This window comes from Schistocerca cancellata, chromosome 2 (genome assembly GCF_023864275.1).
Source record: "Schistocerca cancellata isolate TAMUIC-IGC-003103 chromosome 2, iqSchCanc2.1, whole genome shotgun sequence".
NCBI lineage: Eukaryota > Metazoa > Arthropoda > Insecta > Orthoptera > Acrididae > Schistocerca > Schistocerca cancellata.
The window spans coordinates 810029887-810318244 of record NC_064627.1 but is presented as its reverse complement, the minus strand read 5'-3'; the positions used below and the strand labels follow the sequence as shown (position 1 = coordinate 810318244).

The window sequence follows — 288358 nt, the reverse complement described above, 5'->3', positions numbered from 1 at the left end:
AAAACAAGAATATGATTTTCGCGGTAATAATCAACAAAATAGAGAACACTTTAGGGATCAAAATCACAGAAATTTTGATAGAGATCAGTACAATAGAAACTACCGACAATCAGGTAATGTTTGGCATAGGAATGGGAACAGAAATGTTGATCAGAGACATTGGCAGAACCACAATCAGCAGTTCAAGCAGAAACAAGTTTTAATTCAGGAAACAAAAAACGAGTAGACGCCCCCTTGAAGGTCCGCAAGGTTGAGGCAGAAGGTGAGCATGATGAAAGGACCAATGGATGTGAGTATCATAAACCCAAACATGACAGTTTCAAACCTAAGCTATCACATGAGGTTATTAGTTGTTACTTATTGAAAAAATTTCAAGAGGAAAATAATATTGATAAAAATAAAATTTTCAGTACACAAGAACATACAGTAGATAAAAGTAATTGTGATCCATTTAATTTAACAGAATTTTACACTTGGGCAGAAAAGAACAACATTTTGTCAGATGATGTGATTTGTAGTAGTTCAGAGATGTGTGTGAATGAAAGAGAGAATGCATGCTGTGAGAATGAAAATATTGGTGAAAGGGATCTGGTACCTTTAGAAAGGGGAAATAATATTTTGGGGGATAATTTGAATGTGTATGACTTGAATATGTATAATGATGATGATGTTGTTGATAAAGTTGATAATGATGGTAATGGTATTGATGATGATGTTGAGGAAAGGTATTTCATTAGTTTAAATAGGGAGTTGGGTATACACATGGTTGAAAATGGATTAAATAGTGAGAATATTATAGAAATTCCCAGGGATGTTACCAGGATGAATAAAGCTCACAAGATGGATGTATGTGAAAGTGTGAATTTTGATGTTGTTGGTAAAGAATCTGACTACACAAATAACGGTGCCACATGTATAACTTGTAGCCTAAGTGAAACTTTTACAGATACTAATGACACACACACATTTCTTATGAATATATGGCTGAACAGTGAAACTATTTCTTTTGACAAGAACTTTAGAAAGATGCTTATTAATGTATGTGAAACTGTATGTCCTGAGTGGTGGAAAAAGATGAGATATTTTATTTTTGAAAAGCTGAAGGATAAGTACTTCAATAGTATACAATGTGATTTGGATGAAAATTCTTGGCTATTTGAGATAATAGAGAGTACTAATGATAATTTAGTGTCTTGTGCAAATTTTATAACTGTGACAAATAATACATGTAATGATATACCATATGATTCTGATAAGTATAGGTTTGGGGAAATTGAAAGTGATTTGTTACATGAGGATACAGGTTCTGAGAAAAGTGATCAATTTTGCAGTCCTTATATAAAAGTTCAAATTGGGTCATGGATTGGTAAATGTTTAATTGATACAGGAAGTGAGATCTCGGGAATATCTGAAAGGTTAAGCAAGAAATTGAAGGTGGGGAAAGATTTTGTTGAAATGCCAGTTGTTGGGGTAAAGATAAAAGGTGCTACTGGGAAGAGCAGCAAATTGGTAAAAAGCCAGGCTTTAGTGACATTTTTAATTGAAGGCAAGTTGTTCACACATGGATGTTTTGTAATTCAGGAATTTAATGAGGATTTTCTTTTGGGTATGAATTGGATAGTAAAAGTAAATACAGCATTTGATTGGGTTGGAAGAAAACTTTTGATAGAAACTAGTGAAAGGGAATACATTCAGACAAATTTTGTGAACACACTTGGTGATCAGAGTAATGGAAATTTTGACAGTATCAATTTACTAAAAGAAAATAGATTGGAGAATATTGAAACTCATAGATTTGATACTGATGAAGTTGAATTTGGGAATTTAGTAAATTTGAAAATTTCAGAAACACAAAATTTATCAGGGGAGCAAAAACAACAGTTAGAAAATCTGCTGTGGGAATACAGTGATGTTTTCAGTGACATACCTGGTAGGGTAAAGGGTTATCAGTGTGAGCTTCAGGTAAAATCTCATGAACCATTTTTCATAAAACCATATAGTATTGCAATATCAAAAAGACCTGCTGTTGAGAAAGAGCATCTAAAACAAAAGTCCTCCACTGGAATACGCTTGTTAGAACAAAACTGCCTGTACAACCAAGTATGTATATTTGCATGTATAAAGTAATAATTTGAAGTCACATGTTAATTGAAACTGATGAAAAAACACTGTTGTAACAAAAAATGAGAGAAAGATTTATTTTTACTTTATTACAAAAAAAAAGTCTCCATAGTGAGCATTTCTGAATTTTTCTAATTTTTGGAAGCCAAGTCTTCCCTGTGGGTGAAGGCATGCATGTGAGGACATGCATGCAAAGGTATAAGTTTCAAAACCAATTTTAGATAAAGCCTCATGATATATGAGCAGTTTATTGTTGTTTATACTGATGTTGTGGGGAGCAAAAGTACTCTTCACAAGAATGTGATTTGTAGTAATATTGTAGTAGAGAGGCAAGTGTACATAAATAATTGCAAAAAATTTAGATAATACTGATGTATCTTTAACTGTACTAAAAGAAGAAAATTACAAAAAAAACATGAGTTAAAAAAAAATTAAAAAGAAAATCATAAGCAAAATAAAAAAAATATACAAAAAACAAAAAAAACATGACTAATAAAAAAAATATAAAAAATAAAAAAAATCAGAAGTTAAAAAATATATATATATATATATATAAAAGGCAAATATAGAGAAAAACACATTACACTATATATGTCCAGTATCGTTTTTACTGTACAATATGTAAGCATAATGAAATTAACATTGATATAAAAGAAAAAAAAAAAAATTTTTTTTTTGAAACTTATTGTAGGAAATGAGTTTTGCCTTTCTATTATTTTCAATCTGTATGCTGTATGTTAGAATATTTCTCATGTATGTTTTATACCATGTATATTTGTCATGTCAAATAATTTCTTTACTTGAATTTTTGTGTATGAGATTGATGGGGAAGTATCATTGCAACAACAGCCAGTAACAAGTCCACAGATTCAAAGAGTCCAAATTTGGAAGAGGTTATCAGACTGCATCATTAATGTACTAATTGTGTAATACAGATCCATTACTTAGTGTGGTCGGGATTTTGTTGTATATGTCCATAACAACAAAAGCCCTGGGGAGCAGTTGTAATGGATCTGGGAGATGTTATTTTCTTTACCGTATTTGTCGATACTGAATTGTAAATGTTTTCTTATATTTTTGTCAGGATTTATTATAATTTGTCTTATTATGCGTTAATTTACTTCTGTTTTTGAGAGTAAAAGCATATTGATTACTATTAGAAAATGTATCGAAGATTAGCAGAGAGACTGATTACAACTGGAAGATTGTGTGTGGTGTAAAACATCTTTGACGTTGGAGTCATCTTTGACTGTACTCAGTCGGCAGCTAACGGTTGGTGTGTGTTGACCATGGTGTTGACGGAAGAACAATTTGAAGTATGTTACTATTATTTTTGTATGAACTAAAAAAAAAAAAGAAGAAATTACATTTGAAGAAACTGTATTTGAAACACCAAAATGAGAGAAACACGTTGAACCACGTCAATTCTGCAACCAACAAAGATGCATTGTGGAATCATACTTAGACAACTGAAGCCAAGACTATATCGCCGTATAAACGTTTAATGGAAAAGGTACTGTCACGAAATATGGCAAATTTAAGTAAATAAGAAAAAATAGTGATCATATTTTCAACTTGTGTCATTGCCGTATTTCAATTTGTGTCTCGTCCGGGATAACATTTGCCGTATTTCACCGTCCAGCATAATTCTAGGGACCTAGGAACCTGCTACAATGTACGTGCCATTTGGCTTCCCCCATCCAACACCAGTCCCTCGGAACTATGGAGATGGGAACTTGCACTCCAACACATCCTTTCATCCTGCCATCCCCCTGGACTGAACCTACGTTAACCAACCTCACTCCCATTTACTCCTCTTTAGCCATTCACGCATCTTTTCATCCTACACAGTTGTGTTTATCTTTATACTATATACTTCTTTACTTCTGTATGCATCCTCTTTGGTTTGAAGCTGGCACAGTACCTAACAGTAGAATATTTTTGGCTTCCCTCTGACAACCATGCCTCCATCCTCACTACCTTCCCTGTTTACCTTCCCCTGTTGCTTCATAACCTGGGTTGTGAGTAACTGAAACCACTTTCCCTTCTTCCCTTTTTTCCCCTCTCTCCTCCCTGATGAACGAACAAAGTTCCGAAAGCTAGGAATGTAAATTTTCTGTTCTGTTTTGTGTTATCTATCGGCTGTACTGAGCTGAGGTAAGTACTGGCCAGCTCCTCTATCTCTTCGTTAGTATTAATTATAAACACAGTTCTGTATATCTTTAGGAAGAAAGTTCTACTTCACTTATTGCTAGTTAGTTTTTAATTGTTATCTATGAAACTTTTGTAAAAATACATTCATAAATCATCACACTGTCAAACATTTATCCCCCTCAAGTGACGAACCATAGTTTGAAGATCATGAAGATACTCCAGTAACAAAAACTGTTGAAGTGCTGTTGACATTGGAAGATTGCAGCAGCAGGATGGCCTTTTCATGTCCGTGGCCTATTTTGCTGATGCTGTTTACCCCACTCAGCAGCACATGCCAACATTAGCACTATGTGGCCTTGAGTGAGCAGTGCCAGTGATGAGAACATCCACTGAATTCTGATAGGTGTTCACTGCTACTGGGTTAGAAGCTCAGCCTTGTGAAGACAGTTGATGGCAGTACCAACCTGGCTGCGAACTGCTACTCTCCTAGTCTGCTCTCCAAGGCAGGAGTTCAGTTGCTACTGTGGACAGCTGATCCATCATGTCATTCTAAGTCCACAGGTGTGGACTTAGAACCATGAACTGGTCTGGTGGAGATGGCTGCCCAGACTGCCATTGGCTGCTGGCTGACCCATAGTGTGTTAGAGACTTCTGTGGATCTAATGTCGCAGAGAGTGCTACCAGACTGCATATAACTGTACTAGAGGGTATTTATAGTGATTAATTGCATGCTTGTTGTGCCAATACATTGCTTCCAGGCACATAAAGATCAACACCTTCATGTCTGAAGGATGTGGAAATCGTCCATAGGCCAGATTGTAGTTGCTTGGCCTATTGTTCAGTGTCACCGCACTGTTCAGCCCAGTGGCTGCCATATGGTGAACAAACAGGCTCGCTTGTGATATTACATATCAGCACCTCTGTGCCTGCCTGCTTCCCTCATATACAGCTACAATGGAGCTGCTTCTCCAAAATTAGTGAAGTGCATTACATACCTCCCCTCTTTGGGAAGACTTGGACCAACGGTATGAACTCTTGACCTGTCTGCAGCAGAAGACTTCACATACATAATTATGACATAGATTATTTACAGTTTTGCTCTTACATTAAGCAGCAAAGCTCAGAAGCCCCCACATTTCCTGTACAATTCTTAGCCCATTGGCTTGTCCATCCACCCATACAGTATGACATAAAACCTCCATTCTTATTTGAGCTGCCTCTTAAGTGTTAATCCCTCCAAAACACTAAAGAACTATTTACATGAATATCCACTCATTGCACCCTAGCAATATCTTGTACTGTAAGAAACAATACTTGTTTTAACACTACTCAAGCCTCCTTGTCTTCCAAATCACAATTAAGTATATACAATACAACTTTTATTACTATACCCAGTTATTTGCATGCCTTGTACCTCCTCATGTACAAACAGTTAACCAGTCCAATAGTATCTGATGTACTGGAGGATCGCATTTATGAGTGACCCTCTGCTTAAGCTAGATGAAGGCTGTGCAAATCAGAGTCCAACATCAACACAGTGCTTGTGAAGCTTATGGTCCTGATCATGTACTACTGCTGCTGCTTCTGATATTGCTGTGCACATGAAAGCATTTGCTCTACTGAAGCACATCCCTCTTACGTAGTCTTATTAGCCTGTTGAAAATTAGGATTAGGTTAGGATCCAACATTTCAATCACGTAATTTCGTATTTATCGCAGGAAGGATTGCTAGTGGCTTCTCTGCATGTTGTTCAACTTGATTTTCCCTGTAACAGGCTGACAGATGAAAGGTCTGTCATTTTACGTCAGAGTCCTTCCCATTAATAATCATTCCACTCTTGTGCAGTACCAAATGTTCAGCTCCTGGGAGCCTATCTTTCTCACCACAGTTCACTACTACAATGTTTACAGAATAAATTCAGTGCAGACCTGCTTCCTGGAAATAGGATCATGGCCCAAAAACATCACATGGACAATCCTCACCTTCTGATTTACCTAAGTACAGTTGCGTCACACACATGCAAGTAGCTTAATGCACCACCCATGTTGGGCAGAGGGAACCCTCTCCCTCCGCCAGTGTTCAAGGTTGGTGAGCAACATCATTGCATGACTACCACAATCTTCCCCATTTAGCGGTAGCTCTTGTGTCTTTACTTAGACAACTTCCCCGTTCTAATGGTTATGCATATTTGGTGAAACATTTGAACCTGGCTCACTTGTTGCTAGTCATAAATCATATTTATATGTACAATTGCACTTGATATATCCTAATCTCAACTACTACTATGTGGTAATAAAGTGGTAGATTTGATTTGTCTCAATGAACTACGAGTTCCTATTCTGACAGCAATCCTTTCTGCACTTTTCACAGGCCTTCCAAGAACTGATCTGGCATTTACAGAGCTTGACTCAGCTGTCCGTGTGTCGCATGTAAGACTGCTTCCTTCCACTACCAAAATGTCCCACAAACTATCAGCTAAAGACTGCACAATCCTCCATTGCTATTCCCATCTCCAAGCAACTACCTGAGCCTGTACAACGTGCATGTCCCAGTTCACATATTTACTGCCTCTATACCAGGTGCGTTCTTTCCATTCCAAACCGTTGTAATGCCTGTGTGTTGTTCAGTACCCATTTTTCTAAAATAGGGAACTTTATAGTGTGCCATTCCATGATGGACTTATTCCTGCTCACTACATCACTCAGGCTCTCTATCACACCATTCAGTACCCAGATGTCGCTGATATCCACAGTCCCAAAAACCATATTCAGTAGCCTACTACCTGTGCTTAACCAACCTCGCTCACATCGTTGTACTGTGTGTGGCACCACTTCCACTGTCTGCTGCATCTGCCCTGACAACTGATTGTGTGACTTGTGCAACTTACCTCACTCCCTCCTCATTTCCTTCAGCCCATCTTTTCCTTCTGTCTCTGCCATTCCATAAACATATCTTTTAAGTGACTCACCTCATTACACATTCCCCAAGCATTCAGCATCAGCTTCAGTGCCCAACAGTGGCTTGTGAGTACTACATCCTCTTGCCTCGAGAAAAGTACTCCAGTTTCTAATGGTAATACACACAGTGCCCGTGCTCCACTCCTGGTGCACCACTGCCAAATAAGAACTTCCCTCATCTTTACATCAACCCATGGAAAACTGGGAACAGGGAACTCCCATCACTCCCCTTAACCCTATTTACAGGTCTGCTTTCTCATAGACAGGTGAAAGAAAACCAAACCTTAAAACACCTACCTTGCACACAAATGAACACAGAAGTATAACACTACACATAAACTTCTCCCTCCTCACCTCACCATCAATTGATAAGGTAATCACTTATGGATCTAACTAACACATCACTCCATGTAAATGTGTGCTATGGTTGTGAAGTCATGCTGCATGGATACTGACTGTGCTGGCACCAACTGCCAAACAAGGTCAGCTGGCACCAAAATGCTTCAGATATCACTGTGTAGTGACCCAGGGTGAATGAGGCTGCTATGGTGTAGGAGCTGGCCAGGAGTTGCTAGAAAAACTCTGCTACAAGATATAACAATGTTGTAGTGCTGCGATGCCCCTGGATATGCCTACTGCAGGTGCATGGTCATCTGGCGGTGCCATTGTCATCAGAAGATCTTGGCGGTGGGATGGCCACTCCTTTTGTATGTATGTATGTATGTATGTATGTATGTGTAACTGTGGTACATTCAGAGGGTATTTATAGTGATAAATAGTGTGCTTGTTTAGCCAGCACATTGATTTCAGGTGCATATAGATCATCATCATCATGCTTCAGTTGGATGGAAACACTCTACATGCCAGTTTGTAGTTGCATGGCCTTTCTGCAGTGTCACCCTAACCACTTTGGGTGTATAAACAGGATCACTTGAATGGACAACAACATTTAATCAGATAATAATCTTAATTTAAATTTGTTATGGGACTGACATCATTAAATTTATAATGTACCCCTCCTAGTGGAAAATTCAAAGAATGTTCTGTTTCTTCATGCACATCAGTTTACTATTTTGTGGTTAATGTAACCGATTTCTGATGGAGTGTCCTATTTGAGCCCACTCCAGCCAGAAACAGGTAAATCTCTGTACACCCTGTATGTGCACAGCCCTTAAAGAGTGAAAGAAATTAGCTCCTAGAGCAACACATCAGTTAACACTATGATTCCTCATGAATCTTTACATTACTTAATATATCACACTACATCCTAATAAATGTCACCCCTAGCAAGGGCACAAAAGGTCTTTTGACTGTGGCAACTCCTTTCCTCACCTCCATCTGTAGCAGCAGACGATGAGCTGCATAGATCAGAAACCAGCCCTACAACACCCTCACAGGTCATTTCCGCCAGATGTCAGATGCCCAGTTCATCCCCCCAGCATCAGTAATTGGAGTATTGCGTGCAGTGTAGTACAAATAGTGCAGGGAAGTTCAGTGCACGCCACGCCATTTTGGCACTCCTTTGCTGCCAAGTGTGCCATTTTCCCATGCCACTGGATGACACAGAACAAGGGTTATGAGCCACTCGTTGTCCGCATGGCCCAGACCCTCCTCAATTAAGAGGTATTAGCTGTACAAACAGGCCTGTCTCTTGGTTAAAAGGCCTGTTTCGAATGATACTGTAGTCATTAGCTTTTGGATTAGTATGTTAGAACCAGCTCACATAGCTCTTCCAGTGTGCCCCATCATGTACTGCCTTTTTCCTTAACTGGCACGCTGTGTAGACATGTGTGTCCTTTAGGTGTTTAGAAGGCAACATAACTCATCCCTTCACTGGTGATCCCCTCTAAACCAAACCGCCAAGACTCATTACTGAAACCCTCTGGTCTTCCTTTTTTTAATATCCTGACTAGCACAACCCAAGTGGTCATGAAATCAGTTCCTATTAGGTCGGCCGGACACATCCTGCTTGCATCCCCACCTACCCCTTGCCCTCTCCACCCTCTGCACCCCTTCAGGCATGCCATCCCTCAGTACCCACCACTGTCCCCTCCTCTTAAACCTCCACACGTACAATCCCTTTGCGCTCACCAGTGTCCCCATGCTTCACCCCTCCCCATGCTTCTCCCTGTATGCTACCCCTCGAAGGGCACCACCACGCCCCTCCTACAGCTGACAGACATGCACCTGGACAAGCCACGGCATAACCATGCAGCATACTGAAGACCCCTTCCCACAATAACATACAATGGAGATTGTACTCGCAGTCCATGCCATGCATGCCCCGCTTGCCTTCTTCTCCACAACACTGCCTGCCAGCAGCCTCCTGCATACTACAGAATGCTGTCAGCATGGTTAAGTCGTGATGTCTCTGGCACATGTTCCCACCTCTATGGCAGTCATGCCCGATGGGCACTCTAACCAGCAGGCCCCGATTAGCCAGCCCCCCCCCCCCCCCTCCCTCCACTCTTGCACCTACAAGCACTTTGGAGGTGTCGGAACTCCACAAGCAGTTGTCAGCACTACAAAACTGCTTGACTCAGCTGATCGACAGTACAGCATGTCTAGCACAAGCTGGCTCTACAGACCACCTTCGATTAAGAGCAGATCACAGCCATGATTGAGAGCTTTGAAAAAACAAAACAGGACCTAGCCAATGTGGCCCTTCTGGCCCACTCCCACCCCCATGCCCTCCTCACAACAGTGGTGGATACAGAAAAACCTCAAGGTGGAGGCACTAAAGATATCTTGAGCTACCTTTACTTTTACCATAATAAAAAATAATCAAGTCACATCCATAGTTTAAGAAAGTTTTATTTAAACTGATTATACACATATACAAGACAATGCCATCTTATGATATAAAAAAAGTTACAATTGTCGTTCTCTTCCTTAAATGATGAATTCTATATACTTGTTCTTCCTGGTGGCCGTGCGGTTCTGGGCGCTACAGTCGCAGGTTAGAATTAGTTCTAAGTTCTAGGCGACTGATGACCTCAGAAGTTAAGTCGCATAGTGCTCAGAGCCAGCCATTCTTCCTGGAAAATTGGTTAATTACATCATCGATAGGACAATCAATGTCAGGGTGAGTATTCAACAGAGCTAAGCTGTTAAGTTGATCCTCCTCTATTGTTGACCTCAGCCACATCTTTTACACCACAATGTTGAAAAACTTCTTTTTACTGTAGCAATAGATGCAGATAGATTAGCAAATATTTTGTAGAGCATGTGCAAAGTAGGATAGTCAGATGTAGACAAACAGACAACCCTTGCCTAACAGAATCACCATCATTAAGGGCATTTATTCTCATTTGCTTGTATTGAAGAATCTCTCCCATTAGTATCAAATACAATGACCCAGATGTGTATGCTGCATAGGAAAGTACAGCTACTTAACTCAATTCAGTTGAGTCGACTGATGAAAAAAGCAAGTGAATAGTGTGCGGGATGACTGATGGTGGCAGCATAGGTGGCAATGTGGACAGCCCTGCAAGTGCGGGGGGAGGGGGGGGGGGCGAGCTCTCTGATACACAGTGCCGTGCCGATGGAGTGCATATGACTGCGAGCTGCTTGCAGTCCACAAAGCTGTCCACAATTTTCAATTTAAGTTGAGGGACATGTCTGTATGATCTTCACAGACCATCGCCCCTCGCCTCTGGTTTTTGCAGGAAAGACATAGGCCAGATCTCACCTCGACAGTTTAGGCTACAGGAGTATATCGCACGATTCACCACCGACATCCAGCATGTCGCCGGCCTCGACAACACGGTGGCAGATTGCCTTAGCCGCTCTTGCGCCATCACCCAACCCTTGGACTACAATGCCCTGGCTGCTGCTCAAGAGGGCGACCCGGACCTGGCCCATACCCTTTGGAATGTGGACACCACCTTCACCCTCCAGCTAAGATCCATATAAGACATCCTCACTGATCTTTCACAAGGTGATGACTCCAATGATCGCCCCCACCCCTTCCTCCCTCCCACCTTCTGAAAACTGGAATTTGACCGTGTCCACAGCCTCACGCACCCAGGCATCCACATTTCCATGTGGTGCCATTTCACCACAGCCCTCTTCTAGTCTCTGGCTGCTACCTGCGACTCCAATTTCCACCATACCACCAGTTTCCATCCCACAACTAACAGCATGGTGGGGGCCGTTCCATGACACACTTAAAGACAGCCTTACATGCTATTCTTCTGGATGGTCTGCTGCCCTGCCCCTGGTACTTCTAGGCCTTTGGATCGCACACAGAACTGACCTGGGAAATTTAGCTGCCGAGCTGGTATACTAACAGCCACTCACCATTCCCAGGGAGTTTTTGGAAGTGACCCTGCTCCCTCCTGACAGCACCATCCCAGGATTCGTGCAGCAGCTCCAGGGTGCTGTGTGGTCCAACTGTGACCAACTCCTCCAAAACAGCAAGGTGTGCAGCACACCTTCATCCACCGGGATGTCTCAGCAAGAGCGTACACATCATGCTTTGGATGGATGCATACCAACTGCCTCTCCACCCTCAGCATTCAGGCCCGCACCTGGTATTGCATTGCAGGAACAAGACATTCTCCACTCGTCTGAATGAGGTCACAACAACTGTCTCCACAAACAGGCTCAAGCCGGCCTACATCCTAGAGCCCCCTCCAGCCAATTAACACAGCACCATCGAGGTAGAGTTAATTACCCTCACCTAACACTGGATCCAGCCACAGCACAATCAACAATGCAGCCGTTATGATGGAGGCCAACATCGTCCCCTCTGGTGTTCCTGATGTGCCACCAACTGACGCCACCCACGACACTGTGTCCAACGCACCAGCAGCTGACGCTGCCTCTGGTCCACCACCAACTGACAACATGAGTGACATACCTCCCTGGGCCTGGGACCCTGATGTCACCACTGCACTACCCTTTTTGCAGCATCCAGCCGACATAGACCCCCCCCCCACCCCCACCGGCACCCGCCACACTCAAGAGAGAGTTTTCACCACTGCCGCTAACACCTGCACTGTTGGAGCAGCGACGCTACTTCACACACTCCCTATACAGCATGCAGGCACTGCCCATGCCCCTCCTTTCACTGGAAACCACAGCATGAGCAAAGTACGAGGGCAGTTCAATAAGTAATGCAACACATTTTTTTCCTCGGCCAATTTTGGTTGAAAAAACCGGAAATTTCTTGTGGAATATTTTCAAACGTTCCCGGTTCGTCTCGTATAGTTTCATTGACTTCCGACAGGTGGCAGCGCTGTACGGAGCTGTTAAAATGGTGTCTGTAACGGATGTGCGTTGCAAACAACGGGCAGTGATCGAGTTTCTTTTGGCGGAAAACCAGGGCATCTCAGATATTCATAGGCGCTTGCAGAATGTCTACGGTGATCTGGCAGTGGACAAAAGCACGGTGAGTCGTTGGGCAAAGCGTGTGTCATCATCGCCGCAAGGTCAAGCAAGACTGTCTGATCTCCCGCGTGCGGGCCGGCCGTGCACAGCTGTGACTCCTGCAATGGCAGAGCGTGCAAACACACTCGTTCGAGATGATCGACGGATCACCATCAAACAACTCAATGCTCAACTTGACATCTCTGTTGGTAGTGCTGTCACAATTGTTCACAAAAATCTGAACAAACTTCTCCTTCTTCATGACAACGCAAGACCTCACACAAGTCTTCGCACCCGAGAGTAGCTCACAAAACTTCAGTGGACTGTTCTTCCTCATGCACACTACAGCCCCTATCTCGCACCGTCGGATTTCCATATGTTTGGCCCAATGAAGGACACAATCCGTGGGAGGCACTACGCGGATGATGAAGAAGTTATTGATGCAGTACGACGTTGGCTCCGACATCGACCAGTGGAATGGTACCGTGCTGGCATACAGGCCCTCATTTCAAGGTGGCGTAAGGCCGTAGCATTGAATGGAGATTACGTTGAAAAATAGTGTTGTGTAGCTAAAAGATTGGGGAATAACCTGGTGTATTTCAATGCTGAATAAAACAACCCCTGTTTCAGAAAAAAAATGTGTTGCATTACTTATTGAACTGCCCTCGTAGCAACAACCCATGCATGCCCCACAGCAAGCATTGTCAGTCAGCTTCAAGCACTCCTCTGCAGTGTTGGCACCAGTGTTTTCCTCTCGAAAGGGTGGAACTGCATTGCAACTCCTTCTCTTACCTCTATGATGATGGGCTGCATAGACCAGAAACCAGCCCTACAACACCCTCACTGGTCATTTCCGCCAGAAATCAGATGCCCAGTTCATCCCCCCAGTATCAGCAATTGGAGTACTGTGTGCAGTGTAGTGGAAATAGTGCAGTGTGTGCCAGGACTAAAAGACCAATTTATTACTATCCTATCCCCGGCCATTTTTGTGCTCCTTTGTTACCAAGCACGTCATTGAAGCAGTTTTTCCCACACCACTAGGCAATGCTGAACCGAATTTTAATTTAGGTGTTACCTTTTGCATTAGTAAGTTAGAACCAACCTGAACGGCTCTTCCTGCACCCTCTTTCATGTACTGCCATTTTCTTAACTGGTACACCATGTAGGCCTGTGTGCCCCTTAGGTGTAGAGAAGGGAACATGTCCCTTCAAGATCACTACACTTTATACGTACAGTTCCATACATATATAAAACACTTCCACTTCATTTCTTGCTAGTTATAATTTACATTACTCCACTATGATTATTCAGTAAGTTCTCATCATTTAGCAGTCTACTACAGTTAAAGGAAATTATATTATTATTAATGAAAGTTCCCCAAAATTATTTTCCTGAATCATATTATTGCCAAATGTTTATTCACACAAATAACCTACTACAATTTTAATCCTGGAAACACTTCAGTGTCCTAAATTTTGAAATTTAATACATTGGTCACTTGGTAAGGCTTTCTTAATGACTGTCACAAATCTCAAATTATGTCTTATGTCTATGCCACTATCTGTAATATCGCTCATCACTAACTCTGTTTCAGCCACACAAATGCATGCCAGTGAGAATGCTTGCCATTCTCCCTGGCCACAGGGTGGTGAAACAAATTGTTTCAGAGCCAAAAAATTGCCAAAGTAGCTCTGGTTTCATTAAATACAAAATATTATATGCATCTCTAGTAAATACCTTAACTTCCTGATGTATACTAAATGTTCTCACTGTTTTCTTCACAACTTTGTTTTCTATAAAATATAATGTTTTGTTACTTAGAGCACATTCTTCTTGTGTCAAAATATAAATTACCTGACTGTACACTTAATACATGCATAAAACAGTCAAAGCTGAAGTATTAATGTTTTTATCCTGTATAGTAACAATATTGTTTCTGTTTTTATTTAATGAGGTAGTAAACTCAATTAGTGCAGCAGTATCAGTAATGTAATATATCATTTATAATACCGTATAATAAATTTGCATTACTATTTATCAATAATAACTTATGACAGTAAATTTTTAGTATGTAGTAGCAAATGCTAATAAATTCTTTTTATTTGGGGCTGGTAAATTCTCACTAGCAACAGAAGATAGCAACTTCTTAGTAGTGACAGAAGGTGACAATTTATCATTAGCAACTGGACCTACCAACTTATTGGTAATAAAAGGATATAGTAAATTATCATCTATTAAATTCACACAATGTCTACTCACTTCCCCAGAAAATGAGTTTCCCTCTTTTTCTTTAATGCTGTTGTGCATACCTTTTTTTTAATTTTATTTTTTATTGTGTGTTATGTTTCCGTTTGTATCCTGTCTTATTACAGCCTTGATCATGTTTTGCTCTTTCTGTATCATGATGTCGATCCTGGTTTGTGTCATCCTACCTGTAGCTACTTGAGCTATTACCGTTTTGCCATTTGTTGGATATTTTTATGGCAAGTCAGTCTGTTCAAGATACTCTAATAACATTGATACCTTTGCCAGTTGTTTAACAGGGTTTATCCTTTACCCTCCCTGGTAACCTTCCAATAAGTCCTTGTAATGAATGATTTTATTTTTTTAAGAGAATCATCAATAATTTGCTTTTTTAAGTGCTGTTCAACAAAATTTCTATATACTCAACTATTATAAGGTTTAGAACTGAATAATTCTAAATAATTTATTTGTGCACCTTCACTCCAATGTTGACGTGGATTTAAATGCTGTACTGTGTTTACCACCAAGTAGCTTACAACAAAACAGATTTTCTTTTGGCCATTCCAGGCCTTAGGCAGCATACTCTTAGATACTTTCAGGAATAATACTGGACGTACCTCTCCTGATAGAGTAAAAGTTGGGAATCTGTGTTTTGACCCTTTACCGAATATGTCAGGTAAGTCATCCAACCACTGTATTGTAACTTATGTTTGGCTATTATATCTAGTTCTTTTCTTACCTCACATCTTGCACATTCAAAATTTAGATAATTATTAATTGTTAATTCTCTGTGCAGTATACCTTTTGACCCCTTTAGTATTTAATATGGATCTCTTGTCTGGCTGCATGTTAGTGAGTGAAGATGGTTACTTATCATCAAAGTAAATCTATATTGCAATCATTTCTCTCACTAGCGAGGATCCTATATTAGGTTTTTATTTTCCTAACCATGTTCCAATTCATTTATAATTACTGAAAATCTTTCAGATTTTTTGTGTATGACACTTCCTAAATTATCAGTTGTGTGCAATAATTTCGTTTCCAATATTTCTACTCTATTCAACCAATTATCCTGTATAGATTAAATTCTATGTAAATGTTCGGTTTTACTTTTCAACCATTCATCCACTGATTCTAGATGATCTAATTGTTCTACATGCTTAAATTATTAATTCCTTCCTCTTTTCTGATATGTCCATCCTCCCATTCAGTTGAGAACTTAAATTTAATACTGTTTTATTCATTTGAGAAAGTTTTTCATTTATTTCTGCCTTAATTTCTGTTGATTGTTGTGCAATCATCTGCTTAATTGTTTTTGAAGTTATGGCTTCCTGTAAAAGAGTCATTATGTCAGTCTCTTAAATACTAATGTAAAAGTCACAGAAATCTGCAATATATGTTATTTAGTTTTCTCTTTTTTGTTCCAGACAATGAAATTCCCTCAATTAGTTTACTTTCTAAATTGCACAGTGTCCAGCATACTGACTTCGTCTGGAAATTTTCAATCTGTTAACTCTCAAATTTAATTTCAATTGAGCAATCACTTTACAGTATTGAATCCTAAAAGAACAGATCCCACCAGATTTTTAATAAAATGGATTCCACTGAGAAGTCTGTTTCTGAGTGCCAGGTGCATCTGCCACCAGTTGCTGAAGTGTCATGCGTTCACATTCCATTGTTGTGCATCATGCGCATCACATCGAGGCTTGTGAATGTTGTGTTGACTGGCATCGGTGCCGCCTGGTTGTGTCATAGTTGGTTGGTTGTTTGGGAAAGAGACCAGACAGCGTGGTCATCAGTCTCATCGAATTAGGGAAGGATGGGGAAGGAAGTCGGCCATGCCCTTTCAGAGGAACCATCTCGGCATTTGCCTGGAGTGATTTAGGGAAATCACGGAAAACCTAAATCAGGATGGCCAGATGCGGGAGTTGTGTCATGTTGAAGCAGCTTATTGTGAGTTGCAGGTTGTCAGTCTTCATTAAATTTGGTAGAGTCTCGTTACTGCACACGCTGTTGGTTCTTCTTTGAACTAATCATCTCAAAGTTTTTGCTTATTTTCGATGAAACTGGAATGCATGTGATCCTTCAGTATTTCCTTTTCACAAGCTGACATTTGATTAAATTATTCTTGACAATGAAGTACAATAAAAACATTATATTCAAAATCTTCTTTGTATTTATCATTTGTTGATATAAATCATTTAATTATGTTTTGTGGCATACTAGTTTTGTAGTTTATTTCTGTCACAGCAGCTTATCGATTTATGTTGTCAAAGAAATCTTTTATTTCTGCTTTTTAGGTAATAGTACTTGAAAGCCATTTTCAGTTCGAATATGCAAATCTTAAGAAGTTCTTAATGTCTGAATTATATATTTATATCACTTGTTATTACCCATGGTTCTACTGTTGTGTGAATATTACATGCACATAAATCCTGTCATGGAATAGAAGCTTTTTGGTATTAATATCAGGTTAACTCTTAATTCACCTAAGGTGAGCTGTAAAGACCAATATTTGGTTGGGCTCTTTCCTTGAAGTTGTTGCAATGTCTTTAGTTTAATGTACTGTGTACATCTCTGTATCCTTGCTCACTGTAATCAAGCATTTGCACATGCAATGACGTCAATTGCATTCAGTTAATTGTCTTGCACTAATAATGAAATATTATTCAGCCTCTATAAAACTTATAATAGGTTTGCAATCAAAATGCAAAAGAATGACATATTACATTCCTGTAGCAAAATTCTTCATACTTATTTTTGTCGTGTGGTTTGATCTAGATTTTTATCTAACTCCAGGGCCACCATGTGAGAGGATTTGTGCTGACTAAAATGTACTAAATCTTGTAGTAGAAATCTTGTTAGTTAACTTCTTCTCATTTTTTAAATTTTCAATGTGAAATTCTTCCATTCCAGATTCATATCTAACTCCAAGGTTGCCACACGAGAGAGTTCTTGGTGGCAAAATCAAGAAAAAATATTGTTTAAATATTTTTCATTGTAATTTTTCCTTATTGTTATACTCCTACTTGTTGTTGTTGTTGTTGTTGTTGTTGTTGTGGTCTTCAGTTCTGAGACTGGTTTGATGCAGCTCTCCATGCTACTCTATTCTGTGCAAGCTTCTTCATCTCCCAGTACCTACTGCAACCTACATCCTTCTGAATCTGCTTAGTGTATTCATCTCTTGGTCTCCCCCTACGATTACTGCCCTCCAATACTAAATTGGTGATCCCTTGATGCCTCAGAACATGTCCTACCAACCGATCCCTTCTTCGGGTCAAGTTCTGCCACAAACTTCTCTTCTCCCCAATCCTGTTCAATACTTCCTCATTAGTTATGTGATCTACCCATCTAATCTTCAGCATTCTTCTGTAGCACCACATTTCAAAAGCTTCTATTCTCTTCTTGTCCAAACTATTTACCATCCATGTTTCACTTCCATACATGGCTACACTCCATACAAATACTTTCAGAAATGACTTCCTGACACTTAAATCTATACTCGATGTTAACAAATTTCTCTTCTTCAGAAACGCTTTCCTTGCCATTGCCAGTCTACATTTACTATCCTCTCTACTTCGACCATCATCAGTTATTTTGCTCCCCAAATAGCAAAACTCCTTTACTACTTTAAGTGTCTCATTTCCTAATCTATTTCCCTCAGCATCACCCGACTTAATTCGACTACATTCCATTATCCTTGTTTTGCTTTTGTTGATGTTCATCTTATATCCTCCCTTCAAGACACCATCCATTCCGTTCAACTGCTCTTCCAAGTCCTTTGCTGTCTCTGACAGAATTACAATGTCATCGGCGAACCTCAAAGTTTTTATTTCTTCTCCATGGATTTTAATACCTACTCCAAATTTTTCTTTTGTTTCCTTTACTGCTTGCTCAATATACAGATTGAATAACATCGGGGAGAGGCTACAACCCTGTCTTACTCCCTTCCCAACCACTGCTTCCCTTTCATGTCCCTCGACTCTTATAACTGCCATCTGGTTTCTGTACAAATTGTATATAGCCTTTCGCTCCCTGTATTTTACCCTTGCCACCTTTAGAATTTGAAAGAGAGTTTTCCAGTCAACATTGTCAAAAGCTTTCTCCAAGTCTACAAATGCTAGAAATGTAGGTTTGCATTTCCTGAATCTTTCTTCTAAGATAAGTCGTAAGGTCAGTATTGCCTCACGTGTTCCAGTATTTCTACGGAATCCAAACTGATCTTCCCCGAGGTCGGCTTCTACTAGTTTTTCCATTCGTCTGTAAAGAATTCGTGTTAGTACTTTGCAGCTGTGGCTTATTAAGCTGATAGTTTGGTAATTTTCACATCTGTCAACACCTGCTTTCTTTGGGATTGGAATTATTATATTCTTCTTGAAGTCTCAGGGTATTTCGCCTGTCTCATAAATCTTGCTCACCAGATGGTAGAGTTTTGTCAGGACTGGCTCTCCCAAGGCCATCAGTAGTTCTAATGGAAGGCTGTCTACTCCGGGGGCCTTATTTCGACTCAGGTCTTTCAGTGCTCTGTCAAACTCTTCACACAGTATCGTAACTCCCATTTTATCTTCATCTACATCCTCTTCCATTTCCATAATATTGTCCTCAAGTGCATCACCCTTGTATAGACCCTCTATATACTCCTCCCACCTTTCTGCTTTCCCCTCTTTGCTTAGAACTGGGTTTCCATCTGAGCTCTTGATGTTCATACAAGTGGTTCTCTTACCTCCAAAGGTCTCTTTAATTTTCCTGTAGGCAGTATCTATCTTACCCCTAGTGAGATAAGCCTCTACATCCTTACATTTGTCCTCTAGCCATCCCTGCTTAGCCATTTTGCACTTCCTGTCGATCTCATTTTTGAGTAATTTGTATTCTTTTTTGCCTGCTTCATTTACTGCATTTTTATATTTTCTCCTTTCATCAATTAAATTCAATATTTCTTCTGTTACCCAAGGATTTCTACTAGCCCTCGTCTTTTTACCTACTTGATCCTCTGCTGCCTTCACTACTTCATCCCTCAAAGCTACCCATTCTTCTTCTACTGTATTTCTTTCCCCCATTCCTTTCAATTGTTCCCTAATGCTCTCCCTGAAACTCTGTACAACCTCTGGTTCTTTCAGTTTATCCAGGTCCCATCTCCTTAAAATTCCCACCTTTTTGCAGTTTCTTCAGTTTTAATCTACAGATCATAACCAGTAGATTGTGGTCAGAGACCACATCTGCCCCCGGAAATGTCTTACAATTTAAAACCTGGTTCCTAAATCTCTGTCTTACCATTATATAATCTATCTGATACCTTTTAGTATCTCCAGGGTTCTTCCATGTATACAACCTTCTATCATGATTCTTAAACCAAGTGTTAGCTATGATTAAGTTGTGCTCTGTGCAAAATTCTACCAGGCGGCTTCCTCTTTCACTTCTTAGCCCCAATCCATATTCACCTACTACGTTTCCTTCTCTCCCTTTTCCTACACTCGAATTCCAGTCACCCATGACTATTAAATTTTCGTCTCCCTTCACTATCTGAATAATTTCTTTTATTTCATCATACATTTCTTCAATTTCTTCGTCATCTGCAGAGCTAGTTGGCATATAAACTTGTACTACTGTAGTAGGTGTGGGCTTCGTATCTATCTTGGCCACAATAATGCGTTCACTATGCTGTTTGTAGTAGCTTACCCGCATCATGTGACCACTGGTATAGGAACTAGGCCTAAGCACAATGAGAAACTCAGACAGGAGAGTACTGCAAATGTTAGAATAAGGAAAGGGTCTCATAAAAGTATAATTAAAAATAATGTAAGTATATTTCATCAAAATATTGGGAGTTTAAAGAATAAAGTAGATGAGCTTCTGGTTTGTTTAGAAGATTTAGAAGCTGAGAATGAAATAGATATACTATGCCTGTCTGAGCATCACATTGTTACTGATATAGATAAGGTAAATGTAAGTGGTTATAAGCTCTCTGCACATGTAATGAGAGAAAATATGGAGAAAGGAGGAGTTGCCATATATGTCAAAAGTTATCATTGTGCGAAAAGTACAGAAACAAAAAAGTTTTGTGTAGAGAAACATATAGAAGCATGTGCCTGTGAGCTTAAATTAAATAAAGGCACATTTATAATTGTAACTGTATATAGGTCCCCATCAGGAAATTTTCATCTATTTCTGAAAAATTTGGACTCCTTGTTGTGCTATCTGTCAGACAGGGGACTTCAATGTAGATTCTCTGAAAGAGGGTAATAGGAAAAATGACCTTGAAGTATTACTCGGTTCTTTCAATTTGACACCCGTTATTGATTTTCCTACTCGGGTGGTAAAGGATAGCAGCTCACTGATAGATAACTTCTTTGTAGACCAAGATAAGTTTAACCAGATAAATGCTCAGCCTGTTGAGAATGGTCTTTCTGATCATGGTGCACAGCTAGTTACAATATATGACATAGCTCCATTCAGCAATACTAAACAGTCCTCCAAAGTAGTACGTTCAGTCAACGATTTAACAATTGCAAATTTCAGGGAAAGCCTACAGCAGTTAGACTGGGATGAGGTGTACCATGAACCTGATGCCAATTTAAAATATAATTTATTTCATGACATTTTTGTAAATGCATTTGAAAACTGCTTCCCCAAGAAAATAGTTAAATTTACCCGTAAGAAACCTTGTAACAAACCATGGCTTACTAAGGGTATAAAAATATCTTGTAACCGGAAAAGGGAAATGTATCTTACAGCAAGAAAGAGTAGTGACCCAGAAACTATCAAAAATTATAAAAACTACTGTGTTATATTAAGAAAAGTTATTAAAAAATCCAGGAGTATGTGTATCATGTCTGAAATCAGCAACTCTGATAATAAAATTAAAACAATTTGGAATATTATTAAAAGAGAAACAGGTCAACCAAGAGCAGAGGAAGACAGTATTACCATCAAATTGAATGAAAGCTTTACGAACAAAAAGTCAGAAGTTGAAAATATTTTTAATAATCATTTTCTAAATGTTGTGGATATAGTAGGATCCAGGTGTTCATTAGAAGATGCTAGGCTGTTAATGGAAGAGGCCATACCTATGCAATTTGATACAATTGAAATCTCACCCACTTCTCCCTCTGAAATTAAGAAAATAATAAACTTGCTTAAAAGCAAAAACTCACATGGAATTGATGGCATTTCCAGCAAAATACTAAAAGCTTGTTCTCAACAGATAAGTAAGATTCTCAGCCACCTGTGTAATAGCTCTCTGGAACAGGGCATTTTCCCTGATAGACTGAAATATGCTATTGTTATACCTTTGCATAAAAAGGGGGATAGATCTGATGTCAACAATTACCGTCCAATCTCCCTTCTAACAGCTTTATCCAAAATTTTTGAGAAAGTAATGTATTCAAGAGTAGCTTCACATATCTGTAAAAATGAAGTACTAACAAAATGTCAGTTTGGTTTCCAGAAAGGTTTTTCAACAGAAAATGCCATATATGCTTTCACCAGTCAAATTTTGAATGATCTGAATAACCGAAAACCACCCATTGGGATTTTTTGTGATCTCTCAAAGGCTTTTGATTGTGTAAATCATGAAATTCTGCTAGACAAGCTCAAGTATTGTGGCATGAGTGGGACAGTGCACAAATGGTTTAATTCGTACCTAACTGGAAGAGTGCAGAAAGTTGAAATAAGTAGTTCTCGTAACATGCAAAGATCAGCACATTCCTCAAACTGGGGAACTATCAAGAATGGGGTTCCACAAGGGTCAGTCTTGGGTCCTTTATTGTTCTTATTATATATATTAATGACTTGCCATTCTATATTCATGAAGAGGCAAAGTTAGTTCTCTTTGCTGATGATACAAGTATAGTAATCACACCTGAGAAACAAGAATTATCTGATGAAATTGTCAATACTGTCTTTCAGAAAATTACTAAGTGGTTCCTTGTAAACGGACTCTCACTGAATTTTGATAAGACACAGTACATACAGTTCCGTACAGTGAATGGTATGACGCCATTAATAAATATAGACCTTAATCAGAAGCATATAGCTAAGGTAGAATATTCCAAATTTTTAGGTATGTCCATTGATGAGAGATTAAACTGGAAGAAACACATTGATGATCTGCTGAAACGTTTGAGTTCAGCTACTTATGCAATAAGGGTCATTGCAAATTTTGGTGATAAACATCTTAGTAAATTAGCTTACTACGCCTATTTTCACTCATTGCTTTCATATGGCATCATATTTTGGGGTAATTCATCACTGAGGAATAAAGTATTTATTGCACAAAAGCGTGTAATCAGAATAATAGCTGGAGTCCACCCAAGATCATCCTGCAGACATTTATTTAAGGATCTAGGGATATTCACAGTAGCTTCTCAGTATATATACTCTCTTATGAAATTTGTGATTAACAACCAAACCCAATTCAAAAGTAATAGCAGTGTGCATAACTACAATACTAGGAGAAAGGACGATCTTCACTATTCAAGATTAAATCTAACTTTGGCACAGAAAGGGGTGAATTATACTGGCACAAAAGTCTTCGGTCACTTACCAAATAGTATCAAAAGTCTGACAGATAACCAACAAGTATTTAAGAAGAAATTAAAAGAATTTCTGAATGACAACTCCTTCTACTCCATAGAGGAATTTTTAGATATAAATTAAGGAAAAAAAATATTAAAAAATAAAAATAAAAAATAAAGAAAAATAAAAAAACACACAAAAGAATAAAGTTGTCATATTAACTTAAGTATGTTGTTAAATTAACCTAATTATGTCATGTATTGGAAAATTCGACTCGTTCCACATCATTACGAAATATCGTATTCATGATCCAAGGAACTAGGATTAATCTAATCTAATCTAATCTAATCCTATTTTCCTATTCATTATTAAACCTACTCCTGCATTACCCCTATTTGACTTTGTGTTTATCACCCTGTAGTCACCTGACCAGAAGTCTTGTTCCTCCTGCCACTGACCTTCACTAATTCCCACTATATCTAACTTTAACCTATCCATTTCCCTTTTTAAATTTTCTAACCTACCTGCCAGATTAAGGGATCTGACATTCCACGCTCCGATCTGTAGAACGCCAGTTTTCTTTCTCCTGATAATGACATCCTCTTGAGTAGTCCCCGCCCGGAGATCCGAATGGGGGACTATTTTACCTCTGGAATATTTTACCCAAGAGGACACCATCATCATTTAATCATACAGTAAAGCTGCATGCCCTCGGGAAAAATTACGGCCGTAGTTTCCCCTTGCTTTCAGCCGTTCGCAGTACCAGCACAGCAAGGCCGTTTTGGTTATTGTTACAAGGCCAGATCAGTCAATCATCCAGACTGTTGCCCTTGCAACTACTGAAAAGGCTGCTGCCCCTCTTCAGGAACCACACGTTTGTCTGGCCTCTCAACAGATACCCCTCCATTGTGGTTGCACCTACGGTACGGCTATCTGTATCGCTGAGGCACGCAAGCCTCCCCACCAACGGCAAGGTCCATGGTTCATGGGGAGGACTCCTACTTATACTGGAAATAATTAATATTTTATTATTCACAGGATTAAATAACAGTGTACATTTATTGTATGAACTTCTACAATGTGCTGTCAGAGAATATTTTAATTGCAGAATTATACCATTTCTGTTTAGGGCCAAAGACTAGTACACCATACTGGTACTATCTTTGAGTTAATGTGGCAGATGCCATATTGAATCTGGCATATTTAGCTGTTTTGTATTATAATTTGCAGTATGCTGTTTCAAGACAACAGTGCACTGAAGATTTATCATGAACACATTAGCCTTATAATTAAATGTCAGTTAACAATGCAACAACAACAGAAGCCTTCCAAGAGACATTATGATAGCTGACACAAACAGTGACACTATTTAAGTTCTCAGTGCAGCTTAGTGTGTAAGGATGTGTAAGGACTTGGATTACTGAGTCACAGGAAGTAGATTCACGTCCTGCTATATGCTAATTTTTATTTTTTTTCATCTTAGTGGTTTTAAGAGACATAAGTATGTTCTGCAACATTCAATGTTATTTACATTTCCATCTGATTAGAAAATGAAGGATGAAATAAATATTTTGCTGTTTATTTTCAAATATGCAGCAGTTTCTTAGTGTATGGTTAGAAAAGAACTTAAGAGAACAGATTAAATTGCACTTGAAAGTGCTGCTTTCATTAGAAGTTGATACACATTGGAAGCTTAGTCATGATTCAACCCAAACCATTGTCAAAAAGATAAGAAAGTTAATGAATGTCTCTGGTATGCCAGAAGTATTTGTGAAGAAATTCATGCCACAAGCTGTCAGATCTGCTGGGCTTTATGGAGTGCCAAAGATTTACAAGGAAAATGTTCCTCTGAGGTCTGTAGCTAGTGCAATCATTTCATCCACCTACAGATTAGCAAAACATCTGGCAGTTTTACTAGGGCCCTAGCTGAGACACTGAACATCATATTGTTACGCGCAGTCATTCATTGAGACCCTCAGGGAAATAAAGATGGGCCAAAATGACATAATGGTTATTCTGGACATTGTGTCACTTTTTCCGAGGATGCTGGTATAAGACACACTGGACCTAATGGCCCAATAGTTTCTACATGTGACTGCCAAGCTGCTCCACCATGCCTCAACAACAACACACTTCCTGTATTGCAATGAATATTATGAGATGATGGATGGAACAGCTATGGGGTCTCCACTGTCATCAGCTGTCGTGAACTACTTTATGTAGTTTGCTTTGGGGAGCAAACTCTAAACTCTGCCTGGTTGTGTCCATCTGGCTTCCTATGGTACACTGACGAAGCCTTGTTGATATGACCTCATGGTGAAACAGCACTGCACCACATGGACAATGTCCATCCCAATATTAAATTTACTGTCAAGATGGAGAGGGATGGCAAGCTTCAGTTCTTGGATTATTTTAGTTGAGCAGAAGGCAAGAGGCCAGCTCGGTCATTCAGTTAACAGGAAATCTACCCACACTGATCAGTACTTAAATACCAATTCACTGCCCTGTACACAAGATTGTGGTCCTGAGCAAATTAGTACATAGGGCAAAGATTATTTCTGATGGCAACCATCTAGAGCCTGAATTTCAGCATTTGGAGTGTACGTTCGGGGAAAATGGTTACGGCAAGGGAGAAATTGCAAAAGTTTTCAGATGCCACCGATGAAACGCCTTGTGAATCAGTGGAAGAGGCTAAACCGTTTGCATTCCTTTTATACTGTGGTGCAACAACTAACAAGATATGATGTGTGATGAAGAGATGTGGGCTGAGACCAGTGTTTCAGCCTGCCTCAAAGATAAGACATATGTTACACCCCATTAAAGACAATAAAGGTCTTCAAGATCCTGGCATGTATGGTGTCCTCTGTGAATGTGGCAGCATTTACATAGGACAAATTATTGGCACTGTTGCTCAGTATTATGCAGAGCATTCATAAAATGGTAAACAAAGGAAACCTGACAAATCGGTCATGACTGAAATTGCGTAGCAAACAGGCAAAAAGTACAATTAGAAAAGATAAAAGTTGTGGCTCAGTTATCATCATATTGGGATTCCCTTATAAAAGAAGCACCTGAAATTAGAATAAACAGAAACAATTTTAACAGAGACCAGGGATACACATTTAGCAGGGCATGGGAACGGGCTTTGGACACCAAATGCAAGCAACGGCAGAGCTTGACACTTGTACAGAGGTGGAAAACAGCAGTTTCACATGGGGTGCCAGCCCCTCATGCCACATGATGTCAATTGGTCTTGTGGTGAGACAGAGCTGCTCAACCTTCGTTCCATCTGTGCATCACTTCAGCCCTTTGAAAGATTCCAGACTTTGCCTTTGTATCTGTATAAGCAGAACACCTTGCCAGCCCTAGCTGTCAATGATTTTAATGCCTGATGACAATGGCAGAGACAGCTATTGAAAGGTTGAGTATTTTATTCGAAGTTATGCGACTTGTAAAGTGAGAAGATTTTATTGAAACTTGTTTCTTCTTTTTTGAAATGCAGCAGGGTTCTTCTTAATATGTTTTGTCTTCTGTTGTATTTCCAATTCATACCCCTTCCTTGAGGATTTGTATTTCACACACAGTCACCACAAGAGAGGGTCTTGTGTGGCAAAAAATCATAAAATACTGATATAGTTCTCATCTTGATGTATTACTTATTAATTCCCCTACAATCTCTACTCTTGAAATGAACTTCAATTGTTATAGGTAATAATTAACATTTGTTATACCTCCATGTACAGACATCAGGTTTGAGTAGAGTTTTAAACCATACTGAATTGAATTACAAAACCCTTTTATACATCCATGATTATATAGCTTTTCATTGACAGCTTTTGACTTTGCCCCCTCCAAAGTTTCCCTTAAGTAGCCCACATGGTGCTAGAAGATTCATGCAGCACTTTCAGTGACATAAAGGTCTCTCCTGGTAAACTGCAGACCACCCATGCCATCTAAAGAATACTTCAAACAAACAATACAATACAAAACAAATATATTTTAAAATATGCACCCATGCGATATTTATAAATGTAACCTTTAACATAATATTAATTACCAACATATTTATTCATTTACAAATGATGAGGATACAGAAAACTGATTCTCTGACTCTTAATTCTGCAAAAATTCACACTTTTTAGATGATCAATTTTACCAGGGAACTTATTGGGGGAACTTTGTTGATCACTGAATGATATAGACAAAGGAAACATATATTACTTACTTTTAGTACCTCCACAAATGAATTATCCAAATGGGACAGAAATTGGCAAATGTGATATACATGTTCAGACAAACAATTGATTCCAATTTCAGAAAAATCAGACAAATTATTCAAGAGAAATACAGACCACCAGGGGCTTACATTTCAGCTAGATAATGACCACCCCATATGGCAAGAGTATCTACTGCTTGTATTCATGTTTGGCTTGCCAGATATCTTCCCAATTGAGAATGTTTCAGCATTATGGGCAGGGCCCTGCAGCCAGCTTTGGATTTTGACAGTCTAATGTGCCAATTGGGCAGAATTTGGCATGATATCCCTTGAGAGGACATCCAACAACTACATCAATCCATATATGTGACTGTAGGCTTTCCCGGCATAAACTATTGATGAAGGTTTCTCAGGTCTCCAGCCGGGTGGTAGCGTTGATATCTTGCGACGTTTCGGGAAGTGTCATACTACCCATCTTCTGGCGGAGTGTCGAGATTCGCGGAGAGTGGGCTATTTATATGCACGGTCACCCCCTCCACTAGACCTTGGGTGGTTGCGGTGGACCAGCGGCATGCGCACGGTGGTGGGGATGGTGGGCACCCCCGGCGGCTGCGTTCGGTTCTCAGTGTAAGCATTCTGTCTGCGGCGGAGGACATTGACGGGCATGCTCCCGACGGATTGCCGCTATCACAGGGTTCCATGCTGTGCTGAGTTGGTATTCCTCATCTCTGTTGACCAGATTCTCATGAATCCTTATTTCTATGGATTCTTTGATAACGCTTTACCAAAAGCCAGATGCTTAGCACAGTACCTTCGTGTTTTTGAAGTTGAAGGTGTGTTATTCATTGATGCTGTGTACTGCTATGGCTGATTTTTCTGTGTGGCCTAGTCGCACACATCTGATATGTTCTTTGCAGCATTTAGATATGCAGCGCTGTGTTTGCCCAATGTATTGCTTTCCGCATTCGCATGGTATACTGTATGCTGTTGGTGTGTTAAGGTTCAGCGCATCTTTAGCAGAACATAAGAGCTCCCTCGTCTTCGGTGGTGGTCGGAGAATGTTTTTGATATTGTATTTTCCCAGAAGTCGTGCAATTTTGGCTGAGAGCGGACCCACGTACAGAAGGAAAGCGAGTCGTTTATCTTCATCTTCTCCTTCATTATTTTCTTCTGGGGTTGTCACTGCTTCCTTCTTCCTTTTAAGCGCCCTGTTAATCTGCGTTTTACTGTAGCCATTTTGTTGGAATGGCTTACCTCAGGTGTTGCAGCTCGGATGGTAGGCTGTCTTCCAACAAAAGAAAATAATGAAGGAGAAGAAGAAGATAAACAACTTGCTTTCCTTCCGTACGTGGGTCCACTCTCAGACAAAATTGCACGACTTCTGGGAAAATACAAGATCAAAACCATTCTCTGACCATCACCAAAGATGAGGGAGCTCCTAAGTTCTGCTAAAGATGCGCTGAACCTTAACACACCAACAGTATACAGTATACCATGTGAATGCGGAAAGCAATACATTGGGCAAACACAGCGCTGCATATCTAAACACTGCAAAGAACATATCAGATGTGTGCGACTAGGCCACACAGAAAAATCAACCATAACAGAACACAGCATCAATGAAGAACACACCTTCAACTTTGAAAACACGAAGGTACTGTGCTGAGCATCTGGCTTTTGGTAAAGCATTATCAAAGAATCCATATAAATAAGGATTCAAGAAAATCTGGTCAACAGAGACGAGGGATACCAACTCAGCGCAGCACGGAACCTTGCAATAGCGGCAATCCGTCAGAAGCGCGCCCATCAATGTCCTCAGACGCAGACAGAATGCTTACACCTAGAACTGAACGCAGCCGCTGGGGACACCCGCCATCCCCACCACCGTGCGCACGCTGCTGGTCCACCGCAACCCCCCAAGGTCTAGTGGAGGGGGGTGACCGCGCATATAAATAGCCCGCTCTCCGCGAATCTCGACACTTCGCCAGAAGATGGGTAGTATGACACTTCCCGAAACTTCGCAAGATATCAATGCTACCGTCCGGCTGGAGACCCGAGAAACCTTCATCACTACATCAATCCATGTCAAGCCAAATAACTGCCTGCAGAAGGGCATCAGATCTGAACAAGAGATAAGCACACAGTTAGATGATTCACATTTTGGTCACAAAAACTGTTCATATGAAAAAACATTATTGCTTTAGGGTTACGTTTAGAATCGTGAAGATAATACTGACAACTTATAGCCCAAGGCACAAAGCGAAAATAGTTACTTCAGGTGTATAAAATATTTTATACTGAATAACACCAGAATCCCTTTTGTGAGATTTTGTGGCTGTGGACCATATTGGTCTGGTGTCTTGTTGCTGGTGAGGAATGACATACATTCACACTGCCATAATAAATTTTGTAGTATACTCGCTTGTATCAACAATGAATATTATTAAATGTGACACAGAAATACCAAAACCTTATACTATAGGAAGTTACAATTATTTAGGAATGTTTACAAGTGACTTCTGTGCTCAGATTTCAAAATTTTGGGTAACTGAAGTATCTTCATGATCTTCAGACTGTGGCTGGCCACTTGGGTGCAGGGGATGAAAGTTGGGCTGTATGATGGCTGGAGAAAATATTTTTGAGAAAGTCACATAAATAACCACATTTATTTTTACCTGTTAAATGTAATGGATGCTAGAGGGAATGAAAAACTGAATGAGTAATCATAGCATGGGAAGCAGGAAGGTTAAGTAGCAAAATGTGAAGTGGAAGTTAGTTTGTTTGTTTTTTGCTAACAAATATTTGGAATTTTATGCATAATTACGAATATAAATGTGTTGTGGTTTAAGGACCTGTTGTGAATTTGCCAGGAGGCGGCATCTATTCTAGTACCTTTTCAGTGTAGGGAAACAATATGTTTTTCCTTGCTAACAGGATTTAACAATTTTTCTGGTTGGAATTTATCTCAGACAGGAGAGTCAACCACAAAATGTTAACACTACTACAGGCATAATGGAGGAAAGACAAAATTGTCTAGGGTCTAGGACTCTTCTGGCATGAAAGAGATGCACACAACCCCCCAGCATGTGTATAGCTTAAGATTAAAATAATGATTGTGTCAATCCAATGACAAGGTTTAGATCAAAATTACTGGAATATAACTTTGTGTATTTTATTAGATATTTTTGTAGGTTTAAATTATTAGAAGACAATTTTTTTTTTTTACAACAGGAATTTATGCTACTTTGAATTTCCTTACTGATAATGTGGTTTTAGCCACAGACACATAACACCTTCAGACTTCACCAACAAGCAGGAGAAAATGTGAGTAAATGCTGTTAAAATGAAAAACATAATCCATCAATGACAAACTACACTAAATAGTTTCTCCCACCTAAAGTCTCACAAATTTTTACCTATGCCCACAGGTTATTCTACGGACAGAATCAACAACAACAACAAAAACATATTTTGGAAAACAAATAAAAATCAGCCACAGCTCAGGACAATCCAAATACAGCAATGTTAAACCTAAAAAAACGGACATATGCTATGATTGTGCTGGAACATATATTTTTAAAGGCTGTATTCAAACAAAAATTTAATTCAGATGATGGCCTAACATCTCTGTGTTTGCAGATGACATGGTGTATTAATTTAGAACTGGGCTGATTTTGGTTGTCAGCCACAGGATATAGATAATGTAAACAAAAGGTAAAATACAGGGTGTTCCAAAATGAATATATGGGTTTTAAGCAGTATGGCTACTCAAACTAGGCAAAGTATTCCCTGAGAATTCAAGGTGTGAGGAGGGAGGGAGAGAGAGAGGGGAGGGGGAAGTGCAACATACTACAATAATGACTTTTCTTTCCTCTCAGTGGAGCTATATATCAGCCATAAGCAGTAGTTTAACTGCACTTCTTAAACATCTATAATTTATGTGCAGTAATATTTACATAATTAACATGCTTTGAAGTATTATTTTACAATTTGGATTTATAAAACTCAATAAAATTTACTTTTAATACTAGGTTAAAAATGCAGAACTCTCTGAGACTTACCTGATTTTTTCAGGTAAAATGTAATTCCCAGAGAGTTCCAGGTTTTCCAGAAGAGTCACCAACCTGTTAAGGCATTGCAGCATTCATTTTCATTCAGCTTACAGTTATAAATAATACATCAAATAAAATAGCAAATCGGACAGTTTTCTTTGTACAGTTGTGTCCTAAGGGAAGAGTATGGAACAGTCAGTAGCGACTGAAGAATCTGTTGAACGGTTGAGAGTCTTTCACACATAGCCGCAAGAATCAGTTCGGAAGACTAGTCCTAAATTAGCAATTCCAGTGACATCTGTGTGGACACTTAAGGAGATGCTTACAACTATGTCCTTATCATTTGAAACTGTTACAAGCTCTACAGCCTATAAAATATGATTTTGTGCCAACTTTGCAAATGAAATTTTGCTGCGTGATGATACAGATCTTGTGGTTTGTGTCATCTTTAGTGATGAATCGATATTTCACCAAAGTGGAAATGTGAACACTCATAATGTGCACACCTGGGGGTCAGCAAATCTCTACAAGACAGTAAATTGCAACAAGACTTGCCAAATTGAATGTTTTTTGTGGCATATCCCAGCAGAAAGTTTATGGGCCTTTCTTTTTTGGCGAAAAACTGCAACTAGTGTGTCTTATCTCCATGTGCTATAACTGTGGCTCTTTCCTCAGCTGGAAGAAGCTGAACCAAAGAACTTCATTTGGCAGAAAGGTGGTGCACTGCCTCACCGGCATAACTCAGTATGCAATCGGTTATGATGACCTGTGTTCATACGTGATCCAATGCCATGTGATCTTTACCTTTAGAGGTTCATAAAGGATAATGTGTACGTGCCTCCGGTACCAGTTGATCTATCTGACTTTAGAACTACTTTCTAGTGTGGCACACTGATCAATATGTGGGAAGAACTAGCCTATTGACTTCATGTGTTATGAATGGTGCTCACATTGAACACTTTTGAGAAAAACTGAGTTGTTTTTTCATTTGCTATCTGATTTATAATTGCAAGTTGAATGTTATAAATGCTACGAAGCGTTAAAACCAGTATACTAAATACGCTAAATCTGAACCACCATGTATATATGGAAATTAAACAGCAACAAAATCTGATTTAACATATTTTCTGGCCTAAATAAAATCTCTATGTTTGCATTTCAGGAAAAATAAATGAGAGAACTTACTTAGGGCCACAACTGTGGTGAAACATGTTTGGATATTACAGCAAAACAATAATTATGTACTTGCAAAATGGCGGACCCTCTCTAATTCATTATTATTTTTCTGCAAGCACAGAAACACAGTTTAAAATTCAGATATGATAGATTATATAAGAATATTATGACATTAACAAAACTGATTCTATTGAAATCAAGATGATATTTTGACTTCAAAATAAAAAAATATATGCTTACATGATAAGGTTCACAAACTAGTAGCTTTATAAAGCAAAACTACGAATGGTACAGATGTTTTGAGTGGAATAGTAAATAACTAGTGAGAAGCAAATGAAAATATGATTTATGTTCAAGTATTTGATGAGTATTGAAAAAAAAGAAAAATCATTTTTATTGTAATGAATAATACTGAAATTAGATTACCTAGAAAATAAACACATGCTTACTCATTGATATGGCATGGAATGTGTGAGGTTACAGGATTTACCTGAATAAATTCAAGCTTTTTCCCCATTAGTGTAAGAGCTGTTGTTTTCTGTACCATTGTGGGCTGTTGATGAGCAGGCATGTCTATAATTAATTTAGTATAGAGATTATGATGTTTAAATGCATAATTTTGATGTATATGATATTCTGTATTATTTTTGTATTTATTAAAAACAAAGATTCCATGACTTACCAAACGGGAAAGCACTGGTAGATAGATACAATAAAAAAAAAAAACACACAAAATTTCAAGCTTTCGCAACCAACGGTTGCTTAGTCAGGAAAGAGGGAAAAGCGAAATGATGTGGGTTTTAAGGGAGAGAGTAAGGAGTCATTCCAATCCCAGGAGCGGAAAGACTTACCTTAGGGGGAAAAAAGGACAGGTATACACTCGCGCTCGCGCGCACACACACACACACACACACACACACACACACACACACACATATCCATCCACACATATACAGACACAAGCAGACATATTTAAAGGCAAAGAGTTTGGGCAGAGATGTCAGTAGAGGCGGAAGTGCAGAGGCAAAGATGTTGTTGAATGACAGGTGGCAACTTGAAATTATCGGAGATTGAGGCCTGGTGGATAATGGGAAGAGAGGATATGTTGAAGAGCAAGTTCCCATCTCCGGAGTTCGGATAGGTTGGTGTTAGTGGGAAGTATCCAGATAACCGGGATGGTGTAACACTGTGCCAAGATGTGCTGGCCGTGCACCAAGGCATGTTTAGTCACAGGGTGATCCTCATTACCAACAAACACTGTCTGCCTGTGTCCATTCATGTGAATGGACAGTTTGTTGCTGGTCATTCCCACATAGAAACCTTCACAGTGTAGGCAGGTCAGTTGGTAAATCACGTGGGTGCTTTCACACGTGGCTCTGCCTTTGATCGTATACACCTTCCGGGTTACAGGACTGGAGTAGGTGGTGGTGGGAGGGTGCATGGGACAGGTTTTACACCAGGGGTGGTTACAAGGGTAGGAGCCAGAGGGTAGGGAAGGTGGTTTGGGGATTTCATAGGGATGAACCAAGAGGTTACAAAGGTTAGGTGGACGGTGGAAAGACACTCTTGGTGGAGTGGGGAGGATTTCATGAAGGATGGATCTCATTTCAGGGCAGGATTTGAGGAAGTCATATCCCTGCTGGAGAGCCACATTCAGAGTCTGATCCAGTCCCAGGAAGTATCCTGTCACAAGTGGGGCACTTTTGGGGTGGTTCTGTGAGAGGTTCTGGGTTTGAGGGGATGAGGAAGTGGCTCTGGTTATTTGCTTCTGTACCAGGTCGGGAGGGTAGTTGCGGCATGTGAAAGCTGTTTTTAGGTTGTTGGTGTAATGGTTCAGGGATTCAGGACCAGATTTGTTTGCCACGAAGGCCTAGGCTGTAGGGAAGGGACGGTTTGATATGGAATGGGTGGCAGCTGTCATAATGGAGGTACTGTTGCTTGTTGGTGGGTTTGATGTGGACGGACGTGTGAAGCTGGCCATTGGACAGATGGAGGTCAACGTCAAGGAAAGTGGTATGGGATTTGGAGTAGGACCAGGTGAATCTGATGGAACCAAAGGAGTTGAGGTTGGAGAGGAAATTCTGGAGTTCTTCTTCACTGTGAGTCCAGATCATGAAGATGTCATCAATAAATCTGTACCCAATTTTGGGTTGGCAGGCCTGGGTAACCAAGAAGGCTTCCTCTAAGTGACCCATAAATAGGTTGGCATGTGAGGGGGTCATCCTGGTACCCATGGCTGTTCCCTTTAATTGTTGGTATGTCTGGCCTTCAAAAGTGAAGAAGTTGTGAGTCAGGATGAAGCTGGCTAAGGTGATGAGGAAAGAGGTTTTAGGTAGGGTGGCAGGTGATCGGCGTGAAAGGAAGTGCTCCATTGCAGCGAGGCCCTGGACATGTGGGATATTTGTGTATAGGGAAGTGGCATCAATGGTTACAAGGATGGTTTCTGGGGGTAACAGACTGGGTAAGGATTCCAGGCGTTCGAGAAAGTGGTTGGTATCTTTGATGAAGGATGGGAGACTGCATGTAATGGGTTGAAGGTGTTGATATACGTAGGCAGAGATACGTTCTGTGGGGGCTTGGTAACCAGCTACAATGGGGCGGCCAGGATGTTTGGGTTTGTGAATTTTAGGTAGAAGGTAGGAGTGCGAGGTGTCGGTGGGGTCAGGAGGTTGATGGAGTCACGTGAAAGGTTTTGTAGGGGGCCTAAGGTTCCGAGGATTCCTTGAAGCTCCACCTGGACATCAGGAATGGGATTACCTTGGCAAACTTTGTAAGTAGTGTTGTCTGAAAGCTGACGCAGTCCCTCAGCCACATACTCCCGACGATCAAGTACCACGATCGTGGAGCCCTTGTCAGCTGGAAGAATGATGATGGATCGGTCAGCTTTCTTATCACAGATAGCCTGGGCTTCGGCTGTGGTGATGTTGGGAGTAGGATTAAGGTTTTTCAAGAAAGATTGAGAGGCAAGGCTGCAAGTGAGAAATTCCTGGAAGGTTTGGAGAGGGTGATTTTGAGGAAGAGGAGGTGGGTCCCGCTATGATGGAGGACGGAACTGTTCCAGGCAGGGTTCAATTTGGATATTGTCTTGGGAGTTGGATCATTAGGAGTGGGATCAGGATTATTTTTCTTTGTGGCAAAGTGATATTTCCAGCAGTGACTATGAGTGTAGGACAGTAAATCTTTGACAAGGGCAGTTTGGTTGAATCTGGGAGTGGGGCTGAAGGTGAGGACTTTGGATAGGACAGAGGTTTCGGATTGGGAGAGAGGTTTGGAGGAAAGGCTAACTACTGAATTGGGGTGTTGTGGTTCCACATTGTGTTGACTAGAATTTTGAGGTGTTGGGAGGAGTGGAGCTGGAAGTGGGAGATTGAGTATGTGGGAGAGACTGGGTTTGTGTGCAATGAGAGGAGGTTGAGGTTTGTTGGAAAGGTTGTGAAGGGTGAGTGAGTTGCCTTTCTGGAGGTGGGAAACCAGAAGATTGGATAGTTTTTTTGAGGTGGAGGGTGGCACGCTGTTCTAATTTGTGGTTGGCCTGTAGGAGGATGCTCTGAACAGCCAGTGTGGATGTGGGAGTGGAAAGACTGAGGACTTTTATTAAGGATACGAGTTGACGGGTGTGTTCATTGGCTGAGTCGATGTGTAGGTGAAGGATTAGGTGGGTGAGGGCTATGGATTGTGCAGTTTGGAACTGGTATAGGGACTGATTGATGGTTGCGAAAGCTTTCGCAGCAATGCAGGCTGCTATTCTCCCATGGAGACGATCGTAGAGATGCTGGATGTAGTCCTGTGGAATGGCTTGCCATGCCATTTCCACCTGGCGCCTCAGTTGGACCAGCGTTCGTGCTGGACGTGCAGACCGCGTGAGACGACGCTTCATCCAGTCCCAAACATGCTCAATGGGGGACAGATCCGGAGATCTTGCTGGCCAGGGTAGTTGACTTACACCTTCTAGAGCACGTTGGGTGGCACGGGATACATGCGGACGTGCATTGTCCTGTTGGAACAGCAAGTTCCCTTGCCGGTCTAGAAATGGTAGAACGATGGGTTCGATGACGGTTTGGATGTACCGTGCACTATTCAGTGTCCCCTCGACGATCACCAGTGGTGTACGGCCAATGTAGGAGATCGCTCCCCACACCATGATGCCGGGTGTTGGCCCTGTGTGCCTCGGTCGTATGCAGTCCTGATTGTGGTGCTCACCTGCACGGCGCCAAACATGCATACGACCATCATTGGCACCAAGGCAGAAGCAACTCTCATCGCTGAAGATGACACGTCTCCATTCGTCCCTCCATTCACGCCTGTCGCGACACCACTGGAGGCGGGCTGCACGATGTTGGGGCGTGAGGGGAAGACGGCCTAACGGTGTGCGGGACCGTAGCCCAGCTTCATGGAGACGGTTGCGAATGGTCCTCGCCGATACCCCAGGAGCAACAGTGTCCCTAATTTGCTGGGAAGTGGCGGTGCGGTCCCCTACGGCACTGCGTAGGATCCTACGGTCTTGGTGTGCATCCGTGCGTTGCTGCGGTCCGGTCCCAGGCCGACGGGCACGTGCACCTTCCGCCGGCCACTGGCGACAACATCGATGTACTGTGGAGACCCCACGTGTTGAGCAATTCGGCGGTACGTCCACCCGGCCTCCCGCATGCCCACTATACGCCCTCGCTCAAAGTCTGTCAACTGCACATACGGTTCACGTCCACGCTGTCGCAGTATGTTACCAGTGTTAAAGACTGCGATGGAGCTCCGTATGCCACGGCAAACTGGCTGACACTGACAGCGGCGGTGCACAAATGCTGCGCAGCTAGCGCCATTCGACGGCCAACACCGCGGCTCCTGGTGTGTCCACTGTGCCGTGCGTGTGATCATTGCTTCTACAGCCCTCTCGCAGTGTCCGGAGCAAGTATGGTGGGTCTGACACACCGGTGTCAATGTGTTCTTTTTTCCGTTTCCAGGAGTGTAAATGTAATTTCTGTGTGAATGTCAATATGTGCAAATGTTCTGTTTTATTTAATGTATTTGGTTACTGTTATGTAAACTGCTGACCTTCACTTAGGATTCTTAGTTATTCTGTGTGTAAAAGGTGTTGTAGTTCCCCTCAGGAACGGGACTGTAGCGCGCGCAAATTGTGGTTGGCCTAAGTAGAAAAGGTGGAACTGAGAGTCAATCGGGGACGAGCTACCAAACTGTGAACTGCTGTTTAAAAGTAGCATATTGTGCTGGTTCCGTGAGAGGCTTTTTCTGCCAATTGCCCATGCCTCGGACGTATGGATAAATAGCTGGAATGATTCTGGAATTGGTATCCATCATCGCCACCAAGAAAGGACAGAGTCCAGCAATTCTACCTGCAAATCCACCTACCAACATGCAGTTGCCACCACACTGCGCAATCACTGTAGTAGAATGCTATAATAATGTACAGTGAAGGATCAGCTCATTGTATGTTTCAGTGTGCACAAATATAAGGTAACTTATAACTGAATTTATGTTCCTACCTTGATTTTTTTTCCTTATGACACCTCTCAGGTTCCTCTCCGTTTGAACTAAAGTGATTACCAAGTGTCCCTACTGAAAGAACATTAAAGACCAGTGTTTTTGCTAATTAATGCCTCTTGAACATAGTAAAAAGAAAGTTAATGTGGCAAGAGAGTGAGTTAAAGTTAATGATGCTTGCTGAAAATAATTTTCCTAGTAAAACTGCTTATTAATGTGTTGTTGCCAACTTCAAATTAAAAGTTCTTAAGACTGAGACTTATAAAGTTTTGCTTGGTAAATGATCACATTACTGCCTGTTGTAAATCGCAGAAAGTGAGTCAGTATCTTACATGTGTGTAATTTTGTCTCTCAATGTAGTAAAAGTGGAAAACTGCAGTTGTGAAACGTTATATACTCATGTTTGCTAAGTGTTTGTCTCTCTTGTGTATTAGAAGTGCATATTAATAATATAAAAGGATCCACAGTTTGTCTATTGTGTTAATGCTCGGTAAAAAGTAACAGAAAGACCACTAATTATGAGAACCATAATTTCTTCATTCAAATGATAGTGAAAAGCAACCTGTTAATGGATTCCATTTATCTTCCATTTCAAATAGTAAAGTATTTAACTGAGAGAGACTTAACCTATGTCCAATTTATGATCCTGGAGGGAATGTTAATAGTAATGTTATAAAGACCATTCAGTTTGTGTAAGTCCTGAAAGTAATAGTGTGTTTCGGTATCTGTTACAATTTTGCAAATAGTTTGTGCTTCTCTAACTGTTAGTTTCAATCTTACCGTAAACATATGTATGTGTCAGAGTTCATTGTACTCGCGTGTGGCCGAGTATAGGTTGTGGTTTTCTGTTAAAGTTACTCATAAATACTTTCTTAAACGAGAACGTTAATCTTTCTCTTGCCTAATTAGGCTGGCGACCGTTTTCCTTATTCTTTAAACAGTATAGCTAGGCAAAAATATTGTTTGTTACTGTTCGAATATTTACGTAATTCTGACTTTCATTTCCGATAAGCCATTTCCGTTAGGTACAACACGGTCAACCTAGAAAAATTCCTCTCAGAGGGTAACACTGTTCTGTTGCTTTATACCATTATTACTCTAACAAAATAATTCTGTTTGCAAACTGCCTCCAGTTTCGAGGTTATGGTATAGCAGTAGGAGACAGGAGTGTTATAAGTCGTCCTCCTGGGCATTCAGGACCCAGGTGCAAGCCAGCTGTCTTGCTTCTTTGGTTCTGGTGATGAGGTGATTCATGTAGTCATCCTGAGTGTCAGCTGACTGAAATGGGAACAGGTATGCATTGTCATTTCGGCCTCGCAACATGGAGCAGAAATAACCATTTGAAACCCATAATGTTTTCCTTTACTGTGCTATAAGTGAATGGCACAAAGGGGACTACTGCATCCTAATTCCTGTTCGACATCAACGAGTATAGAAAGTACAGGGTGACACAAAATAACGGGAATGTTTGAAGTGAGTAGTGGCAGCCATCGACAGACGGCAGCACTGCGATTTCTTGACAGTTAGCAAGTAAACAGTCTGCCATTTCAGTAATCATGGATCAGTGGAATGGAAAACACCATGCGTTAGTTTGATAGTGGTGCAAGGGAAGTTTCGACGTTTTTATAATTTAGGACATGATGATGCCACTCCATCAAAACACATGATAAAATGTTGGATTAATAACTTTGAAGACACAGGATCTGCCCTCAAGTAGAAACCAACAGGACGACCAAGAAGTGTGTGTTCTCTCGCGAACATTGATGATGTACGTGAGTGTCTTACGGAGGCCACGGTGTTCAATTTGTAAGCAAGCAACAGTGGTTGGAATGTCCTGGGAGAGTGTGCGCAGAATTCAACTTGATTTAAAATTTCATCCCTACAAACTACAGATGGTGCAACAATTGAAGGACAACTATTACCGGGTACGATTAGGATTCTGTCAACAAATGATTACAAAAATAAACAGTTACGATGAATTTCTAAATAAGTTGTGGATGTCAAATGAGGCACATTTTCATCTCACAGGTTATGTGAATAAACAGAACTACCTTTACTGGGCAAATGCAAATTGTAAAGACTTTCATGAGTGCCCTTTACACATTAGTGAAAGGACAGTACGGTGTCGTGTTTCATCACATGGACCATATTTTTTGGCAAATGAACGGGGAAAAACAATAACTGTCAATGCCAATTGTTACATGGAGATGTTACAATTTTTATTACATCTGCATTAAACAACTTTCCAAATGTTCAAGAAGCCTGGTTTCAGGACAGAGCGACATCACACACTGCACGGCAACCAATGGCACATGTGTGAGAATTGTTTGGCAACCGTGTGACCTCACAATTCGGTAATATTCCCTGGCCCCCTAGATTGCCAGATTTATTAGTTTGTGATTTTTTCATGTGAGGCTACCTCATGGGCAAAGTCTACACGACTCGCCCAGAAACCCAGAATGAGCTAAAACAGAGAATTTGGGATGCAATTCAAAGTATCCCAGCTGAGATGTTGCAGCGGTCAATGAGGAATCTCAACAGCAAGAATTCATGAGTGTATTCGTACAGGATGACACCATCTAAAGGACGTAATTTTTAAAAAATGATAAATGCCATCAGTGTTTTGTAAATGGCAAAGTTATGAGGTTTCAATTACTATGAATGCTCCTTCATCACTTCTAGTTTTATTGGATTATGGAAATGTTCCTGTTTTTCTGTGTCACCCTGTATGTATCACAATGTTTGAAACTTTTCCATGATCAAGTATCACCATACATGGTGCTCCTTGCTTCAGAATTATGTCTTCTACAAGGAACTTTGCAATTTCCAATGCTTCAGAAGTCAGCACAGTTTCGGTGACAACATAGAAGGCATGGTAGTCAGTGGTCCACCTCGCCAGTGGCCCAATGGATCCTTTAGGCTAGTCATAAACAAATACAGTCGGAAGTTGTTGATGGTGCAAACAACTGCAAAGACTCTTTCTTGGTTGTAGAATAATTCATCTTAAACTTGGAGGGTACTCTGGGAAGCATAACTCATCACCACCTTTCCTGCGTCTTCTTGAATTTGTAGTACAACTGCACCTATCTCACAAACCCTAGTGCCGGCATCAGTTTCTGAGATCTTTGTTGCATCTCTTTCCAGGACAATTTGACATCTGTCAGCAGTAGTTCTTGCAAGGGATGTGCCTTGTTTCAAAAGTCCTTTATGAGTTACCACTAATAAGAGAACATTCTTGGGGGGGGGGGGGGGGGGGGGACTAATACCATCACAGATGTGCTAAGGAGTGAGAAAATCTATGACTGTCCTTATTTTCCTCTGGATTGAGATATACTCCATCACCACTCACTAGGAGCACAAAGGTTGATTTCTTGGTCGGCGAAGAGGCACTTTTCTGGAATTGTGCAGAGGTCTGCAGTCTGAACATGCTTCAACACTGTTATCAGTTGACTTAGATGTTCCTCAGATGCATTCAAAAAACAAAAAAACAACATTTTCATTGAGATAGCAAAGACATATCATCCTTTTAATGTGTCAAAGCGGCAGTAAAGAATATATATGTTGAGAAGTCAATGTCAAAATACCCAGACTACTGAACAGGGGTTGACAAGATGTTCACGAACATACACAGCTTATTGCCCAAAGTGGTTGTTGGGGTTGAAGGATCCGTCCACTAGACTCGTTAGATGGGCTGTGAGACTTAGGGAATTCAACTACGAGGTGGTGCACAAGCCTGGGAAGAAGCACGGTAATGCGGATGCACTGAGTACGAAAGGTGGCAACAGTAGAAGTCATAGGTTATGACCTAGCAGTATGGCAAGAATTACAGGACGCGGACAACGATTGTAAATTGTATCGGACACAGCCACAATTTAATATGTATGACGGTCTTCTGAGCAAGTTAGGGCCAAGGGTAGTAGTGCCAGTGAAGTTGAGGGATGAGGTTTTAAAGGAAGCACATGATCACATGTTATTTGGGCATGGAGGATGTAGAGCGGCGAATAGGAGAGTGGCGGAGAGGTAGGAAAGGAGATGTGGATCAGTATGTCAGGAATTGTACACAATGTGCACAGGGAGCAGATTTGAGTTGGAAACGATTACCAGAAGCAACATGTCCATTCTCTTCGCTGGGGATCGATGTCTTAGGATCTTTCAGGCGAACACCATTGGGGAACAGATTCGTTCTGACAATAATAGACCATTTTTCGAGGTATGTGGAGATGGTGGCTATGCCAAATCAACAGGCAGCAGTGGTCGCACGAGCATTAGTAAACAACTGGATTTTGAAGTTTGGTGTACCAGGGACAATAATTACTGGCCAAGGAACCATCTTCATATTGGATTTAATGAAGGAACTGTGTAAATTGTTGAACGTTAAAGAAGATGAGGGCGAGTGCATTGCATCCACAGGCCAGCAGAGGGACAGAACGGGTACACAGAACAATCAGGAAGATGCTGAGTTCTTATGTGGATTCTCATCACCATCAGTGGCACGAGTATTTGAGGCATATTGTATGCACATACAATGCAAAAGTCCATATAAATAATGGTTTGTCTCCATATGAGGTAGTGTACGGGCGAAAAATGCCGTCACCATTTGATTTAGTGAAGCTACAGAAAGGAAGGATCGGTGAATCTGTACGTCAATTTGCAAGAACAAGAGTGAAGAGGATTGCTAAGCACAGAGAAAACCAGGAAGATAGAGTACAGCATGAAGTACCATATGCTTTATGATCCAGAAAGTAGTAGAGTATTTGTAGATTTTTTGTTTTGTTTTCTGTTTTTGTGTCATGTATCATAGGATTTGCATAGGTTAATTAGGCATTGTATTTTCGTATGTGTGTTTTCAAGTATTGTAAACCTGCTAGGGGCAGCAGTCCTTTTGAAGAGGGAGGAAGGGTGATAGTGATCCCTGTCCTCAGGTCACTGGAAAGGGAAGTGTAGCATCTGACATATGTGGAGTGTTGTTAGAGGAGAAATCAAATGCAGTTTTGGAGAAATACATGCGTCGGAGTAAATTTTGCAGCAAAGCCATAATAAATGTGTGTTGAACGATGTCAGAGTCGTACGATTTCCTGTTTAAATTTTTTGTTATTGACAGTGCTGGGTCAGGAAAGTCTTGTTTATTGCACCAGTTCATATAATGGAAAGTTAAGGATGAAAGTAGTCACACAATCGGTGTTGAGTTTGGATCGAAAATAGCGAATGTTGGAGGAAAATCTGTGATGCTATAAATATGGGACACATGCACAGTGCAGTAATTTTTAGCCAGGGGAAAAGAAATAGACTGTCCAAGGGACATTGTGGAGCCAAAATTGAGCTCGCAACGGGTCAGGACACATTGGATCTTCTCCACCTATGAGAATTTGGTAGTAGTAGCGAGTTGTCTTGAGCAGGGAGTATTTGCAGAAGCGAAACACATAGAGCTTGAGGGAGCAGAATTTTAATCAATGGAACTAAGTGTAATGTAATAGGACCAACCTTCCATCTGCCAGCATCAGTTCAAGAGTCATGCGACTGAATGTTACGCAGCCACAGCTGCACTGGTCAGAAGCCACTTTAGAGTTTTTGCCAAGGCAGAATCTGACCTTGTTAAATCAAACTATGGAGCCAGGTCTGTTGAGATCCGTAAACCAGTTCATTTTAGAGCAAAAGGGCCACATATCTACCAAACAGTTTGTTCAGTATAGGGAAAGGCAGGCAAACAAGGATCATTTTGAGCACCTCTGTGCCAAGTGTCATCACAGCCTTAACTTTGTTGTGTGTTGTTTTCTTTCTGATCAGGCAGAGAGCTAATTCCAAAAGGGAACCAAGGGTTGGATACTGAGAGCCTGAGACGAGTAGGTAAGGGGTTGATAGAGCAGTGGTCGTCCAGTGAGGAATTTTTACATTTTGTTTCATGTCTTGGTTTTAAGAGGGCACTAGACCACATTTAATTTTTCTAGTAGTAAGGAAATATGCCATAGGTGCCGACCCAAACAAGTTAAGAGCTAGTTAAAGAGTCGACTCGAGAACCAATTCTTTCTGAAGAGGGGAATAATGTAGCAGCACCACCATTTAGGATAGGGAAAGTTAGTTTCGTGCAATATGCTGAGCACGAGTTATAGCCAGGTGCGGGCTGGACTGCTGTGAGTTACGCATACCAACAGTTACGAAGTAGAATGGAGGCCACAGGGCTGTCGAACCGCTGAAAAGCGTAAACACAGCGGCTTGCATGGCGCAAGCTACAGGCAGAAGGGACCCACTGGTGCAACTGAGGTGTTGTGCATACGTGACACAGAGCGGCGTGTTAGCAAAACAGAGGTGCACAGATGAATATAAATAGGTGCTGCTCTTCTATTCCCTCTATAAATTCTATCTAGTGCAGATACCAGACTAACAACCAATATTCAAGGATTGTTTGAATGACTGCATTGTATGATACTTACTCTGTTGACAGAATACATTTCCTGAGGATCTTACTATGAATTTCAGTCTGGCATCTGCCTCACCGGCTATTAATTTTATGATACTTACATATTTTATGGAAGAATTTGCTTCCAGGAACCATACAAGTTTTAAAAATGGACGTATGTATGTATGCACCAGGGAGGGGGGGGGGGGGGGGGGGGTTGGACAGAGAGCGAGGAAAGAGGAGATGACTAATAGAAGACAAATACATACCCAGGCAATGCCCACTTCTCAGCTGGTCATATAATAAATGGTCTTTCTGGGTATGTATTCAAAATGTTACATCTGCTTACTTTCAGGGCCAGTTGCCAGTCTTTCGGCACCAGGCACCAAGCGTTGATCCTCTGCAGGTCTTCCTGCATTTCCAGTCACCCATCAGTAAGTCAGTGCTTAGAGGGTCATCCCGAATGTACAACACAACTTCCAACAAGGATTTGACATCACACCAACTACTTGGTATGGTAGAAGAGGTCATGGAGACTGGCAATAACCAAGGGTGCCTGGGTATAATTCTACTTGATGTCTTGAGAGCTTCTGAGTCAATGTGGCACGAGGTGCTCTTGGATAAACTGCACAAACAACAAGCCCCATCATCACGTGTGAGATTGCTCAGAAACTGTCTTCAGCACTGAACCTTTCGCACCTGAGCTGGAAATGGTACTTCGAGCCATCACCACATCAAACCAGGGCTCAGCGGTGGGCCCCATTATATGATATTTTATGTACTGCGGGATTGCCTCAGAGACAGGGCGTGCGTGCAGTGCAGTTAGTGGCATACATTGAAGATACAGTGCAGTACATGAAGAACTGCAGAGTCAACCTCGTGCAGACCTGGCTGCAATGTGCTGCATATCAGCTAGTGAACTGGGTCACTATACAGCAGCTCTTGTTTAATGTGACCAAGATGCGAGCCATCATCATCACTAGTAGCACACTTAGGTATTTAAGCAGCGATTCTTCGTATGCTCCACACACAGTTGGAATAAGACGAATCCCCCAAGATGTGGTACTGTGCTAAGTACCCTCCACAATCCAATTCACACTAATTTGCAGAACATGTCTGATGGATATGTAGGCAATCAATGTCAGTTGCTTTGCAACGAGTCCGCATCAGAGACAAACCTGAACAGATGATATCCACTATCTTGGAATCGCACTGGATCCGCATTTAACACCGTGCTACGACGACGACAATAACATCATCCAGTGCAGGTCACTGTGTACAGTGAAAAGCTTATATCCTTTGTGTTGGAATACCCATCTACAAATGCTTTGTATGACCACTTACTGAGTATGCGGCAGTTGTGTGGGTCCAACACTGCCGAACACCTACATCAGTTGCCTCCACTGCATCCAGAAACAAGCATTGCAGCAGCTCTTCACCAACCTTGGCAGTCACCACATACTGAACCAAATGGCGAGTGTGCAGTTACTGAAGGAAAGATTCCAAGAGATCGAGTGGCAGTTCTATACACACTGTGCACGCTCCATATATGACAACATCTGTGCCCTTGGAAAAACTTCTTTGGCAACACAGAATCAGATGGCCAGATGACCTGCAGCATAGAAATCACCAGTGTCCATCAATGAAAACTGAATAACACTTTGCTTGTGGAAAAATTGTGCATGCATTCTCTTACATCGTGTCCTAACCACACAGACATTCCTTCTGTCATCTGTACTTTCTGTGGCACATTCTGCTGCTCAACTTATGCTGCATCCTTGAGATAACACAGCATATCTGATGGAAATAACAGAAGATCCTAACTGTAATGACAGTCAGGAAAGTCTTGCAACATTCTTAAAGTATCATTGGTAGTGCAAGTGCTAGTGCTGAGACTACACACAACTCTGATGTTCATGAACGTTCATTAAGAAGGGGAGTAAAGGAAAGGAACATATTTCAGGCATGTGCAGTAATGATTCAGTATGTACATGGCATTTCACTCTGACAATGTTTCATTAAGTCTGTACACACCAGCTGTTGGAAGTTAGCTCTTCATGATACGAAAGAAAATCACATGCCTCAGATGACTGTTTTGAGAATTACTGTATTATAGATGGGGCAATTTTAATGTTTGATGGAAATTTATAGAATTGAATGTTCAAGTTATGTTTAGAAGAGACTTAAAATAACTGTCACATGATGTCTCGGATTTTGGCATTTCACAAAAATTTGTGTGTGCTGCATTGAATGAAAACTGCATGCCAAATGGAGTACTTGAATTTCCCACTTTTGAGGCAAGCAATCATCTCATTAAACTGACTGATGATTGCCAAAATTCTCAAATATTAACACTGGAACCAAAGCAGACTATTTAAAGCTTGTCATGTACTGTGTGTCACTTCATAGTAGAGTGCTTGCTTTAGATGTGTAATCATGAGGACTCAATATACTATACTTTAGCAGAACTGGCTTTAAATTGTTTGAAGCACACCTAACTACTGCTGCTGCTGGTGATTATATTTGGTTTGTGGGGCACTCAACTGCGCAGTCATCAGTGCCCATACAAATTCCCAATCTTTTCACAGTCCAGTCATGCCACTTTTTTCCCTGAACACATCTGTCATGCATCTGTATGTCAAACAGCTCTGTCATCACTGCTGCTGCCCTTTTTTGTATGGCTTCAGTGTTGGCAGTATTTTTCAGCAGATGTGCTGAAATGTCAACAAGCAGACTGAAGATAACAAGTAATGCCTTGAGGCTATTTTCAAGTTACCTAGTGGAATCTGCAGGCCCTTGTTGCATGGACAGAAGAGAGAATTTACTAATGAAAACCTTGGGGAATGGATAGTGAACAATGGATTAAAAATGACTACATGACAAATATGGTTCTTTTACATTATGAATAATTTTGGAAATAAGCTTCTGCCTCAAGCAAATACAAGCCTTGAGGCTATTTTCAAGTTACCTAGTGGAATCTGCAGGCCCTTGTTGCATGGACAGAAGAGAGAATTTACTAATGAAAACCTTAGGGAATGGATAGTGAACAATGAATTAAAAATGACTACATGACAAATATGGTTCTTTTACATTATGAATAATTTTGGAAATAAGCTTCTGCCTCAAGCAAATACAAGTTATTCTTGTTTAAGACCCAAAACACATTTCAGTGAAATTTCATCATCATCAGGGGTTAATTTATTTTCATGATATCACATACTAATTTTTATGTGGCTTTCACATTTGCAGTACAGCTGATTTGCTTCAGTTTGTCATCCTTAGTTGATTCTGCTTTTTCATATCACACTGTCAATCAGTGTGTGTTAGAAAGCACAGTTTCATTTACCTTGTACAAGCATAAAAACTCAGAATCAACAAAAATTACAAACTGGAGCAAAATACCAAGTGTACTGCTAATGTCAGACAGACCCATAATTACCACCATGTGATACTAAAAAAATAAATGAACCCACTGACAAAGGAGAAACTTCAATGAAACATATTTGGGTGTTTAAACAAAAGGCAGAACGGTATTTCCATAATTATATATTAGGAAGCAAACAAAGACAAAAAAGGGGTTTCAATCACAAGGCGAATTTTTTGTATCATTTCTTTCATTGCCACCTCTTTTTTCTTCTCTCAGCAACATCGAAGTCAATGCCGCCCACAAAAGAACATTGTATAGACAGTAACAATACATTAATAAACCATGTTCAGACTCTGGACTACTATTAATGGTAAGTTTTATATGCTTGATAGGTTAAATGGAAGAGTAAGATCAGAAGGAAATTCCCAAGTTGAATATGACAGATCAACTTAAAAAGAGAGCAAATGGAATGAAACAAGTCTTTCAAATTATATTTAAAGGCAGAAATGTACATAAAGAGGATATGAGGGGAAAATTCCTGTGCAATTATTAGTGGTAACTTGATTTGGACAGATTTCTGTTGACAAGTTATCTTTTACCTATGGTAAAGCTGCAATGCATGGTACTGTCTAGGTCCACTGGATGATTACACCCAATATAGAGTTACCAGTTAACTAAAAATGATTAATAGTGTTTCAGAGCGTGATTGGTTTATTACAATTTCACGGATGGTGAGAGGTCACTGTGAGATGTTGGAAGGATTTTAGGCAGTGAGAGCCAAAGCTAAATCCCTGATTTAGAAGTTGCTTTCTATTTTCTGATTTCAAGAGTGAAATATGAGGTAATAATACTTCTTTCGCATCTTGACTAGGCATTATCCTCAGAGTCACCATAGGCCATGAAATTTTCTAGCACAGAAGCTCATTAGGATTGTTTCATGATATGCTATGTACAAGACCACTGATAACTCATTGTGAGGGTATGTTGGAACAGATCCAATGCCCACAACATCCACTAGCTTAAAGCAGAAAACACAAACTGCTGCTTGTTGATGGGCTTAGTAGAAGCGAACACTTGGATAGGCAACAATCATCTTTAGTATCTATCAATTTATAATACATTGAAGTGCCAAAGAAAGTGGTATAGGCATGTGTATTCAAATACAGAGATGTGCAAACAGACAGAATATGGCACTGTGGTTGGCAATGCCTATACAAGACAATCTGGCACTGTTGTCAGATCAGTTACTGCTGCTACAATGGCAGGTTAGCAAGATTTATGAGAGTTTGAATGTGGTGTTACAGTCAGTGCATGTACAATGGGACACAGTATCTTTGAGGCAGCGACGAAGTGGGGAATTTCCCATACGACCACTTCACGAGTTTTCCATGAATATCAGGAATCCGGCAAAACATCAAATTTCCAACATTGTTGCGCCCGGAGAAAGATCCTACAAGAACAGGACCAACAATGATTGAAATGAATTGTTCAATGTGACAGAAGTGCAGCCCTTCCACAAATTGTTGCAGATTGCAATGTTGGGCCATCGACATGTGTCAGTGTGCGAACCATTCAACAAAACATCATCAATATGGGCTTATGGAGCCGAAGGCCCATGTGTGTTTTCTTGATGATTGCATGACACACACACACACACACACACACACACACACACACACACACACACACACCTTTACGCTGACCCTGGACTGTTGATGACTGGAAACATGTTGTCTGGTCGGATGAGTCTTGTTTCAAGTTGTGTTGAGTGGATGGACGTGTACGGGTATGGAGACAACCTCATGAATCCAAGGACACTGCATGCCACCAGGGGACTGTTCAAGCTGGTGGAGGCTCCGTAATGGTGTGGGGCATGTCCAGTTGGAGTGATATGGGGCCCCTGATACGTCTAGATACGACTGTCAGATGACACATACATAAGCATCCTGTCTTATCACGTGCATCCATTCATGTCCATTGTGCATTCTGATGGATGTGGGCAATTCCAGCAGGACAATGCAAGACCCCATATGTCCAGAATGGCTACAGAGTGGCTTCAGGAAAACTCTTCCGCTGGACACCAAACTCCCCAGACATGAACATTATTGAGCATATCTGGGATGCCTTGCAATGTGCTGTTCAGAAGAGGTCTCCACCCCTCAAACTCTTACAGATTTATGGACAGCCCTACAAGGTTCATGGTGTCAATTCCCTCCAGCACACTACTACAGACATTAATCCAATCCATGCCATGTCGTGTTGTGGCAGTTCTTCATGCTTGTGGGGGCCCTATGCATTATTAGGCAGATGTACCAGTTTCTTTGGCTCTTTAGTGTATTTCAGCATATTTGCTTACTGCTAAAACAAATGATTCTGCATTCCTGGTACTCTCCTGTTGATGTTACCTATTTGGAAGAAATTCTGGAAGACCAAGCCAGATGTCCATCTACATAATGACAGACACTTCACAATGTTTTTCTTTGAAAAAATTGAACTAGTGAAGTTTCTTCTTTTGATAAACACATTTTTTATTCATAAATAGGTGTCCCTGTGATAACATTATATAATTTGCAGTGTTGACAACACTGTGGAAAGGGTGGAGCAAAGTGCTATAGATGTGTAGCAGCCACAAGCATTCTTTTCCCGACTTTATAGCAGGAGTGGGCAATTTGCTGTTCACTACTTCTTTAATTAGTGTTGACATTTTTTTGGAATAACAAGGATAAAAAGACTAACAGTAAACCAGTCCTTTATTCTTGAATTATGGGTTTCTGCCTAACTTTAAATGGATACAATGGTACTCTGCAAAGAAGACTGGAAAGTAAGTTTAAAATGTATGTATAACTCTGAGGGACATTTGCTCGAAAGAAGTTAGTACTGATACATGATAGTGAGTGTTTAAGGCAGAGAACAAGGACAAATGGAGTTTAGCATTTGCGGAAAAATCACATTTAAACAGGTAGCCAGGAATTCCCCATTTTCACAAATGTGAAGTGAATGCCCTAATTTACTATATTATCAGTACAAAATGTGAGGAGCTCACTAACATCTGCCACATAATTGAAATTGTTTACAGTGAAGCGATATAAAGCAGATGATCAAACTTTATGGAAAACTAGAGGAACAGGCGACCACCGAAAAAAAATTTTACTTTGTCAATTCAGGATTTTCTCAACTGTTATAAAGAGCTGGGTGAAAATTCCCAAACTCTTGTAATGTGAGTTGAACATTAGGGTGCCAATTAGATACAGGAATGAGGAAGACAATCAATACAGTGATGGCATTCTGGGTCCACTTTGGCACTGAATTCAGATGCAACAGATCACGACAGACTTCTGTAATAATTCTAGAATTTTCTTGACTAATTTTTCATGTCAGGTCAATCCATAAATACAATCAGATTCTGGAAGACTTTCAGAACAGTTTGTCAGACCACACTAAGCAAGAGGCAAGAGTAACTGTTAAAAGTGAGGTATTAGTTGCCTAACTCAAGCTCAACTCCTCACCATATGTAGAGCAGCCAAGTTTGTAACCAGTTTTCTTTGAAACATTTCTAAACCAACCTGATATAACATCAAGTAACTTCTCTCTCTTCATTATTTTGAAGAGCCTATGATCAAAAACTCAACAACTACGAAGGGAGTTTATAGTAGAGGTGTGTGATGCTGGTGCAGAAATGTTTATACCTGGCTCATCAAAGGCTTTGAATGCCATGGTGATTAAGCTGAGAAATAGTGGTACACTTGTGTAATATGCCGTGTAAGTTTTACAAATAAATATACTTTTTTTTTCTTTGTGTGAAATGTACCATAATCCCATAAAAGGGAAAATTCAGTCAAGATAACTATCAAATTATGAGACAGAACTGCTGGCCAGTACTTACCTTGAGGCAGAAAAATTTCAGTACTGCCAAAAGACACATCAAAGTACATACACTATCCTAACTTTCAGAATTTCTAGCTCCTTCCTTGGCAAGTACAGAGAAAAAGGTTGGGGGTAGGATAAAAAGCAAAAAGCAGGTCACTCAGACCCATGGGTGGTGCCAACACTACTGCTGTAAGGTGTTGCTGGTGCTGCTGCATCCAGATAACCATCAAGGCACTGTTCAGGCTGTAGAAACATTCTTGTGTGGTTGACATTTACAAGGAATGAGGCCCTGAAGGGTTTATCATCATATGGCACTAGAAAATGATACAGAAAACAACTGTTTGATCATGTGCATTGTCTGTTAACAAAGAGCACCCTGACCTATACCTTCAATGAGACTAAACACCATATCATCCCTTCCACATACTCACAATTGTTTCCAAAACATGCTGTGAACGTATGAGGCATTGAGAGCACAAGCGGACTAACCTATACTTTTTGTGCATTTAAGTATTGACACAATGTGATAACGGTATACGATTATTATATAATGCCTATTGATATTTGGCTTATCTGAATGTTTGTCGCATTTAGCAATGTACACATTGCTGTAGCACTCATCCAGCGATAGATACCATTGACAGCAGGAGTGAACATGTTCATATTCAAAGATGTCCAGAGGTATCTCAAACAGTGACTGTTCACAAAATGCAAGCTGTTTTCCACACAAAAACTCAATGAAATACAAACAATACTTTACTTATTGCTATATTGTGTAATCGAGCAAAGATCACTTTTAATGTTGTGTTTACAACAAAGTATGAGCAAAGTAAATTTGTGCTTTTGAGTTTATTTGTTATAAATTAAATAATTTTGAAATGAAAGTACTCATATATAACTTATGCTACAACTTTTAATAAATTTTCAGAAAATATATATATATGACTTCCTCAAATCCTGCCCTGAAATGAGATCCATCCTTCATGAAATCCTCCCCACTCCACCAAGAGTGTCTTTCCGCCGTCCACCTAACCTTCATAACCTCTTAGTTCACCCCCATGAAATCCCCAAACCACCTTCCCTACCCTTGTAACTGTCCCCGGTGTAAAACCTGTCCCATGCACCCTCCCACCACCACCTACTCCAGTCCTGTAACCCGGAAGGTGTACACAATCAAAGGCAGAGCCACGTGTGAAAGCATCCACGTGATTTACCAACTGACCTGCCTACACTGTGAAGGTTTCTATGTGGGAATGACCAGCAACAAACTGTCCATTCGCATGAATGGACACAGGCAGACAGTGTTTGTTGGTAATGAGGATCACCCTGTGGCTAAACATGCCTTGGTGCACGGCCAGCACACCTTGGCACAGTGTTACACCGTCTGTGTTATCTAGATACTTCCCACTAACACCAACCTGTCAGAACAATGGAGATGGGAACTTGCCCTTCAATATATCCTCTCTTCTCGTTATCCGCCAGGCCTCAACCTCCGCTAATTTCAAGTTGCCGCCACTAATACCTCACCTGTCTTTCAACAACATCTTTGCCTCTGTACTTCTGCCTTGACTGACATCTCTGCCCAAACTCTTTACCTTTACAAATGTCTGCTTGTGTCTGTGTGTGTGCGCGTGGGTGTGTGAGTGGATACCTGTCCTTTTCCCCCCCCTAACTTAAGTCTTTCATTTCAGCAAGATAATGCATGCCCTCACATGGCAAGAGATTCTACTGCTTGACTTCATGCTTGCAAAACTGTACCTTGCCCAGCAAAGCTGCCAGATCTCTCCCGTTGTGAACTTTTGGAGCATTATGGGGAGGGTCCAGCAAACAGCTCAGGATTTTGATGAACTAACACACCAAGTGGACAGAATATGGCACGATGTCCCTCAGGAGGACATCCAACACCTCAGTCAGTCAATGTCAAGCCAAATAACTGCTTGCATAAGGACCAGAGGTGGACCAACACATTATTGACTTCCTCAGTTTGGTGTACATGTACATCACATTTATCAATTTCCATTGTTGCGGCTGATTTGTTTGTTTGATGCGGCTGGATTGCTGTGCCACCTACCACACTCCCCAGACTAAAGCCCTTGTGACTTCACAATGTGATTCCTAAGACAAAAGAAGAACTTCATAGCATTCACTTCAGAACTATTACAGACATTTACCTGGCAGCAGACTGATCTACTCCCACTATCAACACTACTGGCAATGCTTAAGAGTATACTGAAGGACAGTAAAACTTTAAATATGTATCCAATTTGTATAAATTGTAAATAAATAGTTGCCACTATTAAAGTTCCAACCTTTGTAGAATTTGAGAGTGGGGGGGGGGGGCAGAGGGAGGCAGAGGGGGGGAGAGAGGAGCAGAGGGGGAGGGGAGGGAGGAGAAGGGGTGGGGAGGGTGGAGAGGGGGAAGGGGGGAGAGAAATAAGATGAGGAACAGGGGAAATACTAAACTCATCAGGTTAAAAAGGGACATTGTTCACAAAAAAATTCCTCAAATGTCGTAGCAACGAGGTGCTTTATTTAAGCTTTAAGACTAGCCACATTTCGTTGTTGTTGCCCGATAGTAGAAACGACTAACCAAAACACAAAACATTCCTCCATGAACTCGAAAAAAAAAAAAAAAAAACACACGCACACACACACACGCACACACACACACACACACACACACACACATTTCCCCATATTTTCTCTATTGCTAGCATTTGGAGAGTGCCTTTATTTTATATTTCTGTGTTGTTCGTTATCAGAGGTTCATTACAAAACCCCTGTGAAAGTAATTAGTGCTGATACTTAGATGCAATGCTAACTACGGTATTTCCACAATTTTTCATAAAATAATGAAGTTCTATAATTAAATAAAAATATCATAAAATGTTTTACTTGAAATCTGAGTGTTTGATATTTTATATTAAATGGAACAAGTTATAGTTAATGCTATATTTCAGTATGTTCATAGCAATTATGATCTGTGGACAATACTATATTTTGTAGTGTTTACAAATCTATTACAATGCAAGGAATTATTATCATAAATATAATTCTTAAATTTATTAATAAATATACACTATAATAATGTAATAAAACCACAGCACATTACTTTTCAGTCAGTCTGTATCACAAGAGAGACAATAATGATACCCCACAATACATTTTATGCACACAAACAGGAGACGGAGCAAACTACATTTAATGGTAATATATTTTTGTGTCAGACACCCCACAATTATTTTACAGGTAATCAGAGATAACCTTACTGTTCACTGTGTGATACTTATGGCTTGAAAAAGTTAGTTTCAGTACCACTTCGGTAAATACTGAATGTCAGTTTTACTGTTTAAATGTCTGGTAAGCATTAGCTGCCACTATAAACAATACTGGCACATAAATTAAGAGCCATTGACACTACACTGATCAAACTGACGTGTAGTAAAGGCACTAACCTACAAAACTGAGTTGTTGAACCCAACTTTTAAATTAGTATTTTAACATGTTAAAGTCCAAAATAAACATACTGAGCTTTCACTCACAAAGTAAATGTTTTAAAATATGTCAAAATATTTGGTATCAGTCATTGAATTAATTAAAAATTATCCAAAACCTAACACTGCAGGATGAGAGCGTTACTTTAACATAGGTAACTATAACTTCACTGCTTCAGTTCCACTGTCCATACTAAAAACATTAAAAACCATGCCAATAATTAAGCTGATGCAAAAATCCAGATAGTGTAATGCAATTAAAAGTTCAGATAGCACCATGAATAAATGCATAAAGAAACGTACGACAGTGCAGGTACATAATACACTCCCCCTCCCCCCCCCCCCCAAATATGCTTTCATCAATATCTTTGTCCAAAATTAGCGTTCACAATCTTCATAAAAAATTTATAAGAAAGATATAGGAAACAGAGATCATAGACATCAAAAAACCACTGCTTGCCAGTGTACTAATTCTTCAGCAATCTCTGAAGTATATGGAACTATTTATTCTTCTGTGACATATTAAAACTTGTATCTAGACTAGTAACAATATAAACTAGTATGGTCCGGAACCCATAGGCTACACTTCAGCACCATGCCCGCCCTCATAATCCTGATAAAGTAGTATGTGGTCAGGTGACGTTAGAGCTGCTGGCCCATCTGGTGAACCAGTGCCATACGTCCTCCTCAAAACTGATATTCCCTCAGCAGGTGTCTGCACACTCACAACATCTGGTTGCCTTAAAACAGAGGGCCGAAGAACAGCTGGAACAAAGCGGTGCTGGGATGTGTAAACTGTCCCATTTCCACTGTTGTGCTCAGGGCTTGTGTGTGTTGAAGAACTGGGAGACTGCCAATTGTTGTGTGTGCCATTCTGTAAAAATTGTAAAATTTGTGAGCTTCACTTTCTCATACTAAACACTGACAAACAGTAGCAACAAAAATGTATATGTCAAAACAATGCAATCACATTAGGACCACTATCATCTAGCTGCTAAACTACAAATGATTAACAGAACATATTGAGGAGAATACCTGACAGCATTACTTAACAATTTCATGAAAGTATTATATATAAAAGTTGTTAAAGTAATTCACTCTGCCATTTTCTGTCACATATGAAAGTAAACTAGTATTAACACCAATGAAAAAAATAAAGAGTTAGAATATACATCCAACATTTTCTATTTTCATCAACTGAAAATATAATAAGTTTTATATCAGTCAGTCTCTCACACACTCACACACACACACACACACACACACACACACACACACACACACACACACACTTCCCCCCACCCCCCCCACCCCCCACCCCACCTACCTACCTACCTACCTACCTACCTACCTACCTACCATAGCTGCACTTTAATGCCAGTAATTTTGTTATGATAAGTTATGATGAGTAAGCTATAGTATGCACAATGATGTCAGCTGTCCTCGTGTGGCTGCTTGTTCAAGTAAGCATAGCTCATTATGTGCATTCTCCCCACTCCCACCCTCCACTGCTCCAATGCAAGGTGCAGTGGTACATGCAACATCACTGCCGAGTGGTTTGTGTGTGGAGGGGCGTTGACAGGAATGCACATCTACGCAATGTGCTATCGAAGTAGCTATACATTATATGACTTGCACATTATGCAACAAATTTAATAGTTTTTTAACACTTTATGTTTGCTGATATAAAGAAATATGTTCCATTCCCAACCTCTTAGGAGCTTTTTAGAGTAGCCTACATTCTTCCTCGGGGTTCAAGCTATACTCCTACCAAATTTAACTGAAATCATTTCAATGCTGTAGTTGTGGAAACATAACAAGAGTTACTTCTGCATTTATATATAAGCAGGATGTTAAAAAAAGAATGCTGGGATTTTGAAAAAGTGCTACTGAAAATTGTTCAACTTAAGAGAACATAACTTTATTGTGTCGTAGGAGCCTTCACCTTGACATGTGCCAAAGAGTTTTCTACTGGCATGTGACACACCCCAGTACGATGTTGACAGTGCAACAGAATGCACACTGGTTCTTGGGTATGCTGAGTTTAGATCAACTATTAGTGTGCAGCACTGCTTTTGGGAAACTTACCCAGGACAAAATGTACCTAACAGGTCAACCAGTTTTGAGACACAGGAAGTGTGTTGTAAAGCCAGCTGACAGCAAGTGAAGACAAATAAAGAAATCATGCGCTCATATATCAGAAGACTGAAAAAAATCTCTTGCTTGACGAAGTCTTCAGTTGAACATACCAAACACTTTTCGATGTCATTTATAAAAGGCTATGACTGCTTGCCTACAACATTCAGGTTAGACAAAATAGAAAACTGACCGATTGCCCTAAGTGTACAAGCTTCACCAGTTTAATGTTAAATGAAATTTATAACAATCCAAATTTTCTTAAACAAGTGCTGTTTTCAAACAAAGCAACATTCCATACAAATGACTGTGTAAAAAAAAAAAAAAACACAATTGTAGGCATAATTTATCTTGATATGCCTGAATTGCTGGTGTGTGAAGAAAGAAACTTAATTTTCCTTCAATTCGACATTTAAATCATTTCATTTCATTATCTTTAACAGTTTTTCTGTAATGCTCATTGAAAATCCTTTTTGGAACACTGCAAACAACACGGTGTCCCAGGAGAAATGGTCAACATTCAGGGATATGACAGATGATCATTCAAAGCAAAAATACTAGTAGCAAACATGGGCTGTAAAATGCATACCTTAAGAGCTATGGGCACTTGTTCATCTCCACTTGAAATATTACTGTATCTCATTGCTACCTATCAGAACCCCTCCGAGAGCATTAAAGATAAACACCAGTCCTAATTCTTCAATTATAAAGTGACCTGTTTCCAAATTAAATAAAAAATAACCACTATTTCAGTATACATGTAATTCGAAAACGATGCTTTGCTGATTAACATTGTTCTTATGTGAGAAACATAATATAAATGTGAAATTAATACTGTAACTAATCGAAAGAAATGTAGCACATGGTCAGGATGTACCAGTAAACCTATCAGTATAAAATTACTACAGCAAATTAAATAGAACATATAAATAAAGCATGTTAATTGAATTTCCGATATATGTTAGCACTAAAATTCAGGCACTAGTTGATTTGTTATAAACAAATTTAGAAATGTAATTGTTACCTGTAACATAATTAGTCAGAAAATGTTATATTAACTCGTAACTAAGTTGAAAATAGTTTCACATTGTTCAGCACTGAGATTGTAAATTTTTAGCAATGTGTAGCTCATATTCAGTTTAACTTTTAATTGTGATTTTACTTAAAATTGTAATTTTCATTGTAGGTAATTGTTAACAAAAGTATAAATACAGGTCACGCAGGCACCTTGGGAGCACTCTTTTTTTGGCTAGGGTTGCGAGCGAATGTATTGTAGGCTCACTCGGTTGTTGATTGTTGTGAACACTGTGTCGTTTGACGTCAACTTTGGGTACATGTGATGTAACCGGTACAGTCCACCAGGCTCAGACACCAGACTCCTGGAAATATATTGGTATTAAAACTGCACTGTACTTTGGAATTTATTTGGACTCTTCCGCAATCCTTTTCATAGGCTGCACAGCGACGAGACATGAATCCAGGAATTTTACAAAACTCCGAGAACTAAACAACTCTCAATGCTGGTAGAATTGACGTGAAAACACATAGCCTGGGCATTTCACTCAAAACATTTGCAACGCGGAGGTGGGAAAATATAAACATCTCACACTCCTGTAAAACATCTCTTCTAATGAAGTAGTCCTCACAGTATGTATGCATTTTACAATCCATGTTTACTGTACTCGTTTTTTTTTTTTTTTTCTTTCTTTTTTTGCATCGAATGATCCTGCCTGTCATGCCCTAAATACTGAAATCTGCACAGATTTATTTATTTATATTTTTTTACTTCAGTTTAATACTTATGTTATTCACAAATTGCAACATCACCTAATCTTTTCATGCTAATTAAGGCCATAGAAGCATAGTCTTTTCTATAAGTACTTCTAATTTAAAAGCAATTGTCGTAGCTGGTGGAGGAGGTATTTTTTAATTCTGTCTTTTGAGTTCTTGTCATGATATTTCTGCAGAAACTTTCATTCCACAAAACACATTTATTTAGAAGTCAAACACCAATTTTCATTGATTAGCTTTAAAAATATTTTAATATAACAATGTTTTCATACTAATTTCAATCCCTTATTTCAGCCTACTTAAGGGTTGCCAAACAGCAATTTTCATAAACGTAGCTTTGAAAATGCTTAAGTAGTTCTTTAATAATTTATTTCCAAAGCATTTCACCTCCACAGGGGTTATATTTCCAAAAATTCTGAACCATGCATTTTTTTTATTTTGACTAAAAAACGAAATAATAATTTTCATAGTTATAACTTCAAAACTGCTTTAATAGTGACATATTTTAAGGAAGCCTTCCATCCCCTATTTCACCTGCTTAGGACGTAATTTCAAAAAATCCCTTCTTAAGTAGTGCCTACAGTATACGATCAACACCTTCAGATTTCAAGCTTCTGTCCTTAACAGTTTAAACTAGGCACTGATGAGTAAGTTGAGGACAGTTATAACTGTTTCATCCAAAACTTCCTCACTGCAATTGCCATAATTTGATTTTTTTTTTTTTGTGTTATGAAAAGAAAAGATTGCTACTCACCATAAAAATGACACACTGAGTAGCAACACACACACACACACACACGCGCGCGCGCGCGCACGAACACACGCGCGCGCGCGCGCACGCACACGCGCGCGCGCGCGCGCGCACACGCACACGCGCGCGCGCGCACGCACACGCGCGCGCGCGCGCACGCACACGCGCGCGCGCGCGCACGCACGCACACGCGCGCGCGCGCGCACGCACGCACACGCGCGCGCGCGCGCACGCACGCACACGCGCGCGCACGCACGCACGCACACGCGCGCGCGCGCACGCACGCACACGCGCGCGCGCGCACGCACGCACACGCGCGCGCGCGCACGCACGCACACGCGCGCGCGCGCACGCACACGCGCGCGCGCGCACGCACGCGCGCGCGCGCGCGCGCACGCGCGCACACGCGCGCGCGCGCACGCACGCGCGCGCGCGCGCACGCACACGCGCGCGCGCGCACGCACGCACACGCGCGCGCGCGCACGCACGCACACGCGCGCGCGCGCACGCACGCACACGCGCGCGCGCGCACGCACGCACGCACACGCGCGCGCGCGCACGCACGCACACGCGCGCGCGCGCACGCACGCACACGCGCGCGCGCGCACGCACGCACACGCGCGCGCGCGCACGCACGCACACGCGCGCGCGCGCACGCACGCACACGCGCGCGCGCGCACGCACGCCCGCGCGCGCGCGCACGCACGCCCGCGCGCGCGCGCACGCACGCCCGCGCGCGCGCGCACGCACACGCGCGCGCGCACGCACGCACACACACACGCGCGCGCGCACGCACGCACACACACGCGCGCGCGCGCACGCACGCACGCACGCACACACGCGCGCGCGCGCACGCACGCACGCACACACGCGCGCGCGCGCACGCACGCACGCACGCACACACGCGCGCGCGCGCACGCACGCACGCACGCACACACGCGCGCGCGCGCACGCACGCACGCACACACACGCGCGCGCGCACGCACGCACACACGCGCGCACGCACGCACGCACGCACACACACGCGCGCGCACGCACGCACACGCGCGCGCGCGCACGCGCGCGCACGCACGCACACGCGCGCGCACGCACGCACACACACGCGCGCGCACGCGCGCACACGCACGCGCACGCACGCACGCACACACACGCGCGCACGCACGCACGCACACACACGCGCGCGCGCACGCACGCACGCACACACGCGCGCGCGCACGCACGCACGCACACACACGCGCGCGCACGCACGCACGCACACACACGCGCGCGCACGCACGCACGCACACACACGCGCGCGCGCGCACGCGCGCGCACGCACGCACACACACGCGCACGCACGCACACACACGCGCGCGCGCGCACGCACGCACACGCGCGCGCGCGCACGCACGCACACACACGCGCGCGCACGCACGCACACACGCGCGCGCACGCACGCACACACGCGCGCGCGCGCACGCACGCACGCACACGCGCGCGCACGCACGCACGCACACGCGCGCGCACGCACGCACGCACACGCGCGCGCACGCACGCACGCACACGCGCGCGCGCACGCACGCGCGCGCGCGCACACGCACGCGCACGCACGCGCACGCGCACGCGCGCGCGCACGCACGCACACGCGCGCGCGCGCGCACGCACGCACACGCGCACGCGCGCGCGCGCACGCACGCACGCACACGCGCGCGCGCGCGCACGCACGCACACGCGCGCGCGCGCGCACGCACGCACACGCGCGCGCGCGCGCGCACGCACACACGCGCGCGCACGCACACACGCGCGCGCACGCACACACGCGCGCGCACGCACACACGCGCGCGCACGCACACACGCGCGCGCACGCACACACGCGCGCGCACGCACACACGCGCGCGCACGCACACACGCGCGCGCACGCACACACGCGCGCGCACGCACACACGCGCGCGCACGCACACACGCGCGCGCACGCACACACGCGCGCGCACGCACGCACACACGCGCGCACGCACGCACACACGCGCGCGCGCGCACGCACGCACGCACACACACACACACACACACACACACACACACACGCACACGCGCACGAGACCGCTATTTCTGTCACCTTTACATCAGAATGGCATTCTGGCCAGAGCAGCTGGAAACGGTGATCAGGTGTGCGCGAGGTGTGCTTTCTGGTGGCAATGTGTGTTTTCTTTTCTGAAGAAGGCTTTGGCAAAAAGCTCAATGTGTAACAGTTTTTCATTGTGCCTGTCTGCAACTCAATGTGTCATATTTACGGTGTGTACCAAGATTTCCTTTTCATAATGTTGAATTTCCAACCTGGACTTCCCACAGTTTGATTTTTTTTTTGTTTCACACACATTTATTTTGTTGCTCCTCTTACATATTTTTCCTTCAGTTTTTCTCTACTATTTGCTGCTCTTGTTCATCCTGTTGAGGTATTCATTTTAATTTGTCTCTCAACCTACCTGCTTGTGTTTCTGTTCATGCAGGGACCTCAGTGAATTCTTTAGTTTGTAATTAGTGTTGTTTCCTTTGGCCTTCTTTGTAACAGAAATAAGCTACAGTTTTCAATCTCTAGCACTTTTGTGGCTATCTCAATGTACCTGTCTCCTATTTCTGCTGCTTGGTAAATAGAAAGTTTCTTTTACAACTATATTTTGTTGTAGATGTTCATGTAGCACAAGTCATAAAATAAAGACCGTACCAGAGAAAAGAAGAGAGAAGAAATAGTAAGCACATTGAAATGAGTGTCATAAATCTAAAAAAAACTTAATACCACATTAATATATATTTTTATAACCTCACCTGATAAGATATAGGACTGAAACCCTTGCAGCAGTGGAACACTACCTGTGTCCACAAAAACACCATTGTAATGAAAAACCCAACTGCAGAATAAATGGTGATGTCCCTGAAGCCATTCCTTATGTATGACAGCATAACAAAACTCAGTTGCAGCAACGAAATTGAAAATATTACAATATTTATGGCTGATGCATGTATGCGTGAACTGATTTTTGATGGCCCATATGCCCAGTATATGTTGTAACGATCAACAAAATGCTTTAGCACCATGTATAAAAGACCTGAAATTGTACAAAAGTATGTGATTATAAATATGCATGTACGCAATTGCTTGACTGTTGCACATTTACAATGTAATTTACTGCAGTAAAACATTAAAAATTACAGACATAAGATGACCTGAAATTCATACATAACAGTAAATTTAGTTTAACCTAGTAAGTACACAATTAATTACCACATGGTGTGATTAGTGGACAAGGTAAACTGTATATAACTGTTGTGGCAAAGATCAGTAGCGTCCAAGCATACTGAACCCCAAAAGGAAATTCGTAGAAGATAGCTTTCCGAACACTTGCACTTTCTGCTTTCGACCTGAAATAATAAAATTATGTTGAGAATTATTCTTTTTACACCTTGTCTGTATTCTATGGCAAAGCACAAAACTGACATTAATATAACTATAAACAAAAAATCTCTCACACACACACACACACACACACACACACACACACACACACACACACACACACACACACACACCTCACTCTTAAGAGTTTTCATGCATGAAGGGATATTGCAGTCTAACTTGAAAATCATTTCTGTATTTAATTTGTGTAATATCGTCTACTGAAAGGAAAGCACAAGCTGCATCCATAGTAAGTACATTAAATATCTAAAAATTAAACATTACTATATTCTATCTTTCGACAATGGTTTAAACTTCCAGACACACATGCTTTTTTTTAATTCTGCATGTGTAAGATAAATTACACTTAATTAATTATTACAACAATGGCAAGAAAAAGTGATTGCATCTCAACAAAAAAATTAAGAACAAATGTGAAGTCTACAAAACTGTAATTAAATTGAATTAAATTAAATTAAGTGCTGTCTAGAAATCACAATAGCTCTCAATATGACACTGACTTTCCTTGACAAAACAGTTTGCAGCAGAATTAAATTTATACTTCACTGCCTTCTCACTGTAATAAGTACAAAAGAAATAACAATTTTAAGTTAACATAATTAAAGAAATAGTCAAAACATATGAGGTTCACTCAAAAAATTCTGGCGTTCACCCTCAAAATTTTTCTACACTTGCCTTCTACTTATTGTGCATGGTCTCCTTCGACATAACCTTGTCACAATTGTGCACCATTCCCAATGCCATTTCCACTTCCAGAAGATGTCTTGGTATGCCTGTGGCTGGATTGTGTGAAGTGCTTTCTGTGAAATGTCTTTTATCTCACCTACTGTTACAATTTTTTGTCCTTTCAATGAGGCTTTCAACTCAGGAAATTAAAGAAAAAGACCAAAGGGGCCAGACCAAGACAGTGCGGAGGATGTGGCAGCACAGTCGGTTTGTGTTTTGTACAATAGTCACACACCACAGGGGCAAATATGCAAGTGTGTTACTGTGATGCAAGAGCCATGAATTGTCTCACCATGTTTCAGGCCATTTCCTTCTCACAGGATTTCATGACATGATCCAACTGAAAGGTCACTGTCTTCTGCAATCTCTTGGACCATCAGTCTTCAATTGGCATGCATAATTTTGTTGACATTCCTGACATGAGCGTCATCAGTAAACGTCGAAGGGTGTCCTGAAATAGGATCACCTTTAACTTCTGTCTGGTTGTTTTTAAACCATATGAACCATTTATAACATCGAATATGGCTTCAGTACTCCTCACTGCAGGCTTCCTGCATCATTTGGTGTGTTACTGTATGGGTTTTCTTGAGTTTCAGGCAAAATTTAATGCAGACGCATTACTCCTCTAACTCTGCCATCTTGAAATTCACAAACTGTGTGACACAACTTCTACTCACTACAGCACTGAACATTAACAGACATACAACAATGAAACTTCTGGTAGTTACAAATTTAACACAGGTACATCCAGGTATGCCAACTGCATGTCATTTAACACAGGTACGTCCAGGTATGCCAACTGCATGTCATTTAACACAGGTACGTCCAGGTATGCCAACTGCATGTCATTTAACACAGGTACGTCCAGGTATGCCAACTGCATGTCATTCCACCACACCAGTGACATGAAATTACGAATGTTCCAGAATTTTTAGAAGAGACCTCGTAATTTGAATGTGCTTGTTTAAGTATTTAATTTTACTCTTATTACTGGATCTCTGACCACAAGTCTTTAAAAAACCTCAATACGTAACTTCAAATCTAGTTTCATTAAATAAATATTAAGTATTTCACTGCACAATCATAATCTGATAGAACTGAACAATGATAAAACTGAATCTTTTGTACTAATAGTCCATTTATTAAGAAAGATAAGCTAATACAATAGAAAGAAGAGTCATTATTTCAATATTACACAATGTCAGGAACAGCATAAATGAGGTCGAACTGAGCAGTTCCTATGACAGTACTATCAACTCAAAGCTGTGATTTGTTGTATAGCTGAAAGCAGCTCATTTAATGCAAGGAAGAAGCCACTGACTCGGGCTGTGTGAGAATATCAAGCAGCCACTGCATCAGTGTTGTAAAGTATTACATATATAGTACGTACATACACCAAGCAGATTGTCCCAGTGGGGAATGAGAATAGCATCAAGCATTTTCTGCATTTATGGCTCCCAAGAGAGCACATGGGCTTCTTGAAAATCAAAAGCAACTAGAGCGCAAGTGATTTTCAGCTATTGCCAATCTACAGTGTTGTCCAAGTCTCACACACACCACTTTCATGCTCCTGGAAGTGTGTGGTAATTTGTCTCACCAATTAAAATGTTACTGCATTCACACCAAAGTCCATAAATGCCCCCACCATGAAGAACATATACTGAATCTTTCATAAGCCTAAAATGATGTTTGATCTTGTGACCAGTCTGATATACAAGCTTAGTTTCAAACTGAGAGGTACATCAAAGACACAGGAGAAAAATAAAGAACAGTTCCTTGTTGCTCCCTTATCTCAAGTGATATGTGTCAGTGCCCACATAGTCAAGATGCTCCACCACAAACTAATTAAGCCAATATTTCAGAGAAGCTCCACATCCTGAGCTCTAATGAGGCCCACAAGAACTGTATGCTCCCCATGCAACAGACATTTCCAAACTTTGGTAAGAAAGGAGTGATGGAGACACCTAGCATTCGCATATTAGACTACAAACATTACAGGTAACTTGGGGTACATGACAAATTAGCAACAGCCAAAGTCCACCTGGACTGTAGCTAACTTACTAGTTTTCAAGAAACACATGTTTATTGGGAGCATGACTGCAGTGTCAGAAAATCTGAGAGGGAATTTAAGTAATTAAATGACCAAGCATCATGAACAGGGAGAATGTTACACAATGCTGACATCACAGCTGCAAACAGTACCTCCAACGGATCATATGTGTGTCAGTCTACAGCTCCTCAAAACCTGGCTTCAAAAGTATAATCAAGCAGAGCCATGCAGACATATCCTGCAGCTTGAAAACACTCCCTGGTTACAAACTGCTGATTCAAAGTTGTCTTATTATCACCTGATAGAGTATCACAGACAATAGGCCTTCTGTACAACCATCTTTACAAAGGCACAATGACTTTGTGTCATTCAATTACATTCCAGAATGGTGACATCAGACACAATGTGGCAACCACAGTAGGGTGATGTATAGGGAAGACTATCATCAAACCTATAGATGTTTGGTTGCCCTGATGAACAATGCAAAAGCAGCTGAAATATTGGTTTTGGTATATTGTTTTAGTGTTACAGAACATCCACAACTAATTTAGTCAAACTTATCCTAAAATTGTTTTACTATTTTATCATTTCCTTCCCTCAGGTTTAACATAGCTCTGCCTTTAACCAGGATAATTTTTTCATATTGTTATCATTCTGTCTCAAAACTATAGGCTGAAACTTTCTGCTGGAAAATAAAATGAGGCTGACAGGTCAACTAAATACATAGGGATTACAGTTACGAAAAACTAATTGGAACAATCACATAGAGAATGTTGTGGGTAAGACACACTAAAAACTGTGTGTCATTGGCAGCTGTACATTTGTAACACTTGTCTGTCCTCTTCTGGGGTATTACTGCTTGGTATGGGATCCATACCAGGTAGGATTCATGGAGATCAGAAAAGCTTGTAGGAGGATTCATTTGGTGTTATGGCAAAACAGAGGAGACAGTGTCACAGATGCAACATGCAAGTTGAGATGGTAATCGTTAAAACAAATTAATTTTTCCATTGCGGCGAGATCTTTTACAGAATTTCAGTCATAACTTTCTCCTCCAAACATAAAAATATTTTGTAGACATCCATCTACAGAGCGAGAAATGTTCAGCATAATAAAATGAGAAATCAGAGCTCACAAGGAAAGATTTAAAACCGTCCATTTTTCCTCATGCACTGTTAGAGAGTGGAACAATAGAGAAATAGTCTGAAGATGGTTGGATGAACCCTCTGCCAAGTAATTAAGACTTTTGGTATAGTGTTTCCTGGCTAAAAGTAAAGATCTTGGTGAGCTATACAGTTTAATCTCCCAGAAAAATTGATAAAAGCAAGTATTCAGCTGCCAAGTGAAATAATAATTTGGGAATAAGCAATGTGTTGTATGTCGTGTAAGCCAACAGTGAAGTTAATGAGAGTACCAATTTTCAAAGCAGTTCATACAGAGCATTTTCCAGTCATTTCCAGTGACTGAAAAGCACACTTTAATTGACCCTCTGTTTAGTTTAGTCTGCTCATATATGTGTGGTGTCTGTTTTTCCACACTTGTCCAAAAGAACATACACCATTTTGATCCATCTGCTACTATGAATTAAAACATATGGAATTACAGTCATTGGCTGCAAGTGGCCATCGATTTAAATAAGATTTTTGAAATTTTTGAAAACATAGTCATTGATTTTAAAAGTAATTAAAATTAAAATTTGAAACAGTCTTGATCACAATCTTGTTAAAGTATTTTTTTAATTGGAATGAGTGACCGGTTTCGACTCTATGAATAAGTCATCTTCAGACTCCAGAGTGATGGATGGACACTGCTAGAAAATTCTCAGCAGCTGAAACATCTGGTCATGAAAGCCTTCATTGTATGACTGCTAGACTGCAGTTACACGAGCGTCGAGGGTTGATGGAACTCATCTAGCAGTGTCCATCCACCGCTCCAGAGTCTGAAGATGACTCTTTCATACAGTCAAAACCAGTCACTCATTCCAATTAAAAAAATACTTTAACAAAATTGCGCTCAAGACTGTTTTAAATTTTAATTTTAATCGATTTAAATCAGTGGGGAAAGTTTAAAACTTTTGCCAGATCAGGATTCAAACCTGAGCTCCTGTTTACTAGGAGGATGTTCTGACCACTGCACCATTTGGACACAGTGGTCATCACAACTGCATGGACTACCCTAACACGACTCAACTTATCCACACACTATGAATGTAGGCCCCTTGCCCATTATCCTCTTTACTCGCAGCATTTGACTGATTCATTTAAGAGTTTGAGCCCGGTGTGCATTACCACTGAAGAGCTCCAACTCTTACAGGAGTCTGCGAAATGGCAGACGAAATGACGATAAAGGGCAAGCGGCACTACATTCATAGTGTGTGGTAAGTTGAGAATTTGAGTCTGATAAGAGGAGTGCTAGGGTAGTCCATTCACTTGTGATGCCCACTGTATCTGGATGGTGCAGTGGTCAGTGCATCTGCCTAGTAAGCAGGAGATCGGAGTGCAGCACAAATTTTCAACTTTACCCATTAATTTAGACTGATGCCCACTCACAGGTCAATGTTTAATTCCTTTATGTCTTAGTCTGTTCATATTTCCATACTTTGAAAACAGCCACTATAGCTTGTAACCATCCTTACCTTGACCAACACAGTCTTACTGCATACATGATCAGTTCAGGAAATCTTATCAGTTCCAGAGCAGTTCCAATAAATGCTGATGTTATTACATAGTTAACAAAGAATGCTCCCTTATCTGGCAGGAACACGCACTTCCATCGATAAGTTTCATTTCTTGATAGTGTCCATTCAACAAATGCCTGTGCACTGTAACAAAGAACAAAAAATTAGATGTACACATCAAAGATACTTCAAATGGAATATGCAATTCACAGCAGTATCTCAATATTTATCGGTCATTCCGATTCCATTATCACGATTCTTTAATTGTTTATCTGCCACTCTTCACTCTACAGCATTCTGAGTGTCCTTTCGCCACAATATTTATGTATCTCATTATCCATACCATTAATGTCCCTATAGCATTTTTCTTTAGTGATTTTTATATATTTTCCCAGTTACCATACTTCTGTTGTAGAAACAACTCATCATACAGGGTGTTTCAGAAGTGATGGTTAATAATTCACATGTGAAAAGTACAGGTCAAAAGTAGCTACAAGCCCCAATAAACATGGGTCCACAAATCAACCGTTGTTGAGCTGTAACACATTTTCTTATGCAGCTCATCAATATCTAGGAACACATGGCATCTCTAAATGTTAAAGTAGGTATTTGAAATAATGTCAATACATCTGAATGCAAAACTGAGTTCGTCTCTGAAATGAGATGCAAATCCTCTCAGGCAGTCCTGGGGAATTCTGTAAATGCTGGAAGGCCGCTTCAATCTGCAAGCATAAATCCTCAAGAGTTGATCTCAGTAGTGAAGACCAGGCTTTTGACATGACCCCATACACAGAAATCCATGGGAATGGCCCTCGTCTACCTATCCAATGTTTATCATACATCCAAGTTAGAAGCCAGCGCACTTGTAAATGGAAATATGCTGGAAACCCGTCGTGCATGAGTCACATGTTAAGGTGTTAGTTCAGTGAGACATCATCATGTACATTTGGAAGAACAGTCCGAAGAAACTGCATACACTGTTCGGTTAGTATCTGTGGTAGGAAGTATGGTCCAGTAGTGCAGTCTCCCTGTCACAGGTAAATCCAGCCTCGTATGTGAACAGAAGACTGCTTACAAACAGGGGATTCAGGGTACAATGCTGTTGCACCAATTGGCAGAAATTCCCTCTATGAGGGAAGTGTGCATTGTTTAGATCTTGCACTTGCTGGAGATGATACAGATAAAGTACTTCCCAATGTAAAACCCGCCACACACTTATGATTCACGAGACACTCTTGCATAACAATCCTCCTTGTTTAAGTACTTGGACGTTTGTGTACAATGTGTAACATCCTTTCCTCAACATCAGGTGTTGTGGATCTAGTCAACCTTCTCGTACATGTTGTGCAAAACTCCCAGTTCCTCGAAGGTGCTGATGTAACCAGTTAAATGTATGCCTATTGCACTGCCTGTGGAGAGGAAAAGCTTCTTCATACGATCTTGCGTTCTCAAGGACACTGCCATTCGCTTTGCCACCATACATGAAGTGCATGTCAGCATACTCTTCATTGGTGTAACCTCTGGCTTCATGTTCATAACTGATTGTGAGGCCAGTATGGCTCAGTGCATGGAGGGGGAAAGGGAAGTAGTCGTGCATGCATAAAGAAACAGTCTTTCCGAAACCTTGAGATACCAACATAAATACCACGGTATCTAGGGACTTTCACAGTTGGTTTCCAACTCAAATTAATGTGATACCTCGGCAACGGTTGATTTGGGGACCCATGTTCATTGGAGCTTTTTAGTTTCTTATGGCCTGTACTTTTTGTGCGTGAATTATTGACCATCACTTCTGAAACACCCTGTATAACATTGAGCACTACTATTGATATCAAATGTGGAATACTACAGGTGTTATAGGGTAATTTTCTTTTGTTCATGCCAGCTCGAGCATATGCTTAATTTCTGCTTTTCCTGTGTCATTCTTTTATATAAAACTCTTCACAAAACATTTTATCTGTATTATCTTGGGGTCTTTGTACGACTGCAACTAAGAACACAAAGCATTTAAAACTACACCAACTTATGTTATTATTAACAACATAAGCTTCTTAAGAATGTAATACTCTTTTAGAAGGAGGTCATTCAAACCTTCCTGTCAGATGTACTGTGAATATAATCTGCAGTTGGTATGTGTCTGCCTTCTTTATCAAATTACAATCAATCTGTGTCAATTTCAGCTGCATGTTATATTTGCCTCAGTAAATGATGATGTCAACACGTATTCTGTTCTAGAAACAACTGTCATGATATTCAAGATATGATAAGACTATCGGATCTCCAGCCAGAACATATCACCACCTTGACATGGTCCACCCGGCTGCTGTCTTCAGGCGAGTAAGCCGTTGCACTAACTCGCCGGAACTGAAATCGAACATGCATCAGTGGCTCCATTGTACACCACCTGTACATCCACCATGTGTGTGCAAACATAACTGCCCACCAGTGCAAAGCACGACAGCGCACCAGTGGTGAGAACTCATGGAAATGGTGAATTGATATCAAACACTGTTGGCACCATTTGATGGCCGAAACAAAGACTGTTGTTTTTTAATGTCAGACAAAACAGGTTTCCAGCTCTTACTTAAAGAGTACCCCCATATATGTTTATATTGTCCGACAGCCAGATCTCAGCTTCTTTCACTACACAGTCCCAATAATGTGACCACTTGTGTCTCATCGTACATCTGCACATTTTTCTGGCTGAAATAAACGTGTGTGACGACAGTGCTCTGCACATCAATCCCGGTCCATAAAAATTGTTTGTCCAATTTAGGCTTTCCCGCATGGCAAGGAATTTTACCGATGGCTTGCTTCCTCAAACCCAAATCATCAAACGGTGCATGCAGTGTTTCTTATCTGTTTATCGTTTCTGCGAGTCTTCACCACCAGTGCACCGTCGTGCTTTGTGCTGGTGGGCAGTTATGTTCGCGCATGCGCGGTGGACCTATAGGTGGTGTAAAAAGGAGCTGCTGCTGCTGCTGCTGCTGCTGCTGCTGCTGCTGCATGTCTGATTTCAGTTCTGGTGACTTAGTGCAACAGCTTACTCACCTGAAGATTGCGTCCAGGTGGACCACCGAAATATTGAGTCAAGATGACATTATGTTCCAGCTGGAGACCCGCCATAGGTTACTACAATGGGAAATTTATGGAGCCCCAAAAACTGTCATAATATTACACTGTGCACTATAATTGATATCAAATGTGGAAACTGCATGTGTTATGTGTCAATTTTCTTTTCTTCATACCAGATGAAGTGTATGCTTAATTTATGCAACCCTTCACAAACTGTTTTACCCTTCTTATCTTGAGCTGCTTGTTATGCAGCCAGGAACACCAAGCATTTAAAACTACATCCATTTATGTTATTAGCCTCATAGAAACTGCCACTACAACTGGCTTCTTAAAAATATGATACCCTTTCTGTGTTACAGACATGCTTCAGGAACTCAAATGTGGAATCCCTGGTGGAAAGACAACATTCTTTTCAAGAAACACCACCAAGGAAATTTAGAGAGCCATTTGAAGCTGACTGCAAAACAATTCTACTGCTGTCAACACACATTGCATGTACGGCTGAAGATAAGATACAAGAAATTAGGTCTCATACAGAGGCATATAGGCAGTTTTTCCCCTCATTTTATTTTCAAGACAAACAGGAAAGGAAATAACTAGTAGTGGTACAAGGTGCCCTCTACCACACACCATATAGTGGCTTGTGGAGTATGATATAGATGCAGATTTAACTCATTCAGTACTCTTGTCCTTTCATGCCAAGTTCTTTAATGTTAAGCTTCAGTGCCATATTCTGCATCTTTTGAAAACTGCTGGAAGCGAGGAAGACAGCAACTATGATTTAAGGGGTCTCAGCTCAAATGTTTATCTGCAGCATTCCTATATATTCCCTTATCTGGAACTAAGCAAAGGGATCAGGTTTCAATTGTTCTCATACACTTCACAACAGATTTCTCAACTTGTGAAAATCAGTTAGAGCTATGGAGTCTCTCAATATGGCCTATGCATACTACATGCTGAAAATGAACATTCAAGAGGCAGTGCGCAGATAGAGTGCATCCATGCAAATTTAGGACAGTTTTTTAATCTATAGATCCACAACAAACTCATGCTACAAGCTGGATAACAATCTATAAAATCATTGCCAATTAACTAGCAAATAATTTGCAACAGTCCAAGAGTTCATCTTTCTTCAGTAGAAGGAGAGCATTTACATAATGCAAACTGTCTACACTGAAATCCCTTAATTTTAGCAAGTACATAATGACATTGTCTATTTATCAACATATATGAGTCAATACATTGGGTTCCAATAAATGTAGTTAAAATTGTTCACTAATTTGCAACAGACAAACTTGCAAAATCTCCTTAAACCATCAGGTCCCTCAATCTGAATCCACAGTTAAACTTTCTCCATCTACTGCATAATGCCACCTCCCCAGCAGACATAAATCTAAGAATTCTGGTCACCTTTTAGATGCTGCTTTAAAAGTAGCCTATGAATATTTATGAACTTTGGTTTAGTAACAGTTTTAACTATGTCCGAAGACTCATTCCCACATTAAAGATTGGACAACATAATACCTATGTCCACTGCACCTACCTACCTACCTACCTACCTACCTACCTACGCCCTACTACACCTACCAAGCACTTACATGTGTGGCAGACAGTACTTTCCACTGTACCATGTACTAAGATTTCTTCTCCTCCCACTAGTGTACGAAGTGTGGGAAGAATGATTCCTTAAGCACATCTGTGGGTGCTATAATTAGTGTAATCTTCTCTTTGCTGTCCCTAAGAGAGTGATACGTAGAAGGTTGTATTATGTTTCTAGATTCCTCACTTGGCACAACTACTTAACATTTTGTAAGCAGAGATTTGAATGTGTATATTCAATAACCACAGTTGGTCCTATTTGGTATGTGTCCCACAGACTTGAGTAATATTCTGGGATGGGTTGCATAAGTGTTCTATAAGCAATCCCATCTGTAAAATCACTGCATTTTTCCAATCAAATGAAGGTTACTAACTGCTTCACCTATGACTGATTCCATGTGATCATTCTATTTCATATCCCTATGAATTATCACAAAGGGTATTTGTACGAATTGATGGATACCATCTGAGAGACATTAATATTCAGGTCTTGTGGTACTATGAACTTTTCATTTTGCGAACTGCTCCGTTTTACATTTCAGAACATTTAAATGAAATTGCCAGTTTTTCTGCCAGTTTCAAATCTTATCCAGATCTGGTTTAATATTTCTGCAGCTTTTTGAGATAGTACTTATTGTAAGCAACTCCATAAAAAAATGGTTCAAATGGCTCTGAGCACTATGGGACTTAACTTCTGAGGTCATCAGTCCCCTAGAACTTAGAACTACTTAAACCTAACTAACCTAAGGACATAACACACATCCATGCCCGAGGCAGGATTCGAACCTGCGACCATAGCGGTCGTGTGGTTCCAGACTGAAGCACCTATAACCGCTCGGCCACACTGGCCGGCAGCAACTAACTCCATAACCTGTAAAAACTGATGTTCATACTACTATTGTCTACCATGTCACTAACATACAACACGAGTAACAAGGATCCTAGCACATTTCGATGGTGCACACCTGAAGTTACTTCTACACTGAACAGCCAAAGAAACAGGTACACTGGCCTTATATCGTGTAGGACACCCACAAGCACGCAGAAGTACCACAACATGATGTGGTATGGACTCAACAAAGTAGTGCTGGAGGGAACTGACACCATTAATCCTGTAGGGCTGTTCATAAATCTAAGAGTACAAGGGAGGTGGAGACCCCTTCTGAACAGCACGTGGCAAGGCATCCCAGATATGCTCAATAATGTTCATGTCTGGGGAGTTTGGTGGCCAGCTGAAGTCTTTCAACTCTGAAGAGTTTTCCTGGAGCCACTCTGTAGCAATTCTGGATGTGCGGGGTATCGCATTGTCCTGCTGGAATTGCCCAAGTCCGTCTGAATGCACAATGGACATTAATTGATGCAGGTGATCAGACAGGAGTCTTATCTAGACATATCAGGGGTCCCATGGGGTACGAAGTGTAGACAACCTCCTAGATGGTTTACCCCGGACAATGCTGTAACATGGTACAGCAGCGAAAAGTCTACACGTCCACGGCGGCTGGGCGCGACAATGCCTCCCGGCCCACACAGAGGCAAATAGAGCAGAGTCTTAGCATGAAGAATCTGAGCATATGACAGCTCAATATAGAAGGCTACACGAGGACCAAGGGATAAATCCTCAAAAAGATCTTAACGAGACTACGAGTAAGTGTCGTACTCCTACCAGAGACCCACCTCACAGGTGAAACCATCAATCGACTCAAAATACCAGGATTTACAGCTGTGAGCTACACTGGACACGACAAACATGGCACAGCCACCCTAGTGAAGAACGAACTCCTAAGGTATTTGGACACCCAAGTGGTATCAGCAGAGCATGTGACAGGCATAAAACTGGGAGAGATGACACTGTATAATGTCTACAAACCTCCATCACAGAAATGGCCCACAGGTATCCTACCCAAGGCTAACCACAGCAGTTTACGCTGGCGATTTTAACTCTCAGCACACCAGGTGGGGATACCCGAGATACACAGCTGAAGGGACTGGACTAAGTGACTGGGCAGACAACCGGGACCTACACCTTTTCGACCCCAAGGACACAGCGACCTTCAAATCAAAGGTGTGGGGCACAATGTCAACACCTGACCTGACCTTCGTCACACGTGGAGGAACAGGTACACCCGTGTGAGCTATAAGAAGGGTCCTCGAGGCGTTCCCCCGGAGCCAGCACAATCCAGTAATAGTGGAGATCGGACTATCAATCCCTGTCATAAAAAGCCCCCCAATCCCCCGGTGGAACCCGAGGAAAGCTGACTGGAATAAATACCGATCCTATGTTGAGAAAACGATAAATCGGATACCACCAAAACCTGAGAACTACAAAAGATTCGTAAACTTAGTACAAAAAGCAGCCCTAAATGCAATTCCACAAGGATCGAGAAAGGAATACACCCCCTTCTGGACGAAAGAGTGTGAAACACTACTGGAGGAATACGAGAAGACTGGGAACGAGGAGACTGCAGACCAACTGATCAACGCCATGAATGAGGAACGTATGAGTAGATGGAAGGAGGCGTTGGAAAATCTAGATTTTACCCACTCCAGCAGGAAGAGCTGGGGCCTGCTGAGGAAATTAGGCGGTGCCACAGTGCCTAACACGCCGACTCTTGGAACCAGCGCATCTGAGATTGCAGCTGTCCTGAAACAGACCTCCAAAATCCAGCTAAAAACAGCCAAAAAGAGAGAAATTTCCCAAGAGCTAAGCAGTTTATTGCTTAATAACCCAACCAACATGGGCATTGTAAAAGAAGTGGAGACAGAAGAGAGATCCCAGGCCTTGAAGCTAATGAATACAGGAAAAGCAACCGGACCTGACAACATCCTACCAGAATTCTTAAAGGAATTGGGAACTTTAGGAAGAAGGTGGCTGGCCAAACTTTGTACGGAATGCATAAGCATGGGGGTTGTGCCTAAGGAATGGAAAGAAGCAAAAGTCATCGCAGTGCTGAAACCCGGAAAGACTGGACATAATCCTAGGAATTACAGACCAATATCCCTGCTATGTACCTCCTATAAATTATTCGAGAGAATATTGCTGACTAGATTAACTCCATACATCGAAGCCAACCTCCCAACATACCAAGCAGGTTCCCGAGCAGGTAGAAACTGCTGCGACAAAGTGCTGTCCCTCACAACCTATATTGAGAAAGGCTTCCAGAACAAGATGAAAACTGGCCTGGTCCTCATAGACCTCACATCAGCTTATGACACAGTATGGATTGAAGGGTTACTGCTTAAGCTAACTAGAATCATAAATTGCAAGCAGACTTACGAACTACTCAAGAACATACTAACGAACAGGAAAATCAAGGTCTCACTCCATGGTACGAACAGTAAGAGCATGGTTCTGAATAATGGCCTGCCACAGGGTTCGGCACTAGCACCCGCTCTCTTCAATCTATATATAGCTGACTTGCCAGAAACTAAATCGCAAATTTGCATCTGCAGACTACCTGACCGTCGCATATCAGAGTAAAGACTACAACAATCTCGACGAAACACTGAATGCAGACCTTGAAGTCCTGAACACCTATTACCCCAAGTGGCACCTACTTCCCAACCCCAACAAAACAACCAGCACTATAATGCACCTCAACAACAGAGAGACATACAGAAAATTACAGATCTTTTCGAATGGCCAAAGCATAAGACATGAGGATAAGCCTAAATATCTGGGAGTGAAACTAGACTGGACCCTAACGTACAGCTCACACCTCGAAGACACAAAGCAAAAACTAAAATCCCGCAATGCTATCCTTTCGAAACTGGCTGGAACAACATGGGGATGTGGAGCAAGCACTTTGAGAACTTCAGCACTAGCCCTTGTCTACAGTGTAGCTGAATATTGTTCACCAGTCTGGAGGAGAAGTGCACACGTATCTAAAGTGGATGTCCAGCTGAGGGAGACAATGCAAATAATCTCGGGAACACTCAGGGCCACCCCCTGTGCATGGCTTCCTGTACTAGCGAACATAGAGCCTCCAAAAATCAGGCGATCACAGCTAGCCCTAAAAACCTACAGGAAAATTATAGACAACCCGGACCTCCCTATCCACCACGATCTGACACCGACAAACAGGCTTAAATCCAGATCACCTTTTTGGAAAATCTGTGAAGAACTACAAGCCTTTGAGCCGAGAACGGCCTGGAACAAAGTATGGTCGGCAAGTGAATTTAAGAACAAAAACTTAGTACACGATCTGAACAAGAAGACTGATGGCTTCAACCTACCAAGAAGAGTGTGGACAGCTCTAAACCGGGTCAGAACGAGTGTTGGGAGATGTAAACACCTGATGAACAAGTGGGGCCTGGCAGACAGCGCTGTATGTGAGTGCGGTGAAATACAGACAATGGACCATCTACTCGTATGCAAAGTGTATGGCTATCGTGGTGAACTCATGGACATACATAGACTCAGTGACTCAGCCATAGAGAGGCTCAAAAACCTATCTAATATAGTGTAGAATTATATTGTTTTCTTTTTAGTATATAGTGATAAGAATATTGTAAATTATGCCTCTGTGATGCCGAACGAGTAAATAAGGGGTCCCATATCACTCCAACTGCACATGCCCTACACCATTACAGAGCCTCCACCAGCTTGAACAGACCCCTGCTGACATGCAGGGCCCATGGATTCATGAGGTTGTCTCCATACCCGTGCACGTCCATTCACTCAACACAATTTCAAACAAGACTCACTCGAGTAGACAACATGTTTCCAGTCAACAACAGCCCAGTGTCGGTGTTGAAGGGCCCATGTGAGGTGTACAGCTGTATGTCATGCAGTCATCAAGAGAACACGAGTGGGCCTTCAGCTGCAAAAGCCCATATCAATGATGTTTCGTCGAATGGTTCACACAATGACACTTGTTGAAAGGCCCAGCACTGAAATCTGCAACAATCTGTGGAAGGGTTGCACTTCTGTGACACTCAATGATTCACTTCAGTCATCATTGGTTCTATTCTTGTAGTATCTTTTTCCACCCACAGTGATGTCCGAGATCTGATGTTTTACTGGATTCCTGATATTCACCGTACACTCTTGAAATGGTCGTATGGGAAAATCAGCTCTTCCTCACTACCTGAGAGATGCTATGTCCATTGCTCATGTGCCAACTGTAATACCACATTCAAACTTCCTAAAATGTTGATAACCTGTCACTGTAGCAACAGTAACCAATCTAACACCTGTGCCAGACACTTTTTGTCTTATATAGCCATTGCTGACTGCAGTGCCATATTCTCCCTATTTACACTTCCCTGTATTTGAATACACTTGTCTGTATCAGTTTCTTTGATGCTTTTATGTATATCTCATTAGTCTTTATCACACAAATAACAAAAATTCCATATTTTGCAACTGAATGTTTCATTTGTGTGTACCAAACATGTTTCACCTTTTTTTGCCAGACATCTTCCATGGTCTTTAATATAAATAAAATTATTTAATTGTACATATTTTGATATAACAACTGTAGTGATTCTTGGCAGCTCATTTACATCTAATTTATTTACTATTAAATGGTTGTGGTTTTTACTTACATTCATTTTGCATCCTTTTCATGGTTCATGACATGGTAGACAATGGTAACTGTAAAATCCTGTTCTGTTTGTACTAGATGCACAAAGTACAGGTTTCTTCCAACTGATATACCACAGTTAAAAATTTCTCTGCACATAACTTATACCATAACACATTAAACATGTTCTCGCTCACATACTTTAGGGCTGACAGAGGCATGATGGGAGTTGTAGAGGTTGAGAGTATAGTAGAGTTGGGAATATGTATATACAGGGTGTTACAAAAAGGTATGGCCAAACTTTCAGGAAACATTCCTCACACACAAATAAAGAAAAGATGTTATGTGGACATGTGTCCGGAAATGCTTAATTTCCATGCTAGAGCTCATTTTAGTTTCGTTCTTCCACCTACGCTCAATGGAGCACGTTATGATTTCATACGGGATACTTTACCTGTTCTGCTAGAAAATGTGCCTTTACAAGTACGATACAACATGTCGTTCATGCACGATGGAGCTCATGCACATTTCAGTCGAAGTGTTCGTATGCTTCTCAACAACAGATTCGGTGACCGAAGGATTGGTAGAGGTGGACCAATTCCATGGCCTCCACGCTCTCCTGACCTCAACCCTCTTGACTTTCATTTATGGGGGCATTTGAAAGCTCTTGTCTACACAACCCTGGTACCAAATGTAGAGACTCTTCGTGCTCTTATTGTGGACAGCTGTGATACAATACGCCATTCTCCAGGGCTGCATCAGCGCATCAGGGATTCCATGCGACAGAGGGTGGATGCATATATCCTCGCTAACGGAGGACATTTTGAACATTTCCTGTAACAAAGTGTTTGAAGTCATGCTGGTACGTTCTGTTGCTGTGTGTTTCCATTCCATGATTTTTTTTTTTTTTTTTTTTTTTTTGGTTGGGTTTAAGGGCGCTCAACTGCTGAGGTCATTAGCGCCCAGTCACTGTTGTTTGAGCACATGGAATCTGGTAAAACTCAAGGGGATGGAGGGGACACCAGAAGGACCCGACAAAGATGCAGACAAAATAAGTAAAAAGATTAAATGTCCTTGGACAAGCCAGTTAAAGTTATAAAACGCAGAATACGAGCAGCTGCTCGAGCGTCATCAGCTAAAACATCCGGTAAAGTAGATGGCAGGGACAGGACAACACGAAATTGACTAAAACGGGGACACGACAATAAAACATGGCGCACTGTTAATGCCTGACCACAAGGGCACTGCGGGGCTGGGTCACCGGAGAGCAGGTAGCGGTGGCTAAACCGGCAATGCCCAATCCGCAACCTGGTCAGAAGGACCTCCTCGCGCCGAGATGGTCGGGAGGATGTTGTCCAAGCAGTTGGTAGCGGTTTTACTGCCCGGAGCTTGTTTCCTTGGAGGGATGACCAAGCATCCCACCACAACGACACAAGCCTCTTACAGACATCCCCACGAACGTCGGATGACGGGACACAATGGGAGGCTGGCCGAGGCAGGAGGACTGCAGCCTTGGCTGCAGCATCCGCAGCCTCATTCCCAGGCACTCCCACATGTCCGGGAACCCACAGAAAGCTGACAGAACCACCGTTATCAGCCAAAGAATGGAGGGACTGCTGTATCCGTTGTATCAAGGGATGGACCGGATAGGGAGCTCCAAGGCTCTGAAGAGCACTGAGTGAGTCAGAGCAGAGTACATATGATGAATGGTGGTGGCGGCGGGCATACTGAACGGCCTGATGGAGAGCAAAAAGCTCGGCCGTAAAGCTGGAACATTGGTCGAGGAGCCTGTATTTAAATGTGGCGGCCCCGACGACAAAGGCACAGCCGACACCATCGTCAGTTTTGGAGCCATCGGTGTAAATAAAGGTGTGACCGGCAAGTCGAGCACGAAGTTCGGCAAACCGTGAGCAATACATTGCAGCCGGAGTACCATCCTTCGGGAGTGAGCTGAGGTCGAGATAAATATGAACCGGAGCCTGGAGCCAAGGTGGTGTCGGGCTCTCACCCTCTCTGAAGGTGGTAGGGAGGGCAAAATCCAATTGTCGAAGCAGGCGACGGAAGCGGACTCCGGGGGGCAGCAGGGCAGACACATACAACCCGTACTGACGGTCGAGAGAATCGGCGAAGAAGGACTTGTAAGAGGGGTGGTCGGGCATAGACGACAGCCGGCAGCAGTACGTCGCGCCGGTAGGTCAACGGTAACTCGGCAGCTTCAGCATAAAGACTCTCGACAGGACTAGTGTAGAAGGCTCCGGTCGCAAGACGTAACCCCCGATGGTGGATGGAGTTGAGCCGGCGTAAGAGGGACGGCCGAGCGGACGATTAGACGAAGCTCCCATAATCCAGCTTCGATCGGACTATGGACCGATACAAGCGAAGCAGGACAGTGCGATCCGCTCCCCAAGATGAACCGCTAAGAACTCTGAGGACATTAAGGGAATGTGTACAACGGGCCGCCAAATAACAGACGTGTGGAGACCAACACAGTTTCCTGTCCAACGTGAGCCCTAGAAACTTAGTTGTGTCCACGAATGGGAGAACAACGGGACCGAGATGTAAGGATGGCGGAAGGAACGCTTTATATCGCCAAAAGTTGATACAAACCGTCTTTTCTTCAGAGAACCGGAAGCCATTTGCCACACTCCATGAGTAGAGGCTGTCTAGACAACGCTGAAGGCAGCGCTCCAGGAGGCATGTTCTCTGGGCACTGCAGTAGATCGCGAAGTCATCGACAAAGAGAGAGCCTGAGACATTAGGTGGAATGCAATCCATAATGGGATTGATCGCGATGGCAAAAAGGGCTACGCTCAAGACGGAGCCCTGAGGCACTCCGTTCTCCTGGAGGAAGACGTCGGACAATACGGAGCCCACACGTACCCTAAACTTTCGATCCGTTAAAAAGGAATCAATAAAAAGGGGCAGGCGACCGCGTAGGCCCCACCTGTGCATAGTGCGGAGGATTCCTCCTCTCCAACAGGTGTCATAAGCCTTCTCCAAGTCGAAGAACACGGCTACCGTTTGGCGCCTTCGCAAAAAGTTGTTCATGATGAATGTCGACAAGGTCACGAGGTGGTCAACAGCGGAGCGGCGGCGACGAAAGACGCATAGGACATTAGTAAGTAGCCGTCGAGATTCAAGAATCCAGACTAACCGAGCATTAACCATGCGCTCCATCACCTTACAGACACAGCTTGTAAGAGAAATGGGGCGGTAACTAGAAGGAAGGTGTCTATCCTTCCCGGGTTTGGGTATAGGAACAACAACGGCGTCACGCCAACGCATGGGGACTTGACCTTCGGTCCAGACGCGATTGTAGGTACGGAGAAGGAAGCTTTTGCCCGCCGGAGAAAGGTGTGCCAGCATCTGAATGTGAATGGCATCCGGCCCCGGAGCAGAGGACCGGGACAGTGCAAGCGCACGTTCGAGTTCCCGCATAGTAAAGGGGGCATTATAGGTTTCCAGATTCAGCGAGTGGAAGGAAGGTCGCCGAGCCTCTTCTGCCTCTTTCCTGGGAAGGAAGGCAGGATGGTAATGGGCGGAGCTTGAAACCTCCTCGAAAAAGCGGCCAAAGGCGTTGGCAACAGCCACCGGATCAACAAGGACCGCATTACCTGAGGTCAGGCCAGGTACCGAGGAGTGGGCCTTAATGCCCGACAGCCGGCGCAGGCTACCCCAAACGACGGAAGATGGAGTAAAACTGTTAAAGGAGCCGGAGAAAGAGGCCCAACAAGCTTTTTTGCTGTCTTTGATGACTCTACGGCATTGCGCTCGGAGTCGTTTGTATTCAATACAATTCGCCAACGTAGGATGGCGGCGAAAAGTGCGTAAAGCACATCGTCGAGCACGGATAGCGTCCCTACAAGCCTCATTCCACCAGGGGACGGAAACGCGACGTGAAGAAGTAGTACGAGGAATGGAACGTTCGGCAGCATGGATGATAACAGCCGTGAGGTATTCGACCTGACTGTCACAACTGGGAAAATCGTGGTCCGGAAAGGTCGCCAGGGATGAGTAAAGTCCCCAGTCAGCTTTCAGTATGTTCCAGCTCGAAGGACGTGGGGATGGGGTGTGGTGCAGGAGACGAACGACACACGGGAAGTGGTCGCTCGAATAGGTGTCAGAAAGGACATACCACTCGAACCGACGGGCAAGAGTGGTAGAACATATCGAGAGGTCCAAGTGGGAGAAGGTATGAGTGGAGTCCGAGAGGAAAGTCGGGGTGCCAGTATTGAGGCAGACAAGATTGAGATGGTTGAAGACATCTGCCAAGAGTGAGCCTCTTGGACAGGATGCAGGAGAGCCCCAAAGGGGATGATGGGCATTGAAGTCGCCAAACAATAAAAACGGCGGGGGAAGCTGAACGATCAGGTGCATCATGTCAGCCCGACTAACGGCAGACAACGGTGGAGTGTAGATGGTACAAACTGAAAAAGTAAAAGCAGAAAGAGTAATGCGGACAGCTATTGCTTGGAGTGGGGTGGTCAATGGGATGGGATGGTAATAGACGTCGTCCCGAATGAGCAACATGACCCCACCATGAGCTGGGACACCGTCCACAGGGGTAAGGTCATACCGCTCCGAGGTATAGTGGGTAAAGGCAATACGGTCAGTCGGGCGCAACTTGGTTTCCTGGAGTCCAAGGACGAGCAGACAGTGCAGGCGGAGGAGCAGTTGTAATTCCTCCCGATGAGATCGAATACCTCTTATGTTCCAATGAAACAACGCCATCGCTAGTCAAAAAGTTGGGGGAACGAGACGGGGGAAGAGCTGGTCACCTCGACGGCCGCGGAGGGCCAGGTTGCGAGGGAACAACGCTACAACCGACGGGAGGCGGATCCGGTTCCATCGACTGGTCGCCAGCTGCGGCCGCTGTCCCTGGTTGTGTAGGAGGGGCAGCATCATTCGCCGACGAAAGGCCAGCTGAGCGCCTGGCAGCAGAGCGTCCCGGCGAAACTGAGGACGGCCGGGAGCGGCGACTCACGGATGGAGCGTCAGTCGAAACGCGCCGGGGTGGAGAGGGGGATAGAGACTTCTTCTTGGAGGCCTTCTTGGAAGGCCAAGGAGGCACAGGGATGGTGGGCTGGACCCGAAGAAGGTCCTCACGCGCGGGGTCCGTTTTGGAACGCCGGACCTCGGAAGCCGGGGTCCGGAACGTGTCCCCGATGGACGCCTGAGAAGAGGATCGCTTCTCAGGTGGCGTGTGGGGAGAAGGAGGAGGAAGGATGGCCCCTGGGGCAGAGGGGGTGGGAGCCACGGGGGAGGAGGATTTGGAAGGGAGGGATTTGGGAGGCGGGGGCAGAGCCCCCTGATGGGCGGAGGAGGCGGAGGGGGGACAGGAGAGGGGTGAGGATACCGCGGAAGGAGTGGACACAACTGAGGCAAATGAAGTGGTCAATGGCACGGGATGGAGGCGGTCGTACTTCTTCCTGGCCTCAGAATAAGACAGCCGATCCAAAGTTTTGATTTCTTGTATCTTCTTCTCCTTCTGATATGCGGGGCAGTCTGAGGATCTAGGCGAGTGGACGCCAGGACAATTAACGCACCGAGGTGGTGGGGTGCATGTATGTTCCTCACGAAGAGGACGGCCACAATCGCCACAGAGGGGCTCAGCCTCACACCGTGACGACATGTGCCCAAAGCGCTACCACCTAAAACAGCGCATAGGAGGCGGAACGTAGGGTCGCACGTCACACCGGTAGCACATAACCTTTACCTTCTCCGGGAGAACGTCCCCCTCGAAGGCGAGGATAAAGGCCCCAGTGTCGATGCGACGGTCTTTGGGGCCGCGCTGGACTCGCCGGACGAAATGCACGCCTCGGCGCTCCAGGTTGGCCCTGAGCTCCTCATCAGATGAAAAATAACCCCCTGCGTCCTATTGAGTGCCAGATGTGGGACAATGGAGACTTGGATGTCCCCTAGGCGGTCGCACGCCTGGAGCGCCGCCGACTGTGTGGCGGACGTGGTCTTGATAAGTACGGACCCTGAACGCATCTTGCTGAGAGCCTCGATTTCCCCGAAGATGTCCTCAATGTGCTGAACAAAGAACATGGGCTTGGAGGTGGCGAATGTCCCCCCATCGGTTCGAGAACAGACCAAATAGCGGGGGAAGTACTTCGCTCCAAGCCGGCGGGCCTGTCCCTCCTCCCATGGAGTGGCCAAGGGGGAAGGGGCAGGAGAACCAGAACCAGAAACGGTACTTTTTCTTTTGAAAGACGCGGCCGCAGAGCGACCCGATACGTGGTGACGTTTCATCTGCGAAACGTCCGCCCCGATACCACCCACTCCGACCAGGGGCTCTCCCCACGGGCGCCACCCAGCCGCAGCAAGGGCCACCTGGCAGGATGACCATTGCCGGGAGTCCTGATGCCCCAAGGAGACGGGCATCTACTCCTTGGCCGACGTGGGGAGGATGCAGCTCAGGTATCGGCAGTACGATCCCTGTGTTGTCAGGGGGCTACAACCTAGAGGGTACATGACGACCCCACCACAACGGGCTGGCTACCGTGCTGGATTTCTGGTGCCATGGAAAGTCCATCATGATCGCTGGTGCAGATGGAGACGCACTATGGGCGTAACTGGGACAACCCAAAAGGCGTTTAGGCCCAATTTGAGTAATAGTGGGTATGGTTACAACGCCGGTGCAATGCTGAGTGCCAAGGTCTGAGTGCACTTAGGACCAGTGGTACACCACGTAAGGTGTCCTTCCCCAAAAGGCTCGTACTTCTGTAGAAATTTAGAAAAATGGAGGTCAAACCCCAAGGGGGACCATCACATGGAAGGCCGAAACAGTTGAAACTCCTTTTAGTCGCCTCGTACGACAGGCAGGAATACCTCGGGCCTATTCTTACCCCGGACCCGCAGGGGGGATTCCATGATTAATGAGATTTGAAGAGAAGTAATAAAATGAGGTGTAACATGGAAAGTAAGCGTTTCCAGACACATTTCCACATAATATATTTTCTTTCTTTGTGTGTGAGGATGAGGAATGTTTCCTGAAAGTTTGGCCGTACCTTTTTGTAACACCCTGTGTGTGGGCGTGCGCGCTTGTGCGCACACCTCTGCAGTGACTGGAGAATTAAACTGGGGCAGTACACCTGAATTTTCCTTTGTAAAGCAGCATTTGAAATCAAGTGTTCAACAATTGTGTTGCCTTTGTTCTGTTAGCATCAATTTCAATTCCTGTGTCATCCAAGAGTGTCCAGAAGTTAACTTTGCTGCTGTTGACAGCTATTTTGTATGATCAGAAATTATTTGGGTTGTGTGCAAGAGATTTTCATAAGATGCTGCTACAGTAGTCACTGAAGGTTTCAGGTATTCCATTTCTGGAGGGCAAATGGATTTCCTTTAGCATTTCTCTACCTGTAGCCCTATGCTTTGTTTTAAACATAATTTGTAGTAGTTACTGTTCCTTTAGAAGTTTCTTTACACATACTTAATAACTTGCAGGGTCTCTCCCATCATCAACTGTTCTACTAGTTACGTATCTATACAGTGCTTTCTCAATTATCCTTTAAACTTGGGGAATAGCTCTTTTACATACTCCAACAGAAAGTTACAAATTTAAGTACAGACTAGAGATATGAAACTACTGTTGTTTTTGTTGTGGTCTTCAGTCCAAAGACTGGTTTGATGCAGCTCTCCATGTTAGTCCATCTTGTATACACTGTCAGTTCAAGAAAATTTTTCACACTGGCAGCATGTCACATGGCGCCCCTCTTACCCGCCCCCTTAGACGGTAGCTACCTTTTCTTGGGCTTTTGATAAAATCATTATGAATAAATCTAAATTCCAGATTTAGATTATGGAAGTATTACATCAATATTTCTCTGTAAGAAGTAAATTTCTTAATCTTATCCAAGTGCCAAGTGTCAGGAGAAGACAATTTCTGTTTACAGTAGTTCCTGAGATCTTTAAATGCTTTTAGTGAAAGCAGAGAGAACTGGATGTGTGTATTATTTTAGCTGCAATTAAAATGTGCTATCTACAATATTGAATGGAAATATAAAATTTCTGTTATTTTTGGACTAATACTGGAACTTTTTAATTCTATAATTTACCAATTATTTCACATTCCATTAAAAGGATAATGTGAATTTTTAAAAAATGTAATTGTACATTGAAATGTTACCGTAAGATATTGTGTAACTGCATAATGTGGTTTGGGTAACACAGGAAACACCACCTTTAATGTGTTTCAATGTACGGTAAATTTTAAAATGTTGTAGTATTTTACCTACTTTGAATCTACAACATGCAGCAACTTGTCTGTGGACACAGATTACCAACAGAATTGCAAAAGCGTCAGCTGTCATGGGTAGATTGAAAAACAGAGTATGTAAGAATGGACTACTCACATTAAAAACTAAATTGCAAGTATATAACGTTTGTGTTATCAGCACCCTTTTGTATAGCTGTGAGACATGGGCAACTCTTGCTAAACACAAATCCCAACTGAACAGCCACCATCAAGTATTACGGCTCGCAAGCACAACCAGCATTCATGCACTCCTGAGCTACCAACATCTAAGGTGGTTAGGACATGTCAGGCGCACGGATCCTGAGCAAATAGCGAAAAAAGTGCCGTACGGAGAACTTTGGGAGGGTGTGAGGCCAGTAGGAAGACCACACCTTCGCTTCAAGGATGTCTGCAAGAGAGACCAAGGCCAGCGTCAATCCAAGTCAGTGGGAAAATACAGCTGGCGACTGTGTCAAGTGGCAACAAGCTGTGCGTAATAGGGTTGAGCTTGCAGAGAACGAACACATGCAAGACATCGGGAAGAGGGCAAGACGGAAGGAGAAAGCAGCCTCTGGTGGAAGTCCTTCACATTTCAAGTGCCCAAACTGCAGTAGAGACTGCCACTCTTGAGTGGGACTTTTGAGCCATAGCAGATGTCGCAGAGTCTGAACCAACTGTGCTACACCATCATCCTTCGAGGATGGATGAATGCCATATAATGAAGTAGTATTGTATTCCTTGTTACAGTAGGCCTTCACTGAAATCTGAACCCAATTAGATGGGAGGACCTTGACTGAAAATTTACATTTCAAATCCATGCATACTCCCTAGGATAATATCTGATTTTGGAGTCTGCAGCAGTTTGTGACCACACATTCAAAAGTGTCTCCCAACTGGCTCATTTCCAAACCCACGTTTCCAGAAACGCTTTTGTTTCTATTATCATACATGTTCACCCATGTCAGTGTTCTCTATTAATTATGATACACACTGTACACAAAATTTGCATTCTGACACCTCTGACATCCCCCTGAGCTTGGCACCCCAAGTGGCCACTTGTCTAACTTGGACCTTAAAAAGACTCTGCTTGTGCAGGCCCTGTTCATAACTAAAGGCAGTTCAAAAGCAGATGAATGAATTATGAAGGGGTGCACGGAGCAGAGGAAGCAAGCTCTCCCCACAGACTTCCAGCACATAGGCTGCCAAGAGGCTAGCAACGGCATGGAGAGAACAAACCGCTTTTTCATCACACAGTGCTATCACTGCACTTGTGCTAACATATCAATTTATGCTCCAAGAAGCACTGGCAGTGCCACCTATTTGCCTCTGTGCTAGCTGTCACTTGCTACATACTGCTCATCTACAAAAGTACCAAGTGAGATAGCGTAAGAGATGTTTACAGCTTTTGTGAAATCGAAATTAATACTTTCATGTTGAATAATGGTGCTTGATGCTACTAATTCTCTATCACTTCTCATAGACAACTCAAAATCTAAAAGAGCTAGTAGGAAAACTTCAACTGTCGTGATAAAAAGAATGATTAAAATTTTAAACATTTATTAACATATGTAATACGGAATTTTAGGTACAAAGAAATCACTGAGAGTAAGTCTCATTATATACATCTGCACATAATTTGTCACCACCACCACCACCACCACCACCACCACCACCACCACCACAGTCTGATTTAGCAGTATGAATAATGAATTTGTCTACTGTGAGTTCGACATCATCATCAAACCTCCAGTAAGCTCCTTCCAACAAAAGGACTTTCCTGCAATACCCATCCCAGTCATCAACAGTTACTAACAGAAGGGATTCACTGGAAACATTACATGAATTGTCATTGGACATATCTTATGAAATGTTGTGCTTCCTGACTAGATTTTCACTTTTGCTCATGGCATTTCCACCACACTTAAACCACAATTATAGGGCAGCAAGCAGACAACAACATGGCCTTTTTTCCTCTGTTTCATCAACCACATGCAACTTTTTCACAGGTCAATATTTTTGAATGAAAGACAACAGACCCTGCTTGCGCATGTTCTCATAGCTGGCAACATGCCTCTTTTGCAGCTACCACAACATTCTCACTTTGATATTATACCATGTTTGTCCACTTGTCTGTCATGGTATGGAGCAATGTTTATCACAATGCCTGCCTTTGGAAGAAGATTGGGGGACCCATATCACAATGTAGCCATAATTAATTGAATAAAAATAATTAAAACAGTCATTTCTAAAAGATGTAAAAGAAACTGCTTTGCAATGTGAGTCACTACCTACCTTCAGCATACCAGCAAAATATCTTTATCACTACTCATTGCAGGAGTTCAAAAATGGACTTCGTTACTGTAGCTTTAATCATTTGGCTCTCAAGAAATTAATATTTGTTTATTACTTGTAAAAAGGGGGCCCACAATGGTAAATCACTAACTTACCCAACCACATATGTGATTTCAAAGTGAATCCTACCCTGCTTTTTCTGGATCTTTTTGGTAATTTCTCAGGATTATCTTTACAAAAATTCCAAATTCTTCTCAAAAACCTGAAGTCTGCTCCTATTACACCACTGTTCATCTTATCAGCTGAGAAAGAGGATGAAGCAAATACGAGGTCTGTTCAAAAAATTCCAGAACTTTGTCCACAAAATTTTTCTATGCTTACCTTTTACTTATTTTGAAATACTCCTCTCTGCAGTTGGTAGATCATCCCCAATGCCTTTTCCATTTCCAGAAGCAGTCTTTGTACATCTCTTGCTAGATTGTGTGAAGCACCATCTGTGAATTTTTTTCTCATCCATCGCTGCAGATCATCCTTTCAACAGGGTTTTCGACTTTGGAAATAACAAAAAGTCTGCAGCAAGTGATTTTGCTTTTTGTGCAATAGTCATGCACCAACAAAGATGAATGTGTGGGTGCATTATTGTAATGCAAGAGCCATGAATTGTCTCACCACATTTCAGGCCTTTTCCTTCTCCATTATATTGCAGGCATCACACCACTGATTAACAGTTTGTCCCTGTAGCAAGAATACATGATGAACTAATCCTTCGAAGTCAAAGAAAACTATCAGCATGGCTTTGACATTTGACCTGACCTAATGGGCCTTTCTTGGTCTTGGAGAACCTTTCCTGACTCACTATGAAGAACGAACCTTCATCTTAACATCATAACTGTAGACCCAAGTATCATCACCAGTTATGGTTCTCTTAAGAAACATCTCATTCTCATTAGCGCAATCCAAAAGCTCTTTGTGGATTGTGAGGTGAAGGTCTTTCTGATCTTGAGTCATGAGCCGTGGGATGAACTTGGCAGCAACATGATGCATTCCAAGATGCTAGGTCATGATTTTGTGACGTGCTCCACCTGAAATGTTACATTCTTCTGCAATCTCTCCGACAGTCAGTCTTTGACTGGGATGCACAATTTTTCTTACATTCCTGATGCAAGCATCATCAGTAGACATCAAAGGGTGTTCTGAACAAGGGTCATCTGTAACTTCCATCCAGACATTTTTAAACAGTGTGAGCCAATGGTAACACTGAGAACGGCTTAAGCATTCATCACTGTAGGCTTCCTGCATTATTTGATCTGTCTCAGTAAAGATTTTCTTGAGTTTCATCTAAAATTTAATGCACACTCTCTGATACTCTAACTCTGCTATCTCAAAATTCACAAACTGTGCAACACAATGTTCTATTCAATAGAACACTGAACAGCAACAGACAGGCAGCAGCAGACAGGGCAACGACAGACAGGGCAACGACAGACAGGGCAACGACAGACAGGGCAACGACAGACAGGGCAACGACAGACAGGGCAACGACAGACAGGGCAACGACAGACAGGGCAACGACAGACAGGGCAACGACAGACAGGGCAACGACAGACAGGGCAACGACAGACAGGGCAACGACAGACAGGGCAACGACAGACAGGGCAACGACAGACAGGGCAACGACAGACAGGGCAACGACAGACAGGGCAACGACAGACAGGGCAACGACAGACAGGGCAACGACAGACAGGGCAACGACAGACAGGGCAACGACAGACAGGGCAACAACAGACAGGGCAACAACAGACAGGGCAACAACAGACAGGGCAACAACAGACAGGGCAACAACAGACAGGGCAACAACAGACAGGGCAACAACAGACAGGGCAACAACAGACAGGGCAACAACAGACAGGGCAACAACAGACAGGGCAACAACAGACAGGGCAACAACAGACAGGGCAACAACAGACAGGGCAACAACAGACAGGGCAACAACAGACAGGGCAACAACAGACAGGGCAACAACAGACAGGGCAACAACAGACAGGGCAACAACAGACAGGGCAACAACAGACAGGGCAACAACAGACAGGGCAACAACAGACAGGGCAACAACAGACATGGCAACAACAGACATGGCAACAACAGACATGGCAACAACAGACATGGCAACAACAGACATGGCAACAACAGACATGGCAACAACAGACATGGCAACAACAGACATGGCAACAACAGACATGGCAACAACAGACATGGCAACAACAGACATGGCAACAACAGACATGGCAACAACAGACATGGCAACAACAGACATGGCAACAACAGACATGGCAACAACAGACATGGCAACAACAGACATGGCAACAACAGACATGGCAACAACAGACATGGCAACAACAGACATGGCAACAACAGACATGGCAACAACAGACATGGCAACAACAGACATGGCAACAACAGACATGGCAACAACAGACATGGCAACAACAGACATGGCAACAACAGACATGGCAACAACAGACATGGCAACAACAGACATGGCAACAACAGACATGGCAACAACAGACATGGCAACAACAGACATGGCAACAACAGACATGGCAACAACAGACATGGCAACAACAGACATGGCAACAACAGACATGGCAACAACAGACATGGCAACAACAGACATGGCAACAACAGACATGGCAACAACAGACATGGCAACAACAGACATGGCAACAACAGACATGGCAACAACAGACATGGCAACAACAGACATGGCAACAACAGACATGGCAACAACAGACATGGCAACAACAGACATGGCAACAACAGACATGGCAACAACAGACATGGCAACAACAGACATGGCAACAACAGACATGGCAACAACAGACATGGCAACAACAGACATGGCAACAACAGACATGGCAACAACAGACATGGCAACAACAGACATGGCAACAACAGACATGGCAACAACAGACATGGCAACAACAGACATGGCAACAACAGACATGGCAACAACAGACATGGCAACAACAGACATGGCAACAACAGACATGGCAACAACAGACATGGCAACAACAGACATGGCAACAACAGACATGGCAACAACAGACATGGCAACAACAGACATGGCAACAACAGACATGGCAACAACAGACATGGCAACAACAGACATGGCAACAACAGACATGGCAACAACAGACATGGCAACAACAGACATGGCAACAACAGACATGGCAACAACAGACATGGCAACAACAGACATGGCAACAACAGACATGGCAACAACAGACATGGCAACAACAGACATGGCAACAACAGACATGGCAACAACAGACATGGCAACAACAGACATGGCAACAACAGACATGGCAACAACAGACATGGCAACAACAGACATGGCAACAACAGACATGGCAACAACAGACATGGCAACAACAGACATGGCAACAACAGACATGGCAACAACAGACATGGCAACAACAGACATGGCAACAACAGACATGGCAACAACAGACATGGCAACAACAGACATGGCAACAACAGACATGGCAACAACAGACATGGCAACAACAGACATGGCAACAACAGACATGGCAACAACAGACATGGCAACAACAGACATGGCAACAACAGACATGGCAACAACAGACATGGCAACAACAGACATGGCAACAACAGACATGGCAACAACAGACAGGCAACAACAGACAGGCAACAACAGACAGGCAACAATGAAACTTCCAGCAGTTACATACTGAACACAGGAGTGTGCAGACATGCCAGCTAAATGACACTGCAACACACCATTTTTTTTGGACAGACCTCATATTTGTTTCAGCTCTTCTGCTTGCAGCACTTAGTGGCATCACTAATTATTTTTCTAGCTTCACGCCATTAAGTATCACCCCTTGCCCTTATCCAAGGAGTATGAGACACTGCCCATGACGGGCCAGAAGTTGTTTCATCAGATAGGTATTCATTTGTGACAACACGACATAACAATCACTTCGCAATGACTTCTTAATCAATGCTCTGTATTAGATTGCTGAGGTTGGCAGTGGGCAAACGCAAAACATGAGTGCACCAAAGTCTAGTGCCTTCTGTTGATACAGAATTAGGTAGCCATTATTCATATCTTTGTGAACAAGCTATACTGCAACCTGCATCTATTTGAATCTGCTTACTGTCAAAGTTTTAGTCTACCTCTATAATTTTCACTCCTTACATTACCAAACTGACAACTCCTTGTGCCTCAAGATGTGTCCTACCTACCAATCCCCTCTTTTAGTACAGCTGTGCAATAAATTCCATCTTCATCCATTTTGACTTCATAGCACCTCAATTATCCCATCCAATGTTCAAAATTGTTCAGTTGCACTGGATTGTGGAAGCTTTTACTCTCTCCTTGTCTGAACTATTTCTTGTCTTCCACACAAAGCTGTACACAAGGAAATACCTTCAGAAGAGACTTCCCAGTGCTTAAATTCACATTCAGAGTTAAATATCTCTTTTACAAAAGTGCTTTTCTTGCTATTTTCAGACTACATTTTATATCTTCTGTGTTTTGACCATCGCCACTTATTTTGCTGCCCAAATAATACTACTCATCTGCCATTTCCTAATCTAATTCCCTCAGCACCACCTGATTTAATTCAGCTATATCTATCACCCTGGTTTTGCTTTTGTTGATGTTCATATAATAACCTCTTCGTAAGACAGTATCCATGCCACTGAATTTATCTTGCAAGTCTTTTGCCATCTCCGATAGGATTACAATATCATCAGTAAACTTTAAAATGTTTATTTCATCCTGAAATTTAATTACCCATCTTTTTTTCCCTAATACCACTTGCTCAATGTAAAGATTGAATAACATTGAGGATAGGCTACAACCTTCTCTATCCCCCTCCTCAACTGGCTACTGCTTTTCTTCTTGTCTGACTCATAACTCCAGTCTAGTTTCTATACAATTTGGAAATAACCAAATATCTCCCAATATTTTATTGCTGCTACCTTCAGATTTTCAAGGAGTGTTTTTCAGTAAATGTTTGTTTCTCTAAACCTACAAATGATATAAAAGTAAGCCTTGCTGTCTTCTAAGATAAGTTGTACATCTAGTATTGCTTTGTGTGTTCCTGCATTTCTCTGGAAACCAAGCTGACCTTCCTCAATGTCAGCTTTACCATTTTTCCAGCCTCGTGTAAATAATTTGCGTCAATATTTTGCAACCATGACATCTTAAAATGATGAAATAGGAATTATTATTTTCTTCTTGACGTTTGAGGGTATTTTACATGTCTCACACCATGCATCCCATGCAGCATAGTTCTGTTGTGGCCTGCTCCTGCTTCTCATTTCAGACTTAAATATTCCAAAGAGGATGCATGGCCTATAACAGGTACATAACTCAACTGTAAACAGCAGTGTGTACCCAACCATCTCATTTATATCCAGTAAAAATGCACATCTAAGGTAATTATACATAAAAAAACCTGAATGAGAGAATTAGGAGAGTTACAAACTATTGTGTAGCATAACAAAACTATATCTTTGGAGGTGCACCTCTATTAAAAATGCTTTCTCAAATAATTCATAATCTTCACATTGTTTAAACAATGTGTGTGTGTGTGTGTGTGTGTGTGTGTGTGTGTGTGTGTGTGTGTGTGTGTGTTTTAATATCTATATCAATACTCTACAAACTGCCATGAGGTACATGGCAGAGGACATGTCCCATGTACCAGTTATTAGGGTTTCTTCATATTCCATTCACACATGGAGCATGGGAAGAATGGTTCTTTGAATGCCATTGTGTGTGCCGTAACTGTTCTAATCTTATCCTCACGATCCCTATGTGAGCTACACGTAGTCTATTCCTAGAGTAATCATTTAAGACTGGTTCTTTAAACTTTGTAAACAGATTTTCTCAGGCTAGTCTACATGCATCTTCAAGGATCTTCCAGTTCAGTTCCTTCAATATCTCTGTGACACACTCTCAAGGATTAAACAAACGTGTGACCATTTGTGCTGCCCTTCTCTGTATAATTCAATATCTGCTGTTAGTCCTCTCTGATACAGGTCCCATACACTTGAGCAATATTCTAGAACCAGTTGCATGAATGATTTGTAAGCAATCTCCTTTGTAAATTGATTGCACTTCCCGAATATTCTACCAATAAACTTAAGTCTACCACCTGCTTTACCCATGACTGAACCTATGTGATCACTCCATTTCATATCCCTACAAAGTGTTACAGCCAACTATTTGTATGAGTTGGACAATTCCAAGAGTGACTCACTGATATTATAGTCATAGAATACTACGTTTCTTCATTTTGTGAAGTGCAAATTGATACACTTCTGAACATTTAGAGCAAGTTGCCAACCTTTGCACCACTTTGAAATCTTATCAAGGCCTGACTGAACATTTATGCAGCTTCTTTAGATTGTACTTCATTATAGATAACCGCACCACCTTACTATTAATATTATCTGCAAGGTCATTAATATGCAACATGAACAGAAAGGGTCCAAACACACTTCTCTGGGGCACATCCAAAGTTACTTCTACATCTGACAATGACTCTCCATCCAAGATAACATGCTGTGTCCTCCCTATCAAAAAGTTCTCAATCCAGTCACAAATTTCACTTGACACCCCATATGATCATACTTTTGACAATAAGTGTAGGTGTGGTACTGAGTCAAATGCTTTTCAGAAATCAAGAAATACAGCCTCTACCTGACTGCCTCAATTCAAAGCTTTCAATATGTCATGTGATAAAAGTGCTAGTTGGGTTTCACAAGATAAATGTTTTTTACATCCCTGCTGGTTGGCATTAAGGTGGTCATTCTGTTCAGGATCCTATTATGCTTGAGCTTAAAATGTGTTCTAAGATTCTACAACAAACTGACGTCAACAACATTGGACAGTAGTTTTGTGGACCACTTTTACTACCCTTCCTGTACACCGGTGTGATTTTTGCCTTTTTCCAAGAACTGGGCACAGTTTTTTGTTCAAGGGCTCTACGATAGATTATAGTTAGAAAAGGGAGCTAACTGAGCTCCAAATTTAGTACAGAATCTGACATAGAACCCATCAGGGCCTGGATGTTTCGCTCAATTTTAATGATTTCGGCTGTGTCACCACTGACACTAATATTTATTTCATTCATCTTTTCAGTGGCACAAAGGTTATATTGGAGCAATTCTCCTGAGTTTTCCTTTGGAAAAGGACATTTGAAAACAAAGTTAAGCATTTCAGCTTTTGCTTTACTACCCTCCGTTTCAGTTCCTGTCTAATTCATGAAGGATGGACACTAACTTCGGTGCCACTAACATTCTTTACGTACAACCAGAATTTCTTTGGGTTTTGTGAAAGATCACTTGATTTTACACCTATTACGCAATAATCTCTGTTTCTTTACAAGTTTTTTTACAGTGACTTTATACCATGGAGGTTCCCTCCCATTATGAACTGTTCTGTTGGGTACATATCAACCCAGTGCACATTCAACTACTCTTTTAAACTTGCACCAGAGTTCCTCTACAAGCTCCTGCCCTGTGCTGAAAGTGTCAAGATCCTCACTGAGAGACAACATTTCTGATTTTTTTTGTCTAATTTACTGAACATTTATATCTTTCTGCTCATTTTAGTTGTCCTTTGTACTTTGGTAATCATTGTTGCCACAACTATGTCATGGTCTCTCATACCAGTTTGGATGCTGACATCCTCAAAGAGATCAGGTCTATTTGTTGTCATTTGATCCAATATGCTGCCACTGTGAGTGGTGTTCTGGGCTATCTGCTCTAGGTAGTTTTCAGAGAAGGCTTTTAGTAAAGTTTCACCAGATGTCATATCACGCACACCACTAACAAAACTGTAATTTTCCCAAATATTGTTGGATGATTATAGTATGATTGGGGAACGTAAGTACAAGTGAACTGAGGTTTCTCTAAAGTTTTCAATTACATCAGGAGATAAGTATGCTGGGCAATGGAAGGATCCAATTATCATTTTATGCCCACACCTGAACCAAGTCTTGCCCCAACAATCTCACATGTAGCTTCAATTTCTAACTTTATGGATTTGAGTTTTCTGCCTACTGTGAAACACACCACCTTAATTTCCAATAAGCCTATCCTTTCTATATACACTTAAATCTTCCCCAAAAATCTCACTGCTATCAATTTCAGGTTTTAACCAGCTTTCTGTACCTAGTATTATGTGAGCTTCACTGCTTTTCATTAGCACTTCAAACTCTGGCACTTTGTTGCAAATGCTTTGGCAGTTTACCATTAGGATTTTAATACTCTCACCTATGAGAGGCAACTCTTTTGATCTTACACTGATATTTCTGGGTTTCATACAGCTATCATTATCTGGATTGGATGGAGCCATTTTAATCTAAAAAGCCCTTGTGTCCACCCCACACACTGTGAGCTATCTGAGTAGCAACCTCTGATGTGTAGTGCACACCTGTGCTATTTAAGAGGACCCTACAGTTATGAACCCTATGGCACCACAAAGTCACAGCCTAGCTTGTTACAGAACCTTCAAAGCCTCTGGTTCAGTCCTTCCACTCAACTCAGAACTAAGGGGCCACAATGCTGCACATTGTGAGCTTCGCTGAAACTCGTGCAAGGCTGGCCTTCTCAACCTTCTCTGCCAGTCACCAGAATGACCCAAAAATGACCTCTGAGCCCAGGCGACACCATCATTTGTTCCATAAGTGTATGGAATACACAGTGCAAATTTTAACATATTTACAGAACTATGGTCTAACATATACCAAGTAAGAGGAGAAGCGACAGCAAAGACTCTTTCACTAGCAGTATTGATGCAAAAGTAACACCAAGAATATTGATAATGTTAAGCTCTTCTTAGTTGACAGGGGAATATGAGGACCTGACTGATCACAGTGAACAGTGATCCAGGCATCATAAGCAAAATAAGAAAAATTTTATTTGACAGATTTTAAATATACTTCTTTAAAGGCATGGTGTGTGTAATAGGATAGATCACTATTAACAAAACATAGGTGGTGCTGAGCAGCAAGTCATCACTTCCACTGACCCGAAGAATTAGAGGCGGGTGAAACAAACTGAATTACTCACAATAAAGTATTAGTTACCTAGTGAGTCCCAGAGAAGGCAGAATGAGGACCATGAACAGCAAGAAGATAAAGGTTTTGCGCATAATTGAGTGGTTCTGCTCAGATCGTGTCCAGTGAGAGAGCCATTGATCAGAATATGCAACAATAACCGGTAACAGAGCAGATGCTGTCCACAGTAAAAGCGTAGGTAGGAACTCCGACAGAACAGGGCTCTGTAACATGGAAAAAATGCAATTAAACTTAAATATACTGGTACAAAACATCATCATAGCAGTGTAATCCTTTACACTCACTCATCCCACAGTACTCCATGTGGGTAGGATTGAATTTAATATGACATGTAAGGCACACTGAAGAGTGAAAAAGAAGCCTTTCCTGTACTGTATTATATAGTTTCTAAGGGGAACTGCAATTTTAATCATGAAACTGACAAAGAATAATGTAGTATCACTGAATCAAAGTATGAATTATAGTATTTAACAAAGAGGACAGTTCGTTTTCTTTTTATACAAATATTTGACAAACAATAGAATTATCATACCACAATTCATAGAGTACAGTTAGGAATACAGAACAGCAACATGAGAAATACTGAGGGAAGGTAGTAACAAAATAGTTCATGGGTGAACAACTGCAGATCCCTATTTCAACAATTAACCACATTGGCATCATCAGGTGTGGAGATGAACCAACTGTTTGGCATGGCACTTATATCCTTCTCCTTTCCTTCTGACCTGCTGCCATCTCTTTAGTTTGCCCTTAGCACCCCCCCCCCCCCCCCTCCACGACCTCTCCTTCCCACTCCCGTCAACACATTGTTCTGTCCTCTGTACCCACGGATATGAGCCAGTGGCATCTCTGATGTTGCTCCATCTTCCCACCACATCAGCTCATTGTTGGTATCTCACTCCTCCTTTTAATCAGACTACTTGTGGGTCCCCAGGCCTAACAAACAATGTAACCACTATCGTGATTGATCAGTTGTTCTCTTACTCTAATCTCTGTAGACTGTTTAATGACAGTCCCAGAAGTGAAACTTCTGCCTTGGAACCTTATTATGGTCCAAACAATTAGATGAGGAGGCATTTCAGTTCTTTAGAAAGAACTCAATTTTGCACCCACCCCTTACACTACACATACCAGAAACAGCTCAGGTGTCAGAAGTGTGATACATGTGCTGTCATAGGGCTCAGCCAGATGGATATATAACAGCCCCACCACTTAACTGGCTACACAGGCTGGTGACCTAGGGGGTGGGGGTAGGAAGGAATGGCAGGTTGGAGGTAGGTAGGAATGGGGAGTTGGAGGAGGGCAGAAATGAGAAATGGGGAGTTGGAGATAGGACAGGGAGGGGGGGGGGGGGGGAGGAATCCACACCAGAGATGCTAGGGAGCGAGTTCTTTCCCAAATGGTTCATTCTACAGGCAGGAAAATTTAGTAGTGGAGGTCAGTCCTCAAAGAGGGACCAGAAACACCAAACAGGAAGCTGGGAGGAATACAAGAAACCAGGTAGATATCCAGGTCAGCATAAGAACACAGAGAGGAAGGAGGAGGCAGTGGGGAAGGAGTCATGATGGGGAGGCAGGGGTAGGGGGAAGGAAACGCAGCCCCAGAAGGAAGAATGGGCAACAATAGCTTGGGGCCCCATGGTTGCTAAGCACAAACAAAAGAGCCATGAGCCCCACGAGGAGGGGGGGGGGGGGGGGGGGGGAGCCTCCAAAACTGTTTCAATGAGCAAAATCACGTTGCAGTTCCTCATTTATTTATTGCATGAGCATCAAAATAACAGACATCAAAGTAAGTTATCATGGGATAGAAAATCAACAGCTATCTCTCAACAGAGGAAAGCCCACTGGACCTGATGGGATACCAACACGACTTTAAAGAGAGTTATTAAAGAACTATCTGCTTTTCTAGCAGCTGTACACTGTAGGTCCCTGGAGGAGTAAAGCATTCCTAGTAATTAGAGAGGTGTACAGTTTTTGAGAGAGGTCATCAAATTTATGTACAAAACTACAAGCCAGTATCTGTGATGTCCACCACTTATAGAACATTGGAACGTAATATTACGCACATGTATTATGATATTTCTGGACATAGTAAAACTCCTCTGTAGGGAATAACATAGGTTTCCAAGAGTATAATCATACCAAACCCAGCTCACTCTGTTTGTCCACAAGACTCAGTAAGCAGTAGCTATTGGAGCCTAGGTTGATGCTGTGTTGCTTGGCTACTGGAAGGCATTTGAAACTCTTCCACACTGCTGTCTACTAGACAAGATGTGAGGATATAGAATATTACACCAACTCTATGACTGGACTGAAGTGTTTCAAGCAAACAGAACACAGCATGTCATTTTCAATAGAGAGAGATTTTCAGATGTAAAAGAAACTTTGTTGCATCCCAATGGAATGTTACAGGACTATCAATTTTCATTATTTATATAAATGATCTAGCAGATAACAGCAGAAGTTCCATGCGATCTTTTGTGATTGATACTGTTGCATAAAGAAAAGTCACAAAACTAGAAAATTGTAGCAAAATGGAGTAAGACCTACAGAGGATCAACACTTTGTATAAGGACGGGCAGTTGACACATTAAATATATTGCACACAGATAGGTAGAATATTTGTTATTGTACAATTACATGATTGCAGAATAACCAAAAGCAGTCACATCCACAAAATATCTAGGAGTATGTGTATGGAGGGTTTTAAAGTGGGATAATTACATAAAACTGATTGCAGGTAAGACAGATGCTCAACAAATTCATTGGAAGATTCATAAAGTGTAGTGCACCAAAGGAGGAAGGAGGTAGCTTTCAAAGCCCTCATTTGACCAATATTTTAACATTGCACATCAGCCTGGAATCTGCACCACATACGATTTAGAGAAGAACTAAAGAAGATTCAAGAAACAGCAGTGAGTTTCATTACAGGTTCATTTATGTAGTGGAAAATGGACGTGTATCACAGTGTGGTTTACTGTTACAGTTCTGAGAGTGTACATCCCTAGAAGAGTCAACCAATATATTGCTTCCCCCTATGGCTACCTCATGCAAAGACCATGAAGATAAAATTAAAATTAGTGTGTTAAACTCACTCTGAGGCTCACCAACATTCATTTTTCCCCTCTAAGCATTCATAACTGGAAGAGGAAAGGGAGGAAGTGACAATGGTACACAAAGGATGTACCCTCTGTCCAACGTCATAAGTTGGCTTACATAAAATACATATAGATGTAGATCTACAGACAACTACAAAATAAATAGATAAATTTGCAAACATGACCTTAAAAATCAACTCATTTCCTCCTGCTGTAACAAAAAAGAACTTGATACAGCATAGAAGATGCAAGAAAGTATATTAGAATGAAGTGTCATCTGTCATCTAAAAAGCTGAGATAGCCAGGTACCAGAATTTTTCTGGTCACTGGAAGTTAAGATATGTCTTATTGTATTCTATTTAAGAGCAGAGCTGATCATCCAATGGCAGAAGACGTACTGAGCACAACATGCTTTGCTTCAATGGCTGCTTCACGGCCCATGCCATCTGTATCCAACCCCCCCCCCCCCTTTTCAATCCTGTAATTCTCCTGGTGTTAATATCTGCTAGCTCCTACACTGCACACCATCCTGACACGTTCCACATCATTACGAAGTGTCGTATTCATGATCTATGGAACAAGTATTAATCTAATCAAATCCCTGCCCCATGACCCTGAATTAACTCATCCTGCACTCGCATGCTCTTCTTTTCAGTCTTCCTCTTCCTCTGTTCAGTCTCCCTCCCTCCCCCACCCCCCAAATTATTCCTCAATGTCATTACGCACTGTGCACCCCCGCCCCTCCCCCTTTTCACAACCCAGGCCATATCATATTCACTTCATGTGTTCCTGCTGCCTCTCCCTGCCAGCTGTAAGCCAACTTTTTCAACCCTCCCTCCTGTTCCTCACCTCCCTGCTCCCCTCACCACTCTATATGAAACAATTTCTCATCCTACACAAGTTGCAGTGCCAGTGCACTGCAAATATACTGGTGTCTAACTATATGTGTAAAGCTAACTACATTCTCAATTTTGTTTCTGTGCTTATAGACAACCAAGGGTCAACGACATAGCAAGTTATTACCTTTACTTCTTTAATTAATTATATCCCATCAAGGGCTTTCCATTACATCATTTATATGTACTCATCTAGCTTTAAAAATTGAAAAACTGTTTGACTGTTACCATTTTGCCAATTTCATCTGAAACGTGGAAGGTCTCCATCATTTTAACCATAATCGCCGGTGTTGTCAAGAAAAACAGGGCAAAGAAAAGGAAGAAATTTACTAGTGTGGCCTTGATGTACCAATAGTTTGATTGCACTGACAAATTTTCCCTGAAAATGAGAAAGAATAAGAAATAATTAGTTACCAATTTTCAATCTTTACTACACACAAAATTTTTACACAGGCATTAAATTTGATTAGCTTTAGCTATTTCATACAAAATTGTGATTATCATTGGCCATAATCTGAGAACTATACTTTTGCTATAAAGGCAAGTCTAAAAAGTATCAGGACTTATTATCTGGGCAATGAGAAAGATTGAGGGGCAGTCTAAGTGCGACAAAAAAATGAGGAATCCCACATAATTTAGGAGATTCTACTCAGTTGCTGCCATCTGCTCGAAGTGCACTGATAGTGTCTGAAGAGAAATTGTGGTAGTACTGTCACTGAAAGTCAAAATTCATCAAACTGTCAAGCAGTATAGTATCACTGAACAATCTGCTAGAGTTTTACGTTTTTTTTTTTTTTTTTTTTTTTTTTTTTTTTTTTTTTTTTTTTGTGGCTTACAAGAAACACAAAAAAGAGACACTGATACACAACAAATGAGACAAGAAAAACATGTTGACAGGATCCCTCACCAGCCCCACTTCAAGGAAAAGTACTGGCAGAAGTGCATGAATACAGCAGGATCCTATTTTGAAGAATATTAACTCACCATACAGACATCTTCAATAACTTTCTTTGAAAATTTCTGTCAGGATACTTGATGAACTTCACATTATAATTACATTTACATACTGAGGCTGCAATTCCATTAATTATAGTATGATATTTTAAGAAATAAAGTATTATGGATTATTTATCATTTGACAGTCAATTTGTTCCTTAGATTCAACGATTCTAGTTTCTTACTATATATGTAGATTGAGGGAAAACTAATTTTATTTTGTGACCAGTTTCCATTTTGTTTCCTGTTTCTTGTTATCTCGTACTATCGATGTGAATGCCAACCAGTACACGCTAGCACCACCATGGACATGACTTAAGAATGCACATAATACACATGCTCCTTGGTACCTTTGCTCTCTGTCTCAGCACCCACCTATTTCTCGGCATCCATCCCGTGGACAACCCTACATTTCTATTTCTTTCCTTTTAGTGTTTTATGGTGTCATGTTGAACATAATATACGTATAATTTATTATGTTGAAGATGAAGATACACCAATCATTTAAATTACATTTACTGGACAATGAATCACATTAATCTACATTACATATCTATGTTCTAATTTCAGCATTTAATAACAGTTACTTAGAACAGCTTGGCTTGTAAAGAACAAAAGTAAGGCTTAATACAAAATATTCATCAGCAACATTATTATAAAAGTGTAAACTGAGTACAGGGATAATGCAATTGCAAATGGACCACTATCTGACTGTCATCATTGTCAAAACATACTTGTCATTGAACTCTGTTTTATTAATGTTTGTATGAAGTCTTAACCTTGACATTTCCCTGTAGAATATGACAAATAATCAAAACTACAGTGCAGATGACTTCCACAGTTTGTTGACTGGTTTTGTTCTCCAAATGGTATCTTTGGCCTGGAACTACTGGCACTGACAACTCATGTCCCAACAATCTCACACACATTGTGGCTAGAGCCAATGTTTCCTATCAAGTTCAGTTGTTTTGCTATTCCGACAAAATATTTCAATTAAATTCAAAACATTTGGTAACAGATTGTGAGAAGTAATTACTATTATCTAGAACAAGTCATAAAACCAATGCAAGTTAATTGTCGCCTACAGATTAACAATATTTTTGATTAAGTACTGGGGAAAAAAAATCAAATACCATTATGTTTCATTAGTCATTTTTATGTTTTCTTTGAAAACTGCCTATTTGCACAACTCATCATGTTATCATTTAAACAAAATCTTATGCCTTCACATATACACAATTCTACATAAAACTGAAAAACTTCTTGCAATCATTCATGTGCACTTGGTTCCAACTTGGGGGTTTCCAAACGAAGGGACACATCAATAAGAGATCTGCAAAGACACACATGAGTACTCAAGCTGACAGTGGACTGATCCACAGGAAGGAAAAAAATGGCAATGTAAGACAAATATTAAGATTTGTGACACAGATACAAATGATTTTGGATTAGATATGTAGAAACAAAAGTTGTTACAAATAAGAAGACACATCAAGTTGCAGAAAGGCACAATTAAAAGGACGCACACATATAGCTTTTAGCTACACCCTTCATCAGTAAAACAAGCATGCACATACATGCACTCATGAACACGTGTGTAAATGGTGCATGTGTGAGACTTTCACTGATGAAGGCTGAGGCTGAAAGCTATATGCGAGTGTCTTAATTGTGCCTGTCTGCAACCTGACACGTCTTTTCTTACATTGTTGATATTGCTACCTGCAGTTATTTGGTACAAATAAGAAGAAGTGGCTAAAAGCATTATACCAGTACAAACAATGATAACCAATAACAAGGTAAAATTAGAAATCAAACTGCTATAATGCATTTATTGACAACTTTAGCTTCTTAATTACTGTGAAACCTTGCATGGAGACTGCAGTTAATAAGAGTAAGCCCTGGACATGTATACTGTCTTCACCACAGTACATAAGAGAACAACTCTGCAATGTCTTTTTGGCATTTAAGATATATTGGTCTGGAACTGTGGGCTCCACAACTATCTCAAAATGTTGAAATGTAAATTATTGACTTTAAATAAGTCAATAATTTATATTTTCTCATTCTGAGTTTGGTATCAAACATACAGAAGAAGCCATTTAGGCAGCCATCTATCTTTAACATCCTCACTGAGATTCTAGCTCATTAATCTGCCTGTAAGAACTTTTTTTCCACACATTCAGCTTGAGTATTGTACCAGCAGAGCCATGTGGAATCGACGGTAGCATCCGCATGTTAGGTCAAGTTTACAAGAAACTTTACTGCTAAACTGTTTCATTTATACTTAAGAATCTGAAGTATTGCTCTTGTAGCATGAATATTAATTAATTCCTGTGCCACAATGGTGCCTGTGTTTGTGTTCTTGTATTCAATATCATGCACTGGGTGAGTATTTAGAAAATTGAAGTGTCTTGGTAATGCAAAATATTATATGTTTATTAACCCACGTGCAGAGAATTTAATTTAGGCAGGAAACATTTTAAAAAACACTGATAGTGAGTAAGAGACAACGTATCAGGGACAAACAGAAACATAATTAATTTACAATGTTTAATAAAATACATGTACACTACTGGCCATTAAAATTGCTACACCATGAATATGACTTGCTACAGACATGAAATTTAACCGACAGGAGGAAGATGCTATGATATGCAAATGATTAGCTTTTCAGAGCATTCACACAAGGTTGGCGCCAGTGGCGACACCTACAACGTGCTGACATGAAGAAAGTTTCCAACCGATTTCTCATACACAAACAGCAGTTGACCGGCGTTGTCTGGTGAAACGTCGTCGTGATGCCTCGTGTAAGGAGGAGAAATGCGTACCATCATGTTGTCAACTTTGATAAAGGTCCGATTGTAGCCTATCGCAATTGTGGTTTATCGTATCATGACATTGCTGCTCGCGTGGGTCGAGGTCCAATGACTGTTAGCAGAATTTGGAATCGGAGGGTTTAGGAGAGTAATACGGAATGCCGTGCTGGATCCCAACGGCCTCATATCACTAGAAGTCGAGATGACAGGCATCTTATTCGCATGGTTGTAACGGATCGTGCAACCACGTCTCGATCCCTGAGTCAACAGATGGGGATGTTTGCAAGACAACAACCATCTGCACAAACAGTTCAACGACGTCTGCAGCAGCATGGACTATCAGCTCGGAGACCATGGTTGCGGTAACTCTTGACGCTGCATCACAGATAGGAGCGCCTGCGATGGTGTACTCAACGATGAACTTGGGTGCACGAATGGCAAAACATCTTTTTTTGGATGAATCCAGGTTCTGTTTACAGCATCATCATGGTCGCATCCATGTTTGGCGACATCGCAGTGAACACACATTGGAAGCGTGTATTCGTCAGCGCAATACTGGTGTATCACCTGGCGTGATGGTATGGAGTGCCATTGGTTACACGTCTCTGTCACCTCTTGTTCGCACTGACGCCACTTTGAACAGTGGACGTTACATTTCAGATGTGTTACGACCCATGGCTCTACCCTTCATTTGATCTCTGCGAAACCCTACATTTCAGCAGGGTAATGAATGACCGCATGTTGCAGGTCCTGTACGGGCCTTTCTGGATATAGAAAATATTCGACTGCTGCCCTGGCCAGCACATTCTCCAGATCTCTCACCAACTGAAAATGTCTCGTCAATGGTGGCCGAGCAACTGGCTCGTCACAATACGCCAGTCACTACCCTTCATGAACAGTGGTATCGTGTTGAAGCTGCATGGGAAGCTGTACTTGTACACGCCATCCAAGCTCTGTTTGACTCAATGCCCAGGCATATCAAGGCTGTTATTATGGGCAGAGGTGTTTGTTCTGGGTACTGATTTCTCAGGATCTATGCACCAAAATTGCTTGAAAATGTAATCACATGTCAGTTCCAGTAAAATATATTTGTCCAATGAATACCTGTTTATCATCTGCATTTCTTCTTGGTGTAGCAAACACACACACACACACACACACACACACACACACACACACACACACATCCATCCATCCATCCACACATATACAGGCACAAGCAGACATTTTCAGTTGGTGAGAGATCTGGAGAATGTGCTGGCCAGGGCAGCAGTCGAATATTTTCTGTATTCAGAAAGGCCCGTACAGGACCTGCAACATGCGGTCATTCATTACCCTGCTGAAATGTAGGATTTCGCAGAGATCAAATGAAGGGTAGAGCCACGGGTCATAACACATCTGATGTCTGCTTGTGCCTGTATATGTGTGGATTGATATATATGTGTGTGTGTGTGTGTGTGTGTGTGTGTGTGTGTGTGTGTGTGTGTGTGTGTATATATATACCTGTCCTTTTTTTCCCCCTAAGGTAAGTCTTTCCGCTCCCGGGATTGGAATGACTCCTTATCCTCTCCCTTAAAACCCAAATCCTTTCGTCTTTCCCTCTCCTTCCCTCTTTCCTGACGAGGCAACCGTTGGTTGCGAAAGCTAGAATTTTGTGTGTATGTTTGTGTGTCTATCGACCTGCCAGCGCTTTTGTTTGGTAAGTCTCATCACCTTTCTTTTTAGATATATTTTTCCCACGTGGAATGTTTCCCTTTTTAGCCACTCCCTACAGGTTTTAACGTCATTATTTCTTCTTCAGACTATTGTTAGCCCCAGTTTCGTAATCTTTCACCACAACACCACTCCTTTTAATACGTTTTTTCGAAATTTTCCCGAATTTCTCCGTCCTTTAACGTGATTTAGCGGCAACACAACCACCTAACCTTTATGCACATCGCTGTCTACCAACCCAAGTTCACCACAGGATCAACTTAACCAACACTTTTTCACCTTTTTTCATACCAGATCTCCAGTTGCTTTCTAGTTCACCTTTATCTCTCCCCATATATTTCTATCTTTCATTTTCATTTAAAAAAAAAATATACCTAAAAACAAAGATGATGTGACTTACCAAATGAAAGTGCTGGCAGGTCGACAGACACACAAACGAACACAAACATACACACAAAATGCAAGCTTTCGCAACAAACTGTTGCCTCATCAGGAAAGAGGGAAGGAGAGGGAAAGACGAAAGGATGTGGGTTTTAAGGGAGAGGGTAAGGAGTCATTCCAGTCCCGGGAGCGGAAAGTCTTTCAATATGTCTGCTTGTGTCTGTATGTGTGTGGATGGATATGTGTGTGTGTGCGCGAGTGTATACCCGTCCCTTTTTTCCCCCTAAGGTAAGTCTTTCTGCTCCCAGGACTGGAATGACTCCTTACCCTCTCCCTTAAAACCCACATCCTTTCGTCTTTCCCTCTCCTTCCCTCTTTCCTGATGAGGCAACAGTTTGTTGCGAAAGCTTGAATTTTGTATGTATGTTTGTGTTCATTTGTGTGTCTGTCGACCTGCCAGCACTTTCATTTGGTAAGTCACATCATCTTTGTTTTTACACACATACATACTAAAATGAATTTTAACAAATAAATGAAACTATCAAAAGTATAGCTAATTTGTCATGATGGCAATGACAACTCCAGCACAAATAAACATAATTTGGAATCATCCATTGACAATTTGGGAAGATGACACTTCCAAAATAAGCAACAAGTTTTGAATGTCACGACTGTAACAAACACAAAATATGACTGATGTACTAGCATAGAGAAAGAGAGAGATTTCAGGAATACCAGAAAATATCTTTTGGTGATGGCGTGAATTGAACTCTCCACTCGCTGATTCTCAGTTGCTTGCTTAGAGTTGAATGAGGAGGATTGCTAGCACACTGTAATGTAGCTTTGTGTTCTTCAAAGACCTTCTGAGCAGCATCTGTGGATGCCAGTGTGACAAATGCTACACCGACAGGTCTTCTCAGTGCTGCATTGCGTTCTGTATCTACTTTGTCCCTTAAATTCGCCTCTTCTTCAGTGTAGTACTCCAGTGCGTCAACCTGCCGACAGTAACACATGCGAATACAAAAATGTTTCCATAACTTGCTAGGTTACAACAAAATAAATTAACTTAAAATAGTGGAACCATGAAGAGAGAACTGTTACAAATGACACAAAAGGCTGGATATGTAAACATATGTTACTACAAATTTAGCCCTAAACAGATCATTTGAGAGCCGAAACAACTATTAATGACATAAATAAATGGGTGGTCTTTCAGAGTGAATTCTAACAGGAAGATGTTTCACAAAAAGCATCTAGTACGGCAAGGGTACTTTGTGCATTTAATTTGGTATATATATTAAGACGATATGGTAAACTTAGTATCTAATTATATATAATATACATATATAAGTACAGCAGATGACAACAGAAAGTTCAGGAAATGTTTACAGGATTTAAATTCCTTCTTCCATGAGTAAGTAAAGGCAAAATGAAAGGGAATGGCTTGGAAGCCATAAAAGAACTGAACAAATAGTTATAGAAAGTAAGATTTTGCTGCTACAAGACGTGTTCTTAAGCAGAAATAATAATAAGTCAATGATGTAGTTGTACAACATTCACTTATTGAGCTGCCTATGCAAGCCCACTGGAATGAGGAATGATATTGACGAAGCGTTTGAATGCAGTTGCTCAGGAACATTATTATTATTATTATTATTATTATTATTATTATTATTAAACTCTTACAAACACTGTTAAATGCTACTCTTGTAAATTTCTGCATTCATTACCGTCTGACTCTCCAAGTTATTCACATTCTCATTCCCTCTAACATTCATAAGAAGCAAAACTGTCATCAAACTTAAGGTTGGTTTGAATGTCACAGTGCTTTCCTAGCCACGGTCATGTATGGGGTGGCATGCTGTTGCATTCCTCCAACCTTCGAGCTGACTGACACTGCCAGTTGTAGAGGGACCAACAGTTTATATGGGCTACAAGGCACAATGCACCATTTTTCACATTAACAAAGGAAGTGAAACATGACAGAAAATCCTAGGACTCGCTGGGATCAAACCTGAGACATTGGATCTGTAATCTGGTACTTTTAATACTGCGCCAAGCCATACAACCTAGCCTCCACATCCAACTACAAAAAATTTAATTGCTGGCCTGTGCATTTATCCATATCGAACTAAAAAAATAACTAACTCCTAGCCTGTGCATTTAATTCCTGTTTGAAAATCAAGAAAAATAAATGTATGAGAATTAAAATGGTTGCTCAGAAAAATGTACCTGCCTGATCACATCTAAAAAGTTGCAATCATTGAGTATACATAATATTGTATCCCCGACAATATAACTCCCCGACAATATAACTCCCCGACAATATAACTCCCCGACAATATAACTCCCCGACAATATAACTCCCCGACAATATAACTCCCCGACAATATAACTCCCCGACAATATAACTCCCCGACAATATAACTCCCCGACAATATAACTCCCCGACAATATAACTCCCCGACAATATAACTCCCCGACAATATAACTCCATAATTTGAAACTTATCACTTTATAGTAAAAAGGACACACCACAGCCCCCCCCCCCCCCCCCGGCCACACACACACACACACACACACACACACACACACACACACACACACACACAATACAGAATTTAAATATGTCACCCTCCCAAACATTGCCTTGACTGTGAGACCAATGAAAGTAGAAGGACTGCTTCATCTTGACACAGACTTTATTAGTGACCAAATCTTCATTTTCATTTAATCTTGGACACTCCAGTAACAAGTAGACTGACACCACTTTCCCCTACTCTTGCAGAGAAATGATGTTGCATACATTTTTTTAGTAATAATTACATGGTACACACAGTTTGGAGAGCACTCAAATCAGCTCTCATTGTATAGTATTTTTTGGTGTTTAAGTGTTCTGGAGTCATCAGGTGTTGTAAAGGAGTGTTCTGTGTTGGCACTGCATTATAACAATAACGCAGCATGTCTGAACAGAATATCTGCAATAAAAGATCACCCAAGAACACATTCACCAACTGTGGATATATTGAGTGCTGGTAGGCAAATTTGGATCTGAGGATAAGGCCACAAATGTGTGCACTCCGAGTGCAGTTACTTAGAACACCAGTGCAATAGTGGAGGTCTGCTTTTAGATATTCCAAGAGTAGTGGAGAAAGAGCTGCTGCACTTAACATTCACCAACCTACAGCGCTGAAAATTAGGAAAGAGAGAGAGAGAGAGAAAGAAAGGAAGGAAGGAAGGAAGGAAAAGGCAAATGATGCAGCAACACCAGCTTGTTCTTTACTAGAAGCTCTGAGTAAGAAAAGAAGTTATGACAGATGCTAACCAAGATATCCACATTCCAGCAGGATGTAACGCACAGACATGTGTTTGCTCATTATCAATGCAAGGAATACCCTTTGTTAAAGAAACATTTTCAGGCTCAAAGAAGCAGAGCTGTTCACTGGGAGTAGGTCGTCACTTCAAAATTGTCCTCATGAGCTTGGTTTCCAACACAGGAAGTTTTTGTCTCCAACATTTATCATCGAGAGAGGTGACACAGTGGCCTGGCAATACTGGCATCTGCGTTGTGCGAGGAGTACTTCGTTCAAAGACATTGTGTGGCTGGATGAAACATGGGTTTAATATGTGTTGCACACTGACAAAGGAGTGAATGGACTGCATAACATGAGGAATGAAGGAAGCACTGTTAGGCTAGGAAAGAATGATAACTGTCCTTCACACTGCTTCTGTCCACAGCTTCATTCGACTTTTTATTGCTGTTCTATTCCAGGAAGCATGACGAGAAAATGAACACCACCATTCTCACGGAGTGTCTTTCTAATGTTCTGCTCCAAAATATTCCTCCAAACTCTACAGGTGTAATGGACAATGTGTCGTACCACTCCTCTGTGATGGATTGAGCTCCAACAATGCAATGGAGGAAAGAGGATATTTTGCTCTGTGTACAAGATCAGGTTTCCTCATCTGAATGTGATTGAGTGTGTGTGTGTGTGCGCGCACGCACGCGCACAGTTGGAAGGTGATGTGGCAAGAAGCAGCAAGAAGTTTATGTTCAGTGAGACTCAAATGCTGACAAAAGAAGCCTTTACAAATACTACTCCACAGGACTGGTCTCTACTAGTCAACCATACCAAGAAGGTAGTTGAGAAGACATGGATTCAGGCAGGACTGCTACAAGAACTGATTGAAGGGATGGCTATTTTGGTCAGCTCCAATATCAGATCCAGGTCTGAGGAAGAGGACAGCGAGGTTGCTCCACTTATTGAATATGTATGAAAGTTTAAAACAATGGAAAATCCAGGATGGAATGTAACGTCGCTATAGAAGGAAAGTTGCTACTCACCATATAGCAAAGAGGCTGAGTCGCAGATAGGGGCAACAAAAACATTGTCACAAATAAGAGTGTGGCTTCAGTTGCCAGAGAGAGAGAGAGAGTAGTTGTGTGGGAGAGTAGTGTCTGTGTGTCTGCACAAGAGCGTGCATGCATACGTGTCTGTTATTGAAGAAGGCCTTGCTGGCTGAAAGCTTATTTGTGACAATCTTTTTGTTGTGCCTATCTATGACTCAACATTTCTGCTATATGGTGTGTAGCAACTTTCCTTCCATAATATTGTTATGTATGAAAGTTTCAGGGATTTAACTGCATTGTTCAGTACTGTCATTTCTTTGCCACCAAAGTACGTTTGCCAGGCAGCCAGCTAACAACTGCTACTTAAGATAGGCATAGCATTATCGCCACCAGCAGCACGCTCAGCACACACTTGCAATCGTGCTTCCCTGCACTTGCCCCACACTGAACTGTTGAAAGTCTCAACTTACTCTAAATGCACTATAAGTAAGTGTTGGTTGGTTGGATTAAAAGAGGGGGAAAGGGACCAAACTACAAGGTCATCAGTCCCTTGTTCCAAATAAAAAAATGCCACAAGTGTGAGAATAAAACAAATGAGACTGACAACTCAAAGCGGAATGGAATGGAAACTCGCAAGAACAATGAAGGGCAACACCACATGTAAATGGACAAAAGAGGACAAGAAAATCACAGAAATGCAAGAAACAGGATGAAGAGATTAAAACAACAAAGCAGATTACCATGGCTGGCTGACCACAAGAATAAAAAAAGGAGAAGCCAGCCACTCTGCAACACATTAATACAGAGGGACAAAGGACATGTGCTAAAATTTAGATCCAACGATAAAACCCACCCTCAAGAATAAAACATAAAACTACATCAGCCGACGAGGTGCCGTCAGATAAAATTAGAGGCACCAAGTCCCGTAACCCATGACTTAGTCGCTGGGCAGTCAAAGTGGGACAGTGCACCAGAATATCGGCCACTGTCAACTGGGTGCCGCACCGACACTCAGGCGGGTCTTTACGGCGCAGGAGGTAACCGGGGGTCGCCCAAGCGTGGTCAATGCAGAGCCGGCACAGGACATTCAAAGTCTCCTTAATGACACACAGTTTGTTGTGTGTACTGTTATGCCATTCAGTCTCTCAAAGCTGAAAAACCCTATGGCGTAAGACAGAACACAGGTCAGGTTCAGAGATGCCCATCTCCAGAAGCAGTTTCCGCATAGCCTGTTTGGCCAGCCTGTCAGCAAGTTTGTTGCCTGGGATCCACACAAATACCACTGAACGATGGGGCCGGTCCAGAGCATAAATGGACTCCTGGATGGACGATGGCAAGGGTAGCACTGGTCGACAGCTTGTAGGCTGCCCAAGGAGTCAGTACACAGAAGAAACGATTCCTCAGGGCATGAACGGATATACTGAAGTGCACGAAATTTATGGCCACCAGCTCTGCAGTGAATGCACTGCAGCCATTGGGCAAGGAATGCTGTTCAAAATGGCATCTGTGGATGTAGGCGAAGCCAACATGACCATCAGCCATCAAGACGTCAGTGTAAACCACTTCAGAGCCCCGAAACATGTCAAGAATCGAGAGGAAATGACAGCGGAGAGGAGCAGGATTAACTGAGTTCTTAGGGGCATGCAAAAGGTCAGGATGAATCTGCAGCCTAGGTGTACACCATGGAGGTGTATGCGGATGGACCTGGATGGGATGTGTAAAGGGAAGGACTCCAGACAGAAGGGATCCCACGTGAACTGCAATCATTAGCCCTGACGTGGGCAGCCGATGCGGGAGGTGAACTGCCACAGTGGAAAAAGGAGATGGTAATTTGGTTGCGCAGGAGAACTATGAATGTGTGCAACGTAACTGGAGAACAGTTGTGCACATCGGAAATGCAATGGAGGGACTCTGATCAACAGACTCATTCTATAAGCTCCCGTCACTAGGCAAATGCCACAGTGGTGCACTGAGTCGAATACACACAAACCATAAACCGGACTCCCATAGTCAAGGCAGGATTGAACAAGGGCTTTGTAGAGCTGCAGCAGAGTAGAGCGATCTGCACCCCACTTGGTGGTGTTCAGGCAGCGGAGGGCATTGAGGTGCTGCCACCAGCACTTCCGCTTAAGCTGACGAAGGTGAGGTAGCCAAGTCAACTGGGCATTGAAAACCAATCCTAAGAATCGATATGTCTCCGTTACAGTGAGTGGATCGTCATGATGGCCGAAAACTGGAAGCCATAGGCGAGAGCCCATGATTGCACCTTGTGGATGGCTCCCTGTAGGTGCCGTTCAGCAACACCAGTACTGGTGGAGCAGTACAAAATGCAGAAGTAATCAGCATACAAAGAGGGTGAGACTGACAGCTCTACAGCTGCTGCTAGACCATTAATGGCCACTAAAAATAGTGACACACTCAATACAAATCCCTGCTGGACCTCATTCTCCTGGATATGGGGGGAGAACTATGGGAGGCACCAACTTGTACATGGAAAGTACGGAGCGACAGGAAATTCTGGATAAAAATCGGATGGGGCCTCGGAGCCCCAACTGGTACAATGTTGCAAGGATATGATGTTGCCAGGTGGTGTCATACGCTTTGTGTATGATCAAAAAAGATGGCAACAAAAGTGTTGGCGTCTGGAAAAGGCTGTTCAGATGGCAGACTCGAAGGACACAAGATTATCAGTGGTAGAGCGCCCCTGGTGGAAACCGCCATGACATGGAGCCAGTAGGCCACATGACTTCAGGACCCAACCCAACTGCCAACACACCATACATTCCACCAGCTTACAAACAACATTGGTGAGGTTGATGGGCCAATAGCTATCCACATCAAGCAGGTTTTTACCAGGTTTGAGCACCAGAACGATGGTTCTCTCCCACCATTGTGATGGAAAACTACCATCTCACCAGATCCGGTTGAACAAGATGATGAGATGGCGCTTTTAGTCAGACGAGAGATGTTTAATCATCTGACTATGGATCTGATCCAGCCCAGGAGCCATGTCAGTGCAATGTGAAAGTGCACTGAGGAGCTCCCACTCTGTAAATGTGGTGTTATACGAGTCACTGTGGCGTGTAGTGGACGAGAGGACTTTCCTTTCCATCCGCTGTTTGTGGGTGCAAAAGGCTGGAGGGTAGTTCTCTGATGCAGAGGCTCAGGCCTAGTGCTCAGGAAAGAGCTCGGCAATCGCATTTCCATCGGTACATAGCATGCCATTGATGGTAACTCCAGGGACACCTGTTGGGGTTTGGTACCCAAAAAGATGTCTGATTTATGTCCAAACTTGGGAAGGTGATGAATGGTGCTCAATGGTCAAGACGTGCCTCTCCCAACTCTCCTGTTTCTGCCGTTTTATAAGCTGGCGTACACAGGCACAAAGCTGCTTAAAGGCTACCAGATGCTCTAGCAAAGGGTGTCGCTTATGTCGCTGTAGAGCTCCCCGACACTTTGTAATTGCCTCAGCAACTTCTGGTGACCAGCAAGGGACTGTCTTTCACCAGGGCAGAGAGAGAGAGAGATCGCATTTTCTGCCACAGAAATGATTGTGGTAGTCACCTGCTCAACCATCACATCAATGTTACCATGTGGGGGAGAGTCAATGGTGACATCAGAGGTGAAAGTTTCCCAGTCCACCTTGTTTAAAGCCCATCTGGGCAGGTGTCTGTGGGTCTGATGCCACAGCAGTTACAGGAAGATGGGGAAGAGGTTACTATCACACAGGTCGTCATGTGCTCTCCAGTGGATAGATGGGATAAGTTCTGAGTTGCAAATTGATAAATCAATGGCCGAGTAACTACCTTGAGCCACACTGAAATATGTGGCGGCCCCAGTATTTAAGAGGCAGCGGTCGAACAGAGAGTAAAGTTTCGACATTTCTGCCTTGGCCAGTAAGGACTGTGCAACTGTGCCCCCCCCCCCCCCCCAGAAGGGGTTATGGGCATTAAAATCTCCCAACAGTAGGAAAGATTTAGGGTGTTGATCAATCACTGCAGTTAATACATTCAGGGATACTGCATCATCTGGAGGAATATATACACTGTGGACAGTTATTTCCTGCGTCATCCTTATTCTGACAGCCACAGCTTCAAGATGGGTTTGAAAGGGCACAATTTCACTACAGACTGAGTTTATGTCCTAAACACAAACACCACCTGACACTAGATTATAGTCGTTATGGTCCCTGTAATACCCATAAAGCCGCGGAGGGCAGGGGTCCACATTGCCGGGAACCAGGTTTCGTGGGGGGGCAATGCAGAAAGCAGGTGTAAATCTTAACAGTTGCCCTAGTTCAGCCAGGCAGTGGAAAAAACCACCGCTATTCCACTGGAGGATGACGTCATCGTGAGACTGGGAAGGCATGGAACATTCAATGAGGCAGTCTACACCTCAGGGTCATCTGCTGCCACCGACTTCTTGCCTGATCAGTCTATACCCAATGTGTCTGAGGGTCCGGCAAGATCCAAGTCCTCAGTGGCTGCCAGAATCTCCACCCCATCCTCAGATGCAGAGCTTGTAGGTAGCAGTGGTGTGGGTGCCACCACAAGTTCCTAGTTCTTAGGGGTCTTCTTTTTGATTTCTGGCGCTGTTCCTTGGGTTTCCCTGGCTGGGAGAACTTCACTGAATCAGTCTGTGGGACTGAGAATGAGTGTGAAGCCTTACGACCAGCTGCTTTTGGGCTCTTCAGCCACTGGCGGGTGCGATCTTTCCCACTAGCAGAAACCAGGGAAGGGAGCAACCCCAAGGGAGCCCTTCTTAGCGAGAAGGACCAAAGAAGCCTTACACTCCTCCGGCTCAGAAGTGGGGACAGAAATCCTCGATGGTTCGGGGGGTGTTGCTCCCGAAGTAGGTGGTGCGAGGGCAACAGGCACGGAAGTGCCCCCCACCATCAAGGGGGCAGGTGTAGTATCCCAGTTCTGAGAGGCGATAGGAATTCGAGGAACTGATGGGGTGACAACTGTTCTTTTAGCAGCGGCGTATGATGAGTTCATAGCCACAGGATGTAAGTGCTCGAATTCCCTCTTAGCTTCAGTGTAGGCTAGTCGGTTCAGGGTCTTATATTCATGATTTTCCTATCTTTCTGTAAAATCATGCAGTCTGGTGAGCAAGGGATGTGCTGGACGTCCACAATATCGACAGTTGGGACTGGAAGTACAGTGGTGGAAGACATATTGTTGAACTTCCAGCACTTAAAGCACCGTATCGGGGAGGGATATATGGCTTGACGTCAGGACGGTATATCATCATCTTTACCTTCTCAGGCAATGTGTCACCTTCGAAGGCCATGATGAAGGCGCCGGTGGCAACCTGGTTATCCCTCAGACCCTGATTGACATGCCGGATGAAATGAACACCTCACCACTCCAAATTGGTGCACAGCTTATCTTGAGACTGCAATAGAAGGTCCCTGTGGAATACAATACCCTGGACCATATTTAGGCTCTTATGAGGCATGATAGTAACAGAAACATCCCCCAATTTGCCACAAGCAAGTAATGCCCGTGATTGGGTACAGGATGCTGCTTTTTATCACAACTGACCGAGAGTGTGTTTTGGACAAGCCCTCCACCTCCCCAAACTTGTCCTCTAAATGCTCCAGAAAAAACGGAGGCTTCATGGACATGAAAGATTCCCCATCAACTCTCGTACATACGAGGTACTGGGGCGAATAAGCTTCACTGCTATCCTTAGCCTGGCATTCCTCCCATAGTGTGGTCAGGAAGGGGAATGACTTGGGGGTCCTATTTCTTAGCATTAAAGTTAGACTTTGCCCGCTTATAGACTGCTGGCGGCGACCACCAGCAACAGATGACATACTACGCTTCATGGCGTGTCATCGCCCTGATGCCACTCACTCCGACCACGGGCCCTCCCCACGGGCGCCACCCAGACGCAGCAAAGGCCACCTGGCACGATCGCCATTGCCTGGAGTCCCGATTCCCCATGGTGACGGGCATCTACTCCTTGGCATACGTCGGGAGTTAATGGCACAGGCATCAGCAGAGTGATCCCTGTGTTGTCAGGGTGCTACAACCAACAGGGTACATGGCAGCTCCACCACAATGGACTGGCTACTGTGCTGGATTTGAGGTGCAAAGAAGTCCATGGTCATTGTCGGCACAGAAAGCGACATTGTGTAGTGCATGGTGGAAAACGCACCCAGGAAAGTGTCCTCGTCCAAGAGATGGAGGACGGACGGGACTGCAATGTGACGATGATAAAGTGGGCTAAAGATCTCAATGCACCATGGACACGATTACCATGTAAGGTGCCCTTCCTCCAATTGGCCCGCTCTTCCGGAAAATTTTGAAAAATGGTGGTTAAACCCCACAGTGGACCATCACATAAAGGCCGAAACATGTGAGACTCCTTTTAGTCACCTGTTATGACAGGCAAGAATACTTCTGGGTTATTCTAACCCCTGGACTCTCAGTGGGGTATACATAGGTGTACTCACTGAAGCTGCATGAAGTGCTTCATCATCCTACCTTGCATGTATCCCCTGAATGGCCTCACTGCTTGTGAACAGAAGTAACAGGAGAGACAAGCTATTGTATATGCAACATCATCAGAAATCTCCAAAGCATGCCAAATGATGGTTCATCCACCTCATGCTAAACATAGAGGTGGTCTTATTAAGTAACTGTTTTAAACCTAAACCTTGGATCAAAAAGTATACATCAAAAGTTAAGCTGGGGATGCTTAAAGGATTCAGAATTGGAATGTATTTGATCTGTATTATCTCCACAAACACCCCCAAGAGTTTACAGCTATGACTGACTATCTTCAGATTTGTAAGCTCAATTTGTCACTGAACAGAAGCCCAAGAGAGCTCAATTCCTTTTTCTTTTTATTATAAATGATATTCCTCACCTACAGTTATGGCAGATAGATTATGGGGGAGGGGGCAGGAAGGGGGAGCGAAGGAGGTCAGACTGAATAAAATCCATAGCCTTCTGTGCCTGTTGAACCACACACCAGCCTATCTTAAGCCCGAAAATGAAGAAACTTATTACAATATTGTCCACAAACATGGACATGGTTCATCATCATCATCATCATCATCATCATCATCATCATCATTTGTGCACTACTGATACTGACAGCATAAACAGTCAAAAACAGAAGCCTGTAAGACACCACTCACAAAGTTATCTGACAAAATATTACTGATACAATATCTATACAGTATACTGGAAATAAATGTCCCTATTCATTCTGTTTGAATGGACTACTTTGCCTCCAGGTGGCGGTGCAGACACTTTCACACACTTCTTGTAATGTGTGGTTAACAAGAATGGAATTTCCAAAATTCAGACAGAGCAGCTGGTGATCTATCAAGATAGAGAAGGCACTTTATTACACATTCCAGGGTTTTCTCTGGACGGGAGTTAATGTGACACTGCAATAGCCTCAAACTTTTATCAATCCTTGGTTTTAAAAAGTGAAATCAAAGCAGTTCATTCTTCAGTGCTTTAGAAATAGTACTGATGAGTAAGACTCCAGTTTTAGGAGGATCCTTTTTATATGGTTAACATACTGCAAACACTATAAGTTGCAAGTGCAGGCTTTCTTGGCAAACTACACTGATGAATTCATTTCTGCAAATCAGGCAAGTAACATCAATCTGGAGTGATGTCTTGAGTCAGTTTCCTAATTATCATTTTCTGGCAAAGTGTATGTGTTGCAGCTGCTGCTGCTGCTGCTGTTGATCCATTTCATGTAACATCTCTCAGAATCACACCAGGCTAATCAAGAGCGCTCAGAAGCGAGAATCCCAAGTGGTGGGGATAGAGCTGGTGCAGAAGTGACTATGCATAGATTCCCAGTTTTGTTAGTTAATCCTGTCCATTGGCGGTGCTCCACTCCTCACAAATCTTTGATAATATGACGTCCCATGTGGACCTGTCACCGTTCAGAGTTTCATGCACTCTTATTTCCACCACTTCCTTGATTACAGAAACCCAAACACTCAGAGTAACAGCACATTTCTTTCTCTGAAGTCATACAAGTGTCCTTCAAATGTGATATGTTACACTACTGTCATCTTGTCTGTGCAGCTGAGGTGGCTCTTTTTCATGTCTATCTACATCTACACGATTACTCTGTAATTCACATTTAAGTGCTTGGCAGAGGGTTCATCGAACCACAATCATACTATCTCTCTACCATTCCACTCCCGAACAGCGCGCGGGACAAACGAACACCTAAACCTTTCTGTTCAAGCTCTGATTTCTCTTATTTTATTTTGATGATCATTCCTACCTATGTAGGTTGGGCTCAACAAAATATTTTCGCAATCGGAAGAGAAAGTTAGTGACTGAAATTTCGTAAATAGATCTCACCGTGACAAAAAACGTCTTTGCTTTAATGACTTCCATCCCAACTCGCGTATCATATCTGCCACACTCTCTCGACTATTACATGATAATACAAAACGAGCTGCCCTTTTTTGCACCCTTTCGATGTCCTCCTTCAATCCCACCTGGTAAGGATCCCACACCGCGCAGCAATATTCTAACAGAGGACGAACGAGTGTAGTGTAAGCTGTCTCTCTAGTGGACTTGTTGCATCTTCTAAGTGTCCTGCCTATGAAACGCAACCTTTGGCTTGCCTTCCCCACAATATTATCTATGTTGTCTTTCCAACTGAAGTTGTTCGTAATTTTAACACCCAGGTACTTAGTTGAATTGACAGCCTTGAGAATTTTACTATTTATCAAGTAATCGAATTCCAACGTATTTCTTTTGGAAGACATGTGGATCACCTCACACTTTTCATTATTTAGCATCAACTACCACCTACCACACCATACAGCAATCTTTTCTAAATCGCTTTGCAACTGATACTGGTCTTCGGATGACCTTACTAGATGGTAAATTACGGCATCATCTGCGAACAACCTAGAAGAACTGCTCAGATTGTCACCCAGGTCATTTATATAGATCAGGAACAGCAGAGGTTCCAGGACGCTTCCCTGGGGAACACCTGATATCACTTCAGTTTTACTCGATGATTTGCCATCTGTTACTACGAACTGCGACCTTCCTGACAGGAAATCACGAATCCAGTTGCACAACTAAGATGATACCCCACAGGCCCACAGATTGACTAGAAGTCGCTTTTGAGGAATGGTGTCAAAAGCTTTCCGGAAATCTAGAAATACGGAATCAACTTGAGATCCCCTGTCGATAGTGGCCATTACTTCGTGCGAACAAAGAGCTAGCTGTGTTGCACAAGAACAATGTTTTCTGAAACCATGCTGATTACGTATCAATAGATCGTTCCCTTCGAGGTGATTCATAATGTTTGAATACAGTATATGCTCCAAAACCATACTGCAAACCGACGTCAATGATATAGGTCTGTAGTTCGATGGATTACTCCTACTACCCTTTTTAAACACTGGTGCAACCTGCGCAATTTTCCAATCTGTAGGTACAGATCTATCAGTGAGCGAGCAGTTGTATATGATTGCTAAGTAGGGAGCTATTGTATCAGTGTAACCCGAAAGGAACCTAATCAGTATACAATCTGGACCTGAAGACTTGCCCGTATCAAGTGATTTGAGTTGCTTTGCAACCCCTAAGGTATCTACTTCTAAGAAACTCATGCTAGCAGCTGTTCGTGTTTCAAATTCTGGAATATTCCATTTGTCTTCCCTGGTGAAGGAATTTTTGAAAACTGTGTTCAATAACTCCACTTCAGTGGCACAGTCGTCGGTAATGTTGCGACTTGGCAAGACAGCCAAGCCACTATGATTGGTAGCCGAAAAGCATGCGTTTAAGCTCACGCAGGCTGGCGTGAGGTCTGGAACAGGACAATGTAATTAATATAGCCAATAAGGTACGTTGCTGCTGGAATACTTAACTTTAATCCATAACTGGTGTACATCGGTCTGACGGTACAGGCATCACTAGATAAATAGCAATTGATAATGGCGCCTTGCTAGGTCGTAGCAAATGACGTAGCTGAAGGCTATGCTAACTATCGTCTCGGCAAATGAGAGCGTAATTTGTCAGTGAACCATCTCTAACAAAGTCGGCTGTACAACTGGGGCAAGTGCTAGGAAGTATCTCTAGACCTGCCGTGTGGCGGCGCTCGGTCTGCAATCACTGACAGTGGCGACACGCGGGTCCGTCGTATACTAGCAGACCGCGGCCGATTTAAAGGCTACCACCTAGCAAGTGTGGTGTCTGGCGGTGACACCACAGGTAACAGTGCCATCAGCACTGTGCAGCGAAGGTACTGACTGCATCTTGCCGCTTGTGTACTTTACATGCGACCAGAATTTCTTCAGATTTTCTACCAAACTTTGAGACAATGTTTAGTTGTGGAACTTATTAAAGGCATCTCGCATTGAAGTCCGTGCCAAATTTTGCGCATCTGTAAATTTTAGCCAATCTTCGGGATTTCGCGTTCTTCTGAACTTAAACAATCCATTCAAAATGTAGGGCTGCATTTGGCTGATGTTTTGGTGGTCACATTACATGTAATGCCGCATAAAACCAGGTGTTCTTAGTCCTAAGGAATCTTTTGTGTAGCCGTGGCCTCTCCACAGTTTTGCATGCAAGGTGGAAAACCATCTTCACATTATGTTATGAAGACAATATTATAAAAAGGATAGATTGATACTCACCATGCAGAGGAGAGGAGTAGCAGACAGGCACAACAAAAACACTGCTAAACAAGTGAGCTTTTGAGAAGGACAGGGTGTAACGAAGATTGAAGCCATGTGGGTGTTATGGGAATTTAGGATATATTGCATGGAGAGTTCTCATCGGTGCAATTCAGAAAGATGGTGTTGGTAGGAAGGATCCCGATAACACAGACTGTGAAGCAGTCATGAAGTGAAGAACCATGTGTTGGGTAGCATACTCAGCAACTATGTGAACCAGATGTCTATTGGCCAGGTTTTGTGTGGCTATTCATTCATGTAGACAGCCAGCTTGTTGGTCGTCATGCCCATGCAGAATGCAGCGCAGTGGTTATAGCTTAGCGTGTAGATCATATGACTACTGTAACAGATAACCCTATCTTTGATGAGACAGGTGATGTTTGTGACAAGACTGTAGTAGATGGTCATGGGAGGGCATATTAGACGGGGCTTGCATCTAGGTCTATTACAAGGTGGTGTAAGGACTGATGAGGATATTGTGAAGGTTCAGTGGATGGCAAAATACCACTGTGGGAGGGGTGGGAAGGATAATGGGTAGGATATTCCTCATTTCAGGACATGACAAGAGGTAATCCAAACCCTGGTGATTCAGTTGGTCCAGTCCTGGGTGGTACTGAGTCACGAGGGGAATACTCCTTTGTGGTCAGATGGTGGAACTGTGGGAGGTAGTGGGTGATTGGAGAGAGAATGCATGGGAGGTCACAGTCTGTGTACGTGGTTGGGAGGGTAATTTCGGTCTGTGAAGGCTTCAGTGTGACCTTTTTGTATATTTGGACAAGGACTGATCATCACTACAGATGCGACAGCCATGGGTGGCTAGGCTGTATGGATGGGACTTCTTGATATGGAATGTGTAGCAGCTGTCTAAGTGGAGGCACTGCTGGTGTTTGGTAGGTTTGATATAGACAGAGGTAGTGGCATAGCAATCTTTGAGATGGGGGCCAACGTTTAGGAAGGTGGTTTGTTGAGCTGAGGAGGATCACATGAAGTGAATGAGGGAGAAGGTGTCCTCACCTGCAATCCAGAGCATGAAGATGTTATCTGTGGATCTGAAGGGGTTTGAGTTTCTGGGGGGTTAGTGAAGATTCCTCTAGATGATCCATAGACAGATTGGCATAGGATGGTGCCATGCAGGTGCAATTGTAGTGATGCCTCCCAAGACAAAATTCATGGTGACCAGGAAGGAGATTGTAGGATTGGAATCCACTAGGTGTTGGGAAAGATAGTGTTCAATAGTGGCATGGCCATGGGCATTAGGGTTGTTAGTATAAAGCAAGGTGGCATCAATAGCAATGAGCAGGCCACTATGTAGGAAAGGAACAGGAATTGTGTATAATCTGTGGAGGAAATGGCTTGTGTCTTAAATAGGAGAGTAGGTTGACATCTTCATGATCTGAATCAAGTGTGACGACACCCTATCTAAATTTCTCCACAGCCTCAATACTTTCTCCCCAATTGCTTCACATGGTCCTTCACAACCAAACAACTCAGCTTCCTCAGTTTACCTCCACTTCAAAAGTGGCTAAATCAGCACCCCCATCCACATCACCACTACCAAACATCATCAGAAATACTGCCAATTCGACAGCTACCACACATTCGATACCAAGCAGCCTCTTCCACACGGCCTAGCCACCTGTGGCCATTGCATTTATATCAACAAGCAGTGTGTCTCCAAAAATACCAGGGGTTTCACTGAGTACTTCACAGACCATAATTTTACCCTCACAACCTTTTACAGAATCAAATCTCCCATGCCTTATCTCTCGACTCACCCACCACCTTCCAGAGCCTCATCATATGGCCACAAAGGTGCATTCCCCTGTGATTCAGTGCCACCAAGGACTGGAGCAACTGAATCATATTCTCCATATGAGGAATATCTTACCCACTGCCCTTCCCACTCCTTCCAGAGTGGTATTCAACAGCCCACCAAACCTATGCAATATCCTCTTTCATCCCTACTCCAACCCTGCTCCCAACCCCTTCCTCATAGCTCATATTCCTGTACCAGACCTATACGCAAGACTTGTTAAATACATGTGCATAGTGTGGCCTCCGCGTCAAAGAATTCTCCAACCTGTTCACCAGCCACTCCTGCCTTTGATTACCACAACCTCTACAACAGCCTCCAAACATCCACCACATCCCCTCATAGCTGAAAAATCCTGCTAGATGCAAATTCTGTCCCACACAGCCTCCCACCACCACCACCCCCACCACCACCACCTCCACCTCCACCACCTACTCCAGTCTAGTAGCATGTGTCACCTATCACATAAAAATCAGGGCTGCCTATGTAAGCAGTAATGTGATCTACAAATGAAACTGCAATCACTGTGCTCCTTTCTACGTGGCACAATAACCATCGAGCTTTCTGTCAGCATGAATGGCCACCAACACACTGTGGCCAATGGACAGCTGGACCGTCCAGTTGCTGAGCATACTACCCAACATGAAATTCTCTTCTTCAATTACTGCTTCACAGCTTGCATTATCTGGATCCTTCCTACGAATACCAGCTCTTCAGAACTGCACAGATGAGAACTGTCCTTGCAATATGTCCTATGCTCCTGTAACCCCTCTGGCCTCATACTTCGTGAGCCACTGTGCTTCACCCAAATATCCTCTTCCCTGCTCCCATTCCAGCACTACACAGCCTTCTGTTTCACCAACACACACACATTCTTTCCCTCCCCCCATCTCCTACTTTCCTTTTCTAGTCCCCCTCCCCTCTGTCTAACCTCCTAACTGAACCTAACCTGCCCCACCATGTCCCTGCACACTCCCACTATCCCCTCCCTACCCTGTTGTACCTCCCCCTCCCTACCCGAGCCACCTCCTTACCCCTACCACCAAAATTGCTTCTCTCATCATGTGCAGTTGCTCGCAGTGCAACCTTAGTCACCAGAGCCAGTGGTCTTATGTTTGTGAGCTGTGCTTGTGTGGTGTCTACTTTAGAAGGCCTTTTGGCCAAAAGCTCACTTGTTTAGCAGTCTGTTGTGCCCATCTGACTCAACATCTCCTCTGTATGGTGAGTAGCAATCTATCCTTTTCATAATATTAAACAATAGAAACTCCAGATAGGAATCTCCACAATGTAGAAAAAGACATATTGATACTTACCGAAAGAAGACACGTTAAGTTGCCGACAGGCACAATTAAAAGACACATAAATAAAGCTTCAAATGGCCAACCGCAGCATTTCGGGCTGAAATAATTTCTTTCATTTTTCTTGCCCTTCCATTCTGCTTCACCCCCCCCCCCCCTCCCCTTCCAAATAAGAAAGTACACCATTATTTACAAGCAGCTTCAAAACTACAATAAACAACTGCAACTGACACAGTGACACAGCAAAGAGGCATTCTGGCCTGAGATTCTGGAGTTGGCAGTCATACGTGCATGTGGTGTGCTTGCTTGTGGGTATGACTGGCGTGCTTCTCTTTTGCTGACGATGGCTGTGGCCAGAAGCTTTAGGTAAATGTCTTAATTCTGCCTGTCTGCAACTTAACCTGTCTTCTTTGCTGTAAGCAGCAATCTATCTTTTGATAATAATGTCATTATTCCACCCTGTATTTTTCATTAGGCTACAAAGTTTTGTAGCACATGGCCACTAGTACCATGCAGTTGCAGTCTCTATAAACCAGAAGTGCAGTTTTGGGAATGAAGACTACTATGTCACTATAACAGTTTTCTTAAATATGTACTGAAAATTTCCTTCCACTTTCCATGTAATTTTAACCCTCCTTTGACTGCTGTTATTACAAATATCTATGTTGGAGTAAGCCTAATTTCCATGTATGGTTGACTATGTATGACTGGTACGAAAGCTGGTGAACTAGTAATAGACCTGTAATAATAAAACTAAACATTATGAATAGGAAACACTTCCTTGCGTTACGTACAATTTTATTTGTTTGACCATGAACCAGCATTTGGCTTCTTATGTTATCAGCAAGTTATAAAAGAACATCCCAAACACAAATGTAATGACATGCGACTTACAATGGTATCATTTATACAGGAGGTAAAAAATATAAAAAATTATAACATGTAGACTATTTACATAAGAAAGTACTATTTTTTTAACATCACACTGAAACAGTTAGCTTTAATTAAAAGATAAAAGTTTTTCATGTAATGAATTTAATAAGAGATGAAAAATAAAGGTGAAATTATAATTTTAATCTAATATTTGTGTAACTAAAACTTTCAGAGAAGAGGGAAAGAAATGCGAGTTTGGTCATTTAATAAGAAGATGATGACCCAAGAAATATAGCTGGTTCATTACTTCATTAGTAAATAAATATAAATTTGTGAAACATCAGAAACCTTTTTCTAAACAACCACTACCACCACCACCACCACCACCACCACCACCACAGCACTGAGAAAACTTTCAAATTTAACAGAATGTTTCTGCTTCTTTTGTAAATATTTGTAGTTGTGAAAACACACTTAAAATGTAGAAAACATCTGGTTTCTTGGCCAATCCATCAGTAAAACCTTTAATTTGAAATTACATAATTGTATTAATAGACATAACTCACAGGTGGGCAGCAGGAGTCACAACAGCAGATACTTCCACATGCATATGGTCTCATTAGTAACCTTTCATTCTTTGTTTTTAAGTAATTCTCACAATACAGCTTTGCCTGATAAGCTTTTTCTCTGCAATAAAACAAAATGAATGTTACTCCAAAAGTAATTTATTTATGCAAAACACAACTCACAAAACTATGGAATCTGTGCCAAGTCTAAGGCATATGCAGATTTGAGAAGACTGCTAACACAGTGTGTCACAATTTACCACTAGGAGCATAAAATGTAAGTTTTAACTTTAATTTTGTTACACACCTATATAGTTAATGTATCAACTCAGTTATCACCAGAACAAAGCGACAGCACAAAATTTAAACTGTATGATCATTTGGTTATATGATCAGACGACCATAGTGACAGGGAAATCAATAATGGAATGCAACAGGGGAGACAGAGGAACTCCAGACGCTAGGGGAGAGAGGGAGGGAGGGAGGGAGGGAGGGGGGGGGAGGGAGAGAGATATTCAAAGTAGACAAGGAAAAAATGGAAATGTCGTGTGGCTAGGGCCTCCCGTCGGGCAGACCGTTCGCAAGGAGAAAGGTAATGAAAAAGTGAAATATCAAGAAACACAATATGACACAAAAAGACAACAGAACTCATATTTTTCTTCATTTATCTTATCCTGTTCAACCTCTTGGCACACCTTCTCATGTTTCCTAACACTTTTCTTGTCCAGGCATTCTGCTACAACCCCACCCCTACCCTGAGGAGAAAGTACAGAGTTATTTACATGCAATTTAAGGTTTCGGAACACTACATTCAACAACTGCGACTGACACAGCATAAATATTGGTATCATTTGAAAAAACAAAAAGTGTTTCCAACAAAACTTACAGGCATTTCATGTGGCTACTCTATAGTCTACAACACAAATCATTTCAGTATCTTAAGTCTTATTACACAGGTCCCAATTTCTCACAAGACCAGCAATTGCTTTCATGACTACTAGTCACAACTCTTCAAATATCACATGACATTTGAGACATGAAGGTACAAGTACACTTTTTTTACATAAAAAATTAAGCTTAATTGGGTACTTGTGGAGGAAAATGAAGGGGAGATGTGGGGACACATCCAACTCACTGCTGTGGAAGTGCAACATTTGAATGATCAGACATATTTAGGAAAAAAATGACATTTTGTCAATGAAGTGAGTGATTGATTATTTTGTAAAAATCACATAGGACTGTGTCATAAGAATGTGACTGTGTCTATAAATAAACAAAAAATTGATGAGACATATCTCAATAAAAGTAGGTTTGAGCAACAATACATTGCAAAGTAAAGTCAACACACATTTCACACAGTTGTGACAGAAACTGTTAATTTCAGCATGTGTGAGTACACATTATCAGTGACTGCTCACTCTGAAATGAACTTTGCCTACAAACACTGGTAGACAATGTAGCACAAAATTCATTCACTATAATGCATTCACAAATGTGCTCCAAGACTAATGATACTTCTCTTAATCCCAAATGCATACAACATGGCAATCTATTTTATAAATCACAGAAAACATAGCACTATCATTAATGAAGCTTTTATGGGAACAGTCTCCCTCTATTCACACAAAGTCTGAGGAAACACGAGAACAAATTTCTTGACGAGGACCCAACAACAGAAATAACTGCATCCAACATTGTTTCCAGTAAAGATGTTCATCTAGAGCATTTAGAATTTTTGACTCCCATAGCTGAAGATCAGAGGTAGCTTCTTTCATCAATCCATTCAGTCTTCTGATAAATGTGTGTCATATTACATATTCCCTGCTGACAATCAGAGTTGACCTGGTTTTATTGCAGTAAAAAAGAACTACCTAAGCAACTGTTTTATCTGTTGGAGATTCTGCCTGTGTTATGCCCTTTAAGCAGTCACAACTAACTAAAAAATCAAGGAGTCTGAATGCTTATGAACAGGTACCCAAGCATTCCTGGGATAAAGGGAGCTGTTCTAGTATGCTTCTGTAACAGTACTTCAGTACTGCCTGTAGTATTGCTCAGGAATGTTTTTTCTGTCTACAGTGACTTTTTTCACCCTAGCAGTTTTGCTCTCTATTTTTCAAAATGGTAGATTTATGTGAACAATTCCCAAATGTGGAATTTTGCTTCCTGCTTGAGAGAAATGCCTCGTAACTGTGTGATGTGTAAACAGCTTATAAATATGACACTTAAAAAGCCTCACGTCTGAGGGTGGCTTTTCTTGCTTCAGAAATAGCGACAACTGCTAGCAAATCTCATTCTGCCACGCATCAACTTCTTAAATAGATGAAAATATCAAGAACATCAAAGAAGTTATTTTAAGACTGATAAGACATAGCTGAAAAACTGGTGAAGTTAAATGGGCTGTTTTAGAGCTCAGTCCAGTGATATTTAACAATATTTGGGAATGGGAAGAGTCACTGCAAATTAGTGACTGTACTTCTCGGTGACCAGCAAAATAAGCATCAAGTGGAAGTATGCTGTCCCTTGAAAGAACAATTCCCAAATGACCCACGAGCTTCATTTACAAGGTTATTACAGGTGATCGGTCACTTTTCAATAGTTACAAGCCTGAAACTAAGCAGCAGGCTAAATGAATACATTATTGTTTACCTTGACCCAACAGGCTTGTCAAGTGAAGTCTGTAACATTATAGACTCTATGCATCACCTTAGATAAAAGTGTGGAATGTAGCTGACAGTCAGCACAGGTGGCAAGTCAAGGGAGTAAGGAAGGGTTTCCCCATGTACCTGCAGCCAGTGGCTAAGGGAGCTGCATGTGCCAGTTGAGCAGAAAGTTGGTTGTATTTAGTTAAAACATTTTTGATGTGATACAATATTAGTGGAAGGTGGTGTTTTAACAGTTACAAGTAGGCTTTAGCATTGTTATTGCATAATGTCTGAATAAGCATAGAGCACTTTTGTCAATTTTCTGACTGCCAAAAGTTTAAAAGGTATGTGGATTGTCAAATTACTATTTTAACTTTGAAACTTCTATACATCAGAGTCATTTCATAGCTGTGTGCAGTTTTAACTATTTCACCTATTTTTTCAACTGAACTTCTCTTACTTTCAGCTGTTAGTGTTTTATTTTATAACTGCAATTTTCGCATTCTGTCATTTTCAAGCACAAGATTTTGACATATAGGTTTTCATAAACCTGTGCATCAAAATCTTATCTTGAAAATGACATAATGCCGAAATTGCAATTGTAAAATAAAATCTAAACATATAAATCAAAATCTGATGTGTGAAACTGGCATAACAACAAAATTGCAACTATCAAATAATACTACAGCTGAAAGCAAGATGACTTAATTTTAAAATAATATACAAGCTGTGGACTCATATTACCAGAAATTAGTAATTCACCTGTACCATACTATAGACTATAGACGATAACAGATAAGATTCTGGAACAATAAGAATTTATGCTAATCCCTAGAGAGGAAGGTGTTGTAGTCTAGGATAGCATTATCTGCAAAAGCCCACTTTGAACAGTTAAGTGTGGATACATCATAGAACTCTTGGTTTGGTACATGTGGGAACAATAGTGCAACACTGCTAGTGGATCACATGAAGCAGCAGTAGCCAGCTGTGGTTTCACTCACTGCAATGGAGAGGCTACAGCATCAACCAATTGTGTTTTCAATATGTGGCAGCAGCACGCAAATCAGTAGTGCAACAGTTTCACTAAGCAACAGACAATAAGACAGGGGTTTCACCATACAGCAAGTTATGGCAGAGGTACCACATTAGAGTGCTAGATGCCTAAGTTACATTAACATAGTAGTGCATTTCTTTTTCCTTTGTAACCATAATTATTTCAAGTCTGAATAGATCACAAAATCAAGCGGTTGGTAAGTGGTAATGATTCAGTGGTCAGGGGAGACACTGGTTAATTTGTTGCAAAATGAAGATGTTTCCTTTAGTGGAACTTTGAATTCAATTCTGCAGAAAAAAATCAGCAGTGAAGAAGGGAAGATGGTGTTGATGACAATGATAATATGAATTAGGATAGATTGCTACTCACCACATAGAGGTGAATAGCAGGCAAACATATTAAACTTTTATATTTTAGTTATCAGATGAAGTCCACTGTAACAGCATGCGCGTGTGTGCATGCATGTAGGCAGAAGCATGTGCCCCATCTGCTAAAGCACTTTGTCTAATATATAAAATCTAACAGTCTACTATTAAATGTGCCTGTCTGCTGTTTAATGCCTTCTCTATGTGGTGAATGCAATCAATACCAATTAATATTTTTGTTTGAAGCTACATAATAAGTTTTACGAAAAAAATGAGGATATGAAGACCATTACTAACTGGGAGCCTGGCTTTTAGTCTCTCAGCAAATCTTGTGCATTCTGCCCTTTCAGAAGTCATGCTGCAAGCATGATACTATCAAAGCCTTCAATTTCAAACATACTGTTTTCCCCATAATGTACGATTTTTACTTTGATGAAATAAACTCAATGGGATTGTAATGGCAATAGTGTACTGACAGCCTAATAGCTTTGTGTTCATGATGTTTAACAAACTTTTGGATTTAATAAATACACTATGCAAGCTATTGGGCACAACTAGCAGTCTGGTTTGAGAGGAGTTGTGAAGGACCCAACTGCTTGCCAAGCACATAATATAGTATTTCCTGATACATGGAGGAGGAGGTTTGTTGCTTAACACTAAGTGGATGCTGGCACTGTTGACACAAAAATCAGACTTGGGGATAGATATGATAACTGGTTTAAATATGTGATTGGAAGCCTTAAAACACAAACGTATTACTTAAAGAGTACAAGATTACTCTAAGGATTAAAACTCCTGTCTGCTGATCTTGCATGAACAAAAAATGTGACCCAACTTTACCCACAGGCATTTTTGGAGCACTGGGCCTGTCACTTATTTTCCATCACACTGATCTTAAGTTTTTCTAATTTCCATATATTTCTTCAATGTAATAAATGAGAGATGTGCCACTATCTCGGATCTCCTGCATTCTTCCTTGCAGACAGAATATCAGTCCTTTCCACCAACAATTTATTGTCAATGGTCATTTTAAGACACCTGAGGCCTATGTCTTAATACACGTAACTCTGCCTACCAACAGCCAAAAACTGCAACTTTAAAAAAAAGTAGTTTTCTGCCATCAGATATTTGTCTTGCTCACAACGTTCCAACACTGATAAACCAAAGGGATGCACTCTAAAACTATGGCAAAAGAGAAAATACATATAAAAACGTGGAAGCTAGTCTCTAGAATCAGGTGTATTCTCTTTGCTGGACCTGGCAGCTACTGCTCAGTTGTATTTAGAATCATAAGAAATTCTTAGGAATTATTTTTATCATTACGTGTTAACGACGTGCTGGCCACTCTCTCCCACTGTTAAAATTACTTCCGTGTCAATGACCTTCTGTTATACCTACATACAAGTCCAACAATCCAATGCACAGACATCCAGCATGTAAATGATGACTTACCTGACTTATCAGAGTGAACATAGGACATAGGTTTGAAACTTAACCTATCTAAAATGCAAGCAATCTTAGTTGCTTATGAGAGACTTATTATCCCTAAAACTCAAATTTTTTTCCCCAATAACTGTAAACAGCATAGAATAACTATTTCTCCTTCTGCAAAGAATATGTCAGCATCACTTCACTCTAAAGAAATATAAAAAAGATTACTCTTTCTTGGGCTTAGAAGGAAACACTTAGAATCACCATACTTGATTATGGTGATCCTAACCCTTAAGGACTTTTGTAGGCAAAATCAAGTGGGCTGTAACTGGCACGGAATGCTTATATGTGACACACCTGTCATGTTCATTATTTCCACTGTATCACTCCCAACTGTAAGGAATTACTGCGTTCCCTGGAACGACTATTTCAATTAAATATATTGAGATTGAGGTAAAGAGCATAAAATATTTTTGTAATTTCTTTATTCATTTCAAAATTTTGTACATGGACTGAATTCCTGTCAAATATAAACAGAATATTGTGGTTTCAGAATACATGACATGATAGTGTCATATGTAAAAATTACAGAGTAATTTGGATTTTAGTTAAGTCGTTGTCCCAGAGAACATCTCAGTACTGAAGTGTGTGGATAACTATACCCTGTATTTGCTTTATCATCATCTCAATCACTGCACTGCCTCTTACTTATCTTCAGGTCAGACTACTATCTGAACAGTAAAGCAGAAATACTAGTTCTCAACAAAGTAAAATCCTCTTTATACCACTAGATAACAATAGTTTTCCCAAAATCATTTTCTGTGTCAGGAACCTGACTTTGAAATGATCTTCCTCAAAATATCAGAAAAATTAAATTCCTTTTGAATTTCAAAAGATAGCTAATGGCCCATCTGTAGCAATAACTCTCTTCTGTACACTTGTCTGCAGCTCACTTTTGTCAACAGCTCCCCCCCCCCCCCCCCCAAACATCTTTCCTTTCCCCTTGCTACACAGTTCTCTGTGGAAAGTCTGTTTTTTCTTCACAGCAATTGTCATTGTAATTTCCAATCTTCTCCTCTGTCAATATCCCTTCTATTTCTGATGACACTAAACACTGCTTCAAATGTGCTAAACTAATCAACAATATTACTGTTATTTGTAGTCTATCTCTATCATCATCATCATCATCATCATCATCATCATCATCATCATCATCATCATTTCTCCATTTTGATCAACTAGGGACCATGTTAATTCAACTTTCTGTTTTAGAGTTTTGTCTACCACACAATGCATTCATTTCTGGCAATTTTCTTCTCTCTCTTGGGTTCATGCCTTCCCTGTCTCCAGCTTCAGCTTTTCTTTGAAATCTTTGTGGGTTCATAGTTTTTCCTTAAGTGGCTATTTGGACATCTTTAGGAGAAACTTAAAGTTATCTTAGATCTTCATCAACTTCTGTGAACCATCCCCCCTTTGGTTTTCAAGATAAGAAAGTACATCACTACCATTTTAATTACCCTTCCTGGGCTCATTCATAGCATGTGGGCATAAACGGCAATCATTTTCCGAATCCCTGTACTCTTGGTTTCCAATGTGACCAGGATTTTTCTTAAAATAAAGAAGAAAGGTCCACTGGAGAAACTAAAGGCCAGAGAAAGAAAGATTTCAAGACTCTTTGTCATGTACAGAACCTCAAGCCAAACAGCAGTGCAGTAATGTCTAATTTTGACATTTTAGGATATTTATCTCTTATTGTAGATGTCTTTAGTTAGTTAGCAGGCCATTCCCATTTTGCTCATGAATGACAAGAAAACTTCTTTCTACAACAGGTTAGGCTATATCCATTCATGTAAGTATTGAAACTTTTCTGCCGGCTTAATTTTTCCTAGCCCAACCTACAGTTCTCTTAGTACTGATTTTATGTCTCTCATAAAATGTGTCTACATCTACATACACATACATGCACACACTCCACAAGCCACTGTAAAGTGCACAGAGGAGGGTATCCTGTACCACTAATAGTCATTTCCGTTCCTGTTCCATTCACAAATAGAGGCATATAGTCAGTCTCTTTCCCCTCACTCTAAGAATCCAAATTTCTTGTATCTTATCTTTGTGGTTCTTACACAGCAGTACAATTGTTCTGCAGTCAGCTTAAAATGGCAGTTCTCAAAATTTTCTCAGTAGTGTTCCTCAAAAAGAACTTCATCTTCCCTACAGGGATTCCCATTTGAGTTCTCCAGGCATCTCCATAATACTTGTGTGTAGTTCGAACTTACTGGTAACAAATCTAGCAGCCCACCTCAGTATTGCTTTGATGTCTTCCTTTAACCCATGGCCTCTTTTACAGATGAACCACACTTTTCCAAAATCCTCCCAATAAACTGAAATCTATTATTCACCTTTCCTACCACAATCCTCACATACTCATTTAACGTCATATCATTTTGCAACGTTATGTACAAGTATTTAAACAACATGACAAGGACGACACTACTAATTCTGTATTATAATATTATGAGCTTGTTTTTCCTACTCATCTGGATTAACTTAAATTTTTCTACATTTAGAGCTAGTCGCCATTCATCACTCCAGCTAGAAATTTCATCTAGGACATCTTGTATTCACCTACAGTCACTCCACTTCAACACCTTCCCGTACACTATAGCATCATCAGCAAATTATCACAGATTGTGCGTGCCCTGGCCGCCACACCATTTATGTATACAGACAATAATAGAAGTCCTATTGCACTTCCCCAGGGCACTCCTGACAATATCCTTGTCTTTGATGAACACACACTATCGAGGACAACATACCGGGTTCTATTAAGAAGTCTACAAGCCACTCTTAAGTGGGAACCTATTCCATATGCTCTTACCTTCATTTTCTCAGTGGAAATTGGAAGCCCTGCCTTCAATGCATGTGTCTTCAGTCCCAGACCTAAGCAGTGCCCACAACAACAAAGCACTCTCAGTGGCAGTCAGAAAACAAATAACAATGCATAATCCACCCATTTGCAGGATATCAGTTATCTTTTCTCTCTGGTTGCTACTATTGTACATGAAGGGCTTATATTAGGACCACAAATTACAAGTAAGGGGTCCCGCAAGGATCTGTTTTGCCATATCTTCTCTTTAATATCTATACCACTAATTTAGAAAAGTTATTCCTAAGGATGGTGAAAGTTCTGCAATACACAAATAATATATATTATTTACATGGAAAGTACATCCCTAGAAGACTAAGTCACAACTGACAACCACAATATTTGCACTCCAACAGTGGCTCATAAGGAACACACTTGATATATCCACAGGTAATCAAATGCAGTATTGTTTCCAAGGCACAGAGTGAACCTGCCAGCACTAGCACTAGGCCCACACCACTTCGCTTCAAAAATGGTAGTCAAATCAGAGACTCTTCACTGACCATAAGCCAACACAGAAGATGCACACAAAATATGTGGCTAAGAAATGTTAGATGGCTATCAACATCACAGATATGACAGGACTTGGATGGGGCATGAGCATCAGCACAGCACTAACACTTGACCATACCCCTATGGGAGTGGTTACAGATCTGCACTTAACATTTATCTCAGCAGAATTTGTAAATGCCAGTATAAATTGTTGAGAGCTTGTTTGGGCGTAATGCATTCCACGTCCACTATTGCATTCTTGGTTGAGGACATGGTCATCCTCAATCCATCTACGCTGGTGGTATATTTGCCGCAAAATTATTCTTAAAAGTTGGTTGGTTGGTTGGTTTGGGGGATGAAAGGGACCAAACTGCTACGGTCATCGGTCCCTTTTTCCATAGACAAAGAACACCCTCAGAGAATAAAAAACAAGGAACAGAATAGATCACAGACGATACAGAACAAGAGAAACAGACAAAGACAAGACAAAACGAACTAAAACCACACAGACTGTGACAGTGGGTGGCCGACCATAGAAATAAAAAAGGAAAAGCCAGCCACTTAGAAACACATTAAAAAATCAGTTTAAAATCATAGGCCAAATGCCAGAATCAGCACAAAACAATAAAATAAAACAGAAACACTCAGATTAAATGATAAAATCCCCCTGCCCGAATAAAACGTAAGACTAAGTCAGCCATAGTGGAGTCGTCTGTTAAAAGGGCAGGGAGCGTATCAGGCAGCGCAAATGTCTGCCTGACCACAGCTAAAAGGGGGCAGGCCAACAAAATGTGGGCCACTGTCAAAGCCGCCCCGCAGCGACATACAGGAGGGTCCTCCCGGCGCAGTAAATAATTGTGTGTCAGCCGGGAGTGGCCAATGCGGAGCCGACAAAGGACGACTGAGTCCCTGCGGTTGGCTCGCATGGATGACCGCCACACAGTCGTCGTCTCCTTAATGGCATGGAGTTTATTGGCCGTGATCCGATCGCGCCATTCAGCGTCCCAAAGCGCAAAAACTTTTCGGCGGAGGACTGCCCGCAAATCAGTCTCTGGGAGGCCAACATCCAGAGACGGTTGTCTCGTGACCTCTTTCGCCAGGTGGTCAACATGTTCATTGCCCGGGATACCGACATGACTGGGGGTCCACACAAAGACCACAGAGCGGCCGCAATGCGCAAGAGTATGCAGGGACTCATGGATAGCCATCACCAGACGAGAACGAGGAAAACACTGGTCGAGAGCTCGTAAACTGCTCAGGGAATCGCTACAGATAACGAAGGACTCACCTGAGCAGGAGCGGATATACTCTAGGGCTCGAAAGATGGCGACCAGCTCAGCAGTGTAAACGCTGCAGCCAGCCGCCAAGGACCGTTGTTCGGAATGGTCCCCTAGAGTTAGCGCATACCCGACACGACCAGCAACCATCGAACCGTCGGTGTAAACAATTCCAGAGCCCTGATACGTGGCCAGGATGAAATAAAAGCGGCGGCGGAAGGCCTCTGGAGGGACCGAGTCCTTCGAGCCCTGTGCCAAGTCGAGCCGAAGGCAAGGGCGAGGAACACACCACGGGGGTGTACGCAGAGGCGCCCGGAAAGGAGGTGGAACAGGGAAAAACCCAAGCCCGCAGAGAAGCTCCTTGACGCGTACAGCGATCGGACAACCCGACCGGGGCCGACGGTCTGGCAGATGGACGACTGACTGCGGGAACAGGACACGATAATTTGGATGCCCGGGCAAGCTTAGAACATGGGCAGCATAAGCGGCCAGCAAACGTTGGCGCCGGAACCGCAGTGGAGGAACACCTGCCTCCACTAGTATGCTGTCCACAGGGCTGGTGCGGAAAGCACCAGTGGCAAGGCGTATCCCGCTGTGGAGAATTGGGTCCAGCACCCGTAACGCAGATAGGGATGCTGAGCCATAAGCCAGGCTCCCATAATCCAGATGGGACTGGATTAACGCCTGGTAGAGCCGCAACAGGGTAGATCAGTCGGCGCCCCAGCGGGTGTGGCTCAAGCACCTCAGAGCGTTTAGATGCCGCCAACACGCCTGTTTAAGCTGCTGGAATGAGACAGCCAAGTCAACCGGGCATTGAAAACCACCCCCAAAAACCTGTGGGTCTCCACCACAGCAAGGAGTTCGTCGGCAAGATAAAGCCGCGGCTCAGGATGGACTGTTCGGCGCCGGCAGAAATGCATAACGCGGGTCTTGGCTGCCGAAAACTGAAACCCATGCGCTACAGCCCAAGACTGCGCCTTACGGATAGTGCCCTGTAGCTGACGTTCAACAACTGCAATGCCAGTAGAGCTGTAATAAAGGCAGAAGTTGGCAGCATACAGGGAAGCATTCTTAAAAAGAATCAATATGATTGAAGAGCTCCCTTAGACAGTTTGTAGGATGAGGTGAGGGGTGGTGGGGAGGGGGGGTGATTATAGGGTATTTTTAATATTTTGAATGACAAATTGAGACTTTTAAGTAGCCATAATAAGTTTCAGTTGGACACCGTTAAAAACCTGTGTAATACTAATTTTTTTAAAATCATTTTCTTGAAGGAAAAACATCTGACTACAATACATTCTTTTCCATTCCCTGAGAGCTGGGGGGGAGGAGGGGGGCAGTGGACAGACAGATTACGACCCCCTTCCTCCCTTTACATGAATCCATCAATCTGAAATCAATCACTTAAAACCTAATCACATAGCTGGACACTTCTGGATCACTAACCTCCTCCTTTCCATAGTTAAAGCACATTTAAATACACAGGAAATTTCTAAGAAGGTTATTAGAGCATCTAGACTAAATAGTTCTTGTGTCCCATTCCCACTGAAATCGTTTAAGGTGAATGTAATAACCCGTGATTACGAGACCCACATTAACAATAAAAATTCACCGCATTTTTTAAGCCCGTATCCAGAGGCAATGTATATCTATATTGATGGCCCAAAAACAAGTGACTGTCAGAAGCGCATACTGCATATTGGGTATCATGACATCGGAACTTGTTGCTATGTTAGAAGCACTGCATTTCTACTAGTGCATTACATCATCTTTATATTTCCTACTCAGTGACTCTTTATCTGCTCTAAAAGTAGTTAAAAATTTTAGCATCTGTTTGACCAAAAATCCTATTGTACACAGAATTACTGAAGTTTGCTGAATAATTACTTTTGTGTTGCTGTAACAGCCACACTCTTCTAGAATTTGAAATAGTGTGGTTTGATCAAATGAGTCATATCTCATTCTGAAATTGAGAAAGGTCATCACTAATTGCCTGTTCCTGAGTTTTGGGTTCAAAATGATGGACTCCAGCTTCACAATCTGCTCACCACATGATCGACCCTTCCTGAAACCCCCTTGGTATTCTCCCAACTGTGGATCAGTTTGTTCCATCCTATTCTTTAGAGTCTATTGTTGAAAATTTTTCACTTTCCCAAATCTCTTGAATACTTGCAACAAGTTTATCAATTGTTTCCAGGGCTCTCTGGTGTCCAGCCAGATGCGATCGTTTAAGTCCCATGATATTTCGGTGAATTACCTTTCTGCCATCGTCAGATGGTTGTGATGGAATGGTCTGTCTGTTCATTGTCAATGTTATTTATGTCCGTCAGTCAGGCGTCAATTCCCTGCCCTGCCCTGCCCTGCCCTGCCCTGACCTGCCCTGCCCTGCCAATGAGCAGACAGACCATTCTGTTAGAACCACCTGATGATGGCGGAAAGGTTATTCGCCAAAATATCGTGGGACTTCAACGATCGCTTCTGGCTGGACACCCGAGAGCCCTGGAAACAACACATACGCCCGGAAAGCCTCCAATCACAAGTTTATCAATTGCCATATACCCTGCATGCTACCACAGTTCAGCAATCATCAGATCACCACCCGGTCCCTTGTTGGCCTTCAGTGCTTGGATGACCTTTGCAGTTTCTTCCTTCAGGGATGGAGATGAATCTGGGTGGATGTTTGGATTGTTCTCATAAATGAATGTGGTCTCTGGAGCCTCACAGCTGAGACAACATTCAAAGTTACTAGCTAAACTCTAGCAATTATCTTAATCAATACGGGCTATTTTTCCTCTGGAATCTTAGACCTGTAGGTTCATGGAGGTTGTTATTTGTTCAGGTTGTGTTTGAAGGTTTTATAGAAGTTACATTGTGTTACTTACCTGGAACTCTTGTTCAGTCAGTAACAATTGATTTTATCAAACACACACTTCACTCCAAGGATGCTTTTTAATGCAAACTTTCTCACGTTTAGAAAGTTGATGCCTTTCACTCCATTTTTTCTGGAAATTACATTTCTGTCAAGAAACCTGTCGTGCTGCACTGCATTCATCATCCCAGCAAGCATGTTTTCTTGATTTCATGAGTGGTTCTCATTAGCTGTATGACTAGAGCCTCTTAATTGTCCCTAGTTCTTGGGATTTAAAGTTTCGAACCTGTGGACGAGTTTTTGATTGCTTCTTAGCATGCCTGTCAAAATTATCATTTTTTCTGGGAATAACCTTCTTGTTATTTCTTGAAATTAGTCTAACTTTAATCTTCAAAAGGTAATGATCTGAGTCTATATTGTCATTTCTCAGAACCTTTATGTTATAGAACTTGCGGACTTTCCATGCAATGGGAACATGGTCAATTTGGAATTCACCAAGGTTGGAGTTATGAGATGTCCAGGCCTTCTGGGCATGTGTTTGAAAGCAGTTGACTTTAGAGCCAGACTGAACGCTCTGCATAACTTCACTAGTGTATCCACTGTAACGGATTCTCCTGATGATGATAACAACAACAGCAATAACAGGCACATCATCCTCATCATCATCCTCATCATCATCATCATCATCATCATCATCATCATCCTCATCATCATCCTCATCATCATCCTCATCATCATCCTCATCATCATCCTGGTGACTATAATTGTCCTCTCAATTTGTTAGATGCACATGACTGAATGAGAAGTGTGCATAGAAATTGAGAATCTTCCTTAATAATTTTTTTAGTAAGTGTTATTCCTTGTACAAGGCACGAGAAGGCTGTTAGGTCCAGTAGCTTTGTAAAATAGGTTCAAAATGGTTCACATGGCTCTGAGCACTATGGGACTTAACATCTGAGGTCATCAGTCCCTTAGAACTTAGAATTACTTAAACCTAACTAACCTAAGGACATCACACACATCCATGCCAGAGGCAGGATTTGAACCTACAACCATAGCGGTCGCGCAGCTCCAGACTGAAGCTGCCTAGAACTGCTTGACCACTCCGGCCGGCTGTAGAATAGATTTTGTCTGAAAGCTTAACACTTTTATTCAATAACAGCCCACAGACAAACATGGCTTAAGCTGCAATTTTTTGTTTGTTTGTTTGATTCTCCATTGTCATCTGATAAGAATATTAATGTGTTTCAAATCATGGATTTAAGAAATATTTTAAAAATATGGATGGACAAACATCCAAATTCCATTAAAAAAAATCATAAGTTGATTAAAACTGATGACACATCTAGAGCACTGGCAGCTAACCATTAGGTTTTTAGCTACCACTTAATTCACACAGAATTTACAAGAATCAAACTACTTTAAATGAGCAAAATGAATTATATGGCCACAGTTTTTTCAGCAATTTAAAGAGTTCTTTTTTCCTGAAAAGACTAGAATCTAACAGTTATAAACACATACAGCATACAAGTAACCTCTAAAATCTACAGGAAGCTATCACAATAATACAGTAATAGCTTAGAATAAAGAGACATGCTTGTTAATACAGTTATTCTTTTACATATTTAAGGTTTGCAACATACTTAGATAGCTCTACTCAGAATATTACTGTCTTTCAGGAAACCAGTCAAAATTATAAACCATCTCAACTTGAACCTCTGCAACTAATACTACAACCAGTAAGTGATTTTGTTACATATGTTTATTTTAATCATAATCTAGGAAAAGACAGATTGCTACTTACTGTAAAAATGACATTAAGTTGCAGACAGGCACAATTAAAAGACACCTACACCTACATTTTCAGCCCCAGTCTTTATCAGAAAAAGAAAAACACATACCATTCATTCATTAATACAAGCAAGCACACGTAACCCCCAACTCCAACAGCTTGGACCAGAAAGCCTGTCTGCAACTTAAATGTGTCATCTTCACAGTAGCTCGATCTTTTCATACACTGTTGATATTCAAACCTTTAGTTTTCATTGTTTTATTTTGATCATAATTATGTCAATAAAGTAATCTACATGTAACTAATAAGAATAATGTAAACCACTATGTGCAAAAATGCCAACACAATTAGTACTTTAATAAGAGTCTTCAGGCCTTGCAATGCATCATGCATTTTAATAAAACCACATTTTACCTTTCATATCTTATGAAAGTAACTCATTAGTAATGGTTATGAACAGTAGATTAAATCTGAAAAAAATGCTAAAATTAAGGAGGTGGGACCTGGATAAGCTGGAAGAAGAAAGCTGAAGATTAGATGAGTAGATGAGATAACCAATGAAGAAGTACTGAACAGAATTGATGAGAAAAGAAATTTGTGGCACAACCCAATTAGAAGGAAGTACGGGATGACAGGACACTTTCTGAGACATCAATGGATCACCAATTTAGTACTGGAGGGAAGTGTAGGGGATAAAAATTGTAGAGAGAGACCAAGTGATGAACACAGAAAGCAGTTTCAGAAGGATGTAGGTTGCAGTAGTTATTTGGAAGGTGAAGAGGCTTGCACAGGATAGACTAGCATGGGAAGTTGCATGAAACCAATGTTTGGAGTGAAAGAAGAAGCAGCAGCAGCAGCAGCAGCAGCAGCAACAGCAACAGCAACAGCAACAACATTCTACTACTACTACTACTACTACTAATTTAAATCTAGAATAAAAACCACAATGGATAAAATTAAAGAAATATTGTAAAAAGTTATGAGTTGGTGTAAATATGATAACATATAATACCTCTGCTTCTCAAGTGCACTCACTGTTGTTATGTCATATGCTAATTGTACTTCATCAACTTCTACATCTGGATGTGCTTCTCTGAAAATGATTAAGAAAAATATTACAAAAGGTGTAGAAATCAAATCAAATCATAGGATTTTCATGGAAACAACAAGCATTTACAAGTTGCATTAACAAAATATTATGTTCATAGTGATGTAAATGTTCTGTGAGGCAGCTTGTAATTTCTACAAGTTACCTGCACAATATTTAAATTGTATAATTACTTACTTCACATAAACTTATCATATATACAGGGTGTTACAAAAAGGTATGGCCAAACATTCAGGAAACGTTCCTCACACACAAAGAAAGAAAATATGTTATGTGGACATGTGTCCGGAAACGCTTACTTTCCATGTTAGAGCTCATTTTATTACTTCTCTTCAAATCACATTAATCATGGAATGGAAACACACAGCAACAGAACGTACCAGCGTGACTTCAAACACTTTGTTACAGGAAATGTTCAAAATCTCCTCCATTAGCGAGGATACATGCATCCACCCTCCATCGCATGGAATCGCTGATTCGCTGATGCAGCCCTAGAGAATGGCGTATTGTATCACAGCCGTCCACAATATGAGCACGAAGAGTCTCTACATTTGGTACCGGGGTTGTGTAGACAAGAGCTTCAAATGCCCCCATAAATGAAAGTCAAGAGGGCTGAGATCAGGAGAGCGTTGGAGGCCATGGAATTGGTCTGCCTCTACCAATCCATCGGTCACCGAATATGTTGCTGAGAAGTGTACGAACACTTCGACTGAAATGTGCAGGAGCTCCATCGTGCATGAACCACATGTTGTGTCGTACTTGTAAAGGCATATGTTCTAGCAGCACAGGTAGAGTATCCCGTATATAATCATGATAACGTTCTCCATTGAGCGTAGGTGGACGAAATTAAAATGAGCTCTAACATGGAAATTAAGCATTTCCTGACACATGTCCACATAACATCTTTTCTTTATTTGTGTGTGAGGAACATTTCCTGAAAGTTTGGCCGTACCTTTTTGTAACACCCTGTATACTGCCTGACAGAGCAAACCACCCACAGGGAGGGGGAGGTGGAGGACAAAAGTTCACAGTCTGAGTGTGTATTTGACATTACTTCAGTGATAACAAAATTTTATCATCTTTTAAAGAACTTGGTAGTATGAGCTCACATACCAGTATGATGTTGCATCCCCTCTGGGATGGATACATGCATTGATTCAGTTTGGATAGGGTGCTTAAGCAGTTTTATTCTCTCCAGAGGCAAGCTGACGCACAACTGTTGAACCAAGTCCTTGATACTCCAGATAATGGCAATGAGGCACAGTTGACGTCAAAGCTGGTCCCACACGTTTTCTATTGGTGACAGATCTAGTGATCTTATCAGCCACGGGAGCTTATCTGAAATACCCAAAGCCGCCCCACCCCTGCTCCCCTGTAGTCAAGATGTTAAAGAGTATTTACTATTCAACGGCATACTTCCTATCATACAGAAAATAGGGTGGGGCAAAAAAGGAGACAAACTACATCTAAAAGCAATTAAAACAGAGTAAGATGGGGACAAGAGTGAGTTGGTCAAAGAGATAGGATCAGGGTTCCCACAGCCCAGCATGCAGCAAGGGAGACACCAATCGCAACCACCCTGCACCTGCCCCAAAGATAGCTTAAAACCTTAAATCTGAAAATAAAAGCTAATTTCATGCAGAAAATGGAGAATCATTTCAACCACCCCTGAACTGCCTGCCAATATTTGAGGCACAGAATTCGGAAGGCCGTACTTAGCATGGAGGGCTACAAGGGGCCATTCCACCAGGATATGAACTACTGTTTGTAAGGCTTCACATGTATGATGTGGGGGGTGGCTTATTGCATAAAATGATGCTATGGGTTAGCTTGGTATGACCAATGTGGAGGCAACATAGGAGAATGGATTCCTTCCGTGGGAAATGTTAGGAAGATGGCCATGCAGTAGTAATCTCCTTTGTAGTGCAGTCTTTATTAGAAGAGGCAATAGCCAACCAGATGCTGTTCCATCTCTGACTGGGCAGGGTTCTTATTTGCTTCCTCAAATCTGCACCTTTTAGAAGCAAAATGAATGGGGATGAGTAATCACTTCTCTAGGCAAATGGTTTACCAGTTCATTCTGTAGGATACCCACATGACTTCAGACTCTGAGAAAGACAACCAAGCAGACAGTTTGACTAAGTTTAGCAAGGTCATGAATAGAGGAGATTACAGGGTGACAAGAGTAACATTAGTCAATAGCCAGAAAACTGCTTGTTGAGTCACTACACACTAAAACACGGTCAAGAGAGGCCACTTTAACGATATGGAGGGCTCTTAACAGCTATCAGTTCCAATGCAAAAATACTAGAAGTTCCTGGCAGTGAATGGCGTCCCTGACTGGCAGGACATGTAAAAGTGTATCCTGCCTTGTCCAAAATTTTACAGCTGTCATTGTAGAAGCTATGAGGGTGGCCCCATAAGTACCTGGCCTGACAAAGAGATGGCAGTAGTCGTAGAAAAATATCTCTGGATTAGAAAGTATATGATCTATGAAGCATATGTTTCAACTTTGAAGACTTCACATTGTTTAGTATTTGTTTGGCAGCCATCAATAATGAACACTATGAGTGAACTTGTGAAAATGGAGAAATTGGTCATCTTTATGTGATACAATATTTTTTTTGAAAGGCCTCAGTGTAACCAATATTAAAGCTGAGCTAGATTCTACTTTGGCAGAGTTTGCTCCTTCATTGACAACAGTAAAATATTGGGTAGCTGAGTTTAAACGAGGCCGTACTAGCTGCCAAGACGAGTGTCGCATTGGTCAACCAAATGAGGTGATGACTCCAGAAATCGTGAAGAAAATCCACAAAGCGGTACTAGATGATCATCAACTGAAAGTGCACAAGCTAGCACACATTGTAGGCATTTCAAAAAGCGCGGTATAACACATATTATCTGAAAATTTGGACATGAGAGAACTGTGTGCAAGATCTGTGCTGCATTTGCTCACACTCAAGCAAAAACAGTGTCGTGAAGATGTTTCAATTGAGTGTTTAGAGAAGTTTTGCAGCAACAAAGCCGATGTTTTGCGCCATTTGATAGCTATGGGTCCACCACTTCACTCCCAAGACAAAAGAACAATCAAAATAATGGTCACAAATTGGAGAATCAACTCCAAAGAAGGTTAAGACCTTTTCATCTGCAGGCAAGTGGCAAGTTCATGGCGTCAGTTTTTTGGGATGCGCATTGGATAATTTTCACTCACTACCTTGAAAAAGTAAAAACTATCAATGGCAAGAATGCAAGTATTATGTGAACTTACTGCAATGTTTGGATAATAATAATAATAAAAAATAAAAAATAAAAAAAAAAGTAATCAAGCAACAACGGCTGCAATTGGCCACGGAGAAAGTGTTTTTCTTCAAGGATAGTGCACCAGCTTCCAAGTCCATTATTGCAATGCCCAAAATTAATGAATTTAAGTTTGAACTGCTACCTCACGCACTCTATTTGCCAGATTTAGCCCCCTTGGATTATTTTGTTACCGAACTTTTGAAAAATGGCTCGGTGGTCAAAGATTTTCAACAAATGAAGATGTGATGTTGGCATTTAATGGCTATTTTGAGGAGTTAGACAGTACTCATTCTAAAGAGGGTACAGAACTTTATGAACATCGCTGGGAAAAGTGTATAGACCTGAAAGGAAATTGTGTTGAAAAATACTTTTTTCCAAAATTTGTGCGTTTTCTTTGTTGACTCAGGTACTTATGGGACCACACTCTTAGTAGCACCCTGAAACTCTTAAAGAACTTGCCCAACTGATGCTGGAAGGTCATAGGGGTGACAGACGTTTAAGACCACAAAAAAGATTCTTCTAATTTGTGGCTTGGGCCCCAACCCAGAGGGGGGGGGGATATGAGAAAACACTGGGAAAACTTCCCAGTGAGTAGAAGCTGGGATCCTGGCAAAGTGCTGCAAGGCATATTCCAACCAGTAATCCCACCCAAGGGCAGGTATCACAGGATCGATACTTCTCGTATGCAAGAAAGGATGGGATACCTTGGATGATCCTAGTATTTTCAAATGTCAATTGCAAAAGAGAGAAGAGTTGGTACTGTCAGAACTGAAGAGGTACTATCACTGGTTTGGCATGGAGACTGTCTACAGAACTAGTATAGATGATGCCAGAGGCCAGACAAAGTCTGAAGGTGCTACTGCGCCATAAAACTGGCTACCATGGTCTAGCTGGTATGAGATTAGAGCTCAGTAAACACAGGAGGGTAGCATAATCCACACCTCAAGATGTGTGGACAAGGAACCACAGCATCTTAATGTTCTGCATGCAGCTAGTCTTTAGTTGACTAATATGGAGCAACCAAGTCCTCTTTTTATCAAAAGGGGGCCCCAACACAAGACTGTGTGATGACTTCCGAGCACTGCATACCCCAGCTCGATCAGTATGGGACACAGAATGATGACAAATGCACGAACCACATTTTTGCAATACAAACCACAGGAAAGGGTCCATGCACAGGCCCACCTGATGGTACATTGGAGCTGGATGGGGAAGAGAGTAACACTCAGGCCAATGGCCTGTAGGGTGCTCTTAAGAACCAGTCATGGCAGGTAAGTAAAATGTGATGGTGCCAAGCAGTGTCATATGCCTTATGTAGGTCAAAAAAGACTGAAATGAGGTGTTTGTGTTTAGAAAAAGCCTGTTGGATTGCCCCCCCCCCCCCTCCTCCACAACACACACTGACAGGGGGGAGGGGGGGGGGGGGGGCAACAGGCTCAGGGACTCTAGAGCCCAGCATAATCTGCAGGCCCCAGCTTCAGACAAGGGAACCTCCCCATCGCACCCCCCTCAGATTTAGTTATAAGTTGGCACAGTGGATAGGCCTTGAAAAACTGTGTAGTCCATGCGCAAGATAGGCAACATCAAGGATAGTGTGAGCTCCGGAGCACCATGGTCCCGTGGTTAGCATGAGGAGCTGCCGAACGAAAGGTCCTTGGTTCAAGTATTCCCTACAGTGATAAATTTACCTTTTTTTTATTTTAGCAAAGTTATGATCTGTCCGTTTGTTCATTGACATCTCTGTTCACTGTAATAAGTTTAGTGTCTGTGTTTTGTGACCGCACCGCAAAACTGCGCGATTAGTAGACGAAAGGACGTCCCTCTCCAATGGGAACCGAAAACATTTGATTGCAAGGTCATAGGTCAACGGATTCCTCCACAGGAAAACACGTCTGACATATTCTATATGACACTGGTGACGGCATGTGCGTCACATGACAGGAATATGTTGTCGACCCACCTAACATGTACACTTGGCGAATGGGTAAAAAGATTCTTCTACCTTGCCCGATCTAGGTCTTCTTGTGGATGTGATAATCACTTCCAAAAAAGTGATGAAAACATAAGAGTTTGTCACATAAACTGCAACAAATGAATGCAACAGTTCCACAGTCACACAGTTTTCCCTCTGCTCTGTCAAAACATATGTTTTTAACGTTTTCATACAACGTCCCCATACTACGGCGCAATTACCTCGCAGCGGACGGACTGACGGACAGATAATAACTGTCTGAAAATAAAAAATTAAACTTCTCACTCAAGGGAAGACTTGAACCGAGGACCTCTCGTTCCGCAGCTACTCACGCTAACCACGGGACCATGGCGCTCCTGAGCTCACACTCTCCTTGATGTTGCCTATCTTGCGCATGGACTACTCAGTTTGTATATTATGCTTATTTTTTTCATAGTTCCACACAATTTCTTCCTGTTTTCTCGATTGATATGTGTTCAGTTTTTCAAGGCCTATCCACTGTGCCAACTTATAACTAAATCTGAGGGGGGTGCGATGGGGAGGTTCCCTTGTGAGCAGTTTTCACAGCATGTAGGTGAAGCTAATGAGTCAGTAGCTGTTAAGAGACAATTGGTTTTTGCCTGGCTTAAGGATTGGGACAATGATACTATCTCACAATTGTGAAGGGAAGTGACCTTCGAGCCAAATGCAGTCCGAGACCCTGAGTAGATGTAGTCTTCAAATAACATTCAGGTGTTGGAGCATTTGATTATGAATTGAATCAGGGCCAGGACCATATTATGAGAGGAGGCAAGAGCCTGAAGCCGTTCCCATAAAAGCGTCCTTACATGATTTGGCTTGACGAGAGGGAGGTGTTATATGTGGCGGTGGTGGGGGTGGGGGTGGGAGACATCTTCAATTTGTCTTTTCTGCAGCAGAAAGCTAGCCAGATAAGAAGAGGACACCAATGCTGTTGCAAAATGTGTTGCAGTTTGTTCAACAAAAATCGAAACATTGGTACAAAGACCACCCTCAAGACCAAGACCCAGAACACATGTTGAGTGCAGAAGACTATGGAGCTTGTCCCATACCTGGTATGAAGAGGCTTGTATTCCTAGGGAAGAGACTTGGCACTTCCAGCATTCCTTCTTACAGCATTTAATTAGACAGCAAGCTTAGCACGAAGTAGCTCAATAGTGATGTCTTTGATCAACCACGGCACCAGCTGGCGACAGAGGCTACCTGTAGAAAGGGAAATAGAAGTTCCTGTGGCATTGGTGATTGCAAAGGAGACTCTTGCTGTGTCTTGTCGATGCAGTCTGACAGAGAGGGGGTGAAGGTACTAGCAGAGGCATACAACTGCACATTTGCTCTTTCAAGCACCTAATGTAACAGCCCATCCATCTGGTGGTGGCCACGAAGCAACAGTGTCACCAGAAAGTTGTGACTGCCAGACAGTTCGTCGTGTAGTGACTAGTATACTTGAGACTGGGGGAATAGATCATTAGATCAATAGCTGAAAACATGTTATATGTGGCACTGAAGTGGGTAGGAGTACACCATTGAGGAGAGAGATGATATGGTCAGTAAGAAGCTAGCCAAGTAGAAGGCCTGATCAGATGACTGAAATCCACAAGTACGAGAAAAGAGGAGGAGGTGGTGTGGGTGCAGTTGTTGAATTAATGTGGTCAACTCAAGGTAAGTAAGAGGCCTGCCTAGAGGCATGTAAAAGGTGATCACTGAGGTCATCTGAATTCACACTACCATTTCTTCTAAAGTGATGCAAAGGGCAATCTGCTCGCTGGCCACATATGTGCGAACCTATGTATAGACCCTTCCAGGTGCCCTTTCTGAGGCCAGAGAGGTTCTGACAATGAACAATAACCACAGAGTGGTGGGGTCTGTCATCAGTAAAGTGTTTTTCTCGTAGAGCAATGCAAATTTAAGATGAGAAAGAAGTAAGGTGATGTAGTTCCGGCAGGTGGAAGAAATATTCATTACAGTTCCACTCAATGATCACATTACAGGTGTTCAGATTAGGCATGATGGGGTCAGCTTTGGTCACTCCCCATGCTCGTGGTGGAATCCTACTGCTTTCTCTACCATGTCTATCCTATGGGAACAGTGACAAGGCAGACATGTAGAAGCAAAGCAGTTTATCTAATTTACTTCCGCTGTGTTCGTTTTGAGGAACATATTGAAAATCAATTTGGAGAAGTCCAGTCATTGGGGAAAATGTGCAGTGGATGACTATTGGTTAAAGAATCCGATGGCACGAGAGTATCTGGCAGCTCTGGTGTCACTGCAGTAGCCTCATCCCAATTCTCCTCCCGGACCCCCTCCATTGCCAAAGTCTTTGGTGGCCAAGATTCTTGTGAGGGCCTGACAGCAATGACAGTGTGGACCGATTAAGAGCAGACAGTCCAGGGAACCACAGGGTGTGGTTCCTTCATTCACTGGCTGGTGTCTGGCCTCTGACCTGCAGATTTCTGGGAGGAGGGAGCCCTGTCACCAGTACAACATCTGAGGATAAAGCTGCTCCTCTGGCCAAGTGCAGAAAATGGTTCCTGAATACAGTGCTGTGGGAACAGTGAGAGAAGTCCAGTAGAAGAACTAAATTTAAAAAATTGAGGTAGTGTGAGTGACAGCTGTGACTTTTGCTAACTGGACATCACTTCAAAAGGACATAGGCATTCATATTTTTATTTGCCTCAGTATATGACAGATGGTCAACAGGTTTATATCCCTGTATTTTTCGTGCTTTCTTGAAGACTGAACAAATCGGTGAATGTGGAGGATAGTGTTCCATGCAACTGACACACAAAAGTAGTTGTTCACAAGGACTACCTTCATAAAGTGATCATCACTGTTACCATATTTTGGATCCACCGTGCAGCAGGATTATATATGACCAAAGTGCAAGCATCTCATTGGTGGTGAGACATAAACAAAATATAAGCCTCATTGCTCAAGATTAGCCCATAGCTCCTCATCTGTTTGGAACATAAGGTGGTGGAAGATGATTCCTTGAACCATACTCAAAGTCTTGTGTGGGGCAATGATCACTGGTCAGTTAACCAGATGTTCACATGCCTGAACACCTGTAGATTGTGCAGCAGAGGAGGCTTTAACCAATAGTGATCCACTGCACATCTTCCCCAATGACTCTACTTCTCCACACTGATCTTCAATATGTTCCTTAAAACGAACACAGTGGAAGTAAATTAGATAAACTGCTTTGCTCCTACATTTCTGGCTTGTCACTGTTCCCATAGGGTAGACATGGTAGAGAAATCAGTAGAATTATAACTATCTGTATTTAAATTTCTGTACCTGTCTTATGAGAGAGCCAAACGTCTACTGCAATGGCACCTATTCCAACTGGGGGCTCTCCGCATAGGTGTAACCCAGCCGCAGCAAAGGCCATTCAGCACAATGGCCATTTCTGGGAGTCCTGATGCCCTAGGAAGACAGAAATCTACTCCCTGGCATGCACGAGGAACTTGCAATTCTGACATCAGCAGTGTGGGCCGTTTCTTGCCAGAGGACTCACGTTAATACTATTTCTTTGAAGCACAAACAATAGTCTATGCAGGCATTATGCACAGATGATCTTTAACACAGCATGAAGTAGGCACTATTCTTCCCCAGTCAGTCCACACTAAAAAAAAAAGTCAAACCCAGAAGGGGTCTACAAATTACATTAGCCAAAAGATGATGAATGGATGAATGAAAGAATATCACGAGAAAGGAGAGCAGAACCTAGGGAATAGTCTGGTCAACATCAGAGACTGCCACCATGAGAAGGAACAAGAAAAGAAAGAATAGTCAGAGCTGAGGGACTGAATCACAGGGAAGGAAACAGGTGCTGCAACAGCTTGGGGCACTATGCTCACCACACATGTACATAATCAATGAAAGAGTCTTGACCTTCCTGAGAGGACACCAACAATGGCCATCCAGGGTAGAGTAAGTGCTGCAGCTGGCTGCTGAACACAATTTGAGGCCATCTGACAAGAGTCCATACTTCTCGGTCATAGTGCTACATCAAACACACACATTTGGTTTTTGGTATTACTGGCTACCTATGCACATGTTGGCAATTCCACAGTCTGGCTGCTGTTAGTCTCTGACCAATTTTGTGGGGCAAGAGTGTGTTGCATGAAGTCTGTTACCCGTTCTTGGATGGCAGGGGCTGATGTGCAGGTGGTTACCATGTGCTTGGTGCATATTACAGTGATCCTCCTTCAGTCAGATGTGGTCAACAGGAACCTTAATGATGAATATGTCCATTCTCACAGTCCCATGTAACCTAACTTCAGACCACTGTCACATCCAAATTCCACACAATCTGGACATTGCACAATTTGACCAGCTTGCCAAATGGAAAGCCACAATGACAGTCCTTTAAAAATCTCACAAGTGCTGATAGTGTCACACAAGTGTAGACATCATCTCCATGTCCTTCACAGTAATCACTCTATATCTGGTAGAGTTCAGACTCCTTATATACCCCACCAAGTCTAGTAACAACACTAAGCCGTAACAAGTCTCATGCTCTCTGATGGCAGTTCTACCTGTCACAGAGAATCTATATTACTAAATGGCTAACTTGGGGCACATTCTAGTTGCAGGCTGATCTATTTAATAGCTTTCAGGGGCTACAAAAATTTTATTTTCAGTATTTCATATAGTAATTGATTGAATTTAGAAATTTAAAAGTGCCAGAACCTCATCATTAAGAGCTCTAATCTTGTGTTAAAGGTTTAATGCAGTAAGTCTAGCATTACAGTTAAAACTGTATAGCCTTGATGGAAAGTTACTCTCAGTACAAAATTCACCCAGACTGTATCCATTCAGTATTTGAGAATAAGAGCACTTAGTGACTAAACTTTTTTTCACTTACAAGCTTAATGCCAAACAGGAGTGTATTAACTCATTTGTAAAGTAATCAGAAGTTTGAAACTGTTTTATACATAGTTCAATTCATTAAAGAATCAGGAAAGGGGTTTACTGGTTGTAGCTCTAATCATTTATGTAGACCACTGACAGTGTGAATGTATACAAAGTAACACTGACATCTGACCATGTCCTTTGGAAGCATCACACTTCTTGTCAGGCAGTGTATTTTCTTGGGTTAATAAACATTACATATACATTTTTTTTCACATTTATCAATTGCTGTCTTATAATGAATCAAACCATAGAAGGAAAACTACTAATGAACACAAACTAGTATGGATGTGTAGAATGAAGTTTCGTACACCATGTAAGTAACAACAATAAGAACACAACAGCAGAACAGAAGCACCATTCTAATAATCCTTAAGAAAAATGAAAGATAAAAGCATTTTATGATTATATTTTAAAAAGCCACTTACAGTTTGAATTGCAGAGTAATCATGTGCATGTAGACATTCATTTCAATACTTCAGTGATTAGACAGCAAAGTTTTAGATACTAACTAAAAGCACCATAGACAGCTTTACTTCTTTTTCCTAACAGCTCTTATCCAGCGAGCGAGCCATGCAGAAGCATCATAACCATTTCTCATAATTACACTGGTAAGCCAAAACATTATGACCACTACTCACACCAGTGACACTGGATACCACCTGGTGGTGTTGAGGGCACATGACATGGTAACAAAAAGTATGTAACTTGAGCAGACACTGACAGGGGATCACCCTAGCCTTAGTGAAGATATGGTCTGCAAATGTGGAAACCCATTGAGGTAAGTGACTTTCACAAAGGGTAGATTATTATTATTAATATCATTATCTCAGAGCCTGTGGATAATTATCTTGAAAATTGTGAAGCTGGTCAAATGTTCATGCATTACTGATATCAGCACCAACGGAAAGAGGTAAGAGGACAGTGAAACTACCACTAGGCGTTGGATGTCCATGGCTCCTCACAGAACATGGGTTTTGGAGGCTTGTCTGCTCTGTAAGTAGAATTGATGGTGATCTCCGGCATCTCTGCTGGAAGGGCACGTATGCATGCACAAGTGTTTAGGAGCACACCATTCATTGTACATTGCTGAATATGGAGCTCTGCAGTAGACCACACCTATGTGTTCACTTTTTGACCCAACAACATTTTCAGTTATGATTCAGTGGGCATGGGATCATCGGGATTTGACCATTGATCAATGTAAAAGCTTCATCTCTGTGCGTAATCACATTTTTGCTACACAGACCAAAAGAGATACTACATTTCTTTCTGAAGGAATCACACACCACCACCACCACCACCACCAGATATCCAGATTGAAGTACCTCCAATCTCTGCATTATATTGCAAATGACCCTAATACTACGTATCTGAAACTAAGTATTTAATTCTTTGGTGGTGGAGAGCTGCAGTTCAAACTTTCTGCCAAGAATCTCACGCACAAATTTATTAAGAACAATATCACTAACAAAAAATATGTGGTTCACATCTGACTACCTCATTAAACAGTTTTTCAATAATTGTGCACCCATAAACTTACTGAAAATGTCTCCGGATATCAGCAGAATCACAAAATTTTCTTGGGATATTTGTTATCATCAATGTTCGGGAAACAGCAGTGTCACTTTCTTCAAATCTCATGGTCACAGAAAACCTCCTCATTACTATGATGCCAAGTGGTAAGTACAATATTGCCAAGGTTACATGAATCCACAAATATGGAGAGCTGTGGAAAAAAATATATGATTAACATTCTGAATTCTTTTCATTTATTACTTAAACAAGCTGCTACATGCAAATTCCTTCAAGAAATAGCTTATTCCTACAAATTCAGTAAATACTATGTACGTAAAGATAACAAAAATTGCAGCTTACAGCAGACAGACCGTCTAATCTGAACAGAGCCATACATTTTAATTTTTTATTGACAGACCACACAAAATTGAACTATGTAAGATATGAGGGACACGGAAAAAGCCAACCCAGTTACACACTTCTTCCAACATGATACATTGTACCTACAGTGTCTCGTTCAGGCTGTTAACACAATAAAACTGTTAATGTAGCTGGGCCCTGAAGATAGATAGATCTGTGGACATACAGAATGGGCCAAAACCACTACCCATTGTAACCTAACCGAATACAAAGCAAACAATTGGAATTCTAAAATAACCAAACACTTTACTGAAGCTACAGGATTATTTATAGTATTCTTTCTTTAATTGTTTTCCACTTTTGTTGATACATATTGTCAGACAACCTAGGATGCTTAAGTACACTTATTGGTGGCCTATCTGACCTGCAGCAACTTTTCTCGAAATGTTTCTGTAAATTGTAGACCACCTTTTGGAATTATTATTCCACTAATTTATTATTAAATTATAACCACCTCTGTGCCACATTTTAAAGTAAAAACTCTTTCTTCATTAGAAAATATATTCACATGTCAGAATCAACAATGAAAAATGTTAGATGTCTGATTTAACAGCTGTGCATTCTGGTGTTTCTACCTATAATGATCACAAACAAACAAGAATTATTTAATGTTTTCAAAAGGTTATAATGGGGAGTAACTTTTGGCCCACTTCATATTTTACATTTCTTCTCAAAAGTTCGCATGAACAACTATAAAAGAAGTGTTTACCATGATAACTGATACTTACAAACATTAATTGTATTCTACTCCATTGAAAGAAAGTCCTTAATACTAGAAAAAACATATTGGAAAGATTATCCAACACCATTTCAAAGCAGCTTCTACCTGACCTTTTTAAATTCTTTAATAGTTTGTTAAAAGTTTTATGCCCATATAATTGAGGCTGCTGTCTGCTCCTTTTGTGTTATGCCTTTTCAGATGATAATCACAGTCGCATCTAGTAGTATAAAAATGTACCTCTCTGTTTAGACTAATTTTACTGCTTTTATTTTAAAAATAGTTTAACAATTCTATAAACATAGAATGATGACAGTGTTAGTACATTCTTACTTTTGAACATCCCTATATGTATCAACATGCAAGAGTTAAAGCTTTTTGTATCTTTTTCAAGAGTCCAATTGGCATCTTCCAGTCTGACTGCGTATTTTTGGCTGTAACTTCTTTTTTAAAAAAATGCTTTAATTTTATTTGGTGTTGATCATTAGCAATCAACTGCTGCATCTGCAGTTCCATCTTACATACAAGGCGTAAAAGTAGTCACCAAATACAAATAGTTTTAACAAGCAGTCTAACAACCTCCAACGTGATCTCTTGGCCAGTAACAACATACAATCATTACATTCCGCTTAATCTTTCAGGAGTGCATCTGGGGTAGCAGTATTTCTTCTTGAGTTTGGCAGATGATAGTATAACCAACTGCAAGGTGAGTTGGTGACTGATTTAATTTAGTCACTGACTCACCTTTAATATGGCTGTAGGTTATATCTGAAGAAGAAACGTCCCTGTCCTGGATGCATATGCAAAAGACAATGGAATATTTTGTATGCCAGGAAAACTTAAAAAAAAAAAAAAAAAAACCACTGCAATGTTCTCTGACACCAGACACACATGAGCCATTCTTGTCAGCTGACAGGTTTCAATGTATGTTACACTTCATAGCTAAAAGACAAATTAATTAATTCAAATACTAACAAAGAGATAGAGGGGCTGGCCAGTACTTACCTCAGCTCAGTACAGCCGATAGATACACATAAAACAGAACCGAAAATTTACATTCCTAGCTTTCGGAACAAATGTTCCTTCATCAGGGAGGAGAGAGGGGAAAGAAAGGAAAGAAGGGAAAGGATATTCAGTTACTCACAACCCAGGCTATGAAGCAACAGGGAAAGGAAAATAGGGAGGGTAGCAAGGATGGAGGCATGGTTGTCAGAGGGAAGCCAAAGATATTCTACTGTAAGTACTGTGCCAGCTTCAAACCAAAGAGGATGCATACAGAAGTAAAGAGGTATATAGTATAAAGATAAACACAACTATGTAGGATGAAAAGATGCGTGAATGGCTAAAGAACATAGTTGTGTTTATCTTTATACTATATACCTCTTTACTTCTGTATGCATCCTCTTTGGTTTGAAGCTGGCACAGTACTTACAGTAGAATATCTTTGGCTTCCCTCTGACAACCATGCCTCCATCCTTGCTACCCTCTCTATTTTCCTTTCCCTGTTGCTTCATAGCCTGGGTTGTGAGTAACTGAATCTCCTTTCCCTTCTTCCCTTTCTTTCCCCTCTCTCCTCCCTGATGAAGGAACATTTGTTCCGAAAGCTAGGAATGTAAATTTTCGGTTCTGTTTTATGTGTATCTATCGGCTGTACTGAGCTGAGGTAAGTACTGGCCAGCCCCTCTATCTCTTTGTTAGTATTTGTTTCACATCTTTATATGAGATTTTCCATTAATCATTTAAATTAATTAATTCTGTTATTTGATGCACGTCAAGTGCAGCAGCCGCTTTTAGACTAATACCATAACAGTGAGCGAGTTTTTGTGATAGAGCATCACCCAAATACTATATGTAAATCATTTCTAACAACCCTGTCAACTTTGTAGTGAGCCATAAACTCAATTAACTATTAACTAAAAGCCCACCATCTTCATTGTGAAAGATATTAAAACAATGGTACTGGTATGATATGAAATGCCCTTTATATCAGGCTGCAAATACAACTAGCACTACTCTTTTTTCATTTGAAAGGTGAAATAATTATCATTTTTACGGTTATAGATCTTTCACATTCAACTTCACATTATTACCATTTGTGTTTCCAGATCCTAAGCCAATAAAAGCAAGTTCTTAGTGGAGTAATTGTTTTTCTGGCACACAAAGCTGTTTTTCACATCCTTCACTGGTCTCTCTCTCTCTCTCTCTCTCTCTCTCTCTCTCTCTCTCTCTCTCTCTCTCTCTCTCTCGTAACAGGCAGTGGCAGAATACTCTCGGAAGCAGCTTTTCCATAAATAAGTTACATTTTCCAAGAATCCTTTCTATGGATCTTGCATCTGTTCTCCATTAAAACTTGTGTGGTTGCTACATCGAGAGTTGTGCACTTGATTTCATATTTGACTGCTGCGATTTAATTGGTAATTTGAAGGTTGCGTCAATACTTTTATTTTTCACATCCATCAACGAATGATATTTTATGTAAAGCAAAGATGAAATTAACACTTTTGGGCCATTCTTTTTTCCACACTAGTATCTTTTCGTAATTTTTGAAAATTATTTTTCCATGTCTTTAAAACAAAATATCAATGTTCACAATATTGTTAAAAGATGTAGCATTGGTTAATAATAATTTTAAGAACATGAAAGATGTATTAAATGCTTACTGTTCAGGCAAACTGAAAATGCTGTCACGATTTTATAAATCACACATGGGCTTACTTCTGTGGAGTTGGTCATACTTTATCACATCTGATTGCAGTCTACTATACTGAACATGCCTTGTTGAAATGTTGCACAAGGTACCCATTTTCTCGTTTTTCAAAAAGCGTTGTCTTTAGTTTTTGCATTGATGGGTTTCATTAGAATGTGTGTCACCTAGTGGTTTCATCAAAAATAGGATATGGCATGCTGTATTGTTATCCATTACTCCAGTTTGTGATATTTTTTTTCCTTCAAATGGATGCTGATCCCTCACCATGTATCTCATCCACACCCGCACACATACGTGCTATATGGCACATTTTTGCATGAAACCTTACGAGTCCATTAGTGACACACTACATATGGTTTAGTCCATTTTCACAGCTTCTCCCAAACATTACATTGCAGTTATAGGAACTTCACATTATGTTAAGCTGAATTTTAGGAGAGGCTATGTGACGACAATTAAAGCTAAGGTGTGGCTGCTGTGTGATAAAGAAAAGCACCACATTAAGATTCTCCAAGCAGTTCAGATTCTGTCCTTACCCCACACCTTCAAGATGGTGTGTGTGTGTGTGTGTGTGTGTGTGTGTGTGTGTGTGTGTGTGTGTGTGTCAGACAGGCAAGTGAAAAGTGTTCCTGTGGAAAATGAAAATAATGACTGTAAAAGTAGAGAGTGTACGAATTTTAGGAACAAAATTGTGAAGTTAAATGAGCATATTCCTAGCCTTCAGTTACTCATTAGTGCACTGAGTAGTGATATGAGAAAACTTCAAAAAGAAATTAATGAGCTGCCAGGAAAACATGTCCATTCTTCCCCACATAAAAATTCAAACAAGTGGACTAAAATATAATACAGAAACAAAAGTTTGAACACAAAAAAGTCATGGTGGATTGAAAACATTTAATAATTGCAGTTAAAAACAAATTTCATGTTCTTTCCATTAGTGAAGAGACTGAACCAATGCCAATAAGTGAAAATGAACCTCCAAACCAACTGTGTTGACAGAATGGTTAAACATGGTCGAAATTCAACATTAGGACAAACAGTGCTACTGAAAAACTGTGCATGTATTAACGAAACTAATGTGAAAGACATTACCAACGAAAACGTACAATAGCTCAAACAGGGAAGTAGCATATTATTTTTAATGGGCATCCACAGCAAAAACATGGCACAACTTTTCAAAGAATGCACAAAATGCTATGCAATAGGTATTGTTAAGCCAAGAGCAGCAATGAAAAATCTGCATGATAAAATGTTAAAGAATGATTATGTGGTGTGTATAGTAGGGGCACACAATACTGAAAAAGAATGAAGCAATTAACTGCCTAGCAGAATGAAAGACTTTCCGACACTGTAATGAACAAGGTAATACAATCATTGCAACATTACCACACAGATGTGACATGCTAACTAAGTGTGAACAAGGAACTAACATTAAAATAAAACAGATGTGTAATTTGCAGCATTCTCAACATAGGCAAACTGGCCAGATGCCAGCATACGAAGTATGAAATGCACCTGATTTATGAAGGAAAGAACTTCATATGTAAAATCAAACATGAAATAATCATGCACAAAAAAGTGAACAGTGTAATTCCATGTGTGGGAACAATGATACCAGCAGAAGAAACAGCAACATCACCAATATTATTAACAACAGCAGTGCTATCAATACTACAACGAGCAGCTGAAACATAACCACATGTTGCAGAAGCAGTAGCTCATCCCACATACAGCCAAAAAGTAACTCAGTACTTTTTGTAAGTCACATGAGAGGAAAGTAGTTTAAACAATGTAAACATCTCTTGTGCATTCAAAAGGAGCCTCTAGTCACCCCAGCAAACTAACTAGTGTACTGAGAAAAACTGCTTCAAACAAATATATGAATGCAATGATGAACAAGTCACAAACATTGTATTTCATCAAATTGTAAGAGGTTGGAGAACAGTACAGACAAACTGCTAATAAATGTAAAAGATGAAAAATATTGTGTGTTTCTCTGAACATCATATCAAGAACAGAATCCACATGTTGCAGAGTGAAAACTTTTGTTCAGCTGCTCATTACTGTATATCTAGTATGGGAAAGGGTAGCACTGCAATGTCTGTTACAAATAATATAGTGTTTAAATCTCTAGAGTTAAGTAAATACTGTGATGAACAGCACATTGAGGTGTGTGACATTCAGGTAACAGCAGATAGTGTCAGTTTACAGGGCAACTGCTCAGTATCTGAATGTTTTTCTGGGACGGTCTGAATCACTCTTGTCCCACCTGTCTAGCAAAATTAAATCATTCATTGCAATTGGTGACTGTAATATAAACTTTTTAATAGAAAATAGAAACAGAACAAACTTTAATACCTGATGTGCTCTTGCAACTTAGTGTCAGTGGTAGACAGTACAACTAGGGCAACAGCCAGTACTAGCACTTTAATAAATAACATTTATAGATAAGGATGTATACAGGGTGTCCCATTTATCTTTACAACCATAAATAACTGTTTGTTCATATGCAAATTTACAAAATGTTTCAAGCAAATGTTCTTTAGCTGTCATGGGGACATCAATCAGCACGATTGCTTTCATTGTAGCTTTGATTTTTACAAAGATATGAACAGCAGTGCGACACTTTTTAAATGGCAACCTGTATTTTTACCTAAAGACCTGTAACAGAACTTAAGCTATAGATACTTTAATATTAAACTGATTACTGATATTATTTACATAGCATGATGCAAAATTGTAAAACTGACACATTCCATACTCTGATATGTTCATAATATGTATCAACAGAACACTAAATAAGTAAATAAAAGTACGTTAATCACTGCCTTAGTGCTAAGCATCTCAAGCTTTCAAAGAATTGTGAAAACTGCAAAGCTTCCAAATAGGTCAAGAGACTGCATAACCTGGAGAATGCAAAGCTAATTCATAGTCTCACTCTCTACCAAATACATTAAATTTTCATCAAATTCTTCTGTTCAGACATGTTGAAGGTCAAATTTCACGTGCCAAAACTAATACCAAGACAATACTGTCTAAGCAATGCTAGAATGTTCTGATGAAATCAAATGCTCTCTCAAATTTGGAGTGCTGGTGACAAAATGTGGCTAAGAATTGCTACAAATTTGGCAAAACGCAATATTTGTTAACAAGCAAGATGTAATCATTTATAGGAAGTAAACATTGATAATCAAAATTGTTTTATTTATTTTACTAATGATAGAAACAAATGTGAAGGATAAACAAATTAACTTACAAAAACTACAAGAAAGCAGGAAGAAACTAATAAACAGAAAATCAGGCTACTGAATAGAGATCAAAATATATTTCAGAATGAAATAGCATACTAGCACATAAAATTACACGAGCTGCACTACCAGCATAATCTACAACTCCTGAAATGGAGTCCCCTTTTCAAAGTAATCTTTTGACATATGCTGAGTTTTCAGACCCTGAATCACCAATTAGTAATTCCAGCTGCAGCCCCAATAATGACTTTGTAAAACATGCATGGATGACAAGCAATATTTTGTCAAATGGAATAACCTCTTACTTTAAAAATAAAACTGGACTGACTGGTAGCTGTTGAGTCACCTTTTCTTTTTAATGTAACCTTGAAGAAAGTTGTGAGGAAACTATTACCTGCTGAAACTCTATAAGAAATAATCTTAAGGCATTAGCATATGCAGCAGGTAGAGTGTTCATTAGAAAATAATTGTAGTGATTAGACAATTATTTGTGGAGCTCATGGTAGAAGCATTCCAACTTGTTCTGAAAGTAAACATTCAGAAACTGAAATACATGAAAGTTAAAGGATGAGAGAGTTTATTACTCCATACAGAAAGTAACAGAGACTAAACTACTGACAAGGAAAACTAAAATGAAGCCATGTAACACCTATGGAGTAGAAACAAAAGTTCAACTACAACAGAAGAGTACAAGTTACAAGTTATTGAAAACAAAGTTTATATAACAATCATTGGTCCATACTATGACAATGAACCACAATGCTGGAAGAGAAACAACACAGAAATCTATATATTATCACAACAAGTTGCAGTAATGAGCACAATTAATTCCAGAAGTCTTCAGTCAGCAGGCCATCTGACGAGAATGAAAGACTGAAGTGCTTCCAAGAATATTCAAGGAGATGTTTAGTAAAAGACCAAGGGGGGAGACTCTAGAGACATAAGGCTAAAAGAAATTAAAACAATGTGCAAAAGGATGGGTGTAAATAATTGGTAAATAGCAGCACAAGAAAGAAGTATTTCTATGCAACATGTGAGATTGGCAAATGATCTTTACATCCCATAGAGGAGGAGGAGGAGGAGGAGGAGGAGGAGATCCCTCATTGGTATCTTCTAATTGCCTTTCTTTCTAGTTTCTGTTTTCCTACCTAGAATTTTTAAATTTAATAATGTCATTAAATGCCAAAACAAAGTGCAGAGCAACAACTGTCAAAACATGCAGATGATAATCCTGTCTGCCCTTTCATTGACATAGAAATTATTATGTTACTCTGTAAAGAGAGGAATACTACTGACTCTGAAGAGAATATTTTTTTCATTCTCTGCTTTCTCTGTTCAGGTTCCAGTAATCATCCATATCCTATGTACCAACCTCTGTCAAGTCTGGGATATTGGCAAGTTAAAGCCTTCTGGGAATAAGTGTATCCTAAATTTACTTGGAAAAATCTGACAGTACCTTCAACTAAGACCGTCAAGTAAGACCGTCAAGAAGTCCAGGGGGAAATGAAAAGTTATTTGCAACATATAGAAAAAGGACAACGGCAACCACCCATCACTATTTCTTTGACAGCGCTTTAAATTACCTCACACTTATCTTGATTTAAAATATACATTAAATCTTAGCATTTTGTATTGTAGGATTTTTATGTGAACCTTGGATCAAGATTTGAGAGAGTTGTATGGCCAAATGTTTCTTCATCTCCTCCCAAATTTCCTTGGAAATTGACTGGAAGCACGACAGCTAAGGATATGACCATCACCACTGACAAATAGAATATTATGTGGCGCTGGAATGACAAATATTGCACTGCATCTGGCCCACATTTTTGCAAGATGTTTTCGTCCCTGCAAAACAGAAACAACACCATTATTAAACAACACATAAAGAATGCAAATGACTTAAAAACATTACTAGGGATGATGAACACTAAAAGCTATATTTCCACTACTTGAGACAAGACATGCCCATATGAGTGATTAAACAGAAATTACTGGAAAAGGAATGGCAAATACACTTATATAAATACAGGTACCAACTTAGAGTTTAAACTATATGCAAACACAGGAGCATTATTTTGTTAAATATACCTTACATAACATTCACAAAACATTATGTTATGTCCACAACACAGAGCGTAACAAAAAGGTACAACCAAACATTCAGAACACATACCTTACACACAATAGAAGGCAGTAGGTTACATAGACACTGCTTTGCAAATGTTTCGTGTCCAACATTAATCTTAGGGGAACACACAGAAACAGAACATACCAGAATACCATATGAAATACTTTCTTACATGAAGTACTAAAAATGTCGTATTGGTTACATCTGATGAAGTTGTAATTCTTAGATTTAGCTTCAGTGTTGTGTGTTCAGTTTCAGCAAAGCTGGAATGCACATCGCTTCATTCTGTTACATAAATGTGGCATCAGTTATTTAAGTGATCATTACAGTCTTGAACACACAACTGTTTAACAGCGTTCATTGAGGACTATTTCCACTACAGTGCAATGTAAGTGTACACAAATGCAGAGTTAGCAAAAGGCCATTTCGTATATTGATTAGCATACAACAATGGCCATGGCACTCAGTTTTTATCAGTAAATATTTTCAGAACAAATGTGACCGGCAAGAAACTAGTCATCACCTTAAGCAGCACAAGAAATTTACGTCTACTACTTTGAACTGGGGAACCACAGAACAAGGATGTCACAACCTGAGTAGTCAGTTCTTCATTCAGTCGAATGATTATCCCAGTGTCAGCATAAAACAAGTAGCTGCAACAAGAAACACTGATATGTCATTATTTCATGTAAATAATAACCTGCTACATTCATGCCACTCACAGTGTGTGCCGGCATTATGAGCATCTGATTTTCCTGCACCGTTTATTCATCGATGTGTCCACAACTGTTTTAGTGTGGTTATGTTGTCCAACCCCCCATGAACCATGGACCTTGCAGCTGGTGGGGAGGCTTGCGTGCCTCAGCGATACAGATAGCCGTACCGTAGGTGCAACCACAACGGAAGGGTATCTGTTGAGAGGCCAGACAAACATGTGGTTCCTGAAGAGGGGCAGCAGCCTTTTCAGTAGTTGCAGGGGCAACAGTCTGGATGATTGACTGATCTGGCCTTGTAACATTAACCAAAACGGCCTTGCTGTGCTGGTACTGCGAACGGCTGAAAGCAAGGGGAAACTACAGCCGTAATTTTTCCCGAGGACATGCAGCTCTACTGCATGATTAAATGATGATGGCGTCCTCTTGGGTAAAATATTCCGGAGGTAAAATAGTCCCCCATTCGGATCTCCAGGTGGGGACTACTCAGGAGGACGTCGTTATCAGGAGAAAGAAAACTGGCGTTCTACGGATCGGAGCGTGGAATGTCAGATCCCTTAATCGAGCAGGTAGGTTAGAAAGTTTAAAAAGGGAAATGGATAGGTTAAAGTTAGATATTGTGGGAATTAGTGAAGTTCGGTGGCAGGAGGAACAAGACTTTTGGTCAGGTGATTACAGGGTTATAAATACAAAATCAAATAGGGGTAATGCAGGAGTAGGTTTAATAATGAATAAAAAAATTGGAGTGCGGGTTAGCTACTACAAACAGCATAGTGAACGCATTATTGTGGCCAAGATAGACACAAAGCCCATGCCTACTACAGTAGTAGAAGTTTATATGCCAACTACCTCTGCAGATGATCAAGAAATAGATGAAATGTATGACGAGATAAAAGAAATTATTCAGGTAGTGAAGGGAGACGAAAATTTAATAGTCATGGGTGACTGGAATTCGTCAGTAGGAAAAGGGAGAGAAGGAAACGTAGTAGGTGAATATGGATTGGGGGGAAGAAATGAAAGAGGAAGCTGCCTGGTAGAATTTTGCACAGAGCATAACTTAATCATAGCCAACACTTGGTTCAAGAATCATAAAAGGAGGTTGTATACCTGGAAGAATCCTGGAGATACTAAAAGGTATCAGATAGATTATATAATGGTAAGACAGAGATTTAGGAACCAGGTTTTAAATTGTAAGACATTTCCAGGGGCAGATGTGGATTCTGACCACATTCTATTGGTTATGAACTGCAGATTGAAACTGAAGTAACTGCAAAAAGGTGGGAATTTAAGGAGATGGGACCTGGATAAACTGAAAGAACCAGAGGTTGTAGAGTGTTTCAGGGAGAGCATAAGGGAACAATTGACAGGAATGGGGGAAAGAAATACAGTAGAAGAAGAATGGGTAGCTCTGAGGGATGAAGTAGTGAAGGCAGCAGAGGATCAAGTAGGTAAAAAGACGAGGGCTAATAGAAATCCTTGGGTAACAGAAGAAATATTGAATTTAATTGATGAAAGGAGAAAATATAAAAATGCAGTAAATGAAGCAGGCAAAAAGGAATACAAACGTCTCAAAAATGATATCGACAGGAAGTGCAAAATGGCTAAGCAGGGATGGCTAGAAGACAAATGTAAGGATGTAGAGGATTGTCTCACTAGGGGTAAGATAGATACTGCCTACAGGAAAATTAAAGAAACCTTTGGAGAGAAGAGAACCACTTGTATGAATATCAAGAGCTCAGATGGCAACCCAGTTCTAAGCAAAGAAGGGAAGGCAGAAAGGTGGAAGGAGTATATAGAGGGTCTATACAAGGGCGATGTACTTGAGGACAACATTATGGAAATGGAAGAGGATGTAGATGAAGACGAAATGGGAGATAAGATACTGCGTGAAGAGTTTGACAGAGCACTGAAAGACCTGAGTCGAAACAAGGCCCCGGGAGTAGACAACATTCCATTTGAACTACTGATGGCCTCGGGAGAGCCAGTCATGACAAAACTCTACCATCTGGTGAGCACGATGTATGAGACAGGCGAAATACCCTCAGACTTCAGGAAGAATATAATAATTCCAATCCCAAAGAAAGCAGGTGTTGACAGATGTGAAAATTACCGAACTATCAGTTTAATAAGTCACAGCTGCAAAATACTAACGCGAATTCTTTACAGACGAATGGAAAAACTGGTAGAAGCCGATCTCGGGGAAGATCAGTTTGGATTCCGTAGAAATGTTGGAACACGTGAGGCAATACTGACCTTACGACTTATCTTAGAAGAAAGATTCAGGAAATGCAAACCTACATTTCTAGCATTTGTAGACTTAGAGAAAGCTTTTGACAATGTTAACTGGAATACTCTCTTTCAAATTCTGAAGGTGGCAGGAGTAAAATACAGAGAGCGAAAGGCTATTTACAATTTGTACAGAAACCAGATGGCAGTTATAAGAGTCAAGGGGCATGAAAGGGAAGCAGTGGTTGGGAAAGGAGTAAGACAGGGTTGTAGCCTCTCCCCGATGTTATTCAATCTGTATATTGAGCAAGCAGTAAAGGAAACAAAAGAAAAATTCGGAGTAGGTATTAAAATTCATGGAGAAGAAGTAAAAACTTTGAGGTTCGCCGATGACATTGTAATTCTGTCAGAGACAGCAAAGGGCTTGGAAGAGCAGCTGAACGGAATGGACAGTGTCTTGAAAGGAGAATATAAGATGAACATCAATAAAAGCAAAACGAGGATAATGGAATTTAGTCAAATTAAGTCAGGTGATGCTGAGGGAATTAGATTAGGAAATGAGACACTTAAAGTAGTAAAGGAGTTTTGCTACTTAGGGAGTAAAATAACTGATGATGGTCGAAGTAGAGAGGATATAAAATGTAGACTGGCAATGGCAAGGAAAGTGTTTCTGAAGAAGAGGAATTTGTTAACATCGAGTATAGATTTAAGTGTCAGGAAGTCGTTTCTGAAAGTATTTGTATGGAGTGTAGCCATGTATGGAAGTGAAACATGGACGATAAATAGTTTGGACAAGAAGAGAATAGAAGCTTTCGAAATGTGGTGCTACAGAAGAATGCTGAAGATAAGGTGGGTAGATCACGTAACTAATGAGGTGGTATTGAATAGGATTGGGGAGAAGAGAAGTTTGTAGCACAACTTGACTAGAAGAAGGGATCGGTTGGTAGGACATGTTTTGAGGCATCAAGGGATCACAAATTTAGCATTGGAGGGCAGTGTGGAGGGTAAAAATCGTAGAGGGAGACCAAGAGATGAATACACTAAGCAGATTCAGAAGGATGTAGGTTGCAGTAGATACATACCTAGGTCCACTGTTTCCATGTGATAGTAAAGCAGAAACGTGAAGGGACACGTGCACCACAAAACCGTACAGGCTGACCTCGTCTGTTGACTGACAGAAACCGTCGACAGTTGAAGAGGGTATTAATGTGTAACAGGCAGACATCTATCCAGACCATCACACAGGAATTCCAAACTGCATCAGGACCCACTGCAAGTACTATGACAGTTAGGCAGGCGGTGAGAAAACTTTGATTTCATGGTCCAGCAGCTGCTCTTAAGTCACACATCACGCTGGTGTAAGAATCATAAACATTGGATGACTGTACAGTAGAAAACTATTATGTGGAGTGATGAATCATAGTGCATAATGCAACGATCCAATAGCAGGGTGTGGGTATGGGGAATGCCCAGTGAGCATCATCTGCCAGTGTGTGTAGAGCCAACACTAAAATTCGGAGGTGGTGGTGTTTTGGTGTGGTCTTGTTTTTCATGGAGGGGGCTTGTTTTGCATGACACTATCACAGTACAGGCCTACATTTATGTTTAAAGCACTTTCTTGCTTCCCACTGTTGAAGAGCAGTTCAGGGATGGCAGTTGCATCTTTCAACATGATCGAGCACCTGACCATAATGCATAGCCTGCAGCAGAGTGGTTACACGATGATAACATCCCTGTAATGGACTGGCCTGCACAAAGTCCTGACCTGAATCCTATAGAACACCTTTGGGATGTTTTGGATCACCGACTTCATACCAAGGCCTCACCAGCCAACATCAATACCTCTCCTCAGTGCAGCACTCCGTGAAAAATGGGCTGCCATTCCCCAAGAAACCTTCCAGCACCTGATTGAATGTATGCCTGCAAGAGTGGAAGCTGCTATCAAGGCCAAGTGTGGGCCAACACCATACTGAATTCCAGCATTACCGATGGAGGGTGCCACAAACTTTTAAGTCATTTCCAGCCAGGTGTCTGGATACTTTTGATACATAGTGTATCAACAATGAAGAACTTTTCATGTAATAAAGAGTTTCATGTGACATGTTGATGTGTCCTGTTCCTGTTTTTTCCTATAATTAGTGAACTATGCAGAGTTGTAGAAACTGAGTTATAACATGGAAATAAAGTGCTACTGGACCCATGGTAAAACGAGATATTTTCTTCTTCTACAACAGGAATGTGTTCTGCCACAACTTTGAAAAATAATGTTGCTTCCTCAGTTATACTAAACAGCTGCTTACCTGCTACTGTAACCATAATATTTACACAATTACACTAGTATTCATCAAAGCATTGGTTATCTACATGCTGACAGAATAAAGGCCGTTTATATCTTTAATTGCTTCATCTCATGCATCAACAGAGGTCTACAAGGATTGAATCTAAGTGTCCAGAAAATTTCTTAGGATAATGTGTTCTTTCTAATAGTCTTTTCAGTCTCTAAGGATTCCTAGTTTCTTGCTTTATGTCAGAAGAGGGAGTGTTCAAGATCTTTGAAGCAGCATAATAGACAAGGAGGCAAGGTCCATGTAAAGTTATTTTTCTGCCTTTTATTGTGGCTTTTTAATCCACAGTACAATGAAACTGGTAGTCGTCGTCGTCGTCGTCATGTAGCATTATGAAGTAAACATTCTGGAAGTGAATCTAAGAAACTCTTGATATTTATAAAAAAAATGTGATTATTTACTTCACATAGCATTCTTACTGCTAGTTTTTTTGCAGATGAATACTTTTCTTACTTCAGCTGCCTTGCCCCAGAAATTAAATCCATAAAATAATGGAGTGTAGGCATGCAGAATCAGCTAGCAGCTGAAGCTCCACATCAACACACTAATAAATACTTTTAAAAGCAAAATATGTTTAACTGATCTGCTTGATTACTAAACCTAAGTGTTGACTTAATTTTAATGTGTTACAGATGGTCTCCTACTATTAATGTCAAGTTTCTGGTACCAGCACACCATTTTATTTCTCTGACATTGTATAATGTCATCTTTTTAAAGTTCACACCAACTGTTTACTGTGAATCAGTGATAGGCCTGTTCAATCAATATATGAGCTCTGTCTCATATAGCTGACTGTGGACCTTTTATTAGTACACTTACATATCAGCAAACATACTCTCAACATTTTAAAATCCTTGGAAGGTCACATATGCAGATTAGGAACAGTGGGCAAATGCAATACAGAACCTTATGGAACTCCAGATATTTGTTTTCAATTTACGTGTTTTGTTTTCCATGTAGAATTTTACACACAATTAAAGGCAATGGCAAATACTAACACAATATTTGTCAGACCCTCCTGTATAGCTTTTAATGTGGATATGGTTGTTCTATCTGGGCAGCAATCCATTCCAAGAAGCTTCTAAAAGCAGTTATAATCATGAATATGCCTTTCTTAGATAGCTAATTATTTAGGGTTGTAATTTTGAAATCCATGTTTGCCTACAGAGTAAACAGGGTCTTCCAAAGCATATCTAAGGCACCTACATATGAATAATTTATTATCGAGTACAATCTTTGCTTCCACTATGAAGAAGTACTCACAGAAAGCAGTGGGCAACAGCTTTACCATATTTTTCTGTCACAGATATATGGAAACATCATTTAATTTTCCCTGCTGTTTGTATTTTTTTCTTGTTCAATAATGCATCACACTGTTTTCACAAGTTGTGGCAGTCATAGCACAATACACAGTGATCCTGGAAATTTTTTTATATTTATTCCAGTTTTGGATCACAATATTTTACACCATATAATTAATTTCTGTCAAAAACTACAAAATAAGAAAGCATCTTGCTACACAAACTGCACTGAACTTACCAGATAAGACAATCAGAAATCAATTTATGAATAAATGACAGTCTCGTATACCCAAAGACAAACAATTTTTCAGTCACCTGAAGCCATCATATGTAAATATGGTACAGACAGATGGTAATAAGCCAAAAAAAGCTTTGTTGAAGTACATAAAAATACTATTTTTTCTTCTCTCTTGGAACCGAGCAAGGTGGCACGGTGGCTAGCACACTGGACTCAGACTCGGGAGGACGACGGTTCAATCCCGCGTCCTTCCATCCTGATATAGATTTTCCGTGATTTCCCTAAATCACTCCAGGCAGATGCTGGGATGATTCCTTTGAAAGGCCATGGCCGACTTCCTTCCCTGTCCTTCCCTAATCCGATGAGACCAAATCCGATGAGACCAATGACACCGCTGTCTGGTTTCCTCCCCCCAAACAATCTAATCCAATCTTCTCTCTTGGATGATTATATCTTCTGTTTATAGTGCTTATGATTCTGTTTCTTTATAACAGTTTTCAGGATTTTACAGTACTTGGGATACTGTTTTCAATTTTTGTTACAAATCTTCTGAAACAGTTAGAATCTGCTTCTCCTAGCACAAGACACAACCATACTTTTAATGCACGATTTATTTGTTTCATTTTACTCTTTTCTTTTAGAAAAAAATCAGACCCCAAAGTTCTGGAGGAAAATATTTAAGAAAATGTTAAACTTTCATCTACACTGTTCTCTCTGTTAATCTCCTTCCATTTGTCTTCCCTTAAACTTTCTCAAATTGTCTTTCCTTAAACTTTCTCAAATAACCATAACTGAGTCAATGGTTATGTTACTGTAATATTTTTTCTTAATCCAAACCTAACTGCTCAGCATGTTTTAATGTTAACTCTCTACCATCGAGGTCACGTACACTATTTAGTGACAATCTGCATATTTAAAACACTAACAACAGTTTGGTCAGTTGTGCCATGCCTTCACCATGGACAATGTACTGTTCCAGAAACATTCAACAAAATGACGTCGTAGAGGAGAAGCAGTTATTGGCCTGAAGTCCAGACACCATTTCGCAAGAAGGGTAATCAGAGTACGAGAGCACCAATTCAGAGTGCTGACAATGTGGAAAGCACCAACTGGCACCTATGAAATGTAAAGTTGTGAAATCCTAGAGTGATCTTGAGGAGCTGACCAAACAAGTAAACCAGAAAAAAGTAAGTCATTGCTGCCCAATGGCGATGCCCCACACCAGCCCAGCATGAGTTACTGGGTGAAAGTACCAGTGTTGTTCGAGAAATACTAACCAGGCAGCTCACATAAATAAAGCCATCTCCCTCCCTAAAACAGACCCTCACTGTCAGATGCTTGTTATGCCCAGTGATATCAAGGTATATATGTGATGCCAAACCCCATAGTCAACGACAGCTATTAACTTCACGATGAAGATGACTGCACTACCAGAGGAAGCAGTCAACCACCTTCTATCGATTGACTTCAGTAGCTGCAGGCGTCGTCCTAAGCTGGAGTGCATATACAGAAAATGTGGCCTCTTCACACCATTGGGCCTCCCGCTGGTGACAACTTCCCGCTGGTGACAACTTCCCGCTGGTGACAACTTCCCGCTGGTGACAACTTCCCGCTGGTGACAACTTCCCGCTGGTGACAACTTCCCGCTGGTGACAACTTCCCGCTGGTGACAACTTCCCGCTGGTGACAACTTCCCGCTGGTGACAACTTCCCGCTGGTGACAACTTCCCGCTGGTGACAACTTCCCGCTGGTGACAACTTCCCGCTGGTGACAACTTCCCGCTGGTGACAACTTCCCGCTGGTGACAACTTCCCGCTGGTGACAACTTCCCGCTGGTGACAACTTCCCGCTGGTGACAACTTCCCGCTGGTGACAACTTCCCGCTGGTGACAACTTCCCGCTGGTGACAACTTCCCGCTGGTGACAACTTCCCGCTGGTGACAACTTCCCGCTGGTGACAACTTCCCGCTGGTGACAACTTCCCGCTGGTGACAACTTCCCGCTGGTGACAACTTCCCGCTGGTGACAACTTCCCGCTGGTGACCATCTCTCTGGCAACTTGTGCGTTTGATCCTGGGCTAGGGACTGCCCATTTACACTGTTGCTATTCACCATTCCCTGTGAACCTTCACCATTGCTAATCACCGCTCAGTGCAGGCATACATCCTCGACTTCTGACATGCTGGGCACTACGGTTTAACACAGTCCATTTGGGTGTGCTGTGGCTGTGGCCATGGACCAGCCACAGCCTTTGCTCACTGTCAGGACAGCACATTCATTAGGACTCCATGGTAGTGCAGACAGCAACAGCAGCAGCAGCTCCCCACACATAGGGCCTGCCAGACAGGCAAAACACTGATGACAGCTGCACGCTCACGGCCTCCAATGTCACTAGGGCCAATACCTTACTCTCTCCACTACTCCACACCTATAACTGGCGTGAATAAAGTGTTATTATAGCCAGGGATGTTTTACTGGCAGTTCACCATACAAGTACAGTCACCACCACAGTCTTAGCACACATCCAAAGAGGAAGTCTGTGCTCCATCCTGAGCTGTCGTCAGCCATTTCAGCCATCACCATAGTGGCACATTCCAGCCTCTACAGGTTTATGTACAAACTTTTGTGCTCTGCTGTTTCACATATGTATGGATGTTACTATTGCACTATGACTTTCAAATCTCATTGTGAAATTTCTTGTGATAAATAATACAAGCTGTCAGGTAACTCTTGGGCCATTTGTACACACACTGTTAATTGGAAATCAATTTTTATCTTAGTTTAGGAAATAGGCCCAGTTCACTAACACTATTTTGCATAACACTAAACTTTGAAACTGGCTGAGGTTCAGTGTTGATCTGAATAATCATGAAAAACACTAGGCAACACAGCTAAATCAGCTACCATGAACATGATTATTATGCTTCACCGTGGATATTAATTGTACATCATAGGTATAAAGTATTCATTAGTGAAGATTTCATATCATAAATATGGAGTGAAATGAGTAGAAAACTTAAAGAACTTCTCTTCAGCCAGAAACACTGAAACAGTCTTACAGCTAAAGTAAATGAAAAGAAATACAGCTCTCAGCACTTAAGGCTCTTGAATATATAATGCTGCTCGGCACAGTGGCCCAGAACAGTAGGGAAACAGCACGCCATATATCCAGGTGGTGTGGCTTCAAAATGTAGATGTTTACAGTCGATACCTCTGAGAATACATCATTCAGCAACTGATAATTCATGACTTCCTAGGTGGTGTGGCTAATTTGAATGAACACTGGACAACAGTTACATCATGTACGGGTTTCAGAAGTTTGCTGAGCATGAGAGAAACATACATATTACATATCACTGGCCACAATTTGGGCAGCTTTGTTTTTTTGCTTGAAAGTCATTGTTATCAAACACTAAAGAAACTATCAATAGAGATATTAGCACAGTCTGCTTGTGTAGAGTTAATATCAACCTGAAATTTTGTTTGACCACTGCAATGATTTACTGGGAATGATCCTTTTTAGGTGGTCTAGCTTTCCTTCCTCAGACCTTTGGATGGTTTTACCCATCCAGTTTAATGTGAACTCCAAATCATGATGCAGCTCAGCTTTCACAACTTTAAAATAATTACCACATGCAAATGAAGTGAAGTCAAAATATCTTGTGATTAACCTGGAATCAAACCCCAGCACCATGGTGCCATGGTCAAGCATATAATCAATGAGACACCAAGATGCAACCACAGTTAGCATTTAGTTGATCAAGATGATGCTCCTCATTGATCACATGTGCTTACTACTTCTGCTCATTAATGTGCATGAAGCTGTAATAGCAATTTAAGCACAATGTTTGGTAGTTAAACATTTAATATGCATTGTGCAGTTACTGACAGTCTAGCCCTGAGAGCATTTTGGTGGGAGCGGTAGTTCTAATTTACACAAATGCACAATGGCTGTTATGTCAAAGGAATCAATTTTACAGTCTCGGATTGAAATGAGATCAGGACTACCAAAATACTTCTCCAATTGCTTATATTAACCATACTCCACACACTAAATCTTTATAAAAAACCATGTCCTTACAGATCTTAATTATTGTAATTATTGTGCGAGTCTACCAAACAGTGTCACATGCAATCTTTCAGTGACACGAACCCATCTGACAGACAGATTATGACTGGAATTTGGTCTTACATGAGATCAGTAAACCCTGTTCCGCCAAAATCTTTTCAACTACGGTCAACTTTGCAAAAATTCCCAACACAAAATTTTAGCTGCAAATATAAACTAAAAGTTACCAAAAGAATTATTAAATATGCTATTTGCTGTATGGTTTTGTGCTTCAAACTGCCTAGTACGCAGACATGATGAATGCCTATGCTACACAACACTGTACTCTCATCACTGCTTCCATTAGTTTGTTAGGGAACACTTAATCATTGAACGAGCTCTGAAGATATTCAGTATTCAAGTAACTTACAAATTACATTAGTATGCTATCTGTATGAGATATATTACTCAACTTCATAAACTTTCATATTATTATGCACTCAAAACTTGTGTAGTCTATTGACAGCTTTTACTTTGTCAGAGCAAATTTGACATACAGCTAAGAATGAGATGGGATTTTTTATACCTGAGTAAGAATTTTTTCAGACTTCAATGGGTTTACATCATGATTTTATTTGGAGAACAGCATGCTATGCTTCCCATAATAGCAGCTTGTGCCACCGAAGATGCCTCTCTCTCAGTTGCATTTGTGAAGCCATGAAATGCTGTTTTCATGGTTTTTTTTTTTATGTTATCTTCCAGAATGTATCAGCAGCTGAAATTTCGCATCTACATTTTAGGTAATATTACAAACTCTGTGGCACAGTTGACCATACAGTGGACAGATGTTAATGTCTTTTGTTTGGCATTTTCAATCAGCCCTGAAGCTAAAAATGCACACAATGCATGCCATTAGTTGGGAATGTTCACTTGGGTGAACTGTGTGGATTTGCAGCCTGAGGACAGATTGAAAACAACAAAGAAGAGGCGACATCAATAGCTGTCCACAGAAGTGGACGTCTGCACCATAGGGTTCATTATCACGGGTAAAAAAAAAGGAAGGATGGGTTTCGACAACATGCCACAACAGTGTGCACCACTCTGTAATGGCACTACGATCACTGAACGGCCACAGGTAGAACATGCAAGCAACGCAAAATACCCTATGGTGAGGAATATATCATGGGCATACATAGTGATAGGGATACCAGCTCTTAAGGCAAATGCATTTGTTGTGTCCACAGGAAAAAGCCAAGTCTCCTATTAAGAAAGAAAGAAAGACAAATTTTATGGTGTTGCCACAGAAGCTACTGGGAAGCGATGCAGAAGAGTGGTGATCAACTAGAAGCCAGTTTAGTATCAGCCAGAAGCAACTGAGATAAGCTATAAGCATACAGAGTCCACAGGGCATTACTGGACAGTGGTCTATTCATAGGCATGGAGGCAACATCCAATCCACATATGACAGTGGTGAGACCAGCACTCCTTATTAGACACAGGACAGTAGGATGCATGGGAGACAGAGAAAAGACCTTTGGTGGGGACAAAGCTATGTCATGAGAAGCCAATAAAGGGCTTAGGACGCAGCGTGTGACCATATTAAGCAAGGCACCTCTTTCTTCCCACCCAACCTCTGAAGAACTGCTGAAAAAATGCCCAATTAGGTGGCAAGAGATCTTAGACATTATGCCATGGCAGTAGCCAGAGGGGTCAGAGAGGAAATATGAAAAGAACTCTGGCTCCAGATGCTCTGAGGGCACTCAGAGTGAGTAATCTGAAGATAGAAGAAGTCAGAGTTGGACAGGGAAACAGCAGGCATGTTTGTCACTGTGAAGCTGCAGGCAGGCAGCAGAAATAGTCAGTCATAGGTTGCTGCAGGCAGGTAGCAATCTGACAGGATCTTTCAGAACTGTTAGCCAGCTTTGGGACTGTTCAGGTGGTTGCCACTGGATATCGTCTTTACCGTGTGCAGCTTTGGATACTCTACAACAAAACACATGCTTTCAGCCTCTTTCCTGCATTATTGTCTAGGCGTTGCTTTCAAAAAGTTCTGATTTTTATGGACTATAACACACTACAGACTATAAGACTGCCTTAATTTTTAAGCAATTTTTTAAATATAACATTTTTATTATTATATTGCAAAGCCAGACTAGGCAAATTCTTAGTTTATAAAACTGAACTGAGCTTTAAAATCCCTGAAAATCTTCTTCGTCACTGCCTTCACTGCCTTCAAGAACATTATTTACATTGCACTTTTTGGAAGATTTAACAATAATGCCTTCTGTCACTCTAGACCATGACTGTTTCATCCACTGACACACTTGGTTGATCCTAGATTGTTTTAAAGCTCCCTTCGGCATGAATTCATGTTGGTTTCATTCATCGTAAATTGTTCTATTTGTCCCTCACATACGCTTTCAATGGTTAATTATCGAGACATCGAGAGGTTGCAATTGTGAAGTCAGTTCTCCTAGATTAATAGCAAGCTCTATATTTCCCTGTCTCAGTTTCTCTTTCACATAATTTTTCAAATGACCACTAAACTAATCTAGCACAAGAAGAGAACTCTTCTTCAATAAAGCATCTTTCCTTCTCTACCACACACTGTTAATCAATAATTTCATACCAGCCTTGCCCATCCAACACTTGTCATGTATGTGAGCACCACCCGGCAGTATTTCAGAAAGTTTTGGCACTGTTTTGTGCTCAGAAATGATCATTGCGTTAAGTTAATACCAACAGCACAACATGAAAGGACAACAGTGCAATGTATTTTTTTATGTTCACTTGTTTTTACAGTTACAGTTTTCCCACCTTTCAGGGCAACAGGTTTGTTACTCAGCACATCAAATGTCAAAGGAGTTTCATCCAAATTCTATTTTGGCTTAGTTCCACAATGGTTTTCTTTCGATGTTGAATAATAAAGTTATGGAATAATAATTTCTCTTCATAATCTTGTGGCATTTTCTGAGTTATTTTGATTTTGGTTTGCATGCCAAGTCCATGATGCTTCATAAACCTGTAGGACCAACCAACCCCATTCTTTAAGTCTGCTAAGTTCCACTGTGCCAATAGCTTATGAGCATGTATTTGAATCATTTTTGCATTAATTCCAATGCCATTTTGATGGTGTCCTTTAATCTATTTCAATACATCATCTTTTAGTTTGGCCATTTTGCATTCAGTCCTCAATTTGCACATTTAGTCTTCCCCTTTTTTTCTCCCCCCAGTTCTTTAGTAGCCCACCAAGTGTGAATGCTTTTTTTCTGTTGGTGGATGGTCAAAATACTGCTCAGCTGCTCTGTTTCCATGTTGTTCTGTATACGCTATTACTTTCAGTTTACAGCTGACATCGTGTGAATACCTTTTTTTCCATTACAAAACTAGCTACTAATAAAAATATTGTACTGTTACTGATAACACAAACAAGTGTTCAGTGTTTGTGACGGTGGGCTGCAAGGGTGAGTGTTAGTAAGCTTGTGAATCCCAGCAACTCATATTCATCACATTTGTGTGCTGCTGCTGCTGCTGCCGCCAGTTCAATCCAGTGTTGCCAGATAGTGATAGGTTGCTTGCGTCATCAAATATCTTGCCGTTTTTAAGACTGGCAGGAATTTTAAATCAAACACCGGACATTTTTATATTAATTTCAACTATAAGATGCACCCAAATTTTGGAGGCAATTTTTTTGCAGAAAAAAGTGCATCTCATAGTCCGTAAAATATGGTAGTGATCCTGAGTTCATCACTGAATTTAGTGGTTCAGAAAGTGAGTGAAATACATGGTTACAGTTTATAGCTACACAAAAACTAAAAAATGACTTCAAGTTTCATGACATTTTAATTAAAAGTTCAGTGCATGAGTATATTTGGGATTTTATTACTGGTAACCTATAAAATTTTGTAACTCATTATTTTGAGCTTTGAAAGCTATCTTTATGTGTCTGTGTGTAATGGCATAAACCATAGGATGTTTTTCATTACCAAAAAATATTTTTTGGAACATAATTTGCAACAAGATCAATGTGATAAGGGGTTAATGATTCTTTGGTTATTCATACATCGCTCATTTTTGATGTTGTGGCATTCCTTTTTGCAGGATGTACACTTTATCCAAATTTCTTCACTACAACAGCAATTTGCCATATTTTATTTTGGAAATAAATTTCTCCAAGCTAAAAATGCCAAGTTTTTGATGACTTTTCTTATAAATAAAATAGTGTGCTGCTTACGACACAGAAATTCTGCACCTATATTCTTCCAACTTCTGCTCATCATTTACATCTAACTTATTTCTTTACGTATGTTTTCACTGTAATTTGAGTTTTTGGCATTCCACTAGTGTATAATAATCCTTATGCCCAACAATAAGATTGTAACGTTCACTTAATTTGCTACAAGCAACATGACCTTTCATCATATTTGTAACTGTGATTAAAATGTACTGTAAATCATTAAATTGAAAATGAGATACTTATGGAATATGTGAATGATCATTACACTACAGTTTTCTGCAATTTATTGTCACAAAAGATGTGAAATAAACACTATCATTCACACACTTCAGTTCAAACAACATGGTGCAATTACAAATGCCTGCTGTCTTGGTGGAAACTGTACAAAAGCATTTCTTAAGCTTAATGGTCTTCCATGTGAGAAATACACAAGAGCCTTGTGAATCTAGTGTTAGTGCCTGTGGCTTTTTTTTTTTTGGCAAAATAAAGTGATCGATTAATTCTGGAGTCAATGATCTTCGATAAGCATTTTGTTCCCTTGCATCGGATAACAGCGCACATACAACTAAGATGTAATCTTGGTCATGATAAGCCCAAAGCTGACAATGTTAATGAAAACCACCTCAACTGTATTATTACACATTTATTGTGCTACAACCAATTTTGTTTCTTTGAACACCTTCACGTTACCCGGAATTAAACAAAACAGGAAACTAGGCTAAAGCAGCAGTATTTTAAAGAATAAAATCAGGGAACACACTGATAAACTTATACTAAATGCTTGCCAAGTTGTGCTGAAATCAGCACATAGATAGTCTGGTTCTTGTGTGTCATGTTAAAGGCAACATCCAAGAACTCTGACTGTAAACATTCTGCCTATACGGCTTGGTGGATGTATGGTGAGTCAACATGGCATGCTGCATACAGTAAACTGCCAAGACAAGGCTGCTTCTTGACAGAAGTAAACATAGTATTTGGCCTCTGTTGAGTGCAACAGTTGGCCATGCGATTGTAATTGCTACAAGCAATGATGAAACCTTAAGCACAGTACTAATTTTAAAGAGTGCATGATTAATGCAAACAATTGGAAAGTACAACTGAGCAAATGTTAACAATACAATTATGCACAATAACAATGGAACAGGCAACAGTACTTGCACTAAATTATTTCGTCATTTGACAACTATGACAGTAAGTGAATAAATATACAGATGCAGTATAACTGTAAAATATATATGGAACGATAATTTTCATTTCTCAGAATGATTATAACTTACTAATAATGTCGTTACAAGAGATGCGCTGCGTTTTAAAAACGTAAAAAAGCTAAGGCAACCAATCTGATGGTTGTGGTGCACTGTTAATAGAATTACAAGTGAGCTGTTCTAAGTTAGCTACAATTATTTACAATGAAAGAGATCATAAAGCAGTGGTTACACAAGCTACATCAATACAATTTATTATACAACTGATTGGTAAAGTAATTCATATAGTACAACAGGACCATTAACTTATCAAACATAGTGATCATGACCATAGAATCAAAGCCATTACCACAATCATCATCTTGTCACTGAAAGTATAAAAAAAACTGAAAATAGCTGAACAGGGTGGTTTCAATTGTTTGGATTAATTATGTAGCAGCTTTTAGTCTTTATCAGTTCTGTACTTTTGCATAATAGTAGCAAGTTGAAGGCCAAAGGCCCTGCTGCATTAGTGACACTGGTTCCAGTCCGATCACTGAAGTTAAGTGCCACTGAGCTTAGCTAGAACTTTAATGTATCACTGTCCACGTCTGCCGAGCACTGCTGACGAGCAGGGTGCACCCAGGCCTTGTGGGGCCATTTCAGGAGATATTTGACTGAGAAGTAGTGGCTCTGGTCATGAAAACTGACAGACACCAGGAGAGCAATGAGCTGACCACATGCCCCTCCATAACTGCATCCAGTATGCCTATTGGCAGAGGGTGACACAGTGATTGGTCGGTAGCACTGGGCCTTACAAGGCTTGTTCAAACAGAGTTTTACAAAGTTAAATATAGCTGGATTTTAACTGACAATACACGACAAGCTACCCAGTTTATTCTGCCACTCAACATATTCAGTGACAACATGCTTTCTTGTAATAGCTTTTATTCATTGCTCACAGTCACTGTGTGTGCAATTAATTCATATGTGTAACTGGTTGCTCACTGTTTTTATACATCTACATCAGTGCAATCATGAATAGCTTTGCTGTCTGCCCCTTTATTGTATAGACATGTTGTTAGTAACGCACAGAAAACTACCCTGTTCAGCTACTCTCAATTCTTTTACACACTCAATGACAAGACGTTTCTTGGGGTAACTGGTTTTACCTGCAGTCATGATCACCTTGCATGATCACAATTATAGGTTCTGTTGTACTATTTGTGATTACTTCACAATCAATTGTATAATAAGTCAAACGAAGTTATCAACCTAACAAGGATATAGCTTTGTGTAACCACTTGTTTACATTCTCTTCCAATGTAAATAATTTTAGCAACCAAGCTGATGGTTGTGGTGCACTGTTAATAGAATTACAAGTGAGCTTTTTTAAGTTAGCTACAATTATTTACAACTTTCTCATATGGTAAGTTAAAGCATCTATGTTTTTTTTATATATATATTTTCCCATGTGGAATGTTTCCCTCTATTATATTCATATCATTAATGATTAAGATAGATGTGGGAACTGAAGGAGACTATGGTGACCATTATTGGCACTGTTAGATCTATTCCCATACAGTGACTGCCTGGTCTGTCCAATACTGCTCTTCCCGAACTCTGAAGAAAAGCTACTGAGATGCAAATCCTTAAGAAGACAAAAGTCCCACAAGAACTTAGATCTGAAGAGCACTTTCCACAATTCACCATCTATATGCCTGAAGTCGTGCAAGCTACCTTGTGTCTGTCTTCAAGTCACACAGATATTTGATGTCACTGAGAAGCGGAAAGAATGCTGGAATGATCATCATCCCAGAAGCCCCATCTGATTCGAAAGCCAGGGTTTGACCATCATTTTTGTGAATGGTTCAGAATATACCACATCCAAAAGAGGAAAAAGGGAAATTTAGCCAAATCTCTAAGGAGGGGGGTTATCATGAAAGTGCTGCATTTGGTTGCGATGCAAAGGAAAAGAAATACAATACATTTCATACAGAACTCCCCACTCCATGCTTTTAAAGGTGGTCTGAAAGACTTGCATGAAGACACCAAGTATTATGATCTGGTTGTCAAATTTAAGCATTTATCTGTTGTACACTGTATGTGTGTAAAAATATCAATAATAGTAATAATAACAATAGCACCACAGAGATGTGTGATACTACCAGACATAGTTGAGTGTGCCATATTAAGCTTCCAACTAAGATTCTAGCTAACTAAGGAAAGGCAAAGGTCATCATTCCTAATATTATAATCAAATCTTTATCACTGTAGGCTTTCCCAGCTGGAGACCTGAGAAACCATCAAATCTTTATCGGTTTGCATTACAAAAATATTCCTTTTTTTAAGTCGACATTCACTAAAATAAAGTTGTGTTATCCTAGTTCCAAGACCATAGAAAATAATATACATTTTTCTACATAAGTTGGGTTGCACTAGCATCTAAAATGTGTGGATGAAATTGTGTAATGTTATGAACAATTATTTTGTATTTTAAAATTATTTATCTGTTTTTAGCTGGTACTTACTTCAATCTAAATAAAGCAGTGAACCATGAACAAAATCCTTTGTCTATTAGAACACTTGAATCTAATGATGCAAGAGAATCAGCTTCAGTGGATGTGTTCATCTCATCCGTCCTTGCATAGAAGAGCTGAGTCCATCTGTGAAGGAAAGCTTTTTTTTAATAAAATCATGTCAGTTAAAAAAACAATGTGGCGAGGGTAAATATAAACAGTGAACTAAACAGCGGACAAAATTACACAAAATGAGACTCAAATTTTGCAAAAAATAAATAAATAAATAGGTAAATTAGCATAAAACAATAGTCTAATGCGGTTGTGACATAAAATGCATTCAAAATAAAAAAAGTCAATTTTTTCCTTTATCTCAGAGATAATTAAGAAAACAAGATGACACAGGATATCTGGATTTAATAATTTTTATAAAAAGAGAAATAGCAGAGTCAGAAAGGGTGAGCGATGGAGTGGAGGCAGGAAGAGCAACATAATTCCGATACACCAGAATGGTGAACAAGGTTGTCAACAAATACAAGGGCTATTCAGAAAGTAGGAAATGTTTTGGCATTAAAAAAAAAAACTAAGTACATGAAATACATTTTATTATTTACATCTGAAAGAGCGATTGACATACTACATATTCACATAGTCACCATGCACATTGAGACACTTATCAGAGCGGTGGACAAGCTTTGAAAGACCTTCGTCGTAAAATTCTGCCTCCTGAGACTTCGGCCAGTGAGTCACGCCCGCCTGGAGTTCTGCATCATCAAAGTGCTGAGTTGCAAACCAGTTCTTCATCTTGAGAAACAAGTGGAAGTCACTTGGTGCAAGATTGGGGCTGTAGGGTTGATGAGGGAAAATTTCACATTTGAATGAATTAAGGAGTTCTTTAGTGTGGTTTGCCGAGTGAGGTCGGGCATTGTCGTCCAAAAACAAAATTTTGGAGGTCATCTTTCCTTGGCGTTTGTTTTGAACTGCTCTTCTAAGGCTGTGCAAAGTTTGACAGTACCAGGCGGAATTTATGGTTGTTCCACATTCAAGAAAATCAGTAAGAACTACATCTTGCCTATCCCAAAACACTGTTGCCATCAACATCCTTGCTGACAAGGTTTGCAAACATGTTCTTGGTTTTTGGGGGGACCTTGTGTGCCCCCACTTCATGGACTGTAATTTTGTCTCGCAACTGATGCGTTTTATCAAAGTCTCATCACTGGTTATGATTTGATCCAGTAATGAGTCATCATGTTTGTGGTAGACCTCCAGAGATGTCAACGATGCCCCCATTCGCTGTTATTTATGGTGCTTTGTAAGCATTTTGCGCACCTATCGTGCACAAAATTTGTGGTAGCCTAGCTCTTGGGTGAATTTCAAACACCAAAGTCCATGAAACTTTTGGAAAAGAAAGCAAAAGCTCTATTATTGTGAAGCGACAGTTTTCACGAATCGTTTCATCAACTTTAGCAACAAGATCGTCAGTCACAATGCGTGGGCGTCCACTCTTCTCTTCTTCATTAATGTTGATTCGCCCATTTTTAAACCAAATGCACCATTTCCAGATGGAACACTCACTCATTATACTGTTTTCTCCAAGCATTTTTTCTATTAAATCTATCCCAACAACATCTGTTCCACTTTCAACTGACATTACAAGCCATTTTGGCATACAATACCAGTCATCCATATACAAAGTGTGTCTTACAGTGAGTATAACAACTCCATCACAACAGCTTCAGATGCATTATAATCAAAATCTCTTTTAGCGTTTCCTGAAAATACTTTGAATTTATAGCAATGGCTCAAAGTTGCCTCTCTCGGTTTATAAAATTTTAACTCAAAAGCACCAATACTTAGGAGAACTATGTCACTGGAGAGATTTTTGCAAATAACTGTTTTATTATATGTTCTTTTTTCTGACATAATATTTATGTGGGTTATTTGATTCTTTCAGGGACGACAATCAACAAGTGTGAATGCAACAAAGGAGTACACATTACTGAAGTAAGAGACCACTGTGAATTGTTGAACCCCAAGTCCGACTCTGGTCGTCGTCGTCAGTTTGTTTTGCATGCCTTCATGAGCCAGGGTCATAATCTTTGCACATGGTTTGCACAAAGTGCCACAAGACAGGCTCTCAGTTATTGTTTCTAGCCTAACTTACTTCCTGAGTCGCACTCGTGGTTGGAGGTGAAAGGGTTAAAACAAAGAGTATGAAAAATAGAAGAAACATTACAGAAATGGCACTTTTTCACATTAACTGCAATTAGATTTTTCTTGTAACAAATGTACAAGCTGCTATTTGCATGGAAGTCCTGCGATACAAAGCAGACATTTGGATGTACTTCAACAACTTTCAGATGCCTTGACCACACTTCTTGTCATTTACACAATCACCTTACACGTTTTGACAGGGTAAGTTTCAAAGGCTATAAAATGCAATACAAAACAAAACTGATTTGGTGACATTTAACATTTTCATATCTTTTGATACCAGTTTCATTTTATAGGCTTCAAAAATGACAATGTCAAAACATGCACAGCGATTTTGGAAATAATAAGTGTGGTCAAGACATCTGAAAGTTGTTAAAGTAACATATGTGCATTGTTATACAAATGTTACTTACCGTTCCTCTGTCTTCTGGACCAAGGCAAGTCTGCCATAATTCCAAGCTCTTTTCCTCAAAATGGCAAAGAGTAGCAACAAGAGCTGAAAGATAAACTAAGTATGAATAACCAATTGGGCGAAACATTATATTCATTAAAACAAAACAAAAGAACACTAAAAAAGTAGGGGAACTTACCTTTATTTATATTGCACAAAAATTCATTCCAAGTGCCCCAACTACACCACTATTAATCTTTCTTCATTAAATTTCAAAAGTAATGTTAAATCCAAAATTTTGAAAATAATATCTCAACTGGGTTTGTCTAACTGTTCACAGTAACAAACACTTAACTGTCCACAGATACATAAGAATGTTCAAAATGTTGAAAAATACACTCTGTTCTGAATGCTTCTTCAGAATACACAGAGCACTACTGTTCAAGATAGCCTTCCCACCCCTACCCTGCTCTCCTTACATTCATTGTAAATACAAGGCAACTGTTTAAATTTTTGAACAACATTGTGTACATCTGTGTTACCATTAAAGGCCATGGTTATAAGCAGGGGTTGAGTTGTTAATTACGTATTTCATAAACTGATGTTCTATCAGCTCTGATCACTCTTAGGTCCTAACGCAGCAGTTCTCCTTATTTCAGTAATAACTCGCATGGGGTGGGAGTATTTACTAATTTTATTTTCCTGCAATAGAACATCCTCTATTAGAGTACCAAGCTCCCTGTGCTTGCAGTCTAGATCTTTCAATGTTTGGCACATATGAAAACACTGTAGCTAGTTTTGTTGGCTAATTTCCGTTTAACCTACTGACTGGATTTCCAGTTTACGTGAAGCAAGAGAACATGAGATTCATTCAGTGAAAAATGAGAGAAAGTAATAATAGTATTTCGGTGATCCATTGTGGAATTGGGACAGCAGCCGATCAGATAATTACCATGGAAATCACCAAACAGTTTTGAGAAGTTATTTTATTTAGATAACAACCAGTTTCAGCATCTCAAAAACACCAAGTAGACTTTACAGACAGAAGGTGAAGCATAATAATAAAAGCCCTTAAAATCTACAGAATGCAGTTTGATTAGGTCAAGTACCTGTGCACATACAGCACAATATCTACACATACTGGTTAGCATTGACATTCGAGTTATAACAGAACATGCCAAGCATTACAAAAAACCAAAAATACATAATCTACGATCAGGAAAACAAATGAATAAAACTTGCCTAGTTTTATTTATTTAATTTTTTGTTTCTCCACATTCTACCTTTCTTTTTTATGTACCTTTAAATATATAAAACCTACATAATTAATATAGATGACAAATACACTAGTTTTGAGGAAAACTTGTACTCTTTCAAAGTAAAACACTGTTACAATATAGCCTATGAAGTACACAACAGTGTGCATATCTATTGTCTAAGTATTATCACTACTGGTGATACATCAGAATTAGCTGCCATAACATCAAGAACACAACCAGATGCAAAACTCCAAGGCCAATGCACTGTTTTTTCTGGCTGTGAAATAAAGTAGGTCCCCTTATGAGTATTGGTATATCTCAAGATCACTGAACCTCACTTTATTACACTCCATACTATTGGTATGTAGCATGTTTTTATTATTGACCATGTTTTGGTCTTTTGTAAGCTCATACACATCTATGATGAGATTTTGCATATGATAGTGATGTCTTCTAGATATTTAGCATGATGAGGTGATTGATATTTCCTTATGGTTGGATTTGTTGTAATCATACTTTTTTACATGCCACTTTTAACTAGTTATATTTTTGGATACCAATTGACATATTTCCCAGGTCATATGTGGAGTATCCAGTGTTCTTGACTACATCTCATCAGACATGTTATGGTTGGTTGGTTTAGTTTAATTCTAGCTTTGTGACCTTAACTTCACCATACACCTTATGGCAAATTTAATTATGTTCTTACCATACATGTGTATTTTATGATTTTTATGGATTTTGGGTTGATGACCTGATGACAGCTGCAAGTTTTGAATATGTTATGTGCTACTGTTGTGGGTCACAAGTTTTACTGTGGGGCTTGAGACTCCTGGCATATATTGTCTTGTGCTACTACATTGTTTGTTTGATCACCTTTGTTTTCCTCATCATTTAGAAGGTTTTGATTTAGTACTGTTCCATCCCATGACCAGATTAAAGTAAGAGACTATTTAACAACTTTTTTTTTTTATTCAGAACTGTTGCCCCCTTTTTGCACCAATATGTTCCTTAATAAGTGGACTTATAATTTGGTGTCTTGTTGGTTTTACACTTACTTCACTTTTAACTTGTTTCATCCCCACACTACCTGTTGCAATACAACTTGATATATGTCAGTTCCCATCTGGATGGGTTCATTACTTTGTAGGTAGGTTAATAGTATGATACCTTATATGCCCAAGAAAATAGTAATTACACTGTCAATAGAGATTTTGGAGAACTCCCCTTAGTTAATATAGATTTGAGGTCCTTGTCTGTTCCACTCTTGTATTTGCCCACCTATTAATTGGCATAAGGGACACCAAATCACATGTTTTTATTTTTTGATTAAGTACATAACATATGCCCTCTTGGTATTTCATTGGTAGTCCTCATATGTTCTTTGCATACTATTATTCACTTAGTATCCTGTTGGCCACTGGGTTTTGCATCTGGTTGCATTCTTGATGTTGTTACAACTAATTCTGATATACATAAAAAAAGAAAAATAGAATGTGCAGAAATAAAAATTAATTAAATAAATAAACTAGACAAGCTTTATACGTTTGTGTTTCTAATTGTATATTGTCCATTTTTGCTTTTTGTAATGTTTGGCATGTTCTGTTATAACTGTGATGTCAAAATAGTTTCAGTGCTAACCAGTATATGTACATGTCTAAACTGGTTGTCATCTAAATAAAATAACTTCTCAGAACATATGGGTGTTTGGCAATTTTCTTGGTAAATAACAACATTTTTCCATCACTGGCAAATTTGCTACAAAAAAGACCAATTATACGACTAACATTTTTTGTGCGAGAAATCTATGAAATTTCATTACAGAAAAGTACATTCCTCTTTCTTTCTTTCTTTCTTTCTTTCTTTCTTCTCATGATAAAATTCCGTCATCACCTGCTAGTACATTTTATTACGCTTTACCAGTTCCAATAAATTAATATGTCACCTTCAGAAGCCTACAAAATTAGGAATACTATACATCTTTAGACCTTGGCTATATAGTATTGACCTCTTGGTCTCCCTATACAATTTTTAACTCCCACACTTCCCTCCAATACTAAATTGGTGGACCCTTGATGTCTCAAAATGTGTCCTATCAACCCATACCATCTCCTGGTTGGGTTGTGCCACAAATTCCTCACCTCTCCAATTCTATTCTGTACTTCCTCATTAGTTACATGATCAACCCAAGTAGTCTTCAGCCTCCTTCTGTAGCACCAAATTTGAAAAGCTCCTATTCTCGTTTTATTTAAACTTTTTTCATCCATGCTACACTCCAGACAAACACCTTTAGAAAAGGCTTCCTAAAACTTAAATCTATATTCGATGTTAACAGATTTCTCTTTTTCAGAACTGCTTTTCTTGCCGTTGCCAGTCTACATTTTATATCCTCTGTATTTTGGCCATCAGTTATTTTGCTATGCAAACAGCAAAACTCATCTACTACTTAAGTGTCTTGTTTCCTATTCTGATTCCTTTAGCATCACTGGATGTCATTCAACTACTTTCCATTATCCTTGTTTCGCTTCTGTTGATATTCATCTTATATCCCCCTTTCCAGACACACTAATTCTTTCAACTGCGCTTCCAAAGCATTTGCTGTCTCCGACGTAATTACAATGTCATCGCCAAAACTCAAAGTTTTTTACTGACTGATTAACTGATTAGTTGAAGGAGGTTAAGGGACTAAACAGTGCAGTCACCAGTCCCGCAATTCCAAAGTTACTCACATAAGAGAGAGGGTCCACTGAAAGTGGACGGATACAATCAGAGGAGTCAAATTATAAAATGAAGTTAAAACACACACAGTGGAAGGTATAAAAGGGTAGTCCAAATCTAAAAACTGAGAAAACAGACACATAGAAGAGCAGTCTTCACAAGGAGGAGTAGTCATGGGTCCCAGACCGAGAAAACACTAACAGAGGCCACAACCACCCTGCCCCTTAACCAGGACTGAAGCAAAACCTTACATCTGAAAATAAAAACCACTTTCATTGAGGAAACTGAGGACCAGTTGAACCATCTGTGAATCATGTGCTTGTATCAAAATAAATAATATGCAATCCTGGTATCACCAATGTATAGACGAAAGACAGTGGATTCCTTCCAGTGGATTCCTTCTGAGAGGAGTGCAAGAGGGCGAGTTGGCAGCGAGGCGGGGGGGGGGGGGGGGCGAGTTGGCAGCGAGGCGGGGGGGAGGGCGAGTTGGCAGCGAGGCGGGGGGGAGGGCGAGTTGGCAGCGAGGCGGGGGGGAGGGCGAGTTGGCAGCGAGGCGGGGGGGAGGGCGAGTTGGCAGCGAGGCGGGGGGGGAGGGCGAGTTGGCAGCGAGGCGGGGGGGAGGGCGAGTTGGCAGCGAGGCGGGGGGGGAGGGCGAGTTGGCAGCGAGGCGGGGGGGAGGGCGAGTTGGCAGCGAGGCGGGGGGGAGGGCGAGTTGGCAGCGAGGCGGGGGGGAGGGCGAGTTGGCAGCGAGGCGGGGGGGAGGGCGAGTTGGCAGCGAGGCGGGGGGGAGGGCGAGTTGGCAGCGAGGTGGGGGGGGAGGGCGAGTTGGCAGCGAGGCGGGGGGGAGGGCGAGTTGGCAGCGAGGCGGGGGGGGGGGCGAGTTGGCAGCGAGGCGGGGGGGGAGGGCGAGTTGGCAGCGAGGCGGGGGGGAGGGCGAGTTGGCAGCGAGGCGGGGGGGGGAGGGCGAGTTGGCAGCGAGGCGGGGGGGGAGGGCGAGTTGGCAGCGAGGCGGGGGGGGAGGGCGAGTTGGCAGCGAGGCGGGGGGGGAGGGCGAGTTGGCAGCGAGGCGGGGGGGGAGGGCGAGTTGGCAGCGAGGCGGGGGGGGAGGGCGAGTTGGCAGCGAGGCGGGGGGGGAGGGCGAGTTGGCAGCGAGGCGGGGGGGAGGGCGAGTTGGCAGCGAGGCGGGGGGGGGGAGGGCGAGTTGGCAGCGAGGCGGGGGGGGGGAGGGCGAGTTGGCAGCGAAGCGGGGGGGGGGAGGGCGAGTTGGCAGCGAGGCGGGGGGGGGCGAGTTGGCAGCGAGGCGGGGGGGGCGAGTTGGCAGCGAGGCGGGGGGGGGGCGAGTTGGCAGCGAGGCGGGGGGGGGCGAGTTGGCAGCGAGGCGGGGGGGGGGGAGGGCGAGTTGGCAGCGAGGCGGGGGGGGAGGGCGAGTTGGCAGCGAGGCGGGGGGGAGGGCGAGTTGGCAGCGAGGTGGGGGGGAGGGGGAGTTGGCAGCGAGGCGGGGGGGGAGGGGGAGTTGGCAGCGAGACGGGGGGGAGGGGGAGTTGGCAGCGAGACGGGGGGGAGGGGGAGTTGGCAGCGATTAACATTAAAGAGTCTCTCCACATACATAACTAAGAATCTTTTACTAACAGAAAACTATACATACACTACATTAGGTTGGTGCGTAAGTTCATAGTGTTTCTCTGTAAGTTTAATAAACACAACAGATAAACATAACAGACTTTAGTAACCAATACTATATTCTTCACTATTTACAACAGTCTGAATTCTGCAACACTAGAAATTGTGGTTTTGTGGTGAAGAACTCGTCTAACCATGTTCGTAATACATTTTCCTCTGGAAAGGAAGTTCCTTGAAGGTTGTTCCGCTCAATAGAGAGAGAGGAAAAGGTGAAAATCTGAGGGCTCCTCAAGATCAGATGAGTAAGGTGGGTGCAGAATGACTTCCCAACCCAACTCCTGTATAGTGTTTTTTGTGTCTCACAGAATGCGGGCAGGCGATATTGTAGAGTAGCATCACTTCAGTCTTCCTGGTCATTCCTCTTTGACTGCACCTGCAAGGTGTCTCAGCTGTTGACAAATGTCTGCAGCGGTGGTGCAATTTTTAGTGCACCACACCCCGGCTGTTCCACCAGATGCATAACATTATCTTTTGTGGATGCAAGCAGTACTTTGTACGGTGAGTTGCTGCTTTCTTTGGACTCAACCATTCCTTTCTTTTCCTTACATTATGCATTTCTCATCACCAGTAATGATACAGGATAGGAATGTTTGGTTATGTTCATGAGCCAATTGATGACAAGCAAGCAGAGATGCACATATGTTAAACTGCTGATTTTTGTGATTATGTCTTCGAGAATGCGGTACCCATTCGCCCCATTACTAACCTTACCCACTGCACGCAAATGTCGTACGATGGTGAAATGATCACAGTTTGTCACATTTGCCAGTTCATGTGTACACTGACATGAATCATTATGTATCTTCAAACCTCTACGGTCTTCCTGAACGTGGAGAGTCGCCAATATAAAAACAATCTTCCTCAAAATGAGAAAAATCATTTTCTTGCCATGCCCTGTCCAATGGCATTCTGCTCGCACACAAAACCAATGTTTCTGGCTGCCTCAACTGCTGTCATCCCTCTATGGAACTCAAACAGAAGAATATGTCAGAAATGATCCAATTTCTCCACTTGGTACTTCATTTTCTAGCAGCTACAGCTCCATACACTACCTCCAAATGATAAAATTACAATATGTCAACTCAAACAGCTCAAACAGCAACACTGAACTACAAATAAAGAATGACAATTGATGAATAAAGCCATAGCAACCAGAATATCAACATGCAAAACAAAAATGCTGCTAAATTCTACACCGACCTAATATTTGACAGTGAATGCTCAACAGGAATGAAAGTAACCTTGGAATTGTCCAAAGGAAGCATTACAGGGCTGGTAATACTTCACTGTTAAAAAATTATTTATCACATAGGGTCAGCAGTAACACTACAAGCTTGTTCTCCATCTATGGTCTTATCCACAGGAAAATCACAGTTGGATAATCATAAGGAAATACAGAATGATAAACTATGTCCAGTCAGTGCAAAAAATGGCAACTTTTTGAGTCTGAAGAAACAAAACACCATTCCCAAATGAAGAGAAATAACCTGATAATATCTAACTGCAAGATTAATTGTAAGCTTCTGGCACCCAACATTTTGTTTGTAAATCTAAGAGATTCAAACACAGAATTACAGGAGTAGGGTATGCAAATGCAAGCCTAAGATTTGTTGGACAGTTTCTGGGAACATGCAGTGCTTCTTTCAAGTTAATTCCATATTAGATGCTAGTGTGACTAATTCTAGACTACTATTCCAGCTTTTGAAGTATCTCAAATCACAGGCACTGAATTCAGTTAAATGCAGCTAGGATAAGTGGTTGATACAAAAGTTTAACAGAGATGCTCAGGAAATTTAAGGGAATATACCAATGAATATAGGCAGTCATTGCTGACACCCCTCTCCCACTCCCACTCAGTAAGTGAAATTAACAGAACAGAAATTTGTTAATATTGATACATAACACACTCCATCATGCACTGTGTAGTGGCCTTCACAGTACATATCTACAAGGAAACACACACTCAATTTGCCTTTTAAACTTTCCAAAAACTATTCGTCACACTTCCTGGCAGATAAAAATTATGTGCCAGACCAAGACTTGAACTCCGGATTTTTGCCTTTTGCGGGCAAGTGCTCTACCGACTGAGTTATCCAAGCACAACTCACAACTCAGTCAGTAGAGCACTTTCCTGAAAAAGACTATGGTCCAGAGTTCCGAGTCTTGGTCCAGCACACAGTTTCAATCTGCTAGGAAGCTTCATATCAGTAAACACTCCATTGCAGAGGGAAAATTCATTCTGCAAACTGTCAGTTTTTGTAAGTGTCTTCTGGAAGCTGTGCACATTCATTAGAAAAATTGTCACTGATTTAGTGCAGTCTACACCAGTGGAAAGAAGTCATGAGGGCAAGATCTAGATTGTGGGTGGTGGTTATAAAGAACTGTCAAGCAATTACAGAGTTATTACAAATTGTAAATAATATTTTTGTGAGTTTTATGCCTGAGTAAACTGTCAGGATTCAGTCTTTGCTAAATGGTTTGAAGCATAGCTGGAACCATGCAGCAACATATGCAATCTAAATTAAGAGACATGTATATGCTCCAAGAATGTGTAAAATGATAAATGTTAGGTTTCATCTCCTTTGGCATTGGAACAACTACGGTAAATAGTCAATTTTATATTTAATAGCAGTTAGTCCGTGACATTGTTGGTATAAACTGGTTGCCAGTGGTTGTGAAATGAGTTTACTTTTTTGTGGTTCTTAAAATATAAAATTATGGGCAAAAGAAGCAGGCCACCTTTAACACAACTGTTCTCACATTTGCCCTACCTTCGATATTTACCGTTTTCAAGTGATTAGACTATTTTGGTACTTAGAGTTTATACATATCAGAGTGGTAACTGTCATGCTGTAAAAAAAGGATACCAAAATGTGCCCAGTTTCATCCACAACTATATAATTGAGATAGAAGTCTGACTTGCTTGTATCCTCAATTAAATTACATGGTATTTACAAATACTTCCCTCCACAGAACTTAAATCATTGTTTACAACACTGAACCTGGCAAATGCTTAAAAATGTTAACTACCTGGTAATTATTATCCAACAAGTTTTGTACCAGTTCAAGTATTTCCTTCCCCTGACTTACTGAGCAGGACAACTCTATAGTTTTTCATCAGCTCTTTCTAGTCTTATTTTGCACCTTTTGCCCTGGAGTGTCAAACTATTTCTTAGCTTGTTTGATTGTATAAATGCTTTTGACCATGCTATCCAAAGTACTGCAGCTATCAAACTTGCAATGTCTTTCGGACATTTTCACTGATTTGACCACAGAGGGGAGAGGAGACATAAGTGGAAAATACAGTAGGTGCGTTGATAGACAAGAAGGTGTGTGTAGTACTGGAGTGGAAGCAGGGAAGCGGATAGGTAGGTGGAGACTAAAAGGGTTAAAGGAATGAAGGATATGTTGTTGGGAGAGTTCTCCCTGTACAGTTCAGAAAAGCTCTTAGATCCAGATGGCACAGGCTGTGAAGCTGACACTGAAATAAGGCACATCATGTTGGTGGGCAGCAGGTTCAGCAACTGATTGGTCCAACTGTCTTGGTTACAGCATCAGCGGCCATACATGTGAACAGAAAGCTTGGCCACTGTCACGCCCATGTAGAAAGCAAGCAGCACAGTGATTGCAGCTTCATTTGTAGATCACATGAGTGGTTTCACAGGTAGCTATGCCTTTTATGGGGTTGGTGATGCCTGTGACTGGACTTGAATAGGTAGTGGTGGTGGAGGGATGTGTGGGACAGGTCTTGCATGTAGATCTATTGCAGGCATATGTGTCATGAGGCAAGGAGTTGGTAGGAAGGGTGGAGTAGGGAAGTTGTGTAGGTTCAGTGGATAGCTGATCACCAACGTGAGAGGGGTGGGGAGGATATTCCTCATTTCTGGGCAGTTTAAAACCTGTCAGAGAATGTGATTTGGTTGCTCCACTCCTGTATGGTACTGTGCCAAGACAGATAGTGGGTATTTGGTAGGTGGTCTCACCAGTCACCTATCGTCTGTGTAGGAAGGAGGAGGAGTTAGGTGACTGGAGAAATTGCCTACCAAATACCCATTGTCTGACCACAAAGGAGCACTACTCTCTTTAAACTGTATCACCCAGGACTGTAGCAAGTGCATCACATTCTCTGCCAGGGCTTCAATTAGCTGTTGGCATGCCCTGAAATGAGGAAAATCCTCCTCATCCCTTTGACACTGGTGGTCTGCCATCCACCGAACCCACGCAATATCTTTGTCCACACCTACTCCATCCCTGCTCTCAATCCCTTGCGTCATGGCTCATAACCCTGCAATAGACCTGGATGCAGGACCTGTTCTGTAACTGCATCCACCACCACCACCACCACCACCACCACCACCACCACCACCACCACCACTCCAGTTCGATCACATCCCCTCAAAGCCAGGGTTACCTGTGAAAGATACGTGAACTACGAACTAAGCTCTCACATGAAGCACATTATCTTCCCCCACCTCTATTTTGCTATCCCTCCCTCACCCCATCCCCATGCCGTGGCGTGCCATGCCACCTCCTTACCCAGCCACCACCTCCCCAGATCGCTGCAGTTGTTGTCTGTAGTAGGAACACATTACCTTTCTATTCACAAAGAACTTTTGTCCAAAAGCTTAAATGTTTAGCCACCTCTATGTGGTGAATAACAATTATTCCTTTTCATTACATTGTCAAGATTTAGTCAGTTTACAGAAAATCTTCCCCTAGATGAGCCACACACATCCCATACAGAATGCAAATCAATTCTGGGAGTCCTAACTCTCAGTTCAGTTTTACAATAGAAAGCACAGATCCAAACTCTCCAATAAGTTCCTCTTTTCTCACTGAAGACGAAACCAAAGATTCACAAAAGCTAGCAGGCCTGTTATCTGAACAGTTAAGATGGACTTCCTAAATTTAAGTACTTGATGACCCACCAGTGTCTGAATTTAAGAGTTTGAGGGAATTTTCCTTTTCATGTGGCAAATCAATGTTAGTTTCTAGCATAAATGATTCACATTCAGTCTCATCTATCTTAGCAATACAACTAATAGTCCACAGCCATCAGCTTGAATTTCAGTCGGGTAAAGCTGATAAACAGAAATAAGGCCTCATAACAGTAATGAAAAAATTGATTTTTAATACAATTAAACTCTTGGATCATTACTTACCGCCCAGCCCAAGAAGTTCAAAAGAAAGTTCTCTGGGATTCCCTCATATACTGAAGTAATAATTCTTTTAGTAGTTTTGTTATAATATGCACATGATTCTGCTCCATCTGGCTGTCCAGTTTCACTGAACAATGTCTCACCAAAGAACCTGAAAGCAAAACATTTTCTGTAATACTCAGAGTTATAACTGGTCTCAGACTATCACATCAGAAAGAAAAACAGAATAAACCATGTTTATGCAAAAGTGAAATATTCTGAAAAAAAAATTAATTTCTCAAGTTTCTTTACCTTACCATTGCAGCAGAGCTTACTTATCCATATATACCAGCTTCAGAACAATACAGCATCTGTAATAGTAAAATGGCACAAATTAGTTTATTTAAATATTCTAAGTATAGCTTACATTGCATCACTGCAGTTTTAGTGAAAAACTATGTCAAACTGGTATGAAATACTTTTTTTTGCTTCAACTGTTTTCAAATAGTTACGGTTTTAGAATAAAAATTAAGCTCATTATTGACTCAAAAGCTAAGTTATACTATATGGTCCAATCACATTAATCGGACCACCTGTCAAAAGCCTGGTGTAAAGGGACACCCTCCTCTAGCATTACTTTTCTTCAACAGAAGTTACCAAAACCAAAAATAATTTCTACCTTTTAAACAAGTTAATACTAACTCAACTGTTTTCCTAAAAAATTGCAAATGATTTTGTACACGTCTTAAATTTCAGGCTAAAATGTATAAAATGAAATTATTTTCATTGTTACACTCAATATGTACTAACTCTGTATGCACAGTTAAAATTACTACTTTTAGAAACATTCGAAATTACGAAATAGCTGGAACACTTAAAATTCCTAATATTACTTGCACAATCTGATGATATTTGTTATGTTTACTTCTGGATTCATTTATAAAATAATGGTATGGATTAATAGAAAGTCATTTGTCAAGAAAGTTTGTAAAGTCTTTGGAATACTGTCAGTACCACTGAATGTGCTAGTAGTGAGCATGCATGTGATCGGAGGTGTTTTTATGTTTGGCAATAACAATATCCCCCCCATGAACAACAGACCTTGCCGCTGGTGGGGAGGTTTTCGTGCCTCAGCGATACAAATAGCCATACGAGATAAGCAACCACAATGGAGGGGTATCTGTTGAGAGGCCAGACAAACTTGTTGTTCCTGAAGAGGAGCAGCAGCCTTTTCAGTAGTTGCAGAGGTAACAATTTGGATGATTAACTGGTCTGGCCTTGTAACATTAACCAAAACGGCCTTGCTGTGCTAGTACTGCGAACGGATGAAAGCAAGGGGGAATGACAGCTGTAATTTTTCCCAAGGGCATGCAGCTCTACTGTATGGTTAAATGATGTCGTCCTCTTGTGTAAAATAGTCCAGAGGTAAAATAGCCCCCATTTGGATTTCCGGGTGGGGACTACTCAGGAAGACATCATTATCAGGAGAAAGAAAACTGTCATTCTACGGATATGAGCATGAAATGTCAGATTCCTTAATCGGATAGGTCAGTTAGAAAATTTAAAAGGGAAATAGATAGGTTAAAGTTAGATATAGTGGGAATTAGTGAACTTAAGTGGCAGAAGGAACAAGACTTCTGGTCAGATGAATACAGGTTTATAAATACAACATTAAATAACAATAATGCACGTGTAGGTTTAATAATGAATAAAAAATAGGAACGTGGATAAGCTACTACAAACAGCATAGTGAATGCATTATTGTAGCCAAGATAGACATGAAGCCCATGCCCACCACAGTAGTACAAGTTTATATGCCACCTAGCTCTGCAGATGACAGATGGAAGAAGTGTATGAGGAGATAAAAGAAATTACTCAGATAGTAAAAGGAGGTGAAAATTTAATGGTCATGGGGGACTGGAATTTGATAGTAGGAAAAGGAAGAGAAGGAAACGTAGTAGGTGAATATGGAATGGGGGTAAGGAATGAAAGAGGAAGCCACCTGGTAGTATTTTGCACAGAGCACAACTTAATGATAGCTAACACTTGGTTTAAGAATCATGAAAGAAGATTGTATACATGGAAGAGGCCTGGGAGACACTGGAAGGTTTCAGATACATTATATAATGGTAAGACAGATTTAGGAACCAGGTTTTAAGCTGTAAACATTTCCAGGGGCAGATGTGGACTCTGACAACAACATGTCAGTTATGAACTGTAGATTAAAACTGAAGAAACTGCAAGAAGGTGGGAATTTAAGGAAATGGGACCAGGATAAACTGAAAGAACCAGAGGTTGTAGAGAGTTTCAGAGAGAGCATTAGGGAGTGATCAACAAGAATGGGGGGGAAACATAGCAGAAGAAGCTTTGAGAGATGAGAGAGTGAAGGCAGCAGAGGATAAAACACGTAAAAAGACAAGGGCTAGTAGAAATCCTTGGGTAAGAGAAGAGATACTGAATTTAATTGATGAAAGGAGAAAATACAAAAATACAGTAAATGAAGCAGGCAAAAAGGAATACAAACATCTCAAAACGGAGATCAACAGGAACTGGAAAATGGCTAAGCAGGGATGGCTAGAGGGCAAATTTAAGGATGTGGAAAATGTAGTGGCATATACCTCTAGGCGTTAGATAGATACTGCCTACAGGAAAATTAAGAGAGACCTTCAGATAAAAGAGAACTACCTATATGAATAACAAGAGCTCAGATGGAAAACCACTCCTAAGCAAAGAAGGGAAAGCAGAAAGGTGGAAGGAGTATATAGAGGGTCTATACAAGGGTGCTGTACTTGAGGGCAATATTATGGAAGATGAAATGGGAGATACCATACTGCGTGAAGAATTTTACAGAGCACTGAAAGACCTACACCGAAACAAGGCCCTGGGAGTAGACAACATTCCATTAGAACTACTGATAGCCTTGGGAGAGCCAGTCTTTACAAACTTTTCCATCTGGTGAGCAAGATGTACGAGACAGGTGAAATACTCTCAGACTTCAAGAAGAATATAGTAATTCCAATCCCAAAGAATGCAGGTGTTGACAGGTGTGAAAATGCCCGAACTATCTGTTTAATAAGTCACGGCTGCAAAATACTAACATGAATTCTTTACAGATGAATGGAAAAACTGGTAGAAGCCGACCTTTGGGAAGATCAGTTTGGATCCCAGAGAAATGCTCGAACAGGTAAAGTAATACTGATCCTATGACTTACCTTAGAAACTAAATTAAGGAAAGGCAAACCTACATTTTGTAGATTTAGAGAAAGCTTTTGACAATGTTGACTGGAATACTCTTTCAAATTCTGAAGGTGGCAGGGGTCAAATACAGTGAGCAAAAGGCTATTCACAATTTGTACAGAAACCAGATGGCAGTTATAAGAGTCGAGGGGCATGAAAGGGAAGCAGCGGTTGGGAAAGGAGTAAGACAGGGTTGTAGCCTACCCCTGATGTTATTCAATCTGTCTATTGAGCAAGCAGTGAAGGAAACAAAAGAAAAATTTGGAGTAGGTATTAAAATCCATGGAGAAGAAATAAAAACTTTGAGGTTCGCCGATGACATTGTAATTCTGTCAGAGACAACAAAGGACTTGGAAGAGCAGTTGAACGGAATGGACAATGTCTTGAAAGGAGGATATAAGATGAACAGCAACAAAAGCAAAACAAGGATAATGGAATGTAGTCGAATTAAGTCGGTGATGTGGAGGGTATTAGATTAGGAAATGAGACACTTAAAGTAGTAAAGGAGTTTTGCTATTTGGGGAGCAAAATAACTGATGATGGTCAAAGTAGAGAGGATATAAAATGTAGACTGGGAATGGCAAGGAAAGTGTTTCTGAAGAAGAGAAATTTGTTAACATCGAGTATAGATTTAAGTGCCACGAAGTCATTTCTGAAAGTATTTGTGTGGAGTGTAGCCATGTATGGAAGTGAAACATGGACGATAAATAGTTTAGACAAGAAGAGAATAGACGCTTTCAAAATGTGGTGCTACAGAAGAACGCTGAAGATTAGATGGGTAGACCACATAACTAATGAGGAGGTACTGAATAGAATTGGAGAGAAGAGACATTTGTGGCACAACTTGACTAGAAGAACGGATCGGTTGGTAGGACATGTTTTGAGACATCAAGGGATCACCAATTTAGTACTGGTGGGCAGCATGGCGGGTAAAAATATTTGAGTGAGATCAAGAGATTAATACACTACGCAGATTCAGAAGGATGTAGGTTGCAGTAGTTACTTGGAGATGAAGTAGCTTGCACAGGATAGAGTAGCATGGAGAGCTGCATCAAACCAGTCTCTGGACTGAAGATGACAAAAACAAAACAATGCAATTTTCATTTTTGAAGTGGAAATTGTATAGACAGTGTGATATAGAAAAATGTGAAAGAATAAAAATCAGCATACTAACAGGCAATTCTTCACTAGTTCTCTCATCAGTTGGAACCATTAGAACCTATACTATCAAAAAATTTCAGCTTCCAGAATCAACCACTAGACTTCTGGAGCCAAGTACGAGAAAAGAAGATAAGTAAAAAAGTTTTATTGCAAATCTTACTCCTCTCTAAGCTTATTAAAAGAGTTTATTACAAAGTGAGTGACAATAAACAAATAATGTGAGGGAGGGGTAGATTGCAAGTGTTGACATTGTCCAGGATCAATTGACTGATAATGAAATTTTCTCTGTTGCAGAAGAAGGGAGGGTGATTTGTGTCATTTGCAGTTTATGTATGAATGGATTTCTGATCACTTTAAGAAAGAACACCGAGAGCTGCCCAACGAAGTCTTATCAACAGTGACTATATGTACTACCAACGGCAAATGAAATGGTTCAAATGATTCTAAGCAATATGGGACTTAACATCTGAGGTCATCAGTGCTCTAGACTTAGACCTACTTAAACCTAACTAACCCAAGGACAGCACACACACCCACGCCTGAGGCAGGATTCGAACCTGCGACCGTAGCAGCAGCGCGGTTCCGGACTGAAGCGCCTAGAACCGCTCGGCCACAGCAGCCGTCCAACAACGACAGACCAAATCGATTGTAAGAGGACTTTACTACTATGAAGAGGGGCACCAAAAAGGAAAGATAAGTACAAACTATTTGTGAAATTAATTTGCTTGTGGACACATGCTTGTTAACAAAATGAATAGAAACAAGGGTAGTAGTGATGTAGAAGTTAAAGCTGTAGGACCTAGCCAGGACATGTTTGAACCGAGTTAAAGCATGGTCAGCAAAGAAACAGTAAACACTATATTTTGCAGTTAATTATGGCAAAAACTAGACGAAATGGAGACAGATACCCATAGCAGATTTAGTGCAGATGATGATCAGTTAACCAAAAAATTTACTTCACTACAGGGACAATTAAATGACCTGTAAATAATAGTAAAACGGATAGGGTACAATACCAAATAGACCAACTTAGTAATCAGGTTTCAGAGCTAAAACATGGGTTGTAAGAGGGACTAAAAACTGCAAATGAAAAGTTGATGTTTTTATAAAATAAATTTATTGTTTTGGAAAATGAGTTAGTTGTCGAATCGGCAAGACAGTCAAAGAATGTTGCTTATGTCATAGTTGAACAGAAGGAATATTAGATTTTTCATTTACGTTTTGATCAGAAGTTTCGGGATACTATGTTTAATTATAGTGATGTAGGTGCTAATCACAAACCAGAATGTGAGAGTAGTGAGAATTTTGATGTAGTATGCACTGTTTTCTTGGTCAGAAAACAGTCTTACTGATGTATATAAATCAGGTGATGACTGTATTGGGTCTCAATTAGGTGGTATTTTTGATGTAGATGTGAATGAGAGCTGTAAAATAATTGAGGCTGGTAAGTCTGAGAATAGTAGCTTATTGCAAATGAATGTAGGTGAGGTAAGTGACTGATGGAGATCAGACTTGTGTTCTTACTGATATTGTTGATGAAGTAATTTTGGACAAATATGATGATGAGTATCAGGTATTTGTGGAGTTTAATAATAATGAAGTTTCAGAGTCATTTGTGAATGATGTTGACAATACAGGTAAGGATGTGAGAGTCCTCGAATACCAGTCCAATCAAAGCAGTTTTTCATTACAGTAATGATAGATGCTCCTTGCTGAAGGAAGTTTGGACTGGAGTGCCTCAGGGCTCGGTTCTAGGTCCTTTTCTGTTCATCATTGCAACTAATGCCTTACCTTACCATGTAGGAACAAATTCGATTGTGTGTTACGCAAACGACACAACACTGCTCAATACACACCATGACAACAGAACTGCTTCAGGCGACACAGGAAAAACTAGAACTTTTCTTCTAATGAACTCCTATGTAATCCTGATAAAACTCTAGAACTAATTCTAGGTTTAGCTACAGCTGTTTGAAGCAAATCAGTAAAATTGTTAGGATTCCACATTGATTCAAAATTTAACTGGGAGGAACATATTAGCCACATCTGCAAGACAATAGTAAGAGAGTGTTATCTCATCTGGAGACACAGATGTAGTCACTGATGAGTATCTGAAGGTGGCATATTTTGGCCTGTTTCAATCACACATTTCCTATGGGATGTTGTTATTGGGACATTCTTGCTTTGTCAGTGAAATTCTGAAAATTCAAAAAAGTAATCAGAATAATGAGCAAAGTCAAGTCTCAGGAACACTGCCGTCCCTCTTTATCAAGCATATAATATTAACTGTTGTGAATCTATACATCTACACAGCACTGCTTTATGTCAAAAGCAACTTAAATGAGTTCGAGACCAGAGAGAACATACATCCCCACAACACCAGAGGCAAACTGGATTTCGACATACCAAGACACAGAAACACAAAGACTGCAAACTCTCACAAAATAATGAGTTTAAAACTCTTCAATAAAATACCAGCATCTGCTCTGTCACTGACCAGTAATATTTTCAAACTTAAGATTGATGACTGGTTGCTCAAACACCCATTTTAGAAGAAAACTGAATATTTTTAAATAATCATTGACATTAGTATATAAGAATATTCCTAAAAGAAGTGGAATTAAATTGTAAAAACTTTACTGTAAAGTTATTGTTAATTGTATATTTAATGTTCAGACCTATTCCGCTGTAAGTGGGGTGAATAAACTGAATACTGAAACTATACTGAATTATCCAGACACTAACAGCGAATTATCAGTAAGCCTGGAGAATAAAAGTGAAAATTTTTTGAAGTTTGTTTGGGACCAGATTGATGGTAACATAGATAAATGTGCATTCTGGAATAGGTTATGCTGTAGTTAGTCAAAATTTGTATCCAAATCAATCTATATCTGGAAACACGAGTACCTGAAGTAATGCTATGAAACCAGAAAAGTTGATAAAACCCAGTAAAGATGGTGTGGATTTAGCATTTGATGAAATTGAAAGTGAACTTTCACATGAAGTGTCTAAAAACAGAGATTATTCAGATTTTGGGTGTCCTTACATTCAGATTAAGATTGATCAGTGGGAAGGGAACTGTTTGATTGATACAGGTAGCCTGATTTGTGGTATATCTGAACAATTTAGAGATAAGAACCATTATAGTAAGAATTTTGTGGAAATGTCCATTGTATGTGTAAAGGTGAGAGGAGCTACTACTAGTAAGCAAAGCAAGTACATAAAATGTCAAGTACTGCTAATGTTTAGTATAGAGGACAAGACCTCTGAACATGGATGCAGAATGACCCCTAGTCTAGAAGAAAATATACACTATGTTTGCAGATTTGTAAGACTATATAACTGTTTTGTTTGTCTGGAATGTAGTATGTAAGAAGATGTTATTTTTAAAGTCTTGTCTTATCTATTGACTAAGTTTAAATCTATGATACACTATATGATTATATTTTGAACTAGATTTGTGCTTTAGAATTTGATACATATTTGCCATGAGATTAAATGAGTAGATCCTTTTACAATTTTGAAATGGGACAATGTTCATAATTTATACTGTAAAAATTAGGAATAGTATCTTGTACATCTGTGTGTATCATCTTGTTAGTTTTATTTTATTTTATTTTATTTTTGTTGCATTTAACTCTGTTTATTAAAGTTTCATATGTGAATACTTTTTAATCTCATCTGACATAAATCCTACAAAGTGTACAACTTTGCTTCCGCCATTTTTTCCCCAACATTTAAGCCTTTAATGAAACAAATTGGTTACACATGTATCATTCAAAGTATTTTCCTTCACTGGCCACTACTTTCACCCACCTCTCGGGCACCGTACGAATCCTGCATCGAAAAAATTGTTCATCTTTTCGAGGGATCCACCAATCGATCCAGTTTGTGACTTCTGATCTCATGAAGTGTTGGTCAGCCAGGTCATGCCCCATTGATCTGAACAGGTGATAGAGGGAGCAATGTCTGGAGAATATGGCAGGTGGGGCAGGCCTTCCCATTTTAATGTTTCCAAGTACACTTTGACCTCTTTTGCAACGTGGGGTCGAGCGTTGTCGTGCTGCAAAAATCACTTTATTGTGCCTCTCTCTGTATAGAAGCCGTTTGTCTTTTAATGCTCTGCTCAAACACATTAATTGCGTTCGATAACTAGCACCTGTGATTGTTTCACTTGGTTTTAACACCTCATAGTACACGATGCCAAGCTGATCTCACCAAATGCAGAGCATGATCTTGGAGCCGTGAATATTTGGTTTGGCCGTTGACGTGGAAGTATGATCGGGATATCACCATGATATTTTGCGTTTAGGGTTATCGTAATGAATCCATTTGTCATCCCCAGTCACAATGCAATGAAGAACTCCCTTCCATTTTTGCCTCTGAAGCAACTGTTCACTAACACACAAACACTGTTCAATGTCTCTCGGTTTCAGCTCACACGGGACCAAAGTTCCTTCTTTCTGAAACATGCACATAGCCTTGAGACATTTTGAGATGGCTTGCTGTGTCACTTCCACTAATCGTGTCAATTTTTCTCAAGTTTGGCACGAGTCTTCATTCAGTAATGTCTCCAATTCTGCATCTTTGAAAACATTCTCTCATCCACCACTACACCAGTCTATGACATTAAAATCACCGTTCTTGAAGCGTTGAAACCACTCACAACACATTCTTCCACTAATAGTGTCCTTACCATATGTATCTGAGAGCATTCAATGAGACTCAGTCGCTGTTTTCTTCATATTGGAAAAAACACCTCCCGCAAATGATGAGAATTAGGCTTGTAAACTTATATTTTCAATTAAGAATAACTTTATGATGCAGACGCAAGTCGACTAATGTTGGAATGAGGTCGTGTTGACCGAGGTACAAGCTAACTGCCTGAAGTCTGCAATCTGTTTCTTTCAACCGCTACTTACCATTGTCGCCACCTATAGGCAAACGGCGGACGCAAAGTTTTACACCTTTTACATAATTGCTTTTGGAATATAAATAGGGAAAGCTTATGCTGTGTGATGTGAAGAAAGTATTGAACAGCATATTTAGTACACAAAACAATTTTTCAGGATTTGATGTGAATGGTAGACAGGAAGTTACCTATGCAATGGAGCATGTGATGAGGGAGGAAACTGGAAGAGTGGGCAGATCAACTCCCCACACTGCTGTATGGCTGTACCCTGCTGGACCAATTGACTTACAAGAGATCATAGGTGCTGGGTAATGTACTCAAGCATCTGCCAACTACATCAGTGTTGTGACTGAGATTTGTAAATTGTTGGCCAAGACTGCCAAAGACAGTGTTATTCCACATAAGTGTCTTTTTTTCCTTTCTTCTTCTTCTTCTTCTTCTTCTTCTTCTTCTTCTTCTTCAAGTAGAGGGATTTATTTCCCAATACATTATATAACTTTAAATCAGAATTTTTTTTATCATTTGTAAATGAATCTTCTAGGCCTTTGTGTATGTAGGTTAGTGAGTCTACATATCCTTAGATACTCTGGTTTATGGGGCTGATTTTGTGCTATATTCCTACTCATGATTGAGTATATTCTGTTCTGCACCCGCCACTGCAAGCTTTTTTTTTTTTTTGACGGCTAACTCATCGCACACTTAGGCTCTGAATTTTCTCTCTTCTCTTTTGAAGATTTTGAAGGTGTTATTTTATGGGTGTAAACTTGCAATTTGTAATTCTAGTAATTAATCTGGTCTCTGTATTTATTTCTATAGTTTAGTGTTGGAATGTTGTTGTTTTGAATTTGTATCAATGTTCTTGTGACAGAATGTTCAACAGATCTGAAAATCTGAATGCCATGTTCTGATATATGAACAAATTATGACTTGTATGGTAAATATTTTTCTTATGTTTTCTATAATAAGCTATATATCACATACTTCTATACATCTGTATTCTGCCTTTTGGCATCATTTTGTACACCGTTTGGCAAAACTTTTAGTCTGTCACAAAATATTGTAAATACATTGTTTCCAAATATTACGAGGGGGATATTGTAAAGAGTGACCCTCCCCTAGCATTACTTTTCTTCAACAGAAGTTATTGATACCAAAAATACTTCCTACCTTCTAAACAAGGCATTAACTCAACTGTTTTTCTAAAAGAATTGCATATGATTTTGTTATGTTTATTAAATTTCAGGCTAAAATGTATAAAAAGATATTACTTTATTTTCATTGTTACAATTGGTATGTACTTCCTCTGTATATACAGTTAAAATTAGTCTTATTTTAGAAACATATGAAATTACAAAATATCTGGCACACTTAAAATTAATATTATTAACTGCACAATTGGACTTCTGGAGGCCACGTGTCATCATTCAGTAGATATCCAGTTGCAGTATCAGCATGCAAATTCCAGCCTTTGTTGCTGATTAACAGTCAGCATGAGTGCAAGAACCAGGCACCTACTGCAGAAGTCCACATGCAGTAACATTCACCTCTTTGTTCATCTGGGAGCTCAGTTGTTCAACAGTCACACATCTTTTCACCCATACACATCTGTGAAGTTGTCATTCACCCTTGTCATCTATGGCCCATGGTGTATCACAGCTGCCGTGGCGATGGTTTTGCAGAGTGCCAGTTTGCTACGCATGGCATACTTTAACCACAGCAGCACACAAACAATCTACACAAATTTAGCCATTTCAGAAATGTTACTGCCATTGGACCAAAAGCTAATGATTGTGCCCTTCCATTTGGATGTCAGATACATCACTCCATTTCCACAATGCAACAGACTGTTTTCCACAGCCCCCTGACACACTTCATATACCATTCACGGCTGGTGCTGCCACCTGTCATCTCTGAGTGGTTATTCCACACCGACATCGAACATTGACGGTTGTTATATTAATATGAATGGACCATGTATTAATCTAACACAATAACATGATAATAGGAGCAATGCAAAGTACCCACCAAGTTAATATGAGCCGTGACTCTGGAATTAACAATTCCAGTTTTAATAGTGAAATGATGAAATTCATTTTCATTGCAAGGTGGAAACATCTGTGGAAAGAAGTGCTCCAGCAGGTATTGCAAAAAGGAAATCACCCTTGCTTTAAGCAGGGCAACTGGTTCTGCAGGTTCTGGAGAGCATACAAGGATTGGTTGGTTGGTTGGTTGTTTGAGGTTTAAGGGACCAAACAGCAAGGTCATCAGTCCCTTGTTTCAAATATGCTCCATTCCGCTAATGGGACATCTCAGTAAAGTCAGAACAATAAAACGGAAAAAGGTAAAAACGTAAAAGGGCAATCATGTTGTCATTGGTAAAAAACAAAATGAGGGAAGTCGGCAAGAGAACAAACCCAACACTATGCTGAAGCAGCATAGGCAACACCACCTGTAACGTAAAAGGTACAACTGCTAGAATGTAGAAAGGACGTATGGGAATAGAAAGACTAACCAAGCCTTAAAAAAAAAAAAGGGGTAAAAACAGAGTAAAAGGGGAAGAAAAGAGGATTTCGGTCAGGGAGGTGAATCGGGAATCTCTGAACACTGCTTACAGTGGGAGACACCCAAACACTCACCGCCCTGCCCCAACACCAGAGAGATTAAAAACCTTAAAACTGAGAATAAAAACCACTTTCCCGGAGGAAACCGAGAACCGGAGAGACCATCCGGGAATCTTCAGCCAACATCAAAGGTAAAGTGTGGGGGAGTCTGTACTTAGCACGCAGAGCCAAAAGAAGGGGGCATTCAACCAAAATGTGGGCTACTGACTGGAAGGCTCCACAACCACATAGTGGGGGTGGCTCATCAAGCAAAAGAAAACTATGGGTCAGCCTGGTATGGCCAATGCGGAGACGACACAGTGTGGTCGAGTCCTTTCGGGAGAGGCGAAAGTAAGAATGCCACGGGCCTGGTGTCACCTTAATTGCACGAAGTTTATTAGACAGGGGAGTAGCCTCCCAAGAAGTGGCCCATGACTGTGCAAAGTGGGATTTGATGTGAAGCCGTAAATCCGCTGCAGGAGGGGTTACAGAAAACGGGGGGCTGGGGGTAAGTAACTGCTCCCCCAGCCAAACGATCAGCGAGCTCATTACCCGGGATACCCACATGGCCAGGGACCCAAAGGAAGTCAATGGAACAAGCAGCACGGTGAATATCAGCGAGATGGTCATGGATGGAAGAGACCAAGGGATGGCGCGAAAAACACCGGTCAATAGCAAGAAGGCCACTCATCGAGTCCGTACATAACAAAATGCGGTTGTGTTGGGACTGTTTAATAAAGGTAAGGGCCTGGGAAATTGCCATCAATTCCGCAGCAAACACCCCACATGTAGGTGGCAGCAGATGACTTTCCATTCCAAAAGAGGACGTGAAGACATACCCAACATGATCAGCAGATTTAGAGCCATCAGTGTAAAAAACAACAGCATCCCGAAACTCCCATAAAATTTAGCAGAAAAAGGAATGGAACACCACCGGGGGGATGGAATCTTTCGGACCTCGGCGGAGATCCATCCGAATTCGAGGCCAAGGAACTAATCAAGGAGGGGTGGAGGGGAGGGAGCGAGGAAGACAGGACAAAGAAGGAAGCTGAAAATCACGGCAAAGAGACACAAGGCACAGCCCAACTGGTAAACCCGCCCGAGGGCAGGAGTCGGGTGGGCGACGTCCATGGTCTGGGAACAGGATAGAATAGGAAGGATGAGTGGGAGAGGAACGGATACTGAGTGCATAAGGCACCAGAAGCTGGGACCGCCGAACAGAAAGGAGGGGGGGGAGGGGGGGATCCCAGCTTCAACCAGGAGACTATCAACAGGGCTAGTAGGGAAGGCACCGGTGGCCAAACGGATACCACGATGGTGGACTGGATCCAGCACGTGTAGTGTGGAAGGAGCAGCTGAACCATAAACTTGACAACCATAGTCCAAGCGAGACAGAACTAGAGCACGATAAAGATGGAGGAGGAGGGAACGGTCCGCACCCCAAGAGGAGTGGGAAAGGAAGCGAAGGACATTGAGTTTACGGAAACATCCTACCTTCAGGAGTCTGATATGGGGCAGCCAAGTAAGCTTGTTGTCGAAAAGAAGACCCAGGAAACGAAACTGTGGGACCACAGGCAATAGTTGTGCAGCGAGATAGAGCTCTGGATCAGGGTGGATCGTAGTACGGCGACAGAAGTGGACCACTCGCGATTTTAAAGGAGAGAATTGAAACCCATGTGAGAGGGTCCATGCAGATGCACGGCATATAGCTACCTGGAGCTGCTGTTCTGCAGATGCCATCGAGGAGGAACTAACCCAAATGCAGAAATCATCCACATAAAGGGCAGGGGTGACCAAGGGACCAACAGAGGCCACAAGTCCATCGATAGCAATGAGGAAAAGAAGGACACTCAAGACAGAACCCTATGGGATGCCCGTCTCCTGGGTCCGTGGAGAACTAAAAGCAGTACCAAATCGAACTCTGAATGACCGATGGATCATGAACTGGCAGATAAAAATCGGGAGTGGGCCCCGAAGACCCCACTGATGAAGGGTAAGTAAGATGTGATGGCGCCAGGCCGTGTCATAGGCATTGTGAAGGTCAAAAAACACTGCAACCAAATGGCGGCGCTGGGAAAAAGCCTGCCGAACTGCGGATTCCAAGCGAAGTAAATGATCGATTGGAGACCGTCCCTCTCGAAAGCCACACTGGTAAGGGGACAATAGATCCCGAGATTCGAGGACCCAGTTGAGCCGACGGGCTACCATCCATTCAAGTAACTTACAAACAACATTGGTCAAACTAATTGGCCGATAGCTGTCAACAGATAGGGGGTTCTTACCAGGCTTAAGGACAGGAACCACAATGCTATCCCTCCACTGAGAAGGGAAGTCACCCTGGAGCCAGATACGGTTAAACACCCGAAGAAGATGTTGCCATTGTGGAGCACTGCGATGTTGAAGCAGTTGGTTATGAATGGAATCTGGGCCAGGGGCCGTATCATGAGAAGAAGATAGAGCAGAAAGAAATTCCCATTCAGTAAAAGGTTCGTTGTAAGATTCTGACTCACAAAGGGTGAAACATACAGTGGAAGCTTCAGCTCGCTGTTTTTGATGAAGGAAAGCAGCTGGATAGGAGGCTGACGCTGATGCCACTGCAAAATGGGTCGCAAGATGTTCTGCAAGAACTAATGGGTCCATACAAATGCCATCTGGGAGGTGAAGGCCTGGGAGGGTAGACTGCCGATGGCAACCTTGGAGAGAGCGAAGTGTAGCCCATACCCGTGACAGAGGGACAGTAGAACCAAGGGAAGATACGAATCGTTCCCAACATATCCGCTTGCTCTGTTTGATTAAATAACAGGCTTTAGCGCGAAGGCGTTTAAAGGTAGGAAGGCTGGCTACAGATGGGTGCCTCTTAAAGTGTTGCAAAGCTCGACGGCAATCACGAATGGCGATGGCGATGGCAATGGCAATGGCCGTACTCCACCACGGGACTTGCTGGCGACGAAATGGTCCAGATGACCGCGGGACAGCAAGGCTAGCAGCGCGAACAATCGCGTCGGACATGTCACGTAGGACGTCATCAATACAACCCGACAAAGAGGGAGAAAACACGACCTGTGCAGTGTATAGAGGCCAATCAGCGCGTTGGAAAGACCAACGAGGTAACCTGTCCATCGGGGAGAGGGAAGGGAGCGTGATAATCAACGGGAAATGGTCACTATCACAAAGGTCGTCGTGTGGCGACCAGTGTAATGAAGGGAGGAGAAAGAGAAAGATCAATGGCAGAAAAGGTACCATGACCGGCACTGAAATGAGTAGGGGAGCCATCATTAAGAAGGCACAGGTCGTGGTCTGCAATAAATTGGTCTATAAGAAGACCTCGTCTAGATGGAAAGGCACTGCCCCACAAGGGATGATGAGCATTAAAATCCCCAAGGAGGAGGAAGGGAGGAGGAAGTTGCTGAAGAAGGGCAGTTAAGGCAGCAGGTGTAAGAGTCCTGTCAGTAGGGAGATAAAGATTGCAAACTGTGACCGCAGAGTCTAAGTGGACCCTAACAGCAACCGCTTCCAATGTAGTTTGAAGAGGAATCCACGTGCTAGCAATGTCTGTACGGACCAACGTACAAACGCCACCAGAAGCTCGCAGGGGTCCGACCCGATTTCGACAGAAAACATGGAACCCACGGAGGGTCGGTGAGTGAGCATCAGTAAAATGAGATTCCTGGAGAACCACACAAGCTGTAGAGTAGGACGAAAGAAGGGATTTCAATTCCGGAAGGTGACGATAGTATCCATTACAATTCCATTGGAGAACCACAGAACGATGGTTTAAATGGGGGCTGAACACGCTAAATCCAGTCATACCGCCGGGTCCCCACCCGTCACCGACAAGGAGGGGGCGACATCCATGAACGACAGGTCATAATCCGGTTGTGAAGTCGGGGAAGGGACCTCTGGTGACACCAGAGGCTCTTTGTCCTGGGACTTATGTTTCTTCTTCTTTTCAGGCTGAGATTGAGGAGGGCTGTGTGGCATAAAGGGGCCAGCTGCAGTAAGATCAGGAACAGAAAGATACCGGGCGACCTGGGGGCCGACAGACCGCGGCTCTCGCGGTCGTCGCGCGGCAGCAGACCTTTGGCCTGGAAGGTGCATCCCAGGAGAGGCGCCCTTGACCGGCAGACGCCGAAGGAGTGGGACACTTCTTCGGCTGGGGAGGGGGAGCAGCGTCCAGAGGAGAAGGTGTGGGAGCTGCAGGGGGGGGGGGGGGGAGGAGAGGGGTCCGGGATGGGGGTAAGGAAGGGGGAGGAAGGGGTGAAGATGTAATCAAGGCGTAACTAGATGTCACGGACACAGGGTAAAGTCGTGCATATTTCTTACGGGCCTCTGTATAGGTTAAACGATCAAGGAACTTATACTCCTGTATCTTTTTTTCCTTCTTATATACTGGGCAATCTGGTGAACGTGGAGAATGACTACCATGACAATTTACACATACAGGAGGGGGAACACAGGGACTCCCCTCATGGAGTGGATGTCCACAGTCACCACAGAGAGGGGCCTGGGAACAGCGGGAAGACATGTGGCCAAAACGCAAGCACTTAAAACACCTCATAGGAGGTGGGATGTACGGCTTCACATCACGGCGATAGACCATAATCTTCACTTTCTCAGGGAGGGTATCCCCTTCAAAGGCGAGGATAAAGCCACCAGTATTAATACGATTGTCTTTAGGACCCTTCTGAACACGCCGAACAAAGTGAACACCCCGCTGTCCGAGATTGTCCCGAAGTTCCTCATCAGTTTGAAGGATGAGGTCCCTGTGAAAAATCACACCTTGTACCATATTTAGAGACTGGTGGGGGGTAATGGACACAGGAATTGTGCCAAGATGGGTACAGGCACGAAGGGCTGCAGATTGGGCAGCTGAAGAAGTTTTAATCAGCAACGAACCCGACCGCATCTTGCTCAGGGAGTCCACTTCACCAAACTTGTCTTCAATGTGTTCCACAAAGAATAAAGGTTTGGTATTGGTGAAAGTATCTCCATCAGTCCTGGTGCAAACTAGATAACGGGGGAAAGATTTTGCCCCTAGCCGACGGGCCTGACCCTATTCCCAGAGGGTAGCCATGGAAGGGAAGGCCGAAGGGGCAAGAGAAGCAGCACTTGAGGAATCAGTTCCACGCAGAGAGACGGCCGCAGAAGAACGGCCAGAGTTCTGGACCCGTATGCGTTTCATTTGCATAGCGTCCACCCTGATACCACCCACTCCGATCAGGGGCTCTCCTCACGGGCGCCACCCAGCCACACCAAGGGCCGTCTGGCACGGCGGCCATTGCCGGGAGTTCCGATGCTCCATGATGACGAGCAACCACTCCAAGGCATGCATGAGGAGGTCACAGCTCAGGTATCAGAAGTGTGATCCCTGTGTGTTCAGGGGGCTCAACCAAAAGGGTACATAGCGACCCCACTACACAGGCTGGCTACCGTGCTGGCTATGCACCCTAGTATCAGACAACGACGTGAAAGACAAGGTGGAATGTACTAGGAGGACGCACGTTGGAGACACTAGGTAAGGTGCTCTTCCCCAAATGGCTCACACTACGGAGGAGAAATTTTGTAATGGAGGTCAAACCCCAGAGGGGGACCAAGGAATGCCAAAAGGAGATGATTATGCAACAAAGCCGAATTGGAAAACCAACAGAACCAGGAGGATAGCGGGGGCCAACATAAGCAAGGACACCAAGAGTGGGAGAGGAGAGGGTGAGGGGAAAGGAGCAAGGAGGGGAAAGGAGGGGAAGGGAAAGGAAATGCAGCCCTGAAGAGAAAGAAGGCTGCAATGGCTCGGGGCCCCGTGCTCGCCACGCACGTATCCACAAAAGAGTTGTGGCCCCCTGGGGGGAGCATACAAGGAATATTATATATACACTACTGGCCATTAAAATTGCTACACCAATAAGAAATGCAGATGATAAACGGGTATTCATTGGACAAATATATTCTACTAGAACTGACATGTAATTACATTTTCACACAAGTTGGGTGCATAAATCTTGAGAAAACAGTACCCAGAACAACCACCTCTGTCCGTAATAATGGCCTTGCTACGCCTGGGCACTGAGTCAAACAGAGCTTGGATGGCGTGTACAGGTACAGCTGTCCATGCAGCTTCAACACAATACCACAGTTCATCAAGAGTAGTGACTGGCGTATTGTGATGAGTCAGTTTCTCGGCCACCATTGACCTGACACTTTCAATTGGTGAGATATCTGGAGAATGTGCTGGCCAGGGCAGCAGTCAATTATTTTCTGTATTCAGAAAGGCCCGTACAGGACCTGCAACATGTGGTCGTGCATTATCCTACTGAAATGTAGGGTTTCGCAGGGATCGAATGAAGGGTAGAGCCACGGGTCTTAACACATCTGAAATGTAACCTCCACTGTTCAAAGTGCTGTCAATGTGAACAGGAGGTGACCGAGACATGTAACCAATAGCACCCCATACCATCATGCCGGGTGATACGCCAGTATGGCAATGACAAATACATGCTTCCAATGTGCGTTCACCGCGATGTCGCCAAACACGGATACGACCATCATGCTGCTGTAAACAGAACCTGGATTCATCCAAAGAAATTACGTTTCGCCATTCGTGCACCCAGGTTGGTCGTTGAGTACACCATTGCAGGCGCTCCTGTCTGGGATGCAGCGTCAAGGGTAACTGCAGCCATGGTCTCCGAGCTGATAGTCCATGCTGCTGCAAACGTCGTCGAACTGTTCGTGCAGATGGTAGATGTCTTGCAAACGTGCCCGTCTGTTAACTCGGGGATTGAGATGTGGCTGCACAATCCATTACAGCCATGCGGATAAGATGCTTGTCATCTCGACTGCTAGTTATACGAGGCTGTTGGGATCCAGCACGGTGTCCCGTATTACCCTCCAGAACCCACCAATTCCATATTCTGCTAACAGTCATTGGAGCTCGAGCAACGCAAGCAGCAATGTCGCAATACGATAAACTGCTGTCGCAATAGGCTACAATCCGACCTTTATCAAAGTCGGAAACGTGATGGTACACATTTCTCCTCTTTACACGAGGCATCACAACAACATTTCACCAGGTAACACCAGTCAACTGCTGTTTGTGTATGAGAAATCGGTTGGAAACTTTCCTCATGTCAGTGCATTGTAGGTGTCGCCACCATTGCCAACCTTATGTGAATGCTCTGAAAAGCTGATCATTTGCATATCATAGAATCTTCTTCCTGTCGGGTAAATTTCGCATATGTAGCACGTCATCTTCGTGGTGTAGCAATTTTAATGACCAGTAGTGTATGTATGGTGTCTGTTCTTTCAAACACCATTTTTCATCTAGCAACCATTATGAATTAATACCCAAAGGAATTTGTGCTGGACTGGGATTCAAACTGTGGTCGCATGCTCTGGCCACTGAGCCATCCAGACACATTGGTCACTGCAACTGCATGGACTATCCTAGCACATCTACTAGTAAGCAGAAGACCCATGTGCAAATTCCGGTACAGCAAATTTTCAACTTCCCCCATTGATTTCAGTCAATGTCCACTCGCAGCCAAGGTCTATAGTTCCTCTGTGTACATGTAAGAATTAATTGGAGAAATCTAAAAACTCATCAAAATTCAGACCCCCAAAAAAATACTTTCAAGAAACATTGAACATAAATTCCCTTTTAAAATTGGAAAATTGAAAAAACTATAAAAGCTTTATCTAAACACGAATTTCTATTTTGTCATTACAGGAAACACAGTTCACAGATTACGATACTATGGAATATGAGAACTATCACATCTTTAAAGGAAAAGTAGGAAATCGTCACAAATGAGATATTCTACATCTAGAAACAGCACAAGCCATTAACTGTAAAGCGAGCAATGGACTGACTAATTTTTATTCTCCGTCAGAAAGACTGTTTTAACACTGTGGTGTGAATACAAAAATTACACACTTCATAACTGTCACACTACTATAAATGAGAAAATAGGGTGACCCAGATAAGATAGAATATTTTTGGGAAACCTTAGAAAAGGAAGTATCCAGAATTCCAAATGGAACTATCAGAATGTTGCTACGAGATTATAATGTTCAAGTTGGAAAAGTGAAAGCTTTGGGCAAAATCATCTGAGACAACCCAACACACACAAAAATCAACAAATGTTTCTATTGTCATTAGATCATTATTGTAATTTATCAATTCATAATTCCTTTATATCGTACAATGATTGGACAATTAACCAGCCACGCAGAGAGAGAGAGAGAGAGAGAGAGAGAGAGAGAGAGAGAGAGAGAGAGAGAGAGAGAGCACTTGTTCAGGTAGATCTTTTACAGTATGTGAAAGCTTATTAAGTATCTGTTACTATCAGTTATTCATCTTGAGCTGACTGCAATTTAATTAAAAAGAATTACACCATAAGCATTTCGCTTTTATTTGTAATGCATCTTCTGTGGTTATTGGTATTCCTTTACATATTCTGCTCCTTCCCTTCTTGCTAACAGTGGTTGGTGTCGAAAGGCATCATTTCACATTTGCACTTGGCAGTTTTTGGCACTCTTTAATTAGATTTCAGTTGGCTCAAGACAGATAACCTATAGCGATAGATTTTAACAGCTGCTTTGGAAAATGGCCACATAAACAGCTTATTAAATGATTTCTGCCTCAAGTTTATACCTTAATTGAGTTTGAAACTGTGGTATGGGATATAAATTGATCATTCCTTATATATAGTGTCCCTCAAGAGGAATGGCCAATATTAAGTAATATGAGTAACGATCATTTGCAGCGAAAGTCTAGTAAACAGGGGCTCTAAAATTCATCCATAACACTACAAGCACTAATGAAGAGATATGTTTCACAGTAACAAAAATAGAAAGTACTTTTACCTCTTAAGCTGTGTGTTTCAGAGCCCATGTTTACTAGACTTACTTTTGCTTCAAATGATCGATCCTGTCATATTCCTTAATAATGACCATTTGGCCTGGAATGCCCTGTACATATATTTTACGTGCATGATACTTTTGTTCACAAAACAAAAGTTTGCAATATGCCTTACATGAAGAACCATTTATTATTCTGACAACTTCTTCTACAGTATTACGATGTCATGCACACAAATATAGTTTCTCCACAAAATTACACCACATGATATTTATGCTTTGGAAAAACAAAAATTAGGATGTTCTAACTAATATTTCATATAGACAACACACTTTAACAAATAAATTACTACACAACTTACCACTAATATATTTTACATACTGACCCCAAAATAATTTACCATCTAAATAGACACCCAAAACTTAATATAGCTTGGGTCATCTGAGGGAAGTGTAATTTAGAGTAAAAACACATCTGCTGGGTTTTGTTTTCATTTAGCAAGAATCCATTTGCTATAAACCAACGGGACAGTTGAGCAACTATCTTTTTGATACAACTTTTAGGCTACAGAGATCATGACTACTGTATATAATACTGTACTGGATCTAATAAATGAAGGTAGATCACTAATCATTATTATGAACAGGAAAGCTTCCAGCACAGATTCAGTGGAACTTCACTTGCCCTATACTGGATATTTCTTTGTCAATATGGACAACTTGCTTATGGTTCTGTAGATTGGATATAGGATTTTGATAGTTTAAGGCTTTTCTCTTTACTATCAAAGTCGTTTTTTCAAGAAGTGGTGCATGTTCCACACACTCAAAGGATCAAGTTCATGGCAAGGCCTCTTCATGTAACTTTATAAACTACTGCTTGTGCTTTGCAGTTGAAAGCTGTCCACCACAATCCCAGGGGCCTGGGATTTCCTTAAGATGACTCAACCATAGGAGCATCTTAGTAGTAAAGAATAAATGTATTAAAACTTCATTCAACTCAGGATTTATGATGTCATGTCTCAAACTATATGAGATACCATGATACAATTTTCTAGGTCCATTTAGCAGTATATATGGGTGCTGTCTGCAATATTTATTGCAAACAGATTTAGTGGTAGAGAAGTAATAAATTTAAACATCATCCATGATGCAGCAGTTTTTCACGCATGTCATTGTTTACAATGTTCATCCTGAACCATGATAGGTAGTGGTTCTTACCCTGACAGCAAGGGGTGTGTGTATCAAGTTCAGTTGCAAATGGTCCAGTGTTTTAGGAGGAGATGATGTAATGGAACACACACACACACACACACACATACACACACTTTTTCATAATATGTATGGATACAGATACATCTACACACCTTTGTTTCTCAAATCAGTCAGTTGTTTAGTATACCACAGATTTTGTCTGTTTTTGAAGCCTTTGCCAATTACTTTGCAATTCTTTATGGAAATGCTACCATTGTATTGTGTCAAAAATGCTTCAAAAAGGCCTATCAAATATTATCTGTATTGACAAATCTTTACTTACAGTATGTGTATTGCCATAACACTGGCCAAGCCTGTCTCTGTAAGGGAGATACTTACAAAACCTGACAACTTTATCACCAATGACAGGTCAGTTGATCATGAATTTTGGGACACAGTTATTTTTATTACTCTTATCAAGAAGGAATCTATTGCTATAATTTAAAGATACACAGAATTATAATCAGTAACTGGAAACACTGTCAGAACACATGATTCTTATGGAGTTTTAAATTGTTCATAATTTTGTCTACACATGCTTGCTTTCTTGGAGATCTTTTATTGACAGTGAATTGCACTGTCCAATAAGTTTTCAGATCAGTGACACTACATCAAAATCTGCATTCAAAGCTGCACCTACTTAAATACAGGGTGTTCCAAAAAGAATATACGTACTACAAAGTATTATTTTGTCCAAACTATCAATCACTGTGCCTCGGCTTGGCTATTGGAGAAACGAATACACAGTCTAGTTTATATTAATAGCTACTAGATGTCAGTAGTCTTCTGTTTTGCTTGGTAACTGCCATATGTTTAAATGGCTACTCCACAGCATAAATAATTTTGTGTTCTCATGTTTGTGAAGTGCAATCCTGTGACTACAGTGCAAAGATGTTTCCCGTTGAGGTACTAAACTGATCCTCCAAATGGGTGGAACATTCGCAGATGGTATCAACAGTTTCTAGATTCGTAACGTGTATGTAAAGGAAAGAGTGCTGGCTGCCCTTGTGTTCCTGAAGACCATGTTGCATGAATTCAAATTGCTTTCTAATGCAGTCCTTCAAAATCAACTCATCATGCCAGTCGAAAGTTACAACTGCCTACAACAATCTGGCGTTTTTTGAGATGTCAGTTGGTTATGAAGCTGTACATGTTACAGCTGTCACAAGCTCTGCGTCCTGGTGACAAACACAAACGTGTGGCATTTTGTAACAAGATTCTTGATGCTATTGACAATGATAACACTTTCGCACAACGCATCATGTTCAATAATGAAGTGACTTTCCATGTTAGTGGTCAGGTAAACAAACACAATGTTCGAATTTGGGGCCTACAGAACCCACATGCAGCCACTGAACATGTACGAGATCTGCCCAAAGTCAGTGTGTTTTGTGCAATATCCCAATCATCTGTTTACAGCCCATTCTTCTTTGATGGAAACATGGATAACGGTCAGCATTATCTCGCTATGTTACAAAACTGGTTGTTTCCGAGGCTGCACTTTCAACAAGACAGGGCACCCCCTCACTGGAGTCGATAAGTACATGAATGAAACTTCCTGGCAGATTAAAACTGTGTGCCCGACCCAGACTCGAACTCGGGACCTTTGCCTTTCGCAAGGAAGTGCTCTACCATCTGAGCTACCGAAGTACGACTCACGCCCCGTCCTCACAGCTTTACTTCTGCCAGTATCTCGTCTCCTACCTTCCAAACTTTACAGAAGCTCTCCTGCGAACCTTGCAGAACTAGCACTCCTTAAAGAAAGGATAGTGTGGAGACATGGCTTAGCCACAGCCTGGGGGATGTTTCCAGAATGAGATTTTCACTCTGCAGCGGAGTGTGCACTGATATGAAACTTCCTGACAGATTAAAACTGTGTGCCCGACCGAGACTCGAACTTGGGACTTTTGCACTTGCCCGCGAAAGGCAAAGGTCCCGAGTTCGAGTCTCGGTCAGGCACACAGTTTTAATCTGCCAGGAAGTTTCATATCAGCGCACACTCCGCTGCAGAGTGAAAATCTCATTCTGGAAGTACATGAATATCTGAATGAAACTCTACCAAATCATTGGATTGGTTGTCAAGGAGCTGGTGACTCAGCATGTCTCAGCTGGGCTCCATAGTCACCGGATCTGACACCCTCTGACTTTTTACTGTGGGGTTTTGTTTAAGACAGCATTTATGCACCACCACTCCCACAGAACGGGGAAGAGTTGAAGAACCAGATCCGTACTCCCATAACATCAGTGATGAAGGACATCCTCACAATTTCAATGAGCTGGCTTCCAGTTGTGACCGTAGCCATAGAACATGAGATTTTTCCATTTTGTGATGTACTCATTTCCAATTTCTGAACATTTAAGGCAAATTGCTAATCTTCATAAAAATTTGAAATGTCATCAAAAACTGACTATATCTGAGCAGTTCTTTTAATAGCATTTCCTTACAGATAACAGCTTCCTCTGAGAAAAGATAGGTTACCATTAATATCACCTGTCAGGCATCTCATACTACATGACCATAAGGATTCTAACATCCTAGGGACACACCCAACTTATTTTTACATCAGTCAATAATTCTCCATCCAAGATAATGTGCTGTCTCCTGCATACTATGAAAACACAAACCCACTTTCAAATTTTGTTTTATATCCCACATAGTCCTACAAACCCATTAATTGGCATTAACAATCATTAGTGTGGTAGTGAATCAAAAGATTTTTGAAAGCCAAGGCTACCGCACCCACCAGTGTGCCATGATCCATAGCTTACAGGACATCAAGTGAAAAAGAACATGAGCGCATTTTAAATAATCAAGTGTTTACAGAACTAATCCTGGTTGACACGGAGGTGTCATTCTGTCACATACCTCCCTACATTTGCACTCACAATGTGTTCTAAGATTCAACACAAGGACGTCTACAATAATGCTATCCTTTTGTAGACAGGAGGGACTTGCAATTTCTACCAACAACTGATCATGGTTTATTCAAGGTATATATGACATATTATGGTTAAAAAGGTGGAGGGGGTAAACTCTGCAGCAAGTTCTGTGTTGAATCAGATAGGGATTTCATTGGGAGCAGAGAAATTTTCTTTCTTTTTTCAGGTTTAGCAATTTCAGGTGTTTCACAATGCTAATTACATATCTGTGTCACTTATTCTTGCATTGGTGCTAGATATATACTGGGGCAGTAGTCCTAGAAATTTGTTTGAGAAAGAAAGTATTTCTGTTTTTGTTTTGCTATCCTCAATTTCAGTTCCTGTTCCATGAATGAGAGGCTGGATACTAACTTTAGTGTCACTGACATCTGTTGTTAACAAATGAGCAGAATTGCTTTGAGTTTCACAACAGGCATTTCAACAAGATTCTACAACAATAGTAATAGACTGCATCACACACTGCACTCCAAGGTGCAATGTCCAATGTGCGACTTGCTGCCTGCAGCTGCAATGTAAAAGGGGTTACTTGGTCACACAGGTGAGTTCGGGCTGGAATGTATGGCCAGTACAGCTGCGCCTGCAGCACTGCAACAGTGACCAACGTGCTGGGATAAATGGTACAACTGAGTTCTACATGATGTTGCTGCAACATGTCTAACCAAATGAAACCAAGGATTTTCAATGAGCTATTCCCAGAAAGAAATACAGTGAACAGTCTCACATCATCATTGTCTCTGTGTTTTAAAGTACGAGGTGCATTCAAGTTCTAAGGCCTCCTATTTTTTTTCTCCGGACTGGAAAGACATAGAAACATGCGCATTGTTTTAAAATGAGGCCGCATTCATTGTCAATACGTCCCAGAGATGGCAGCACCGTACGGCAGATGGAATTTTACCGCCAGTGACAAGAATGAGAACTGTTTTAAATACTTAAAATGGCGACGTTTTCCTTACTTTAACAGCGTGCAATGATTCGTTTTCTGAATTTGCTTGGTGTGAAACCAATTGAAATTCATCAACAGTTGAAGGAGACATGTGGTGATGGAGTTATGGACGTGTCAAAAGTGCGTTCGTGGGTGCGGCAGTTTAATGAAGGCAGAACATCATGTGACAACAAACCGAAACAACCTCGGGCTCGCACAAGCCGGTCTGACGACATGATCGAGAAAGTGGAGAGAATTGTTTTGGGGGATCGCCGAATGACTGTTGAACAGATCGCCTCCAGAGTTGGCATTTCTGTGGGTTCTGTGCACACAATCCTGCATGACGACCTGAAAATGCGAAAAGTGTCATCCAGGTGGGTGCCACGAATGCTGATGGACGAGCACATGGCTGCCCGTGTGGCATGTTGCCAAGCCATGTTGACGCGCAACGACAGCATGAATGGGACTTTCTTTCCGTCGGTTGTGACAATGAATAAGACATGGGTGCCATTTTTCAATCCAGAAACAAAGTGCCAGTCAGCTCAATGGAAGCACACAGATTCACCGCCACCAAAAAAATTTCGGGTAACCACCAGTGCTGAAAACTGATGGTGTCCATGTTCTGGGACAGCGAGGGCGTAATCCTTACCCATTGCGTTCCAAAGGGCCCTACGGTAACAGGTGCATCCTACGAAAATGTTTTGAAGAACAAATTCCTTCCTGCACTGCAACAAAAACGTCCGGGAAGGGCTGCGCGTGTGCTGTTTCACCAAGACAACGCACCCGCACATCGAGCTAACGTTACGCAACAGTTTCTTCGTGATAACTTTGAAGTGATTCCTCATGCTCCCTACTCACCTGACCTGACTCCTAGTGACTTTTGGCTTTTACCAGCAATGAAAGAAACTCGGTGGCCGCACATTCACCAGCCGTGCTGCTATTGCCTCAGCGATTTTCCAGTGGTCAAAACAGACTGCTAAAGAAGCCTTCGCCGCTGCCATGGAATCATGGCGTCAGCGTTGTGAAAAATGTGTATGTCTGCAGGGCGATTACGTCGAGAAGTAACGCCAGTTTCATCGATTTCGGGTGAGTAGTTAATTAGAAAAATAATCGGAGGCCTTAGAACTTGAATGCACCTCGTATCATATGTACAAGAACATTTCTTACAGCACCATCACTGTCATGATCAAAAATTGCTTTGCTTGTTCCAAAAGTTTTTGAATTGAAGGTTCTGACAAATAAATAGGAGATAAACTGCCTATTGGCTTCTGTCTCGGGTTCTTCGGCCGACGTTCATCTAATGATTTTTCTGACGTGTCGGGTACGGCCTTTCTGCCATACATTCCCAGAGTGACAGACAGAATCGGCCGTACATTGCGCAAACATGGCGTAAAGACGATTTTCAAACCGACAAGGAAGATCAAAGAGTGTCTTAGATCGGCGAAGGAGAAAAGAGACCCACTTGCAATGTCGGGAATATACCGCATACCATGCACATGCGGAAAAGTTTATGTCGGAATGACTGGACGATCAATTAACACCAGGATCAAAGAGCACAAGCGACATTGCAGGTTGGGGCAGGTGGAGAAATCGGCCGTGGCAGAGCATGCACTGAATGGGACCAACCACGTAATAAAATTCGCCGACACGGAAGTTCTAGCTGTAGAGAAGCACTATCACACGCGCTTGTTCAGAGAAGCTGTAGAAATACAAAAACACGCGAACAGTTTCGACAAGAAAGAGGAAAGCCTTAAGGTAAACGGATCCTGGCTTCCCGTACTGCAGCGAACGACCGTCGCAGGTAGCAAGAGGAGAACCGCACCGGAAATGACCGCGGAGAAGCCCTCGGACGTTGATGCGCCAGGTACATATAGGCTGCAGCCGCGAGCTCGCCTCCAGTTCACCACCGGCAATGGAGGGTGAAGCTTTGACAATGCTAGCCACTCGTGCTGGCGAAACGTCAGAAAAATCATTAGATGAACGTCGGCCGAAGAACCCGAGACAGAAGCCAATAGGCAGTTTGTCAACAAGTGGCCTTAACAATTTCAAATAGGAGATAGTTTGTAGTCAAATGCAGACAGTACTTCTAACAACTGAAGTACTGAAGTATACTGTACAGACTCCGATGAAAAATACCGGAGATATGTAAGATTCTCCTGCTGCCACATTTGTGTAAAGCATTTTAAGTGGAACATACAAGAACAGATGAAAGAACATATGGGATTCATAGGAAAAACAGAAGCAAAAGAAAGCTTTGTGATCAGATATCTCACAAAGGGAGACCATGACTTTTGGATCACAGATATACTTTAAACTTGGTACACCATTAGTAGTCCATTAAGTCAACGTAATGGGCAAGTAATAAGGTGTACTATATAAGTGATTTCTGGAAAACCTCATGCTACGTTTTGTGTGTCACTGACGTACTGGTGCTTTGTGACCCAGAGCACGAGTTGGTGGCAGTTATGTGGCTAGCATTCCAGCTGCACAATCAGTGAATCACTGGATTGAGTCTCTATTGTCACTAGTCATTACTTCATGCGTATTACTTCTGAAAGGAAATCTGATAGAAAGACAGATGAATCTGTGTGAACTTTTATTGAATTTCTAAAGATATTGGGTTGTTTGCTATCATAACATATAATATATTTATAATTATTGAAACACGTAAACTACCAGATGTATAAAGTTTTCCTGAAAATGTACACCTGTTGCGATTTCCGAAATCCCTTATACTTGCAGGCAGGTAAGGTACCGTGAACTGCTTCGCACCTGGACACTTCGATCTGTAGACGTGGGTTTCAACAACAAGGGACAGGTTTGTATAGGCTATGTCAAAATTGATAAGTAATGGTGTAAATAAATTTATTCAATAATACAATAAGTTACACTATTCCACAATAAGGGTAATGTACGACTAACTGGGAATTTGCTTTTGACATTACAAGTTGCAGAAAGATCTTTTTCATACAGACACAGAAAACATGTTAAATGAATGCAATTGTCCCACATGCACAAGGAATCTTCAGGGTTTCTAAAGAAAACCAAAGGTTGTTGACATTTTAAAAGATTTCTTTCTTCTGACGCTTTTGCTTGCAATCAACACAACTTTTCCAAAAAATATCAGTGCCGAAAATTGGAGATGCACAGTTTAACATATTTTAGTAGTCTCTTCATGAGATTCAATTTTTCAGTCGTTGTTAATGAAATACAACCCCTTGTCAGTGAAACCAAAAAATGGGTTCTGAGGGTTAACTCAGCTTTCCTGTAGCCAGTTCTACACCGAAGGCAATACATAATTGAAGGGTATGGGAAAAGACAATGGTAACCCTGATCTATGCTAGGTGGTGTAACAAGTTCATCTTATTGATGACAGATGGAAGCACTATATTGATTTGTTTCTGTGGGAAGCCACATATACTGGTGAGAAACAATGGTAAACTACAAATTCAGAATGGAGGCAACAGCAGATTGGTGTGAGGGAAGTTGCGATAATTTTGTAATTTTAAGTGAATTGTGTGGTGATTCCAGTGATTGACAGTTTTGATGATGACATTAATGATCCAGATTTCACTTTAAACGAGGAGATGGATATTAATTCTACTGCAAGTCAAGTAAGTTTTGTTTTCCACATCATGTTATTTGATGGTTACCATTATCTTTGTGCTAGCTAGTTAGCCTGTGTATTGTGTTTCCATATTCAACTTCTTTACAAGATCTTGATACGAAGATAGAGTCATCACATCTTTTAATGCAACTACAGTGTCCTCTGTAAATCATGGGATGTCTACAAAAAGGAATATTCTTGTATTTGTGGGTTACCATTTTATTCATATTGTCATTGATGAGAAAAGGTTTTATTGGGTGACAACATTTTTTTAATATTGCACTATCCATACAAAAATATTTTTTTAATAGAATGATGATGATCGCAACAGAACTGAGCCTGGGACTAAAGATGTCACATTGAAAACATCGAGAAAAAGAAAAAAGCTAGTGAACGAACAACAACACCACAAGAAACTTGCAAGAAATAGTGGACTTTAATATACTACAAAAGAAGGTACAGTGATCCAGGTGAGAAATTTAGTTGAAGCTTCCTGTAAATGTTCTAAAAAGTGTTTTGAATGGATTGGGGAGAAGCTTATACAGAGTTTAAACAAGTAATTCTAGAACATTGGAGACTTTAACAAACAAAATGCTTATTTGTTTGGTTCCATACAGTCAGAACCCATAAAAAGAAGCTATACAAGCAATAAAATTAGCAGGCGTAACACTGTATGATACGGTGTTATAAAAGATGACAGAAGCACTGATGTCTGTAAAGTTGCATTTTTAAGCACCCATGGTGTGCAGCACAACAGAGGTACAGCAGAAAACAAACAATCCAACATGGGAACAGGGGCTACTGCTCCACCAGAAGATAGAAGAGGCAAACAAGAATAGACCACATGCCTACTCAGAGGAAGATGTGCAGTTAGTGAAAAAACATATAGAAGGTATTCCAAAATACAAAGTCACTACAGTAGAAAAGATAATGGTGAAAAATTCTGTGTGTCAATTGAATATCCCACTGTTGTTGTTGTTTTCAGTCCTGAGACTGGTTTGATGCAGCTCTCCATGCTACTCTATCCTGTGCCAGCTTCTTCATCCCCCAGTACTTACTGCAACCTACATCATTCTGAATCTGCTAAGTGTATTCATCTCTTGGTCTCCCTCTACGATTTTTACCCTCCACGCTGCTCTACAATGCTAAATTTGTGATCCCTTGATGCCTCAGAACATGTCCTACCAACCGATCCCTTCTTCTAGTCACGTTGCACCACAAGCTCCTCTTCTCCCCAGTTCTATTCAATACCTCCTCATTAGTTATGTGATCTACCCATCTAATCTTCAGCATTCTTCTGTAGCACCACATTTCGAAGGCTTCTATTCTCTTCTTGTCCAAACTATTTATTGTCCATGTTTCACTTCCATACATGGCTACACTCCATACAAATACTTTCAGAAACGACTTCCTAACACTTAAATCTATACTCGATGTTAAATTTCTCTTCTTCAGAAACGCTTTCCTTGCCATTGCCAGTCTACATTTTATATCCCATATAAAGTTGCTACACCATTATAAAGATGAATACTGTCCTGATATCAAAGTGAAGCCTATATCTTTTCGTAAGCATCATCGCATTTTCATTCAAGATTTTAATATTTCATTGACATTGCCAAAATCAGATACTTGCCCACATGTGATTCAAATGAAATTCAACTGCTAGAAGCAAAAAATGACTTGGAAAAATTAAGAGAAATGAATATACAGAATGTGCTACATCTCAGAAAAGCCCAGGCAGGTCAAAATAATATAAAAGTGCAAACAGAGAAGGCAGTTTCTGATAAAGACATTCATCTACTAACTTTCAATCAACAATAGGCATTGCCCACTCCTAAACTCTCTATAGGTCCAATGTTCTATAAGAGGAAACTGTGACATATAACTCCAGCTTTCATTCCTGTAATTTGTCACTGGTCATTTCTTGGTTTGGGATGAAATAGTAGCATTAAGGGGTTCTGATGAAACAGGCAGCTGCTTACTGAAGTATTTTGAAGATCAAAATATACAAGGGAATAAGTTGATTACAATTTCAGACAACTGCTCTGGGCAAAACAAAAACTGGAACGTTGTGTTTGGATGTTGCTTATAACAAAAGGAAGATTTTCCACTATTTAGCACTGTTTCCCACTTCGTGGACATTCCATGTTGCCAAACGATCAAGATTTTGCTGTTGTGGAGGAGTATGTTCGCCGAAATGTGGAGTTTGTTTGTGCCCCTCAAAACTGGGAGGACATCTTGAAGAAGTGTAGCCAAAAAGTGACCATTTTGTATCCATGTTATGCCATCAGAGGATTTTGTATGCATCAGTGACACAAGATCTACATTTAGTGAAAAGAATATCTCAGTAGAATGGCACAAGGTGTTATTGCGAGATGCTGTACAGCTCCTCCTCGATGCAGATGACCCAGGAATCTTGTTCGTATCAAACACAATTCATGGGGAATAGTGGCAGAAGGTCAGTTTACACAAACGAGGTCGCCCTACAACCTTAGAAGGAACCAGTCTTCAAAAGGAGTATTCCAGGTCAGTTCCAGTTGACTGTAAGAAGAAACAAGACCTCATATCTACACTGAACTGGATACCACCTATTATCACAAATTCTACAAAGCCATAAAAACTAAGAAGACATCTACAAGTGAGGATGAGTATGTAGATGCATCTGCAAAGAAAATGTGAGAATTTTTAGCTGTCCTGTGTTTGCTGCCTCATATGTTTGCAACAGCTAGAAAATGATAGTTTTGGACATTATTAACTCAAAGTTTGTATTTTTTCCATTGATTTCTGTGCTCAAGGCATAGTACAGTGACTACCAGTTGCATAAATAACAAAATATTAATAACTTATGAAATATTTTTTTAATCTTTTCCAATTGAAAATCTCCATTCATAGCTAATGTGGGTTACCATTATATTTCCCCATACCCTGCAATTTGTTACTTTTAAGCAATTTACTTTTCTCTGTCAATGGTTTTCACTTCTGTAGTGCTATTACCATTTCATGGGTGAATCTATGGAAATATGTGGTGGTGAATTGCAGCAGCTGCTAGTAGCTGGCGAGTGTATAGTGTCGTCATTTCAGTTACAGCAAAAGTACTGTTCACTTATTGAGAGAGGTGCCAAGACACCTGCCACTGAAGCAGTAGTGCACAGTACAGCCAAGGGAATTTCCCCACCAAAAGGTGGAGAAATCCCTCTACCAACTGCCGTCCTGCATTGCAGCCACCCCTCCACCCTAGGATCAGCTTTGCTTCTTTACCTTTAGCATTAGTAAATTTGGCCTATTATTAATGCATTTTATAAACTAAAAGAAATGTTTCATTGCAAATCTGTCTCCAATATTTTTCTCTCTCAGTCAGAAGTAAAGAGCGACAATACTGTTTCTAACACTGTGGCTGATTTTGGAGACAATACAGAAATTGAATTCCTAAACTCAATCTGGAGAGAGAAATTGGACAGTAGTCTCCTTTATGGAGACACTGTACTATGGAGAGTCTTTCCCACAACAAACTCCTAATAGATTTAACAATGGAAAATCCAGAATAGAATGTCACAATATTATGAAAAGGATAGTTTCTATTCACCATACAGCAGAGATGCTGAGTCAAAGGTAGGCACAACAAAAAGACTGTCACAAAATGAGCTTTCATCCAACAAGGACTTTGTCAAAAATAGATAACAGATACATGCACACTCACGACCACAGCCTCTGGCATCTCCACTATATGTTTTAATAGATTGATTTGTATCTAGCACTTAGTCAACTGTTTTACACTATTACCACAATTCCTCCACATGGGTCTATCCAGAACAGCTGTGTGACTGGAGATTCACAATTTCCTGTTGGAACGGCCACAGTTCGTAGTAACTGATAGCAAGTCATCTAGGGAAATGAAGTGACAACTAGGGTTCCCCAAGGAAGCACCATAGCCCCACTACAGTCTCTGATTTACAACCAATTTAGGAGACTTCTGAGCACACTTCTTAGATTGTTTGCAGGTGATCCTGTCACTTACCATCCAGTAAATTTATTGGAACATCAAAACAAACTGCAAAATGATTTTGACAAATGTTTGTATGGTGTGAACAAATTAAACCAAAATAATAAAATGTATAATTCCCTACACATAACTAACAAAAAGTCAGATTCTGGTTATATGATAAATCTTGCAAATGCAAATGTTGTTGATTCAACTATATACCTATGGATTAGAATTATGGAACAACTTAAACTAGAATGACTACACAGGAAATTGTGTGTGGAAGTTGAACCAAAGACTGAATTTTATCGGCAGAGCACTTCAAAGATGCAACCAACCTGTTAAATACAGTGCCCACACTTGTCGGTTCTTTTCTGACAAGTGGATGGGGTGGTAATCATTAAAACAAATGTCTTTTTGTAGCAGCAAGACATTTTATGAAACTTCCATCACCAACTTTCTCCTCTGAATGTGAAAATATACTGTTCTCTTCTGGAAAATACTTCTTGACACTGAAAACTATACTTGATGTTAACAAATTTTATCTTCTTCAGAAATGCTTTTCTTGCCATTGCCAGCCTACATTTTATATCCTCTATACTACGTCCATCATGAGTTATTTTACTACCCAAATAGCAAACTCGCCTAGTACTTTAAGTGTCTTGTTTCCTAATCTTATTCCCTCAACATCACCTGATTTAATTTGACTACATCCCATTATCCTCATCTTGTTTTTGTTGATGTTCATCTCACATCCTCCACTCCATTCAACTGCTCTTCCAAGTCCTCTGCCACCTCTGACAGAATTAAAATGTCATCAACAAACCTCAAGGTTGATGACGGATCCTAAAATCAACTTGATTCGATATTTCGGCGATCCAACTGGTCGCCATCTTCAGGAGAATGCTGCTTCTGCTGATGAGTCCCGCTGAGAACTGATGCCAGGCTGCAAATTGATGTCCTACATAGGCCACCGTTCAGTAGTTGGTGCATGTGCCGCCCATCATGGTTGCTGCCATTCAAGACAGGGAGGTGGTGAAGTCAATCGGGCATCGAAAACCAGTCATAAGAATCAATATGTCTCCACTACAGTGAGTAGATCATCATGAAGGTAAAGTTCTGGTTCTGGATGAACAGTACAACACCAACAGAAGTGCATGACATGACTTAGCGGACAAAAACTGGAAGCCATGTGCTAGAGGCCATGACTGTGCCTTGCGGATGGCTCCCTGTAGGCACCACTCAGCAACACCCGTACTGGAGCAGCAGTAGGAAATGCAGAAGCCGTCTGCATACAGAAAAAGTGAGAATGATGGCCCTACAGCTGCTGCTAGACCGTTAATGGCCACTAAACAGATAGACCCTTAATACAGAGCCCTGTTGGAATCCATTCTCCTGGCTATGGACGGTACTACGGGAGGCACCAACTTGGACACAAAAAGTATGGAGCAATACGAAATTCTGGATAAAAAGCAGGAGCAGGCAACAGAGACCCCACTCAAATAATGTGGCAACGATATGATGTTGCCAGGTCATGTCCTATGCTTTACGTAAGTAAAAAAAAATGTCAACCAGGTGTTGCCATCAGGAAAAGGCTCTTCGGATGCAGACTCGAGGGACACAAGATTATCAGTGGTAGAGCATCCCTGGCAGAAGCCGTCCTGACATGGAGCCAGTAGGCCACGTGACTCCGGGGCCCAACCAAACTGCCGACACCATACATTCCAGCAGCTTACAGAGAACATTGATGAGTCCAATGGGCCGATAGCTATCCACATCAAGTGGGCTTTTACTGGGTTTGAGCACCAGAAAAATTGTGCTCTCCCACCATTGTGATGGAAAGGCATCATCACACCACATCCAGTTGATGACGAGATGTTGCTTGTAATCAGATGAGAGATATTTAATCATCTGGTTGTGGATCTGATCAGGCCCAGGAGCTGTGTTGATGCAATGTGCAAGGACACTAAAGAGCTACCACTCTGTAAATGGGGCATTATAGGATTCACTGTGGTGTGTAGAGAATGAGAGGACTTTCCCTTCCAGCCACCGTTAGAGTGCGTAAGGCTGGGTGTAATTCTCCGATGCAGAGGCTTGAGCATAATGCTCAGCAGAGCGCTCGGCAATCTGTGTTTGCGTCTATAGATAACACGTCATTTATGGGTACACCTGCTGGGGTCTGGTACCCAAAAAGATGTTTGATCTTTGCCCAGACTTGTGAAGGTGACGTATGGCACCCAACAGTCGAGACTTATCTCTCCGAACATTCCTGCTTCCATTGTTTGATAGGTTGGCGAACACTGACACGGAGCAGTTTAAATGCTCTGAGGTGCTCCAGGGAAGCATGCTGCTTATGCTGCTGTAGAGCTCGCTGACACTCCTTAATTGCTTCAGTGACTTCGCGAGACCACCAAGGGACTGCCTTGTGCCCCGGGCACCCTAAAGAGTGAGAAATCGCGTTTTCTGCAGCAGAAACGGCTTTTGTAGTCACCTGCTCAGCCATCACATCGATGTTAGTGTGTGCGGGAGATTGAACGTTGACATCAGAGGTGAAAGTTTCCAAGTCCGCCTTGTGTAGAGCCCATCTGGGCAGACGTCGTGGGCGTGACGCCGGGACAGTAACAGGAAGACGGGGAAGACTGGAAGTTGTCACTACCACACAGGCTTTTTTTTTTTTTTTTTTTTTTTTTTTTTGTGGTTTTAGGGCGCAAAACTGCTATGGTCATTAGCGCCCAGCCCGTGACTTAAGACAGTAAAAAACCGAAATTGAAAACCAGCAGCAATGGAAACAAACTCAGAAAATTGGAGAAACTAAAAGTAGAAAGAATGCTTAAAAATCCAGTACAGACAGGGGGTGGTTGTCCCCAAAAAAAAAAACTTCAAATGACTGACGTCATTTCACTGTCACTAATAAACTGGAGAACGCGGTCGGCTGAGCGCGTGTCATCTGCTAAAAATCGACGATAGATCAGGCGATAGCTGTAGACGGGAGCGTAACGGATTAAAATAGGGGCATTCAATTAAAAGGTGTCTGACCGTCCACGGCTGAGAGCAGTGGGGACAGAGTGGAGGAGGATCACCGCTTAAAAGATGTCTATGGCTAAAAAGACAGTGCCCTATCCGGAGTCGAGCTAAAATTACCTCCTCCCGACGACGCGTTCGGGAGGAAGAAGTCCAAGCGCAAGGAAGGGCTTTCACTTCCCGCAATTTATTACGGGGAAGTGTTGACCAATGCGCATGCCATAAATGAGCAACTTGGCGACAAACCGCTCTGTAGATCGGTGAAGGGAAGCGACTGAATAGCTGGCCGAGGAAGAGAGACTGCAGCCTTGGCCGCCATATCGGCCGCCTCATTCCCACAGATACCAGCGTGTCCCGGGAGCCAGAGGAACGCCACCGAGACGCCCCCCAGGTGGAGCAAGCGCAGACAGTCCTGAATCCGGTGGACCAGAGGGTGCACAGGGTAAAGAGCTTGGAGACTGAGGAGAGAGCTGAGAGAATCTGAGCAGATAACGTACTGTATCCGCTGATGGCGGCGGATGTAGTGGACAGCCTGGAGAACAGCGTAAAGCTCCGCAGTATAAACCGAACACTGGTCGGGAAGTCGAAAGCGATTTGGGGTGTCGCCAACAATATAGGCACTCCCTACACCTAATGATGTTTTCGAGCCGTCGGTGTAAATAAACGTGGCGTCCGTCATTTGTGCACATAGAGCAGCAAATGCCCGACGATAAACAAGTGTAGGGGTACCATCCTTGGGAAATTGACAAAGGTCACGGAGCAGGCAGATCCGGGGACGGAGCCAAGGCGGTGCTGTGCCCCAAGTTGTCAAAAAGGTTTTCGGAAAGCGGCAGGAAAGAGAATCGAGCAATTGACGGAAGCGGACTCCCGGGGGTAGTAGGGAGGAGGAGCGGCCTGCATACCCTACATCTAAGGAGGCGTCGAAAAAAAGGTCATGCGCTGGATTAGCAGGCATGGAAGACAGATGGCTAGCATAACGACTCAGGAGGACTACTCGCCGATTGGACAGCGGAGGTTCAGCAGTCTCAGCATAAAGGCTTTCCACAGGGCTAGTGTAAAAAGCTCCAGACACTAAACGTAATCCACGGTGGTGGATAGAGTCGAGACGCCGAAGAATAGACGGCCGAGCAGAGGAGTAGACTATGCTTCCGTAATCCAATTTTGAGTGCACTAAGGCGCGATAGAGGCGGAGAAGGACCACTCGGTCCGCTCCCCAGCAGGTACCATTCAGGACACGGAGCGTGTTAAGCGATCGCAGACAGCGAGCCGAAAGATAGGAGACGTGGGAGGACCAGCACAGTTTTCTGTCAAACATAAGACCCAAGAATTTAGCGACGTCTGAAAACGGAAGGTTGACAGGACCTAGATGTAAGGAGGGCGGAAGAAACTCCTTACGTCGCCAAAAATTGACACAAACGGTCTTACTGGGTGAGAAACGGAAGCCGGTTTCGATGCTCCACGAGTGGAGGCGATCGAGACATCCTTGAAGACGTCGTTCAAGAAGGCTGGTCCGTTGAGAGCTGTAGTAGATCGCAAAATCGTCCACAAAGAGGGAGCCCGAGACATCAGGAAGGAGACAATCCATAATTGGATTTATGGCGATGGCAAACAGTACAACACTCAGCACGGATCCTTGAGGTACCCCGTTTTCTGGGGAGAAAGTACGGGAGAGAGTAGTGTTCACCCGCACCCTAAAAGTGCGCTCTGCCATAAATTCGCGAAGAAAAAGGGGCAGCCGGCCTCGAAAGCCCCAAGAGAACAGTGTGCGGAGGATGCCTGTCCTCCAACAGGTATCGTATGCTCTCTCCAGATCGAAAAATATTGCTACCGTTTGGCGTTTCCGGAGAAAATTGTTCATGATATAAGTGGAGAGAGCAACAAGATGGTCAACTGCAGAACGATGCTTCCGGAATCCGCATTGGGCTGGTGTTAAAAGATTGCGGGATTCCAGCCACCAAGCTAAACGGTAATTCACCATACGCTCCAAAACCTTACAGACACTACTCGTGAGAGAAATGGGGCGATAGCTAGAGGGGAGATGTTTGTCCTTTCCAGGTTTCGGAACGGGAACGACAATAGCTTCCCGCCACCGTTTGGGAAAGGTACTGTCGGTCCAAATTCGATTATAAAGGCGAAGGAGGTAACGCAGACTAGGGGTTGATAAATGCAGCAACATTTGGACATGGATACCATCCGGTCCCGGGGCGGAGGAGCGAGAAGATGAGAGGGCATGTTGGAGTTCCCGCATGGAGAAAACAGTATTGTAGCTTTCGTGATTTTGAGAGGAGAAAGCAAGAGGTCGCACTTCCGCTGCACGTTTCTTCGGGAGAAACGCTGGCGGGTAATTGGAAGAGCTCGAAATCTCAGCAAAGTGCTGACCCAACGAGTTAGAAATTGCGACGGGGTCCACTAAGGTATCATGCGCGACAGTGAGCCCAGAGACCGGGGAGAAACTAGGCGCGCCTGAGAACCGTCGAAGCCGACTCCAAACTTCCGAGGAGGGAGTGAAGGTGTTAAATGAGCTAATAAAGAATTTCCAGCTTGCCTTCTTGCTATCGCGGATGACGCGACGGCATCGCGCACGGAGCTGCTTATAGCGGATACAGTTGGCCAAAGTAGGATGGTGACGGAAAATGCGAAGAGCACGTCGCCGCTCACGTATTGCATCACGGCATGCCTCATTCCACCAAGGAACTGGGGGGCGCCGGGGCAATTCGGAGGTGCGTGGTATTGAACGTTCCGCAGCTGTAAGGATAACGTCGGTAATATGTGTGACCTCATCGTCGACGCTGGGAAAGCGACGGTCATCGAATGTCGCGACAGACGAAAAAAGTGTCCAATCGGCTTGGGCAAACTTCCAGCGTCGCGGGCGCATATATGGCAGTTGAGGCTGCAGTCTGAGGACACATGGAAAGTGGTCACTCGAGTGTGTATCATCAAGGGCGAACCATTCGAAGCGCCGAGCTAGCGGAACAGTACCGACCGCAAGGTCCAAATGAGAAGGTTGTCGTGGAGGCAGACAAAAATGTGGGGACCCCAGTGTTGAGGCAAACTAGATCCGCTTGGTGGAAGACGTCTAGCAATACGGAGCCACGTGGACAAGGGTGTGGAGATCCCCAAAGCGGGTGGTGGGCATTGAAGTCCCCAACCAGCAAATAGGGGGGTGGAAGCTGACCAAGAAGATGAAGGAGATCAGCTCGTGCCATTGGTGTGGACGATGGAATGTATACAGTACAAAGAGAGAACGTGTATCCGGAAAGTGAAAGACGGACGGCGACAGCTTGGAAGGAAGTGTTTAAGGGGATTGGGTGATAATGGAGAGTATCACGGAGAAGAATCATGAGTCCTCCATGGGCTGGAGAGCCTTCAACAGAGGGGAGATCATATCGGACAGACTGAAAATGAGGGAGAACAAAGCGGTCATGGGGACGCAGCTTTGTTTCCTGAAGACAGAAGATGACCGGCGAGTAGGAGCGTAAGAGGACCGACAATTCATCCCGATTGGCTCGAATGCCGCGGATATTCCAGTGGATAATGGACATGGGGTGAAAAGAGAATGGAGGAATGTGACCAAAGTTGCTGTCAACTCAAAGACTGCTCGGAGCTAGCAACCGACAGCATGGAATGGCATTCAGCCGAAGGCAGAAGATCCTGATCCATAGGTTGGTCAGGAGCAGTCCCTGCCACCAGCGATCGGCCGGTTGACCGGCCACCAGCAGTGCGCCTCGGCGACACAGAAGATGGCCGAGGGCGATTTCCGCCAGGTGGTGCTGTAGAGGGGGCACGCCTTGGCGGAGAAGGAGAGGAACTGGGTTTCTTTGTAGCCTTCTTGGAAGAATGTTGTTTAGATGAAGGAGGAACCGATGGTTGTGAAGTTGCGGTACGTAAAAACTCTTCACGAGTATGCTCTTTTTTCGAAGACTTGGCGTCCGACTTTTGGGCTCGAGATGTAGCAGAACCCGACGAAGGGTGAGCCATAGAGTGGGCAGGCGAAAGTGGTGAGGTTGAACGAGCGACCACACAGGCTGTCATGTGCTCTCCAGTGTAAAGATGAGAGGAGGCCAGGACTGCAAACCAAGATATCAATGGCCGAATACGTGCCATGTGCCACACTGAAATGTGTAGGGGCAACTGTGTTTAAGAGGCAGAGGTCTAGTTGTGACAGTAAATTTCTGACAGCTCTTCCTCGGCCAGTAACCACGGTGCCACCTCACATGGGGTTATGGGCGTTAAAATCTTCCAAAAGAAGGAAAGGTTTAGGGAGTTGACCAATCAGTGCAGCTAATACATTAAGGGGTACTGCACCATCTGGAGGAAGATATACATAGCAGACAGTTATTTCCTAAGTCATCCTTATTCTGACAACCAGAGCTTCAGGAGGGGAACAGTGTCACTACAGACTGCGTTTAAGATATGAACGAAAAACTCCACCTGACACTCAATTATAGTCGCTACGGTTACTGTAATACTACTCCTAGCCACGGAGGGCAGGGGTCCGCATTGCGGGGAACCATGTTTCTTGGACAGCAATGCCGATATCAGGTGTGAAGCTTAACAGTTGCCATAGCTCAGCCAGGTGGTGGACAAAACTGCCGCAATTCCACCGTAGGGTGACGTCATTGTGAGACTGGGAAGGCACGGAACATTCAATGATGTCGTTCATGCCTCAGGGTCACCTACTGCCACTGACTTTTTGCCTGAGCAGTCTATATCCATTGTGTCTGAGGGTCTGGTGAGATCTTGGTCCTCAGCGGATGCCAGATTCTCCACCCCATCCTCAGACGCAGAGCTTGTAGGTAGCGGTGGTGTGGGTGCCACCGTAAGTTCCTTGGTCTTAGGGGTCTTCTTATTGGATTTATCTTACTGCTCCTTGGGTTTCCCTGGCTGGGAGGACATCACCGGCTCAGTCTCCGGGACTGAGGATGAGCGTGGAGCTCTACGACCAGCTGCTTTGAGATCTTCAGCCACTGGCGGGTGTCAGCTTTCAGCAGGAACTCGGGGAAACAAGGGACCCCTTCCGAGGAAGAGATGCTGAAGAAGACTTCCGTTTCTCTGGCTTAGAAGTGGGGACGTACATCCCCGATGGAGGGGGGGGGGGGGGCGCACGGGGTGTTGCTCCATAAGTAGGTGGTGCAGGAGCAACAGGGAGGGAAAAGCCCCCACCATCAACAGGGCAGGTGTAGTCTTCTGGCTCTGAGAGGTGACAGGTTGACTGAGCTGATGGTGCCAGAACTGTTGTAGCAGCGCCATAAGACGATGTCATACATACATGATGCAGGCGTGCAAATTTCCTCTTAGCCTCAGTGTAGGAAAGGTTTAGGGAGTTGATCAATCAGCGCAGCTAATATATTAAGGGGTACTGCACCATCTGGAGGAAGATATACATAGCAGACAGTTATTTCCTGTGCCATCCTTATTCTGACAACCACAGCTTCAGGATTTTTCTTTCTTTCTGGAGAATCCTGCAGTCTGGCGAGCAAGGCAATGGTACTCTCTGCAGTTGACACGGATGGGAGGAGGGCACATGGAGTATTGGGATGTGATGGACGTCCACAATCTCAACATGTAACACTGGAGGTACAGCGGGCAGACACATGGCCAAACTTCCAGCACTTAAAGCACCGCATAGGGGGAGGTATATATGGCTTTACATCACAGCAGCAGACCATCACCTGGACCACCTTGAGCAATGGATCGCCCTCTAAGACCAAGGTGAAGGCACTGATGGCAACCTGATTATCCCTCAGACCCCGGTGGACACGTTGGACGAAGTTTACATCTCGCTGCTCTAAATCGGCACGCAGCTCATCGTCAGACTGCAAAAAAGAAGGTCTCTGAATTATGATACGCAGGACCATATTTAAGCTCTTATGGGGTGTGATTGTTACAGAAACATCCCCAGCTTGTCACAAGCAAGTAACATCTGTGACTGGGAAGAGGATGCTGTTTTGATCAAAACTGACCCGATCTCAATTTGGGACAATCCCTCCACCTCCCCAAACTTGTCCTCTAAATGCTCAAGAAAAGACTGAGGCGCCATCATCATGAAAGCTTCCCCATCAGCTCTCGAACACACAAGGTACCGGGGCAAAATGTGGAGCCGGCAGAGGACAATCTATTCCCTGCGAGAGGCCCACATGGAAGACTCCCACACATTCGTAGTCTCCTTAATGACACACAGTTTGTTGTGTCTACTGTTATGCCATTCAATCTCCCAAAGCCAAAAAACCCTATGGCGTAAGACAGAACACAGGTCAGATTCAGAGATGCCCATCTCCAGGAGCGGTTTCCACATAGCCTGTTTGGCCAGCCTGTCAGCAAGTTCATTGCCTATGATTCCGACATGACCTGGGGTCCAGACAAACCCCACTGAACAACTGGACCATTCCAGGGCATAGATGGACTCCTGGATGGTCGCTACCAAAGGATGACGGGGGTAGCACTGGTTGATAGCTTGCAGGCTGCTCAAGGAGTCGGTACACATACCCTCTGCCAGACACTTAAATGTCATTTGCAGAGTATCCATGTAGATGTAGAAATGACTTTCCTGGGCATGAGTGGATGTCGTCAAGAGCACGAAATATGGCCACCAGCTCTGCAGTGAAAACATTGCAGTCATCGGGCAAGGAGTGCTGTGCTATATGTCCTCCCTGAACACAGGCAAAGCCAATGTGATCATCGGCCACCGAGCCATTAGTGTAAACCATTTCATGGCCCCGGAATATGCCAGGAATCGAGAGGAAGTGACAGTGGAGGGTCATAGGGTTAACTGAGTCCTTGGGTCCACGTGAAAGATACAGGCGAACCACGTCCTTGGTGTACACCATGGAGGTATACATAAAAGGACCTCAAGTATAGGTGTTAAAGGCAAGGAATCCAGTTCAGAAAGAAGTGAACAGACATGAACTGCAATTTGGAGCCCTGATCATGGCCACCAATGCGGGAGATGAACCACCATGGGTGGGAAAAGGAGACAGTAATTCAGATGTGCAATGTCACTGGCAAGCAGTTGTGCATGACTAACCTTCAATGGATTGCCTCCTGTCTTCACCAGCGCACTGGTCACCGGACTCGCTCTAAAAGAACCTGTCACTAGGCGAACGCCACACTAGTGCACTGGGTCAAGTAAACGCAACACCGAGGGTGCAGCCAAACCATAAACCACACTCCCATTGTCAAGGTTGGACTGAACAAGAGCTCCGTAGAGCTGCAGCAGTGTAGAGCGATCTGCACCCCAGTTGGTGTTGCTCAGGCAGAGGAGGGCATTTAGGTGCTGCCAGAATTTCCACTTACGCTGACAAAGGTGAGGTTGCGAAGTCAATCTGGCACTGAAAACCAGCCCTAAGAACCAATATGCCTCCACTACGGTGAGTGGATCATCAGTAAGATAAAGTTCTGGTTTCAGATGAATGGTACGACGCCGACAGAAGTGCACGACACATGAATTTGCAACCGAGAACTGGAAGCCGTGGGCGAGAGCCCATGACTACACCTTGTGGAATGCTCCCTGTAGCCACCACTCAGCAACACCAGTATTGGTGGAGCAGTACGAAATGCAGTAGTCACCTGCATACAAAGAGTGTGGGTACAGAGTCCTGCAGGACCCCATTGTCCTAGGTATGGGGGAGGGGGTGATCTATGGGAGGCACCAACTTGGACACGGAAAGTATGGAGTGACAAATTCTGGATAAAAATCAGGAACAGGCCTCAGAGCCCCCACCCATATAATGTGGCAAGGATATGGTATCGCCAGGTGGTGTCATATGCTTTTCATAAATAAAAAACACAGCAACAAGGTGTTGGCATCTGGAAAAGGCTGTTCGGATGGTAGACTAGAGGGACACAAGATCACCAGTGGTCGAACGCCCCTGGCAGAAGCCATCCTGACATGGAGCCATTAGGCCACATGACTCCAGGTCCCAACCCAACTGCTGACACATGATATGTTCCAGCAGCTTACAAAGAACTTTGGTGAGGCTGATGGGCCGATAGCAATCCATATGAAGCAGGTTTACACCAATTTTGGGCACTGGAATGATCGTGCTCTCCCACCATTGCGATGAAAAAGACACCATCGCACCAGATCTGGTTGAAGATGACAAGGAGGTGGCGCTTGTAGTCAGATGAGAGATGTTTAATCATCTGGCTGTGGATCTGATCAGGACCAGGAGCTGTGTCGGGGCAATGTGCATGGGCACTGAGGAGCTCCCACTCCGTAAATGGCATGTTATAGGATTCACTGTGGTGTGTAGTGAATGAGCAGACTTACACTTCCAGCCACCATTTGAAAGTGTGAAAGGCTGGGGGTAATTCTCCAACACAGAAGATTGAGCATAGTGCTCAGCAATCATGTTTGTGTAGGCAGATAACATGCCATTTACAGTAACACCAGGAATACCTGTTGGGTTCTGGAACCCAAAGAGACATTTAATCTTTGCCCAGTCTTGGGAAGGTGACGTATGGCACCCAATGGTCAAGACTTATCTCTCCCAACACTCCTGCTTCCATTGTTTGATAAGTTGGCGAACGTGGGCAGGTAGTCACTTAAAGGCTCTGAGGTGCTCCAGGAAAGGGTGCCGCTTATGCTGCTGTAGGGCTCACCAACACTCCTTAATTGCTTCAGTGACTTCTCGAGACCACCAAACGACTGCCTTATGCCAGGGGCACCCTGAAGGGCCAGGAATTGTGTTTTCTACCACAGAAACAATTTTTGTATTCACCTGCTCAACCATCACATCAATGTTACTGTGTGAGGGAGATACAACAGTGACATCGGAGGTGAAAGTTTCCCAGTTTCCCTTGTGTAAAGACCGCCTGGGCAGGCATCATGGGCATGATGCCGGGGCAGTGACAGGAAGGTGGGGAAGTTGTCACTATCACACAGGCTGTCACGTGCTCTCCAGTGGATAGATGTGAGGAGGCCAGGACTGTAAACCAACATATCAATGGCCGAATACGTGCCATGTGCCACACTGAAATGTGTGGGGGCGACTGTATTTAAGAGGCAGAGGTCGAGTTGTGACAGTAAATTCCTGACATCTCTTCCTCGGCCAGTAAGCATTGTGCCACCCCCCAAGGGGTTATGAGAGTTAAAATCTCCCAAAAGTAGGAAAGGTTTAGGGAGCTGAATAATCAGTGCAGCCAATGCATTCAGGAGTACTGCACCATCTGGAGGAAGATATATGTTGCAGACTTATTTCCTGCATCATCGTCATCCTGACAGCCACAGCTTCAAGAGGAGTTTGAAGGGACACAGGTTCACTGCATACTGAGTTCAGGACAGATGCTAACTCCACCTGACACTATTACTGTCCCTACAGTTCCTGTAATATCCCTTATAGCCGCAGAGGGCACAGTTCCACATTGCCAGGAACCAGGTTTCCTGGAGGGCAATGCAGCAAGCAGGTGTGAAGCTTAATAGTTGCTGTAGCTCAGCCAGGTGGTGGAAAAAAATCACTGCAATTCCACTGGAAGATGACATGATTGTGAGGCTGGGAAGGCATGGAACATTGAATGAGGCAAGTTACGCCTCAGGGTCACCTGCTGCAACCGATTTATTTCCTGAGCAGTCTGTATCCACGGTGAGAGAGGGTCCAGTGAGATCTAGGTCCTCAGCGGACGCCACAATCTCCACCTCATCCCCAGAAGTACAGAAGTAAAGTTTGTAGGTAGCGGTGGTGTGGATGCCACAGCAAGTTCCTTGTTCTTGGGGGTCTACTTTTTGTATTTCTCTCGCTGCTCCTTGGATTTCTCTGGCTGGGAGGGCTTGACTGATTCAGTCTCCGGGACTGAGGATGATCGTGAAGCCCTTCAACTAGCTACTTTTGGACACTTCAGCCACTGGTGGGAGTCATCTTTTCCACTAGCAGAAACCTGGGAAGGGAGTGGTCCAAGGGACCCCTTCCTAGCAAGAGGTGCCAAAGAAGACTTACACTTCTCCAGCTGAGAAGTGGGGACTGGTGTCCCTGATGGTTGGGGGGGAGGGGGGGGGCAGTGCTCCCGAGGTAGGTTGTGTGGGAGCAAGAGGGTGGGAAGTGCTGCCCCCCATCAAGGAGGCAGATGCAGTCTTCTGGCTCAGAGGGCCCACAGAATGGATGGGGCTACAACTGTTCTCATAGCGGCAGCATAAGGAGGAGGTCAGCCACAGTATGTAGATGCTCAAATTTCTTCTTAGCCTCAGTGTAGTTCAGTTGGTCCAGGGTCTTGTATTCCACGATTTTCCTTCCATGCTGTAAAATCCTGCAGTTTGGCGAGCAAGGGGAATGATGCTCTCTGCAGTTGACACAGATGGAAGGCAGGGCACATGGAGTACTGGGACGTGATGGATGTCCAGAATCTCGACATGTGACACTGGAAGTACAGCAGGAAGACACTTGGCCAAACTTCCACCACTTAAAGCACCGCATAGGGGGAGGGATATATGGCTTTACATCACAGTGGTAGACCATCACCTTGACCTTCTCAGGCAATGGATTGCTCTCAAAGGCCAAGATGAAGACACCGGTAGCAACCTGATCATCCCTCAGACCCTTATGGACATGCCGGACAAAAACGCCTCATCACTCTAAGTTGGTGCGCAGCTCGTCGTCAGACTGCGAAAGAAGGTCCCTGGGGAATATAATACCCTGAACTATATTTAAACACTTATGGGGCGTGATGGTAATGGAAACATCCCCCAGCTTGTCAGAAGCGAGTAACGTCCGTGACTGGGCAAAGGATGTTGTTTTTAGCAACTCTGACCCTGACTGCATTTTGGACAAGCCCTCCACCTCCCCAAACTTGTCCTCTATATGCTTTACAAAAAACTGTGGCTTCATCAAAACAAAGGAGTCCCCATCAGTTCTCGTACTTACGAGATACCGAGGTGAATAAGGTTCGCTGCCATCCTTAGCCTGGCGTTCCTCCCATGGTGTGGCCAAGAAGGGGAATCATTTAGGGTCATGATTCTTTGCATTGTACTGAGACTTGGAATGCTTAGAGACTGCTGGTGTTTGATCACCAGCAAGTGATGACGTGGTACACTTTATTGCTCATCATCCGCCCTGATGCCACCCATCCCGACCGTGGGCCCTCCCCACAGGCGCCACCCAGCTGCAGCAAAGGTCACCTGTCAGGTGGGCCATTTCCAGGAGTCCCGATACCCCAGGGTGACAGGAATTTAATCCTTGGCATATGTGGGGAGTTGACGGCACAGGCATCAGCAGAGTGATCCCTGTGTTGTCAGGGGGCTACAACCAACAGGATACATGGTGGCCCCACCACAATGGACTTTCTACCATGCTGGATATCAGGTGCAATGAAGTCCATGGTCATCATCAGCGCAGAAAGTGACACTGCATAGCGCACTGTGGAAAATGCACCCAGGAAGGTGTCCCCGCCCAAGAGATGGAGAACAAGCGGGACTGCAACGCAATGATGAGAAAGTGGGCTACAGATCGTACGGTACGATGGACACGATGCACCCCAATTGGCTCGCTCTTCACAAAAATTTTGAAGAATGGAGGTCACACCATATAGGGAACTATCACATAAGGGCTGAAACATATGAGGCTCATTTTAGTCGCCTCTTATGACAAGCAGGACTACCTCAGGCCTATTCCTCATTTCACCTGCTTCAGTTTCTCCAGTCCTGGGTGGCACTGAGTAATGAGACGAGTGCTCCTTTGTGGCTGGAGGGTTGGACTTTGGAAGGTGGTGAGTGACTGGGGAGACATGACACAGGAGATTGTTTCTGTAGAAAGTCTACCCTACTTTGTGCACTCCTCCTTCCAACTATGATACACATCCACTGACCCAAATCCTTTCCAGAATTTCTTTACCTCAAACCTTGCCTCACCATCAGACCCCAAATCCTGCAACATGCAAGCTAACCTTACATCTGCAGGAATAACTGTAATTCACCACCTAAAAACTGATCCTGACCTTATAATCCTACCTGCTGACAAAGGCTCCACCACTTGTTTTCAAACATAGGGATTATCTGGTGGAAGAACTATGCCAGCTGTCAGATTCATCCAACTACAAACCCTACTACAATGACCCATTCCATTAATCCAACAAGATCTCCAGTCTCTCATAAAATCCTGAGCCCCATCACTGAACCTCTCCCCCTCTCCCCTGAGTCTCTCTCTCTCTCTCTCTCTCTCTCTCTCTCTCTCTCTCTCTCTCTCTCTCTCTCTCCCCTCTCCCCCCCTCTCTCTCTCTCTCTCTCTCTCTCTCTCTCTCTCTCTCTCTCTCTCTCTCTCTCTCTCTCTCTCTAATCCCTTCCCCTATCCCTACCACTCGCTGCTGCATTCCTACTTTCTAGGTGCTTCTTATAGTCCATTTCTACATCTACATACATATTCCACAAGCCACTGTATGGTGCGTGGTGGAGGGTATCCTGTACCACTATTAAAATAATTTCCCTTTCCTGATCCACTCCCAAAATAGAGAGGGAAGAGGGAAAAATGACTATTCATCCACCTCTGCATGAGCCCCGATCACTCTAACCCTATCTTCATTGTGTTTTCGTGAAAGGCATGTTGGTGGCAGTAGAATCTCTCTCTGCAGTCAGCCTCAAATGCCAATTCTGTAGGTTTTTCTCAATAGTACTGCTTGAAAACATTGTTGCCTCCCTCCAGTAATTCTGATTTGAGTTCCCGAATCATCTCCATAATACTTGCTTGTTGTTCGAACCTACCGATGATAAATTCAGCTGTCCGCCTCTGATTCACTTTGATGCTTTCCTTTGATCCGACTTAGTGCAGATCCCAAACAGTCCAACAGTAGTCAAAAATGGGTCGCACTAGCATCCTATATGCAGTCTCCTTTACAGATGAACCACACTTTCCTAAAATTGTCCCAATACCCAACCACGCAGGGCACCCCATTGCGGCCGGTTACTGTGCCCCCACTGAGGCAAATTCTGCTCTTATAGACCAACAGCTTCAGCCTATTACACACATGTACCCTCCTATACAGAAGACACGAACCATTTCCTCCATCGTTTGTCCACAGTTCCTGTTCCTTTATCACACAGTGCCTGCTAATCACTACTGATACCACCTCCCTTTACACTGACATCCCTAATGCACATGGCGTTGCTATTATTGAATACTACCTTTCCAAGTGCCCAACGAAGGCAAAACCTACAACATCCTTCCTCACAGAGCGATGTGGCGCAGTGGTTAGCACACTGGACTCGCATTTGGAAGGACAACGGTTCAATCCTGCATCTGGCCATCCCAATTTAGGTTTTTGTGATTTTCCTAAATTGCTTCAAAATGGTTCCTTTGAAAGGGCACAGTTGACTTCCTTACCTAATCCAATGGGATTGGTGACCTCACTGTGTGGTCCCCTCCCCCAACCAACCAACCTCCTTCCTTGTCACCCTGACCAACAATATACTCACCCACAATTACTTCACCTTTGAAGGCATCAACTACCAATAAATCTGATACAAAAATGAGCACTCACATGACACCATCCTATGCCAATCAATTCATGTGCTGTCTAGGGGAATCTTTCCTAATGATCAGAATTCCAAACCCCCTCACCTGGTTCAGATTCATTGATGACATCATTATCTGGACTGAGGGTGAGGCCAACACCCTCTTCATCACACCTCAACATCATCTCCCCCATTAGCTTCACCTGGTCCTCCTCAACCCAACAAGCCACCTTCCTTGAAGTTGACCACCTCAAAGACTGCTATGTCAGTACCCCCGGCCATAGCAAAACTACCAACTACCAGCAATGCCTCCACTTCGACAGCTGTTACACATTCCATACCAACAAGACCCTTCCATACAGCCTAGCCACCCATGGCCGTCGCATCTGTAGTGGTGGGGAGTCCCTCCCAAATGTACCAAGGGTCTTGTTGAGGCATTCACAGACCAAAATTACTGTCCCAATCTTGCACAGGAACGGGTCTCCCAAGCCTTGTATCTCCATTCACCCACCGCCTCCCAACATCCCACCCTTGACCACAAAGGTGCATTCCCCTCATGACTCAGTACCACTCAGGACTGGAGCAACTGAATCACACACTCCGCCAGGGTTTTGACGACCTCTTCTTGTGCCTTGAAAAGAGGAATATCCCACCCACCATCATTCCGAAACCACCTCGTCAATCCCATACTCCACTCCACCCCTGTTCCCAATCCCTTGCCTCATGACTCATATCCCTAGATGCAAGACCTGTCCTGTACATCCTCCCACCACCACCTGCTCCAGTCCAATCACAAGCATCACCTGTCCCATTAAAGGCACAGCTATGGTGTGAAAGCAGTCATATGATCTACAATCTAAGCTGTAACCACTGAGCTACATTCTATGTGAGCATGACAACCAACTGTCTGCATGAATGGTCACAGACAAACTGTGGCCAAACAGCTGGACCACCCAGTTGTTGAACACACATCCAAAGTCTTTTTACTTCTCTCCTTTCCTTTTCCCATCTTAGTGTACATTAATGACCTACCAGCATCTCTAAATAAGGTAAATATAGTAATGTTTGCTGATGATACAAGTATCTTGATCAAGGGTGTGAAATGCTCTATGCACACTACAACTGGAACAATAACACACAAAATATACAAATAGTTCACAGGAAGTAGTCTATCATTAAACTTTTCAAGGACAAACCTAATGCAGTTTCAGACAGCAAACAACAAGCCAAAATCTCTTGAAATTGGTACAAATGGCCAGTAAATTAATGAAACTCCACATATAATAAAAGTTTTAGGTTCATGAATGGACAAGTAATTAAATAAAATCAACATATTGATCGCCATCTCAAAAGACTAAGCTCAGTATGCTTTGCACTAAGAGCTATATCACCCTAAATTGATGGAAATAGTGTAATCGCTGTCCACAAATTACTACTCTGGTCTCGTATAATACAACACACTGTGGAAATGCTACGAAATTGGAGAAAGCTTTTAAACTGCAAAAATATGCTGAGGTTTGTTAGTTACTTTCATGTTCCTCATGTTTATCAGTGGTGCAGTGGTGTTACAAAGCAGACACCCTGTACTTGGGATACTGACACTCTTAAGTTAATATTAGATTATATCAGATATACTTTTCATTCCAATTGATCCATAGTGAGGGGATCCTTCAGGATGTAGAACATGTCAAAAGAAGAATACACAATAGGTACTGAAAAGCAAAAAATAAATATGCTAGTGTACCTTCCACGCATCCCAGATGAAATGATCATGGATGTGGAATGGGTAAAAGAAATCGACATTTGATGAGAAGTAACAAGTTATAAGTGGCACTAAAGACAGGTGGTTCACACCACAGGTGCTGATGGAGTTAAGGGAATATTTTAGGCCACTGTGGAGTGAGGAGACAAGAGGAAATGTTGACACAATCCATGACTGGTGTTGCCAACACAACTTGCAACATTTAGCTTCAATGCACAGTGACAATACAACTATTGCTAGGTTGCAGTGGTAATGGAAAAACAAGACAGTTGTTGCAAAGTGGTCCTGACCGAGCCAACATGTGACAAAGGAGCGTTGCCACCACTTTTTCCTGTGCTACATATAACTCAGTCTCATCTTTTTGCACATATTTCTGGTGTACTGTATTCATCAACAATACCAATCATTAACGTTTTAAATTCAAGCACTGAGTCTCGAAGAGTATGTTCTGTCATAATCGAGGAAACGTCGCCCATCTCTGACTAGTGAACTCTTATAGGTTGGTGACTTAAGTCATCCAATAGCCAGTGCAGCCACCATGCCGCACTAACATACTGGATGTATGGAGAGAGTAATGAGCCTTAAGCGATGGGAGTATAGGTAGAGGTGAAAGCATTTTGTGAAGTGCTGAAAATATACTTTTCACGCAGATGATGTGTCATAACAGATATCACATAGGAATAGAACAAGGGTTTTGCGATAACACGTCTTAAAGGCTTTCATGTTCAAATCTGACATGATACAGTTGCAACAACAACATACACTACTCATGTACACTCCTGGAAATTGAAATAAGAACACCGGGAATTCATTGTCCCAGGAAGGGGAAACTTTATTGACACATTCCTGGGGTCAGATACATCACATGATCACACTGACGGAACCACAGGCACATAGACACAGGCAACAGAGCATGCACAATGTCGGCACTAGTACAGTGTATATCCACCTTTCGCAGCAATGCAGGCTGCTATTCTCCCATGGAGACGATCGTAGAGATGCTGGATGTAGTCCTGTGGAACGGCTTGCCATGCCATTTCCACCTGGCGCCTCAGTTGGACCAGCGTTCGTGCTGGATGTGCAGACCGCGTGAGACGACGCTTCATCCAGTCCCAAACATGCTCAATGGGGGACAGATCCGGAGATCTTGCTGGCCAGGGTAGTTGACTTACACCTTCTAGAGCACGTTGGGTGGCACGGGATACATGCGGACGTGCATTGTTCTGTTGGAACAGCAAGTTCCCTTGCCGGTCTAGGAATGGTAGAACGATGGGTTCGATGACGGTTTGGATGTACCGTGCACTATTCAGTGTCCCCTCGATGATCACCAGTGGTGTACGGCCAGTGTAGGAGATCGCTCCCCACACCATGATGCCGGGTGTTGGCCCTGTGTGCCTCGGTCGTATGCAGTCCTGATTGTGGCGCTCACCTGCACGGTGCCAAACACGCATACGACCGTCATTGGCACCAAGGCAGAAGCGACTCTCATCGCTGAAGACGACACGTCTCCATTCGTCCCTCCATTCACGCCTGTCGCGACACCACTGGAGGCGGGCTGCACGATGTTGGGGCGTGAGCGGAAGACGGCCTAACGGTGTGCGGGACCGTAGTCCAGCTTCATGGAGACGGTTGCGAATGGTCCTCGCCAATACCCCAGGAGCAACAGTGTCCCTAATTTGCTGGGAAGTGGTGGTGCGGTCCCCTACGGCACTGCGTAGGATCCTACGGTCTTGGCGTGCATCCGTGCGTCGCTGCGGTCCGGTCCCAGGTCGACGGGCACGTGCACCTTCCGCCGACCACTGGCGACAACATCGATGTACTGTGGAGACCTCACGCCCCACGTGTTGAGCAATTCGGCGGTATGTCCACCCGGCCTCCCGCATGCCCACTATACGCCCTCGCTCAAAGTCCGTCAACTGCACATACGGTTCACGTCCACGCTGTCGCGGCATGCTACCAGTGTTAAAGACTGCGATGGAGCTCCGTATGCCACGGCAAACTGGCTGACACTGACGGCGGCGGTGCACAACTGCTGCGCAGCTAGCGCCATTCGACGGCCAACACCGCGGTTCCTGGTGTGTCCGCTGTGCCGTGCGTGTGATCATTGCTTGTACAGCCCTCTCGCAGTGTCCGGAGCAAGTATGGTGGGTCTGACACACCGGTGTCAATGTGTTCTTTTTTCCATTTCCAGGAGTGTATATACTTTGCACGACACACACCATACACTGTAGATTGTAAAGACTGGCAGCAGTGAAAGAGGCCATGAAGAGCAACTGTAGCACCTGAGCTGTCTTTCAAATTTATGATTTACACTGTGTAGAGCAATTCACTGAGCTGACTTCTAATAATTGGAGAACTAAACTCATTTTTCACAGCTTTGTTTCTCTCATCAAGCCTAAAATAACACTTAAATGATGGTGAGCATGTGAAGTGCGGCTCATAGGAAAAGCATTAAACAATAACAGCATCAGTGACAAAGTGTGTCATTAAGCAGAAGTCTGCATTTATGTTTATACTTTAACTACTTAGCTGATGTAATGTTTTTGGTTTAATTCAACATGTTCATCAATTTTTGCTTTTTTTCAGATGAGCACAAAGGATGATCTCTCAAAAATGTGTGTTTTGAATGTATAATTTGTGGTCTTAGTATGTCGGCAAATAGCTCGATTACCTTTTACCCAGATACCAATTTCAATTTTTTGATGAGTTTCTACTTGCTGCTACACATCTGAATTTTTAAGAACTGATGAAATTCATTACAACAAATTATTGTGTAAACACTGTATCGTACATTTAATTTCTTTCACTTAGACATACTTTATACAAATATTGGAGAGGTTTGCAATTTTTAACCATATATGCTAGTTACAAGTGTCGGGGGAGAGGGGGGGGGGGGATTAACATTTTCTTCAATTCTGCATTTCCTGGTTCCCTAAACAGGCCACAGCATATCATTCTTGAGTTCACACCACAAATACTTCTTATTACATTTTTGGACCAGGAAAACTTGCTTAGCTTGATGAGTTACTCCAAAAAATAATCCCGTATGATATTATGGAATGAATGTAAGCATAGTATGGCAACATTTTCATTTTTATATTCCTATGCCTGGCAACATTTGCATTGCAAACAGAGATTTGTTTAGAAGCTCAGTGATTCTGTTGTGTACTCCTCCCAGTTGAATTTATCATCAAACTGTAATCCCAAGAATTTAACAAGGTCTATATCTGTTTGTCATCATATTACAAGCCCACACTGGTGAAAGTTCTGAATAGCATGTAGTGTGTTTTTTTCAAAATTAGTGACAAAGAGTGGGCTAGGAACCATTTACACTGTTGTCATTGTTCTGGCAACTTTAATGTGACCACCTGTCAACAGACTGAATACCCTACTTTTGCAGCACAAACTGCTGTGAGATGTAGAAAGACAGTCAACAATCTGGAAGATACTGAAAGGGATTTGGAGCCATGCCAACTCCAGTGTTGTGGACTTGCGGTAGGTTTCTTGTTTGGGGATCCATGGCATGAACATCCTGATTGAGTTTGTCCCACAGATTCTTGATTGGGTTTAAATCTGGGGACTTTGGTGGCCAAATTACTCACATACAATGTGAGTTGTGTGTCACGTTGCACTGTTCTGCCAAGGAGAAAAAACTGCATGCAGGGGATGGACATGGTCCCAACAGAAGGGTGCATACTTTGTGTTGATCCATTGTGCCTTCCAGAACACTAAGATCACCAAGGGAACGTCACAAAAACATTCCTCAGACCATAATGCACCCTCCTCTGGCCAAGACCCTTCTGACAATTGTTGCAGGGTGTCTGCCATCTGTCCGATGGAGTACAAAATGTGATACATCTATTGCCACTCAATGGATTCCCAGTTGTAGTAATTGTGTACAAATTCCAGTCTTTGTCACTCCCAAACAACAGTCAGCATGGGTAAATCAACCACGTACTCAATGCAGAGACCTATACGCAGCAATGTTTGCAGAATGGTCATTGAGGAGGCACTGTCAGTAGCTCTTTGCTTCATCTGGGTGGTTGCTCACTCAGCGGTTGCACATCTATTCAACCATATACATCACTGTAGCTGTCATTCAACCCTGTCATCTTTGGCTCACGGTGCACTACAGTTGCTCAAATGGCTCCGAGCACTATGGGACTTAATATCCGAGGTCATCAGTCCCCTAAAACTTAGAACTACTTAAACCTAACTAACCTAAGGACATCACACACATCCATGCCCAAGGCAGGATTCAAACCTGTGACTGTAGCGGTCGCGCGGTTCCAGACTGAAGCGCTTAGAACTGCTCGGCCACAGTGGCCGGCTGCACTACAGCTGCCTCAGTGCCAGTTTTGGATATTGCCATTTTACCAAGTATGGTATACTTTAACCATGGCAGCACACAACCCAGTTTACAAACTTAGCCATTTTGGAAATATTTCCATCCCTGGCCCCAAAGCCAATGATCACGTCCTCTAGGAAGTAAGATATCACTGTTTCTGCATTATGGTGACTGCACTGTTTTCATGTCGCCCCCTCCTCTCCAAAAATGTTTTATATACTCTCCACTGCTAATGCTGCCATCTTCTATCTGAGTTTATTGCACATTGACATCCAACATAAGTAGTGGCCACATAAGTGTGACTGGACCATGTATTACAGGCCATGAAAATTTCGTAAACAGATCTTTCTAACAGTAAGAATACACTTGATTTGCTGTTTATTGCAATGATTGTATCATCTGCCAACAAAATAACTTTGCAATCTGATAATGTTACTGATGCAAGGTCATCAACATACAAAAGAAAAATTAAGTGCCCTAAAATGTAACCTTTTGGGACACCACATGTCATAACTCCCAGTTGGGATGGTGTCCAATAGCTTAATACATGTCCATTTTCTAATGACATCCCTTGCTTACTGTCAGACCTGTAGGACTGGAATCATTCTGCAGCATTTCCTCTTACACCACTATGTCCTAATTTACCTGAAAGGATATTGTGATTTACGCAGTCAGATGCCTTTGACAAAATATGCCAATAACCTTTACTTATCATCTAATGAATTGTGTACATTTTTGCTGTATGTGTAAAAAGGCTTCAATATCAAAACACTTTAGAAATGCCAAATGCATCTTTGACAGTTTGTTATTTGCTGTCAAATGATTAAGAAGCCAATTGTGTATCACTCTTTCTAAATTTTTGAGAATACTGGAGAAATTGAAATTGGATGGCAGTTTCATGGTATTTCTTTATTCCTTTATTAAACAATGGCTTAACTTCTGCACACTCCAACCATTCAGGAAATGTTCTACCAATAAAATACTGGTTGCGCAGGTAGCTTAATGTGTTACTAAACACAGAAGCACAGTCCTTAACTTTGTTAATATTTGATCATAACCACTAAAATGTTTTGGTTTTCATGATTTTGAGATGGACATTACTTCTACTGAGTAGTGAGGTTCATAGTCATATTTGTGAAGTTGACTTGTCTGACTGGTTGGTTGGTTGGTTGGTTGAGTTTGGAGAGGAGACCAAACAGCAACGTCGCCGGTCCCATCTGATAGGGGAGGATGGGGAAGGAAGTCAGCTGCACGCTTTCAAAGGTACCATCCTGGCATTTTCCCGAAGCGGTTTAGGGAATCACGGGAAACCTAAAGCCGGATGGCCGGACACAGGCTTGAACCATTGTCTGCCAAAGGAGAATCCAGTATGGCAGCCACTGTGCCACCTCACCCAGTGACTTGTCTGAGCTACTCCACAACAGTGGAACCTGGAAACCCTATCCTTTCCATAACAGTTATGAAATGCTTATCAAAAAGTTTCACAACATTGTACACATGTCTGGTTCTAGCATTCTCCTCCTTGATTATATCCCATATAGAGTTTATTTAGTTATTTACTGTGATTATCTTTTTCTTGTGTATGTCTTGTAATGTGTTATGGCTTCAACATCAGAGCTGTTTGTCTGACAGATACAAAGTCCTTTTCGTTTTACAAGGCACTTTTGTTCCTTGGGTACTACATGGCCTCTTTGTACACTTTGGTCTAATCTGGGTTAGTTTTGGGAGAAAATAGTACTCAAATAAAGTAAGTACTTCAGTAATAAAAGTGTTGTATTTTTCATTCATGCCATGAGCACTGTATAAACCATTGTATATCTTTGAGGTATCTTCTAAAATAATTTTTGGCTTACTGACTACCCTCTTGAATTCCTATTTTATCTCCTTTTCAGTATTAATATTTAGCAAAAGTAACTGCATGTCTGAGAGGCCATTGATAACTGGTTTTGTAATATAACTGTGTTCATTAGACCTTTCTATAAAGATATTACCAATGCCTGCTTGTGAGCAATTAGCTAACCTAGTTTGGAAGTTAAAGCACAAATTAAGTTTAAACTGTACATTAAAGCCACCAGCAATCATTTATTTGGTTTCTGTTAAACAGACCAGCAGAGTTGCAAGGAGTATATCTAGATATTACTAATCAATAAAAAAAAAACGCCTCTCCAAAAGTGTGACATACACAATCACGACAAAAAATACAAGTAAAGCCTTCACACAGAGTCAACAACTCTCAATATAGTGCAAAAAGAAGTAATCAAGCCCACAAAAAATGGCTTATAATAAGCTACCACTGAATATAAAGAGACACTGACAACTATCTTCTATTCAAGAGGAAAGAAAAACTGATGAACTATATTGTATATCATTTAAATGGTTTTCTTGAGCTGTAAGTTATGAAAACATTTCTGACAAATGATATTGTAACACTGAATGTTAAATATGTAAATATGTATGTACACTCTCTCTCTCTCTCTCTCTCTCTCTCTCTCTCTCTCTCTCTCTCTCTCTCTCTCTCTCTCTCTCCCCCCCCTTGTGTTTTATTCTTTGCCCAGTCTACAGTACAAAAGGCTACAGCCTTTGTATGTAATTTCTTTAATTAAAGCAAATTTGTGATATGAGCAGGTAATTCACTGGTTCTATTCCTATTTCCGTACTCATTCTTTTAACCACGAGCCTGCTCATTGTCAAAGTGTGTGAGCACATCCGTCAGGATACTAAACCCTGTTGTTAGCCTGTACAAGTTGTTTACACAGCGGTAGTTAAGAACATCATTTTTAGGTTCTTCATCAGAATATTTGTATTATAAGTTTGTGTTACATTTCTAGCCACTTATTCCAAGTACTATGGAGATTCAGCTGTCACAATGAACCAGAATAATACTACATTAACATTTCGTATCAAGTGCATTTATCCATTCTAAATGAAAACTATGACAAAATTTCGTATGAGGAGCTAGCCTACACGCATGACAATTACCATTAATATCGCAACATCTGTGAATTATAATTTCCTCACTAACACATGCCCAGAGGGAACAAAAACAAATACCAAAAAACAATAATTTACCCAAAAACGAGTAGATGTGAACCAAGAATCTACGTAATTGCTACAGGTAATGCAACACGCATTAACAAGGAGGCTCAAAGCGCAAACATATGGTACAAGATAAAACGATATACGGCAACATAAAGAGGAAAACAACAAACTGCAGTAATGAGCAAAGTTAAGTGATTAAGAAGAAACATTTAAAATTCTGGGTGATCCAACGTAGAAAAGGTACGAATCAACTTGTGTCTGCGTGAGTGCAATGGGGTATGGACTGTCATCCTTTCGAATGCGAGTCCACTGTTTTAACCTCTATGTCAATTCAGCCGGTAAAATTCAAGAAGAGTTAATCCTGCGATGTATATTTCTGCTTGTGCAAGTTATCAAAAAGAGTATTATGACTAGTGCCCAAGTAATCGCTATGACGTCGTGGTGGTACTATTAATTCAATGATACGTCATATTCGACTGTCTCTTAAGATAACTCTGACTGTATATTAGAAAGAAACTATAACAGGAAACTAACAATTGCCCAATTTCAAAACTTAAGGGAGGTTTAAATACACAAACGTTAACATATGTTGATAAGAAACTCCAGTTACGCAAACAGTTTCAGAGACATAAACATATCTCATCGCAATATGCTATAAGCTCTAAAAATGGCAAGGCCACTAAACCCACATCCTCCAAAACAAATCCAAGGTAACAGAATACATCTGTCGACCATTAATGACTTACTGAGTTTCTACGATATTTTCTTAATATATCTCGCGGCTGTAACTTACATGACAAAACTCATTTGCAGCTTTTTTCAGGTGAGAAAACACTGCCTTAAGTACACACCCCCTCCAAGCAGACGTAAGCAAAAGTCACAAAGCTTTTGACACACAGCTGAGAGCTCAGAGATAAAGCTAAACAATTGCTTCAATTTTGAAAGAACAGCATCTATGACACCATCTGTGAGTGTACATGTGCTCACGCAAATTACACGGCAGACATGCATACACAGACAATAAACTGGTAGAAAGACAAAAGTTCTCGAAATTGGAGACGAAGTTAGAAGCGGGAAAATGCTCCTGTCGGACCCCAAAAAGATCACGATCCTCTAAGATTCTGAGAGAAAAGTGGAGTCCCAGCTGCCTCAACACTGTCTTCTTTTGTCTTCCTTCCCACTGCCACTGTCTTCACTTTACCTCGGCAGTTCAAAAATTCTGGGGCGTCCGACTTATTTTTTTCGCTATACATACGGGGTTTAAAATTTCGGTCTAAAATTCGCCTGTCCCTGTACCTATGTGTTAAAGTTAGCCAGTCTGGGAGGATCCATATACGCCAAGCACGTGTATGGTTTCCACTTACCTGTATTTTTCATTTCCACTGTCTCCTCTCTTTTTGGTTCCCAATCTTTCTATCTCCAACCAACTCTCTCTTTTATTGCCATTGTCTCTCGCTGACCGTCATTATATCCTTTCTCCCTTTGGCTTCCACTGCTGTTGTCCTCACCTAGCTCACTTTCTATTTCACTGCCATTTTCTCTGTCCCACTATCACCTACTTCTCTCTCTTTCTTTCATACTAGTACTGTCTCTCTACTACTCCCTTTCAACACAAAAAAGCGCGAATATGTTTGCATCACAAAAATTTTGGCGAGGAGGAGCAAACAAGGATTGAGGCTTCTAGTGCGCCACTTTCCTGCCAGAGTCTTTTAAAGAGGAACATATTCACATTTTTTGTGCTCTGACAGGAGCATTCTTTCGTTGAGTCCCCTCCTTTCACTACTACAGCAGTGTGTGCTGCTTACATAAAAGAAAACTGCAAGTCAGTAAAGTTTTGACAGTTTGTTTATATACTTCGACGTATTTTTATACTTTGACACATATAAACAACAAAAAATTACGCATGATATTAGGTTAAAATAAAATCATTTGCTTTACATTTCTTTCTGGATACTTTACTCTTCAATCGCAATTCATCTAAAATGCCCAACTTTTGATTTGTATAATAAAAGAGTAAACACGTTAATACTGAATGTGCAGTCTTTCCAGTTTTACATAGTTTTCGTCAGTAATTTTAAGTTCTTTTCAGGCATGTTAAGACTCTTTTTAGCCCATTTTTGACAATACAGTACCAGTTTTGGCATATTTATATAGGTTTGAAGTGTCCATTTTATAGTGACTGCGCATCATAAAGTTTCATGAGTAAAAAAAAACTCCTGACAAGAAACTTAGTTTGGCAAACTCATAATCCTTGTCATGATCTCAAAACCCTTGAAATTTGTTCATTACATCAGTTAAATTTACATTTATGCCCCAGATCGGATGTTATGTGCATATTTTATGTGCATAATACAGTAACTTTGAATCTCTGGATCTCGGTACCAGATAAAGACCTCAAAAAAAAAAAAAGTTTCGAGGTGTCCCGAGAGTACCATATTAACAATACACAGTGAAAATTTCGACCTGCCACTAAGAGAAATTATATATGTGACCATCCTCACAACTGGTATATTTAGGCTTTTTGGCTATATCTTGGTAACGAATAAAGATGCCCGAAAATGTGAATATTACGTTTCTACATAACTGTCTAAAGAATGAAAAGTTAAAATTTGAGCCATCTGCTATGGTTAGTTATTTTGAGAATTGAAGCCCACAGGGCAAAAACGGCTATAAACCGTCTACTGCGTTTTATCCGTAAGTATGGTAACTTTGAACCTATGGATCTCAGTAATGGATAATGATATCAAAAAAAGTTTCGAGATTCCACGAGAATATCATCTTAAGAACATACGATAAAAATTTAGAGGATTTGCCATGAATAGACATTACAGAACTCGCCTCAGAATTTGTACTTTTCATGATCAAAAACCATGGTTTGTTGTGGTTTTCTCAGGAACCGGTCATAAAAAAAATGGTCCTTTTATAAGTCGCCTAAGTCTCACCCTGGACCACCCCTAATTCAAAAGAAACAACCGATTTCCCCAATTTGTCTGGGCTGAAGGAAGTGTGCAAGATAGTTTCAGTTTGGCTTTTTCACCCGACAGGCATACAAATGATCGCTGGCCATAGGACTGTCCAAATTTCTTGACCCTTACCTCTGCGACCAATAAAATGAGAGATATGACAGCCTGAAAAATAGGATTTTCCCGCAAAGTTTTCTGGAACATGTTGCCACCATACACTGCCATGCAGTGACAGATAATGTTTTTATGTGTCCTGGAATCAAGACAGTTTTTGTGGTTCACTAATTATTAAATGACATTGTCGACACTTTACAAAATATCTTTGATCTACTTATTTCTACAAGACATACAAAGATCCTCACAAAATCTCATCCAGGACAGATGTAATATGGCCACTGCCCCTGGTGCTTATACAGAGTGTTCATTCTAACTGAAGACTTTGTAATACCTTGAGAACTACACGTTGGATCAAAAAGAAATAATCCAAATTTGTTTGTCTCAGATGGGAACAATGATACCACACTCGACCTGCTGCCCCACCTTGTGCTTGGTTGGTGGGAGTGTTGAGAGGGGGGGCAGGGGGGGGGGGGGGAAGTGGGGCAAGTATTTGATCTTCAATGGAACCCCTGTTTTTTTATTGCAGATTACGATTCTACCGCAAAATCTACATACATTTTGTTTGAAGCATTTTCTTTGTTTCGTCACAGATGGGGCTGTAATCAGACTAATAAAAGTGGGTAAACAATCTTAGTTTACGACATGCTACTCGATGGCACATGTAATCCCACCTCCATGCAGCAAGGGTAGGACAGGCCTGTATCTTGTAACATCTAATTGGAAACCCCATTCGCAACACTGTATTCCTCTGACATATCGAAAAGAGAACTACTCGACGCACCACTGTGGCCTTGGCTCGAGGTGGACGCTACCTTACTTTTACAATTAGACTGAGTGTTCAAACGCAGTACCGACAACTACAGTACACTTAGTGATCTCCTTTTCAAACAATCGTACATATAACAGAAACATATCTGCGCGAATGTCAGCACAGGAGTTTCTGATGCATTCATACGTGTCTCCACCCCCTGTTGGCACTTGCTGGTATACCTTATGTTTTAAATATCCCCACAGAAACAAATACTGCGACGTCCAATCCGACGTCTTAGCGGGCCAATTAATAGGGGCACCTCTGCCAATCCTCTGACCAGTGTAAACACAGTCTAATACCTCCCATGGTTCAACTGTGCTATGTATTGGGCAACTGTCTTTCAGAAAATGCCTACATTATCGAACGACCAGGGCAACTGCCTGTGCCAGTATTTCCTGTGCCAAAAACGTTCGATATTGGTGGGCATTCAACGTGCCATCGATAAAATGCGAACTAGTGAGTTTGTTCCACATGATGTCACACCATACATTAACCAATCAAAGACACTGATGGTCAGTTTGCCATAACCAGTGGAGATTATCAACAATCCAGTAATGTATGTTAAGCAGTTAAAATTACCATGTATTGTGAATGTATAGTCATAGAAAAATAGTACCTTGGTAAAGAGCGTGGAGATTCTTTGCATTTGTTGATGTGCCCATTCACAGAACACTACCCATTTATGGAAACTGGAGCCATAAGTTCTTGATACAGTGACACATGGTATGGATGATACTTATGGTACATGTGACCATACTCCCTATGGACAGACTGGAATTGCAGCGTAATTGCCAGGTGCTTATCCATGGGTTGTGGTGCACTGCCACTAGTACAGCTATTTCATTAGCTTCTCGTGTAACACGTTTTCTTTGTTTCCTTTTGCCAGTCTGTATGTTGCCATCAGACATAAAGGTGTTCACAACCTTGTAAAAGAATGAACAACAGCGAACTTTCTCTGGAAAGCACCCAGCATAGAAGGCAACAGCAGCCTCCACATTCTCTGTAAATCAGGATCATTTCACTGTTTTCTTCTGTGGTCATTGTCCAACTGCCCATCTGTTCTCCAAGTAACAGCAATAAACATAGCACAAGTATCGCAATGTTTGGTGCTGCTATCTGTTCTATGTCCGCATGGTATGTGCGCTCCAGTCGCAGTTTATTAGCTGTTATGATACGTTGTAGTTCGTTCATTGCCACAGTGGCATAATGAGTAGTCCCCTGTTCGATATGTCAGTCGAATACAGTTTTGCAAAAGGGGTTTCCAATTAGAGGTCATGTAATACTGGTCTGTCCTAGACTTTTGGCATGGATGTGGGGTCCCATGTGCCATTGAGTAGCATGTAAATTATTATTATTTACCCATTTCTATCCCCCCCCCCATTACAGTGCCATCTGTGGTGAAACGATAAAATTTGACAGTAGAATCGTAATCTGCAGTAAAAAAAATGAGTGTTCCCATTGAAGATTTCAAAGTTGACCCCCCACCATCTATGACCTCTTTTACATATTATACGTATGACTTTTTTTTGTAATTCAATACGATTTGATATGATGGGAGTGCCCCCATATAATCAGACCATATGAAATATGTGACTGGAATAGCCCAAAGTATGTCACCTTGAGGTACTGCAAGCTCACTACCTCCCTTAGTTTCAAGAGAAGGTATGCCACCAGAGATATTTTTTCACATACATGATTGACATCTTCCTCCCAATATAGTTTTGAGTCAATGTGAATACCTAAGAGTTTTAACGACTTATTGCCTACTTCATTTGATGTTCCCATTAAAAGTTGTTGTGTTTTGTCAGGGTTGCATAGGAGCTTATTGCCTGCAAACCAGTCCAGGGCCTTATCTAGTGTTTCTTTTGTTAGATCTGAAATGTTCTGATGTGTGGTAATTAGTGTTGTATCGTCAGCATAACACACAACAGGGTGAGCTATATTTTTAGGTAAATCATTAATAGCGACAATGAAGAAGAAGGGTCCAAGGATAGACCCTTGTGGTACACCTGTGCTGATTTCCATGACGAAAGAATTTAAATTTCTGACTGAAACGAATTGTTTTCGGTTACTTAAATAAGAATTTATCACGGATAAAGTGCTCCCTCTCACCCCATAAAACTCTAGTTTCCCCAGTAGTATGTCAACAGGAATGCAATCGAAAGCTTTGCTTAGGTCATATAATACCAGTGATACCATGTTATTATTTTCAAAAGCTGTTAAGGTTTGGTCAATGATTTCCAAGATGGCCCCTGTTTTGTTCTTCCCCTTTCGAAAGCCAAACTGATTGTTACATAGGATATTGTGTTTTTCAAAGAAGTTGCTTATTTGTGTGCGTATCAGCGCCTCAAATACCTTTGAGAATATTGGAACAATGGAGACTGGTCTGTAGCTTTGGGGGAGATGTTTGTCTCCTGTTTTAAAAACTGGGACAACTTTTGATACCTTGGGTGCATCTGGAAAAACTCCAAATTCTACACATTTATTAAAAATATAAGCTAATGGTTTGGCGATTGAGTGTATTGTCTTTTTAATTATGTTATTTGATAACAAATAACAGTCCATACTTTTAGAACCTGAAAATTTGGATACAGCATTAATAACATCAGCAGGTGTGACAGCCCTCCATTGAAATGCCAGGTTAATAGGCAGTGGTGTTCCAACAAGGTTCATTGCAGATGAATTTGTTGCTTTGATACTGTTACTTATTTCTTTAACTGAGTTTAAAAAGTACTCATTTGATTCTTCAGAATCAAGCAGAGCTGTTTCTGTGTGTTTCGGTGTATTCTCTTGTTTTATTATTTGCCAGGCTGCCTTGCATTTATTGGGAGTTCTTTCTATATAGTTCTCCACTGCTTGCTTTTTTGCCAGAAGAAGTTTAACTTTATAGTATTTTTTGCATTTCAGATATGACCTATGAATGTTCACACTCTGTTCTGCCCCTTGGTCAGAGGCTTGTTTATGCATCTGGTACAGCATATGCAAGTTTCCTCTGATTTCTACTAGCTCTTGTGTAAACCAGTTCAGACTTTTCTTTTTCATTACATTTGGATATCTAATTTTTTTACTGGTGAGCAAGAATACCATAAATCTGTGTACTTTTTAAAGAAGTTACCGAAGCTAATTTCAGCTTCCCTTTTTCCAGATTGACAATTATATATTAAGTCCCAATCTGCACTTCCTAATCTATCAACAAACATATTTATGTACTCTTCCTTCTGTCTTCGTACCACTACTACTTTTGATTCTTCAGTTTTAACTGGCTGCCTCTTACAGAGGGTAAGGAGTAGTGGCTCATGATCTGCAAGTCAACTTCCTGCAAGTCTAACTGTAAAATCCTCCCTACGGAAATTCACAATAATATTGTCTATACAGACATTCTTACGTGTGGCACAGTTATTTGTACAATAGAGGTCTAATGATCTTAGCATATTCAAAAATGTCCTAGCAACTGGTCTCTGTGTCTTTGCCATTTCTATGTTGAAATCACCACATATAACAATTCTCGCTTTACTCTTCAATATTTTTTAAATTATTAATTCACATTTTTCAATAAACAAATTTACATCACCATCTGGCGACCTATATAGACTAACTACCACTATATTTTCATTCATTAGTTTTACACAACTAAACTCCCCATCTAGCTCTGAGGAGTATGTAGATACATCAATTCTGCAAAACATTATTACTTCTTTGACAAAAATTCCCGCCCCACTATTCTTTCTCTGTTTTCTACATATCATATCTCCCACAACATACCCTTGGGGAATGAACATATTTACTTGTTCTTGTGTTAACCAGTGCTCAGATACACATATAACATCTACATGCTCAGTGTTACATAAATGTTCTAATTCTAAAATTTTATTTCTAATACAACGTATGTTAACTTGTAGAAACGTAAGTAGTTTGTCTCTGTCTTTATTCCTCTGAGAGCAATTTGACTTTATATTTGAAGTTGTAGGTTCTGTTAACGTCTTTAATCTTGATGCACTGTGATCATATATGTTATGATAGTCACATACCTGTTCATCTGCCTGATGACTCACTATGTTAACTTCTTTTGTCTGTGAAACCCCTGCTGATCCCACCAAAAATCCTGGTCCCTCGGTTATGGTTGACTGCCATACTCCACGTGTTGGTATTCTCATCCCTTGAGCTTGATTTGCTGTTCTTCTTTTTGCAAGTAGGTCTCTCTTCTTATATGGTGCCTTCTTTCCTGCCACCTTATTTGCTGCTTCTTCAAACTTTTGCACTGTCCTCTTGGGTAAGTTTATTGCTTGAGTAATTGACCTCTCCACACAAACAGAATTCACTTTTAAGGATTCTGTTGTTATTTGTGCTGGAGTTGTGTCAGCAACAATTCTCACTGATTCTTTATCTGAGACTTCAGTATCCTTCCATTTAAGTTCTATTGCTGTTTTGTACACTTTCCTGTTTGTTTCCACTGATTCATAAATCCTTGTGGCAATTAGTTCTTTACCAGTTGCATTAAGGTGTTGTCCATGTGCTGTATAGAGCTCCTTGTTACTAGGTGTATCAATAAAACAAGTGTTATGGAAGCCTTTCACTCTTTTTTTTTTTTTTTAGTTTTCTGTTTGCAGATTGAATTTCTTGGTTTACACAAGACCATTCAGGCAGGTCATGTCTATGTGGTATACCAACTAGAATCACCTTTGTATTTGTATTTTGTAATGCTGACAAGGCTTTATGTAGTGAACGAATTGCCAACTTGGTTTCATTGTTTGCTACATCATTAGCCCCTGCCTAGATAACTGCAAAATCGTCACTTGTCAACTTATGGAGGTCATTGCATTTTTTTAATATTACACTAGTGGGGGTACCTGGTATCACCTTCCCTTCAACATCATATTTATTTGAAGCTAAGTTTAAAATGTTTCTTGCACAGTCTCTGCCATGGCTATCTGAGGCAATAATTTAATAAATACAGTTTCCATTCTGAAGATCTAATGTGATATATTTATTCAATCTTGACACCATATCGACATAGCTAGCTTCTCAAGTGCATAAAAATACATTACTGTAATAACATCTGACATCCATCTGCTCTTAATAGGTGACCCCATCATAGAAAAAGGAAAGGTATCTCCAATTACTTGTGTATGTTTTTGAAGTATATATTTCTAATTTTTAGTTTTATATGCTGAGTGAAATGTAAGTGCAGGGGTATAAATATATGATTCCATATCTTGGAGTGTGTAAATCAGCTAAGGCTTCTGTGACAGTTCATCATTTAATATCATGACAATATAATCGTACTTATGAGTATGCTATGTGTTCATTGCATAGTCTCATTAAGTAAATATGCGCTTAAACATTTTCAAGTAATAGTAATATAACGACCATTTTTACAAGTGAGTTTAGAGCATTATGCTACCGTAAAGTAGGTAACATTAATGTTTACTGGACATCAGATTGTTTTCTTGGTTTAAAATATACATGTTTAGAGGTTCTAGCTCAAATGGTGCATGGCCTGGAGCATACTCTTGGCCAGTTACAGATTTTCATTATTCAAATAGCGTGACATCACACTGGGTACAATACAATGTTTCATTCATAATATAGAATATCAGGTTCAAGTACAGTCAATAATCAGAAAGTATAAGTCATGTAGTTACAGTGACTGTAATATATCACAGATAAGTGAGTTACCAACACAGAGCCTAGAAGGCATCTGAAATAGGTATATACTAAGATGACATAATAACTCTGCCATATTCAGTATGATATTACAATGATGCTCCTATTCATAGATATGTGTGAAATGACAAGCACTACATGTACAGTGTAACATAATGAAGTGTAATTATTCTCACTGATTGCAGTTTGCAGTGAATATAGATACATCTGCAAATAATCTTAAAAGCGGTTTATAGCTTTGAAATCAGTGAGTAGGAAATGGCAAGAAGTACATTTCATTTTCATTAAGTTGATCCCCCCATCATCTCCACCCTTATATGCAATGTGTTCTTAGATGCTGAACGATTATGTACTTTATGTTTAAAGCTTCATACCTGTTTTCCGTCAGTTAGTTATACCAACAGACAGTTATGCGTGGATTTTGAATATTTCTTCTTGGTGGTACTAATAGTTATCCACATAACATTGCACAAAGAACTGAGTTTAACTGCAATTTTTCATTTCATATATGTTGTTGTTGTTGTGGTCTTCAGTCCTGAGACTGGTTTGATGCAGCTCTCCATGCTACTCTATCCTGTGCAAGCTTCTTCACCGCCCTGTACCTACTGCATCCTACATCCTTCTGAATTTGCTTAGTGTATTCATCTCTTGGTCTCCCCCTACGATTTTTACCCTCCACGCTACCCTCTAATACTAAATTGGTGATCCCTTGATGCCTCAGAACATGTCCTACCAACCGATCCCTTCTTCTGGTCAAGTTGTGCCACAAACTTCTCTTCTCTCCAATCCTATTCAATACTTCCTCATTAGTTACGTGATCTACGCATCTAATCTTCAGCATTCTTCTGTAGCACCACATTTCGAAAGCTTCTATTCTCTTCTTGTCCAAACTATTTATCGTCCATGTTTCGCTTCCATACATGGCTACACTCCATACAAATACTTTCAGAAATGACTTCCTGACACTTAAATCTATACTCGATGTCAACAAATTTCTCTTCTTCAGAAACGCTTTCCTTGCCATTGCCAGTCTACATTTTATATCCTCTCTACTTCGACCATCATCAGTTATTTTGCTCCCCAAATAGCAAAACTCCTTTACTACTTTAAGTGTCTCATTTCCTAATCTAATACCCTCAACATCACCCGACTTAATTCGACTACATTCCATTATCCTCGTTTTGCTTTTGTTGATGTTCATCTTATATCCTCCTTTCAAGACACTGTCCATTCCGTTCAACTGCTCTTCCAAGTCCTTTGCTGTCTCTGACAGAATTACAATGTCATCGGCGAACCTCAAAGATTTTATTTCTTCTCCATGGATTTTAATACCTACTCCGAATTTTTCTTTTGTTTCCTTTACTGCTTGCTCAATATACAGATTGAATAACATCGGGGAGAGGCTACAACCCTGTCTTACTCCCTTCCCAACCACTGCTTCCCTTTCATGTCCCTCGACTCTTATAACTGCCATCTGGTTTCTGTACAAATTGTAAATAACCTTCCGCTCCCTGTATTTTACCCCTGCCACCTTTAGAATTTGAAAGAGAGTATTCCAGTCAACATTGTCAAAAGCTTTCTCTACGTCTACAAATGCTAGAAACGTAGGTTTGCCTTTCCTTAATCTTTCTTCTAAGATAAGTCGTAAGGTCAGTATTGCCTCACGTGTTCCAGTATTTCTACGGAATCCAAACTGATCTTCCCCGAGGTCGGCTTCTACTAGTTTTTCCATTCGTCTGTAAAGAATTCGTGTTAGTATTTTGCAGCTGTGACTTATTAAACTGATTGTTCGGTAATTTTCACATCTGTCAACACCTGCTTTCTTTGGAATTGGAATTATTATATTCTTCTTGAAGTCTGAGGGTATTTCGCCTGTTTCATACATCTTGCTCACCAGATGGTAGAGTTTTGTCAGGACTGGCTCTCCCAAGGCCGTCAGTAGTTCCAATGGAATGTTGTCTACTCCAGGGGCCTTGTTTCGACTCAGGTCTTTCAGTGCTCTGTCAAACTCTTCACGCAGTATCGTATCTCCCATTTCATCTTCATCTACATCCTCTTCCATTTCCATAATATTGTCCTCAAGTACATCGCCCTTGTATAGACCCTCTATATACTCCTTCCACCTTTCTGCTTTCCCTTCTTTGCTTAGAACTGGGTTTCCATCTGAGCTCTTGATGTTCATACAAGTGGTTCTCTTATCTCCAAAGGTCTCTTTAATTTTCCTGTAGGCAGTATCTATCTTACCCCTATTGAGATAAGCCTCTACATCCTTGCATTTGTCCTCTAGCCATCCCTGCTTAGCCATTTTGCACTTCCTGTCGATCTCATTTTTGAGACGTTTGTATTCCTTTTTACCTGCTTCATTTACTGCATTTTTATATTTTCTCCTTTCATCAATTAAGTTCAATATTTCTTCTGTTACCCAAGGATTTCTACTAGCCCTCGTCTTTTTACCTACTTGATCCTCTGCAGCCTTCACTACTTCATCCCTCAAAGCTACCCATTCTTCTTCTACTGTATTTCTTTCCCCCATTCCTGTCAATTGTTCCCTTATGCTCTCCCTGAAACTCTGTACAGCCTCTGGTTCTTTCAGTTTATCCAGGTCCCATCTCCTTAAATTCCCACCTTTTTGCAGTTTCTTCAGTTTTAATCTACAGGTCATAACCAATAGATTGTGGTCAGAGTCCACATCTGCCCCTGGAAATGTCTTACAATTTAAAACCTGGTTCCTAAATCTCTGTCTTACCATTATATAATCTATCTGATACCTTTTAGTATCTCCAGGGTTCTTCCATGTATACAACCTTCTATCGTGATTCTTAAACCAAGTGTTAGCTATGATTACGTTGTGCTCTGTGCAAAATTCTACCAGGCAGCTTCCTCTTTCATTTCTTAGCCCCAATCCATATTCACCTACTATGTTTCCTTCTCTCCCTTTTCCTACTGCCGTATTCCAGTCACCCATGACTATTAAATTTTCGTCTCTCCCCCCCCCCCCCCCATGAACCATGGACCTTGCCGTTGGTGGGGAGGCTTGCGTGCCTCAGCGATACAGATAGCTGTACCGTAGGTGCAACCACAACGGAGGGGTATCTGTTGAGAGGCCAGACAAACGTGTGGTTCCTGAAGAGGGGCAGCAGCCTTTTCAGTAGTTGCAAGGGCAGCAGTCTGGATGATTGACAGATCTGGCCTTGTAACACTAACCAAAACGGCCTTGCTGTGCTGGTACTGCGAACGGGTGAAAGCAAGGGGAAACTACGGCCTGGATACTTCTTTTGTTGAGAGCCCTGGCACAAAGTAACAATGTGGATGCGATCAAACCCCGGTATTGACCATCTAGACGTGGTTGAACTACAGACAGCACGAGTCATGTACCTCCTTCTTGGTGGAATGACAGGAACTAATAGTTTGTCGGACCCCCTCCAACCAATAGGCGATGCTCATGCATGGTTGTTTACATCTTTGGGAGTGTTTAGTGACATCTCTGTACAGTCAAAGGGACTGTGTTTGTGATACAATATACACAGTCAACGTCTATCTTCAGGAGTTCTGGGAACTGGGTGATGCAAAACTTTTTTTGATGTGTGTATATTTGAGTATAACTTAAGTCATATAAATATTCGTGTGTATCATGCAGCTAAATGTTTCTAAATGCATAGTTCATAACTATGTACTAAAACTATATTATTTCTGAATCCATTTATGATGTTAATATAGCAAACTCAACATGACAGAATGTATTAGTATTGTCTGAAGGAAGTAAGAGATTTGTATTGTACAGGATGGAATGAAAGACAGAACAATGAAGAATGTGGCTCTAGAAATTGAAATTCTTGTTATAAGAACCACATGGCTAGGAACCTAGCATGTGCCACACATTTTATGCATAAAGATGAAGCATCCCTAAACAGTTTACTTTGATTCCACAAAAGAACACAAAAATTCTTCTTTCTAATTAGTGTTAGCTTATTACTCTTTTTTAATTACAGCACTTATTTACCAGGTTTTTGTTCCATACTTATACAGCTTTAATTATATACTATTTTAGCCCATATAATTTTCATGATTTTAGATGCATTAGTCCTTAAGCATTTGGATGAGAAATCTCCAATAATTCAAGTGGTACAACATAAATGTCAAAGAATTTATTAATTTTCCCCACTAATTGCTCCTACCTTTTCATTAGTTTCACAGTAGCAAAGTCATCTACCTTCAACAGTGATACTTTCAACCTCCTATAATGTATCAGTTTTCTAATATTATATATATATATATATATAAAAGAAAGATGACGAGACTTACCAAACAAAAGCGCTGGCAGGTCGATAGACACACAAACAAACACAAACATACACACAAAATTCAAGCTTTCGCAACCAACAGTTGCCTCATCAGGAAAGAGGGAAGGAGAGGGAAAAACGAAAGGATTTGGGTTTTAAGGGAGAGGGTAAGGAGTCATTCCAGTCCCGGGAGCGGAAAGACTTACCTTAGGGGGAAAAAAGGGACAGGTATTGTGATCTTACAAAATAAAAGTAATGTTGTTATTCAATGGAAAGTTGGAAATAGAGATTTAGCTTACTGTTTTATCAATCACAATTGGCGTAAGAATCATGGATTGACCATTGTCATAAAATATTGCATTATGAGATATGAATAGTTTTTACTTGCAGTTTCGCGTGGCTTGAGGCAGTCACAACTAGCGTGCTATTGCTCAAGAAATTGCGTTATCGTCTTTCTAATTACTTCACGATCGTAGATACGATCGTACCCGGTTGTGAAGTTATTGTTATGACAAAACAATTTCCTAAGGAACCAGAAAGTTCTTAAGGGCGCAAAAACAACTGTAACATCACACAAAAGGGAAATTCAATATTAAAGCTGATGCAAGAAGACGATAAAACAGTTTTCTTTTTATCAATGTAACACGCACATTGGACTGGTGATCTTGGTGTCTGTAATATTAGCAAAATGCATAATTAAAATGAAAATAATACTGAGGAGATAATAGAAAAGTGCACTGCTAAATGATTCAGTATTCCCAGAACAAATATTTATTATAACTAAAACACATATCGTACCTTAAGCTTAATACTACAATGACGGTAGATTTTTATGTCCGTATCATTGAGCGCACTTTTATATAGCCATTGTCTTCTTTGAGTTGCTCGTGCATCGTCACGGTAAGTTATAACAGTTCTTTACACTTCACTCAAACTTAGACATAACACGTTTATATACATTTAGTAAAAATTAGATCAGACTACCACAAATCTGCGTCCGTCTTACTCGAGAAAAACAGTACAAGTCTTTTTAGCGCTCAAGGCTTCATTTGTTCTCCAGCGAACAAAATAGTGAAGGATCGCGTATCTATCCGTATTTTTCTGTTTATATTGCCGCCCAAAGACGACGAATTACATTATTTTGAAAATTCCACCGTCGCCATGTAACGCCTCATTATACATTAATCATTATTTATAAACAAGTATTTGCCTTCTAGCTGAAAGTATTAACTACTCGTATTTGCTGTTTTAATTAAGCCAAAAATAGCGAATATCACAGTATACACTCGCACACACACACATATCCGTCCGCGTATACACAGACACAAGCAGACATTTGTAAAGGCAAAGAGTTTGGGCAGAGATGTCAGTCGAGGCGGAAGTACAGAGGCAAAGATGATGTTGAAAGACAGATGAGGTATGAGCGGCGGCAAATTGAAATTAGAAATTAGTGGAGATTGAGGCCTGGTGGATAGCGAGAAGAGAGGATATGCTGAAGGGGAAGTTCCCACCTCCGGAGTTCTGACAGGTTGGTGTTAGTGGGAAGTATCCAGATAACCCGGACGGTGTAACACTGTGCCAAGATGTGCTGGCCGTGCACCAAGGCATGTTTAGCCACAGTGTAATCCTCATTACCAACAAACACTGTCTGCCTGTGTCCATTCATGCGAATGGACAGTTTGTTGCTGATCATTCCCACATAGAACGCTTCACAGTGTAGGCAGGTCAGTTGGTAAATCACGTGGGTGCTTTCACACGTGGCTCTGCCTTTGATCGTGTACACCTTCCGGGTTACAGGACTGGAGTAGGTGGTGGTGGGAGGGTGCATGGGACAGGTTTTACACCGGGGGCGGTTACAAGGGTAGGAGCCAGAGGGTAGGGAAGGTGGTTTGGGGATTTCATAGGGATGAACTAAGAGGTTACGAAGGTTAGGTGGACGGCGGAAAGACACTCTAGGTGGAGTGGGGAGGATTTCATGAAGGATGGATCTAATTTCAGGGCAGGATTTGAGGAAGTCGTATCCCTGCTGGAGAGCCACATTCAGAATCTGATCCAGTCCCAGAAAGTATCCTGTCACAAGTGGAGCACTTTTGGGGTTCTTCTATGGGAGGTTCCGGGTTTGAGGAGATGAGGAAGTGGCTCTGGTTATTTGCTTCTGTACCAGGTCGAGAGGGTAGTTACGGGATGCAAAAGCTGTTTTCAGGTTGTTGGTGTAATGGTTCAAGGATTCCAGACTGGAGCAGATTCGTTTGCCACGAAGACCTAGGCTGTAGGGAAGGGACCGTTTGATGTGGAATGGGTGGCAGCTGTCATAATGGAGGTACTGTTGCTTGTTGGTGGGTTTGATGTGGACGGACGTGTGAAGCTGGCCATTTGACAGGTGGAGGTCAACGTCAAGGAAAGTGGCATGGGATTTAGAGTAGGACCAGGTGAATCTGATGGAACCAAAGGAGTTGAGGTTGGAGAGGAAATTCTGGAGTTCTTCTTCACTGTGAGTCCAGATCATGAAAATGTCATCAATAAATCTGTACCAAACTTTGGGATGGCAGGCCTGGGTAACCAAGAAGGCTTCCTCTAAGCGACCCATGAATAGGTTGGCATACGAGGGGGCCATCCTGGTACCCATGGCTGTTCCCTTTAATTGTTGGTATGTCTGGCCTTCGAAAGTGAAGAAGTTGTGGGTCAGGATGAAGCTGGCTAAGGTAATGAGGAAAGAGGTTTTAGGTAGGGTGGCAGGTGATTGGCGTGAAAGGAAGTGCTCCATCGCAGCGAGGCCCTGGGCATGTGGAATATTTGTGTACAAGGAAGTGGCATCAATGGTTACAAGGATGGTTTCCGGAGCTAACAGACTGGGTAGGGATTCCAGGCGTTCGAGAAAGTGGTTGGTGTCTTTGATGAAGGATGGGAGACTGCATGTAATGGGTTGAAGGTGTTGATCTACGTAGGCAGAGATGCGTTCTGTGGGGGCTTGGTAACCAGCTACAATGGGACGGCCGGGATGATTGGATTTGTGAATTTTAGGAAGAAGGTAGAAGGCAGGGGTGCAGGGTGTTGGTGGGGTCAGGAGGTTGATGGAGTCAGGTGAAAGGTTTTGTAGGGGGCCTAAGGTTCTGAGGATACCTTGAAGCTCCGTCTGGACATCAGGAATGGGATTACCTTGGCAAACTTTGTAAGTAGTGTTGTCTGAAAGCTGACACAATCCCTCAGCCACATACTCCCGACGATCAAGTACCACAGTCGTGGAACCCTTGTCCGCCGGAAGAATGACGATGGATTGGTCAGCCTTCAGATCACGGATAGCCTGGGCTTCAGCAGTGGTTATGTTGGGAGTAGGATTAAGGTTTTTTAAGAAGGATTGAGAGGCAAGGCTGGAAGTCAGAAATTCCTGGAAGGTTAAGAGAGGGTGATTTTGAGAAAGAGGAGGTGGGTCCCGCTGTGACGGAGGACGGAACTGTTCCAGGCATGATTCAATTTGGATAGTGTCATGGGGAGTTGGATCATTAGGAGTAGGATTAGGATCATTTTTCTTCGTGGCAAAGTGATATTTCCAACAGAGAGTACGGGTGTAGGACAGTAAATCTTTGACGAGGGCTGTTTTGTTAAATCTGGGAGTGGGGCTGAAGGTGAGGCCTTTGGATAGGACAGAGGTTTCGGATTGGGAGAGAGGTTTGGAGGAAAGGTTAACTACTGAATTGGGGTGTTGTGGTTCCAGATTGTGTTGATTGGAATTTTGAGGTTTTTTGAGGGAGTGGAGCTGGAAGTGGGAGATTGAGTAGATGGGAGAGACTGGGTTAGTGTGCAATGAGAGGAGGTTGAGGTTTGCTGGAAAGGTTGTGAAGGGTGAGTGAGTTGCCTTTCCGGAGGTGGGAAACCAGGAGATTGGATAGTTTTTTAAGGTGGAGGGTGGCAACCTGTTCTAATTTGTGGTTGGCCTGTAGGAGGATGCTCTGAACAGCCGGTGTGGATGTGGAAGAGGAAAGATTGAGGACTTTTATTAAGGATAGGAGTTGATGGGTGTGTTGATTGGCTGAGTGGATGTGTAGGTGAAGGATTAGGTGGGTGAGGGCAATGGATTGTTCAGTTTGGAACTGGTATAGGGATTGATGGAAAGAAGGATTACAGCCAGAGATGGGAACTTTAAGTGTGAGGCCTTTGGGGGTGATGCCGAATGTCAGACAAGCCTGAGAAAATAAAATATGGGAGTGTAATCTGGCTAGGGCGAAGGCATGTTTGCGCAGGAATGTAAATAAAACTTAATGGGGTCGTTGTGAGGGTGTTGTGAGGGTGACATGGTACTAGAAGGTGGAAAGTGTAACATGAGGCTGAAATGAAAATGAAAATAAATAAATATAAAAATATATGGGGAGAGATAAAGGTGAACTGGAAGCAAATGGAGATCTTGTGTGAAAAAAGGCGAAAAAGGGTTGGTTAGAGCTGGGCTATGTTGATCCTGTGGTGAACTTGTGAAGGTAGATAATGATGTGCATAAAGGTTAGGTGGTTGTGTTGCCGCCAAAACACGTTAAAGGGTGGAGAAATTCGGGAAAATTTCGAAAAAACTACGTGAGGATGTATTAAAAGGAGTGGTTTGGTGATGGCGGATTGTGGAAATGAGGCTAACAATTGTCTGATGAAGAAATAATGACGTTAAAACCTGTGGGAAGCGGCTAAAAATGATCGGTGATGTGAGAAAACGGAAATGGAAATAAAGCAAAAGTTATTAAAACTAGCCGAAAAGGTTGTTTAATAGCTGAAAGGAACTATGAAATCCCTATGAAATCCCCAAACCACCTTCCCTACCCTCTGGCTCCTACCCTTGTAACCGCCCCCGGTGTAAAACCTGTCCCATGCACCCTCCCACCACCACCTACTCCAGTCCTGTAACCCGGAAGGTGTACACGATCAAAGGCAGAGCCATGTGTGAAAGCACCCACGTGATTTACCAACTGACCTGCCTACACTGTGAAGCTTTCTATGTGGGAATGACCAGCAACAAACTGTCCATTCGCATGAATGGACACAGGCAGACAGTGTTTGTTGGTAATGAGGATTACCCTGTGGCTAAACATGCCTTGGTGCACGGCCAGCACATCTTGGCACAGTGTTACACCGTCCGGGTTATCTGGATACTTCCCACTAACACCAACCTGTCAGAACTCTGGAGGTGGGAACTTCCCCTTCAGCATATCCTCTCTTCTCGCTATCCACCAGGCCTCAATCTCCGCTAATTTCTAATTTCAATTTGCTGCCGCTCATACCTCACCTGTCTTTCAACATCATCTTTGCCTCTGTACTTCCACCTCGACTGACATCTCTGCCCAAACTCTTTGCCTTTACAAATGTCTGCTTGTGTCTGTGTATATGCGGACGGATATGTGTGTGTGTGCGAGTGTATACCTGTCCCTTTTTTCCCCCTAAGGTAAGTCTTTCCGCTCCCAGGGTTGGAATGACTCCTTACCCTCTCCCTTAAAACCCAAATCCTTTCGTCTTTCCCTCTCCTTCCCTCTTTCCTGATGAGGCAACCGTTGGTTGCGAAATCTTGAATTTTGTGTGTATGTTTGTGTTTGTTTGTGTGTCTATCGACCTGCCAGCGCTTTTGTTTGGTAAGTCTCGTCATCTTTCTTTTTAGATATATTTTTCCCATGTGGAATGTTTCCCTCTATTATATATATATATATATATATATATATATATATATATATAAAATAAAAATAAACATTTATCTGTATTATTATTATTTCATTACTGTATGAATGGTTGTAGATTATGTATGAAAGGAAATAACAATTTTTCATGTTTATGTTTGTGCAATATTTATATTTCACAAATAACATCTGTGGTCGGTGAAGGTATGTATCGAAGCAGACAATGATAATTCAAAGAGATAACAGACATGCATATTAAATTGCCTATAAATAGTGGATGTTAAAACATTACTCTCTCTGTCTTCTTGTAGCTGTTAAAATTGTAAGAGCCTGTGAAGCTTGCTTGAATGCTTAGGTAGCCTTCGTTTGTCCTTTGATCGAGAAAGACGCCATTGAAGGCTGATAATTGTTAAAGTTGTGTACATTCAATTTATGTTGATTTTTTGAATATAGAAATTGTTAAAATTATTACCTGTAATAATTTATTGCTAAATTGCCCAAGATTTCATTCTGCATTGTTAGCACTTTTCAGCATATTAGGAATTTTTCATGACACAGAGCCATGCAGCGATCACAGAAGCAGCTGCTGTGGCAAATTCAGATTAAATTAAATGAAAGCAATTTTCCTGCAATATAGCAGGCTGGTAACAGTACATTAAAATTATCTCTTTCAGCTTCCAGAAGACTTCAGAGGGTAATTGTGGATTTTATTATGTCATTTTCAGGTGGGCATGGGTAGCTGCTATTATGTTATCAGTTACATAAATAATTCATGAGTGATAAAATTTTACTTGTGTGTGATCAAAGACTGCTGTGCAAAATCTGTTCTGCCTAATAACATAATAATCAAATTAATTTGTTTTGTTTCATTCTCTTATGTTAGTTGTGGCAGTTAATAGTGTTCATATACTTAAAAAAAGATCTACTGCACCTTTACGTTTAGTGAACATAACATACTGTAACTTCTGTACAGGTAATAACAGCAATTTTCTGTGCATTCAAGAGATGAAAGTAGCTAAGGGCATTTTTTTCATATTTAGTTACAGTAATGATACCATGTTCCATATATAACAAGCCAGATCAATGTTATATAAAAATAGTTTGCAAATTAAAGATCATACGTCCACAGAAGGAAATTTTTCAGTGTTGTGTGTATCCCCACATAGTAGGTCAAAGTAGATAAAATTAAAATATTTTCAACTGCAGAAACTAATAGCGAGAATCGTATTTTATCTGTCATGCTCGCAACAATAAGCAATATAAAATTAATTAAAATTGTATGCCATATAAACTGCATATAAAGTAAAATGGGTGTGTGGTGGGGATTATGCGACAATTTGGCGCCCAGAAGTAAGGGGCCCGAATGATCATTGGCCACTAAAGAAAAAAAAGTAATAACAATTTTATGTTTTTTCTTTCAGAATAGTTAGTGGATATTTATATATTTACTGATAAATGAACATATGTGTTTTGTAAGAATTGCTATGTATTAATGCATGTATAATTCTTTCATGAAAACTACACCACTGTGAGCAAACTGAAAGGGTAAAGACTGATTCTACAGAGAAATTGCAACAACATGGCCTGGAGCAGCCGAAATCAGAACCATGCATATTAACAGTAAGACTACAGTGTAGTTGTCCTGTCACTAAAGTATGAATTTCAGTGAAGTCATCTCATGTCACTAGTGATGTGCATAGTTTAAAGATAGTTGTTTGTGACAGGACAGAGTTTGAATATAGATAGAATTTTTCATTGTGTAGTGTATTGTGTACCAGTTCATATATTTTGTGTGCAATGAGTAAGATGATAGATATTGTATCCAACTTAGAAGCCATAAATATGGTCAAACTGCACAGGCAACATGGATACTGAGGAACATCAGTTAACCAGTGCAGTAAATGTAGAAGCGAGTGCTTTAGACAGCACAAGCAATCTGTTTGCAGAAATACCCTGTCAAAATGTGGGGGTAGGGGCACAGGAAGTGTTGCCACCGTCCACCAGTCCCCTAGCAGACGCAGGAAAAGAATTGCACAACCACCAGCAGAGCAGGAACCAGATATTGGTAATCTGCCTGGTGGATATTCGATTCAGTCTACGTTAGAGCGCATGCTAAATTATGAGGCGAGTTAGCGCATCAGCAATCTGAGCAGGACCACCAGCAATCTGAGTGGGACTACCAGTAAGCGGAAAAGGACAAGCAATTGGAAGCCTTTTTCTGTCAACAAGCTGAACGTGTCCAACAAGCAGTACAGTCCTTAGAATCCGTGCAAAAGGAGATAGCAAATATGAAACAAACCTATGAGTCAATACCTAAAGTTGCACAGGACTTGACTGCTCAAGTAAATAATCTGCAGTTAGCGAATACTAACATTGTAGATGAAATGGGCATTTTAGCTAACCGAATCAAACAATTAGAATTAGATTTTACACAGCTTGCCAAACACAAACTTAACGAACAAGCTACTAAAATTGAGGCTGAGTTTAATTCCTGGTTAGAAGCGAAAGACAATGAAATCGAGAAAACGATTGATTCAAAGGTAAAAGCAGCTTTTGACGATAAGGACTCTGAATCTTTTAGCGCTGTAATAAACAGCCAGGTACAGAGTGATGTTCAGACTATCAAACAAATACTAAGTGATGATATTCCGCATTGGCAGATGAATATGGCTAAGCGGGTATCAGACCTGGGGAATGGTTTAGCCAATGGTAACAAACGAGCCGAGAATGAAAGTGTATTGCCAGTAACCAATGTTTTTGGTAACGCACAGATGTATGAGGGATGCAATAATGAGGAGTCTTTTTGCGCCAATGTGAATAGCCGCAGCTCCAGATCAGAGCAGGCAGCCTGTGTACCAAGCGTAAATGCGTACAATTCAAAAATATTGGTCGAAGAAAGTCTAATTAAGAACAGACAATTCCAGACTTTCACTACCGAAAGAAAGTCAGTACATCCAGTAGTGTTTATTAAAAGTTTTAGAAACATCTTCCCAAGCGCATGGAATGAAACGCAGAAAATGTAGTATATCATGTCATATATTCAGGGTGACGCAAAATTATGGGCTACTGAAGTAGCGGACAGCTGCATGACATATGGGCGATTTGAGAAGGCATTTTTAGCAAAATATTCGTCGCCTTGCATCCAAGAGCGGCTTAGGAAAGAGGTCTACAGTCCTGAACCTTATCCAACTCGTCTCGGGAACCTGAGACGATATTTTGAAAAATACATTAACAAGACGCGTACGAGCCTATATCGTTGAGAGACATTATTAGGCTACTTAAATCACATTTAATTCACGTTCCCGAAAACGACATGGAACATTTCGTGTCAGTACTAGATTCGATTGACCTAATAAAGGAAGACGTGAAGTCAGCATGCGAACATGCAAGAAATAATGGCTCAGGATGAACCACAACCACAGAAATGGTGGGGGCAGTCGTAAAAGGCACGAATATCAGCGGAGTAGTAGCAACAACCGAAATCAAAATGGTTATGGTCACCCGTCAAATAATAAAAAAACGTAGCTTTGGCGGTAGATATGATTCCGGACAAGCCGGGGCCAACCGCTGGAAAAATGCGCGAGGTCAATATCACGATAATTACAATGAACCACCCCCTAATAGAACCGCACGAATGTGCAAAGAATAATGAAAATATACAAGCAATCCTAGAAGCAAAAATCTACGATATTGCTGTAAACATAATCATTGACAGAGGTGCCTCAGTCAGTGTGATGAGAGCAGAACTGTATAAAGCACTTGGGAAGGGACGAAATATACCGACTTTCCTAGTGAATAACTGCAAGGTGTCTGGAGCCATAAGCGCACAGAGCCAGTTAATTGAGCGCCAGGTGCAGGTAGAAATTTGTAAAGAGGGCGTAGCCATAGTGAGCTCGTTCCTTGTTGTTAAGGAGTTAAGGGTGTCCTGCATTGTGGGGGTAGATTTTCTCCATGAGAGGGACTCTGCAGGAAAACTAAGCATACTTAATAAAGGAAGAAGGGTTGAATTGTCAATTATGTGATCGAAAGAGGTACATGTGCCATGTTGTAGCAGAATAAATGTCAAGGGTAGGAATCAGTGTGTACTGTACTTAGAAAATAATTCAACAACGACAGATCTTTACTATCCAAATAAAGAAAGTAATGATTTTGAAGTAAATGTAGATACATTCCAGAATAAAGTCCAAGAATCTGAAAGTTTAAATAATATGCAAAAGCAACAGCTAACACGGCTGCTTTGAGAATATGCAATGGTATTTTCTGAACGACCAGGGATAATTAGCGGTTATAACTATCATATCGAGGTAACGCCCCATAAAACTTATTGTCGAGCGTCTTACCCCATCCCATGGCCGTGAAGGGTGGCGGTGGCAAAAGAGATCCGAAGAATGTTAGAGTGGGATATCATTGAACCATCTCTCTCTCCGTATAGCAGCCCTCTTTTAGTGGTGGCAAAAGCCAATGGAAACATTCGTCTGGTCTTAGATGCACGGGACATCAACAAGATTATTGTACCTGTAAGAACACGTCCCGAAAATTTAGATGAGAAAATACAGGAATTTCACGGTGTGCAATATTTAACATCGATTGGTTTGCGGAGTTCGTATTGATAGATCCCACTTACGCCACAATCGATAAAATACACATCATTTATGTTCAGAGGGCGAAGTTATCAGTTCAAAGTACTCCCCTTCGGATTTAATGTAAGTGCCGGAGTGTTTATTACCGCACTAGACACGGTACTAGGACCAGATATATTAGAACAAATTACATTATACGTTGATGACTTGGTAATCGCAACTGCTACCTGGGATGATCATATGGAATTAATGTGTAGAGTTTTAGAAAGATTTAAACAGGTAGGTGTGACAGCAAACCTCGAGAAATCTAAATTGGGGGCAACAGAATTAAATTCCTAGACCATATTGTCACGCTGCACGGCATCAGCCCAGACAATAAAAAATTAGAAGCAATTTGAGAATTCCCGACACCAAGATCTAAGAAGCAATTAAAGTCATTTATTGGACTTACATCTCTTTTCGGGAGATTTGTCCCTAAACAGTTAGTAAATGATGAATCACTATTAAAGTTACTGCAAAAAAATGTGCAGTGGGTCTGGACTGATATGTGCCAGCAAGCATTTGAAGCTATCGAAACAGCTCTACATTTTGCAACACCCAGACATGTCGAAAAACTTTTGTCTTGCAACGGACTCGTGTTCGTATGGCTTGGACGCGTGTCTGTTTCAATGGGAGGAAGGTAGCGATCCGGCTGCAATAAAAATTATCGGATTTACTAGCAGAACTTTGGTAACTAGCTGCGAGGGAGCTTACTCAGCGACTGAACTGGAAGCGCTAGCAGTAGTCTGGGCTGTAAAAAAGTTTAACTATTTTCTATACGGAAGGGAAAACAAGGTTTACAGTGATCACCAGGCATTAAGTATTTTAATGTCCTGCAAGTTATTGCACCCCAGATTAAAGAGATGGATGCTAACCTTATAGGAACATCAGATAAAAATAATGTATATAAAAGGTCGAGACAATAGATCCTTTGTCACGACTGCCGGAGGGCTTGCCAGAGTTAGCTGAGATGTTAGAACAATCAGCCGAATACGAAGTGCTTCTAGTGCAGGATCACATGCATAGGTAGGATTTCCTATGTATGTGCAAGAAAATGCATGAATTACAAATAACTGATTTTGTGCGGGGATAAATTATTAGCAATATCAAAACCAGTATCAACAACAAAGGCCAACAAAGTTACAGAATTGTGAATAACATTTTGTATCATAAACAGAATGTAGTAGACGTATACCCAGTCAGTCAGTCCGAATGGTAATATGGCACATGCACTTGACATGGGGCCATGCAGGAATTGGAAAGTGTGTGGAGCTCTTAGCGAGATACTACTACTTTCCAAAAATAAAACGTCAAGTACAGGCAATAGTGAGGAGTTGCGTTATTTGCCAGAAAGCAAAACATAACAACAGATCGAGAAAATTTGAACTCCGTCCTGTAGTCCCGCAATGACCACTCCAATTAGTATCCTTCGATATAGCAGGTTCGTATCCCATGGCTAGGGGAGGGATGAAGTACATACTAGCAGTATTTGATATTTTTTCTAAGTAAGTGGAAATTTTTCCAATGAAATCAGCTACAGCTAAGAGCATACTCAGGAGGATTAATCAAGAATACATACCTCAGGTAGGAAAACCCAAAGCCATGATTATCGATAATGCGACCTACTTTACTGGCCATACCTGGAAGAACTACTTAAGAGAACAAGATATACAGCATATCATTGTAGCCAGATTCCACCCCAAAGCTAGTTTAGTCGAAAGAACATTTAAAGAATTAAATAAGTTCTTCAGGATCTCAAACCGACATTCAAAATGGGTTGAGTTGATCCCATAATTCGTAGAAATACAGAATCTAACACCCCACTCCAGTACAGGATAACCCCTACAGAAACAATAAAGGAAGATAATAAGATATGGAATGAATGACTTGTGCCTCTTCTGAAACTACCCACCAAAGTGAAGACAAAGGAAGAGATAGTAAAAAAGGTATGGGACAACCTAAACAGCTGTGCTGCAAAGAGGAAGCAAAAATATGTTCAGGGTGTGGGACACCCAGAAATATAATATAGGGGACTTGGTACTAGTTCGTAACCACCCCAAATCGTCAGCCACAATGAAGCAGAACAGTAAGTAGTAATTAATATATTCAGGACCCTTTGTAGTAGTCAAGGTGCCACATGGATGTAGTTATCTGTTGGCACATCCACAAACTGGACAAATCAAAGGACTATACCCACACAAAGACGTGAAATTATTTGTACAACCATTTGTAAATAGTAGCTGTAAGAAGATTTTATATTTGTGTCTGAGAATATAAGTGTGTTTAGTTTTAAGTATGAATTTGTGTATATTCAGTTCTGAATAGCAAGAAGGTTAAGAATATTTATGGTGTGAGCAAGGCTCACAAGAAAGTGTAATAATGCACAAGATAAAGACTTGCCTACAAACAGATTAAACAGATTAGTGTCAGCAAAAAAATATTTCATGCTCATCAAGCAATGAACAATTTCTTGTTTATAAAGTATAAAACAATTTATTGAGTCATTTTTCATTACTGTGTGTATAAATAATTGATGATTAATTTGCATGTAGTAATATAATAGATTTAGTTGTATTAGGTTAATGTAATGCTTTGAGAGGATATTTATTTAAATGAAAGTAACTTTGATTCATAGGATGATTAGGTATACAGTATTACCACCAATAGTGATATGAGAGTGACACTTGAATAAGTACAGTCTAAACCAAACCCATTTTATATGATGTACACTTTGTATGTACCAGTGCTTCAATTGAAGCTAGTATTTTTCATACACATCTTTGAACACTGACTGTGCGTTATGCAAATTGACTCATTCTATGTGGAAACTACACTACACTGTATTCATGCAAATTTTGTCACCAAAAAATAAAGTATTTATTGAACAATATGCCCAAGTCCAGCTGATATGCACAGGATAAGATCGGTTCACTAGAAGAGTGATAACTTGGCAAGCTACACAGAAAATACTAATGTAGAAATTCACACACCTTCATGCAATTGCAAAAAAGTTATTTATGCAATGTAATAATGTTAAGAAAAATGCAATGGACACTGTAAATGTAACGAACACACAATGAGTGAAAATAATTGTGTAAAGAAGGGGCAATATGCCTTCCAGATAGACTGTGTGTACACCTGCAACCTTGCAGACAGACGGAATATTGTGTGTAGAAGGGACTGTTGGAACTGCATCAATATATACGTCGAAGTAAATCGAATGCTGAGTTATAAACTGTTATAATGCTGTGCTCAAACAATAACAAACTTACCGTGTGTAAGGAAATAGTTAGCAATCCGTTCAGAGACGATAACAATAAACATCACTCGACGGAAACAATTAGTGTGTGTGAACTGAAATGATTTCGCGTGTTGAGAGACGCTCTGACAGCACATCGCCCGTGAAAACGAAGTAAAAATATGTGGTGCAACTTGTGCATGATAAACTCTTAGCAGCAGTGTCACAGTGCAATTCGGTTCCCAGGCCATGAAAACCGTTATCACACTAAAACATTCTGTACAAAGCAGCGAAACAACAGCTTACTGGACAATAAACGCTGATTAATCCAAGTGCATTCTATTTCCACATCTTATAATGTGTATCCTTAAAGATAGTCCACTGTGGTGTAATGTATGTTACACGTATTTTGACGGAGATCCGTGCGGAGGAGGAACAAGGTAGTGCAGTGAGGCCTCTAGTCAGCTGATCGCGGGCGAAACGTCTGCCGTACGCCACGACAGCGGAACAAGCCGGCTCAGCGCGCGACTGCGCAGGAGAAGCGTCTCGCGGGCCCCGAGGAATCATGACGTCATATCATGACATGACGTCGTCTCTCATGCAAGCCAATATCGCTGGTAGTTTTCGAAACGCGGATATTCTTTGAACATGGCATGCTGATGCCGTGTGGATTTGTGTATGATGGCGGGATTTGTGTGCGTTAAAGCTTTTCAATCACGGAAAAAAATTGATAATACTTGCTGCAAAAGCACATGTTTGCTGAGGAGAAAGGATAGTTTATATTCCAGACAATGGACGGTAAGTAACTTCCGTTAGTAATCTTATCCTGCGCAAGAAAAGTAAAATGTATGGTAAATCTACAGAAATTTCATTCTTTGTGCCTATAGTATTCTGATGCATTATGTTACTCAGCAAAGTTTCTTTCAATGCATCTATGTGGATTATTTGTGATAACGGCGTATTCTCATAACAAATGGCTTCGGTATTTAAGTTGCAATCATCGTAACTTTTTCCTGATCAAAAATTGTGTAGTAACTGTATTCTAACAGTAACCTGCACATTTGAAAACTTTTGAATGTTCACAATTAATCATAGTATTTTTGACAGTAAAATAGATATGAATTGCAGTGACTGAATCCAGATTTGTGAGTGGTGTAATGTGTTTTTGTAATGGATCTTTCAGAGTTTCTTAAGTGAAAGTACAAGGAAGAGAAGACAACGATAAGTAGCTTTTTTGTCTGTTTCATGGTTTATAGGCCTACTGGGGAAACTCGCCATGTAAAAACACGAGTAACGCATCCAGCTTGGTGCCTCTATGGTGATGTGGAAATCCGAGCATTGTTAATAAAGAAATTAATTCTGTGTGTATCTTTATTTTGATTCCTTTATCATGTTGCTTATAGTAGACCAAATTTAATTAAAATACCCAGGTGATAATTTCAACATAAATTGGACTATGCCTGTGAGAAGCATCTATGCACAAAGTATAAATATTCACCATCCTCTGCCATGCGTGTTCACTAGTCAGTTATGGCAAAAGAAATCACTGACTCAAAGCATAATTTGCTTGGTAGACATAATTTGAAATGGCCTTTTTAGTTATAAGTTTACATTATTAGATTATGGTGCTCCCTGAGAGATTATCTTCTGAATTTCTTGGCCCTGACATGATTAGGTCTGGAATACAGCATTAAGTGTGCTGCTCTGTCAGCAGCATGGTAGTCAATGTGTTGAGCAGTCGTTTAGGAACTAGTGTGAAGTATATGCATCTGTACAGCCTTGGCTAAAAAGATGCAGCTAGAATGCTAATTACTGTTTCAGGAATTATCCTTTACACAGTTAAATATACTATGTTAAATATGTATCTAAAACTGAATTCATGAATAACTTTGTAGTCATTTAAATAAAAATACTGCAAACCAAAAAATCGTCTTGAAATGGTAAAGGATATCAAATATAAGTAAATATTTTTCCTCAGTGAGATTAAAGTGTAAAATTGCTGATACCTGGTTGTTACCATGAGATCAGTGCTGGCCCCAGCAGAGCAATCTGCTGTGACCACCGGCACCTTCATGCCAGCCAACAGGTTAATACAGAAAACAGGGCAGTGCAAGACTTGGTCTGTAATTGTCATTGGCTGAAGCAACTAAAATTAAATTTCTGAGGTATGCTGGAACTGTGTTATTGGTATATTCCCCAGCATGATTTAAAATTTTTGCATTGAAATGGCACTGACAGTGTGTAATATATTTTGCAACCGAAAATAGATACTTAAAAATTTATGTGGGAATATATTTCAAGAAACCCTTTCAAACCAAACCTGACAATTATATTGACACACCAGTAAACCCACCTGAATGGCACACTGGGTTACACAAGCATTAGCTGTAGATGTAGAATAGGTAATTTACACAGAAAACTTTTCATACATATTTTATTGTAAAGCACACTGAAGTTAAGGGAAAGATGCAATGCCTAGATGAGATAAACATGGACACTCAATAACTCGTTTTGCTCAGATATATGGAAAATTAACTGTAGTATTATATGATGTATAACATGTATATGACATATAACACATCTGAGGTGCAAATTTGTGGAGAGGAGAGATTGCATTGAACCTTTTGTGTATGGTGCATATTTTGTTGCAGTGCTGGGATGATGTCATCCAGATTTCAAAATTAGGGGGCTTGTAATGAAACTCTCATCAGTTTTAATATTTAAAAATAAACATGCCTGAAAAAGGAAGCTGAATAGGACTTTAAATTAAATTGCAAAAATTTTCTTGTTTTGCACATTCACTGCAGCTGACACTTAAAAGCTCGTGGCTAGTAGCTCTTATTGACCTTTGTGTCAGCCACAGTGAACATGTTGAAGATTTTAAAGTAACAAAGTAGTTGTTGACATTCTGGTATTAATGGATGGCAGCAGGAAACACAGCAATGAAATAATGTGAATTACTTAAACCAGGAATTAAACAAGTCTACATAGCTTTGAACACAGTCATTTCACATTTCTTAGTCACTGCATATTTGTGTGCTATAACTAATACAGCAACCTTTCATTTTCTCATCTTTGATCTGGGACACATGTCACATTTTACTTATTTTCCTAGAGCAACTCTAGGTTTACTAGATCCACATTTCAGAATTCTGGTAATTGCTAGTCCTACTTCATGCTGAAAGTGTGGGTTGATAGCTGTCTCTTCAGATATGATCTCATCAACTGCCATTTCAGAAACTTGAAGCAAAAATGTGATTATTAAATTTTCTGTCAGTGATGAATATATCACTAATGTATATACCACACAAATATTCATGATGCTATAGAATAGTGCAGGGCCATCTGGAACACCTGCTGGGTAGACTAAACTGTGCACTTCACATCCAGTGCATCAATTTCTTCATAGGTAGTATCATAGTACACTACTATCTCAGGTTTGATTGTTGCGATGCTCAATGAAACAGCATTATGCCTTGAAGACACTAAATTAAAAGCCTTCTTAAGTTTTTGAATGAAGGATATAAGTAAGTAATATATCCAAAAACAATTAAGTTTTACATTTTGCTGTAAGAAACTCGTTTGGAATTTTTCCTTTTATTATTATTTTGTACATGTGTGACCTTTTTGTGTCCTCTTCCCAGTTTGACAAGTACATCTGATTTACTTAATGAGGATATTTATGGTTACAAACAAAAAAAAAGAAAGAAAGAAAGAAAAAGAAAAACGTGGTGACAATGCAACCTGCGAACAAAGATCATCCTCCAAAACTTTACGAGCCTAGGAAGTAAGCACAATGATTTGGACATAATAGCATGTTTTAAAAAACCAGATGTTTCAGTTATTACTGAGCACTGGTATACCAAAAAAGAACCTTATTATGCACCAATTAACAAAAAATTTCTGCTTGTCTTTCAGAAGGGATATCAAACCTTATGGTGATGTTGCAAAAAGTGCCAATAGTTGTTGCTCAATTCCTTACGTGTTGAAGGTGTTACTGAACTTTCTGCGATAAGCTATAGATGGGAAAGCTAATCTCTATCAATTGCTTGTAGAGAGAGATAGTAAATACTCTGGGAAAACGGCTGGGTAATAATGCTGATAATTGTTCACAGTTTAATAAAACCTTATCTAACACAAATCAGTTTTCACTCTTAAGAATGGCCAGTGGCACACACTGATCTAACATTACTGATATGTAATACAGGGTACCCAGGACTTAGTACTGGGATACTTTCTTTTGTCAATTTATGTAAATGACAAAATACTGCTCCCCAAATTCAAGGATAGTTCTGTATGCTGATGCTACATCCATTGCATGCAAGTGTAAAGGTCATGAACAACTACAAAAACTATGAAACTGTATTACAAATGAAATAATTCAGTATTTCTATGAAAATCATCTCATTGTCAGCACAAGATAGCAGCAGTAATGGATTTTCACCCCACAAGACAGATTTTTGAAATTCAGTTGTGCACTGGAACTGATATTGTCATCAAAGAAAACTAC

The 288358-nt window shown here is 41.6% G+C and overlaps 1 protein-coding gene across 2 annotated transcripts; it reads right to left on the bottom strand.

Moving 5' to 3' along the window:
• Positions 1–55904: 55904 nt before the first annotated feature.
• On the bottom strand, positions 55905–257451 carry LOC126162680 (CSC1-like protein 2). Of its 2 annotated transcripts, none has more exons than XM_049919333.1 (16): positions 257306–257451; positions 197761–197819; positions 197473–197620; positions 186676–186758; positions 184061–184195; positions 164762–164953; positions 156041–156226; positions 144198–144278; positions 128335–128455; positions 109485–109744; positions 103072–103222; positions 98860–99053; positions 68960–69145; positions 63357–63493; positions 62900–63180; positions 55905–56296 (listed from the first exon to the last, which is right to left on the bottom strand). In XM_049919333.1, the coding sequence occupies exons 2-16, from the start codon at positions 197766–197768 to the stop codon at positions 56003–56005; spliced, it is 2457 nt and encodes an 818-aa protein (XP_049775290.1). In that variant the 5' UTR covers positions 197769–197819; positions 257306–257451; the 3' UTR covers positions 55905–56002. The 2 variants fall into 2 exon arrangements, with proteins under 2 accessions (XP_049775290.1, XP_049775291.1); XM_049919334.1 differs by having other exon boundaries at positions 197766–197819; positions 257306–257450.
• Positions 257452–288358: the final 30907 nt, after the last annotated feature.

What these genes read in the sequence shown, in the direction of transcription:
- LOC126162680 (XM_049919333.1), bottom strand. An exon ending in ACTGCTTTATTTAGATTGAA is followed by an intron (nt 164,954 to 184,060) that starts GTAAGTACCAGC and finishes TCTGTTTTGCAG; the next exon opens with GGACGAAAACATCTTGCAAA. An exon ending in TCCACTAATCACACCATGTG is followed by an intron (nt 63,181 to 63,356) that starts GTAATTAATTGT and finishes GTACAATTTCAG; the next exon opens with GTCTTTTATACATGGTGCTA.